Source organism: Trachurus trachurus (assembly GCF_905171665.1).
Source record: "Trachurus trachurus genome assembly, chromosome: 18".
Classification (NCBI taxonomy): Eukaryota; Metazoa; Chordata; class Actinopteri; order Carangiformes; family Carangidae; genus Trachurus; species Trachurus trachurus.
The window spans coordinates 11693799-11982156 of record NC_139909.1 but is presented as its reverse complement, the minus strand read 5'-3'; the positions used below and the strand labels follow the sequence as shown (position 1 = coordinate 11982156).

The 288358-nt window shown below is 41.5% G+C and overlaps 13 protein-coding genes and 1 long non-coding RNA gene across 18 annotated transcripts; 6 read left to right on the top strand and 8 right to left on the bottom strand.

The window, feature by feature from the left end:
• Positions 1 to 24057: 24057 nt before the first annotated feature.
• Positions 24058 to 29339, bottom strand: LOC311001584. Of its 2 annotated transcripts, XR_014596184.1 has the most exons (4): positions 28890 to 29339; positions 28170 to 28265; positions 27826 to 27918; positions 24058 to 24569 (listed from the first exon to the last, which is right to left on the bottom strand). It is a non-coding gene; the product is annotated as an uncharacterized lncRNA (long non-coding RNA). The 2 variants fall into 2 exon arrangements; XR_014596185.1 differs by lacking the exon at positions 24058 to 24569 and having other exon boundaries at positions 27632 to 27918.
• Positions 29340 to 37673: 8334 nt separating this feature from the next.
• On the top strand, positions 37674 to 40480 carry LOC311001881 (uncharacterized protein; the record flags this gene model as incomplete). The annotated part of the gene is made up of 6 exons (XM_083993060.1): positions 37674 to 37759; positions 37965 to 38075; positions 38164 to 38301; positions 38400 to 38531; positions 40333 to 40418; positions 40466 to 40480. The coding sequence occupies exons 1-6, from the start codon at positions 37744 to 37746 to the stop codon at positions 40478 to 40480; spliced, it is 498 nt and encodes a 165-aa protein (XP_083849186.1). The 5' UTR covers positions 37674 to 37743.
• A 64437-nt stretch (positions 40481 to 104917) lies between these two features.
• On the top strand, positions 104918 to 120463 carry LOC311001880 (uncharacterized protein; the record flags this gene model as incomplete). The annotated part of the gene is made up of 10 exons (XM_083993059.1): positions 104918 to 104942; positions 105389 to 105634; positions 106134 to 106253; positions 106337 to 106474; positions 106573 to 106701; positions 108355 to 108690; positions 110553 to 110678; positions 116129 to 116446; positions 117129 to 117446; positions 119911 to 120463. 10 exons carry the CDS (start codon positions 104918 to 104920, stop codon positions 120003 to 120005), a joined length of 1851 nt encoding a protein of 616 aa, XP_083849185.1. The 3' UTR covers positions 120006 to 120463.
• A 1037-nt stretch (positions 120464 to 121500) lies between these two features.
• aco1 (aconitase 1, soluble) lies at positions 121501 to 140575 on the top strand. 2 transcript variants are annotated; one of them, XM_083992698.1, is made up of 21 exons: positions 121501 to 121612; positions 123943 to 124072; positions 124994 to 125162; positions 125671 to 125808; positions 125915 to 125984; positions 126715 to 126898; positions 127754 to 127893; positions 127978 to 128149; positions 128567 to 128667; positions 132047 to 132163; positions 132385 to 132544; positions 133177 to 133312; positions 133439 to 133523; positions 133607 to 133763; positions 134355 to 134479; positions 135379 to 135483; positions 135572 to 135714; positions 136845 to 136992; positions 137235 to 137357; positions 138335 to 138520; positions 139428 to 140575. In XM_083992698.1, the coding sequence occupies exons 2-21, from the start codon at positions 123964 to 123966 to the stop codon at positions 139542 to 139544; spliced, it is 2685 nt and encodes an 894-aa protein (XP_083848824.1). In that variant the 5' UTR covers positions 121501 to 121612; positions 123943 to 123963; the 3' UTR covers positions 139545 to 140575. The 2 variants fall into 2 exon arrangements, with proteins under 2 accessions (XP_083848824.1, XP_083848823.1); XM_083992697.1 differs by lacking the exon at positions 121501 to 121612 and adding an exon at positions 123685 to 123834.
• A 5302-nt stretch (positions 140576 to 145877) lies between these two features.
• paqr9 (progestin and adipoQ receptor family member 9) lies at positions 145878 to 147144 on the bottom strand (the record flags this gene model as incomplete). Its single annotated transcript, XM_083992734.1, has 1 exon — positions 145878 to 147144. Exon 1 carries the CDS (start codon positions 147027 to 147029, stop codon positions 145878 to 145880), a length of 1152 nt encoding a protein of 383 aa, XP_083848860.1. The 5' UTR covers positions 147030 to 147144.
• Positions 147145 to 154163: 7019 nt separating this feature from the next.
• LOC311001879 (leucine-rich melanocyte differentiation-associated protein) lies at positions 154164 to 157109 on the bottom strand (the record flags this gene model as incomplete). Its single annotated transcript, XM_083993058.1, has 4 exons — positions 154164 to 154356; positions 155129 to 155206; positions 155322 to 155513; positions 156961 to 157109. The coding sequence occupies 4 exons, from the start codon at positions 157107 to 157109 to the stop codon at positions 154164 to 154166; spliced, it is 612 nt and encodes a 203-aa protein (XP_083849184.1).
• Positions 157110 to 159623: 2514 nt separating this feature from the next.
• On the bottom strand, positions 159624 to 177525 carry frem1a (Fras1 related extracellular matrix 1a; the record flags this gene model as incomplete). Its single annotated transcript, XM_083992777.1, has 36 exons — positions 159624 to 159826; positions 160411 to 160496; positions 160691 to 160806; positions 161500 to 161631; positions 161730 to 161915; positions 162000 to 162047; positions 162148 to 162344; positions 162486 to 162635; positions 162926 to 162998; positions 163171 to 163300; positions 163415 to 163559; positions 163641 to 163842; positions 164304 to 164721; positions 164832 to 165096; positions 165233 to 165428; positions 166133 to 166274; positions 166368 to 166512; positions 167033 to 167243; positions 167340 to 167536; positions 167608 to 167793; positions 168003 to 168191; positions 168770 to 169022; positions 169107 to 169200; positions 170567 to 170775; positions 170861 to 171028; positions 171708 to 171798; positions 171898 to 172094; positions 172554 to 172696; positions 172791 to 173135; positions 173239 to 173370; positions 173769 to 173877; positions 173968 to 174291; positions 174502 to 174698; positions 174888 to 175198; positions 175297 to 175391; positions 177274 to 177525. 36 exons carry the CDS (start codon positions 177523 to 177525, stop codon positions 159624 to 159626), a joined length of 6537 nt encoding a protein of 2178 aa, XP_083848903.1.
• A 6950-nt stretch (positions 177526 to 184475) lies between these two features.
• On the top strand, positions 184476 to 186045 carry LOC311001878 (uncharacterized protein; the record flags this gene model as incomplete). Its single annotated transcript, XM_083993057.1, has 2 exons — positions 184476 to 184776; positions 185630 to 186045. The coding sequence occupies 2 exons, from the start codon at positions 184476 to 184478 to the stop codon at positions 186043 to 186045; spliced, it is 717 nt and encodes a 238-aa protein (XP_083849183.1).
• Positions 186046 to 187253: 1208 nt separating this feature from the next.
• On the top strand, positions 187254 to 194624 carry tspan5a (tetraspanin 5a). 2 transcript variants are annotated; one of them, XM_083992770.1, is made up of 11 exons: positions 187254 to 187604; positions 188746 to 188796; positions 189487 to 189633; positions 189746 to 189916; positions 190449 to 190574; positions 190884 to 190931; positions 191372 to 191488; positions 191579 to 191640; positions 192921 to 193035; positions 194288 to 194328; positions 194416 to 194624. In XM_083992770.1, the coding sequence occupies exons 1-9, from the start codon at positions 187524 to 187526 to the stop codon at positions 192991 to 192993; spliced, it is 876 nt and encodes a 291-aa protein (XP_083848896.1). In that variant the 5' UTR covers positions 187254 to 187523; the 3' UTR covers positions 192994 to 193035; positions 194288 to 194328; positions 194416 to 194624. The 2 variants fall into 2 exon arrangements, with proteins under 2 accessions (XP_083848896.1, XP_083848897.1); XM_083992771.1 differs by lacking the exon at positions 192921 to 193035 and having other exon boundaries at positions 194416 to 194622.
• A 7323-nt stretch (positions 194625 to 201947) lies between these two features.
• On the bottom strand, positions 201948 to 236013 carry rap1gds1 (RAP1, GTP-GDP dissociation stimulator 1). Of its 2 annotated transcripts, XM_083992813.1 has the most exons (15): positions 235604 to 236013; positions 230873 to 230980; positions 228624 to 228746; positions 223051 to 223176; positions 217801 to 217947; positions 213852 to 213980; positions 211968 to 212093; positions 209845 to 209988; positions 207228 to 207359; positions 206962 to 207096; positions 204487 to 204612; positions 203714 to 203853; positions 203399 to 203525; positions 203107 to 203235; positions 201948 to 202134 (listed from the first exon to the last, which is right to left on the bottom strand). In XM_083992813.1, exons 1-15 carry the CDS (start codon positions 235605 to 235607, stop codon positions 202007 to 202009), a joined length of 1824 nt encoding a protein of 607 aa, XP_083848939.1. In that variant the 5' UTR covers positions 235608 to 236013; the 3' UTR covers positions 201948 to 202006. The 2 variants fall into 2 exon arrangements, with proteins under 2 accessions (XP_083848939.1, XP_083848940.1); XM_083992814.1 differs by lacking the exon at positions 217801 to 217947.
• A 2179-nt stretch (positions 236014 to 238192) lies between these two features.
• On the top strand, positions 238193 to 246603 carry slc1a1 (solute carrier family 1 member 1; the record flags this gene model as incomplete). Its single annotated transcript, XM_083992750.1, has 12 exons — positions 238193 to 238292; positions 241139 to 241279; positions 242273 to 242365; positions 242497 to 242611; positions 243238 to 243280; positions 243389 to 243505; positions 244024 to 244208; positions 244305 to 244412; positions 245107 to 245229; positions 245315 to 245509; positions 246139 to 246273; positions 246363 to 246603. 12 exons carry the CDS (start codon positions 238193 to 238195, stop codon positions 246601 to 246603), a joined length of 1596 nt encoding a protein of 531 aa, XP_083848876.1.
• Positions 246604 to 251778: 5175 nt separating this feature from the next.
• On the bottom strand, positions 251779 to 256825 carry spata6l (spermatogenesis associated 6-like; the record flags this gene model as incomplete). The annotated part of the gene is made up of 10 exons (XM_083993055.1): positions 251779 to 251844; positions 252284 to 252377; positions 252639 to 252751; positions 253975 to 254193; positions 254778 to 254870; positions 254989 to 255113; positions 255209 to 255298; positions 255429 to 255477; positions 255771 to 255908; positions 256778 to 256825. 10 exons carry the CDS (start codon positions 256823 to 256825, stop codon positions 251779 to 251781), a joined length of 1035 nt encoding a protein of 344 aa, XP_083849181.1.
• A 1742-nt stretch (positions 256826 to 258567) lies between these two features.
• On the bottom strand, positions 258568 to 264236 carry trmt10a (tRNA methyltransferase 10A). The gene is made up of 7 exons (XM_083992942.1): positions 263865 to 264236; positions 261928 to 262102; positions 261131 to 261202; positions 260959 to 261033; positions 260071 to 260220; positions 259262 to 259367; positions 258568 to 259161 (listed from the first exon to the last, which is right to left on the bottom strand). Exons 1-7 carry the CDS (start codon positions 264020 to 264022, stop codon positions 258923 to 258925), a joined length of 975 nt encoding a protein of 324 aa, XP_083849068.1. The 5' UTR covers positions 264023 to 264236; the 3' UTR covers positions 258568 to 258922.
• Positions 264237 to 271586: 7350 nt separating this feature from the next.
• Positions 271587 to 278113, bottom strand: cUnh4orf54 (chromosome Un C4orf54 homolog; the record flags this gene model as incomplete). The annotated part of the gene is made up of 3 exons (XM_083993054.1): positions 271587 to 273009; positions 274430 to 277767; positions 277945 to 278113. 3 exons carry the CDS (start codon positions 278111 to 278113, stop codon positions 271984 to 271986), a joined length of 4533 nt encoding a protein of 1510 aa, XP_083849180.1. The 3' UTR covers positions 271587 to 271983.
• Between the last annotated feature and the right edge of the window lie 10245 nt (positions 278114 to 288358).

The window sequence follows — 288358 nt, the reverse complement described above, 5'->3', positions numbered from 1 at the left end:
ACAGCCTCCACCTCCTTTTATTTTTATTATTTTAATACCAAATCTTTAATACGATATTCTATTATGTTTCTGAGACGACTCGTTTCCTTTCAGTGTTTTCTTACCTAATTTGTGTATTTCATTTAAACACGTTGAAGTTTAAAACCAAGTAGTTAATGTAAACTGAGCTTTAAAGGCCAGAGGAGCAGACTGAACCTGGTTATAAGTCTCTATTTAATGTTTAACAGTGTTTATGACTTGGAGAACAAGTGTTTTTATTTGGATATATGCACGTTTTAATCACAATTTGCATGCTGGATTGTCAAAATCGGATCTTTTGCAACTCTGGTTTGGTGTTAACTTCAGGATTGGACCCATTTCTCAACTAGATAAGTCAAATTCTGTAATTGCATAAATGAAGACACAGTAAATCCATCTTAATGTGACAAAATAATTACAGAAATGTGCCTAAAATGGTCAATATTCAGATTTTATGTGAGGAAACAACATGAACAAGACTACAAGAACATATAAAGTATTAAATATGTGTTTACAAATGCATTTATAGCTACATTAAGCTCATGTATTTGTAGTAAAGCTCTGGTGCTGGTTGCTCTGACCATGTTACGTTACGTCACATGGTTTGGGCCATAATTTGACTTTGCACTTTGCAGAAGAGCAGCATGAGGAGATCTTCAGATAACCAGGAAACTATATGGTTATTCAGGATACGACGGCCCACCTCACCTTTCACACACTTAACACGTCTTTCCACAAAAAAAAACAAAACCTGTTGCAGCAGAGCCAGGTTTTCTTTATTTTCTTTTTCTTTTTCTTTCTGCAGTTTGTTTATTTTTAACGAGGATCAGCTCATCGAATGCATGCACAGTGCACACCTCCACGTTTTTCTGTTTAAAGTTTCACCAGGTTGCTAAAGAGATTTTTTTTAAGAACTTGTAAAACATGGGGCTAAAAGTTCACTGACCTCCAACTCAGCTCCGCTCCACCGTTACAGGCTAATCCATCTGCAGTGTGAAGGATTGTGAGACTGTTGTGGACCCTTTTGTAATTCAGCTTGCACAAACTAACCTGTACCACCTGCAGACACACAAGCTGCAGCCGTAGTTGATGTAAAACACCAGAATGAGGAGAAGTCTGTGAATTTGAAACATTAGAAATATAACATCACAGTAACCTGCAAACTCTTTGTGAAGTCAAGTCATTTTTATTTGTATAGCACCTTAACCTTCTTAACCCGTCTTGTGTCAGCTTTCTGTTACCATCTCTTGTGTTAGGGTCGGTTTTGACCCGAGTCTCAAATCAGCTGTGAAACACACTAAAAACAATTATTCATCATCTCTTGGTTGCATTGTTTGGCTTCCTTATCCATGAAAAAGTAGTTTTTGCACTTATGATTTCAGTTTTAACTCTTATTATTGTTCTTAACGAAATAGCACCACAGATGTCATCATTTTAACAAACACATTTTAAGAATGTCTGACAGCTCCTCAATTCTGTACTTACTCCAATCACAGAGACACTGGGATACACCTTTTGACGATGAATTTTCAAAATAAAAGCCTTTAATGTCAAATTGAAAACATACTTACAGTGTTGTCGTGTTGAGTTTGAGCTCTGGACCCAAATGTAAACGACCATGAGTCAAACAGTCAAATTATTGGGGCAGAGGGCAAAATGGAGGTAAGACGGAGTGGCAGGAGGCAGACGGACCTAGGAACAGAGAAGCAGGGCAGGGGACGTGGATGGCCTGGGTGAAGCAGCGGCATGGGAGCAGGATAACTGGAGGCAGAATTGGAAACACAGGTAAGTCCGTATTATTGAAATCACTGGTAACGCAAACAAGTTAGCACAGGCTGATCTACCTGCTATGGAAGGTTACAAGGCCTACACACCTGATGATATGTCCTTAACATCCACTGGTGGTTGGGAGATAGTATATCAACAATGTAGAGTTGAAAATTGAACCTTTAAATGTACAAGTGTTAATCACCATCTGATCCTATGTTTCTAAAACACCCAACAACCACGCCGATCAATAGAGCTCAAAAGCACTTTTAAACCCTGCAGAAAATTAGAGAACAAGTCCATAAAGTGGTTGGAGAAGTTCTGGTTCAGTAACTGTCCCAGACCACCGATGTGATAATTGAAATAAAACCTGCAAACCTTTAGTTCATCCCAAGATTTCCATATGTGTGCACATTACAGAGTTGTTAGTCAGTGGCGGCTGGTGAAAAATATTCTAGGTGGGGCTGTTTGTCCCTGAAGTTTTTGGTGACCATCTTTATAAAAGAACCCCATACCCATTTTTAGGGATAAACATTAATTATTTATTTGCCTTTGATAAATGAGCAGTTTGACAGATAATGACAATGAACAAACAGTAGTCTTTCACTGGTGGCACATAGTGGACGTGAAATATATTAGCAAATACTCTTAATACAAAAATATGGTTAAAAGGCATGTGTATGATGTAACCTACAGCAGTGATTAATGTTAACTATTGACAAAGTGTGACAGGAACACTATAGGAGGAGCATAACGTGATTAAGTTTGGTCTGACCTTGCTGATGTTAACTTAACTGCTGCATTATCAGGTTTGATGATGAGTCTAACTGTGAACGTACTGGTCACAGCTGTAAACATTGAACAGTGCGCTGCAGCCTGATGCTCCGCATCACAGACGTCCTGTCACAGCCTGGGTGAGTAGTTTCCCCTGGTGTCACTCAGGAATAACAGTGTCCAGTCCAGTGTCCCAGAAGCTGGATGAACTAATAAAAACGCTCTGGGACGAGCTGTGAACGCACCGCGGACGAACCAACAGCATGTAGTCCAGAGGTTCGCTCCGAGCATGAAGAGGTTAACGGTGCTCCGGTCCTCCGGTGCTCCTCTCACACACTAACTTACGCGGCCTCCTGTCGCATCATAACAGCCTCCCGCCACCGGCCCACAGAGTTTTATCCATCTGTTCATTGTATTTCCTCATCGTGAAACTGTGTTTTTCATCCAGCTGTGAAGCTCTGCTGCTAGTCCTGCCTAGTCCTGACTTCTGCCTAGCTTGGCTAACGTTAGCTGACAGCACCGTTCATGTGTCCCTTGAGAGTTCATGTTTTGTAATCCCTTCAGATAAATAGGTCTCTAACTCCAGTAACAGTCCGTGTGGTATCTGTCCTCACTGTTTTAAAAAAGTAAATTATACGGGAAACAGAATTTGAAACTGATGAAAACTCCGCAGCCATCCTGGTACCGAGGACAGCTCCTCGGTTAATTTCCCCCTCGATTTCTGGTTGCCACGGGAGACCAACATGTTTGGTTTGGGGCGATATTTTCTGCGCCCCAAAGGCATAAAATCCGACGACGCTGATTGGCTAAATTACCTGTTGCTCCGTATATTTTTTACTTAGCAACAGTCACTGATTGGCTGAGCCGGTACACTGCTCGGGCGACTTCTCCAGCGCCCCAGACACAGAGCGATAGATATAACAGAGACAGTAAATGAACCTGTAGGCAAATTAGCCTCTAAATAATGTTTTTATTTTATATACAGCTCGATTTTAAGAATTCCTATCACATTCACAGGTACAATAAGGAAAAAATATTAATTTTTAATTATTATTTTGGAAAAAATAATAATCATTAAAATTTGCTTTTCATCAGGGGGGGCGGCGCCCGAGCGCCCTCTATTGACCAGCTGCCACTGTTGTTAGTGTATTTATGTATGAAGCCGTGAGCAGCAGTGAGTTTATTTTACAGCTGAGCAGCAGTGACTCAGTTCAGCCTGCCAGAGAACATCACAGCTGGATGAAAATCCACAGCATTAGTGAACAAGGAGTACAGTCGTCCCTGAGGCAGAAAACAAGAAGTTCAGTTCAGTTTAGTTTATTCGATTAGCATTTAACCCCCCCACACCCTTCTCAGATGATATTTACTTATAATTAGGGCCGGGACTTTAACGCATTAATTACGATTCATTAATTACACAAAAATTAACGCGTTAAAAAAATTAACGCATTTAATCGCACTTATTTTTTTTATTTTTTTTCAAAAAAAAATTTTTTTCTTTTCTCACGTGTGTCTACGTGCGGTGCGCCCGCACGCGAGAGAGGCGGCAGTTTGAGAGGCTGACTGGCAGAGATGAGAGCTGGTGAAACACTAGCATGGTTATTTAAAACACCATCTCTGATCTCTGCCTGCACATAGATACACAGACACGGGCGCACGCTAAATGCGCTATATAGCGCTAATTGCTCAGCTGCAGCGCTATGATCTATGACCTGTCACTGTCACAAGTGCATCTCATCTCATTATGATAGGACTTCACCCTCAGAGCTGTCTGTCTTCAGACTGTCCTGACCTGTCCCTGAACATCACACAGGGACAACATGGAGCTGCCTGTGTGATTGGTTACTGAGTTTTATTAATGTTTACATCAGGCTGAGTAAAACAAATCAGTTTATGCTACTGTGATTTAAGTAGCCTAGTTAAATACTACAGTAATCATCATAGTGTATTGGCAGGAAAGACCATTTAATCTGTATGTATCAAATATCGATTAATTCATTAATCAATATTTGATACATATTGATACAATTTGCATCCCTAGTCTGTTGGTCTTGGTTAAGTACCACCTTGAATGCTTAAAGCAGAAGTAAGTGGTCCGGTCGTTTTGGCTAATGCTGCGTTCCAGGCAGGCTTTTGAAATCGTAAATTACAGCTTCAAGTCACAACTTACGACTTTGTAGCGTTCCAGGCAACCCACTCGTGTTTTTCCGACCTGTTTTACCGGTGAAAGTCACTATAACGGCCACTCGTAACTTCCGACCGGTGAACTCGTACCAGATCGTACTGGTACCACTTCACGGTCGGAAAAATACGAGTTTCCTTGAACGCACCATAACAGTCCTCGTCGCTACGTCACCACATTCACGGCGTCCCTTGGCTGCACACACAGCCCTGCATGCCGTTCTCCCTCCTCATTGGATAAAAACTGTAGGATACGATAAATGTTTTCTCCTCGACTCAGAGCAGAGCAGAGTGACTGACAGACCCGTGTTTCAGACCAAACACTCTATGTAAGTGATTGCTGTCGGAAGATATAACTATTTAAGACTTATATTAACACAAATATATCACTTACTTCTGCTTTAAGCTTATGTATTCAGTCATTCAATGGTATACTAAAATCCATGTGAAAAAAAAAATGCTTCTCACTGTTCTCAGGTCAAATATTTGTATGCGATTAAAATGCGATTAATTGCAATTACAAAGCCTCTAATTAATTCGATTAATTTTTTTAATCGAGTCCCGGCCCTACTTATAATATAAACAAAATACAATGAGGAATGGAGCTAATTGAAAAGGTGCAGGCTGAAGCTCATGCTTATGCCTACCCTTTTTGGTCCACAGCAGTGGTGGCTGGTGACTGAAAACATTGGAGAGGACAGGAGGAAAACCAGTCCATGGCGTCATGTTACTTTATACTGGTTGATTACTTATCATTACTTTCTTACAAAAATTAAGCAGTAAACAATGGCTTGCAAAATTTCTTTAAAACAACATAATTTTATCCAATCCTGCTGTTTTCAGATTAACTATACAGGCCTAATGAAAAAGACCGAGCATTTATCAAGCATGAGAAAAAAAAAACAGGGCAATGTTCAACACCTGTAAACGTCACAGTGGGAATTTTAGACAACACCCTCTGATTTAAAAAACAAAAACATGAAAATCTGGAATTATTAATAACAAAGCAAAGTGTTCCACTTAATTTACATATAGGCTACTTACCTAACTCTTACCTGGCTTTGAGGCGAGGGATTCTCCAGGCACAGACTGTTTTCACTGATTGAAATCCAGTGACGGGAAAAAAAATCGCCCAAAACTTGTAGTTTAACAACGTATCTTCTATCTAATTTCACAATCCGTGAGATGACCTAAGTGTTGGTGGGTTGATAGATGGAGGAAAATCAGTCCTTATTGCTCTGTACAGAGTCCCGTTGTGTCGTTGAACCGATGTTTTACCCTAGGGTTGGGCGGTATGACGGTATTATACCGTGTGACGGTATAAAATGTCTACCGGTAGAGATTTTGCAATACCGTTTATACCGGAGAAAGAGCAGATGTCTGCAGCATCTCTCTGAAGTCACTGTAGTTACACCGCCTCCACACACGGGGGAGCCGGCACTGCAGCAGACTGCTTGGTGTGGTTGCATCAGCACGACGAAGAAGAAACAGCTTTACCGTTACCGGAGTGATAACAATCATGGCAGAGGCGGAGAGTGAAAGCAGAAGTGGGAGCATAATATAATACATCCATGAGTGGGAGTCACGAGGAAACGGAGGCAGCCCGACCCGCCCAACAAGACGAAAAAGTGAAAAGTGAAAGTAATTCACTCCAGCCGTAATTTTTTTCGATCGATCAGCTGTGTTTACCGTTTCATGTGTCATAGTTCTGATGTTTAGACAGATAAATTAGATCTCTAACACATCCTAAAGTTTGACTTGTCAGAGTTTTTCAGAAGAGGAGTAAGTGGGACTTCCGGTGGCGCGCTACACGGCATGGCAGCATAGTGACTGAGCTCCGGGCATCAGCCTCAAATTCAATAATCTTTACTCAATAGGACTACACATAAACAAACAAATTACACTCCGCTTCGACGATGAACGTTGACAAAGCCAAGAAAGAAAGGTACGACCTGCGCAGTAACCCAGAAAGAGAACTCGAGACGGAGGCTGAAGCTAGCGAAACTCCGAATCAAGATGGAGGCGGCAGGGAGACCGAAACTTTGGATTCAATACGCACGGCGGTGAGTGAAGTTTTGACTACGGGAATGGCAGCGCTACAAGCCGAATTGAAAAAAGACCTCTCAGACTTCCGCGAGTGCTTCATGGAAGATACCAAAAAACAAATGGACGAATTTGTATCAGAAGTAAACCGGAAAATACAGGATGTGACAGGCCAAATTGAGGGGGCAGTGGAACGCGTGAGCCAGATGGAGGAAAACATGCTCGGCATGGAAAGATGGGACATTGGAGTCAAAGACACTCTCACCCAGCTGCTCACTAAACAACGGGCGCTACAGGAAAAAGTGACTGATCTGGAAGGGCGCTCTCGGCGCAATAATATCAGGATTTATGGCATCCCGGAGGACGCCGAGGGCACGTCTGCAGTGACTTTTATTGAAAACTTCATCAAGACGGAGCTGGGGAGCGAACCCGGCCGTGGACTGGGAATTGAGCGCGCGCACCGCTCCTTGGCACCAAAACCACCACCGAGTGCCCCCCCACGCTCCATGGTGGTTCGTTTCCTCCAGTTCTCAGTCAAAGAAAAGATCCTTCACGCAGCCTGGAAAAAAGAGCTCCGTGTCCAAAACAAACGGGTGTATTTTGATCATGATTATGCAACGGAGGTACAGAACCAAAGGAAGGAATATATACCCATCAAGAAAATACTGCGAGAGAATGGCGTGCGCTTCCAGACCCCGCTGACAAAACTGCGAGCCTTTTTTGACACGGGCCCTGTAACTTATAACAGCGCCGCACAAGCAGCAGAAGATTTGCGGAGGAGAGGATACACAGTGGGCGAGATCCCCGGCAGGACCAGGAGCAAAGACATCTCGGAGGAGACACTGACTCGGCTTCTCCCCTGGGAGACAACGGAGGCCCGACCCGAGAGAGAAAAACAAAGATTCCAGCGGCAGATCCGAGATAAGCTGAAGGAATATCGCAGAACGGAACCGGGAGCAACAGCAAGGGATGAGTGAGACACTTAATGATAACCTCCCCACTATCTTATTATTACGTTAAAATACAGGCTGGTGCCTATGGGCAATAGACAGAGCCACCAAACTCTCTTTTCTTTTTCTTTTTTTTCTACTGAGTGAGGGCCCCACTCTGTGGCCAGCTCCCTCACGGTCGAAAGCGACATGACAGCTTTTCTGATGGAGGTTCAGTTCACTGTTCTACTACGTTCTCGATGTTCATCTGTTTTATACTGTATTGTTTATTACCATTGGTCCGGGGTGATACAAGAATGTTTCAATTGCAAGACGGATGCATTATCAACACTATAATATACAGTCCCTGAATGTAAATGGGCTGAATAACCCCGTCAAAAGAAGCAAAATGATTGCTAAAATAAAGAAGGAAAAAGTAAACGTGGCATTTTGGCAGGAAACGCACCTTTCAGGTGCTGAACATGAAAAACTTAAAAAGATGGGGTATAGAAATACTTTCTTTTCATCATATAAGAAAGGAAAAAGAAGGGGAGTAGCTATATTGATCTCAAATGCGGTCAAATTCGAATTTATATCCCAAATTAATGATAGAGAAGGTAGATTTGTTTTGGTGAAAGGAAAAATAGACCAAAAAGAAGTAACATTATTTAATGTCTATGCTCCCCCGGGAAGCAATATAACCTTTTTCAGAAAGATATTTGAATTAATTACATCACAAACGTATGGGACTCTTATTTGTGCAGGAGATTTCAATATGCTTCTGAACCCTTCTTTAGATACAACCAATAGAACAAGAAAAAGGAATTTGACTGAAAAACGCATAAACAAAGTACTTAAAGATTTGGGACTTATTGATGTGTGGCGGGCTCTGAATGGATCAACCCCAGGTTATACTTTTTATTCTGCAAGACACGCAGTCCATTCAAGGATTGATTATTTTTTCATGTATAACAAAGATCTTCATAGGTTGAAATGTTGCAGAATAGGTCAGAGGGATCTTTCAGACCACTCAGGGATTTTTCTAACCTTACATTTAGATGGAAGACAGCGAAAAACTTTGTGGCGACTTAATACTGGCTTGCTAAATGACCATATCTTTAGAGATTCAATGGAAAAGGACTTTGCACTATATATGCAGGACAATAATAATGGAGAGGTAAACCCCAGCATATTGTGGGACGCTGCTAAAGCTGTTCTCAGGGGGAAGATTATTGCCAGGACAGCTGCACTAAAAAAAATAAAGACCCAAAAATTAGCTGGTCTACAGGAAAAACTGAGAAACTTGGAACAAATACACATAACTAATAAAGAACCCTCGATCATACAACAAATTAGACATACTAAACAGGAAATAGATAAAATATTAAGCGAGGAGGTGGAGAAAAATATAAGATTCATGAAACAAAGATATTATGAGGCTGGCCCCAAGGCTGCAAAATTATTGGCTTGGAGGCTCAAAAAACAACAGGCAGAAAACACTATCCATAAGATCAGGGATCCTACTACAAATAGAATTACTAACAATCTGGACGGCATACAAAAAGCATTTGAAAGATATTATAAATCTTTATACTCTCAGTCAGAACAGGCTAATAGCCACTCAGCTGCTGAATTTTTGAGCTCTTTAGACCTTCCCACGTTAGGTAAAGAAGCTAACGATAAACTTACCTCGCCAATAACAAAGGAGGAAATAAGTAAAGCCATCTCAAGCTTGAACACTAACAAATCACCTGGGACGGATGGCTTTCCTCCAGAATGGTATAAGTCAATGAAAGATCACCTGCTCCCCTATTTGGAGTCCAGCTTTAATTATATTCTAAAAGGAGGCTCCCTCCCCCCCTCCTGGAGAGAGGCCTTCATATCTGTGATCCCCAAAGAAGGGAAGGATAGAGTGGACTGTAAAGGGTACAGACCCATTAGTGTTTTAAATTCAGACTATAAATTGTATGCCACCATCCTTGCAAAAAGAATGGAACCTGTAATGCCCTTACTAATAGACGAGGATCAAACAGGATTCATAAAGAATAGACAGACACAGGACAACATAAGAAGAGCCTTACATACTATCGAACAGATTAACAAAGATCAAATCAGTGCCATCATTCTCAGCTTAGATGCTGAAAAAGCTTTTGATTCAGTCGGGTGGGAATATCTGTATTTAGTTATGAAAAGATTCAATTTTAGTAAGGATTTTATACATTGTATCCAGGCACTTTACACCTCCCCCACGGCAAGAATCAAAGTTAATGGCAGTCTGTCTGACTCTATAACTTTACAACGTGGCTGCAGGCAGGGCTGCCCCCTCAGTCCCAACCTATTTAATTTATTCATCGAACCCTTAGCCCAAGCAATACGCCAGGAAATAGAATTAGAGGGTATATCCATGGGAGGAGAGGAATATAAAATAAGTCTGTATGCGGACGATGTGTTGATCACAATAAAAAATCCTAATTCAGGCCTGCCTCTGTTAATGAAAATGCTAGAAACATATGGGGGATATTCAGGATACGCCCTAAATATACATAAAACACAGGTTATGACATTTAATTACACACCTAATGAAGAAATCAACGTAATGTGTAGTTTTAAATGGAACACGCCCTTTATTAAATATCTGGGAGTAAATTTGCCTAAAGACATGTCACAGTTATTCAATATTAACTATAACAGTATTAACAAAAAAATATATGATGACCTTGATGGGTGGGGCCTGTTGCCTCTTGACTTTGGAAGCAGAATTAGATCAATAAAAATGAATATTCTCCCTAGGTTATTATATCTTTTTTTATCATTGCCAGTGGAAATCCCTTTGAAACAATTTAGAGAGTGGAACAAACATATCTCACGATTCATTTGGAATAAACAGAGACCAAGGGTAAAATTTTCCACCCTTCAGCTTCCGGAGGAGAGGGGCGGCAGGGCCCTCCCATCTTTAAGGGACTATTATTTAGCAGCCCAACTGAGGCCTCTTGTATATTGGTGTAACCCTTCTTATGAAGCGAAATGGAAAACCATGGAGTTATCTTTAACAGATACACCAATCCATTCACTGCTTGGCTGTGCGGGGATGGAGAAAAAAACACTACATACAGAGAGCCAATGGGTGAACTGTTCATTGAAGATATGGGGTGAGGTGGTTAAAAAATTTGAACTCCAGAAACAGATAAAACTACTTAGATGGCCAGCGTATGACCCCGAATTCACACCAGCATTATTAGATCACAGATATAAACAATGGACCTATTATGGTGTTACTGCTCTATGCAAAATTGTTAAAAAATGGGAACTTATCAGCTTTAAAGATTTGTGTCAAATGTATGGACTAGGTGGGCAAGACTTCTACAGGTATTTACAGGTCCGTGATTATTTTTGTAAAAAGCTAAAAGGTTGTAACCCAGCGGAGCTATCATTGTTTATACATATATTTATGGATGCATACAACTCTGGGAAAATTAAAGGACTTATAAGCAAGCTATACCACAGCATCATCTCTCTGAAGAAGGACTCAACTGACTACATAAAACAACGGTGGGAAAAGGAGTTAAATACTGTAATAACAGAGGACATGTGGTCAAAGGCCTGGAAAACACAATCATCCTCCACCAATTCATGGACCTGGAGAGATTTTTGCTGGAAAAGTTTAATTCGTTTTTTTATAACTCCCAAACAGAAGTCCAAACAGACTGGTACACAAATGACCTGCTGGAGAGAATGTGGAGAAGCTCTTGCTGATCATGCCCATATTTTTTGGTCTTGCCCCTCCATTCAGTCTTTTTGGAGAGAAGTGACAAAAATTATTTCAAAGGTTCTATGTTTTAATATGAATGTATTGTTCACAACTCTTTACCTTGGGAATATGCCAGATGGGTTGAGTGAAGCTGATCAGTATCTACTCAGGGTCTTGCTGGCCTCAAGTAAGAAGGCCATCACAAAATGTTGGCTCCAGAAAAATGCTCCCACTACAAAATCTTTTGTTAATATTGTAAAACAACTACATGTACTAGAGCAAATGACATACTCAATCAGACTCCAAAAAGATCTAGGTGAAAAACGGTGGCAGAAATGGAAAGACTACTTAGCAAATGAATGAGACTGTATGTACACATTTGTCTTGAGGACTTATTGATCACCCCCGGACCTTGAATATGGGTAATTGTTCAATGTCTTGTATCTGTTTTTTGTTCTGTACTAAAAGTTGAAAATGACTTTTAAATAAAGAGTTTAAAAAAAGAAGAGGAGTAAGTCAGGTTATAAGCAATGCTAATTTCTGTTAGCCCGTCTATGGTGTTTTACATTATACGTTAGCATTAAGCTAGCGGGCTTTTTATGCTTAGTTGTGACACTGGCTGTGTGTGTTTTAAACGTTATTTCAAACTATGTGGGTTTGATTGAACATCTTTGATGCTTAAATATATATTGCCGCTTAAAGCAGAAGTAAGTGGTCCGGTCGTTTTCGCTAATGTTGCGTTCCAGGCAGGCTTTTGAAATCGTAAATTACAGCTTCAAGTCACGACTTACGACTTAGTAGCGTTCCAGGCAACCCACTCGTGTTTTTCCGACCTGTTTTACCGGTGAAAGTCACTATAACGGCCACTCGTAACTTCTGACCCGTGAACTCGTACCAGATCGAACTGGTACGACTTCACGGTCGGAAAAACACGAGTTTCCTTGAACGCACCATAACAGTCCTCGTCCCTACGTCGCCACATTCACGGCGTTCCTTGGCTGCACACACAGCCCTGCATGCCGCTCTCTCTCCTCATTGGATAAAAACTGTAGGATACAATAAATGTTTTCTCCTCGGCTCAGAGCAGAGCAGAGTGACTGACAGACCCGTGTTTCAGACCAAACACTCTATGTAAGTGATTGCTGTCGGAAGATATAACTATTTAAGTCTTATATTAACACAAATATATCACTTACTTCTGCTTTAACATATTGCTTTACTCCTCTTTCTATGTGCCATTTTTACTGTAGGACAGGCTAGCCTAGGACACTGTTTATTATGGTCACTTCCGTCCCTCCCACCCACCGTTTTTCCGTCAGTTGTTGACATTTGAGCCCGTACTACCATAGACTGTAAAGGTTACTTACTACCTTAGGAACTCTAAAGTAACTTTTTTGATTTTCCCGGTTTGACCTGTTTGAACAGCCGTAGACAGCACAGACCGTAGGCATTTTTGTAAAATGCAAATTTGTGATGTTGTGATTTCTTTTTATATAATTGCACTAACTGGAGCAAGACTGCTCTGACATGTTTCCTGTTTGTTTGTTTTTTTTAATAGAAATCCAAGTTAAAAAATAAAAGAGGAAAATGATCAAATGCGACAGTATGGTTATTTTAAGCACTTGAATTTACAGGGGGAAAAAAACATACCGTGATATATACCGTTACCGTGATATGAAATTACTCATACCGTGATATAAGATTTTGCTCATACCGCCCAACCCTATTTTACCCTCCAGCTGAGCAAGTCACGTCACTGAAAACTATGAACCATCTCCCTGACTCTCTGATTTCAAACCGATGCCAACATTACTGAAAACTCTGTACTTCTTAAGCCAGGAACACGCTGGTGTAGTGGCTGTGTACTCTCTCTCGTTGCGTTGTGTAATTCATGGAATCACTGTTGGCAAACTCGCCATGAAGGGTTGCCAACCGTCCCTTGAAATAACGAATCGTCCCGTATTTGGAAACTGAAAGACGTGTCCCTTAACTCATTGAGTGCCATTGACGTATATATACGTCAATCAAAATCCAACGCTTGAGTGCCATTGACGTATATATACGTCAAATGCAGTTTTCTGCGGCTGGTAAATGGGGACGCTGTTGCGCACACTGTGAGTAATTTTGGGGCTTCTGGGATGTGTAGAACGAAGAAGACTGTAGATCAGAGCAAGAAGTGAAGAGGAAGGAGAAGACGAGTGTGATCGGTACAGAGATAAAAAAGTTGGGGAAAGTTTCTATTTCTAGAGGAAAACGACGGGCAGAGCCTGGAACAAGTGTAACGTGGAGCTGGAGGAAAGCTTAGCCACGGATGCTATTAGCATAGCTCCAGCATGAAGTGATCGGAGGAGGCAGGAAAGGTAAACTCATCTAGATGATCAGCACCGAAATGCCGAAGCGAAAGCGGATCGTGGAGTCAGTTTCACCAGTTGCTGTAAACCGACGTCGTGACGACGAACCGAGAGATCAGCGCGGTGCGTCGCTGCCGCGGCCGCGTCCAGCAGAGCGGCTGAAGACGCCATGACGTCTCCCTCCCTCCTTCGGAGACGAGGGGAAGCAGCAGGAGGAGAAGGAGGGGAGGGGAGGGGCAGAGAGGGGGTGAGGGGAGGGGGAGAGGAGGGGGGAGGAGAGGGTGAGGGGGCAGCAACTGCAGGAGGAGTAGGAGAGCAGGCATCACTCTGCATAGTAGGACTCCTACTTGTTGTATTTTAGTTTTTTTTTTTTTTTTGTACAATGAAAAAACATGTGAAATGAAATTTTCAGATGTCTTACATGTTTTTGAAGCCAAAATTAAAACTGATAAATCACTGTTTTTCTTGAGAGACTCTCTTTCACAAAAATGCATTTTTCTCAGCTTTCTAGAAAAAAAGTGGTCTTTTTGGTGCAACCAGGCTCTATTCAACTTAAGATAAATTAAGAATGGAACAAGGTACAAACAAATGGTTTTTCCCTAGTTAAATAGAGAGTCTCCTCTTTCCTTTGAGCTATTTTGTGTTTTCAGAGTCATAATACAAAATATTCTCTTGGTCTTAAAATATTACTCAAAATGCCCCGAAACGCTGGCACATGGCACTGACCATTTTATAAAAGGGCTGGCACTCAATGAGTTAATGAACTGATACAGGACGCACTTTGTCATGTATTTTTGAAAATCCATGTCAGGCGATTTTTATAATAATGACCCGGTGCAGTTCTGACTGCCGCTGCTGATTCTTGCCTGTCTGAAATGAGCTTCTCATTGACCAATTTATATTTATTTATTTATATTTATATAATTAGACTCACCGTTGCGTTGCTGGGTCGCTGAAGTGTTGCTAGGATACGCCTGCGAAGCCGCTTTCAGAGATGTGACTGATGCACCACTCTACCCAGACAAGAAAGAAAGAAAAGAAATTTTTTTTTTTTTTTTAAATGATTGTGGAAGTGTAGAAAAGAACGGGAAAAGAAACACAAATGGCAGGAAAACGTGAGAGATAATTTATACAGAGCCAACCACACATCTCCCAATGAAATGTCTGCATTAGTCACGGAGGAATCACTGAGGTTAAACAGCCTGGGTCAGGACTCAGACAACCACAGAGGAAGGAGAGGCTTCAGAGGAGTCAGCGAGCTCTTTCAGTCTGTTCTTCACTAGGTATCTCAGGGGGCTGATATAGTATTAATAATTATAGTATTTATTTAATTAGACTCAAATCTGGTTGATAGATAGGCTCGCGGTGACACAGAAGAAGGCCATCTGAAGTTCACTGCTCCTCAAACTGTGACTGTCTGTAGGCTACCAAAAATTCATCATATTTAAGGTCTACTCTCGCAGTAATTTAATGTAGTAAAAACAAACAATACATTTTACTGTATTATGTACAGCTATAATAATATAGTGGTAGCCTAATTGTAATAAAAAATATATATGTTGTAATGTAGTAAAGAAAAAAACCTTAACTGTTTTTTTAACTGCTAGAATAAAATAATAATGATGATGATCCCTTATTTTCACTTCAGAGAGCTGGCCACCATATCATCATAGCAGGGGGATTAACAATACAGTCTGTCCCGTTTTCTTTCAGCAACTGCTCTATTTAGTATTAAATTGAACATAAAATGACCAACAAAGCGTAGCCTACCTGGCAGATGGATTCATAATTCAGTCAGTCCCGTTTTCTCTCTCTCACACACACGTCTCACGCTGAAAATATAAAACGAAAATAAAGTGCAGGTTAGCTAACAATGTGTAGCACACTAGCCACTCTGTAAACAAACAAAAAAAGAAAAACACCATCAACTTTTTATGAAAAAAGGACGTGGTCAACCGTTCAGGAGCTATACGTTTATAAAGGACGACTTAAATCACCCCTAAATATTAAAATTAAAGTAATTAATATGAAACAATGGCGGAGCTCATAACTCGTTCACCTACCGGGGAAACAGCAAGGTCCAACTGCTGCTCTGCTGCCCCCCGGGGTGCACGACCCTAAACCACAGGGGCGCTGCATTTAATTACCATAGGACAAATACGTTTCGGTGTAGTGTGATTAGTTTTTATGGCAAGTAAAGACATAGCAACATTAACCAGGGGCTTATTTGGGAACTGGACCAACCTGAGACCAATTTTCCGTTCTGGTTGTTGATTGGAAAAGGAGAACGTCCATTGGTGCGTCATTTTACGTGTTTTAGCCAATCATAGATTAGCATTAAAAAAAAAACTGCAAATGTGCACCCAGACAACAGGTTGCAGTAACTCTGCAGCAGCAGCTCCACCTAGTGGTACTTCCAATGAATGAATCGCACCAGAGATGTCTGTCCAAGTTTCAGTGGCTATTAATGTTTTGTGTTTTTTAATTATCTCACCAATACGTATAATGTGAGAAACTGACTCAAAAATCCTGTCGTGTCATAATATCTGACATCTGATCATTATATAGTGAGTAGAGAGTCTCAGAACTAAATAAATTCATGACAGGACAGAGATGACTGCATTAACAACACAGGTAAGACTAATAAAGAGCTACTATTTAATACAGTGAGTTTAGTAAAATGATGATGGAAGTAAACCGACATGTTGATTTTTCTTTTCTTTTCTTTTTTCAATTTTGAAATTATACACAACAGACTCTCGTATCTTAAATAACAAAGTTGCAACACAGAAAGTGGTTGGATGGACACAAATTGGGTTTGAAATGAGTTGCAAAGGTCACAAGTCATAGACATCAATTATATGACATGGACAACATTTGGATTGTACAATATATAACTTTTAGGCAGTAACAGAGTAATACAACGCATTACTTATTATATTTTTTGTAATATTATTACAGTTCCTCAGTCCGGTAACGTGTTACAATCAGAAACAGGTTGAATCACCACCTCAGGCTCCACAGCTGTAAATAGAGAAGCCAGTTTGCAGCAGCTCTTGACTCCCAGGTTTAAATCTTGAACATATGATAAATGTTGATATATTCAAAAAAACAACAACATCTGAGTAAATTAAGAAAAAGAAACACAATTTCAAATGTCAAACTGTCAGTTGAGTTTACACATCTCTGTCATCTGTCATAGATGCTCTGTTTTGTCAGTTATTTTGTACATATTTTTTGTCATATTTTACCACTATTGTTTTTTTTGTATTGTTTTTGTATTTTGAATTTATTGCTCTGAATTGTTTTTCTAGCTACAACTCTGCAAATTACCTAATCGAAGGACTAATAAATGAATGTCATACCTGAGCTTATCTTGATTTTTTCCTAGGCGGCGCCCTCGAGTCGTTCAGTCTGACCCAGGTTGAGCCATTTCTGATGCATGTGCCAAGTGTGGTTAGTTTTAACTCCCTAGTTGGTTATAAATAAATTGTTATTCACAACCCCTATGGAAACCAAACATAAGTTCTTCTTGACACATCTTAAACAACAATGAATATGAAGTGGATTCAAGTAAAAAGACTCTGATCGGGTTGGAGCTTTAGGATTACAATACAAACTGTGGACCACGTCGTAGGTAAATGAAGTCAGAGCTCCTGAGGCGCCGCTGCCTGCACGAGTTGCAGCAGGTATGAATCAGTGACAGGTGCCTGCAACACAAAGCTGCACTGAAGAACGACCTGTGACCTAAAGCATCTTTATATAATTCTCAGGTCGTCCGTCTTGAGTCCACAGGGACGTCTGGCTCCATGTGGATCTTGTCTGCAGGGGAAGTGAATAATTATGTTCAGTGTCTGATCTGTCTCAGTGTGGACGGCTCGTCTGTCTTCTTTCTGATCTTCTAACGTAGTCTGTGTCTAAGTCAGTGTCTCATCCGTCTCAGTCTTCTTTCTGATCTTCTAACGTATGGACATATTGGTGGTCGTCCTCCTCATATCTGTGATGTCACAGTTACATCAGCATAGACTGTTAGAAGTCATTCATATTCCTCTGGCCACACCTCCAGACTGCAGCCAATCACAACCTGCCGTTAGAGCACAGCCTCCTGTGACATCACGGGAAGTGTGTGTGCATATGTGTGGATTGGTGTGTGTGTGTATTTTTTCTCAGTCATGAGCTGTCAACCAGTCTGTGGCCTTCAGGTGGCTGTGACATTGACACAAAGGACACTTGGTCACACACACACACACACACAGACAAACACCCACACAAAGCCACCACCCCCTCCCTTTTTTCTTCTTCTTTTTTTTTTTTTTTTTACCCACAGTGGTTATGATAATATAAATAATTTTATTGATTTTCCAATGATTAAATATCCACGTTACTGTAATGTGCATCTAGGCGACAGGCTGCTGTGTGAGCTGTAACTCTGCTGCAGCAGCTCCACCTAGTGGCACTTTGAATGAATAACACCAAATGTCCAAGCTTCAGCACATTGAGAGGCTATTCATGTTTTGTGTAAACAGTTAACTATCTCACCAAGATGTAATGTATATATGTACATAATGTAAGAATGTAAGATCCTGTCGTGACCAGTTGGATCTGAAAACAAATGGATCTGATCATAGCAAATAGTTTTAATTTTGAACAAAAAGAAAAGTCACAGAACTAATTAAATTCATGACAGGACACTAATGTGAGTGCACAGCTGGACCCACTTGGTAAGACTGAGGGATATATAGTAACACAGATTCCCTTACAGAAAAAAACACATGCACTTCACATGTTATTCACATGTGATTTTCCACATGTGAAAGACTTTGCATATCGTAATCATGTTATTCGCATGGGAAACATGTGGTTTTGGCCCAATTTTATGTTAAAGCAGATATCAGCTTCACGGCCGTTTCGGCTAATGCTGCGTTCAAGGCAGGCTTTTGAAACCGTAAGTTACAGCTTCAAGTCACAACTACGACTTGGTAGCGTTCCAGGTAACCCGTAGCTCGTGTTTTTACCATCCTGTTGTCTGTGAAAGTTCCCTATAACGGCCACTCGTAACTTCCGACCCGTGAACTCGTACCAGATCGAACTGGTATGACTTCACAGGAAGGAAAAACACAAAGTACGAGTTTCTTTGAACGCACCATGAGTTAGCAGCCCCCGCCCTTGTCAGGCATCAATTGGTCCTCGTGCTACGTCACCACATTCACGCGCATCCCTCGGCTGCACACACAGCCCTTCATGCCGTTCTCTCTCCTCATTGGATAACACTTGTATCCCACAAGGAAAATTTTCTCCTCGGGTTACAGCAGAGCAGAGTGACGGAGAGACTCGTGTTTAGGCTGAAATACTTCATGTAAGTGATTGCTGACGGAAAATAGGACTATTTAGGACTTATATTAACAAAAACATTCCACTGATATCTGCTTTAAGCACATGCAAATTCCCACATGTGGTAACATGTAGAGTACATGTGTAAAACATGTTACCACATGTGGAAAATGGGTTCACATGGAAATTCACATGTGATAAACATAAAATTGGGCTAAAATCACATGTTTCCCAAAGTGCAAATAACATGATTCCCATGTGCAAAAATGTTCACATCACATGTGAAGTTCATGTGTTTTTTCTGTAACACTAAAGACTAAAAAACTGTATCCTTTCTACCACAATGACAGGATGTCTATGAAATGTGCAGTCTTTAATCACTGCACTTGTTAGTAATAATTTATTTACTGTATTTATAATTTATCAGTTATATGCCTAATAATTAATATTATTATGTTTATTATTATTTTTGATCTATACATAGCCTATGAATCACAACTCACTCTTATTGTACTGCTGATATGAATTTCGTTATGTGTCAACATGCAAACTGCAATAAACTGAACCTTGAACCTTGATACTTAAGATAATGTGGACTTTATGACAGGGACATGACTACTTTATTGACCCTACAGGAAATAAATGTATCTGTTCTACACTCTGTGAGAGTCGGTCTGTCCTATCTTCACTTTGTGTTGAAATTGAAAGTAAGCGTTCATCGTTGCAGAGTCCTGGTTCAGTCCGGTTCTGATCGTTACTCAGTCCAGGAAGAAGCGGTTTTAACTGGACTGTGGTCTGTGAAGATGAAGATGTTTGTGGTGTTTGTGACGCTGCTGTTCGGTGAGAAAAACTTCCATCTAACTCCATTTAAATAAACTACACACAGACTCTGGCTGTGAGCGCCATGTTTGAGAGGAGGTGACCTGATACTGTGATCGACTGTAGGTGTAAACTAAAGCTCTGTCCTGCTTCTGAACCTCATGTTGCTCTTTGGTAAAATGGACTTCATGTATATAGCACTTTTCTAGTCTCTACAGAGTGCTTTACACTGTGTGTCACATTCACCTTTTCATACAACACTAATGCTCGAGCAAATCATTAACAGAGCAAGAGAGCACACGTTTAGGACACTTGAACATGCAGACTGAAGGAGCTAGGAATTGAACCACCAACCTTCCAATTAGTGGACGATTAGTGGATTTTTTGGTTTTTCTTTTACAGATTATGATAACACAACTCTCAAGTACCTTGTGTGTCGATAGTCCTCCGAAAACTTTTTTAAACTACAATCAAAACATGATGGTTTTTATAAAATGTGTGATCTTGGTTTTGCCGGCCGCTGGACATAACGGCGTGCATTTTTCTCTGAAACTAAAGTGGGAGTTCCATTTTTTCTTCTCCTTCGTGCTCACGAACGAAACGGTGAAGAAACTTGCAGTTTTTTCAAGGAGCACGTTGGAAATCAACTCCTCAACCACGCGAAAACCGTTTGTCTCTAGGCCTTGTACAGAGTTTGCTTGGAGGTTGGAAAAAAGGTAAACAAATAGCCTAGCTAAAAACATGCGAGATGTGATGAGCAATGAATAGGCTTTATGCACAGCTCTACTACTTCCTGAACTTTAGCCAGCTCCTTTATTTCCTGTCTTACATTATTGGACCAACTGATTAATCCAGGTGTGTCTGACGACCTCACAGACACACCTGGATCAATCACTTTGTCCAATAATGTAAGACAGGAGCTGGCTTAAAGGTACAATATGTAAGAATGTGGCCAAAATTTTTGCTGCAGCCCCTTCCCTACCCACCAGCAGTGCGTTGTCCCCCCTCCCCTACCCACCAGATTCGAGGTTGCCAGACAGCGACGCGCTAACCTGCTCTGCTCACTCACAGTCAGTCTCAAAGCAGTGTAAAAAACTATATTCATCAACTGCTTTATTGCTCTGACTCACAGTATCTACGAGCGGAGTTCACGTCACTCAGATGACCTCCAAGTTATTGTTGCATTCACCGTTCCGATGCTGTGTCTGTGTGTGCAGCACTGACACACACACACACACACACACACACACACACACACACACACACACACACACACACACACACACACACACACACACACACACACACACACACAAACACACACACTTTAACCCTGCATCTACCGGAGCTTTAGTGCGTGTTAATCACGCCGTAGATGAGCCAACATATGAGACGTCTTAGCGCAGAATAAACGACACGAGCCGCTCCGTTTCTCCTCCACTTTCTGACGTCGGATCATAAAACATGACGACCGGAGACAGACGACCTGACTGGGCCGGACTCATCTCATGAACCGCTCCACACATTCACAATCACTTCATTTATCATCGGCTCCATTTCGCCACATTTCCGCCCTCTTTTCTAACTTTCACTTTGTAATTCTTCCCTTTAGCTTTAGCTTTAGCAGCAGCTCAAACTAACTAGGCTATACTCACAACAACAAGCTGTGTAGCCTATAAAACGGCAGAGCGACAAGCCGCTTATTTCTACCGTGTGATATCAAGGAAATATGACCATAATAACCGATAATAGAAAACAATCTTTTTTTTTTTCACAATCTCGTTTTATCTCCCAGCCATAGTTTCAGCTCAGTGGAAGCTAACTGGCAACCCGGAGGCTGAAATGCCACTGACGCTGTGACAGGGAGAAAGCGGCGCGCTGGGTGGCGACCTTTTTTTTTTACAGTCTATGGTGGCGACACATGCCAACCATAGAAATTCAAAACATGATTTGCGGTCTGCAAAAAAAAAAAAAATTAATGCGAATATCTTGGCTGTAGGATTGTTGTTGGTGAGTTCAGTATGTTATATGAACATTATTCCTGAGCCTCTGTGACATATTAGGACGATTTTACAGCCAGTTGCTTTAGATTTCTTACATATTGTACCTTTAAGATCAGGAAGTAGTGGAGCTGTGCATAAAGCCAATTGAAGTTTTTAATGGGGAAGAAATTGATTTCCTCGAGTTAGAAACAAACCTTTTACAACATACAAATACAAAAACACTACAGTCCAGCAGATTCATTGTTATCACCATGACACCATGTTAACTCTTACTAACACGCTGCCAGGTGTATATGTGGCTCCGCCTCCGTCCCCACAGGTGGACAGGATTGGCTCTGTGTTGGTGAGACTGTCAGTGGTTCACTGCAGTTCCAGGTCAAACACTGGATCTTCATCAGAGTGATTATCTTCTGGTTTCTGTCTCACCTCTGTCTGTGTCCTCAGTTTCCCAGCATGCCTCAGCTGTGGAGACACATGAGGGGGTGGGGTCTGTCCTGCTGCCCTGTGACTTTCCTTCGTTTGACCCGGACGAACCTTCAGTGGTGTGGAGCCGCTCCGACCTCCGTCCTTCAACCGTCCACCAGCGTCAGCCGGACGGAGACGAACTCAGAGACCAGAACCAGGACTACAGAGGACGGACGTCCATGAGGACTGACGCTCTGAGGACCGGAGACCTCAGCCTCACTCTGAGGAGACCCACCACCAGAGACAGTGGCAGCTACAGCTGCATCCTCAGAGGGAGGGGGGGAGAGGAGAGGCAGAGCCAAGTTACACTGCAGGTCAAAGGTCAGAGGACATGGACTCATCAGAAATGTGTTGGTAACACTTTACACTAAGGTACACAAAATTAGAGTAGTTAATGAGTAACTAATGAAGAACTAATGAGGAACTAATGAGTAGTTAGTGAGGAACTAAGCTACACAAAATTACAGTAGTTACTGAGGAACTAAGCTACACAAAATTACAGTAGTTACTGAGGAACTACTGATTAATTAACTATTAGTTAATGGTCAGTTCTTCAGGAACCCCTGATGAAATTTCAGAGGAGTAGTTACTGAGGAACTAATGAGTAGTTAGTTAGGGAAATGAGATACACAAAATTAGAGTAGTTACTGAGGAACTAATGATTAACTAACTATTAGTTAATGGTCAGTTCTTCAGGAACCCCTGATGAAATTTCAGAGGAGTAGTTACCCAGTGAGCAAAAAGTGGTCCAAAATACGTCGAAAAGACGTGTTTTCCGAACGTCCAGAAGACGTCTTCAGAGGAGCCAGAATGAAAGTTTTTATTACGTCTTTTCTAGACGTTGAATAGATGTGTATTTTAGATGTCATATAGACGGCATTAAAATACGTTTTCGGGACGTAATTATTGAACGTCCAGAAGACTTCTTCAGAGGAGCCAGAATGAAAGTTTTTATTACGTCTTTTCTGGACGTTGAATATACGTTTTATTGTGGATGTCATTTAGACGTCATTAAAATACGTTTTCGGGACGTAATTATTGAACGTCCAGAAGACTTCTTCAGAGGAGTCAGAATTAAAGTTTTTATTACGTCTTTTCTAGACGTTTAATAGATGTGTATTTTAGATGTCATATAGACGTCATTAAAATACGTTTTAAAGACGTAATTATTGAACATCCAAAAGAAGTCTTTAGAGGAGCCAGAATGAAAGTTTTTATTACGTCTTTTCTAGACGTTGAATAGATGTGTATTTTAGATGTCATATAGACGTCATTAAAATACGTTTTCAGGACATAATTTTTGAACATCCAGAAGACGTCTTCAGAGGAGTCAGAATGAAGGTTTTTATTACGTCTTTTCTGAACGTTGGATATACGTTTTATTGTTGATGTTATGTAGACGTCATTAAAATACGTTGTCAGGATGTAATTATCAAACTTCCAGAAGACGTCATTTAAGGAGCCAGAATGAACGTTTTTATTATGTCTTTTCTAGACGTTGTGTAGATGTGTTATCTTGGATGTTATATGGACGTCATTAAAATACGCTTTATTTTTTTAAAATTATTTTTATTAATATAAAATAATAATAAAATATAAAGCAAAAAACGCAACAAAGGCATCTCCTTTTGTGTACAACACAGGAGGAAATTATAAACAAATCAAACACATCGACACAAACATCGACAAAAAGAAAACGTTTTCAAGACATAATTATTAAACATCCAGAAGACATTATTTCAGGAGGAAAAACTGCTACTTTAAAGATTTCAAATGCAAATACATGACTACAATAAAACATACTTACTGCACTATTTAATGATTCAGATCAAACTGTTACATTTCTCATAAATATAATATAATGGAGGAATATAAATGCATTTGATAGGTCAATAAGACTTTCAGCTCAACTTAATTAAAAGTAAAATACACAACATCATTGCCTGTGTAATGTATTCAGCTTTAAATTTACAACAAACTACTGTTCACAAACAGTTGTTCAAAACAATTACACAATGCAATGTAATAACGAGTAAAATTAAAACATCACAGAGGTCAATGATTCTATACCAGAAGTCATGCAGCAGATGAAGCAGATGAAGAGACGTCCACCTTCCAATTGCTAGTATTCAGCTGGCTCCTTGGTGCATGTAGGGAAGAGAAGAGGGGAGAAAAAAAAATTAGTTTTTTATATTATTTAAATTATGCGTACAAATAATGCTCTGGCATCCTTTGCTGCATTCTAATGTCCAACCTAAGTTGTGCCACACTGCACCAGTCTCAAACTAGCAAAGATAGGCTATTTAAGTTGTGCTTTACACCTGATGAAAGATAGAACGCATACACTCGCGTGGAAAAAAGTAACCACTAGATGGCAGAAAACTTAATTCATATGAACAAGGAGAAACAAAGACAGCAGGGGTGCATTTCACAAAGCAGGTTCAACAAACTCTGAGTCTAATCCTAAACTCAGAATTCAGAGTTTTGTGTTTCAGAACAGGTGATAACAGTTAGTTCATTCAACTCTGAGTAACTTGACCCTGAGTTACGGGGAGATGAAAAGCCCTCATCAATGGAACAAAGATAACAGGAGTCACCATGGTAACCAGCAAAAAAAGCCTCACCCCTCCCACTTCTCACAGTGGAGTGAACACACACACTACAACAAAAAAAAATTGAGAGAGAGAGAAGTGTCTGTGTGGTGTCATGTGAGGGTTGTTCAGATAAACTGAGGGTGCAGAACAACGGGAACGATCAAACAAATCCTCATGGAGAATAAAACATCACGTCCTGTCAGCCGCTGCTTTCAGTCTGCAGCTTCAGATAAAAAGGAGAAACTCAGGGTTAGTTGGAGAAAACCTGCTCCCGACCAGGTTAGGTTCACGGAGTGTGTTGCCATAGTAACTGACTCAGAGCTGTTACTCTCTTTGTGAAACGGGCTGGAGTTACTCCTCTTTCTCCGGTTTTGACTCGCCTCCCTTTGTGACACGGAAAACCCAGAGTTTGCCTCGCAGGGTTACGGTAATAGACTCAGAGTCTTCACTAAACCTGGGGTCCGTGTCACAAAGCAGGTTCAACAAACTCTGAGCCTAGTCCTGAACTCTGAGTTGATCTACTCTGAGATAGGAAACTCAGAGTTGTGGGTTTCAGAACAGGTGATAACAGTTAGTTCAATCAACTCTGAGTAACGGGGAGATGGAAAGCCCTCATCAATGGAACAAAGATAACGTGATTCACCATGGCAACCGGCAAAAAAAAAAACGTTGCCCCTCCCACCTCTCATGGTGGATTGACGTATGAATGCTGACGCTGACGCAGACGCGACCCCCCCCCCCCCCCGTACCTTCACACCGCGGGACATTACGTGAGTATTAATCTATAAAAATACATCTGGAGAGTTATTCAACATTGTGTGTTTGAGCAGGTGCAACTCCAAATGTGCGTTTGATATGTTAAAGCAGAAGTGAGTGGTCCGGTCGTTTTCGCTAATGCTGCGTTCCAGGCAGGCTTTTGAAATCGTAAATTACAGCTTCAAGTCACAACTTACGACTTTGTAGCGTTCCAGGCAACCCACTCGTGTTTTTCCGACCTGTTTTACCGGTGAAAGTCACTATAACGGCCACTCGTAACTTCCGACCGGTGAACTCGTACCAGATCGAACTGGTACCACTTCACGGTCGGAAAAATACGAGTTTCCTTGAACGCACCATAACAGTCCTCGTCGCTACGTCACCACATTCACGGCGTTCCTTGGCTGCACACACAGCCCTGCATGCCGTTCTCTCTCCTCATTGGATAAAAACTGTAGGATACGATAAATGTTTTCTCTTCGGCTCAGAGCAGAGCAGAGGGACTGAGAGACCCGTGTTTCAGTCCAAACACTCTATGTAAGTGATTGCTGTCGGAAGATATAACTATTTAAGACTTATATTAACACAAATATATCACTCACTTCTGCTTTAAGTTCAGTTTGTCAGTTTGTCTCCATGATAACGTGACGGGGCTGTGCGTGTAGTCATCAATCACACCTGGAAATAATCCAGAAGTGGATCGATCTGCAACGAAAAAAATAAGAGAGAGAGAGAGAAGAGCAATTTTCTTCTGTGTGCGTGTCCATGTTGTGTCATGTGAGGGTTGTTGAGTGACGGTGCAGAACAACGGGAACGATCAAACAAATCCTCATGGAGAATAAAACATCACGTACTGTCAGCCGTTGCTTTCAGTCTGCAGCTTCAGATAAAAAGGAGAAACTCAGGGTTAGTTGGAGAAAACCTGCTCCCGACCAGGTTAGGTTCACGTGTGCGTTGGAGGTTGCCATAGTAACTGACTCTGAGTTTCAGTTACCTCTCTTTGTGAAACGGGCTGGAGTTACTCCTCTTTACCTGGTTTGAGTTACCTCCCTTTCTGAAACGGAAAACCCAGAGTTTGCCTCATTTCAGGGTTAACAGACTCAAGAGTTTTCACTAAACCTGCTTTGTGAAACAGACCCCAGATCTGTGAATACCTGGAGTCCAGACTCAATACCAGTAACATCAACATGCTACATGTCGTTTTCAATTCAAAAAACCTACTCTTGGTCAACAAAGCAGCTCCTGGTCTGGCTACACAGTACATCAAAGACAGTTTAAAACCCCAGCAGACTGCCAGTTGGAAATCTCCAACTCTGCAAGTAAAGATGGCTTTTAATATTTATCCACCTAAAACAGTTTACCTACTAATTTTATGACTTTCTCCATTACTGTGTTCTTTTAAAACCAAACTCAGGACCTCTCTATTTTCTTAAATGTTAGTGGACGGGGCACAACAGCTACACTGCACTTGTTGGAAATTGAATTCCACTTATTTTGAGCAACTGAGCTGAATTACAAACAATGCGTGGTCTGGCACATAGATGCTCATCAATGACTATTATTGTCAGAACAGTACAAATCAGAATAGAACAGAGACGCCAGAGAAATTTCCTCCAGTGAGAGGAGTTGAACCCCTGACACCTGGTATATGCTGACTGTTCTTCATCAGATCCTACACAAGTTTGATAAATGAGGGGGGGCCATAGTCACTATCTTGGGTGTAAAAAAGTGTTGGAAGGAAAATTCTATAGAGCAGGGCTGTCGCCTTCCATCTAGTTTTGACTTGAACATAACACACATTCATCAGAGATGTGATGATTAAAATTTAAACAGTAATACGGTAATCTGTAACTGTATTGAAAGCGTTAGCTGTTTCATCTCAATGTGTGTGTATCTGTGTTTGTGTTTAATTCCTAGTTTGTTCATTACTTATGTAGGGGGAGGTGCTATACAAATAAAACTGAATTAATCTGAAATAGGTTTTACTGTATGAAAAAATTTAGAAACAAAACTGCATTTGGTGTAGATCTTGGTCTGTTTTCCTACCTGTTTGTGTGCTGAACTCCCCATCATCTTTTGCTCTCTTGTGGTTCTCCAGCATGATGATCTCACAGGTGAAGCACTGCTGTGGGTCCTTGGCTGTGTAAAATACAGTTGGACATAAAGAATATTCAGTCATATTTCACATCTAGTACTTTGGGATATTTGTCATGTGGGGAGGTTCTTGAACGGTGATCTACCCTGCACACATCAGTGTTTACATAAACAGATATAGATATTTTATTGGTCCCTACAGGGGAATTTAGAAACCTCATGTGAGCCTAAACACAAAACCAATGACATCTCTTCGTATCAGGTGGAATTATATGTGAATGAAGAGCACTACCTACCAGGCTGAAGTAAGACATAAAGTGAAGTTGTTGATATTTTGAAGTCCCCAAAACAGCATCACACCATCTTGCCGCGCAGTTCTTGATCTCAGCAGACTGGAAAGAGATGAAGGTTGTGCCTAGTAGAATTTAATGCTACTCCATCTCATATCAGTTAATGTTGTTTTCTTCAATGGCCAGGAAAAAAGAGGTTGTTTCCAGTTTAGAATTATAGGGATAGTTCGCCCAAAATTCAAATTTCCCTCATTATCTACTCACCCTCATGTTGACTAAGAGCTGTGGGAATTTTCAGAGTCCTCTGCTCCTTCTCTGAGTTACGGGGGGGGGGGGGGGGGGTCCACGCAGCAGTATTTGTCCATATAATGGTTGTCAACCAACTTTTTTCGTCCAAAGAGACACACCAAAAAACATCCAAATACCTCCATACTGCTCGTCTGTAATGTCCCTCTTGTATTGAAGCCCCCACATGAGAAATTTTTCCGCCGGTCAGTGGAAGAGCAGTGAACTGAGACACTGGGAGCTTCCGCTACAAACAAGCTTAAAATATAGACTTATTTCATTTTTTGCGGACCCCCCTGTAACTCAGAGAAGGAACGAAGGACTCTGAAAATTCTCACAGCTCTTGACATGAGGGTGAGTAGATGGAGTGAAATTTGAATTTTGGGTGAACTGTCCCTTTAGTAATAGCCTATTATTAGTATTAGTTAGACAATTACTTACCAGTCCGAGGGGACCATGAGCAGCAGACTGGAAACAACTCAGTCCAGATGAAGTGAAGGTTGTGCAGGAAACATCTGCTGTTCTGCTGCTCCTCTCCTCATCCTCTGTAACTGTACAAGTATATGACAGTCACTTTTCTGTTATTCACCGACTCTATTCATTTACCTGCAGACTTCAGACCTGGTAGCAACATACACTGAAATTCGCTACTTAATACATTGTGAAACTGTTAGTATAGCTCATGTGCTAATGGCAGGTAATTTTTCATCTCAACACACACGTTAATGAAGCTGCACTGGTTGCAATATCGTCCTCACCTTAGTAAGATGCAGGAAAAAAATACTGCCACGGTCGCAATTACAATCGGCGTTCCACGTCCGTTACCCCGCCCGCAGACACACACACACAAAGGCACACACAAACACAGACACACACACACACGCACGCACACACTCACACACGGAGCTACTGAAACCAATGGCACACAAACAAACGTCACAATAATAACAGAGGAATATTATCTTACCTGTTATTTTTTTGAAGAATTTAAATTCACTTGGTCTTGACCAGGTTCCGCCCGACGGTTTGTCCATGCCTTTATCCGTTTATCCATGGCATAAAAAAATCCACATGACGGTGATGCGCATTGTCGCGGTTACCATTTCCCTGCTGCAGTAGCGCGTATTTTCAAATTTGACGGAAAGGCGCGCCCATTGGCCGCGCTGTGATGACAGTCAAACTAACCAATCACGGTCAAATGCTCAGGTTGAGACAGCCAATGGGTGTTATTTACTATGGTTACATAGTAATAGGGGGGAAAAATACTTAAACGTTTTTTATATGTGCTTAAAACCAATAAATGTGTGCATTTAGTTAATATCATTCATTGATTCCTTCATGATCAAAAGAGAAAAGAGCTGATGTTATGTACATTGTCCTTTTTAAATACATGAATTAAATTAAATAAGTGAAACATTGTATTTTTCATTAATTTATTGAATACATTTTGAATTAAGTGTTTCTGACAATGAAGAGCACCAGAGGTAGAGACAAGAGACAAAGATGCGGCACTCCATGCATGTTTTTTGATTGAATATTTTGAATGATGTATTATGAAGTTCTGGGCTCACACTGGTTCACACATGTAGAAATGAAGACAACATCAGCCACAGCTGGGTCAAGCTTCAAACCTGATTCTTGCTTCCATGTTCTACCAGGGATCTGCCATGCACTTTTATTGAATTGAGGACCCTTGTCCATACAGTATATTCGTTTTACTGATATACAAGCTGCTCTGGGGCTAGCACCCAAGGCAACTCTGTCGGTGAATTGGCAGCAATGCAAAAAAAGTTTCCTATATTTACATCCAGAATTAGAAAAATTTAAATATTAAAGTGCACAAAAACCATGAACTGTAAACAGAGATTACCTTGGTAAAAGCTCCACATTTATACAGATATACTTTCATGTGCTTGAATAAAACAGAGAAAGATAGTAATGTTTCATTTACAAAATGGGAAATAAATGAAATCACATTTTTTTTCACATTGAAAAAGACTACGGTCGAAACGTCTACCTGCCTGTCCTACATTAAAGATCACCAAAGGATCTTATATTCAGAGTGTGCTGGTTTTTCTCCCTTTCAAATAAATGAAATCCACCATAATCCTTACAGGACATTCCTGTAATTTCATTGGCCTTTGCACACTTTCAAAAACACTAAATTTACTTCATAAACATTAGAGTTATACAAGTAATTATAAATAATCTTTTAGCAGAACATCATTTGTAACTCCTTTTGGTTGTCTATTGACGTCCAGGACCGGGTCAGGCTGGACGTATAGTCTCAATGTCATTTATCAACTAATTCTGGCTGTCATAGACGTCCAGATCAAGGCCTAGCAGAATATCTATTTGTAACTCATTTTGCTTAGACGTCCAGAGCCGGGCCAGGCTGGACATATATTCTCCATGTCATATATCAACTAATTCTGGCTGTCGTATTGACGTTCAGATCAAGGCCTAGCAGAACGTCTATTTGCAACTCATTTTGGTTGGTTGTCTATAGACATCCAGAACCGGGCCAGGCTGGACGTATTGTCTCAATGTCATATATCAACTAATTCTGGCTGTCATGTTAACGTTCAGATCAAGGCCTAGCAGAACGTCTATTTACAACTCATTTTGGTTGGTTGTCTATAGACATCCAGAACCGGGCCAGGCTGGACGTATAGTCTCAATGTCATATATCAACTAATTCTGGTTGTCATATTGATGTCCAGATCAAGGCCTATCAGAACGTCTATTTGCAACTAATTTTGGTTGTCTATAGACGTCCAGAACCGGGCCAGGCTGGACATATTGTCTCAATGTCATATATCAACTAATTCTGGATGCTGTATAGACGTTCAGATCAAGGCCTAGCAGAACGTCTATTTGTAACTCAATTTGGTTGTCTATAGATGTCCAGAACCAGGCCAGGCCGGACGTATAGTCTCAATGTCATATATCAACTAATTCTGGCTGTCATATTTACGTCCAGATCAAGACCTGTCAAAACGTCTATTTGCAACTCATTTTGGTTGTCTATAGACATCCAGAACTGGGCCAGGCTGGACGTATAGTCTCAATGTCATATATCAACTAATTCTGGCTGTCATGTTAACGTTCAGATCAAGGCCTAGCAGAACGTCTATTTGCAACTCATTTTGGTTGTCTATAGACATCCAGAACTGGGCCAGGCTGGACGTATAGTCTCAATGTCATATATCAACTAATTCTGGACGTCGTATAGACGTTCAGATCAAGGCCTAGCAGAACGTCTATTTGTAACTCAATTTGGTTGTCTATAGATGTCCAGTACCGGGCCAGGCTGGACGTATTGTCTCAATGTCATTTATCAACTAATTCTGGATGCTGTATAGACGTTCAGATCAGGGCCTAGCAGAACGTCTATTTGTAACTCAATTTGGTTGTCTATAGACGTCCAGAACCAGGCCAGGCCGGACGTATAGTCTCAATGTCATATATCAACTAACTCTGGCTGTCATATTGACGTCCAGATGAAGGCCTAGCAGAACGTCTATTTGCAACTCATTTTGGTTGTCTATAGACGTCCCCAACAGGGCCAGACTTGACATATAGTCTCAATGTCATATATCAACTAATTCTGGCTGTCATATTTACGTCCAGATCAAGACCTGTCAAAACGTCTATTTGCAACTCATTTTGGTTGTCTATAGACATCCAGAACCGGGCCAGGCTGGACGTATTGTCTCAATGTCATATATCAACTAATTCTGGCTGTCATATTGACATTCAGATCAAGGCCTAGCAGGATGTCTATTTGCGACTCATTTTGGTTGTCTATAGACGTTCAGAACCGGGCCAGGCTGGGCGTATTGTCTCAATGTCATATATCAACTAATTCTGGCTGTCATATAAACGTCCAGAACAAGGCATAGCAGAATGTCTATTTGCGACTCATTTTGGTTGTCTATAGACGTCCAGAACCGGGCCAGGGTGGACGTATAGTCTCAATGTCATTTATCAACTAATTCTGGCTGTCATATAGACGTCCAGATCATGGCCTGGACGGGCCGACGTGATTTCAACCTGTATTGGACGTCCATGGACGTTGCTTGCTCAGTGGGTAATGAGGAACTAATGAGGAACTATTAATGATCAGTTCTTCATTAACTCATGATATAATTTCATAGAAAGTTAATCACAACTTGATGATTAGCGAACTAGTTACTTCATCAGTACAGAATCATTACTCAGTAACATGTCCAGTAGTTAACCTTTATGACCTAAAGTGACACATAATGAGTGGTTTTTCATTTCTTCATCTTCATCTTTACATTAGTAGTTCCTTAAAAAAAATCACAGACAGCAGGATTCTTTAGAAGATTTTATTCATTAATTTCAGACCACATACACATCAATATGACCATCCATTTTGCCTTTGAAATAAATATGATAGTTTGTCACATGTTTGGTAGGCTAAATGAATGTATCATGGGGCTGTGTAGTACTGTATACTGATCACACCGTGGTTCACAGTAAAGTTGTTTGAGGTGCACAAAATTTAGAGTAGTTATTTACTATGAAACAAATTTGGAATGAATGAGGAACTCACTATTAGTTAATGGTGAGTTATTCAGTAACTCCTAATCAAATTACTGAGGAACTAACTATTACTTAATCATTAGTTACCCTTTTTGTGTACCTTAAGGTAAAGTGAGACATCAAAATGAGTAGGTAATGAGTACTGAATCATTACTTAGTCATTAGTTACCCTTTTTGTGTACCTTATAGTAAAGTGAGAAATCAAATTGAGTAGGTAATGAGTACTGAATCATTAGTTACCCTTTTTGTGTACCTTATAGTAAAGTGAGACATCAAAAGGACTAGGTAATGAGTACTGAATCATTAGTTACTCTTTTTGTGTACCTTATAGTAAAGTGAGACATCAAAATGAGTAGGTAATAAGTACTGAATCATTACTGAAACATTAGTTACTATTTTTGTGTAAGGTACACAAACATTACAGTAGTTACTGATGAACTAATGAGGAACCAAAATAATCATTTGCCTCCATGTGCACCAAAATGACATAGAATGTAAAACAACAACAAAAACCTTTGTAACTTACTTGCTTAAAAAAAGTCATGTCTTTTATTTTGGAAACAAGATCTTCAATTCCGGTGGCTCACCTCTGCAGCTTTACTGTGAGGAGCAGTGAATTCATTTGACGACGATGAGAGAAGTAGGCTAATGGACAGAGCAAGGAAGAGCAGAAGCTCCCATCTCAACTATATCAGAGACGTTCTATATCTCGAGGATGAGGATGTGACTGTACAGTATAAGTACATTTTAATGGTATCTCTCTCTTTTTTTTTATATATATATACAAATTCGGTAAGATTGCTCCTCAAATTTACTGTAAGATAACTTTGTCCAAAGTGAATTTAGCCCTCTAAAACCGACCGTAGTTTGGTTAACCGAACGTTACATTGATGCTACGCTTGCACATGTTTTACAAAACATTAAATAACTTATGAACCGTTTATGATAGAGACGAGCTGTGAACAGCATCTGAATCGGGGGGGTTATCCGCTTTCCGAGGGTCCTTGAATGGTGCCTCTACGACAACACGTGACACTGGAAGAGAAGCTAAACCGAGCATAGCATTGATGCTGAGGTTGCACATTTTTGTCAATATTTAATAACTTATGAACCGTATATGATAGAGACGAGTTGTGAACAGCATCTGAATCACTGGATTTTTTGAATGGTGCCTCTATGACAACAAGGGACGATATGCGTCATGTAACCACATGGTAAGGGAACAGAGCTAAACCGAGCTAGCATCAATGCAACACTTGAGCATACTTTCATAGAGGCACCATTGAAGGACCCTCGGAAAGCAAATAATCCCGCGATTCAGATGCAGTTAACAGGTTATTTAATGTTTTGTACAACGTGTGCAAGTGTAGCATCAATGCTACATTCTGTTAACCGACCATAGCATCGATGCTATGCTAGGTCACTTTGGAGAAAGTTAGCATAGTAAAATTTGAGGAGTCATCTTACACATCTTCCAAAAAAAAAAAAAAAAGACAGATACCATTAAAATATCACTGTACGGTCACACCCTCATCCTCGAGATATCGTCGAAATGGGATTTTCCTTCTTTTGCTTTTCCCTGCATCGTCCATTGCTTCTCTTGTGGCATGGTCAATTGCTTCTCTTGTGCCAAGTGAATTCACTGCTCCTCACAGTAAAGATGCACAGGAAATGATGATCTCGTTTCCAAAATAAAAGACAAATGACACTTTGTAAATTACCTTTATGATAAGAACATTACTTCATTTGTTGTTTTTATGTTTATTTATTTAGTTTCTGAACATTAGTCAAGGTCAGGGCTTTATTTCTTATATATTAAGCCGACGTTATATTCAGTGCTTTTATTTTGAAAGCGTCTCGCCGAGACCTCATAAACTTCAGGTGCTACGGATTTTACCGGCAGTGTGTCTGCAAGGCCAGAGTGTCTTCAATGCTAAAAGTGTGCCTAACTTACATGAAACGCCCTAGCACCTGGCTAATAAGGGGCACAAGGTTTGTTTTTGTTACCTTTTCATGTTATATTTATGTCCGGCTCGAGTTTGGTCGCCGTTGATAGTCTCATGTATGTATGGAACATGTTGTGGTTAGTGGTAGCTATTAGCATTGGCCAGCTCGGCTTAGTTAGCTTAGCTTAGCTCCATCTCACTTCAATACATTGAAGTGAGATAAAGCTAAGCTAACTCGTTGATTGTTTTATTAATGCAACAGGACTGTTTTGTCTGTTTGATGTGAGGTCTGGTAAGGTTAAAAACAGTTTATTGGATTAAAAACAAACGGTTAAAAATATTTATTTCATGGTAATACAGCACAAATAGTGAAAATATACGCACATCCCTTGCTTGGGGTGCTGGGCCAAATGGACAGTAGTAAATAGAAAAAACAGCCCGCACAACCTCGTTTTTGCTCCAGAATATTTTATATATATATATTATATTATATATTCATGATGATTACCTGATGAAGGGCTGAGAGCCCGAAACGTTGTGTCAGTAAAATATTCTGGAGCAAAAACGAGGTTGTGCGGGCTGTTTTTTCTATGGTAATACAGCACTCCATTTGGATATTGTCTTTTGATTAAATAGATAAAAAGGGAGTCAACTTACATTGAGCATGTTTTTATTTCCTTTACCCTGTTTTTAACATTTTTAACTCTTCCTTCTACCCTGTTTTTTAACTCTACTTTCCCTACCTTGTTTTAACAATTGTAGCACTTTGAGATCGTGCCGATGAAAAGTGCATTACAAATTAAATTTATTATTATTATTATTATTATTATGATTGTTTATGTGATAAAAGCAGTTAAAAATAATTTCATTTATGTAAAAGGAAAGGTAACTGTATTTTATTTTCTTCTCATAGCTCTTACGGTGTGTCTGCAACTGAATACGGTCCATGGAATGAAGGAATGTGAACCATCAGTTTCATCATTTGTGACCATCATTTAGCTGGGGACGCTACACACTTGTTATTTTTTATTAGGCTATTATTAAAACAAGAAAGCTACAAAGGTTTTTCTTTTCTTTTCTTTCTCTTTTTATTATTATTTTTTTTTACATTCTATCATATTTTCTTGTGTGTGGACATAAAAAAAATGTTATTTTGGTGTACCTGTGCAGGTAAAATCTTATTTTGGTGCCCGTGAAGACAAAAGTTATTTTGGTGCACATAGAGGCAAATGATTATTTTGGTTCTTCATTAGTTCATCAGTAACTACTGTAATGTTTGTGTACCTTACACAAAAATAGTAACTAATGACTAGGTAATGATTCAGTACTTATTACCTACTCATATTGATGTCTCACTTTACTATAAGGTACACAAAAAGGGTAACTAATGATTCAGTACTCATTACCTAGTCATTTTGATGTCTCACTTTACTATAAGGTACACAAAAAGGGTAACTAATGATTCAGTACTCATTACCTAGTCATTTTGATGTCTCACTTTACTATAAGGTACACAAAAAGGGTAACTAATGATTCAGTACTCATTACCTACTCAATTTGATTTCTCACTTTACTATAAGGTACACAAAAAGGGTAACTAATGACTAAGTAATGATTCAGTACTCATTACCTACTCATTTTGATGTCTCACTTTACCTTAAGGTACACAAAAAGGGTAACTAATGATTAAGTAATAGTTAGTTCCTCAGTAATTTGATTAGGAGTTACTGAATAACTCACCATTAACTAATAGTGAGTTCCTCATTCATTCCAAATTTGTTTCATAGTAAATAACTACTCTAAATTTTGTGCACCTCAAACAACTTTACTGTGAACCACGGTGTGATCAGTATACAGTACTACAAAGCCCCATGATACATTCATTTAGCCTACCAAACATGTGACAAACTATCATATTTATTTCGAAGGCAACATGGATGGTCATATTGATGTGTATGTGGTCTGAAATTAATGAATAAAATCTTCTAAAGAATCCTGCTGTCTGTGATTTTTTAAGGAACTACTAATGTAAAGATGAAGATGAAAAAATGAAAAACCACTCATTATGTGTCACTTTAGGTCATAAAGGTTAACTACTGGACATGTTACTGAGTAATGATTCTGTACTGATGAAGTAACTAGTTCACTAATCATCAAGTTGTGATTAACTTTCTATGAAATTTGATCATGAGTTAATGAAGAACTGATCATTAATAGTTCCTCATTAGTTCCTCATTAACTACTCCTCTGAAATTTGATCAGGGGTTCCTGAAGAACTGACCATTAACTAATAGTTAGTTAATCATTAGTTCCTCAGTAACTACTCTAATTTTGTGTATCTCAGTTCCCTAACTAACTACGCATTAGTTCCTCATTAACTACTCCTCTGAAATTTGATCAGGGGTTCCTGAAGAACTGACCATTAACTAATAGTTAATTAATCAGTAGTTCCTCAGTAACTATTGTAATTTTGTGTACCTTAGTTCCTCAGTAACTACTGTAATTTTGTGTAGCTCAATTCCTCACTAACTACTCATTAGTTCCTCATTAGTTCTTCATTAGTTACTCATTAACTACTCTAATTTTGTGTACCTTAGTGTAAAGTGTTACCAATGTGTTTTAATGTTTCACATCATTATTTATAGTGATGTTTTAATCTCATGTTGTTGTTTGTGTCGACTGCAGGACGTCATGAAGAATCGGTCTACATTGTCTTTGGTGTCTGTTGTCTCCTGCTCTCACTGACTGCTGCTGGTTACACTGGCATACTGTATACAATGACAAAGAAAATAAGTAAGTTATCTCTGTGTGTGTGTGTGTGTGTGTGTGTGTGTGTGTCCACGAAACGAATGTAAGTCAGTGTGATGTCGGAGATGTTAACTGAGGTCAGAATCAGGGTAGAAATAAACTCTAAGTGTTGTTGTGTGAATTGATCAGAAATGTTGTGTTAATGTTTATAAATGTTATGATCTCATGTTGTTGTTTGTGTCGACTACAGGATCTCGACCAGTCAGGATCAAGGTTCTCCAGGTTCTCCAGGTTCTCCTGGTTGCTTGTGGTGTTGGTCTATGCATTTTCTTTCTTCATAAAGGGATTGAGAACAAAGATGGTAAGTAGTGTGTGTGTGTGTATGGAGGTGAAGTCACTTCTCTGTTGACTGACAACAACACTAACATCTAATCTCATGTTGGTCTCAGTGACAGAACCTCCTCCAGACTGGATCGCTGGTCTACTGGGTCTAATGTTCATCCTGCTCCTCCTGACTCTCCTGGTTTATTGTGTCTGGGTCAGAACACATTTAGAAAATATATTGTGTATATTTGGTTATTTCTCAGGTAAGAGGTCACAGTGGAACTGGGCAAATTGTTTTTTTTATGCGTTATTGTTTATTAATATTTGAATCTTATATTGTTGTTGATTGTGTCGACTACAGGACGTCATCCAGACCGGGTCAAGGTTCTCCAGGTTCTGCTGGTTCTCCAGGTTCTGCTGCTTCTCCTGGTTGTCCTGTTTGCTGTTGTTCCTTGCTGTGTCATTCTTCACAAAGGGATTAAGAACACAGATGGTGTGTGTGTGTGTGTGTGTGTGTAGATTAGTCAGTATAAATTGTCTCTTTGTGCTCTGCCCCCTCAACACACACTCAACTCGAACACTCATTAGTTCTCATGAAACGTGTGCAGCACAAATCTATGTGTAAACTGTGTGCAGCCATACATTTACATGTTTTTCTGCATTCATCAAAGCTGATCTTTTCAACTTCTCACAAAATCGACACCTGCTCTAGACTGCGTGTCATGCTTGTGTAAATTTATAAATGCACAATACACAACTGTCTTTGAAACACGTGATGACACACGTGTAGAAATATTTGGAGAGGGGCAGGTTTTAGGGGTCAAGACTCTATCTAATGATGATAATAACCTGATATATGATAACGGAAAACTTTAATTCCATAAATGTGCAGCTGATATGTGATGTAAAGTGTGTGTTGCTACACGCTGCTACACGCTCACTGGACACACACCTCATCCTGCGCAACAGTGCAGTTGGCAGAGACGGCTGGTTCATCTGTAAGAATATAACCTGCCCATACAACTTCATGATGTAGATGTTGATGCAGCCATGCTCCTCTGCAGCAGACAGCTGAGGGTGTGAAGAGGCTCCTCCCCCAGTGGCTGTTGGAGTTTATGTGTTTTTTTTTTTCATGTTTCATATGAAACTATTTTCCAGCTGCCATGTTGCATCGCCATCTTTGAATACAGTAGCCGAAAGGGGACAAACTTGGTTCAAACGCTCTATTGAGTGTCTGTGTCTAGGCTTGTCCTCTATCGAAAGGCGGATCGATGATGATTTTTCTTTAAATTTTTTATTGTCGTTATAAAAGACACACGGTGCTACAGCTGAGCAGCATTGGCAGCAAGATCTTCCACTGTTGAACTTTTTTTATTCAAAATGCAGCCAAACATCAGCACGTGTTAAATACATTTAAAAAATGATAGTACTAATCAGTCAAAGTTAGTTTGTCCTCGGAGGTCACCGTCACTTTGCCGACGGAAGAGCTGAGCTTGACCAACTGAGTGAGCTTTGCAATCTAGAATCTGAACACAGTTGTCACGGTTTTCCCCCATTTTACACACTGGGGCTTTAACTCCACCCAGAATGACTCTGATCCACGATCTGTCTTTTTTTCCCCACTCTCTCTCCCTTTTTCCTTGTTGGACAGGATGCACCTACGTACCTCCTTATATGGTGGTCATGGTCTCCTTGTACAGTATGGCTATTCATGGGTGGAGATCAATGCCGGGGGGCGTGCTGTTAATTTACGATGGGTTAGTCTCCATGATTTTACACACGTGCTTACGATCAAATTTGTGTTTTCCGCAGCGTTCATGAATCTGGAGGAGAGTTTTAGTAGTGTGGGTATTTATGTGTAAATCTACACACAGATTTACTGACGTTGGTCCAGACGGTTCAGTCAGAGTCAGTCGGTACCAAGTGCTGTCTGCCACTGGCATGTGAACTGTTGTTTTGAAGTCAGGAGTTTGTGATTTGGCCATCGCCATCTTGGTTTTTGTAATTAATAGATACTATATATGGAGCAGGGGTGGAGCTGTGGAGGAGCGAGGGGTAGATCTGTCCCAAGCTCTATACACCCACCCACTGTACACCAGACCCACCTACACCGGCTACATGATGGATTGAAATGAACAAGGTCATGACTAATAAACATTGTTAGTGCCATGATGAGGACAGACTGTGCAGAGTATCACTGTGTCAATCAAGTGTCAGCCACACCCACAGACCCACTCTGCTTTATCATCAAACTAGTATTTAAGACCATATTCTGTGTTCCTGTCTGTCCTCAGTGTCCTGGCATGGAGACACTGTGGAGCTCTACAGTGGGAGGTCTGTCCTGCTGCCCTGTGAGGACTCTCTACCCAGAGACCCCACAGTGACGTGGAGCCGCCACGACCTCCGTCCTCCAACCGTCCACCAGAGACACCAGCTGGGTGACGACCTCAGAGACCAGAACCAGGTTTACAGCAGCAGAACGTCCATGAAGACTGACGCTCTGACCACTGGAGACCTCAGTCTCACTCTGAGGAACCTCTACATCTCTGACAGCGGAAACTACACCTGCATCATCACAGCGTTTGGAAATAAACGAACACTGAGAAACATACAGCTGAAGGTCAAAGGTCAGAAACACACACTTACCCCTTGGTGCACTGCGCGCGGCTTCTCGGGCGCTTGGGTGGTCGCACTGGGAGCATACTTCTCCTCTCTCCCCGCCGGTCAGACATCGACTGCAGTCGTTCATACTCGTATTCACTCGGTTTTCCACACACACGTCATTTTAAACATGTGTTTGTGTGTCTCATGTGCAGACGCAACGGTCAAATATGTATAGACAGACAAGCAACAACTTAATTAATCATCATTTAATTATTTTATTTTGAAAATTGACCGGATTCTCTCGCCTTTTCTGTGCCCGTCTTCCTGTCTGGTACGACCAGCTTGACAGACGGCGCCCTTGGCGCGCGCGGCTCGCGTGAAAAATAGAAATGAACCGAACTGAAGCGCTCCAGGCGCGCGCACTGCGCTCCGCAGCGCGAGATGTGCGACCAGGCAGACCGGTTAACATGTGCGCCGATCTGAAACTGCCTCCGCTCAAGGGCGCTGCGCTTCGGTTCCGTGTCCAGTGCGACCAAGCTGTAACACCTACAGTACAGGATACAGGTCAGAGGTCAAAGGTCAGAGCTATAGAGGGATTATCTATGGTGGCCCTGAGGGTCAAAACACAACGACATTCCACAAAACACAAAAACATTTCAGATTACGGAAAGGGTAAGGACAGCATCTTGTTTGTGATTGGTTAGAACCTGTCAATCAGGAAAAACAGGACAGCGGAGCGAGTCAACACTGTGTAGCCCAGGAGGAGTGCTCAAGTCTGGGTGAGAGGAGAGGGGGGGTTGGACGCTGCAGCATAACACCGGGTACGATCGGACCATATGAGTTTCGCTTTTACCGTGTACTGCTGTCCTGCATATGCGCCTCTGTGTGTGTGAACGCCATTAACGGAGAAAGAGCGCTATGCGGAGATGAATGAACGGAACAATATTGCGTTGGTCGAGCCAAAAACCGAAAAATCTATTTGTGGCGGATGTAATTTATTTGTGGCCACCACGTCACGAATAAATGAATGTATGGGAAACATTTTAGACACGTTGGTTTGAATGGTGACAAAGCTAGATATGCCCGCAGCGAATGAGTTGTGAAATGTTTACCACAATAACAAGAGACTGAAGACGAGGTTACACAGTAATGGAAAACAAGATAAGATTAATTAACGTTATGTTATTTTCAATTAGGCTACATACTCAGCCATGCAGGTGCAGTTCGCAGTCAGGATGCAGTTGTTCCAGACTTAAAGGTATTCAGATTTGTTTTCGCATTGGATAGTGCAGGTACACGGATTATACGTCAGCCTGCTCACGATTCATCAGCCACTGATATTGGATCCGTCATCCTTCAATCAAACGTCTGAGACAACACACACACACCGAGCTCGGTCTCACCCCAAGCGTTGAATATCCCACCCGCTCGATAACGACCAATCAAATTCGTTTTCCTTACCCGGGTAAACTCGTGCAGCAAGTCGTGGAAACTCGTAGAAGGAGGCGACAAACAGGACAAACGACCATTTCTGAAGACTTTTAAACATGTCCGTCCTCTTCCCTTGTCTCCGACCAGGCAGCACCTCAGTCCTCAGAGCCACCAAGTTTTGTAATTGTATAAGAGTATTTTCCTGAACATGACTGTTATATAGCTGCCTGGATGCACATTGCTGTTTTTAGCCGTTAACCGACGCCATGCTCTGAGCGTCTGTGGCTTGTGCCGATCGGCAACTCACTCGGTGATGAACTGTTGTAGTACGGTGACAACATCACTAGCCAACACCGCTTAAACCAGATCCATGAAAGGTAACCATGACAACCAGTTCTTTCTGCCGTCTGGTTACGCACGCATCCTGACTTGTTGGTAAACAAATAATCCCTCTATAGATACAGGTCTGAGGTCAGTTTGAACCAGCGTCACAGAGGTCACGTAAAGGTCACGTTGTTGTTTATGTTCATCTCATCCACAGAAAAGTTCTCCGTCATAGCTGAAGTCTCCGTTGTGTGTGGTCTCCTGGTTCTACTGGTTCTACTGGGAGTTTCTCTTGGTGTCGTCTGGTGGCTTAAAGTTCATAAAAGGCGATTAATCAAAAAAGGTAGGATGTGTGTGTGTGTGTGTGTGTGTGTGTGTGTGTGTGTGTGTGTGTGTGTGTGTGTGTGTGTGTGTGTGTGTGTGTGTGTGTGTGTGAGAAAGAGAGAGAGAGAGAGAGACAGAGACTACAGAGCTGTAGCTGTAGTCAGTGGTTCTCAAGCTTTTTTTTTTTTTTTTTTTTTTACATCAAAGACCCCTAAATTGACACAAACTAGACCACAAATCCCCATTGGACAACATTTTGGAGCAAACCAGAAATACACAAATATTTGTTCTGAAGAATGTTACAAAAATTTCTCAAAAAACGTTTCTAGAAAAAAGTGTTAAAATTTTGAAGAAAAAAAAAGTTAAAATTATAATAAAATAAAAAGTGGTAAAAATTTCTCCAAAACTTTAAAAATTCTACTAAAAAAGTAGTAAAATTTCCAGAAAAAGTTGGGGACCCCCGTGAACCCTCTCAATGACCCATGGGGGTCCCTGGGCCCCAGATGCTGTAAACGGGAACAGAACAGCACTTACCCCCTTTTCACGTTACCTTGACAATAAGATGTTGTTGACTCTGTCCGGTCTGGGACTGATGATTTACTGTTTACTGTCAGCAGCAGCACAGGGTGAAGGACAGACTCAGAACAAATGCTCTTGGATCAGATCTGATCAAATCATCGTCAGTAATCACAAACTACACACAGTTGTGACGAGCAACGTTAATACTAACTTCTAAAACTTCTTCCCTCTCTCTTCTTTTTTTGCTCCGTACATGAACAATAAAGAAACCACGGAGCTCTACGTTTGTTTATTTACTTTTTTTCTTTAAACACTCGTGTTCCGACGGCATCCCATGTATTTAGCTTCACAACACTAGAAGGAGGAGGAGGTGTATGCACAAGGAAAATAATCACAACTCACTGAATTTTCAACTGATTTTCACACAGTTTAGTTTTTAGAAACACAAGACGTGTAATAATGATACAAGATGCTGTTGTACATTAATGATGGACTTGGCTATTTTAGTTATTCAGATAACGAAAACACATTTCTACACCTCAGCCCCAGGGTGGGAGATTTTGTATGTGTGTGTGTGTGTGTGGTTGTGCGAACCAACAAACAAAACTCTGATCATATCCAACACCTTCAGTAAAGATTATGTGGTTTAGATTAAAACCTGCTACTGCTGTCTGATGACATCATCATGTGGTTTGTTGTCTCTCAGTCCAACAGATGGAGGTGGTGGCAGTGAAGGAGGGGGCGGAGTCTGTCCAGCTGCCCTTCAAGACCACAGCTGGTCTGTCTGAAGACGTCAGAGTGGAGTGGACGGCTGAACTGGAGTGGATGGATAAAGACAGGAAGGTCCATGTGCATGGGAACGGTTCTAAAAAACAGCACGGGTTTTACAAAGGACGAACAGAGATGAATGAAGACCTGCTGAGGACTGGAGACCTCAGTCTGACCCTGAAACACCCCACATGGTTACTCTCAGGAGACTACACCTGCAGAGTCTACAACAAGGACGGAGACTTAATGAGAGAGAAAACTGTGAATCTCGAGGTCAAAGGTCAGAGTTGTTTGTTTGTCTCTGGTTTTGTCTCCTCTGCAGAGAATTCATGTCAAAGATGAAACAGTAGAAATCAGAGCTGTAGATTCAGGTCAGAGATTAAAACCTGAGGCCTGCACCACGAAGCTGGGTCAGCGTCTTGGCGAGGTGAGTTACCATGGTAACTTACTCTGAACGGCTAACCTGCTCCGGGTCAGCGTAGCTTTCAGGATTGATCTGAATCCAGTAAAAGGCTCCGTCCACCGGCCAATCAGGAAAAATGACGTGTCCTCTCACAGATATTACTGTTACCAAGGAGACGGAAATAAAAGTAGCGAAGCTCCGGACAGAGTTGCGGTGATTGTATCCAGTTTATGATACATTAAGAAAAAACACACGTGTCTCACAACAACGGATGAAAGGTTTTTCTGGGACAGATCAAATCCGTTAGATGATTATCCATACGATGCCAACTGTTGTTGTTTTTGTTTTCTTTGAGTGTGTGTGTAGAGACACGAGTCTATATGGGACAGACTTTTATTTAATTTAGGACAAACCTTATGCTCAGCAGAGATGGAAAAATATAATAAAATAAAACAGTTCTGTTGTTTGGCCACTGCTTAAAAGAGTCAGAACAGGAGGAAAGAATTGGATCCAGAGCAGCATCACTTACAAGTTTAATCAGCAGCCATTCAACAACTAATAAATAAACATAATCATTTAATTCGGACCACAGGCTTCTTTTTTTTCTTCTTCCTCGTAGGAGAAATAAGATGTTTGCTCACCTCTTCTCTGAGGCTTCGGTGCTCTGGTTGTGATTGGTCTGCCGCCTTGAATCCGCCCTTTATACATGTGCGTTCACCGATTCACAATAAGACAAACCTGGGTTGAGTTACCGAGGTGATAACCAGCGTCGTGGTACCGCTGATCCAGTGAGACAGTGTTGTGGATCGTTCAGCTGGATAGGCTGAGAGGAACCCTCGCTTCATGGTACAGGCCTCTGCTGCTGCTGTCTGATGACATCATCATGTGGTTTGTTGTCTCTCAGGCAAACAACAGGTGAAGGTGGAGGAGGGGGCGGAGTCTGTCCAGCTGCCCTTCAAGACCACAGCTGGTCTGTCTGAAGACGTCAGAGTGGAGTGGACGGACAGAGACGACAGGAAGATCCATGTGTATGAGAACGGTCCTAAAGGACAGGACCAGGTTTACAGAGGACGAACAGAGATGAATGAAGACCTGCTGAGGACTGGAGACCTCAGTCTGACCCTGAAACACCCCACAGAGAGAGACGGAGGAGACTACTACTGCAGAGTCTACAACAAGGACGGAGACTTACTGAGAGAGACAAAAGTGAATCTCTGGGTCAAAGGTCAGAGTTGTTTGTTTGTCTCTGGTTTTGTCTCCTCTGCAGGGAATTCATTTTCAGTGTTGGAGGTAACTTGTTACAAAATTAATGAGTTATACTAAAGTCACAGTAATATATAACTTTTAGGCAGTAATAGAGTAATACAACGTGTTACTTATTATATTTATCGTAATTTATTACAGTTACTCCGTCCAGTAACGTGTTACAATCAGAAACAGGTTGAATTACCACCTCAGGCTCCACAGCTGTAAATAGAGAAGCCAGTTTGCAGCAGCTCTTGACTCCCAGGATGCATTGCTGGCTGCTGTCTCTCTGCCCAAGTTGAAGCTTCACTGGATGAGTAAGAAAACTAGAAGACGACATCAAGTTCCTGCTCACTACAGAGTGCAGCTCCTGGTCAGAGGAGCCTGCAGCCCAGATGTCAGATCCTCATCCAGCTGCTGACAGATTATAACGTGCCTCCATATTGTAATGACTGTCCTCAGTGTTTATGTTGGTGAAAGTAACTAAAAAGTAATCAGTAACTTATTACTCTCCAGGGACTATTGCAAAGAATCATTTTACTTCCAAATGCAAGTAACTACTGTTATGTAATCTATTACATTTTAGAAGTAACTCAGGTCAGTGATTAAAACCTGCTGCTGCTGCTGTCTGATGACATCATCATGTGGTTTGTTGTCTCTCAGTCCAACAGGTGGAGGTGGAGGAGGGGGCGAAGTCTGTCCAGCTGCCCTTCAAGACCACAGCTGGTCTGTCTGAAGACGTCAGAGTGGAGTGGTGGTACGGATTCAACAGGAAGATGAAGGTCCATGTGTATGAGAACGGTCCTAAAGAACAGGACCAGGTTTACAGAGGACGAACAGAGATGAATGAAGACCTGCTGAGGACTGGAGACCTCAGTCTGACCCTGAAACACCCCACAAGGAGAGACAGAGGATACTACACCTGCAGAGTCTACAACAAGGACGGAGACTTAATGAGAGGGACAGCAGTGACTCTCGAAGTCAAAGGTCAGAGTTGTTTATTTGTCTCTGGTTGTTTGTTTGTCTCTGGTTGTTTGTCTCTGTCTCACTGTCTTCTGTCTCGTCTACAGAGAGAACTCAGGTCAGAGCTGAAACAAACAATATGAAGGACAGAAGCAGCTCCATTGATCCAACTCCTCTGATGGATGATCAATCAGTCTGATCGGTCTGTTGATCAGTTTGTGATTATTGAAAGGATCTGACTGTGGACCAGAGAGAAGATGGAGGTGAAGCAGCTGATGGACGATGGATGAAGACAGGAGGACGCTACTGACTCACAGTCTGTTGACTCATTATTGATGAGTATTGATCAGACCTGATAATGTTAAAGAGGAACTATGTCAGTGCGGTCGCCTTCCCTCTGTTTTACTAAGAGACTTCAGCCATTAAGTTTTATTGATTTCAAGTTTACTCAGTAAAACTTTTATCTTGTAATTTAGCATAACAAGGTCTTCAGGCTGATTAAATTTGAGGTCAATCTATTTAAATCTTGAACATACGATAAATGTTGATATATACAGTACTGTATATATATTTTTTAAACATCTGAGTAAATTAAGAGAAAGAAACACGATTTCAAATGTCAAACTGTCAGTAGAGTTTACACATCTCTGCCAGCTGTCATACATGTAGATGCTCTGTTTTGTCAATTATTTTATACATATTTTATTGTCATTTTTTTTTTACCACTATTGTTTTTTTTTTTTCCTTTTTATTTATACCAACAAGAAAATGACAACGACAACAAGAAAATGACAACGACATAACACAAAATACAAACTAGAAAAAGCAAAAAGAGAAAGGAAAGAAAAAGAGGGAGAGAAAAGAAGAAGAAAAGTAAAAAATGAAAATGGTCTATTTAGATTGTGTGTGTGTGTGTGTGTGTGTGTGTGTGTGTGTGTGTGTGTGTGTGTGTGTGTGTGTGTGTGTGTGTGTGTGTGTGTGTGTGTGTGTGTGTGTGTGTGTGTGTGTGTGTGTGTGTGTGTGTGCCTGTACTCTGCCTGTAAAATGATGAGATTAGTGATAATGCTAATAGTTATGGAGATGACACCAACGATAATAGCCATGAAAACAGAAAGAATACAATGAATTCTACATAAACATCACACCAGTAACAAAAATACTTCAACATCTTCAACAAATTGTTGTGAGTAGGGAGAGTGGAAGAGGGGAGGGCTTAGGAGGTAAGTTTACTAAATTTGAATGCAGACCAGGAGCCCTGCAGGCGGAGGCGGCCAGCAGCCACCCAACCCCAGGACCCTCGTTATCCCTCCGCCCCCGACCAACCGGTGGCAACGCCCTTTTTAACCCTCTCTCAATATATGGTGTGTTTGTGGTGCATTAAAAACAGAGGGATTGTGGTGCATTAAAAAAAGAGGAGAGGAGGGTTGTTGTTGTTTTTTTTTTGTTTCTTTTTCTTTTTCTTCCCCCATGTGTGTGTGTTTCTCCTTTTCCCCCTCTTTCTTTTAAAGTGGTGTGTGGTGTGAAGAGAGCACGGGGGGGCATTGCCCAACCGGCCGAAAGCTGAGGCGAGGGGAGGGTCCCGGGCCTAGGCAGACCACAAGCCGCCACCAAACCCGCAGAGCAGCTGGGACTTGGGACACAGCCTGTATAGTATTACTATTAATAATAAAGTTGATAATATTGAGTTCTTAGATAATAATGATAAGATTGAGATCATTAACAAAGAAAACGGTTACTCACCCTCACTCTCCCCTCTTCATGTTGTTGGCTATGGCAATAATATTAACAACAATGGGTATAGACACAGAGAAGGACAGAGAGCGGTGAAAACATAATCTAATATAATGGGTTATAACAGTATTTAAAATGACTAAGTAGAAGACAGAAAGATTAAATAACTAATGAATTAATAATAAATAAATAGAAATGGTTTATCAGAAACAAGGGAAGAAGGAGAGTGGAGAGAGGAAGTACAAAAAAAGAAGATTAAGTATAGAGTGTAAAAAAAAAAAGAAGAAAACAAACAAACAAACAAAAAAAAAAAGAATTGCCATGATGATAATCATGTTACCACAAAAGAACAAGTTGTGAATGGTGTGTAAGTGCTTATGCGTGAGTGTGTGCGTGTATAAAAACTATTGTTTTTTTTTTAAATTTGATTTTGTATTTTTAACTTATTGCTCTTACTGTAATTATTGATGCTTTTCTACTTTTTGCCGTCCACTTTGCGGGTACAATTCTGCAAATTACCTCATCGAGGGACTAATGAATGAATGTCATACCTGAGCTTATTGTGAATTTTTTTCTAGGGGGCGCCCTCGAGCCATTCAGTCTGACCCAAGTTGAGCCATTTCCAATGTATGTGCCAATTGTGGTTAGTTTTAACTCCCTAGTTGGTTATATATAAATTGTTATTTATAACCCCAATGGAAACCAAACATCAGTTCTTAAAGTAAAAAGACTCAGATCAGGTCGGAGCTTTAGGATTACAATACAAACTGTGGTGTGTGTAGGTAAATGAAGTCAGAGCTCCTGAGGCGCCGCTGCCTGCACGAGTTGCAGCAGGTATGAATCAGTGACAGGTGCCTGCAGCACAAAGCTGCACTGAAGAACGACCTGTGACCTCTGGTGACGTCACAGCTGTCATGTCTGCTATAAACGCATTAAAGCATCTTTATATAATTCTCAGGTCGTCCCGTCTTGAGTCCACAGGGACGTCTGGCTCCATGTGGATCTTGTCTGCAGGGAAAGTGAATAATTATGTTCAGTGTCTGATCTGTCTCAGTGTGGACGCTCGTCAGTCTTCTTTCTGATCTTCTAACGTAGTCTGTGTCTAAGTCAGTGTCTCATCCGTCTCAGTCTTCTTTCTGATCTTCTAACGTATGGACATATTGGTGGTCGTCCTCCTCATATCTGTGATGTCACAGTTACAGCAGCACAGACTGTTAGAAGTCATTCATATTCCTCTGGCCACACCTCCAGACTGCAGCCAATCACAACCTGCCGTTAGAGCACAGCCTCCTGTGACATCACGGGAAGTGTGTCTGTGCATATGTGTGGACTGGTGTGTGTGTATATTTTTTTCTCAGTCATGAGACCTGAGCTGTCAACCAGTCTGTGGCCTTCAAGTGGCTGTGACATTGACACACGGCACTTGGTCACACACAGACAGACAAAAACCCACACAAAGCCGCCACCCCCTCCCTTTTTTCTTCTTTTTTTTTTTTACACAGTGGTTATGATAATATAAATTATTTTATTGATTTTCCAATGATTAAATATCCACGTTACTGTAATGTGCATCGAGGCGACAGCCTGCTGTTACTGTAAACTGCAGCTGTAACTCTGCTGCAGCAGCTCCACCTAGTGTCACTTTTAATGAATAACACCAAATGTCCAAGCTTCAGCACATAGAGGAGCTATTCATGTTTTGTGTAAACAGTTAAAGCAGAAGTGAGTGATATATTTGTGTTAATATAAGTCTTAAATAGTTATATCTTCCGACAGCAATCACTTACATAGAGTGTTTGGACCGAAACACGGGTCTCTCAGTCCCTCTGCTCTGCTCTGAGCCGAAGAGAAAACATTTATCGTATCCTACAGTTTTTATCCAATGAGGAGAGAGAACGGCATGCAGGGCTGTGTGTGCAGCCAAGGAACGCCGTGAATGTGGTGACGTAGGGACGAGGACTGTTATGGTGCGTTCAAGGAAACTCGTATTTTTCCGACCGTGAAGTGGTACCAGTTCGATCTGGTACGAGTTCACCGGTCGGAAGTTACGAGTGGCCGTTATAGTGACTTTCACCGGTAAAACAGGTCGGAAAAACACGAGTGGGTTGCCTGAAACGCTACAAAGTCGTAAGTTGTGACTTGAAGCTGTAATTTACGATTTCAAAAGCCTGCCTGGAACGCAGCATTAGCGAAAACGACCGGACCACTCACTTCTGCTTTAACTATCTCACCAAGAAGTAATGTATATATGTACATAATGTAATGTAAGATCATGTAGTTACCAGTTGAATCTGAAAACAATTGGATCTGATCATAGCAAATAGTTTTGATTTTGAACAAAAAGAAAAGTCACAGAACTAATTAAATTCATGACAGGACACTAATGTGAGTGCACAGCTGGACCCACTTGGTAAGACTGTGGGATATATAGTAACACAGATTCCCTTACAGAAAAAAACACATGCACTTCACATGTTATTCACATGTGATTTTCCACATGTGAAAGACTTTGCATATCGTAATCATGTTATTCGCATGGGAAACATGTGGTTTTGGCCCAATTTTATGTTAAGCACATGCGAATTCCCACATGTGGTAACATGTAGAGTAAAACATGTTACCACATGTGGAAAATGGGTTCACATGGAAACATAAAATTGGGCTCAAATCACATGTTTCCCATGTGCAAATAACATGATTCCCATGTGCAAAAATGTTCACATCACATATGAAGTTCATGTGTTTTTTCTGTAACACTGAAGACTAAAAAACTGTATCCTTTTTTACCACAATGACAGGATGTCTATGACATTTGCAGTCTTTAATCACTGCACTTGTTAGTAATGTTTATTTACTGTATTTATTATTTATCAGTTATATGCCTAATAATTAATATTATTATGTTTATTATTATTTTGATCTATACACAGTGATGGACAGTATCGGAGTAAATTTACTTGAGTACTGTACTTAAGTACATATCCAGAGGATTTGTACTTTACTTGAGTATTAGATTTCTTTGGTACTTACTTGAATACATTTCCAAGACAAATATTTTCAATTAATTAATTTCTAGGAAGGCTGAAAAGTACTCGTTACTTTCAGGTCTGCTCTTTTTTTTTTTTTTTCTAAAATCCTATTGGACACAAGCTGTGTTTGTCAAAGAAGGAAACCCTAACCCCTAAAAGCAGCACATCGGTGCAGCTGGTTTCAAAGAGTTAATTCTCAGAAACAAGAGTTAAAAGCTCCTTAAATTCACCTAGAAAAAATTATAGTAATTCATTGATGTGAAAAATAAGAAATGTACTCTTACTCTTACTTTTACTTAAAGCAGAAGTGAGTGGTTCGGTCGTTTTCGCTAATGCTGCGTTCCAGGCAGGCTTTTGAAATCGTAAATTACAGCTTCAAGTCACAATTTACGACTTTGTAGCGTTTCAGGCAACCCACTCGTGTTTTTCCGACCTGTTTTACCGGTGAAAGTCACTATAACGGCCACTCGTAACTTCCGACCGGTGAACTCGTACCAGATCGAACTGGTACCACTTCACGGTCGGAAAAATACGAGTTTCCTTGAACGCACCATAACAGTCCTCGTCGCTACGTCACCACATTCACGGCGTCCCTTGGCTGCACACACAGCCCTGCATGCCGTTCTCTCTCCTCATTGGATAAAAACTGTAGGATACGATAAATGTTTTCTCTTCGGCTCAGAGCAGAGCAGAGGGACTGAGAGACCCGTGTTTCAGTCCAAACACTCTATGTAAGTGATTGCTGTCGGAAGATATAACTATTTAAGACTTATATTAACACAAATATATCACTCACTTCTGCTTTAAAGTAAATTTAAAAGCATGTACTTTTGGATACTTAAGTACCTTTAAAAGCAAGTACTTTTTTACTCTTACTCGAGTAACATGTCGACTGAGCTACTTTTACTTGTAACGGAGTAAATTTTGACCAGTAGTATTTGTACTCTTACTCAAGTACTGGAGTCGAGTACTATACATAGCCTATGAATCACAACTCACTCTTATTGTACTGCTGATATGAATGTCGTTATGTGTCAACATGCAAACTGCAATAAACTGAACCTTGAACCTTGATACTTAAGATAATGTGGACTTTATGACAGGGACATGACTACTTTATTGACTCTACAGGAAATAAATGTATCTGTTCTACACTCTGTAAGAGTCGGTCTGTCCTATCTTCACTTTGTGTTGAAATTGAAAGTAAGCGTTCATCGCTGCAGAGTCCTGGTTCAGTCTGGTTCTGATCGTTACTCAGTCCAGGAAGAAGCGATTTTAACTGGACTGTGGTCTGTGAAGATGAAGATGTTTGTGGTGTTTGTGACGCTGCTGTTCGGTGAGAAAAACTTCCATCTAACTCCATTTACATAAACTACACATCTGGCTGTGAGCGCCATGTTTGAGAGGAGGTGACCTGATACTGTGATCGACTGTAGGTGTAAACTAAAGCTCTGTCCTGCTTCTGAACCACATGTTGCTCTTTGGTAAAATGGACTTCATGTATATAGCACTTTTCTAGTCTCTATAGAGTGCTTTACACTGTGTGTCACATTCACCTTTTCATACAACACTAATGCTCGAGCAAATCATTAACAGAGCAAGAGAGCACACGTTTAGGACACTTGAACAAGCAGACTGAAGGAGCTAGGAATCGAACCACCAACCTTCCAATTAGTGGACGATTAGTGGATTTTTTGGTTTTTCTTTTACAGATTATGATAACACAACTCTCAAGTACCTTGTGTGTCGATATGGTAGTCCTCCGAAAACTTTTTAAAACTACAATCAAAACATGATGGTTTTTATAAAATGTGTGATCTTGGTTTTGTCGGCTGCTGGACGTAACGAAACTAAAGTGGGAGTTCCATTTTTTCTTCTCCTTCGTGCTCACAAACGAAACGGTGAAGAAACTTGCTGTTTTTTCAAGGAGCACGTTGGAAATCAACTCCTCAACCACGCGAAAACCGTTTGTTCCTAGGCCTTGTACAGAGTTTGCTTCAAGGTTGGAAAAAGGTAAACAAATAGCTAAAAACATGCGAGATGTCATGAGCAATTAATAGGCTTTATGCACAGCTCTACTACTTCCTGAACTTTAGCCAGCTCCTTTATTTCCTGTCTTACATTATTGGACAAACTGATTGATCCAGGTGTGTCTGTGAGGTCGTCAGACACACCTGGATTAATCAGTTTGTCCAATAATGTAAGACAGGAGCTGGCTTAAAGGTACAATATGTAAGAATGTGGCCAAAATTGTTGCTGCAGTCAAATTCAAAACACAGCAGCGCGTTGTCCCCCCTCCCCTACCCACCAGACTCGAGGTTGCCAGACAGCGACGCGCCAACCTGCTCTGCTCACTCACAGTCAGTCTCAAAGCAGAGTAAAAAACTATATTCATCAACTGCTTTATTGCTCTGACTCACAGTATCTACGAGCGGAGTTCACGTCACTCAGATGACCTCCAAGTTATTGTTGCATTCACCGTTCCGACGCTGTGTCTGTGTGTGCAGCACTGACACACACACACACACACACACACACACACACACACACACACACACACACACACACACACACACACACACACACACACACACACACACACACACACACACACACACACACGCACACACACTTTAACCCTGCATCTACCGGAGCTTTAGTGCGTGTTAATCACGCCGTAGATGAGCCAACATATGAGACGTCTTAGCGCAGAATAAACGACACGAGCCGCTCCGTTTCTCCTCCACTTTCTGACGTCGGATCATAAAACATGAGGACCGGAGACAGGCGACCTGACCGGGACAGACTCCTCTCATGAACCGCTCCACACATTCACAATCACTTCATTTATCATCGGCTCCATTTCCTCCCTCCTTTCTAACTTTCACTTTGTAATTCTTCCCTTTAGCTTTAGCTTTAGCAGCAGCTCAAACTAACTAGGCTACATGCTCACAACAGCAAGCTGTGTATTAAACGGCAGAGCGACTAGCCGCTTATTTCTACCGTGTGATATCAAGGAAATATGACCATAATAACCGATAATAGAAAACAATCTTTTTTTTTTCACGATCTCGTTTTATCTCCCAGCCATAGTTTCAGCTCAGTGGAAGCTAACTGGCAACCCGGAGGCTGAAATGCCACTGACGCTGTGACAGGGAGAAAGCGGCGCGCTGGGTGGCAACACATGCCAACCATAGAAATTCAAAACATGATTTGCGGTCTGCAAAAAAAAAAAAAATTAATGCGAATATCTTGGCTGTAGGATTGTTGTTGGTGAGTTCAGTATGTTATATGAACATTATTCCTGAGTCTCTGTTACATATTAGGATGATTTTACAGCCAGTTGCTTTAGATTTCTTACATATTGTACCTTTAAGATCAGGAAGTAGTGGAGCTGTGCATAAAGCCAATTGAAGTTGTTCATTGGGAAGAAATTGATTTCCTCGAGTTAGAAACAAACCTTTTAGAACATTCAATACAAAAACACACAGCAGATTCATTGTTATCACCATGACACCATGTTAACTCTTACTAACAAGCTGTCAGGTGTATGTAGCTCCACCTCCGTCCCCTCAGGTGGACAGGATTGGTTCCTCAGGTCTGTGTTGATGAGGCTGTCGGTGGTTCACTGCAGCTCCAGGTCAAACACTGGATCTTCATCAGAGTTTGATTAACTTCTGGTTTCTGTCTCACCTCTGTCTGTGTCCTCAGTTTCCCAGCATGCCTCAGCTGTGGAGACATATGAGGGGGAGGAGTCTGTCCTGCTGCCCTGTGACTTTCCTACGTTTGACCTGGACGAGCCTTCAGTGGTGTGGAGCCGCTCCGACCTCCGTCCTTCAACCGTCCACCAGCGTCAGCCGGACGGAGACGAACTCAGAGACCAGAACCAGGACTACAGAGGACGGACGTCCATGAGGACTGACGCTCTGAGGACCGGAGACCTCAGCCTCACTCTGAGGAGACCCACCACCAGAGACAGTGGCAGCTACAGCTGCATCCTCAGAGGGAGGGGGGGAGAGGAGAGGCAGAGTCAAGTTACACTGAAGGTCAAAGGTCAGAGGACATGGACTCATCAGAAATGTGTTTTAATGTTTCACATTATTGTTTATAGTGATGTTTTAATCTCATGTTGTTGTTTGTGTCGACTGCAGGACGTCATGAAGAATCGGTCTACATCGTCTTTGGTGTCTGTTGTCTCCTGCTCTCACTGACTGCTGCTGTTCACACTGGCATACTGTATACAATGACAAAGGCAATAAGTAAGTTATCTGTGTGTGTGTGTGTGTGTGTGTGTGTGTGTGTGTGTGTGTGTGTGTGTGTGTGTGTGTGTGTGTGTGTGCGCACCCAGGAAACTAATGCAAGTCAGTGTGATGTCAGAGCTGTTAACTGAGGTCAGAAGTCAGGTAGAAATAAACTCTAAGTGTTGTTGTGAGAATTGCTCAGAAATGTTGTGTTAATGTTTATAAATGTTCTGATCTCATGTTGTTGTTTGTGTCGACTACAGGATCTCGACCAGTCAGGATCAAGGTTCTCCAGGTTCTCCAGGTTCTCCTGGTTCTCCTGGTTGCTTGTGGTGTTGGTCTATGCATTTTCTTTCTTCATAAAGGGACTGAGAATAAAGATGGTAAGTAGTGTGTGTGAGTGTATGCATGGGCGTTGCACCCGTGGGGGATGGGGGTGTTTCGACACCCCCACTTTTAAAACACAATGGATTAGAATTAGAAGTGTATCTTTAAAAAAAATTGATTTTTACACCTATTTTGAATTTTACTCAAACACAAATACAAATAGAAATACTCCCCCCCCCCCCCTCAACAAATACAAATTCCAGATGCTTTGCACACCCCTAATTGCTAGTATTAGTGCATACTACTAAAATATTGATTGAGAATCGCATATAAGACCCAAATGACACGTTAAATAATAGGCCTACTGATAACAATATAGCACTTAAACGCAATTTTTACTTGGCTGGCTGGTAAATTATCTGCCTGGCTGGTAAAAAAAATCACTTACCAGCCTGAAAAAGTTAGTTTTGGACCCTGATTGGAAGCTTACTCTTTTGGGTAATCTAAGGTGGGCTCAGGTCAGTTAAATCTTTTCGAGAGAGTTTTCAATCCAGCCATGAAGTGCAGAGTTTTTTTCAGGAACGTCGTAGCATAGGTAAATCCACCATGATAACTCGATAGTGATTAAAAATTACATTTTGTGATTAAAATTGAAATTCAATTTCCGTTCTTTGGAACACCCCCACATTTAAAACCACTGCTCCACCCCTGTGTGTATGTATGGGGGGGTGAAGTCACTTCTCTGTTGACTGACAACAACACTAACATCTGATCTCATGTTGTTTGTCTCAGTGACAGAACCTCCTCCAGACTGGATCGCTGGTCTACTGGGTCTAATGTTCATCCTGCTGCTCCTGACTCTCCTGGTTTATTGTGTCTGGGTCAGAACACATTTAGAAAATATATTGTGTATATTTGGTCATTTCTCAGGTAAGAGGTCACAGTGGAACTGAGCAAAGTGTTTTTTTATGTGTTATTTATTAATATTTGAATCTTATATTGTTGTTGATTGTGTCGACTACAGGACGTCATCCAGACTGGGTCAAGGTTCTCCAGGTTCTGCTGGTTCTCCAGGTTCTCCTGGTTGTCCTGTTTGCTGTTGTTCCTTGCTGTGTCATTCTTCATAAAGAGATTAAGAACACAGATGGTGTGTGTGTGTATAGATTAATCAGTATAAATTGTCTCTTTGTGTCCTGCCCCCCCAACACACACACACAACTCTAACACTCATTGGGTCTCATTCATGAAATGTGAGTAACAGCCATAAATTTACATGGATTTCCACATTCATCAAAGCTGACCTTTTCGTAACTCTCACAAAATCTACACCTGCTCCTGACTGCATGTAGTGCTTGTAAATTTAGAAATGCACATAAATATTGCTTGTCACTGTTGGAAATACACAATTTTAATCCGTATTGCTCTCTGTTATGTAGGACAATACACAACTGCCTTTGAATTTAAACGTGACAAATGTGTAGAAATATTTGGAGAGGGACAGGTTTTAGGGGTCAAGGCTCTATTATTCTGTTATTCTGTCCGATCGGCACTAGTCACATATGTGTTATGGAGTTTTTTAAATGATTAACGGTTAATAAGCATTGGTTTAGGGTGAGGAAAACAAGTCAAAATGTGTGCGCAACAGGGCCGTAGCCAGAGTTTAGAAATTGGTAAGGTCTGGGGGTAAATTCATGCAAAACCGCTGATGCGCGTTGCCTTCAGGCAGTCTCTGCATTTGCCTCTAACTGTACGTTCACACCAAAAGCTTCCAAAGCGTCAAAAACGCTCGAGGGGGGGCGTCAGACAAGACAGCTCCCAAAACGGCAAATATTTTCAGCCGCTTTGGCCGCTCGTCTGGTGACTGACGTCAAAGTTCGATCGCGCTGGTCATTGGGGAGCCGAAATACAAAAAAAAGAAAAAAACAGGCAACCGACGGACATCTCTATTCTGACAGGCTGCCGCCGGTTGCCGCTTGACCGCGTCATAGCTCATTACCCTAAAGTTAAACCTGGCTCAACTTTTCATCTGGTGACGCTTTGGACGCTTTGGAAGCTTTGGACGCTCTGGAAGCGCGGCAACGCCTGTTGACGCTTTGGACGCTCAGTGTCGCCGGGCGCTCATTGAAAATGAATTGACTTCCGGCGTTTTTGACGCTTTGGAAGCTTTTGGTGTGAACGCACAGTAAAACAACTCTGTCTGGTAACGTTCTGTTATTATCTCATAACGTGGTGAATGTGTAGGTCACAACTTGTCCACCAGAGCGTTTTGGAGTTGTTGGATTGTGTATTTGATGAGTTTGATGAGGGAAACCAAGAAATCCCATGAGCCTCCGTAGCGTAGCTCTGAGCAGCTCACGGCTCTGCTCCGCCGTTCTAAAAATAGCTTGCACCGACAATTAAAGGTAACGAACCTACTGCTATAGGGATTATGGCAATGGGCCCATTTGCCAAAATGTTGAACTATCCCTTTAACTCCACCCAGAATGACTCAGATCCACGATCTCTCTTTTTCCCGACTCTCTCCCTTTTTCCTTGTTGGACAGGATGCACCTACGTACCTCCTTATATGGTGGTCATGATCTCCTTATATGGCTATTCATGGGTGGAGATCTATGCCGGGGGGCGTGCTGTTACTTCATGATGGGTTGGTCTTCATGATCTTACACAAGTACTTACGATCAAATCTGAGATTCCCACAGCTTTCATGAATCTGGAGGAGAGTTTTAGTGGCGTGGGTTTTTATGTGCAAATCTACACACAGATTTACTGACGTTTCATGAATGAGACACATTATGAGTCAATGGTCCAGACGGTTCAGTCAGAGTCAGTCGGTACCGAGTGATGTCACAAACTGGCTTGTGAACTGTTGTTTTGAAGTCAGGAGTTTGTGATTTGGCCATCGCCATCTTGGTTTTTGGAACCAATAGATACTATATGGAGGAGGAGGTGGAGCTGTGGAGGAGCGAGGGGTAGATCTGTCCCAAGCTCTATACACCCACCTACACCAGCTACATGATGGATTAAAATGAACAGGGTCATGACTAATAAACATTGTTAGTGCCATGATGAGGACAGACTGCACTTGATTGATTGTCACTGTGTCAATCAAGTGTCAGTCACGCCCCCCGAGACCCACTCTGCTTTATCATCTGTTTTGTTTTCAATGTCATCATTTGAAAAATGACCCTTACTTTGTATTGAGAAAAACTTCAAACTAGTATTTAAGACCATATTCTGTGTTCCTGTCTCTGTCCTCAGTGTCGTGGCATGGAGACACTGTGGAGCTCTACAGTGGGAGGTCCGTCCTGCTGTCCTGTGAGGACTCTCCTTTACCCAGAAACCCCACAATGACGTGGAACCGCCACGACCTCCGTCCTTCAACCGTCCATCAGAGACACCAGCTGGGTGACGAGCTCACAGGCCAGAACCAGGTTTACAGCAGCAGAACGTCCATGAAGACTGAAGCTCTGATCACTGGAGACCTCAGTCTCACTCTGAGGAACCTATACATCTCTGACAGCGGAAACTACACCTGCATCATCACAGCGTTTGGAAATAAACGAACACTGAGAAACATACAGCTGAAGGTCAAAGGTCAGAAACACACACCAACACCTACAGTGCAGGATACAGGTCAGAGGTCAAAGGTCAGAGCTATAGCGGAATTATCTACGGTGGCCCTGATGGTCAAAACACAACGACATTCCACAAGACACAAAAACATTTCAGATTACGGAAAGGGTAAAGACAGCATCTTGTTTGTGATTGGTTGGGGGGGGGGGGGGGGGGCTGCAGCATAACGCCGGGTACGATATGAGTTTTGTTTTTACCGCGTACTGCTGTCATGCATACGCGTTCTGTGTGCATGTGTGTGTGAACGCCATTAACGGAGAAAGAGCGCTATGCGGAGATGAATGAACGGAACAATATTGCGTTGGTCGAGCCAAAAACCAAAAAATCTATTTGTGGCGGATGTAATTTATTTGTGGCCACCACGTCACAAATAAATGCATGTATGGGAAACACTTTAGACACGTTGGTTTGAATGGTGACAAAGCTAGATATGCCTGCAGCGAATGAGTTGTGAAATGTTTACCACAATAACAAGAGACTGAAGACGAGGTTACATAGTAATGGAAAACAAGATAAGATTAATTAACATTGTTATTTTCAATTAGGCTACATACTCAGCCATGCAGGTGCAGTTCGCAGTCAGGATGCAGTTGTTCCAGACTTAAAGGTATTCAGCAAAGAAAATTGAATTTGAGCCCACTGTGGGTCTTAACATTAGTGTAATAACTCATCTATCAGACGATGGAGCCCAAACTTTGTGCAAAATTCTATTTTCGAGTAAATCTGATGAAAGTGGGGTAGTTTTTTTCGCATTGGATAATGCAGCCGCACAAATTATACGTCACGTTGCTCACGATTCTTCAGCCACTGATATTGGATCCGTCATCCATCAATCAAACTTCTGAGACAACACACACACACCGAGCTCGGTCTCGCCCCAAACATTACTCGATAACGACCAATCAAATTCGTTTTCCTTACCCGGGTAAACTCATGCAGCAAGTCGTGGAAACTCGTAGAAGGAGGCGTGACAAACAGGACAAACAGCCATTTCTGTACACCGTTAAACATGTCCGTCATCTTCTCTTGTCTCTGACCAGGCAGCACCTCAGTCCTCACAGCCACCAAGTTTTGTAATTGTATAAGAGTGTTTTCCTGAACATGACTGTTATATAGCTGCCTGGATGCACATTGCTGTTTTTAACCGTTAACCGACGCCATGCTCTGAGCGTCTGTGGCTTGTGCCGATCGGCAACTCACTCGGTGATGAACTGTTATAGTACGGTGACAACATCACTAGCTAACACCGCTTAAACCAGATCCATGGAAGGTAACCATGACAACCAGTTCTTTCTGCAGTCTGGTTGCGCATGACTTGTTGGTAAACAAATAATCCCTATATGTACAGGTCTCTGAGGTCAGTTTGAACCAACGTCACAGAGGTCACGTAAAGGTCACGTTGTTGTTTATGTTCATCTCATCCACAGAAAAGTTCTCCGTCATAGCTGAAGTCTCCGTTGTGTGTGGTCTCCTGGTTCTACTGGTTCTACTGGGAGTTTCTCTTGGTGTCGCCTGGTGGCTTAAAGTTCATAAAAGGCGACTAATCAAAAAAGGTAGGGAGTGTGTGTGTGTGAGAAAGAGAGAGAGAGAGAGAGAGACAGAGACTACAGAGCTGTAGCTGTAGTCAGTGGTTCTCAAGCTTTTTTTTTTTTTTTTTTTTACATCAAAAACCCCTAAATTGACACAAACTAGACCACAAATCGCCATTGGACAAAATTTTGGAGCAAACCAGAAATATATTTGTTCTGAAGAATGTTACTTTTTTTTCAAAAAATTCTCAAAAAACGTTTCTAGAAAAAAGTGTTGAAATTTTGAAGAAAAAAAAAGGTAAAATAATAATAAAATAAAAAGTGGTAAAAATTTCTCCAAAACTTTAAAAATTCTACAAAAAAATTAGTAAAATTTCCAGAAAAAGTTGGGGACCCCCGTGAACCCTCTCAATGACCCATGGGGGTCCCTGGACCCCAGATGCTGTAAACAGGAACAGAACAGCACTTACCCCCTTTTCACGTTACCTTGACAACAAGATGTTGTTGACTCTGTCCGGTCTGCGACTGATGATTTACCGTTTACTTTCAGCAGCAGCACAGGGTGAAGGACAGACTCAGAACAAATGTTCTTGGATCAGATCTGATCAAATCATCGTCAGTAATCACAAACTACACACAGTTGTGACGAGCAACGTTAATACTGACTTCTAAAACTTCTCTCTCTCTTCTTTTTTTGCTCCGTACATGAACAATAAAGAAACCACGGAGCTCTACGTTTGTTTATTTACTTTTTTTCTTTAAACACTCGCATTCTGACAGCATCCCATGTATTTAGCTTCACAACGCTAGAAGGAGGAGGAGGTGTATGCACAAGGAAAATAATCACAACTCACTGAATTTTCAACTGATTTTCACACAGTTTAGTTTTTACAAACACGAGACATGTAGGAATGATACAAGATGCTCTGGTACATTAAAGATGGACTTTCACACTGAAATACTAATGCAGAAACAGTGGTTATGTTAGTTATTCAGGTAACAAAGACACATTTCTACACGTCAGCCCCAGGGGGGGAGATTGTGTGTGTGTGTGTGTGTGTGTGTGTGTGTGTGTGTGTGTGTGTGTGTGTGTGTGTGTGTGTGTGTGTGTGTGTGTGTGTGTGTGTGTGCGAACCAACAAACAAAACTCTGATCATATCCAACACCTTCAGTAAAGATTATGTGGTTTAGATTAAAACCTGCTGCTGCTGCTGTCTGATGACATCATCATGTGGTTTGTTGTCTCTCAGTCCAACAGGTGGAGGTGGAGAAGGGGGTGGAGTCTGTCCAGCTGCCCTTCAAGACCACAGCTGGTCTGTCTGAAGACGTCAGAGTGGAGTGGACGGCTGAACTCAGAGGATGGTGGATAGATGAAGACGACAGGAAGGTCTATGTGCATGGGAACGGTTCTAAAGAACAGCACCGGTTTTACGAAGGCCGAACAGAGATGAATGAAGACCTGCTGAGGACTGGAGACCTCAGTCTGACCCTGAAACACCCCACAAGGACACACTCAGGAGAATACACCTGCAGAGTCTACAACAACGACGGAGATTTAATGAGAGAGAAAACTGTGAATCTCAGGGTCACAGGTAAGAGTTGTTTGTTTGTCTCTGTCTCTGGTTTTGTCTCCTCTGCAGAGAATTCATGTCAAAGATGAAACAGTTGAAATCAGAGCTGTAGATTCAGGTCAGAGATTAAAACCTGAGGCCTGTACCACGAAGCAGGATCACCGTCTTAGCGAGGTAACTTCAGGTTTAACCCTGGCTTTCTGGTACCACGAAGCTGGATTCGTTCTTACCGGGGTGAGTTACCATGGTAACTTACTCTGATCGGCTAACCTTCTCCGGGTCGGCGTAGCTGTCAGGACTGATCTGAATCCAGTAAAAGGCTCCATCCAACAGAGTTGCTGTGATTGTATCCACTTTATGATACATTATAAAAAAAACACACACGTGTCTCACAACAACAGATGAAAGGTTTTTCCAGGACAGATCAAATCCGTTAAATGATTATCCATATGATGCCAATTGTTGTTGTTTTTGTTTTCTTTGAGTATGTGTGTGTGTAGAGACACACGTCTATATGGGACAGGCTTTTATTTAATTTAGAACAAACCTTATGCTCAGCAAAGATGGAAAATATATAATATTATAAAATGGTTATGTTGTTTGGCCACTTCAACAACTAATAAATAAACATAATCATTTAATAACTCGGGTCGGGTCAGACCACAGGCTTCTTTTTTTCTTCTTTCTCGCAGGAGAAATAAGATGTTCGCTCACCTCTTCTCTGAGGCGTCGGTGCTCTGGTTGTGATTGGTCTGCTGCCTTGAACCCGCCCTTTATACGTGCGCGTTCACCGATTCACAATAAGACAAACCTGGGTTGAGTTACTGAGGTGATAACCAGCGTCGTGGTACCGCTGATCCAGAGAGACAGTGTTGTGGATCGGTTCAGCTGGATAGGCTGAGAGGAACCCTCGCTTCATGGTGCAGGCCTCTGCTGCTGCTGTCTGATGACATCATCATGTGGTTTGTTGTCTCTCAGACAAACAACAGGTGGAGGTGAAGGAGGGGGCGGAGTCTGTCCACCTGCCCTTCATGACCACAGCTGGTCTGTCTGAAGACGTCAGAGTGGAGTGGACGGATGAATACAACAGGAAGGTCCATGTGTACGAGAACGGTCCTAAAGGACAGGACCAGGTTTACAGAGGACGAACAGAGATGAATGAAGACCTGCTGAGGACTGGAGACCTCAGTCTGACCCTGAAACACCTCACATGGAGAGACAGAGGATACTACTACTGCAGAATCTACAACAAGGACGGAGACTTACTGAGAGGGACAGTAGTGACTCTCGAGGTCAAAGGTCAGAGTTGTTTGTTTGTCTCTGGTTTTGTCTCCTCTGCAGAGAATTCATGTCCAGTGTTGGAGGTAACTTGTTACAAAATTAATGAGTTATAGTAATATATAACTTTTAGGCAGTAAATTTTGAGTAACACAACGTGTTATTCATTGTATTTATTGTAATATTATTACAGTTACTCCGTCCGGTAACGTGTTACAATCAGAAACAGGTTGAATCACCACCTCAGGCTCCACAGCTGTAAATAGAGAAGCCAGTTTGCAGCAGCTCTTGACTCCCAGGATGCATTGCTGGCTGCTGTCTCTCTGCCCAAGTTGAAGCTTCACTGGATGAGTAAGAAGACGACATCAAGTTCCTGCTCACTAGTGCAGCTCCTTGTCAGAGGAGCCTGCAGCCCAGATGCCAGATCCTCATCCAGCTGCTGACAGATTATAACGTGTCTCCATATTGTAATGTCTTGTCCTCAGTGTTTATGTTGGTCAAAGTAAATAAAAAGTAATCAGTAACTTATTACTCTCTAGGAATATTGCAAAGAAACATATTACTTCCAAATGCAAGTAACTACTGTTATGTAATGTATTACATTTTGGAAGTAACTCAGGTCAGAGATTAAAACCTGCTGCTGCTGCTGTCTGATGACATCATCATGTGGTTTGTTGTCTCTCAGTCCAACAGGTGGAGGTGGAGGTGGAGGTGGAGGTGGAGGAGGGGGCGGAGTCTGTCCAGCTGCTCTTCAAGACCACAGCTGGTCTGTCTGAAGACGTCAGAGTGGAGTGGACGGACACATACAACAGGAAGGTCCATGTGTATGAGAACGGTTCTAAAGGACAGGACCAGGTTTACAGAGGACGAACAGAGATGAATGAAGATCTGCTGAGGACTGGAGACCTCAGTCTGACCCTGAAACACCTCACAGTGAGAGACAGAGGATACTACTACTGCAGAATCTACAACAAGGACGGAGACTTCCTGAGAGGGACAGGAGTGACTCTCAAGGTCAAAGGTCAGAGTTGTTTGTTTGTCTCTGGTTGTTTGTTTGTCTCTGGTTGTTTGTCTCTGTCTCACTGTCTTCTGTCTCTGTCTCGTCCACAGCAAGAACTCAGGTCGGAGCTGAAACTCCTCTGATGACTGATCAATCAGTCTGATTGGTCTGTTGATCAGTTTGTGATTATTGAAAGGATCTGACTTTGGACCAGAGAGAAGATGGAGGTGAAGCAGCTGATGGACGATGGACGAAGACAGGAGGACGCTACTGACTCAGTCTGTTGACTCTCTATTGATGAGTATTGATCAGACCTGATAATGTTAAGAGGGAACTATGTCAGTGCCGTTGCCTTCCCTCTGTTTTACTAAGAGACTTTAAGTTTTATTGATTTCAAATTTACTCAGTAAAACTTTTACCTTGTAATTTACCATCACAAAGGTCTTCAGGCTGATTAAATTTGAGGTCAATCTGTTTAAATCTTGAATAGACGATAAATGTTGATATATATTTAAAAAAAAAAAAAAAGACATCTGAGTAAATTAAGAGAAAGAAACACGATTTCAAATGTCAAACTGTCAGTTGAGTTTACACATCTCTGTCAACTGTCATACATGTAGATGCTCTGTTTTGTCAATTATTTTATACATATTTTTTGTCATATTATTTTTTTACCACTATTGTTTTTTTTAATTGATTTAAGTATTTTTAACGTATTGTTCTTATTATTATTGATGCTTTTTCTGTTTTTGCTGTCCATTTTGCAGCTACAATTCTGCAAATTACCTAATCGAATGAATGGATGTCATACCTGATAATAATAATCCGTGTATCATTGAGCGTGACCGTGGTCAAGACTAATAAAGAGCTACTATTTAATATCTATCGCAGTGAGTTTAGTAAAGTGATGATGGAAGTAAACCGACATGTTGATTTTTTGTTTTTTTAAATATGTTGAAATTATAACGACTCTGGATGCAAAATCTCATAGAGTATCGCTGCAACAAAGAAAGTTGATGGATGGACATGAATTGGGTTCGAAATGAGTTGCAAAGGTCACAAGTCATAGACATCAATTATATTACATGGATAACATTTGGATTTACATAGGCCTATAATACAGATAAGATACAAAATAAATTAAATCAAACAATCACAAGTAAATCACACAACAAATATTAATTCAACTTCAACTTTATTCATCCCAGAAGGGTAATTTTAGCAGTCTCAAACACTGCGAAAAACAAAGACAAAACAACATAAAAGAAAATAACAGATAATCACAATCAATCAATCGATCAATTCACATAAGAGAATGCAAGCATTTTTTGGTTGAAAAGACGTTTAAAAAACGTCTATGCTGACCGGTGAAAAGACGTTCAAAATTGGTTGAAAAGTGAACGTTTTTTTAGCGGCTATTTGTAGACGTGTGTGAATGGATACCACTTTTCTTCGTCCAAAAAGACACACCAAAAAACTCAGCTCGTCTGTAATGTCCGTCTTGTATTGAAGCCCCGACATGAGAAATTGTTCTGAAAAAAATTAAATAAGTCTATATTTTAAGCTTGTTTGTAGCGGAAGCTCCCTGAGTCTCAGTTCACTGCTCTGCCTGTGTCAGTGCAAATCTCGCGTGATGTCTCATGTTGGGGCTTCAATACACGAGGGACATTGCAGACGAGCAATATGGAGGTATTTGGATGTTTTTTGGTGTGTCTTTTTGGACGAAGAAAAGTGAGCACCATTCACAACCATTATGGACAAATACTGCTGCACGGACCCCCGCTGTACCTCCGAGGAGGCACAGAGGACTCTGAAAATTCTCACAGCTCTTGGTGATTAGATAATGAGTGAAATTTGAATTTTGGGTGAACTATCCCTTTAAAAGTTTCTGCTTATTTAGTGTGTAGGCAATAGTATATTGTTATGGTGGATCATAACTGGTAAATTTTGTCAAAATTTCTCATTTGAAAGCCATTATTGCAAAAGACAGTTAAATATGGTCTAAATATGAACGTTCATTAAACGTCTATTAAATGTAAACATATTATATTATATTATATTATTATTTAGTATGTAGTTGTTACTTCCGACCACGAGGGGGCGATGATCCGCTGTGTCGCTGTTTCCAGCCGCCAACAAACATGGGACAGAAGAAGGAGAAGTAGAGGATGAGGAGGAAGTAGATGGTTTTAATAATTCGCCACTGAGGAAGAAGCAGCAGTAGAAGGAGTCGGCGACACTCATCAGTTTGCTGCTCTGTGTTTTATCACCTGTTCTTCACACTGACAGGTGAGTTAAAACACCTGCGCGTGGTTTGTTTGAACGGTTCTTCTGCTTTCACTGTGTTCACGTGCAGCGTCAGGAAACTAATGTTGTTAAAGCTGCTAGTTAGCTGTGAGCTAACTTTAGCTGCTGCAGTCACAGCCTCCACCTCCTTTTATTTTTATTATTTTAATACCAAATCTTTAATACGATATTCTATTATGTTTCTGAGACGACTCGTTTCCTTTCAGTGTTTTCTTACCTAATTTGTGTATTTCATTTAAACACGTTGAAGTTTAAAACCAAGTAGTTAATGTAAACTGAGCTTTAAAGGCCAGAGGAGCAGACTGAACCTGGTTATAAGTCTCTATTTAATGTTTAACAGTGTTTATGACTTGGAGAACAAGTGTTTTTATTTGGATATATGCACGTTTTAATCACAATTTGCATGCTGGATTGTCAAAATCGGATCTTTTGCAACTCTGGTTTGGTGTTAACTTCAGGATTGGACCCATTTCTCAACTAGATAAGTCAAATTCTGTAATTACATAAATGAAGACACAGTAAATCCATCTTAATGTGACAAAATAATTACAGAAATGTGCCTAAAATGGTCAATATTCAGATTTTATGTGAGGAAACAACATGAACAAGACTACAAGAACATATAAAGTATTAAATATGTGTTTACAAATGCATTTATAGCTACATTAAGCTCATGTATTTGTAGTAAAGCTCTGGTGCTGGTTGCTCTGACCATGTTACGTTACGTCACATGGTTTGGGCCATAATTTGACTTTGCACTTTGCAGAAGAGCAGCATGAGGAGATCTTCAGATAACCAGGAAACTATGTGGTTATTCAGGATACGACGGCCCACCTCACCTTTCACACACTTAACACGTCTTTCCACAAAAAAAAAAAAACCTGTTGCAGCAGAGCCAGGTTTTCTTTATTTTCTTTTTCTTTTTCTTTCTGCAGTTTGTTTATTTTTAACGAGGATCAGCTCATCGAATGCATGCACAGTGCACACCTCCACGTTTTTCTGTTTAAAGTTTCATCAGGTTGCTAAAGAGATTTTTTTTAAGAACTTGTAAAACATGGGGCTAAAAGTTCACTGACCCCCAACTCAGCTCCGCTCCACCGTTACAGGCTAATCCATCTGCAGTGTGAAGGATTGTGAGACTGTTGTGGACCCTTTTGTAATTCAGCTTGCACAAACTAACCTGTACCACCTGCAGACACACAAGCTGCAGCCGACGTTGATGTAAAACACCAGAATGAGGAGAAGTCTGTGAATTTGAAACATTAGAAATATAACATCACAGTAACCTGCAAACTCTTTGTGAAGTCAAGTCATTTTTATTTGTATAGCACCTTAACCTTCTTAACCCGTCTTGTGTCAGCTTTCTGTTACCATCTCTTGTGTTAGGGTCGGTTTTGACCCGAGTCTCAAATCAGCTGTGAAACACACAAACACTAAAAACAATTATTCATCATCTCTTGGTTGCATTGTTTGGCTTCCTTATCCATGAAAAAGTAGTTTTTGCACTTATGATTTCAGTTTTAACTCTTATTATTGTTCTTAACGAAATAGCACCACAGATGTCATCATTTTAACAAGCGCATTTTAAGAATGTCTGACAGCTCCTCAATTCTGTACTTACTCCAATCACAGAGACACTGGGATACACCTTTTGACGATGAATTTTCAAAATAAAAGCCTTTAATGTCAAATTGAAAACATACTTACAGTGTTGTCGTGTTGAGTTTGAGCTCTGGACCCAAATGTAAACGACCATGAGTCAAACAGTCAAATTATTGGGGCAGAGGACAAAATGGAGGTAAGACGGAGTAGCAGGAGGCAGACGGACCTAGGAACAGAGAAGCAGGGCAGGGGACGTGGATGGTCTGGGTGAAGCAGCGGCATGGGAGCGGGATCCTGGAGGCAGAATTGGAAAAACAGGTAAGTCCGTATTATTGAAATCACTGGAAACTCAAACAAGTTAGCACAGGCCAATCTACCTGCTAAGGAAGGTTACAAGGCCTACACACCTGATGATGCTGTATGTCCTTAACATCCACTGGTGGTTGGGAGATAGTATAACAATGTAGAGTTGAAAACTGAACCTTTAAATCTACAAGTGATAATCACCATCTGATCTGATGTTTCTAAAACACCCAACAACCACGCCGATAAATAGAGCTCAAAAGCACTTTTAAACCCTGAAGAAAATTAGAGAACAAGTCCATAAAGTGGTTGGAGATGTTCTGGTTCAGTAACTGTCCCAGACCACCGATGTGATAATTGAAATAAAACCTGCAAACCTTTAGTTCATCCCAAGATTTCCATATGTGTGCACATTACAGAGTTGTTACTGTATTTATGTATGAAGCCGTGAGCAGCGGTGAGTTTATTGTAGAGCTGAGCAGCAGCGACTCAGTTCAGCCTGTCAGAGAATATCACAGCTGGATGAAAATCCACAGCATTAGTGAACGAGGAGTACAGTTGTCCCTGAGGCAGAAAACAAGAAGTTCAGTTCAGTTTAGTTTATTCGATTAGCATTTAAACCCCCCCATCCTTCTCAACAGATGATATTTACTTCTAATATAAACAAAATACAATGAGGAATGGAGCTAATTGAAAAGGAGTAGGCTGAAGCTCATGCTTATGCCTACCCTTTTTGGTTCACAGCAGTGGTGGCTGGTGACTGAAAACATTGGAGAGGACAGGAGGAAAACCAGTCCATGGCATCATGTTACTTTATATTGGTTGACTAACTTAACCTTATTTTCTTACGAAAATTAAGCAGTAAACAATGGCTTGCAAAATTTCTTAAAAACAACATCATTTTATCCAATCCTGCTGTTTTCAGATGAACTATACAGGCCTAATGAAAAAGACCGAGCATTTATCAAGCATGTGAAAAAAAACAGGGCAATGTTCAACACCTGTAAACGTCACAGTGGGAATTTTACACAACACTCTCTGATTTAAAAAGAAAAAAGAAAAACCATGAAAATCTGGAATTATTAAGAACAAAGCAAAGTGTTCCACTTAATTTACGTATAGGCTACTTACCTAACTCTTACCTGGCTTTGAGGCGAGGGTTTCTCCAGACACAGACTGTTTTCACTGATTGAAATACAGTGGCGGGAAAAGAAAACGCCCAATCGCCCAAAACTTGTAGTTTAACAACGTATCTTCTATGTAATTTCACAATCCGTGAGATGACCTAAGTGTCCGTGGGTTGATAGATGGAGGAATACTAGTCCTTATTGCTCTGTACAGAGTCCCGTTGTGTCGTTAAACCGATGTTTTACCCTCCAGCTGAGCAAGTCACGTCACTGAAAACTATGAACCATCTCTCTGACTCTCTGATTTCAAACCGATGCCAACATTGCTGAAAACTCTGTATTTCTTAAGCTAGGAGCACGCTGGTGTAGTGGCTGTGTACTCTCTCACATCTTGCGTTGTGTAATTCACGGAATCACTGTTGGCAAACTCGCCATGTAGGGTTGCCAACCGTCCCTTGAAATACCGAATCGTCCCGTATTTGGAGACTGAAAGACGTGTCCCTTAATGAACTGATACAGGACGCACTTTGTCATGTATTTTTGAAAATCCATGTCAGGCGATTTTTATAATAATGACCCGGTGCAGTTCTGACTGCCGCTGCTGATTCTTGCCTGTCTGGAATGAGCTTCTCATTGACCAATTTATATTTATTTATTTATATTTATATAATTAGACTCACCGTTACGTTGCTGGGTCGCTGAAGTGTTGCTAGGATACGCCTGCGAAGCCGCTTTCAGAGATGTGACTGATGCACCACTCTACCCAGACAAGAATGAAAGAAAAGAAAATAATTTTTTTTTTTAAATGATTGTGGAAGTGTAGAAAAGAACGGGAAAAGAAACACAAATGGCAGGAAAACGTGAGGGATGATTTATACAGAGCCAACCGCACATCTCCCAATGAAATGTCTGCATTAGTCACGGAGGAATCACTGAGGTTAAACAGCCTGGGTCAGGACTCAGACAACCACAGAGGAAGGAGAGGCTTCAGAGGAGTCAGCGAGCTCTTTCAGTCTGTTCTTCACTATGTATCTCAGGGGGCTGATATAGTATTAATAATTATAGTATTTATTTAATTAGACTCAAATCTGGTTGATAGATAGGCTCGCGGTGACACAGAAGAAGGCCATCTGAAGTTCACTGCTCCTCAAACTGTGACTGTCTGTAGACTACTAAAAGTTCATCATATTTAAGGTCTACTCTCGCAGTAATTTAATGTAGTAAAAACAAACAATACATTTTACTGTATTATGTACAGCTATAATAATATAGTGGTAATTGTAATAAAAAATATATATGTTGTAATGTAGTAAAGAAAAAAACCTTAACTGTTTTTTTAACTGCTAGAATAAAATAATAATGATGATGATCCCTTATTTTCACTTCAGAGAGCTGGCCACCATATCATCATAGCAGGGGGATTAATAATACAGTCTGTCCCGTTTTCTTTCAGCAACTGCTCTATTTAGTATTAAATTGAACATAAAATGACCAACAAAGCGTAGCCTACCTGGCAGATGGATTCATAATTCAGTCAGTCCCGTTTTCTCTCTCTCACACACACGTCTCACGCTGAAAATATAAAACGAAAATAAAGTGCAGGTTAGCTAACAATGTGTAGCACTAGCCACTCTGTAAACAAACAAAAAAAAGGACGTGGTCAACCGTTCAGGAGCTATACGTTTATAAAGGACGACTTAAATCACCCCTAAATATTAAAATTAAAGTAATTAATATGAAACAATGGCGGAGCTCATAACTCGTTCACCTACCGGGGAAACAGCGAGGTCCAACTGCTGCTCTGCTGCCCCCCGGGGTGCACGACCCTAAACCACAGGGGCGCTGCATTTAAATACCATAGGACAAATAAGTTTCGGTGTTGTGTGATTAGTTTTTATGGCAAGTAAAGACATAGCAACATTAACCAGGGTCTTATTTAGGAACTGGACCAACCTGAGACCAATCTTCCGTTCTGGTTGTTGATTGGTAAAGGAGAACGTCCATTGGCGCGTCATTTTACGTGTCTTAGCCAATAATAGATTAGCATTAAAAAAAAATGCAAATGTGCACCCACCCAGACAACGGGTTGCAGTAACTCTGTAGCAGCAGCTCCACCTAGTGGTACTTCCAATGAATGAATCGCACCAGAGATGTCTGACCAAGCTTCAGTGGCTATTAATGTTTTGTGTTATTTAATTATCTCACCAAGGTGTATACGTATAATGTGAGAAACTGACTCACAATCCTGTTGTGTCATAATATCTGACATCTGATCATTAGGCCTATATAGTAGAGAGTCTCAGAACTAATTAAATTCATGACAGGACACAGATGACTGCATTAACAACACAGGTAAGACTAATAAAGAGCTACTATTTAATACAGTGAGTTTAGTAAAATGATGATGGAAGTAAACCGACATGTTGGTTTTTCTTTTCTTTCCTTTTTTTAAATGTTGAAATTATACACAACAGACTCTGGTAAATGAACAAAGTTGCAACACAGAAAGTGGTTGGATGGACACAAATTGGGTTTGAAATGAGTTGCAAAGGTCACAAGTCATAGACATCAATTATATGACATGGACAACATTTGGATGTACAATAATAACTTTTAGGCAGTAACAGAGTAATACAACGCATTACTTATTATATTTTTTGTAATATTATTGTAGTTACTCCGTCCAGTAACGTGTTACAATCAGAAACAGGTTGAATTACCACCTCAGGCTCCACAGCTGTAAATAGAGAAGCCAGTTTGCAGCAGCTCTTGACTCCCAGGTTTAAATCTTGAACATACGATAAATGTTGATATATTAAAAGAAAAACAAAACAAAAAAACATCTGAGTAAATTAAGAGAAAGAAACACGATTTCAAATGTCAAACTGTCAGGTGAGTTTACACATCTCTGTCAACTGTCATAGATGCTGTTTTGTCACTTATTTTGTACATATGTTTTGTCATATTTTACCACTATCGTTTTTTTTTATTATTGTTTTTGTATTTTTAACTTATTGCTCTGAATTACTGATGTTTTTCTAGCTACAATTCTGCAAATTACCTGATCAAAGGACTAATACATGAATGTCATACCTGAGCTCAGGTCTGACCCAGGTTGAGCCATTTCTGATGCATGTGCCAAGTGTGGTTAGTTTTAACTCCCTAGTTGGTTATAAATACATTGTTATTCATAACCCCAATGGAAACCAAACATAAGCTCTCCTTGACACATCTTAAACAACAATGAGTATGAAGTGGATTAAAGTAAAAAGACTCAGATCAGGTTGGAGCTTTAGGATTACAATACAAACTGTGGTCCACGTAGGTAAATGAAGTCAGAGCTCCTGAGGCGCCGCTGCCTGCACGAGTTGCAGCAGGTATGAATCAGTGACAGGTGCCTGCAGCACAAAGCTGCACTGAAGAACGACCTGTGACCTCTGGTGACGTCACAGCTGTCATGTCTGCTATAAACGCATTAAAGCATCTTTATATAATTCTCAGGTCGTCCCGTCTTGAGTCCACAGGGACGTCTGGCTACATGTGGATCTTGTCTGCAGAGAAAGTGAATAATTATGTTCAGTGTCTGATCTGTCTCAGTGTGGACGGCTCGTCAGTCTTCTTTCTGGTCTTCTAACGTAGTCTGTGTCTAAGTCAGTGTCTCATCCGTCTCAGTCTTCTCTCTGATCTTCTAACGTATGGACATATTGGTGGTCGTCCTCCTCATATCTGTGATGTCACAGTTACAGCAGCACAGACTGTTAGAAGTCATTCATATTCCTCTGGCCACACCTCCAGACTGCAGCCAATCACAACCTGCCGTTAGAGCACAGCCTCCTGTGACATCACGGGAAGTGTGTGTGTGCATATGTGTGGATTGGTGTGTGTGTGTATTTTTTTCTCAGTCATGAGCTGTCAACCAGTCTGTGGCCTTCAAGTGGCTGTGACATTGACACAAAGGACACCTGGTCACACACAGACAGACAAACACCCACACAAAGTCGCCGACCCCCCACCCCCTCCCTTTTTTCTTCTTCTTTTTTTTTGTACACACAGTGGTTATGATAATATAAATACTTATCGATATCGACTGTATGAGCATTCAGACGACAGGGCCAGGCTGCTGTTAAGCTGCAGCTGTAACTCTGCTGCAGCAGCTCCACCTAGTGGCACTTATAATGAACAACACCAAGTGTGTCAATGTCCAAGCTTCAGTGCATAGAGCAGCTATTCATGTTTTGTGTAAACAGTTCTCACCAAGGTATGTGTGTATATAGCCTACATATAGTATGTAGGCCTACTATATACATAACTAAAGAAATGTGCCTAAACATTTTAGTTAGTTTGAGAGTTTGGACCGGGGGTGTATTTTATTTATGTTGTGTGAACTCCTGTAAACTTTGTAAAACTGTGGTCTCTTCATCATTCACTGTCGATTAAAAAAACAAACAAAAAAAAACACTGTAAGGCATCAGCTCCGTCGCGGGCCTTTAGTCTGAGTCTGTGTCTCCCTGCGCTATCATCACTGCTACCTTCAGCTATTAGCCCAAACAAACTGTTTGATCCTCACCAGACTCATCTATGAGGTGGGTGGAGGAGGAGGAGGAGAGAAGTCCAGTGCAGGTTGTTGCGTGACTTTTCACACTACTGGCTGCTGCAGATGTCAATCAATGTCCAAGACAAATCTCTACAACACAAATCACGTGGAACTGAATGGCTTCATTGACAGAAATGATTCAGGTCTTTAACTGTACATTATATAGGCTACAACAGGTAGCCTACAACATGTACTGTATCAACAGCTTTGTGAGGTTTTTTAGTCATTCCATTTCAATTATGTTATGATTTTATATTTTGTTCCACGTGTTTTACATACACAGTATTTTTTACGAGTGAATTTATAGTTATAGGTGGACTTCATGACAGTGACCCGGTGATATTATTCCTTTGACTCAACAGGATAGTTTCTGTGCAGCCTTGTGTAATCTCTGTAATCTGATATTGAGGGAGTTTGGCGTCTTCACTCCCTGTTGAAACCGAAAGTAAAAAAAAGTTTGTCGCTGCAGAGGTCCGTTACTCAGTCCAGGAAAGAAGATGAAGATGTTTGTGGTGTTTGTGACGCTGTTGTACGGTGAGAAAAACTTTATCTAACACAATTTAAATAAACTGAACACGGACTCTGCCTTAACCACTTAGGCCTACTTATTCTTTTTCGTTTTATTAGGGTCCTATTGTATTCCTAGGAATTCTTTCTTCTTCTTCTTCTTCTTTTTCTTTTTCTTTTTCTTTTTCTTTTTCTTCTTCTTCTTCTTCTTCTTCTTCTTCTTCTTCTTCTTCTTCTTCTTCTTCAATAATTCAATTATTGATTGATTGATTGTTTGTTTATGTATGCATGTGTGTTTATGGTGTGGGTTTTAAATAAATAGATAAGTCTGTAGTTGGGTAGAAGAACAGCTGATAATGTCCTGTGATTGGTAGGAAAGTGTGGTTGTAAAAATCAAAAATCTTCTTCTTCTCCACTTTGTGTGTTTTTTTGTGTGTAGTTTTGCACTTGGGGTTTTTGATACAAGTGGTGGCACAACTGAACTTTTATTTAATCTATTTTGTACTCACTATTGGATGCTATTGATTTTGTTACTTGAAAAAAAAGATAGCCTATTAATTTGCGATAAAAACGATCTCCAGTCAGGCTGCGATGGGAGGGAGGGAGGGAGGAAATGTGGAGAAATGGAGCCGATGGTAAATAAAGTGATCAGTTCCTCACACGGAGACGTTTTTTTTTTTTATTAGTGTCGGAGGCGGAGGATTCAGTGTCCAGAGCGACAGGTCAGTGTAGAGACAGAGGATCCAGCAGCATCATGTCTGCTGCTGTGAGGAGCAGAGTGCAGTCAGAGCAACCTGATAACAGACGGTCAGTAAATGGACTGACTCTGAAAACAATTTTTTTTTTATTGATTGATCAGTCCATTGCCAAGTCTTCCTTCTAAATAATTACAACATACAACTTAGGGTTTTATGTACGCCAGCAAATGAATGCACAAACTTGAAGTGCAACCAAATGTATACACATTCATTTAAATGCAGGTATTCTATTACAAAGAGTTTGTGGATAAAATCACACTGGCCTTAATCACTGGATCCAGATGCATGAGCTGTCGTCTGCAAGCCTCAATCCATGTGATGCAGACCAGCTGTCCTCTGTCCACCTCTGACACACTTCTTGAGCTCTGGTCTCCTCCTTGAACTTTCGCTTTGTGAAGGGAAGATAAACAAATAGTTAAGTGTTTGCATAAAATACATTCCTACTGCAAGTCTTTCCTTCTTTCAAAAATTCTGTATTATAACTTTAGTACGCTATCATTTTATAAAAACAGTAGTTCCAGTTCTATTACCTTCTATGCCTTATTCAACATAGAATCTATATTACATTGGCCACATATACAACAAAAAGCAACAAACACAAAACATCCAAATGTAAGTGATCACACTTCCTTTTTAACAGCGCAAAGATAGTTTCACTATCTCCTCGAGGTCATTCCTTACTTTAACTTTATTTTCTTCTACTTTACAAGTAGTCATTACCGGTATCTCTTAAATTCTCTTTCTTTCTTTCTTTCTTTCTTTCTTTCTTTCTTTCTTTCTTATTTAGGCCTAAAAAACTTCAAATCAAATGTCTACTTTACGAAGGACTTTTAGAGACTTTCACTCTTCACCTACTCACATTATAGTTAGACTATATATGGTTAAACCATTTAGACATTCCTCATGTAGTTATACTACGTCCCCCCTTTTTGAATGGGACAATTCAAAATATGTCTGCCCGAAACAGGAAAAAGTCCTAACTTCTCCACAACAACTCATATTATAGTTAAACTATACAGACAAACCTACCAAGAAAATAATAAAAAAAAATACCTAAAATAAATTTAGAAATTTAGGAGATGGCCAAATCTTCTTAAATTTAAAAAAAAATTAAAAACACCGTGAGGCATCAGCATCAGCTCCGTCGCGGGGCTTCTGAGTCTGTGTCTCCCTGCGCTATCATCACTGCTACCTTCAGCTATTAGCTCAAACAAAAACGTCTCAGAGTCACTACAAAAACGTTTTCATCAATATCATCATCGTCCTCTGTTTGATCCTCACCAGACTCATCTATGAGGTAGGTGGAGGAGGAGGAGAGAAGTCCAGTGCAGGTTGTTGCGTGACTTTTCACACTACTGGCTGCTGTAGATGTCAATCAATGTCCTGTACTGTACATTATACAAAAATACATACAACAGGTACATGTATCAACAGCTTTGTGGGATTTTTTAGTCATTCCAATTAAATTGTGTTGATTTTATACTTTGTTCCACGAGTGAATTTATAGTTAGCCTATAGGTGGAGAGTAGCCTACACGTTGGGGCCTGATGATATTCTGTTCACTCAGCAGGACATAAATTAGTTTCTGTGCGTCCTCCACGACAGCAGGTGTTACAGGTTTATTCTCCAAAATACAAAAAATAAAAGCTTACATTTTCCACGGGCTTTTAACGATAGGCTACCTGTCCACTCACACTTCAAACACGTCTTCAATACGATCTCAACACGGTCAGAAAAACCGTGGGCTCCTCAGGCTATTCTGTCTTCCACACTGCTTCACTTCCTAAACACCGTGCCGAAGCTACTTTCTTAAAGACACAGGCGCCTATTTTTATCTGTATCACCACAGTTATTGTAAACATCACAAATGAATTATCTGAGTTTGTGCAAATAATAATTAAAGCAGATATCAGCTTCACGGCCGTTTCGGCTTATGCTGCGTTCAAGGCAGGCTTTTGAAACCGTAAGTTACAGCTTCAAGTCACAACTACGACTTGGTAGCGTTCCAGGTAACCCGTAGCTCGTGTTTTTACCATCCTGTTGTCTGTGAAAGTTCCCTATAACGGCCACTCGTAACTTCCGACCCGTGAACTCGTACCAGATCGAACTGGTATGACTTCACAGGAAGGAAAAACACAAAGTACGAGTTTCTTTGAACGCACCATGAGTTAGCAGCCCCCGCCCTTGTCAGGCATCAATTGGTCCTCGTGCTACGTCACCACATTCACGCGCATCCCTTGGCTGCACACACAGCCCTTCATGCCGTTCTCTCTCCTCATTGGATAACACTTGTATCCCACAAGGAAAATTTTCTCCTCGGGTTACAGCAGAGCAGAGTGACGGAGAGACTCGTGTTTAGGCTGAAATACTTCATGTAAGTGATTGCTGACGGAAAATAGGACTATTTAGGACTTATATTAACAAAAACATTCCACTGATATCTGCTTTAACTAATAATGATAATTTCAATTAACTTATTTTCTTAAATGCAATTAAATTATTTAACAATTATGAAATACAAAGTTTATACTTAATAATGTACTGAAATGATTATGAACTGTTTTATCAGTCACACGGCACCTACATTACCGGCCCCTAATTGTTCTGATAATGTAACTCTGAACAATTACCACAATTTCTGAAACACTCAATTTTTAAACATGAAAAGACTGCCTTTAATAGGCATATGAAATGTCCACTGTTTTTTCTGTTAACTTCAAACAAGGATACAAAGTCCATTAGCAGCCAATCTTTGTCTTCATCAGCTGTAGTAGAAAAAGATAGAATGATAGAAAAAGAGGAGAGAGAAAGAAAGAGAAAGAGCCAGAGGTTACCAGCACTTGGCTCAACGTGGGAGCTCAGTCTTTACCACTGGCCCATTCAGATTCCACAAGCAGACATATCTTTGTAATGGGTCTGTCCAAGATGTTAGTCTTTGTTTTTATCCGCACTCTGCGAACAAGACCCTTCTTGTCAGGAACAGTCTCGATGATCTTTCCCATAATCCACGAATTTCTCGGCGCACAGTCATCCACGAGAAGAACCACGTCTCCTTCTGTGAAGTTTCGGGAAGCTGTAGCCCAGCGCTGGCGCTCCTGGAGTTGAGGCAGGTATTCTTTGATCCACCTCTTCCAAAACAGGTTGGACACATATTGTACCTGTCTCCATTTACGCCGCACGTAGAGGTCGCTATTGTTGAACAATCCTGGAGGTAAGTTTGGTTTCGTTTTCAAAAGTAGAAGATCCAAATCGTTTGGGTCATTGGACGCCTTTGTGATAGGTCGGCTATTAATGATTGACTCCGCCTCGCACAACACTGTGTGTAGGCTTTCTTCATCCATGAGTTGTTCTTTCGCAGTGGAGTTCAGCACCTTCCTTATTGACCTTATGAGCCGCTCCCATGTGCCTCCATGATGCGACGCGGCCGGAGGGTTGAATGTCCACTTGACTCTGTGTTGATGAAACAGGTGCTGAAACTCGGAGGAATTCCAGTCAGCAATGGACTCCTTCAACTCGCGATTTGCTCCAATGAAATTTGTCCCATTGTCTGAGCGAATCTCTTCCACTTGACCTCGCCGTGCTATAAATCGCCGGAGTGCGTTTATGCACGAATCCGTGTCCAATGAGGAGGCGAGCTCAATATGCACTGCGCGCACAGCTAGGCAAGTGAATATAACTCCATACCTTTTTAAGATACTTCTCCCCCGTTTCACTTCTAATGGTCCGAAATAGTCCACTCCTACTCTCGTGAAGGGTGGATCATCTGGTATCACTCGTTGCAGTGGAAGGTCAGCCATTTAGTCTAGTACGAAGAGGGGGGTATCATGCACCCCCCGGAAATATACTTCTAACCAGTGTTTCTAGATTGGAAAAAATGTGTAGAAAATGATGAGCTATGTTAAAAAGTTGTCAGAATGTCCCATGTATCATTTTTATGCAAATTAGTGCCGCCATTATCGAAAAAACCTAATTTCACTATATCTCAGCCAATATTGCAGATATCTGAACAAATAAGGTGTCTAGACCCATGTTTTGAGGGTCAGAGATCACAATAAAACTATTCATAAAGTGATCACATGTTGGTGGCATGCTAGTAAGCAAACCTAACCCTTTTACCAATTACAAGACGCCAATATTGGAGATACCAAATAAGGTGTCTAGACAGAGGTTGTTGTGTGTTTAACCAAGGTTTATTTGGATCAAACATCATAATAGAACTCTTCTTGATGTGACCACTCTTCTCTTTCCCATGCCAGATAAACAGTCAAGTAAATGGTTCTCCACTATGCATCACTCATCATCGTTTTCACTGAAATCATCCCACTGAGCATTAGACGTCTATTAGACGTCTAGTCTAAGTTTAGACCAACATTCGCCCGTCTATAATCGGTCTATATTTTAGCCCAAACCTAGACGATAGAATTTAATCCACTAATCATTAAATATTAAATAAAAAAACAACTGTAAGTTGTATAAATGATGGCCAAATGTTGGATTAATACATTTTTAACAGTCATTTATCAATGTACAGTGTAGTTTAGACTTAGACTCGATTTAGACGTCTAAATCAGGACCTCATATCAACGTCTATTTATAGACCAAATCTAGATGATTGCACTAAATGATGAATACCGTCCAAAAAGTAACTGTAAATTGTATTAATGATGGCCAAATGTTGGATTAAAACATTTATAACAGTCATTGATCAAAGTGCAGTGTAGTTTAGATTTAGACTCGATTTAGACGTCTAAATCAAGACCTCATTTAAACGTCTATTTTTAGACCAAATCTAGACAATTGAATTGTATAATGAATACTGACCAAAGAAAACAACTGTAAATTGTATAAATGATGGCCAAATGCTGGATTAAAACATTTTTAACAGTCATTGATCAATGTACAGTGTAGTTTAGATTTAGACTCTATTTAGACGTCTAAATCAAGACCTCATATCAACGTCTATTTTTAGACCAAATCTAGATGATTGCACTAAATGATGAATACCGTCCAAAAAGTAACTGTAACTTGTATAAATGATGGCCAAATGTTGGATTAAAACATTTACAGCAGTCATTGATCAATGTACAGTGTAGTTTAGATTTAGACTCGATTTAGACGTCTAAATCAAGACCTCATATCAACGTCTATTTTTAGACCAAATCTAGACGATTGAATTAAATACATTAAATAATGAATACTGACCAAAGAAATAACTGTAAGTTGCACAATGGTGTCCAGATATTGTACTAAAATCATCTGAATGACCATTGATCAATATACAGTGAAGTTTAGATTTAGCCTTGATTTAGACGTTTAATCAGCATCTAGATTTAGACCAGGTTTAAACTATTAAGTTATCTTTATTTTTTTTATGTTGTTTATGTTATGTTTACATCTTATGCTTTCTTTTTTAAGCATAAGATTATGCCAACCATGTTTAGAAATATTTAGATATCACTATTAACCTATATAGATATAGGCAGTTTGCAATTAAGTTTATTGAGCATTAATGCAAATAATTCCTTTGAAAAAATAATTATTGGTGAACAGTAAAATAAAATGGCAATTTGCACTATAGGCGATCAGGACAGTAGGATATGGATATGGAGATACTGTCAGCAGATCCCTCTATGATCCCTCCCCTCCCCACTAGGAGGCAGCAACACGCTGGAAGTTGTCTTGTGGACCGGAAATCAGTTTCGGGAAGTTCAAAAACGACTTCTGGCCGTCTGTGCTTCTAGCACTACACCACATCCATGCACGACACCGGTCGGGAGCGGAGAAGAGTGTGCGAAAAGAAGAAGAGCTTCCTATAGGTGAGTGGTCAAGGTTGCGTTATTGAAATGCTGCTTTTTCCTGCAATGTTTGTTCATTTAATTGTCATCAATCCGTTTGCAAAATGCCGACGATATGCTTGATATGCTAGCTATGGCTGGCCTGCCCTGCTAGCTCGCTAGCTATGGCTTGCCTGCTAGTACAAGCATCATTGCAAAAACGATTTGTTTGTTTGTGAAATATGGCATGCTCAGCCAAAAGTAAGGTTTAAATGAGACTTTACACAGTAGCACATTAGTAGCACATGCAATAGCAGATTTTCTTGAGTCATATGATGCATAATACTTACTACCTGAAAATATAAGCCCAAAATTGATTAAAATATAGCTAGCAGCACTATTTCCAGTGTCTATTTGATTTCATAAACTCCCAGTTACAGACTTGTAAGGGTCACATTTTCCTTACCTAAAGGAACAGAGTCCCTGAATTCAACTTTGAAAAGCGTTTCCTTAAGTAATTCCATGTGTTTCACAATGTTGATCATTTGTAATATCATACAGATTGCAAAACTGTCTCATATTGGAGGAAAGGATTTGAAGACCTGCATGAACAAAATCATGGACAGGTATGATTACACATAGAAGTTTAATATCTGTAGAACAGACAACATAATAGTGGGTGGTTACAAGTTACAAGTTATATAAGTTTACTGTTAACAATTGTCTTCATTTTTTATCTGTTGCAGACTCTTCATGAACAGCATCATGACACAATTTAATATGTTGGAGGTGGGAAGCAAAAGAAGAGGGCCTTCACACAGACTGCCTTCTACTCTGTGGTCACAGGTAAATAGAAAAACTGTCTGCTAGTTATTTGGAAATTGCTTCATGTTAAACATGTGTGACTGACATGACATTAACAAACAACAATGTGTCTGGACTGTACTAGGTAATCTCTGTAATACTGACAATTATGAAACTTAATTGGTGTTGTTTCATGAAAGGGAACCATAATACAGTTATAGTCAGGCTTTATTTATTAATTTATTAATCTTTACAGACTTACTGCGCAGTGCAAGTTTTGTCCAGCGCAGTGCAGCACGCGCTTAGTTTGCAGTTTGGTAGACAGAGGTGTGCAGAGATGGGTGTGGCGGCGCAGCAGGGGGAGGAGTCACATTCAGCTTGGCGCAGTGACAGTTTCGTGCCAAAGAGCAGCGCCGACGGTGCGCTGAATGTTTGCCAACTAAAACCAGGTCTACTCTCGGCGCAAGGCAGTGCAGTGGTAGTTTGGCTGACAGGCGCAGAGTGCACACGTCACCAAGACCTCACAGGCAGGTTTCCACAGATTCAGGCACATTTTAATGCAATTGCAATTGTCACTATTCAATGCAATCATCTTAATCAGCACATACATCTATATCTATATAGATTGTCCCGTCACATCTGATGTCAGATCAAAGGCAGTTGGCATGTGTAATGGAACTCAACCTGCCTGATTTAACACAGATTAAAACGTGATGCAAAATAACAAGTTAACATCTCTCTCAGCCAACCACAAACAGCATCAGAGAGTGAATATATATTCGGCATTGCTCATCTCCGGAAAAAAAGAGAGAGAGACGCTCTGCGATGCGTCCTTTACGCACAGCTACATCTGGTTTCATCCCCATTACTATTTTTTTATGTTGATGTGATCTGTGCACAGTGGTTACAGGGGTTTAAAGGAGCATTATCGCAAATACAGCAGTAATAGCATAACATAAGCTGAAATATGCAAAAGATTGGTCGGGGGAGCCATAAATAAATTTACAAAGAAAATAGCAAACAGTGTAGTGTCCGTGGGGCAAATGCAGAATTTGTCTATGTTATGATCCAAGCCGGCCCGGCGCTTGCTGCGTTTAATTGCACTCGGAACGCGGAAAACCAAACTCCGAATCGCAAAAATTCAATAGAAAATTGTAATGTAGCAGTGTTAGGCTGCTTACAGTCACTGAATCGCTCGGTAGAACACTTCTCTCCACGCCCCTGTGTCTTTCTTCAGCTGTCCTCTCAGCGTTATTAACGTGTTGACACAAAAATGATTTTAACGGCACATTAACGCGGGCCACTCTGTAGTTTTGGAAAACAGAGAGGCTGCTCCTCTCCAGACATGTGTATGCGTCTGTGTGTGTGAGTTACTACAGTTACGGCGACGCTCCCGTCCCCCGGATATTTCTGCAGTTGGATTTACATGATCTGGTCTGAGACATGAAACTCATGGACTGAGGAATCGTCCACTGCGGTCTGCACGTACTCCGTCGTGCATTTGTAGGAGGAAGTTGTAGCTGTTGTTGTGGTTGTGCGCGACGTAGAGCTGCCGTGTCGACTAGGGAGTTTTTTTTTTCCTTTCCCCAATCGCACGGTGAGGGAGGGGGGGGGGGCATATTTTTTCTCCTCATGTCCTACACTAGAGAACTTGTTCTTCTTATCACCAAACGAGGCTGCTCTCTCTCTGACAACTGATTGCACTTGTTTATATCTGATATGCTCCGCCACTGGCTCCATCTAGTCTCGTCCATGTCGAAATGACAAAATTGCAGTGCGCATCACTCGTGGCGCATTTAAAGGTGAGGAGAGGAGCTCATTTGATTGGTGAAGAACGGACTCGCACCCTCTCCTTTGCCATTTGCGCCGGTAGGAGTAGAGGGACGGGAGGAGTGCCTGTGCCGAGCTGCGCCGTGCACCAAACTTGTAAAGTGCTCCTAGACACACCCCGTTGGCGCGACTGCGCCTGGTTTATGAAACTAGAGCCCCAAGTCTCAAATGGGTGGTGACCAATGCCCATTGAGTCAAGTCCTTTGAAACCATGTACCTTTTGTTATTGGATAGTATCTCTGTGACATCACGTAAAACAATGGGCAACCACACTTGCAATTTCTCTTCATTTATTTTATTGCTTTGTTTGCAGAAGCTGTACGAAAGTCCTTTAAGGATGCCACAGATGACCTCATTGCCTCAGCAACGGGGCTACATTTTAAGCAGGCCCCAGCTCGCAGCGGTGGAGGGGGCTACAAGAGTGTGTAGTTGTTTGTCTTTTTGTTCACAGTTGAAGGGTGTTCTTTTCAAATTTCTAATGTTTTTAACCCTCCTGTTCTGTTCTGACTCAAATTGACCCAATCTGTTCACTTCCTCCATCCTTGGTTCTTTCCTTCCTTCCCTTCATCCTTCCTTCTTCCTGATCCACTTGTTCCCTCCCTCCATGTTTTGTATTTTCTGTTTTGTAAAGGAATTAAAAATATTTATATTGCACTTTCATATGTTTGTGATGGTTGGAATTTGTTTTAAAAATGTAGGTTGATTGAGATTACAGTAGGATAGTTTGGTTAATGTTCCCATCAAGAGATATATTTATATCCAGTGGTAAAATAAGCATGACATTAGTGTTACTGAAACCTATTTAAAAGACCAAAAAAACACATAATGTGAATAGATTGTCATAACATACTGCAACTACATCAAGGTAAGGATCACAGGTTAAATTTGGTCATGATGCATTTTGACAACTTTAATGTCCTTTTTAATATAGGGTTCTTGTTAATAATTTGATAGATTGTAATTACATGACTTAAATATCTAGATTTATTAGAATATCCATATAATAGTATGTTTAATTGATGTCTAGATTTTGTAATGGGCTTTAAATATGGTATAAAAGTAAACGTCTAAAATTAGTCTATAAATAGACGTTCATTAGCAGTTATTTAAACGTCTAAGGTTAGACGAGACGTATACATTTGGTATAAAAATAGACGTCTGGCAAACGTCTAAATTTAGACGTCTAAAAATAGACATATATTAGCGGTTATTTAAACGTCTAAGATTAGACGAGACGTATACATGTGGTATAAAAATAGACGTCTGGCAAACGTCTAAATTTAGACGTCTATAAATAGACGTCTATTAGCGGTTATTTAAACGTCTATGATTAGACAAGATGTCTAGACGTAGTCGTCTTTTAGACGTCTATTAGACGTCTATTAGACGGCTAGTATAAACTTAGACGTCTAAAAAACTTTCACTTTTATACCAGTGGTAGACCGATTTTAGCCTAGACGTCTAGGGACCATTTAGACGTCTATTAGACGTCTTTTAGACCGGAAAATGCTCGGTGGGATCAGAGTTAAACTCATCCTCTCCTTCCTCTTTCTCCTCCTCTTCCTGTTCATGCTCTCCAGTGTCATGGGGCTCAACCAGTGAAGTTGGTAGGATAGGACCACAGGACCACACCGGTTTCAACACTCCTTCATCAGTCTTCATCCATCCCTGCCCCTCATCATAGGGTTTTGGTTTTTCCAGAATAGGTTCATCAGCTGGCTTGTACAAGGCGACACGGTAGTTCACACGTCGGCATGTGGCTTCAGAGCAGAGTGGCATGGAGGAAGGTGAGCCAGGTCAACCTTAGACTTGCAACTGAGTTTCTTGTCCTCCCCCACCATGTTGCGTAGCAACTTGGCACGGACAACATCCACTGAAGACTCACAACTCTGTCCAGACATCAGACAGGTGAATTGCTCCAACTGCCTCAGCATCTCAGGCTTGACACTCTAGCAGTCACTGAGTTGACTGAATACGTGAAACCTGGGATTCTTCTTCAAGGGCCCCACCTTCCGGGGCGTCGAGTGGCGCAGTGGGTTAAGCAGGCGCCCCATATATTGAGGCCATAGTCCTCGTGCAGGCGGCCCTGGTTTGAATCCCACATCGGACGGCCCTTTCCTGCGTGTCATTCCCCCTCTCTCTGCCTCCCTATTTCCTGTCTCTCTCAACTGTAGGCTACTGTCAAATAAAGGCATGAAAAAGCCAAAAATATATACATGGCACTGGTACAGTCTTCTCCACTGAACACATAGAACCCAAGAAGAGTGGTGCGGTTGTCTTCTCCCAGGGATTCTGCAATACTACTACTGCCTGGCTTCCAGTGCACCTGTCCCCACTGATGTTGAGATGGACGTGTTACAGTACGAGCAGAAGCTGTGGGCAAGGCTGCTAAAGCTGACTTCATCAGACCCCTACAGTGTGAAGATCCAGGAAGCTTCTCAACATCTCTGAGCTTGCAGAATCCCTGGGAGAAGACTACCGCACCACTCTTCTTGGGTTCTATGTGTTCAGTGGAGAAGACTGTACCAGTGCCATGTATATATTTTTGGCTTTTTCATGCCTTTATTTGACAGTAGCCTACAGTTGAGAGAGACAGGAAATAGGGAGGCAGAGAGAGGGGGAATGACACGCAGGAAAGGGCCGTCCGATGTGGGATTCAAACCAGGGCCGCCTGCACGAGGACTATAGCCTCAATATATGGGGCGCCTGCTTAACCCACTGCGCCACTCGACGCCCCGGAAGGTGGGGCCCTTGAAGAAGAATCCCAGGTTTCATGTATTCAGTCAACTCAGTGACTGCTAGAGTGTCAAGCCTGAGATGCTGAGGCAGTTGGAGCAATTCACCTGTCTGATGTCTGGACAGAGTTGTGAGTCTTCAGTGGATGTTGTCCGTGCCAAGTTGCTACGCAACATGGTGGGGGAGGACAAGAAACTCAGTTGCAAGTCTAAGGTTGACCTGGCTCGCCTTCCTCCATGCCACTCTGCTCTGAAGCCACATGCCGACGTGTGAACTACCGTGTCGCCTTGTACTAGCGAGCTGATGAACCTATTCTGGAAAAACCAAAACCCTATGATGAGGGGCAGGGATGGATGAAGACTGATGAAGGAGTGTTGAAACCGGTGTGGTCCTGTGGTCCTATCCTACCAACTTCACTGGTTGAGCCCCATGACACTGGAGAGCATGAACAGGAAGAGGAGGAGAAAGAGGAAGGAGAGGATGAGTTTAACTCTGATGATTTCAGTGAAAACGATGATGAGTGATGCATAGTGGAGAACCATTGACTTGACTGTTTATCTGGCATGGGAAAGAGAAGAGTGGTCACATCAAGAAGAGTTCTATTATGATGTTTGATCCAAATAAACCTTGGTTAAACACACAACAACCTCTGTCTAGACACCTTATTTGGTATCTCCAATATTGGCGTCTTGTAATTGGTAAAAGGGTTAGGTTTGCTTACTAGCATGGCACCAACATGTGATCACTTTATGGATAGTTTTATTGTGATCTCTGACCCTCAAAACATGGGTCTAGACACCTTATTTGTTCAGATATCTGCAATATTGGCTGAGATATAGTGAAATTAGGTTTTTTCGATAATGGCGGCACTAATTTGCATAAAAATGATACATGGGACATTCTGACAACTTTTTAACATAGCTCATCATTTTCTACACATTTTTTCCAATCTAGAAACACTGGTTAGAAGTATATTTCCGGGGGGTGCATGATACCCCCCTCTTCGTACTAGACTAATTAGTTGTCTCCCAGCTTTACCATGTAAGCGACGACACGTCACACACCTTCCACATATCTTTCTGATAGCCGTGTTGGCATTCGTCATCCAAAACTTCTGACGCAACTCAGACAGCATGTGGTTGCGCCCTGCATGCCCAGTTTCTTTATGAATTTGTTGAAGAACCAAATCCGAAATGTGAAAGTCTCTGGACAGAATGATTGGTTGCTTATTACTCAGTGGCATGGCTGCCCGACTCAGCCTTCCACCAACTCGCAGCACGCCGTCCTGAACTACGGGGTTCAGCTTGTACGGGGCTGCTGTGCTTCACATTTTGTCTTTTGTTCAGAGCTGCGATCTCTTCTGAGAATTTCTCCTTCTGACAGAATTGGATAATGGGAAGCTCCGCCTTTTCCAGGTCTTCCACTGAAATGTGTGTGCTCTTGTAGCTTTCTTTAAAGGAGTTCATCTGACTTTTGATCAGCTGCTGACTACTGTCCAAGCATGCTTCCTCACTGGCTGCACACAGCTCTTTCCTCCTTTGACAGAGACTCCACAGCAAATCTTTAAGCTTCAAGAACCACGCCACAGTCCGTTTCAACTTCATCCAAGATGAGAAGTAGTGGATCAGTTTCTTAAATGGAGTTACACTTTCCTCCACACCTATGATGTTAACTGTAACTCTTTTGATCTCAGGATCATCCAAAGCAATTGCTGCATCGCTCAACGGACTCTTTGGCCAGCACTCAACTGGACTGCAGAGGAACTCTGGACCTGAAATCCAACTCATGTTCTTCATGAAGTCACTCACCTTTTGCCCTCTAGAGGTGCAGTCAGCTGGATTTTTGTCGGTGCCAACATGTCTCCATTGTTCCACATAGAGCCTTTCAAAATGGCGGACACTCTGTTTGCCACAAACGTTCTGTAACGTGTTGTCTCATTTTGCAGATACTTTAGTACTAATGTACTATCAGTCCAAAATATTGATTGTACAAGGTCAAGTTGCAACTCTCTTCTCAGGACCCCATCCATTTTCACTGCCACCGTAGCAGCGGTCAGTTCCATCCGTGGAATGGTGGGCGACCTGAGAGGCGCCACTCTGGACTTGCCCATCAAGAACGCACAATGCATTTTGTTACTTGAGTTACGCATGAGTAGGTAACTGACTGATCCATATGCATACTTGCTTGCATCAGCGAAGTGATGCAATTGTGCAAACTCACAATCTTCAAATCCTTCAGGCTTCAGACATCTGGGAAAACTGAAGTGCTCTCAATCAGTAAGACTGGCTAACCAGTCGCACCACCTTTTTTTGATGTGCTCAGGTAAGTCGTCATCCCATCCGATCTTCAACCTGCACAACTCTTGGAGAATAGTCTTTGCCGGCAAAACCACGGGTGCTAGCACGCCCAGTGGATCGTATACTGATCCGACGACTGAGAGAAGTCCTCTTCTTGTGAATGGACGGTCCCTGATGGTGATTTTAAACTTAAATGTGTCGGACTCCACACACCAGTTGAGACCCAGGGCTCTCTCCATGGGAAGTTCATCCTGGTCGAGATCCAAAGTTTTCATCTCTTTCGCCAATTCAGACTTTGGGATGGAGTCGAGCACCTTCCAACGGTTGCTCACCCATTTGGTGAGACGAAAGCCTCCATGGCCACAGATTTTCATGAGGTCTTGGCACATCGTTATGGCTTCATCTTCTGTAGCGACAGACTTGAGGCAGTCGTCTACATAAAAATTCTGTAGGACTGCCTGTACAACCTCAGCTCTAAACTGTTGACTCTGATCTTCAGTGCACTTCTTCAGTGCAAAACTGGCACAGCTGGGCGAAGAAGTGGCTCCAAACAGGTGCACAGTCATCTTGTGTTCAGCCAGAGCTTGAGTGTAATCTCCACCTGGCCACCATAGAAACCTCAGCAAATCGGAGTCGTCTTCAGCCACTTTAACCTGGTGGAACATTGCTTCGACGTCCGCCATGATCGCGACAGGTTCTTGTCTGAATCTGATGACGACTCCGATCAGACTGCTGGTTAAATCAGGGCCTTGTAAGAGTTGGTCATTTAGTGACGTTCCCTGATAGGAAGCTGCGCAGTCGAACACAACTCTCAGTTTCTGCTTCACAGGGTGATATACAGCTGTGTGCGGGATGTACCACACTTTACCTTCTTTTGGCTTCAGATCTTCCCCAAACAATTGGACGGCGTAGCCCTTCTGGAGGATATCGTCCATGAAATCTGTGTATTCTTTGTGAAAGCAGTCATTCCTGATAAATTTCCGCTTTAAATTCTGTGCTCGCTGCTCAGCCATTATGCGGTTATTTGGCAAGTTGACCATTCTGTTTTTCACAGGCAAACATATGACGTAGTGGCCGTCAACCAGCGTAGTGGACTCCATGACCATGTCCATGAACTGGTGATCCTCTTTAGACATTTCCACTTCATCATGTTTTCCTCCCTCTGGGAAATCCATCTGAAACTGTTGAAGCCACAGGTTCTCCAAACTGGCCACAGAGATGCGGTTTGCCATGGTCTTGGTAGGTTTCCTTTTATCTGTCCAACTGCAGCTTTCCCTTAAAGGCCCGTTCACAGTCCAGCCGAGCTTGGTTCTTATTGCATATGGTCCATTACCAACGCTGCTCACTACCTCCCACGGCTCCATAGCTTTTGGCACGTTTGCTCCGATGAGCAATCCGATGTCAGCTTCGATCTGAGGCAGTTGTATTTCTTTAAAGGTACCATCCCGGGCGGCTGGATTTACTGGACTAACGATTTCTTTTTCGAATCGCACACCCGCCCCTCCGTCCAATCAGGAATCACAAAAACCACGCCCCCATTGCTCGGTGTTCATTGCAGCCGGAGACTGTTGTATGTATTGCACCACAAGCAGGGCATCAGAGCGGCTACAGCAGGCTGCCACTGTCATGTTATTCTATGGGACAGACAGCACTGAGCTTGCTTTTGAACGGTAAAATATTAAAAAATAAATTGTACAAAGGTACATTTACAACTGTTACTGAATTATTGTACATAAATGTCAGTTCTCAAACAAAAGGCAAGATCTTTTTGCTTCAAGGTTTTATTTGTCAAGATTAGCCTGCCCTACAGTAAAAATACCTACATAAAATAAAAAGAGGAGTAAAGCAATATATTAAGTGGGAATATATAGGCTATATTTAAGCATCAAAGATGTTCGATCAAACCCACATAGTTTTAAACAACGTTCAAAACACACACAGCCAGCACAACTAAGCACAAAGCCCGCTAGCTTAATGCTAACGTATAATGCAAAACCTCATAGACGGGCTAACAGAAATTAGCCCGCGGCAACCGACAGTAAAGCTGCATAAAAAATAGCAGCATACATAAAATAAAAGAGGAGTATTAAGCGGTAATATACATATTTAAGCTTCAAAGATGTTCAATCAAACCCACATAGTTTTAAACAACGTTCAAAACACACACAGCCAGTATCACAACTAAGCATAAAGCCCGCTAGCTTAATGCTAACGTATAATGCAAAACCTCATAGACGGGCTAACAGAAATTAGCCCGCGGCAACCGACAGTAAGGCTGCATAAAAAATAGCAGCATACATAAAATAAAAGAGGAGTATTAAGCGGTAATATATATATTTAAGCATCAAAGATGTACATAGTTTTAAACAACGTTCAAAACACACACAGCCAGTATTACAACTAAGCATAAAGCCCGCTAGCTTAATGCTAACATAATGCAAAACCTCATAGACGGGCTAACAGAAATTAGCATTGTGGCAACCGACAGCCAATAAAGCTGCTAAAAGCTGTTTTAATTCTGGCTTTAGCACTGTTAACACGTCACAGTTTAATCCAGAGTCTGTGGTCAGTTTATAACCTTTGTTAGGAAATTTGCTCCGTTGTTTGGGAGAAGTGCAGAGTCTGTGTGAGCCCCCAGTACAGGGACCATGGCAGCTGTCACAGCAGCAGCAGCAGCAGCAGCCACTCCACTGAGCTGATCTGCCGGGCGACCTCAGCAATCCCGAGGGAGAAAACGAGCCAAGTAACTTCTGACGGTCTTTCATACTTTCAATAAAAGTGTTAGGTTTTTGGGTGGTGGTTGATTAGGAGGTGCAGTTGGAGGTCGGATATCCGGCTGGTCCTTTAGCTGTGCCATGACGAATTCCTAGCTTTCTAGCTGCTAGCTGGCTGGCTGTGATGTACTGTGAAAAAGTGTAGCTACAATCAAAGTGCTTGCATACTAGCAGAACAGCGTGCACGTTGACTGACAGACGGGCCATCCAACCAAAGTTGAACTGAGACTAATTTGATTGGTCGGCCAAATTTTAGTCCCTACTCCTTACACAGATGACCAAATTTCGTCATTGATATGTCAAACCACTAATAGCATCAATTACTGTCTAATACTTAACCGATATACTCAGATTTTTATATTTTTGCCACAAAATGAGCCGCCCGGGATGGTACCTTTAAGGTATGGCCACCTTTCAAGATCCTTCTGTTGTGGTATGTTTTCTTTTCCTACAGGTATTGTCTTATGAGTGAAAGCATCTGGAAGATCAATAAACTCATCACTTGACAAACTACTAACCTCCAGACCGGATACCACGTAAGTACTGACAGGTTTCTCTTCATTCATGGTTCTTAGCAGCATGTCTGTCTTTCGTCCACTAATCTTCAAATTGTTCATCAGTGCCTCGGTACAAAACGTGGCAGAGCTGCTGTCCGCACTATCTCAGTTCCAAACTTGGACTTGACTTGGACAGGAACTATTGCGAGCGTGCAGTCGTCCTCCCCGGCCCCAGTCAGCTCATGACCCTCAGACTGAGCGCAGACGAATGCACTTAAGACTGTCTGACCGTCACGGTCATTTTTCCTTTTTTCTGCATCAGCAACAACATCTTTTTTCTTGATGTGAAGAAGAGTGGGATGTGTTAAAGAACACACCTCACAGCTTGCTTTTGCTTTGCATAGTTTACTCATGTGTCCTTGCTTGAGACAGCAAGACCTCCTGATTATGCCTCTTCTCTGTTCTTTGTTATTGCTTTGTTTAGGTGTCGTTGTTTTAGCTGCCATGTTATCCTTGATGTCACCAAAGACTGGGTGAAGAGCAACTTTGGCCTGTTTGTGAATAAAGTCTGCCAAATCCTTAAACTTGAATGGAAGCTTTGCAACTATAGCCTTCAAGTTCGCAACATTGTCCAGTTCTTCCATATAACTCACCTCAGTCATGGTGTTACAGCATGCTGTCAGGAAGAGTGAGAAGGCGTTCAGAGCCTCTGCATCCTCTGGCTTGATAGGTGTCCAGTCCAACACTTTGTTCATGTAGGCTACAGCGATTTCATAATTGTTTCTGTAACCGGATCCCCACTCCTGGTTAGTACGCTATAGGTTCGTGAGGAGCTAAGGGACAGGACTGCTGAAACCATACAGGAAAGTACACACGACAAGGTAGGTTGCAAAATGTATCTTTGAGTTAAGTAACTTGCAGGTGATAATTCACAACACGAAATAACATATGAATTACAATGAAATAAAAATGGGCCCTTTAAAATAATAAATCTGGTCAGTCAAAAAAAGAGTCAATCTGTCAAGTCTGTACTGTGATCTCTGTCACAATAAATTGTCTTTCAAATCCAGTGTCTGGAGATTCCTTAGTATTCAAGTGTCCAATGTTCTCATGAATGTTCCTGGGAAGAGTGAATGTGAATGTGTGAATGTGTGTGACAGTCCTGGCGGCTGACACCACCCTACCACCAGGTGGAGTATTCGATGAATCGGGTCTCAGTTCCAAGCAGAATCACGCTGGGAGGCTCGCCATCAATGGATCTCCTGAAGAAGTTCTCACTCTATCCATAAGACCTGACCGAGATCGACCGATGAAAAAACCGAGACTTCCTCACTCCGGACCGTCTCCAGGGATTTCACCAGCGGGTTATATTGATTCACTGGCGTGCATATGTGTTTTAGCAGCTATAACCGTAACTTGTTAATTCTCTTCTCTTTCCTTTTTTTAAGCTCTGTTTGCTATGAGCTCGTCTCCGCACTTCCACACACAGCTGATCACGCAGGTACGTCGTGATCTGTCAATCACGCTCAACCGGAGGCGGGACTTGACCAACTCCGTGTTTTGATTGGCTGTCATTTCTCACTCTCACAGCATAGAAATAGTGCATCTAGATTGACACATTATTACTTTTAACCTGTATTTTTATTCACTGGGTTACATTTCCAAAATGTTCTTTTAGTAGCTGTTTGGCCCGTTGGTAGCCTGCGTCGGGCTTCATGTGAAGGCAACTCTTTATCAGCTCCTTTGGCTGTCCATCAGTGAACTGCTCCAAGTAGTAGAGACGATCTTTAAAGCTTTCAGTGCGGGATTCTACGCCATGCTCGAAGGCTCTCACAAATGAATTGTAAACCAGAGGATCTCCGCTGAAAGTAGGGATGTCTAATGGAGGCAGTGTCAACATTCTCTGTTGTTTGACCATTAGCTCTGTTATGTTGTTCTGTCTTGACATAACGCTACAGAGAGTCTCCATGGTGTGATCACCTGTTATAAACTCACCACTGGACTGTCGTGATGTGGTAAATTCAGGTTGCAGTGGCCTGAACTCTCCATTTCCGTTCCTCATGTCGCTAACTGGATTTTGACTCACAGGTAATGGTAAGTATCCAGACTCCATAGTCAGTCCACCTCCTGCGCTTACATGTGACAGGCGTTCACTTTCATAATTTTCCAAGACTTTGAGTTTAGCATCGGAGGCTGCAAGGGCAGTTTGCAGATCCAAAGCTTCTCTTTTAGCTTTTAGCTCAGCTTCTTGACGTTCGAGATCTTGCTTTTGTTGAAGAGCTGCAGCCTTTGCCAGCAAGGAAGCTCTCTCCACTTCAGCTTTGAGGCGCACTGAGGAAGCAGTGGACACCTTGCTCCCAACAGCTGAACCACGCTGTCTGCTCCTACTGCTTTTAGCAGCTGACGCCAACGATACACTATCCCCTGGCTGTATGCTTGCATCACATTCTTTAGCTTGTTTAGCTCGATCATCAGCTGCCTTTATCCATGTCTCCACATCTTGCATAAATCCACGATTGTGCATTAATTTAGGCTCAAACCATGAACTCTGATTGTAAATGACCTTTAATATGAGCATAGTATTTTTATAAATGTGTTTTTATGTTTACTTAGTAACATTCTTTAAAGCCAGGCTTTTATTTTTTATACATTAAGCAGACGGACATTCAGTGCTCTTATTTTGAAAGCGTCTCGCTGAGACCTCGTACACATCCGGTGCTTCGGAGTTTACCGGCAGAAGGAAAAGTGTGTCTGCATGACTCTGCAAGGCTAAAGGAATGTCTTCAATGCTAAAAGCAAGCAAAGTGTGTCTAACCCACATGAAACGCCCTAGCACCTGGCTAATAAGGGGCACAAGGTTTGTGTTGTTACCATTTAATGCTGTATTTATGTCCGGCTCGAGTTTGGTTGCCGTGGATATTTTCATGCATAAAGCGTATTGTGGTTAGCGGTAGCTACTATTAGCATCGGCGAGCTGCCGTGTCGGTCTGTATTGAAGTGAGATGAAGCTATAAGCTAACTCGTAGGTTGGTTTAGTAATGCAACAGAACGTATTTTGTCTGTTTTATATGAGGTCTGCTAAGGTTAAAAACTGTTTATTGGGTTAAAAACGAACGGTTAAAAATGCTAATTTCATGTCAAATATTGTTTTATGTTGCACTCTATGTGAGGTTGTCTTTCAGTTAAAATGTGAATTTTCCCTCATGACTGTAACATCAATCGTAGCAGTTAAAATATATATTTAAATTCATGGAGTAAAACCTGTGAGTCTACAATAAGTTTATTAGATAAAAAGAGAGTCAACTTACATGATTGTTTGTGATAAAGGCAGTTAAAGGTAATTTCAAGTAAGAGTAAAGGTAACTGTATTTTGTTTTCTTCTTTTCATAGCTCTTACGGTGTGTTTACATTGAATACGGTCCAAGGAATAAAACATTGTGAACCATCAGTTTGAGAGTCCGACCATCATTTAGCCGGGGATGCTACAGTAAGAGCTTCACCTCATCCGACACATCACGCCGCTGACCAAGGACAACTGTAGAGGGACCTGATGTGATGGTCAAGGATTGTGGTACCTGCTCACAACATGGAAGCATCAGTAAAGACGCCTCCAGACGACAGAGACTCCGAACAGATGAAGGATAAGGATACTGAAGAGGAGGATCTCCGTCGCTCTGGTCGCCTACGGAATCCCACGGAAAAGATGCTTGCATTTCATGAGGAGGAGGCCCACAAAAAGGAGAAAAGGTTGACTCACATTTATGAACAATGGAAGATCCAGGCACGTAAGGCTAGAAAACAGTTAAAGTTTGACATTCCTGAAAGTGACATTGCAACTCTTATAGACACACTAGAAGAAGGAAAAAACTGTGTTATAAACCTGTACATAGACATCAGAGCTCACCTCACTCCATCTAATGAGACAAGACGTCGTATTGATGCCTGTGAGGCAGTTACAAGGGACATTGTTAAAATTGCTCTTGAAAGGATATCAGGCATAGATGAAGAATTTGATAGTGAAGCAGTAAAGCAGCGTCTTCATGAGCTTCTTAACAGAGACTATGCTCACTCCATCTACGGATCCACAGCTTCACCTCCAAGTCAACACTCAAGTAAAGGTTCAAGTCAACACTCTGTTATAGCAGCAAAAAGAGCAGACGCTGCAGCAGAATTAGCAGCAAAGGAAGCAGAGTATGAAGTGTTATTGAAGGAGGAGAAACAAAAAGAAAAGATTCAAGTCTTAGAGGAGAAACAAAAAGAAAAGATTCGACTCCTAGAGGGACAACAAAGGAAAGAACTTGAAGCTCAAAAACGTGAGTTGGAAAGATTAAAGGCAGAGAAGGACATTAAAGCTGCACGAGCTAGGTTCACAACTTATGATCAGGAAGTAATGCAGGAAGCAAGTGTTCATTCTGTAGATCAGATGAGAACGAGAGAACATCAGTTTGTGTGTCCTCCTTCAGCTCTCATCCAGCAGCCCACTGATATCACAGTGACAGCATCACCTGCAAGGACAGATGTAAGTTATCTGGCTCAGGCAGTCCAAGATAGCATAGCTCTGAACAGGCTCCCAATGCCAGAACCGTCTGTATTTACTGGTGACCCTATCCAGTTCATTGAGTGGAAGGCTTCCTTCACATCCCTCATAGACAAAAAGAACATTGCTTCAGCTGACAAATTACATTATTTGAAAAAATATGTAGGAGGTCCAGCTCGAAAGACACTTGATGGCATATTTTATAGAAATGATGATGAAGCCTACAAAGATGGATGGAACCGTCTCAACCACAGGTATGGTCAGCCGTTTGTTATACAAAAAGCATTCAGGGAAAAACTAACAAACTGGCCAAAGGTCCATCCAAGAGATGCTGAGGGACTTAGAGCATTCGCTGATTTCTTACACTCATGTCTGGAAGCCATGCCTTATGTTAAAGGTCTGGACATTTTGAACTATTGTGAAGAAAACCAGAAATTGGTCCAAAAGCTACCTGATTGGGCAGCATCACAGTGGAACCGCAAGGTCACTCAAGTCATGAGAGTTGACCAGGAGTTTCCCAGCTTCCAGGAGTTTGTCTTCTTCATTGTAACGGAGGCAGAAATTGCATGTAATCCTATTACTTCATTCCACGCTCTCCACTCATCAGAGGCTAACTCATCACGTCATCTGAAAGAAAGGAAATGTAAATCCAGTGTTTATCACACACAGACAGTTACAGAGAATGAAACACAAGGACAGTTAAGAACAGGTTTAAAGCCACAATGTGTGTTTTGTCAAGACAGTAAACATCAACTTCATCGCTGTCCTGAGTTTAAAGGGAAAGCTCTGGAGGAACGACGGAAATATGTGAAAGAAAAGAAGCTTTGCTATGGCTGCTTGAGGACGGGCCATAACGCCAAGGACTGCCGCAATAGACATTCATGCGACAAATGTAAAGCAAGACATCCTACGCTTCTCCATGATGACACCTACACCAAGGCCAAGCCCACGTCAGTCTCAAATCAAAGTAACACAGAGGAAACAGCAACCACATTGGCTCTCAGTGTGGCAACTAAGGAGCCATCTACCAACACTTCAATGATAGTGCCAGTGTGGGTTTCTTCTGTCAGCAATCCAGGTACGGAAAGACTTGTTTATGCGCTGCTTGATACCCAAAGCGATACAGTCTTCATTGGCCAAGAAGTCAGCAATAGTTTACAGACTGAAACTCATCCTGTAAGACTGAAACTAACGACTATGACAGGAAAGGATGCATTAATGCATAGTCAAAGAGTGTCAGGTTTGAGAGTGAGAGGTTACTGCTCTGCTATCCACATTGATCTCCCCCCTGCTTACACCAAGGACTGTATACCAGTGAATCGAACACACATTCCTACCTGTGACACGGCACGGAACTGGAATCATCTCATCAAAATAGCAGATGAAATCCCACCACAGCTGGAATGTGAAGTCGGTCTGCTGATCGGCTACAATTGCTCAAGGGCACTGGCACCACGGCAGGTAATCCTTGGAGGAGATAGCGAACCATATGCAGTTCAGACGGATTTGGGGTGGAGTATCGTAGGCTGTTCACCTCACCACAACTCACCAAGCATCACCAACATGTGTCACAGAGTTTCAGTCAGAGAGCTTCCTCCAGTGACCCCAGCTGAGGCACTCAGGGTTCTCGAGTCTGACTTTAAAGATGCCAATAAGGACGGAAAGACTGTGTCTCAGGATGACATCCGCTTCCTGGATGTGTTAAAGGAAGGGATCAGGAGGAACATTCATGGACATTACGAGATGCCACTCCCCTTTAAAGAGAGACCCTATCTCCCTGACAACAAACAACTGGCGATGGTACGGCTTAGTCACCTTAAAAGAAAGCTGGCGAAGGATGACAAGTACAAAGAACATTATGTGAAGTTTATGAATGAAATCATTGAAAAGGGTGAGGCAGAGGAAGTTCAGGATCAAGGGAAGGAAGGAGAGAAGTGGTACATTCCTCACCACGGAGTGTATCACTCGAAAAAACCTGATAACCCCGCAGACATCGCATCTAGGGGATCAAGCGTAAGTGAGATTCTCACATCAAGCTGGTTCAAAGGACCTCAGTTTCTATGGGAGAAAGAGATACCTCTAGCTACAGATGTTAGCGCAGAAATACAGATTGGAGATCCTGAAGTCAAGAGGATTCAGACTCTAAACACACAGACACGGGAACAGCTGAGTCTCTCAGACCGCCTGTCAAAGTTTTCTTCGTGGTCAAAAGCAACTCAGGCTGTCGCTCGTCTCATTCGTCGTGTCAGACATGATAAGTCAACAGACCACAGCACCGTCCAAGAACGAGAAGACGCACGCTGCATCATCATAAGAGACTTACAGAGACACGCATATCCAGAAGAGTTAAAGTTGCTCAGTAAGGCAACTCAACTTCCCTCTCAGAGTAAACTGTTTCAGATGGATGCTTTTCTTGATCAGGATGGACTCCTCAAGGTGGGAGGAAGACTGAAAAATGCATCACTCCCTACCTCACTGAAGCATCCAGTGATCATACCAAAGAGTCATCCCATCACCAAGGCAATAATTGCTCACTGTCACGAGAAAGTCCAACATCAAGGAAAAGGCTTGACTATTAATGAGATCAGATCAAATGGATTCTGGATTCCAGGAATCAACAGAGCTGTGTCAACGCATCTGCATCAATGTGTTACATGTCGAAAACTCAGAAGATTCACAGAGGAGCAGCGAATGGCAGATTTGCCGTCTGAGCGTGTGGATCCATCACCACCTTTCACCTATTGTGGAATGGACTGTTTCGGTCCGTTTTTCACCAAACAAGGACGCAAGGTACAAAAGAGATACGGACTGCTTTTCACCTGCCTTTGCTGTCGAGCTATCCACATTGAAATGTTAGACGACATGTCGACAGATGCTTTCATAAATGGACTTCGTTGTTTCATTGCAATAAGAGGAGCAGTACGTGACATAAAATGTGACCAAGGAACGAACTTCGTTGGAGCTAAAAATGAACTGAATGAAGCTCTCAAGCAATTGGATGCTGATCGTCTGACTACGTTTTTGGCTGAGAAACAGTGTGACTTCAGCATGAACGCTCCGCATGCAAGCCATGCTGGAGGCGTATGGGAGAGACAGATCCGAACGGTGAGGAATGTTCTTCGTTTAACTCTTTCACCCTCATCAGGCAGGCTGGACGATGCCTCTCTACGGACGTTCTTTTATGAGGCAGCAGCTATTGTGAACAGTCGTCCACTCACCGTTGACAACTTAAATGATCCAGATAGTCCAGAGCCGCTAACGCCCAATCACCTACTCACCATGAAACCCACTGCAGCCTTACCACCTCCTGGCAGATTCATCAGAGAGGACATGTATGCTCGGAAGAGGTGGCGCCGTGTTCAGTACCTTGCAGAGCAGTTCTGGGGCCGGTGGAGAAGAGAGTATGTGTACAACATTGCTACCAGACAACGCTGGCATACTCCAAGGAGAAACCTCAAAGTCGGTGACATCGTGATGGAAAAGACAGAAGATCAACCTCGCAACGAGTGGAAATTGGCTAAAGTTGAAGAGACAGTGACTGATAAAGATGGACTAGTGAGGAGAGTGAAGATTCGTGTTGGAGATCAGAAGATGGGAAAGGAGGGACAGCGTTCTGGCAAGCCATCCATCGTTGAACGTCCAGTGCAGAAGCTGATCCTGCTCCTAGAGACTGTTTAATCTCCCCCTTCACTTCACAACCTATCCTTTACAGTATGAAGAGTTTATGGACATTTTTGACTCAAGCACTAAAGGTTAAAGGTCACATGGTTTAGAAATCATTCATGCTTTACATCTAATAAGGGGATGAAAAACCAGTAATGATTTGGTGGGAGTGTAAATGACCTTTAATATGAGCATAGTATTTTTATAAATGTGTTTTTATGTTTACTTAGTAACATTCTTTAAAGCCAGGCTTTTATTTTTTATACATTAAGCAGACGGACATTCAGTGCTCTTATTTTGAAAGCGTCTCGCTGAGACCTCGTACACATCCGGTGCTTCGGAGTTTACCGGCAGAAGGAAAAGTGTGTCTGCATGACTCTGCAAGGCTAAAGGAATGTCTTCAATGCTAAAAGCAAGCAAAGTGTGTCTAACCCACATGAAACGCCCTAGCACCTGGCTAATAAGGGGCACAAGGTTTGTGTTGTTACCATTTAATGCTGTATTTATGTCCGGCTCGAGTTTGGTTGCCGTGGATATTTTCATGCATAAAGCGTATTGTGGTTAGCGGTAGCTACTATTAGCATCGGCGAGCTGCCGTGTCGGTCTGTATTGAAGTGAGATGAAGCTAAAAGCTAACTCGTAGGTTGGTTTAGTAATGCAACAGAACGTATTTTGTCTGTTTTATATGAGGTCTGCTAAGGTTAAAAACTGTTTATTGGGTTAAAAACGAACGGTTAAAAATGCTAATTTCATGTCAAATATTGTTTTATGTTGCACTCTATGTGAGGTTGTCTTTCAGTTAAAATGTGAATTTTCCCTCATGACTGTAACATCAATCGTAGCAGTTAAAATATATATTTAAATTCATGGAGTAAAACCTGTGAGTCTACAATAAGTTTATTAGATAAAAAGAGAGTCAACTTACATGATTGTTTGTGATAAAGGCAGTTAAAGGTAATTTCAAGTAAGAGTAAAGGTAACTGTATTTTGTTTTCTTCTTTTCATAGCTCTTACGGTGTGTTTACATTGAATACGGTCCAAGGAATAAAACATTGTGAACCATCAGTTTGAGAGTCCGACCATCATTTAGCCGGGGATGCTACACTGATCCTTTTCTTGTTCTTCTTCACACAACAGTCTTGCTAAAGCATCATTTGTCTTGCACCATTCCTCTAGCGAGTCTTGAAATTCCAAACGTAATTTCTGCTTGACTGTGTTTACATTAGCATCATCTTCCATTAGCCGCTCGATCTCGTTAGCTTGGCTAGTTAGATGGCCCAGTTTAGCTTTCCTGGTTTGAGTTAATCTATGCACTTTTTCGGCGACAGCCCTCTCTGTCATTTTCGTTTCCCTCTTTCCACAAGCTAGCTCCTCATAGCATATTTCATCCATATTGTCCACTTGAATAGAATTAACAACATCAGCTTGCTAGCTTACCGTCGCTCTCTTTGGGAACTACCCATTGGTCCGACCTCCCATTGGTTCGACCTCCCGTTACTCCGACAAAATACCCACTGGTCCGACCTCCCATTGGTTCGACCTCCCGTTACTCCGACAAAATCAACCACAAGTCGGACCAATAGGAGGTCGAACCAATGGGTGGTCCCGTTAGTTCGAACTGTCATCGCTACTTTGTGACAAGCTCTTCCATTGATAGGAGCATGCAGCTTTCTCTCTCTCTCTCTCCAGGAGCCAGATCATGTCAGATTGCGCACAACCATCATAAATGCTGATCAAGATGTGTAAACTGATAATCAAAGCCCCCCTCCCAGAGTACAGAGTAAAAGAAATACACCCCCCCCCCCCCCGCGCTAGAGCGTGGCTGAACCTGGCCGGCTTGAGCTCACTTCACGGGCGCGAGCCTGCTGCAGCCGCCGCTCCTTAAATTTCGCTTTGGTTAGGTTCAGGCAATGAAGAAAGGAGTTGGTTAAGTTTAGTAAAAACACCAGGTAGAGGCTAGACAGGCTGGAAGCATAATGAGCCTTATATGTTATTAATATGAAGTGCTTGTTTTGCAGTTAATTATGCACATGATCCGTTTGATCCCAGAAAGGAAAAAAGGATCAATGCCCAGCCTCCGTTTCCTTTCTGATTGCGTCCGTCTGTCTGTTCGGAGTGGGAGAGAGAGAGAGAGAATCCACCGGTCTATATACCTGTCTGTAATGTAAGCTTGATTTGATAAGTGTCAAGGTTTAATTATGGACACTAATGAGCGCGCAGCAGTGCGTAAAAGTCGTGCGTAATGACAGCTCCTCCTTGGTGAAACACAATAAACTGCACCTCTTCTTCCACGTGTGTCTTATTGACAGGTGGAGCCTATATGAATAATTATATAAATGCACAGTGAACGGTAAGAATGGAGAGTTTGACTAATAACTAGTCCAGTTCGAACTAATGAGGACCTCCCATTAGTTCGAACTCTCATTACTCCGATTGTCGGACCAATGGGAGTTCGAACCAATGGGAGGTCGAACTAATGGGAGGTCGGACTAATGGGAGGTCGGACCAGTGCCATGGACCCGCTCTCTTTTTCCTTTCTTTTTTTTTTTTTGTTGATCCACGTCGGCTCAAAAATCAATGATCCACACAGCCTTTCATCAACGAGCTCTCACTGTTACGTTGTCCACTGAAGCAGTCCACAGTTTACACGAGTCTTGTCCTTTCCAGTACTTTCCACGGAGAAGACTTGGGTTTTTCTGACTAAAATGTAGGTTTTCTAACGAAGTCCCACCGGAGCTTATGGCTGACTCGTGTTGTCCAAAACAGAAAAAAGTGCGTCCTCCACGAGAGCAGGTGTTACAGGTTTATTCGCCAAAATACAAAAAATAAAAGCTTACATTTTCCACGGGCTTTTAACGATAGGCTACCTGTCCACTCACACTTCAAACACGTCTTCAATACGATCTCAACACGGTCAGAAAAACCGTGGGCTCCTCAGGCTATTCTGTCTTCCACACTGCTTCACTTCCTAAACACCGTGCCGAAGCTACTTTCTTAAAGACACAGGCGCCTATTTTTATCTGTATCACCACAGTTATTGTAAACATCACAAATGAATTATCTGAGTTTGTGCAAATAATAATTAAAGCAGAAGTAAGTGGTCCGGTCGTTTTCGCTAATGCTGCGTTCCAGGCAGGCTTTAAATTACAGCTTCAAGTCACAACTTACGACTTTGTAGCGTTTCAGGCAACCCACTCGTGTTTTTCCGACCTGTTTTACCGGTGAAAGTCACTCTAACGGCCACTCGTAACTTCCGACCGGTGAACTCGTACCAGATCGAACTGGTACGACTTCACGGTCGTAAAAATACGAGTTTCCTTGAACGCACCATAACAGTCCTCGTCCCTACGTCGCCACATTCACGGCGTTCCTTGGCTGCACACACAGCCCTGCATGCCGTTCTCTCTCCTCATTGGATAAAAACTGTAGGATACGATAAATGTTTTCTCCTCGGCTCAGAGCAGAGCAGAGGGACTGACAGACCCGTGTTTCAGTCCAAACACTCTATGTAAGTGATTGCTGTCGGAAGATATAACTATTTAAGACTTATATTAACACAAATATATCACTTACTTCTGCTTTAACTAATAATGATAATTTCAATTAACTTATTTTCTTAAATGCAATTAAATTATTTAACAATTATGAAATACAAAGTTTATACTTAATAATGTACTGAAATGATTATGAACTGTTTTATCAGTCACACGGCACCTACACTGGTACCTCATGACTGTGGCTATACCGCGGACCTCCGTTACACCTGAGTCATGTTGCCTTCCAGTTTTACTCAGAAATCTGAATTTCTGGTCGGATCTCAGCAGCCCAAACATACAGTAAGAATTCAAGATGGCTGCTACTCACATCAACAGTAGTAAATCAACACTCTGCATTTATTTTTCTCTGAACTGTTTCACTCTAAACTCAGTCCCTGGACATTTTCCTACACCATGTTTTTGTTGTAAATTTGTACGGCTTCTGAAAAGCATTATAAATTGTTAACAATGAAATCTATCATTTACAGCAATGAAATCATCATATTTTTGTTTTGTTATATTAATCTTTCATTTTTCCTACTTCTGCATTTATAAGAAACAAACCCGTGGTTCCTCAGGTCTGTGGTGTGTGAGTCTGTGTTGATGAGACTGTCGGTGGTTCACTGCAGCTCCAGGTCAAACACTGATTATCTTCTGGTTTCTGTCTCACCTCTGTCTGTGTCCTCAGTTTCCCAGCATGCCTCAGCTGTGGAGACATATGAGGGGGAGGAGTCTGTCCTGCTGCCCTGTGACTTTCCTACGTTTGACCTGGTCGAACCTTCAGTGGTGTGGAGCCGCTCCGACCTCCGTCCTTCAACCGTCCACCAGCGTCAGCCGGACAGAGACGAACTCAGAGACCAGAACCAGGACTACAGAGGACGGACGTCCATGAGGACTGACGCTCTGAGGACCGGAGACCTCAGCCTCACTCTGAGGAGACCCACCACCAGAGACAGTGGCAGCTACAGCTGCATCCTCAGAGAGAGGGGGGGAGAGGAGAGGCAGAGTCAAGTTACACTGAAGGTCAAAGGTCAGAGGACATGGACTCATCAGAAATGTGTTTTAATGTTTCACATTAATGTTTATAGTGATGTTTTAATCTCATGTTGTTGTTTGTGTCGACTGCAGGACGTCATGAAGAATCGGTCTACATTGTCTTTGGTGTCTGTTGTCTCCTGCTCTCACTGACTGCTGCTGTTCACACTGGCATACTGTATACAGTGACAAAGGCAATAAGTAAGTTATCTGTGTGTGTGTGTGTGTGTGTGTGTGTGTGTGTGTGTGTGTGTGTGTGTGTGTGTGTGTGTGTGTGTGTGTGTGTGTGTGTGTGTGTGTGTGTGTGTGTGTGTGTGTGCACGTGCGTGTGCACCCAGGAAACTAATGCAAGTCAGTGTGATGTCGGAGCTGTTAACTGAGGTCAGAGGTCGGGTAGAAATAAACTCTAAGTGTTGTTGTGTGAATTGCTCAGAAATGTTGTGTTAATGTTTATAAATGTTCTGACCTCATGTTGTTGTTTGTGTCAACTACAGGATCTCAACCAGTCAGGATCAAGGTTCTCCAGGTTCTCCAGGTTCTCCAGGTTCTCCTGGTTGCTTGTGGTGTTGGTCTATGCATTTTCTTTCTTCATAAAGGGACTGAGAACAAAGATGGTATGTAGTGTGTGTGTGTATGTATGGGGGGGGGGGTTGACTGACAACAACACTAACATCTGATCTCATGTTGTTTGTCTCAGTGACAGAACCTCCTCCAGACTGGACCGCTGGTCTACTGGGTCTAATGTTCATCCTGCTCCTCCTGACTCTCCTGGTTTATTGTGTCTGGGTCAGAACACATTTAGAAAATATATTGTGTATATTTGGTTATTTCTCAGGTAAGAGGTCACAGTGGAACTGAGCAAAGTGTTTTTTTTATGCGTTATTGTTTATTAATATTTGAATCTTATATTGTTGTTGATTGTGTCGACTACAGGACGTCATCCAGACCGGGTCAAGGTTCTCCAGGTTCTTCTGGTTCTCCAGGTTCTGCTGGTTCTCCTGGTTGCTGCTGCTGTTGTTCCTTGTTGTGTCATTCTTCACAAAGGGATTAAGAACACAGATGGTGTGTGTGTGTGTAGATTAATCAGTATAATTTGTCTCTTTGTGTCATGCACCCCCAACACACACTCAACTCAAACACTCATTGGGTCTCATTCATGAAATGTGAGTAACAGCCATAAATTTACTGGATTTCCACATTCATCAAAGCTGACCTTTTCGTAACTCTCACAAAATCTACACCTGCTCCTGACTGCATGTAGTGCTTGTAAATTTAGAAATGCACATAAATACTGCTTGTCACTGTTGGAAATACACAATTTTAATCCGTACTGCTCTCTGTTATGTAGGACAATACACAACTGCCTTTGAATTTAAACGTGACAAATGTGTAGAAATATTTGGAGAGGGACAGGTTTTAGGGGTCAAGGCTCTATTGTTCTATTATTCTGTCCGATCGGCACTAGTCACAGATGTGTTATAGAGTTTTTTTTAATGATTAACGGTTAATAAGCGTCGGTTTAGGGTGAGGAAAACAAGTCAAAATGTGTGCGCAACAGGGCCGTAGCCAGGGTTTAGAAATTGATGAGGTCCGGGGGTAAATTCATGCAAAACCACTGATGCGCGTTGCCTTCAGGGACAGTTTTTCAGCAAGCAGTCTCTGCATTTGCCTCTAAAACAACTCTGTCTTGTAACATTCTGTCATTATCTCATAGCGTGGTGAATGTGGATTGTGTATTTGATGAGTTTGATGAGGGAAACCAAGAAATCCCATTAGCCTCCGTAGCGTAGCTCTGAGCAGCTCGCGGCTCTGCTCCGCCGTTCTAAAAATAGCTTGCACCGACAATTAAAGTTAACGAACCTACTGCTATGGCTATAGGGATTATGGCAATGGGCCCATTTGCCAAAATGTTGAACTATCCCTTTAACTTCAACCAGAATAACTCAGATCCACGATCTCTCTTTTTTCCGACTCTCTCCCTTTTTCCTTGTTGGACAGGATGCACCTACGTACCTCCTTATATGGTGGTCATGGTCTACTTATATGGCTAATCATGGGTGGAGATCTATGCCAGGGAGCGTGCTGTTACTTCATGATGGGTTGGTCTTCATGATCTTACACAAGTACTTACGATCAAATCTGAGATTCCCACAGCTTTCATGAATCTGGAGGAGAGTTTTAGTGGCGTGGGTTTTTATGTGCAAATCTACACACAGATTTACTGACGTTTCATGAATGAGACACATTATGAGTCAATGGTCCAGGCGGTTTAGTCAGAGTCAGTCGGTACCAAGTGCTGTCACCCACTGGCTTGAGAACTGTTGTTTTGAAGTCAGGAGTTTGTGATTTGGCCATCGCCATCTTGGTTTTTGTAACCAATAGATACTATATATGGAGGAGGGGGTGGAGCTGTGGAGGAGTGAGGGGTAGATCTGACCCAAGCTCTATACACCCACCTACACCAGCTACATGACAGATTAAAATGAACAGGTCATGACTAATAAACATTGTTAGTGCCATGATGAGGACAGACTGCACTTGACTGACAAGTGTCACTGTGTCAATCAAGTGGCAGCCACGCCCACAGACCCATTCTGCTTTATCATCTGTTTTGTTTTCAGTGGCATCATTTGAAAAATGACCCTTATTTTGTATTGAGAAAAACTTCAAACTAGTATTTAAGACCATATTCCATGTTCCTGTCTCTGTCCTCAGTGTCCTGGCATGGAGACACTGTGGAGCTCTACAGTGGGAGGTCTGTCCTGCTGCCCTGTGAGGACTCTCCTTTACCCAAAAACCCCACAGTGACGTGGAGCCGCCACGACCTCCGTCCTCCAACCGTCCATCAGAGACACGAGCTGGGTGACGACCTCAGAGACCAGAACCAGGTTTACAGCAGCAGAACGTCCATGAAGACTGACGCTCTGACCACTGGAGACCTCAGTCTCACTCTGAGGAACCTCTACATCTCTGACAGCGGAAACTACACCTGCATCATCACAGCGTTTGGAAATAAACGAACACTGAGAGACATACAGCTGAAGGTCAAAGGTCAGAAACACACACTAACACCTACAGTACAGGATACAGGTCAGAGGTCAAAGGTCAGAGCTATAGCAGAATTATCTACAGTGGCCCTGAGGGTCAAAACACAACGACATTCCACAAAACACAAAAACATTTCAGATTACGGAAAGGGTAAGGACAGCATCTTGTTTGTGATTGGTTAGAATCTGTCAATCAGGAAAAACAGGACAGCGGAGCGAGTCAACACTGTGTAGCCCAGGATCAGTGCTCAAGTCTGGGTGAGAGGAGAAGGGGCAGCTGGGTTGGACGCTGCAGCATAACGCCAGGTAGATCTGGCCTTATGAGTTTCGCTTTTACCGTGTACTGCTGTCATGCATGTACGCTTCTCTCTGTGCGTGTGTGTGTGAACGCCAAAAACGGAGAAAGAACAATATTGCGTTGGTCGAGCCAAAAAACCGAAAAATTGATTTGTGGCGGAAGTAATTTATTTGTGGCCACCACGCCAAACACAAATAAATGAATGTATGGGAAACACTGTAGATACGTTGGTTTGAATGGTGACAAAGCTAGATATGCCCGCAGGCACAGCTGTATAACTGCAGCGAAGTAATGGAAACAAGCTAAGATTAATTTGCGTTATGTTATTTTCAATTACATACTCAGCCATGCAGATGCAGTTCGTAGTCAGGATGCAGTTGTTCCAGACTTAAAGGTGTTCAGAAAAGAAGACTGAATTTGAGCCCACTGTGGGTCTTAACATTAGTGTAATAACTCATCTATCAGACGATGTAGCCCAAATTTTTCGAGTAAATTCGGGATGAAAGTGTGTTTGTTTTTTTTCGCATTATTTAATGCAGGCGCACAAATTATGCGTCATGCTGCACACGATTCATCAGCTACTGATATTGGATCCGTCATCTGTCACTCAAACGTCTGACAGTGCGTTCACACCGGGCGTGAGGCAAATTTTTCGCGCGATAAGATTACATACAAAGTCAATGTACAGACGTGAATGGACGTGAATTTGTGCCGGCGGGCCGAATGACGCGACACGAATGAAGTGAACAAGCGAAATTTGCCTGTTCGCGCAAGTTCAAAATATTGAACTCACAAATATTTGCGCGAATGCTGCGAGTAAAAACAAATATTCCAGCGGGCAAACTCGAGCGAGTAGAGCGAGGCAAATATTTTACTCGCACCCGGTGTGAACGCACTGTGAGACACACACACACATCAAGCTTGGTCTCGCCTCAAGCATTGAATATCCCACCCGCTCGATAACGACCAATCAAATTCGTTTTCCTTACTGTGGTAAACTCGTGCAGCAAGTCGTGGAAACTCGTAGAAGGAGGCGCGACAAACAGGACAAACGGCCATTTCTGTACATCTTTAAACATGTCCGTCCTCTTCCCTTGTCTCTGACCAGGCAGCACCTCAGTCCTCAGAGCCACCAAGTTTTGTAATTGTGTAAGAGTATTTTCCTGAACACGACTGTCTGTTACATAGCTGGATGCACATTGTTGTTTTTAACCGATAAACGACGCCATGCTCTGAGCGTCTGTGGCTTGTGCCGATCGGCAACTCGATCCTCCATCCTGAGAGAATGATCGACGATGTTTTTTTGCCGTTATAAAACAGTATTAAAACACACTTTTATCACTCGGTGATGAACTGTTAACTAACTGCTAACACCGCTTTGAGTAAACCACATCCATGGAAGGTACAACCATGACAACCGGTTCTTTCTGCCGTCTGGTTGCGCACGTATCCTGACTTGTTGGTAAACAAATAATCCCTCTATAGATACAGGTCTGAGGTCAGTTTGAACCAGCGTCACAGAGGTCACGTAAAGGTCATGTTGTTGTTTATGTTCATCTCATCCACAGAAAAGTTCTCCGTCATAGCTGAAGTCTCCGTTGTGTGTGGTCTCCTGGTTCTACTGGTTCTACTGGGAGTTTCTCTTGGTGTCGCCTGGTGGCTTAAAGTTCATAAAAGGCGATTAATCAAAAAAGGTAGGATGTGTGTGTGTGAGTGTGTGTGAGTGAGAGAGAGAGAGAGAGACACTACAGAGCTTTTATTGTGAAAATCTTCCATTATGTGTTGAGAGGACAGAGGCCATGAACGGCTACACACACATTTATTCACATCAACACCTCATTGACTGTGGTCCAGTTCCTCTCTCTCCCCTAAAGACTCAGGCCCTGAACCCTCACTGACTTAACTATCTACTCAGTAGTACTACTCAGCTGTAGCTGTAGTCAGTGGTTCTCAAACTTTTTACATCAAAGACCCCTAAATTGACACAAACTAGACCACGGACCCCCATTGGACAAAATTTTGGAGCAAACCAGAAATACACAAATATTTGTTCTGAAGAACGTTACTTTTTTAGTCAATGTACGTTCAAATTAGGGCCAGTGGTGTGAATTCTTGGAAATACTGTAGAGACATTTCTGGAAAAAACTGGTACAATTTCTCCAAAAACGTTTGAACATTTCTAGAAAAAAGTCTTAAAATTAAAAAAAAAAAGGTAAAATAATAGTAAAATAAAAAGTGGTAAAATTTCCAGAGAAAGTTGGGGACCCCTGAACCCTCTCAAGGTCCCCTGGGGGTCCCTGGACCCCACTTTGAGAACCACTGGCCTCAGTGACTGAGTGTGAGAGTCTGTGAGGGTCCAGATGCTGTAAACAGGAACAGAACAGCACTTACCCACTTTTTACGTTACCTTGACAACAAAATGTTGTTGACTCTGTCCGGTCTGCGACTGATGATTTACTGTTCACTGTCAACACACGGATCAGATCTGATCAAATCATCATCAATAATCACTACACACAGTTGTGACGAGAAACGTTAATACCGACAGTAAACTTCTAATCTCTCTCTCTTTTTTTTTTCTCCTTCCATGAACAATAAAGAAACCACGGAGCTCTACATTTGTTTATTTACTTTTTTTCTTTAAACACTCGCGTTCTGACACCATCCCATGTATTTAGCTTCACAACGCTAGAAGGAGGAGGAGGTGTATGCACAAGGAAAATAATCACAACTCACTGAATTTTCAACTGATTTTCACACAGTTTAGTTTTTAGAAACACGAGACATGTAATAATGCAAGTAATGCAATACAAGATGCTCTGGGAGATTTTATATGTGTGTGTGTGTGTGTGTGTGTGTGTGTGTGTGTGTGTGTGTGTGTGTGTGGTTGTGCGAACCAACAAACAAAACTCTGATCATGTCCAACACCTTCAGTAAAGATTATGTGGTTTAGATTAAAACCTGCTGCTGCTGCTGTCTGACGACATCATCATGTGGTTTGTTGTCTCTCAGTCCAACAGATGGAGGTGGAGGAGTTGGCGGAGTCTGTCCAGCTGCCCTTCAAGACCACAGCTGGTCTGTCTGAAGACGTCAGAGTGGAGTGGACGGCTGAACTCAGAGCGAGGTGGTTGGATGAAGACGACAGGAAGGTCTATGTGCATGGGAACGGTCCTAAAGAACAGCACAGGTTTTACAGAGGCCAAACAGAGATGAATGAAGACCTGCTGAGGACTGGAGACCTCAGTCTGACCCTGGAATACCCCATAGAGAGAGACAGAGGAGACTACACCTGCAGAGTCTACAACAAGGACGGAGACTTAATGAGAGAGAAAACTGTGAATCTCAGTGTCACAGGTAAGAGTTGTTTGTTTGTCTCTGTCTCTGGTTTTGTCTCCTCTGCAGAGAATTCATGTCAAAGATGAAACAGTTGAAATCAGAGCTGTAGATTCAGGTCAGAGATTAAAACCTGAGGCCTGTACCACGAAGCAGGATCACCGTCTTGGCGAGGTGAGTTACCATGGTAACTTACTCTGAACGGCTAAACTGCTCCGGGTCGGCGTAGCTGTCAGGATTGATCTGAATCCAGTAAAAGGCTCCGTCCACCGGCCAATCAGGAAAAATGACGTGTCCTCTCACTGGTATTACTGTTACCAAGGAGACGGAAATAAAAGTAGCGAAGCTCCAGACAGAGTTGCGGTGATTGTATCCAGTTTATGATACGTTATGAAAAAACACACACGTGTCTCACAACAACGGATGAAAGGTTTTTCCGGGACAGATCAAATCCGTTAGATGATTGTCCCAATTGTTGTAGTTTTTATTTTTTTAAGTGTGTGTGTGTGTGTGTGTGTGTGTGTGTGTGTGTGTGTGTGTGTGTGTGTGTGTGTGTGTGTGTGTGTGTGTGTGTGTGTGTGTGTAGAGACACGCGTCTATATGGGACAGGCTTTTATTTAATTTAGAACAAACCTTATGCTCAGCAAAGATGGAAAATATATAATATAATAAAACGGTTCTGTTGTTTGGCCACTGTTTAAAAGAGTCAGAACAGGAGGAAAGAATTGGATCCAGAGCAGCATCACTTACAAGTTTAATCAGCAGCCATTCAACAACTAATAAATAAACATAATCATTTAATTCGGACCACAGGCTTCTTTTTTTTCTTCTTCCTCGTAGGAGAAATAAGATGTTCGCTCACCTCTTCTCTGAGGCGTCGGTGCTCTGGTTGTGATTGGTCTGCTGCCTTGAACCCGCCCTTTATACATGTGCGTTCACCGATTCACAATAAGACAAACCTGGGTTGAGTTACCGAGGTGATAACCAGCGTCGTGGTACCGCTGATCCAGAGAGACAGTGTTGTGGATCGTTCAGCTGGATAGGCTGAGAGGAACCCTCGCTTCATGGTACAGGCCTCTGCTGCTGCTGTCTGATGACATCACCATGTGGTTTGTTGTCTCTCAGAGCAACAGGTGGAGGAGGAGGAGGGGGTGGAGTCTGTCCAGCTGCCCTTCAAGACCACAGCTGGTCTGTCTGAAGACGTCAGAGTGGAGTGGACGGACAGAGACAACAGGAAGGTCCATGTGTATGAGAACGGTCCTAAAGGACAGCACCAGGTTTACAGAGGACGAACAGAGATGAATGAAGACCTGCTGAGGACTGGAGACCTCAGTCTGACCCTGAAACACCCCACAAGGAGAGACGGAGGAGGATACTACTACTGCAGAGTCTACAACAAGGACGGAGACTTACTGAGAGGGACAGTAGTGAATCTCAGGGTCAAAGGTCAGAGTTGTTTGTTTGTCTCTGGTTTTGTCTCCTCTGCAGAGAATTCATGTCCAGTGTTGGGAGTAACTTGTTACAAAATTAATGAGTTATACTAAAGTCACAGTAATATATAACTTTTAGGCAGTAATAGAGTAATACAACGTGTTACTTATTATATTTATTGTAATATTATTACAGTTACTCCGTCTGGTAACATGTTACAATCAGAAACAGGTTGAATCACCACCTCAGGCTCCACAGCTGTAAAAAGAGAAGCCAGTTTGCAGCAGCTCTTGACTCCCAGGATGCATTGCTGGCTGCTGTCTCTCTGCCCAAGTTGAAGCTTCACTGGATGAGTAAGAAAACTAGAAGACGACATCAAGTTCCTGCTCACTACAGAGTGCAGCTCCTTGTCAGAGGAGCCTGCAGCCCAGATGTCAGATCCTCATCCAGCTGCTGCCCCCAATGAGGATGACTTTTGTACTTTGGTGCACAGCTCCATGAATCTACATACACCTGTGTCCATGTAAACAGAGATAATAATAATAATAATAATAATAATAATAATAATAATAATAATAATAATAATACATTTTATTTAGAAAGTGCCTTTCACACCACTCAAGGACACTTTACAGCAGTTAAAATCATCAAGCACCAAAACACAGAATAAATCATCAATAAGCAATACCAAAACACAAGAGCACAGAATAAACAACATTAAACACATCAGTAAGAATGAATAATGAAAAGAACAAATAAATAAAACTGTGCAGAATAAAAGGGAAATGTTAGGGTGAGGGGTGGTGGGGTGAATAGACAATTTGAAACAGGTGGGTTTTGAGTTTTGTTTTGAAAAGAGGGAGAGAGTCAATGTTACGGATGTGAGATGGTAAAGAATTCCAGAGTCGGGGAGCAGAGCGACTGAAAGCTCTGCTCCCCATGGTGCTGAGGAGAGCAGGGGGCACAGTGAGGTGGAGAGAGGAGGAAGATCTGAGGGAGCGTGCTGGAGTGGCAACGTGGAGAAGATCAGACAAGTAACTCAGGTTAATAGATGATCTTAAATCTGCCTCTGTGATGAAAAGTCTCCGCTGCTTTCAGAGAGTTAAAATAGTGACACTGCAGGTTAACGCTGCAACACCATCCAGGTCACCAGTAGAAAGACTTTTCAGTGTAGAGGGACTGGTGCTCACCCCAAAGGGAAAACGCCTGTTCATGTTCATGTTCATGTTCATGTTCATGTTCATGTTCATGTTCATGTTCATTTATTTAGCACAAAAAAAGCGTATAACGCTGCGCAAGGAGGGAACCAAGTCCTAGACGGACTTGTACAAGAGACAAGCAGACAACATACATGAGCTAAACAAAAGACAAAAGATCAATAGCAGCAGGAATCAAGGTAGGACTTGAAGCAAATAACAGCAAATAAATATTTGACAAATAAAAAGCAGAACAATGACAGAGAAAATACATTCAAGAGAAAGATAATTATGTTCCTGTGGAAAGTAAAAATTCCTTCAGATTCTTTTTAAAAATGCAATGGGAGGAGATGGACCTCAGTGATAAGTTTAGTTCAGTCCAAAGCTTGGGGCCTCTATAAGTAATGTTGAATTGATGACTTGATGTTCGGGAAGACGGTAAAAATAAGATGTTATGACTAAGCCTCGTTTGATAGGAATGAATATCTGTAGTCGGAATAAAGAGATTATGAAAAGTAATAGGCAGATCTTGTTTCCTGTTAATAAACTTATGGGTGAAGAGGCATGTTTGATAGGCATTCACCTTATCAATAGATAAGAGTCGATATTTCAAAAAGAGAGGCGCTGATGGCCAATATCTAGTCGAGTGACAGATCAGTCTCAGAAACCTCTTTTGTATTAAGGGTAATTTTCTGAGATGAGTCAGATAAGTGGCTGCCCAGGCAATGTTACAATCATTTAAATGAGGGTACAATAAACTATAATAGAGGGTTAAGTAAACTGAGGAGTTAATTAAAGGGAGAAGTTTCCTCAAAATGCCGAGCATCTTCATGGATCTCTGTGATAAACGCTTCCAGCAGCTTCTCCTGTTGCACTTTAACAAATACTTTAGTGATGTGGAAAAGTTCTGTAGACAAAGGTCAAGACTAAACATCTTCAACAGTTTTACTGAGGATTATTCACCATGACAGATTATAACGTGCCTCCATATTGTAATGTCTTGTCCAATTATTTTGGTGAAAGTAACTAAAAAGTTACTCTCTAAGGAATATTGCAAAGAAACGTATTACTTTCAAATGCAAGTAACTTCTGTCATGTAATATATTACAATTCAGAAGTAACTCAGGTCAGATTAAAACCTGCTGCTGTCTGATGACATCATCATGTGGTTTGTTGTCTCTCAGACCAACAGGTGGAGGTGGAGGAGGGGGCGGAGTCTGTCCAGCTGCCCTTCAAGACCACAGCTGGTCTGTCTGAAGACGTCAGAGTGGAGTGGACGGACAGAGACAACAGGAAGGTCCATGTGTATGAGAACGGTCCTAAAGGACAGGACCAGGTTTACAGAGGACGAACAGAGATGAATGAAGACCTGCTGAGGACTGGAGACCTCAGTCTGACCCTGAAGGACCCCACATGGAGAGATGAAGGAGAATACACCTGCAGAGTCTACAACAAGGACGGAGACTTCCTGAGAGAGACAGAAGTGACTCTCAAGGTCGAAGGTCAGAGTTGTTTGTTTGTCTCTGGTTTTGTCTCCTCTGCAGAGAATTCATGTCCAGTGTTGGGGGAAACTTGTTACAAAATTAATGAGTTATACTAAAGTTACAGTAATAGATAACTTTTAGGCAGTAATAGAGTAATACAACGTGTTACTTATTATATTTATTGTAATATTATCACAGTTAGTCCGTCCGGTAACATGTTACAATCAGAAACAGGTTGAATTACCACCTCAGGCTCCACAGCTGTAAATAGAGAAGCCAGTTTGCAGCAGCTCTTGACTCCCAGGATGCATTGCTGGCTGCTGTCTCTCTGCCCAAGTTGAAGCTTCACTGGATGAGTAAGAAAACTAGAAGACGACATCAAGTTCCTGCTCACTACAGAGTGCAGCTCCTTGTCAGAGGAGCCTGCAGCCCAGATGCCAGATCCTCATCCAGCTGCTGACAGATTATAACGTGTCTCCATATTGTAATGTCTTGTCCTCAGTGTTTATTTTGGTGAAAGTAATTAAAAAGTAATCAGTAACTTATTACTCTCTAAGGAATACTGCAAAGAAATGCATTACTTCCAAATGCAAGTAACTACTGTTATGTAATCTATTACATTTTAGAAGTAACTCAAGTCAGAGATTAAAACCTGCTGCTGCTGTCTGATGACATCATCATGTGGTTTGTTGTCTCTCAGAGCAACAGGTGAAGGTGGAGGAGGGGGCGGAGTCTGTCCAGCTGCCCTTCAAGACCACAGCTGGTCTGTCTGAAGACGTCAGAGTGGAGTGGACGGACAGAGACATCAGGAAGGTTCATGTGTATGAGAACGGTCCTAAAGGACAGCACCAGGTTTACAGAGGACGAACAGAGATGAATGAAGACCTGCTGAGGACTGGAGACCTCAGTCTGACCCTGAAACACCCCACAAGGAGAGATGGAGGAAAATACACCTGCAGAGTCTACAACAAGGACGGAGACTTACTGAGAAGGACAAAAGTGTCTCTCGATGTCAAAGGTCAGAGCTGTTTGTTTGTCTCTGTCTCACTGCAGTGTTTCCCCCAGAAAATTTGTTAGTTAAGGTGGTGTCTGTCCTGTGGGGGGGGGGGGGGGGGAGCGGATCGATCAATCGCCCGGGGGAGGGGGGTGTTCGGTGCGCCGTATTAAGTTACGCCTTCACCACGCGCGCTGCTGTTATGCATGCGCGCTTCTCTGTGGTGTGTATGTATGGCGAGTGGATTGTGCCAAATCAAGGATTACCAGGAGAAGGAGAAGGAGCAACCTCCCCTCCCGTCGCCGTCAGAACGTGTGGATTTTTGAATGGGAGTGGATGGGACAGCAGATGAGAGACCGGCGGCGACGTCACGGCGAGTGCACTGAAGGAACGTGTGACGGCGGCGACGTGACGACGGCGTATGTTAGAATTACCAACAAATTTACGCCTGCTCTGGACGTCTGAACTAAGTACGTCGTCACCACAGACGTGTGAAACGACGTGTGAAACTCACGTCGCCACCATTGACGTGTGAAACTCACGTCGCCACCATTGACGTGTGAAACTCACGTCGCCACCATTGACGTGTGAAACACACGTCGTCGCTACTACGCCGTCTTCAGTAGGAATTATAATTATAACAATATTATAGGGCCTGGACTCGATTTAATCTAATTAATTAGAGGCTTTGTAATTAGGCTAATTAATCGAAATTAAGCATATTTGAGCATATTTAGGCCAGTAGCCTACACTATTACGATGATTACTGTATTTAATAGCCTACTTAAATCACAGCATAAAGTGATTTGTCCCTGTGTGATGTCCAGGGACAGGTCAGGACAGTCTGAAGACAGAAAGCTCTGAGTTTGAAGTCCTGGACAAGTCTGTGTCTTGACCACATGTCAGCTGATCATCTGCAGCAGTGCAACTCGCTCTTCTCAGCTCCACCGTGACCAGCGCTTCTTTTTTTTTTTTTTTTTAATGAAGCTCCGCTAAAAAGCTCCCCCCCCCCCCCCCCTCTTTTTTCGTTGCCCCCCCCCCCCCCCCCCCCCCCTCTGGTCAGACAGAGCTTCTTTAGATCAAGTCTACATCATTTGAACCACGAGCCTTTTCATCCCCCTACAGTAGCGCACAGCGTCTCCCAGACCACCGTAGCTTACTGTAAATTCTCAAAAAGAAGAAGAAAAAAAAGGCGAGCCTGAGATGCCGGTTGCACTGGGTCAGGTCTGTCTCCAGGTTTGAGCAAATAAAAGCCGCGGTCTCTGTTAGAAGCCGGGTCTGTTTTCTACAAGTTCTAGTGAATGAACAAAACCTCTCAAGTGCTTAATTCCTGCTACAGTTCTTAAAGACCTGACCTGGTCCGATCTGATCCGCTATTGCGGCCAGACTCACGTGCATTAATTCTCGTCCATTCTCGAATTAATTATGATTAGATATTATTTCCCATCTTTGCTGAGCTCATTTGTTTTAAAGTAAATAGCTAAAAACGTCCCATATAGATGCCTGTCTATAGGCTACATACTGTGATGTGACTGTAGATATAAACTACAGGTCCACAACCTGGAGATGCCCCAACGAGTCCCCCCTCTGTTTTTTTTCCCCACAAATCGCACACTTATTATAATTACAATTCTCATGGGAACACAAACTTATCTGACAGCTCACTTCTTTCTCTGCTCCCCCTCACTTACCCCCCCCACACACAGGACTGTGTCTTCCTCACACTCACCCCGGCCCCTCAGTTTCTCATCCAACCTGCCCAGTCAGTCAGAAATCATAGAACTTAAACATCATAACAAGAACATTATTGATTACAAGCTCTGTCACCAAGAAATGTTTTTTTTATTATTATTATTGTTAATTCTATTGTTCTCTCTTTAGTTAACTCTTATGCTGTCATGTGTAAATCTAGCTATTGCACTGACACGTGAGCTGGAATGTCTGAATTGTCTGTTGTTCAATAAAGTTGGAAGAAAAAAAAGTAGGCTACGTCGATCCCCTCACCGTCACTTTCCCCAATTGAGTGAATTCCTGTCTTTCAATATTGGATTCACTTTTTGTTTTTCTTAGGCCTAAGCTGTGTTTTATATGCACTGACTGTGCTTTGTGCAGCTTAGGCAGTAGTAGCTACTTTTTACAAACTGCAGGTGTGTGTGTGTGTGTGTGTGGTGGGGAGGAGGGATGGGGGGTGGGGGCGGCGGCGTAGGTGAGGCGACGTACTTATCAACACGTAGGTGAGGCGACGTAGTTCAGACGTCAATTCCACACGACAGTCTCCTTTGGCTGGGTAACCGTGGCACAATCCACTCGCCATATGTATGTGTGTGACAGGATGCGGAGATGAATGAAGGCGCTCGTCCGGGAGGGGCCTAAACTAACGTCTTTTTAAGACGTTAGTTTAGGCGGCAGCTCTTTGTTGTTAAGGCGGCCGCCTTAACAGGACAGCGCTGCAGGAAACCCTGCTCACTGTCTTCTGTCTCGTCTACAGGGAGAACTCAGGTCGGAGCTGAAACAACAGTCGACATGAAAGACAGAAGCAGCTCCATTGATCCAACTCCTCTGATGGATGATCAATCAGTCTGATTGGTCTGTTGATCAGTTTGTGATCATTGAAAGGATCTGACTGTGGACCAGAGAGAAGATGGAGGTGAAGGAACTGATGGAGGATGGATGAAGACAGGAGGACGCTACTGACTCACAGTCTGTTGACTCATTATTGATGAGTATTGATCAGACCTGATCATGTTAAAGAGGAACTATGTCAGTGCGGTCGCGTTTCCTCTGTTTTACTAAGAGACTTTAAGTTTTATTGATTTCAAGTTTACTCAGTAAAACTTTTACCTTGTAATTTACCATCACAAAGGTCTTTAGGCTGATTAAATTTGAGGTCAATCTGTTTAAATCTTGAACATACGATAAATGTTGATATATTAAAAAAACAAAAAACATCTGCATAAATTAAGAAATAGAAACATGATTTCAAATGTCAAACTGTCAGTAGAGTTTACACATCTCTGTCAACTGTCATACATGTAGATGCTCTGTTTTGTCAATTATTTTATACATAGTTTTTGTCATATTTTTTTTTACCACTATTGTTTTTCTTAATTAAAAGTATGTTTAACATATTGCTCTTATTATTATTGATGCTTTTTCTATTTTTGCTGTCCACATTGCAGCTACGATTCTGCAAATTACCTAATCGAATGAATGGATGTCATACCTGATAATAATTATCCGTGTACCATTGAGCGTGACCGTGGTCAAGACTAATAAAGAGCTACTATTTAGCTAATATCTATCACAGTGAGTTTAGTAAAGTGATGATGGAAGTTAAACGACATGTTTATTTTTTGTTTTTTTAAATATGTTGAAATTATACAGACTCTGGATGCAAAATCATAGAATATCACTGCAACAAAGAAAGCGGATAGATGGACACAAATTGGTTTTGAAATGAGTTGGAAAGGTCACAAGTCATCAATTATATTACATGGACATGTGGATTTACATAGGCCTATAATACAGATACGAAAGACATAAATCAAACAATCACAAGTAAATCACACAACAATTTATAATTTAATAAATAATTTTTATCCCTTAATTGAAGTGTATCATGTTGTTGCATTATATTGATGTTGGTTTATGCCTATGTGACCTGTTGACTGTGAAGCACTTTGGTGCAAATGCTCTTTGCTTTTAAGGTGCTATATAAATATAATTAAACTTAAACTTAATATAGCCTACTGTAATATTATATAACTTCAACTTCATTTATCCCAGAAGGGTAACTTTTTGTTAACAGCCAGTCACAAACTGCGAAAAACAACGACAAAACAACATAAAAAAACATTAATCAATCAATCAGTCACAATCAATCACAAAATAGTTAGTTAATCACAATCAATCAATCGATCAATTCACATTATATTATATTATATTATATCATATTATATTATTATTATTCAGTTGTTACTTCCGACCACGAGGGGGCGATGATCCGCTGTGTCGCTGTTTCCAGCCGCCAACAAACATGGGACAGAAGAAGGAGAAGTAGAGGAGGAGGAGGAAGTAGAAGATGATGGTTTTAGTAATTTACCAGTGAGGAAGAAGCAGCAGTAGAAGGAGTCGGCGACACTCATCAGTTTGCTGCTCTGTGTTTTATCACCTGTTCTTCACACTGACAGGTGAGTTAAAACACCTGCGCGTGGTTTATTTGAACGGTTCTTCTGCTTTCACTGTGTTCACGTGCAGCGTCAGGAAACTAATGTTGTTAAAGCTGCTAGTTAGCTGTGAGCTAACTTTAGCTGCTGCAGCCACAGCCTCCACCTGCTTTTATTATTATTATTTTAATACCAAATCTTTAATATGATATTCTATGATGTTTCTGAGACGACTCGTTTCCTTTCGGTGTTTTCATACCTAATTTGTGTATTTCATTTAAACATGTTGACGTTTAAAACCAAGTAGCTAATGTAAACTGAGCTTTAAAGGCCAGAGGAGCAGACTGAACCTGGTTAAAAGTCTCTATTTAATGTTAATTAGTGTTTATGATTTGGAGAACAAGTATTTTTATTTGGAAATGTGCAAGTATTAATCACAATTTGCATGCTGGATTGTCCAAATCGGATCTTTTGCAACTCTGGTTTGGTGTTAACTTCAGGATTGGGCCCATTTCTTAACTAGATAAGTCACATTTTGTAATTACATAAATGAAGACACAGTAAATCCATCCTAATGTGACAAAATAATTACAGAAATGTGCCTGAAATAGTCAATATTCAGATTTCATGTGAGGAAACAACATGAACAAGACTTGTAAATATACGTAAAGTGTTAAATATGTGTTTATAAATGCATTTATAGCTACATTAAGCTCATGTACTATTTGTAGTAAAGCTCTGGTGCTGGTTGCTCTGACCATGTTACGTTACGTCACATGGTTTGAGCCATAATTTGACTTTGCACTTTGCAGAAGAGCAGCATGAGGAGATCTTCAGATAACCAGGAAACTATGTGGTTATTCAGGATATGACGGCGCACCTCACCTTTCACACACTTAACACGTCTTTCCACAAAAAAAAACAAAACCTGTTGCAGCAGAGCCAGGTTTTCTTGATTTTTTTTTTCTTTTTCTTTCTGCAGTTTGTTTATTTTTAACGAGGATCGGCTCATCAAATGCATGCACACCTCCACGTTTCTCTGTTTAAAGTTTCATCAGGTTGCTAAAGAGATTTTTTTTTTTTACTTATGTAAGACTTGTAAAACATGGGGCTAAAAGTTCACTGACCCCCGACTCAGCTCTGCTCCACCGTTACAGGCTAATCCATCTGCAGTTTGAAGGATTGTGAGACTGTTGTGGACCCTTTTGTAATTCAGCTTGCACAAACTAACCTGTACCATGCGATTATCACGTCATGTGGCAGCAGTGAAATGCATAAAACCCTGCAGTCACACAAGCTGCAGCCGACGTTGATGTAAAACACCAGAATGAGGAAAAGTCTGTGAATTTGAAACATTAGAAATATAACATCACAGAATTGTTGATTGTGTTAGGGTCGGTTTTGACCCGGGTCTTAAATCAGCTGTGAAACACACTAAAACATTATTATCTATCATCTCTTGGTTGCATTGTTAGGCTTCCTTATGCATGAAAAAGTTGTTTTTTGCACTTATGATTTCAGTTTTAACTCTAATTATTGTTCTTAACGTTAAAGCACATCATTTTAACGAGCGCATTTTAAGAATTTTGTGGAAAATAATGTTTTATTTTGTTTAAACACAGGTTTCTGACAAAGTCAAAAAGCCTTGATGAAATAAACATGTGGTACTTTTATGTATTAAAAACCTCAAAAAGGGTCGGTGGAGACCCGGTTAAGAACAATAATTACAGTTAAAACTGAAATCATAAATCCAAAAACAACCTTTTCATGGATATGGAAGCCTAACAATGCAACCAAGAGATAAATGGGCTGATAAGTAATTGTTTTTAACACAAGAGGGAGGTTAAGCGCAACACAAATTGCTCCAAAGTGCTTCACAAAAAGAAAAAATAGATTAACACAATGGAAAAGAAAAATTAAAGGAATAGCAAATGAGTTGTAGTAAGATGTAGAGAGGTGGAGCCGCTCGTAGCAGCTCATGCAGCGTGTCTGTCGGCCGACTCCCACTGGTTTCAACATGGCAGCGGGTTCAGACCGTGGACTGGAGTGACCTCCCTCCTTCGGTCTCCAGACCTGAATCCAGTGGATCAGGTGATCGGCCGGTTGAGCTGAACGTGCAGCAGCTGAATGACGCGACGCAGACACGTGAACAAGGAGCAGAGTCTCAGAGAGGGAGAGAGAGTTCAGAAGTTTCCAGAAAAACGTATTGAGGATGAAAAGCTTGTGTTGTTTCAGAGCAGAGACCAGTCAGTGTTAAGGGAAATCTTATTTTACTTTGCAGATACATATTTGGAAGGAAGTTTCACTAAACTTAATGTTAATTAAAAGACTTTTCTTCTGTTTTCTCTTTGCAGATTAGTACTGAAACGTAGACAATGCCGGAGACTGTGAATAATCCTTTTCAACATATAGTTGAGCCTCTGGACCCGTCGGAGCCGGAGCAGCAGTTTTTCAATCTCTCCAAGCTCGGAGACAGTCGATATGGTAAAAACACATTTATACTGAATTATTGATGTTTTTTATTGTTGATTCATTGAAATGAAGACTATTTATTCTTCCTGGGGTCTACATTAAATCACACAGAAGAAGAACATTACAGCATTTTCACAAAAGTATTGCATGCAGTCATTCAACGTAAATGTATTTATATGATTATAGAGAGTTCAACGAGTGAAGTTTTAACCTGAGACCAGTCTAGTGCTGTAACTATGTTTTACATTTGTTGGTTGAAGTTGCAAGAACAAAAACACAGGTTTACGTTAAAGGGATAGTTCAACATTTTGGAAAATTGACCCATTGCCATAATAATAGTTTTAGCAGTAGGTTCGTTACCTTTAATTGTCGGTGCAAGCTATTTTTAGAATGGCGGGGTAGAGCCGCGAGCTGCTCAGAGCTACGCTACGGAGGCTAATGGGATTTCTTGGTTTCCCTCATTAAACTCATCAAATACACAATCCAACAACTCCAAAACGCTCTGGTGGACAAGTTGTGACCTGCTCATTCACCACGCTATGAGATAATAACACAACGTTACCAGACAGAGTTGTTTTTGAGGGAAATGCAGAGACTGCTGAAAAACTGCCCCTGAAGGCAACGCGCATCAGCGGTTTTGCATGAATTTACCTCTAAAACAACTCTGTCTCATAACGTTGTGTTATTATCTCATAGCGTGGTGAATGTGCAGGTCACAACTTGTCCACCAGAGTGTTGTGGAGTTGTTGGATTGTGTATTTGATGAGTTTGATGAGGGAAACCAAGAAATCCCATGAGCCTCCGTAGCGTAGCTCTGAGCAGCTCGCGGCTCTGCTCCGCCGTTCTAAAAATAGCTAGCTCGCACCATGATACATGTTGTCAGTGTTGTAATGTTACGGAGGTTCACACACTGTTCTTCCCTCTGTTTGTCAGAGCGTCTCCCGTTCTCCATCCGCGTCCTCCTGGAGTCCGCGGTCAGGAACTGCGACGGGTTCCTGGTGAAAGACTCGGACGTGGAGAGCATCCTGAACTGGAAGAAGACCCAGGCTGAGACGGTGGAGGTGCCGTTCAGACCGGCCCGGGTCATCCTGCAGGACTTCACGTGAGTCCACACACACCATCCGTCAATATCAATGCATCCTTTAGGAAGCATTACTGTGTTTAAAAGTTATTTTTTAAAACTTAATTTTCACCCAGATCTACATGAATGTATTAGATTTAAGTCTGTAGAAGGTCCGGTGATAAGAAATATTTCTAAACAGGTACTGTACAAGGACACATCTTTCTGTTTGGTTTTGTCTTGTTTTATTCTTTTCTTTTCATTTTCTACTTAATTTAATTCAATTCATTTTCTCCCCTAGCTTTATGTGTGGTTATATTCATTGTTGTTAGGTAAATTCTGAAAATAAAATTGAATCTGATTATTACAAAGTGCAGCCATGAAGATATGGGTGTGAAATAAAAATCTATTGACTATTGAATATGGCAAATTTATGATGCTCAGAGTCATAATCCATGACACCAAGACCTGACAGCATCCTCGATAAGAATAGAATAGATTCTTTAATAATAAATAAAGTGACGATTAACAGTATCTGTCTGATTCCCAGTGGTGTTCCTGCGGTCGTGGACTTTGCTGCCATGCGTGACGCTGTGATGAAACTGGGCGGCGACCCAGAGAAGATTAATCCAGTTTGCCCGGCCGACCTGGTCATCGATCACTCCATCCAGGTGGACTTCAACAGGAAGTAAGAGCAGCGCTGTGTCTGTTCCTGCAGACAGACGGATACATGAACATCTATGTGTGTTTCCTGAGGCTTTAACCTGCACATCTGTCCCTTTTTGTCCCTAAAGGTCTGACAGCCTCCAGAAAAACCAGGATTTGGAGTTCGACCGCAACAAAGAAAGATTTCAGTTCTTAAAAGTATGAAAACATTTGGTAAACCTTTAATTTACAGGCTGCTGATTAGAGTACGTGATAATGTCAAGAAACAGGCAAGGCATCTTTATTTATATAGCACATTTCATACCAAGAGGCAATTCAATGTGCTTTTAAGCATTTAAAAAGAACAACATAAAAAACAAACATTTTTTTAAAAATTAAAATACACAGAAAAAAGAAAAAGTAGAAGAAAAAAAGAGGACTTACAGTGCAAATCCAAAATTACGATTTAAAATTATTTAAAAGAGCTCAGCCATAAGCACATTAAAAGAAAAATGTTTAGTGCTTACAGTTGTAGCCAAGAAATAACAATTATTTGCATCATAATAACTAGAAATATCCTAGAAATTATGGTACATTTCATAGTAATGTCTATAAAAATAGCCAAGAAATAACGATTGATTGCGTAGAAATAGCCCAGAAATATCGATCAATTGCAAAGACTTGTGGCAAAAAATTGTGGCCTTTCCCAAAAATTTCAAAGCATGAAAATGATGTGTAATCTTTTGCCTTTATGAAAAACATGACAGTACTATGAAAATGAATTGAAATCTAGGCTATTTCTAGACATTATGATACAATTAATAGTTATTTCTTGACATTATCACGTAATTAGTGGCCTGTACATTAAACAAAACCCATAGATTTTATTTTTCCACGTCTTTCCCTTTTCCTTTAGCTCTTAAACATCTCTTCTCTGTTTTTTTCCCAGTGGGGCTCCAAAGCCTTCAGGAACATGCGGATCATCCCTCCCGGATCGGGGATCGTTCACCAGGTCAACCTGGAGTATCTGGCCCGGGTGGTGTTCAACCACGACGGGTTCCTCTACCCCGACAGCCTGGTGGGCACAGACTCCCACACCACCATGATCGACGGGCTGGGCGTCCTCGGCTGGGGTGCGTTCATCAAGTCTTGTTTCCTTGGTGGCTGCAAAGTACCGAGGTCCATTAGTACGGTCGCTGACGAGGGCCAAACGCTGCAAATACAGAAACGATGCAGAACCAAAAACAAATGCAAGAAGAAAATGCTGCATTTTCACTCAAAACTATCCTATGGGACCAGACCCTCTTTAAGTTTGGCTAACTTCTGGAGATGTGGAATAAAAACGTCCCTTTTATGTTTTTTTTTTTTTACAATATTATAGAAGAGCAACAGATTTACGTAGCTAATGTTAGCGTGCTAGAGATTTTGATTTATAAAAGCTTGCCTTTCTGATCGACGCTGACATTTGTTACCTTCCGTACAAATGTAACTAACATTATCCGTATTGTTAGTCACTGTAACTACTTTCAGAGTGTTGTGATTGTATTTAACGTTAGTTTTCTCTCGTCTACATCGTCTCCTCATATTGGACACTTGATCAGAGAGATGACGTTAAATGTAAAACATTTTTAACCTTTTAAAAACCAAGCATTTTTTGCAGCATTTTTCTTTCGCATTTGTTTCGTGGTTTTGCATGTTTTTGTTCTGTATCGATTCTGTGATTTCTCAGTTGCAACGTTTTTCTGTTGCATTTGTTTTCTGTGTTGTTGGTTTTGCATAATTTCTGTGTTTGCAGCATTTGGCCCTTGGCGGCCACCGTACGTCGGGGTTCCACTGCAACGTGGATGTAATTCATAATTAGAGAGTTCATGGAAACTGAGCTGTGGTTTCCCATTTAATTGGCTTTGGTTTCTGGTTTAGTCATGAGTTTTGTCATCTGCAGTGTGATCAATAAAGGTTTGTCTGTTTCTTCGTAATGAACCCTGCAGGAGTGGGCGGGATCGAGGCGGAGGCGGTGATGCTGGGTCAGCCAATCAGCATGGTCCTGCCCGAGGTGGTGGGCTACAAGCTGCACGGGAGCCCGGACAAGTTCATCACCTCCACCGACATCGTGCTCACCGTTACTAAGGTAACAAAACTCATCATCAGCATCTTTTTTCACGCATTTCTTCATCACATCAACACGTTTTTAACCCTTTCTCCGTCCCCTCAGCACCTCCGCCAGGTGGGCGTGGTGGGGAAGTTCGTGGAGTTCTTCGGCCCCGGCGTGGCCCAGCTGTCCATCGCCGACAGAGCCACCATCGCCAACATGTGTCCCGAGTACGGCGCCACGGCGGCGTTCTTCCCCGTGGACGACGTCAGCATCCAGTACCTGGAGCAAACCGGTGAGTCGCCGGGAGAAAGAAAGATGGATGAAGAGTCAACTGCAGGTTTCTGAGGAGCAGCTGTCAAGCTTGTGACATCGTCTTACTCCAACAAACTCCCACCTTAAAGTTTTAATAAAGTCGAATTTGTAAATATTCATCAAAACTCTTTGCACCAGACTATTAACATGTTTATTTCTGCATTTTCAAATGGGAGTCAGTCGGTCTGACTCAAAAGTTGAAGTGTCCACATTTGAATAAGAGCAGTTTTTGGTATTTCTGTGTTTTGGCTCCATTTTTCAGTTTCTGAAGTCGCTTATTGGATTTGAGATGAAATAATTCAGACTAGCTCTTCTCTACATTGGTTCTTTCAGGATTATGAACATATACTATATGTGTTTTATTTTCTATTTATTTGTCTCGTGTGTTGTGATTCAGGGCGAGAAGCCAAGAAGCTGGCCTACATCACCAAGTACCTGAAGGCCGTGGGCATGTTCAGAGACTACAACAACGTCTCCCAGGACCCAGACTTCACCCAGGTCGGTCTCAGACTGCCTTAACCCCTTTTCCACCAAGCTAGTTTCAGGGCTAATTTCAGCTAGTTTCAGAGTCTGATTTTCAATTCAATTCAATTCAAAAAACTTTATTCATCCCCAAGGGGCAATTAAAAAGCACGCTGAGCAGTTCAGGTAAGATCACAATAAACAGCAAACACTCACACATACACACACACACGCGCACACACACACACACACAGGAATGAGCACCGGCCCCTGGCTCTCTAAACTGGTTCCAGACAATCACCAACTTCTTGCTGGTCTAGAGCCAAGAACCGACTAAGCCAGGCGCTGGGGGCGTGGTTACCTGACCAACAGGACCGGCGCAAAGATATACGTAGACGTTATCAATGTTATGTTTGTTAAACTGTTTTGTAATTGATGCGGTGTAGTGGCTGTAGTATCTGTAGTTTTATTCAGACCTAAGCCGACCTACAGCTCTGATACAAACAGGAGGTTATAGCATGAATTAAAACAACAAACACCACCAGGTGTTATTGGAGTCTCTGAGTGGTGTCTTACAAAGGTTGTTAGGATTCTTCCTGAGCACTATGGAGATACGATTCCATTCCATTCCATTCGATGCAATACCATTCCATTCGATACAGTACCATTCCATTCGATACAGTACCATTCCATCCCATTTGATACAATACCATTCCAATCCATTCGATGCAATACCATTCCATCCCATTTGATACAATACCATTCCATTCCATTCGATGCAATACCATTCCATTCCATTCGATGCAATACCATTCCATTCCATTCGATACAATACCATTCCATTCCATTCGATGCAATACCATTCCATTCCATTCGATACAGTACCATTCCATTCGATGCAATACCATTCCATTCGATACAGTACCATTCCATTCGATACAGTACCATTCCATTCGATGCAATACCATTCCATCCCATTTGATACAATACCATTCCAATCCATTCGATGCAATACCATTCCATCCCATTTGATACAATACCATTCCATTCCATTCGATGCAATACCATTCCATTCCATTCGATGCAATACCATTCCATTCCATTGGATGCAATACCATTCCATTCAATATAGGGGTGTGACTGTGTACACGTGTAAACGTTTACACGGAATGAAACTGTAAACGTTTAGTAAAAAATCCCTAAACGATACACGCAATTATTATTATTTTTTTTTATTTTTTTTTTTACATAGCGTACATTTTGTACTGGGCTGGGTGAAAAATAGTCCCTCACACTGTCTTAATTTAGAGAAAACTATGATTTAATAAAAATGATGCTGTGACGCGCTTCCCTCCTCCAGACAAAATGTGCGTGAGTGAGTTTTTTTTTCCTTTCTTTTTTTTTTTTTTGCGAGCGAGTGTGATGGCGCCGCCACCGAGTAAACGCCCATCCGAAATAAACGCCGGGTCAGACATTGCTTTTCTGGTTGCCAAAAAATATTCTATGCAAATATAGCCTCTCTAAACACAAACAAATAACCTTAAAAGAATTGAAAGGGGTGTCTCGAGACATTGAAGACGGCCGAGGACTGACGAGACGCCTCTGGGCTGGTTGCTCCTGCCCGGTCTGTCCACTCCTCTCATCCGCACTTCAGCACCTGTCCTGGGCTGCACAGTGTCGGCTCGGCTCGCTCCTCGTTTTAAATGACTTACTCCTTTTAAAAGTAGCGTAAACAATTTACTGTTCTGATCACTCATACGTGCATGGTTAGGCAGTACGGTGCATTATTATTAGTTATACTTCAAAAATAAAGGACGGTGGAGCGAGCCAAGCTGTAGCCCAGGACAGGTGCTGAAGGGGGACAACTCTCCATTCCGACACACCTCCACTTCGACACCCCGCTGTTCCGAAATACCCCCACTTCGAAACACCGCTACTCCGACACCCCCCCGCAGCTGTCCAAGGTGCTGAACCGCGTGACGTTGTTTACACTCTGTGTTGTGGCTTGTCTGTGAAACGTGCGCTGCTCAGGGACTGGGCAGATCTGTCCCACTTGCTTTCTCCCCGACTCCGTTGTTGGAGATCTCCCACACAGTAAAAGAAATACCGGTACACTTTTTTTCTTTTTCTCCCCCCCTGCTCTGCTCGAGCGCGGCTGAAGCCGGCCTGAGCTCACACGGGCGCGAGGCTGCTGCAGCCGCCGCTCGCACTGACAGCTGACTGAGGGAGATGCTTTGGTTGGGCTTAGGCAATGAAGAAAGGAGTTGGTTAAGTTTAGTAAAAAGACCAGGTAGAGGCTAGACAGGCTAGAAGCATAATGAACATTATATGTCATTAATATGAAGTAGCCTATTTGCTTGTTTTGCAGTTAATTATGCACATGATCCGTTTGACCCCAAAAAGGAAAAAAGGATCAATGCGCACTGCGCACTGGGGGTTTCCCCCAATAGCCTTTTCGGAGTAGCGGGGTCTTAAAAATAGAAAACCCCGCTATTACGATGAATGGAAGTCTATTGTCGGAAAGGCGGGGCTTCGGAAAGGCAGGGTGTAACCGTGCTGAAGTGTGGGAGAGGAGGGGAGAGACTGGGCTCCGCGGGGCTCTGGCAACTTGCAGCGGATCAGGAAGGGTGGAGGTCAGCGAGACCGGGGGGGGGGGGGGGGGGTACGGTGGTCGACTCTGAACGCTCACCGGGCAGATCTCTCCAGTTACGGTGCGGTGCGTGTCGGGGGGGAGGGGGGCGGGACGAATCCGTCGTCCGGTCTCCTCCGCTCCGGTGTAACACCGGCACGGTGGCTGCAGTGTCACCGGCTGCGCATATCAGACTAAACAAAAATAAGGCTATAGCAACCTATACCGGTCCTGAAGCGTGTACACGTGTACACGAAAAAAAATGCACAGTGTACACGTGTACATATTTTCGTACACGTTCACATCCCTAATTCAATACAGTACCATTCCATCCCATTTGATACAATACCATTCCATTCCATTGGATGCAATACCATTCCATTCCATTGGATGCAATACCATTCCATTCCATTCGATGCAATACCATTCCATTCAATACAGTACCATTCCATCCCATTTGATACAATACCATTCCATTCCATTCCATTTGATGCAATACCATTCCATTCCATTCGATGCAATACCATTCCATTCCATTCGATGCAATACCATTCCATTCAATACAGTACCATTCCATCCCATTTGATACAATACCATTCCATTCCATTGGATGCAATACCATTCCATTTGATGCAATACCATTCCATTCCATTCGATCCAATACATTTCACTACGATACGACACAAGACACTTATTGTCTCCATAGGAAAATCAGTCTTGGACGACAACATGTTCACCATTTACACCAGAAACTTGATCCTCTGTTCTGCCTCTTCTCTCCGTCAGGTGGTGGAGTTGGACCTGAGCTCAGTGGTCCCCTGCTGCAGCGGCCCCAAGAGACCACAGGACCGAATCGCTGTCTCCGAAATGAAGAAGGACTTCGAGGCCTGTCTTGGAGCCAAGGTGCAGACCTCACTGCTTCTAGTTTTAGACTTAGATTTATTTTGCACAGTTACAAATACACAAGTAAAAGGAACAATTTGATAATTTACAGCTGGAAGAGGAAGAGTTTATCAGATTTTATTAGATTTCTGTTTGACTTCATCATCACTTGTTTTAATCGTCATTCGTCCACTGTATCATCTCCTCTTCTTGTGTGTGTTTGTGTGTGTGTGTGTGTCCAGCAAGGCTTCAAGGGTTTCCAGGTTCCCGCTGAGCGCCACAGCACCGCCGTCCCGTTCCAGTTCAACGATAAAGAGTACACGCTGAGCCACGGCTCCGTGGTCATTGCCGCCATCACCAGCTGCACCAACACCAGCAACCCCTCGGTCATGCTCGGAGCAGGTGTGTGTGTGTGTGTGTGTGTGTGTGTTCAAGTTTCAAATTTAAGTTAACTTTATTTGTCACATTAAGTAATTACAGTGAAATTCTTATGTACCTTTTGGTCATTTGCATAGAATTAAAAAAAAAAACAAGAATATAAAAAGAAAATATTTAAAGAGATAGTTCAGAGTTGGAGGTAAATTCATGCAAAACCGCTGATGTGCATTGCCTTCAGGGACAGTTTTTCAGCAAGCAGTCTCTGCATTTGCCACTAAAACAACTCTGTCTCGTAACGTTCTGTTATTATCTCATAGCGTGGTGAATGTGCAGGTCACAACTTGTCCACCAGAGCGTTTTGGAGTTGTTGGATTGTGTATTTGATGAGTTTGATGAGGGAAACCAAGAAATCCCATTATCCTCTGTAGCGTAGCTCTGAGCAGCTCACGGCTCTGCTCCACCGTTCTAAAAACAGCTTGCACCGACAATTAAAGGTAACGAACCTACTGCTATGACTATAGGGATTATGGCAATGGGCCAATTTGCCAAAATGTTGAACCATCCCTTTAACAATAATAGAAGAGGTGTCCTTCCTCTCAGCTCAGTTGTTAAAGATTATAAACGCCGTTGTTGTTGTTGTTGTTGTTGTTGTTCAGGCCTCCTGGCTAAGAAAGCCATCGAACTCGGTGTGAGCGTGAAGCCGTACATCAAGACGAGCCTGTCGCCGGGCAGCGGAGTCGTCACCTACTACCTGAAGGAGAGCGGCGTCATGGACTACCTGTCTAAGCTGGGGTGCGTTAGTTCACGGTTATTGATCCTTTGATAAGTTTTCAGTTTCTAGTGTTTTTATTCAGCGTCGTACAGACTCAGTTAGCGTCTTTGACTTCTTTATTAAAATCATTTTTTCCGTCCCGACAGGTTCGAGGTCGTCGGTTACGGCTGCATGACGTGTATCGGGAACAGTGGGCCGCTGCCTGAGCCGGTGGTGGAGGCCATCACCAAGGTAACGGTGGTCCAGTCACCGTACGTTTCCACTTGTGTCATGTGACCTCCCTCCTCTCACCCCTCTGTGTGTGTGTGTTTCAGGGAGATGTGGTCGCTGCAGGAGTTTTGTCAGGAAACAGGAACTTTGAGGGTCGCGTCCACCCGAACACCAGAGCCAACTACCTGGCCTCGCCGCCGCTCGTCATCGCCTACGCCATCGCAGGAACCATGAGGATCGACTTTGACACGGAGCCGATCGGTGAATAGACACACAACTAAACACAACTAAACACAAACAACCACTAATGGGCTTTTATTTTATAGTAAAAAAAAATGTACAGTAACAGTCAGGTTTGATGCTGTAATCCTCCTCTGTCACATGATTAGAGCTGCAACAATTATCGTCAACTATTTTGATAATCAACTAATCGTTTTTTTAAGAAAAATGTCCAAATTCTCTTATTTCAGCTTTTAAATGTGAATATTTCTGGTTGCTTTGTTCCTTTATGACAATAAACTGAGCCTCTCTTTCGTTTGTGGACAAAACAAAACATTTGAGGACGTTATCTTGTGGTTTGGGAAACACAGATTGACATTTTTCTACATTTATTTAAACATTTTATTGACCAAACAAGTAAAATAATCGACAGATTAATCGATAATGAAAATAATCGTTAGTTGCAGCCCTAAACATGATAATTTATTACAAACAAAGCAAACTGTGAAAAGACACAAAGAGCAAGAACAGTTAATTTCAGTTTAATGCACTGACACTGTAAAAGATTTAATTCTTAAACACCAGATCTAATAATGTTGATGGGATAAACTCGTCCTCTCTGTTTCTGTGCAGCCGTCAGCTCCGAGGGGAAAGAGATCTTCCTGAGAGACATCTGGCCGACGCGAGAGGAGATCCAGGCCGTGGAGAGGAAGTTCGTCATCCCATCGATGTTCAAAGAAGTTTACGAGAAGATCGAGGTCGAGTCACGTTCACTTTGTCTCGTCATGTGGTTTTATTGAGACTTTAAAATCGAACAGGTTGTTACAGAAACGACCTTAGAAATGAGAAATCACCTTGGTGTAAGGTGAACAAGTGACAGAAGGAGAGAAGGAGACAGAGAAAGACAGATGGGGAGAGAGAAGAGGAGTCAGAAAGAAACAATGACAAAAGGTAGGACGGAAAGAAAGGAGAGAGAAGCACTGATAGAAAGTGGGCCGGAGAGAGAAAAAGAAAGACAAGAAAGGGAGACAATAACACAAATAAGACGGAGACAGAGGGAGACAGGACAAGAGAGAAAGAAAGGGAAAAAGAAAATTACTTGACTAATAATTTCTGTAGTGGCTTGTCCTGTAGCCACTACTGGATGCTGATTGTTTTGTTTTAGACTGCTACGCGAGCAGGCAATAAACCAACAAAAAGTTCTTTGCGTTTGAAACAATAATGTTCGTTTAATTCCTTGATGAAGCCACTTATCATATACAATAAACAGAAAAAAATGCTCAAAAACCTGAAGCACCGCTGGAGCACAGTTCAAAAACTGTTTGCCCCTGCCACCTAGCGGTTTGATGGTATAATGTTAAAAAGAAAACATGGTTCATACAATTTAGTTACATTAAACATTAAGTGAAAGTTGTCAGAATGATAAAAGATGGAGAGGAGATGAGGAGAAAAACCGCTGAGATGATTTAATCCAGGATCAGTGACTCTTCATCTTCAATTTCTATTTCAGTTTTCACTTCTCCTCCTCCCTCCTTTCACTCATTTAATAGAAAACCACAGTGTGTGAGCAGCAATAAGGGGCTGACAGATCCACATCTGATCCCCTCCAGATTAAATCCCAGTCTCCTCTCATGTTGTTTCTTCTCCGTCGTTACAGAAAGTGAATGAGCGCTGGAACTCTCTGGTCGCTCCCTCAGACAAACTCTACACCTGGGACCCGAACTCCACCTACATCAAGTCTCCGCCGTTCTTCGATGGTTTGGTAAATAACACTCAGTTATACAATATTATTGTTATTATATTCATCATTATCAGTTTCTGACCCGTCTCTCTCTCCCTCTCTGCTCCAGACGATGCAGCTGCAGCCTCCTCGCTCCATCACCGACGCCCAGGTGCTGCTGAACTTCAGCGACTCGGTCACCACCGACCACATCTCTCCTGCAGGAAACATCGCCAGGAACAGTCCGGCTGCTCGCTACCTCACCAACAGAGGGTGAGTGTATTTTTCTTTTCTGCATAATTTATGCTTGTGTATTTTTACCTTGCTCGTTCACACAAGCCGTCCTTTTACTTGTTTTCCATGATCACCCACATTGTGCATCTCCAACCAAACAACTTGTGTATATAGGGTTTTTTTCTCTATTTAAATCCTATTTTGTACATAACAGTGCAGATCTTTGTTTTTTATATGTATATTCTTGTCTTTATAGTTTTATTCCTTACTTCTTTACATATCCTGTACTCTTTGCTACTGTTACAAGTGAAAATGAATGGGATCAATATAAAGTCTTATGTCTTATGTCAAACAACCAGTCGGTCTGTAAAACTATGAAGCTCATGTATCCTCTGTCTGATTGGAGTAGAAACAGTGGAAACAATTTTCCTTCATCTCCTACCTGAGATCACAGTAAAGAGCTGCGTCTTTCAGTCTGTTATGTTCATTTAAAGGTGTACAGAAATGGCCGTTTGTCCTGTTTGTCGCGCCGAGTTGTCACGAGCTGCAACACGAGTTTACCTGAGTAAGGAAAACGAATTTGATTGGTCGTTATCGAGCGGGCGGGATATTCAAAGCTTGGGGCGAGACCGAGCTCCGTGTGTGTGTGCGTGTCTCAGACGTTTGAATGACGGATCCAATATCAGTGGCTGGTGAATCGTGTACAGGCTGACGTATAATCCGTGCGCCTGCATTATCCAATGCGAAAAAAAAATACACACTTTCATCCCGGATTTACTCAAAAATAGAATTTTGCACAAAGTTTGGCCTACAACGTCTGAAAGATGAGTTATCACATTAATTTTATGATCCAGAGTGGAATCAAATTCAGTTTTCTTTTCTGTACACCTTTAAAGCCGTTGTAAACCTGAAGACTGAGCTGTAATGAAAGTGAAACAAGAGCGTGGGGTCAAAGTCTAAAGTCATCGTCAGTTTATTGATGATTTCTGGACACACCAGGATTGAAATTTAGTTTCTGCTCCAACCCAACGCTGCAAAAAACTATAGTATATGACAAAAGAAAAGATAAAGAAGAAAAACTTTACATTATATACAATAGGAAAAAATGAATCTGTAAGAAAAGATCAACTCTGTATCTAAACTATCGTATTGTGTTTGTCTCCCGACAGTCTGAGTCCTCGTGACTACAACTCGTACGGCTCCCGTCGAGGCAACGACGCCGTCATGGCCAGAGGGACGTTCGCCAACATCCGTCTCTTCAACAAGTTCCTCAACAAACAGGCGCCGCAGACGCTCCACCTGCCGAGCGGAGAGACGGTCGGTGTCCAGCACGTCGTCGCACTGATGCGTTCACTGTCTCTGACTCAATGAAACCTGATAATGATGAGAGGAACAAGATGAAACGTTCACAAACACTAAATATATGTTCATTCATTCATTTAATTGTTTAAAAAGCCGAGAGTTTGGTATTTTAACAGTGTCAAAGCTAAATGACAACTCAGCCGATCCATCCACAGCTGGACTGATGTTGAACATGTGTCGTCCTGTGTTGTGTTCAGATGGACGTGTTCGATGCCGCCGAGCGGTACCAGCAGGCCGGCGTCCCTCTGCTGGTTCTGGCGGGGAAGGAGTACGGCTCAGGAAGCTCCAGAGACTGGGCGGCTAAAGGACCGTTCCTGTTGGTGAGCAGCTCCGACTGCACTGTACTCAAACACCACCGCAAATATTAGAAGTTATATTTATTTTTTAAATCCCCTCTTCCCTCACGGTAATATCTATATCATGATATTTGTTTGTATATTCAAGATATTGTATTTTAGATGCACCCAAAGCCTGGTTTAGAACAGTTAGCAAAAGTGCAGAAGAAGAAAATTAACAATAAAAATCAACTATAGTCCGCAATGTATTTAATATTTGAGTGAGGTCAAAGTAATTATGTCAGTACAGTAGATGTTATTCACTATTAAGTTTTCAAATGTCAAGATAAACTTTTCTTTCTCCTTCTTGTGATCCATTTTCTATTTTTTTTTTTTTTTAATAAATAGAAATGTGGCAATAAATGTGCAAAAAATAAGAGAAGTATAATAAAATAGCAAAAAGAAAATAATAACAATCATAAAATTACTAATAGAAATCTTACTAACAATAATAAGAAATTCAAAATAAGAAACAACCCCATTCCCCACGCCCTAAACCTCCAGGGGTCCAAAGGCGTGGTAGTTTTTTATAATCTAAAATATAAGAAATCAGACAAAAGTTATAAACGTACACATAAATACATCTGGCTAAACTTTTCTGAAATTGACCGTCCAGATAAAAATCTGGCTGAAGGAAATCGAGTGTCTCAAAGAGGTGAAGCCGTAGAAGTTTCAGCCACATTATGGTCTTTAACAGTGAATATGATGTTATTTCCAAAGAGATGAACAACTGCAACACCAGCAAAAAAAAAGTAGAAGTATAAAATGAACAATAAAGATCAACCGTAGTCTTTGATAAATTAGATTTGAATTGTGAATATTTAAGTAAATAATACGTTTTTTGAGGTAAAATGACCAGGATATCACAATAAACTTTCCTGAAATCCACCGTCAAGATTGTTTGAAAGAGATTGAGTGTCTCTCTCTGAAGCTGATGTTTCTTTGTGGTTTTATTTTGAAAGGGCATCAAGGCGGTCTTGGCGGAGAGCTACGAGCGGATCCACCGCAGTAACCTGGTCGGCATGGGCGTCATCCCTCTGGAGTATCTCCACGGAGACACGGCCGACAGCCTGGGGCTGACGGGCCGAGAGCGCTACAGCGTCATCATCCCCCCGCAGCTGACGCCCAGGATGACGGTGGACGTGAAGGTCGGTGAAGAACAAACTACTTCCTGGGTCCAACTGTTCAGAAGCAACGTGATCACGTGATCCAGTTTGGATTGAACACTTTCTGTGTGGGATCTGGATAACTTTGATCCAAAACATCAGGATTATTCTGATCCAAAATATTTGGTGGATTCAGGAAAAAAAAAAGTGATTTAAAGGGATAGTTCAACATTTTGGCAAATTGGCCCATTGCCATAATCCCTATAGTCAAAGAAGTAGGTTTGTTACCTTTAATTGTCGGTGCAAGCTATTTTTAGAATGGCGGAGCAGAGCCGCGAGCTGAGGGAAACCAAGAAATCCCATTAGCCTCTGTAGCGTAGCTCTGAGCAGCTCGCGGCTCTGCTCTGCCCTTCTAAAAACAGCTTGCACCGACAATTAAAGGTAACAAACCTACTTCTTTGACTATAGGGATTATGGCAATGGGCCAATTTGCCAAAATGTTGAACTATCCCTTTAAATTAGATTCAAACTGGTCAAATAATACAATATTTATAATGTAGTATATATAATTTTATTGATTTATATTTTGCACCTGGTTTTTAAACCATTAGAGTGATGAAGTAGATAAAGTAAACTTTTGATTATTCCACAAATCAAGACATTTCCCCAACTACTGGACATTTATATGAAATTTGAAACACACAGAAAGATATTCATTTATTTTATTTTTATTTTTTCCCCCGATATTTTGCTTTGAACAACTGGGATAAAAGTAAGACGGATCCTGGATGGCAAAAAGAGGGATTTCAAAATCCGGATTATTTTGATCCATATTAAACCTTTTGAACAACTGGATCATGGAAATCTGATCAGAACTCCCTGAATCGATCAATCAATCTATCAATCATGTGATGTGATATTTAACTTTCCTCTCTCTCTCTCTCTGCAGCTGGACACAGGGAAAACCTTCCAGGTGCGGATGAGGTTCGACACGGACGTGGAGCTGGAGTATTTCCACCACGGAGGAATCCTCAACTACATGATCCGCAAGATGTCGGAGAACTGAGCGCAAGAAAACAAGAAAAGAAAGAAAGAAACAAACAAACAGGTTTTAATTAGTCTAATTACTCTCAGCTACAGCAGCTGCAGCAGGGTCGAACCCCCTCTACATGTTAGTGCCGTAGTTGACCCGGGAAACAGGAAGCACCGTCCAGTCAGTCGCTCTCCGAGAGCTAACAACAACAACAACATTAGTGTGAATGGAGACAGAATATTCTCATAGTTTTTTGAGATTTGCTGCTAACGGTAAAATGTTTTTAAACACTTTAAACACGCACATAAAGACCTGAGGGGAGAAGATATGCAAGGTAGGAAAATGCTTGAAATGAGTCAGCTTCATTTTAACCCTTCAACCAGATGTTCGTCTTTGTTTCCTGATGTTTTTTTGATTTTTTTTTTTTTTTTTTTAACCCTCCTGAGACGTGACGTGGCACATCTGGAACAGAGGAGGTGAAATATCTTAGTTTATTGCTACTTGGCTTTTTGATTTAGTGCTTCATTAGTCTGAACCGCAGTCCTCTGATCTGGAGAACTGATGTGTTTTTGGCCTCTAGTGACAGTTTTTAAAACAAAAAAAAAACAGTTTAATTTATCGGTTCTTGTCCTCGTTTCATTTCGACAGGTGACGTCACACATTCCCACCGATAGTTTTGCACTAGATACAAGAACAAAGACTGAAAGAGAAGAAGTTAGGACGGACAGATAGTGACAAACACTAGCGCCAGGTTGTGATAAAGCAGATTAACTTTTTTTTTTTTTTTTTTTTTTTCAGACATTCCAGATTTAGTTGTAAACCGGCTTTTCTCCTCTCAAATGTGTCAACGTTAATGTTTTCAACTGCCTTAATGATGATGATAATAATGATGTTAATTATAATAATAATAACACCATGTGTTTGCTCATCTTGTTTTGTGTTTATCCTCAAACACTCATCGATGTGATTATTTTGAAACCTGACAAAACCCATGTTTCTGTTGAACGTTCATTAATCCACAGAACTCTGATCAATAATAATAATAAAATGACACTGAATTTGTATTTCAGATTTTTTTGTCATGTTTATTTTTGTGCAGAAGGAACCGATATAACTATTATTAGTCTTCGTCTGAACTTCAGACACTTAACACAACAATCAGGAGTGTTATTTTTAAAAGCACTGGCGGACAAGGAGGCTGAGAATAGTTCCCTGAACGCTCTTTAATTCCATAAATAGTCTTTCGGGCCGACGGTGCTTCGCTCTCTGATTGCGAACAGTGAGGGTTTTTTGGGGGGATTTTTTTTCTCTTGAAGCAGCTCGTTATCGACTGGTCTATTTTTAACCTGACAGGAGCAGGGGAAGTGAGCGCTTTGTGGTCGGCTGAGTGTGTGAGCTGCTGCCTTCCTGTGCTGCTTGGGCTCAGTCTGTCTCAGACAATGCCTCGTTTCAGCCACCAGGGGGCTCCCTTTAGATTAAAACACTGAGTTTTCATATGTAAAAAATAAAAATACATGTTATAGAAGTAATGTATAGGACTGTATATATATTTAGTGCATCGGTTAAGCTGCAATATTTCATACACTGGAGTGAAATACATTGAGTCAGAGTGCATTATGGGTATTATACGCAACAGATCTGAAACAGGAAGAAGATTATGTCCATGAGTGGAGTGCACAACAAAGTGTACATTATTTTGTTCCTCTACACTGTCACTGTCAATAAAGTTATAGTCAAAAATGACCAATTAAAACTCCATTTGAATAATATGAGTATAAAACTTTACTTTAGTGACTAGGATAAAGTGTTAAAGATGAACTTAGTGTTTTCTAATCTTTTTGCACTTAAAAATTGTTAAATGTGTGTTTTCATTCATAAATAATGTGTGTAGTAGTAGAAAGAGAAATGTAATACTATCTCCAGGGTGGGGTGCTGGCCTGTGGCAGGCTGCCACAGTGAAAACAGATCCATGTCTTCATTGTGTTCATGATGACTTTTCTCATTCATTGTTAATTATCCTGAAAGGACTGAAGGGTTGGAACGAATGACCACTTTCATAATTATAGTATTTAAACCTGGTTTCTATAGAGATCATGTTTAAGTAGCTGTTTCTCTGTGACGTGAGCCGTCTATATGAGACTCTGGTGGTTTTCTTAACCAGGAGGAGGATCTATCTTCTCTGTGTGGTTCGTGTTTCACCAGACGTTTGTTTGTGACTCAGGTCGCTCGAGTAAAAAGAGACAGAGGGATGGAAAAAGCTGCTGTGGTGGGGGAGGAGGAGTAGTAGAGGTTGACATAAAAAGCCAGCTGCACGTGTTGAACACACATTCACTATATGACTCTGTCGAGGTCCAGTGAACCTACATTGAACGCACACACTCCTCAAACAAAGAAAAACAGGCAGCGCTGGACAAGGAACTAGACAAAACATTTGAATTATTCAAATTTCTGAAAACCACCTTAATCAAATCTGTTAACGCTTTATGTCCAGGCTTAAAAAGTGCTGCTCACCAAAACACTAAATGTTTACAACCTGTCAGTTTCAGGTGAATTCAGCGAACATAAACTAGTTAGTATATTAGACACTATTTGGATTTATGCGAACACTATGTAACTTAGAAAGTCACTGTGCCAACATTAGGAGTTGACCTGCCCATTTGTAATGTTTAGTTAGCATGTTAGCATAACAATAGATGGTTTATTCCAAATATAACATTTACTCAAGCACATGGACTGGACAAATATAAAGTACTTATCAGAGAATCAATCAAAAATGAGAGAAAATACCGGGGGAAAAGAGTTGCATATTAAAAGTAAAATGAATAAAGAGCCACAAGGATGTCATGTCTTGGCATAATTTATTCAATAAAACTTAAAATCATCCACATTAGTAATGCAATTCGACACGTACAATTAACATAACAATGGAGGGTTTTCACTTTTTCAGCATTAATATCCTATCCACACACGGTGCACTATATAATGAACCTCCATCTGTACTCATTCATAATTTAAGTGCATGTGTAATGTATAAATGTTGTTAATCAGTCACCCCTGAGTACGTCACTAGGTAAGACACAGTAGTCTGTTAGTCCAACATTCACACACTTGAATTGAAACACTGCTCAGCCTATGGTAGATTCAAGTCTAACGGAGGAAGTAGAAGAAAAAAAAAAAAAAAGGGTGGGCGGGGTCTGTTTAAAAACGAAGCTGTGTTGAGGTAGAAACATCGCTTCAGCATCGGACGCAATGAATCTGTCTTTGTTAGCGAGTAAATTAGAAAGCTAAACCTGAAACGTGCTGGATTGATGCAGCACTGCAGGGTCGACCCTTAAAGTTAAAGGAGGAGTTGTTGTTTTTTTTAAAGTGCAACCATAACAGCATCTTGAGTGTGGTCCTCGTGTACTCGATTCAGTGTTGTGCATCATAAACAACGACAACTCGACTTCCATCTCTAAATCGTTTTTTGTGCAAGTGAATGCATCTATGTGCAACTACGAGCAGAACTAACGCGATGACGACGATGATGATTGGGACATTTCTGAAAAATTAGACGCTGACAAACACGAGTTAGCAACGTGATGTGATAAACGAGCAACAGGTCACAGTTTGAAGACGTGACTCCCTCTGAGAAATACTGCAGGACGACGCAACCACCACATGAAAACACAACGAAAAACACACTCCCTCTCCTAGTTAATACTCAATGTAGCACTTAAAAGTCATAGTCATGGTCCATTTTTCATTTTCATAATATTTTCCTCTTCCCCCTTAATCAGGGAGGTCACAGCAGCACTAAGCACTCGTGCATTCAGATCCATGAATGCCGTTAACCACATAATGCCCAACATCAATGTAAATACGACGAAGACAATTAAAGTGACGCATTCACTACACTTGCTTCACTTCCCCCTTCTTTACGGACACTAGAAACACATGGACGCAAACAATCGGTATAATCTTTTTGATTTAAAAGACAATTTCTTACAGCAACCAAACCCAAACCTGGTCCAAAACTTTATGTGATGCACAAAAACGATTGCTAGCACTAATGCTAACCTTGTTTCCTAGAATTAAAAACGGAATAAAAAAAGATGGTAGTTTCTGTGCTAATGTTAGCAATTTATAATTTTACATGGGTTTGGGTTGGTATTTGGGTCAAGGCTTGGCAGCCACAGTTTGTCCCTCTCATGTATTACCACTGTGTTTGAGTCGCACACCCAAGGCATCCATTAGCAGATACCTAGTGATAATCAAATCCCCAGTGGGTCATTAAGCAACACTGAACACTTTTCACTTTACAGTCCATGTAAATGATGAAGTTAATTATTTGAAAATTGTGTCAAACTTGAAACACACAAATGTTTGGTTTTACTTTATATAAATTTACCATAGACACTTCATTATATTAGATTTGTTTCGATTAGAAAACAATGGTTACATATCAAAAAAACAAACAAAAAATCCCAGATGGTTGGTCAGAATATGTGGTCCCCAGAGTCTTAAAAGACTATTTTTAATCTAATGCAGATAGGATTACAAAGCCTATCTTTTTGTTTTTTCTTTTTCTTTTTTTTTTTAGTGGGCACTTCTTGGCCTCCATACAAAAAAGTCACTGAGGATGATGGAAAAACCTTGAGGGGGCAGTTATTAAAAGAAACTCTGTTTTTTGTTGTTGTTGTTGACTCAAGGGTATTGATAATACAGAGGCACAAACTGCAGGTGAACTATTAACCTGATTAATCTGCCAAGTGCAAAACTATACAGGAAGTTCCTGGTGACTTAATATAACTATGATATTGCCGCGATATAACAGTATGGCTTTTCTTTTCTTTTTTTTGCTCTCTAAGAGGTTGCTGTACATCAACGTCAAATGACATGAAAAAACCTTTGTCCACATTTTTCCTCTATGTTCACAATGCCGGCCGTCACACTGGAGCTGGAACTGACCGTGTTAGCTTATGTTAGCAACAGATGTTGCTAACATGGACTGTCAATAAAAAGATGCACCTACAGAGTGGTGGCTACTACGGTGGCCTTCAGAGCTCGAAGCACTGTACAAGTTAAGAAAACACATGCAACAACAACAACAACAACAGAAGTGTTTCCACATGGTTGTGTCCACTGGAATCACTTCTGTTGTGTTGTACAACTGAGTTTGTGGTGTTTTTGTCTATTTGCATTTGTTTCCTTAAGTTGCACGGTGTTGAGTTATCAGGGCGACCGTAGGGCACCACAGCAAAGCACTCCTGAAAAACCCACTAAATAAACTTAACATCCTGATTTGAAAACATCAGATTCACACAGACTTTATATACGAAGTAGTGAACTAACCACAATGTGAACCATATGAATGAGGAACTAGTGATACAATGTGAACCATATGAATGAGGAACTAGTGATCAGTGTAATAAAAAAAAACCATACAAACAGCAGATGTATTGACTGCACCATGAAAATATTTCACATTAAAATAACCCAAGTATTAAAACAGAACATGTCGACAGAAAGAACATCCTTATATACTTAAGAAAATGTCTTTTGTCCCTTAAGGTTAGAAAGTGAGCATGGCTTCTTTAATGACAGGCCAGGGATTCAACCGGCCTCCTGAAAGTGCTTTAACTTGTCAGACACTATACGAGCTCTCAGCAGTTTGTGTTCACGTCAGCAAGGCCACACTTCCTGCAAGGGGGTTACTCAGAAAGAGAAAGAGAGAGAGGAAATGGGACTAAGGGGATGTTTGTGTAAGTTAGAGAGGAAGAGAAGGTATGGTCAACAAAGTTCAGGCGTGAGGATTAATTCTTCAAGACAATGGGCTCGACCGGAGTCGTTAGCAGAGTTTCGAAAGATACCGTTAGGAGGTTAGGAGGAAGAGGAAGTGATACAGGAGGAAGGACATGACAGCATACGAGTCAACTTCTGGTTCTTTTTAAGCCACGTTACCAAATGTGATATGGAATATGTGTTCTCCTGGGTACCGTTCCTCTCTCCTCATGCATATAGTATAGGCCCTTAGAGGTAGTTATTATCCCCACTGCTCAGACATCCTGTTGGAACATGCTGGAACAGCTCAGGGGAAAGAGCTGGCACGGTCTTTCAATATCCACTCAAGCAGACAGCCACCCCATGGTGAGCTCAGAATATAATCCTTTCATCTCCTGTTGTCCCCAATTTCTCCTCATGAAAGCTTGAAAAAAAAAAAAAAAAAACGCTCTCCGAGGGGTTTGAAACAAACAAGGGACTTGAAATCAGATGGGAAACATTGTTTGACTTGTGCGCTTTGCTTAGTGGCATGGCTCCATACGCAATGTGCAAATCTTTAATCACAGTCAGAAAAAAAAAAAAAAAGGACGTCTCGCGTGATCATCAGTGACATTTCTGGTGATTTTTGAGTTGTTCCTTTGCGAGCTGGTCCCTCTGAGGTCCGTAGATGCGGTTGGCATGCCAGGAGAACCACACGATGATGGAGATGATGGTGGTCTGGAGGAGGAACATCACCCCGTAGGTCGAAGCTACGGTGGGTCCCGGTAGACGGGAGAGTGTCGCGGGCGGCAGCAGCAGAGTCGGGCTGAGCAGGAGGGCCCTCACCTCGGCTTTGATCATCTGAAGTTCGTCGAGGATGGACAAGAACGTGCAGCAGTGGAACCACTGGTGGCTGTGCCCCCAGATGTCGAAGCGACCGGGCGCCAGGCGCTCGGGGAACTTGCTGATGTTGAAGACGGCCGAGACCAGCAGCCAGAGGCAGTGGCGATAGAAGAAGGTCGGCATGGACGCAGAGGAGGCGAAGGAGGAGGAGGAGTTGGAGTAAGGCGATCTGGTGAGGAGGCGGTAGAAGACCGGCGTGGAGGAGACGAGGAACGGGAGCAGGAACACAAGGGTCCGGATGACGTATCGATGCTTCCTCCACCTCTGGCGGGTATTACAGCAAGATAAGATGCAAATGATTGCGACGATACATGCGCTTGGGATGTAGAAGGTCTCGAAGAACACGCTGAACTCTGGGATTGCAAACGATGAGGTAACAGTCGCTGCAGGTTCATGTTTTAAGTCCACATTATGGCCTTCTGTCTCCACTATCCCTGCCCGAGGGTGGATGTAGTAGTAGTACGCCAACGACGACCCAACCGTGTAGGCGCTGATGGTGCCGTAATCCACGAAGAAGCAGACTTCCCTTACCACCAGAGACATGGAGTTGAGCAGGTGGGCCATGCTGCTAGCCATAAGCAGACAGAAAACCCCAATGTAGTAGTTCCACAACGGATAGAAGAAGGGGGCATCGCCATGCGGCGCGCCTTCCCAACTGAACACCTCCACAAAATAGTACGAAAACACAAACACCGGCAGGAAGTGGGTCCAGAAGTTGCCCGTCTCATTGGTAGGTCTGAAAGCTGAGAGCAAGCAGTCCCTCAGGCTGTAGTTTGGAAACCGGTAGCCGGTCAGGATGAAGTTTTCTATCACCCGTGGCGGAACATCTGTGTGTCTAAGCAGAGGTAACTGCTGACCGCAGTTTAGGAGCATGATGGCGACAGTTTTAGTTCCTGATGGACAGCCGCCGCCTAAGGAGGTCTGTGAAGATCTGACCTATTCCTGCAGAGTACTTCGGTTTTTTATTGCTTGGTTGTTGACTTTTATTGCCGATCACTGCATTTTGTGACCACTGTCGTATAACTTGTCGATGGTGAGTGTGTGTGAGGCACATAGACTGTAAAAAGAATGGACGTAGCGTCCGTGACGTCACCCATTGGTTTGGGGGAGTCTGTTTTGTGCCGCTACTACGGGGGTTAGAACCGCGCCATGTTGGATTCTACTTGCCATATTTGGAGCGGTGCGGCCGTTGGCCGGCCGAGAGCCCGCCCACTGGCCTCGTAGCAGCGGTCGCCGGACCTGTCACTCAACGGTTCTGCGCCCTGATTGGCCAGAACTTTAACCCTAATAATAGTAAAACGGTAGAGTTTAAAAAAAATTCACCCCCCTCAGAGTGTGTGCGGGGGTAGAAACTATCGATTGAGACCAAAAAAATAAAATGTACCAGGCTGTAAATATGTTTTTTTAAGCTGTAAAATCGGCTATTTTAACATGGGGCTCGATTGGAGTTGCTCCCTTCTGGAGCCAGCCCCCAGCGACAGCCGAGGGGATTGCAGCTTTTTGAATGCGGAAGTGAGCTTCACTTCTCAGACCGACAACTGCCCCCTTGGTGAGGCATCAAGGCAGCTCCAGCTTTGAAAAAAAAACAAAAAAAAACACCAACCTTGCTCTTATGTGGACCTTTGATCCCCGGCTCCACTACGATCCTCGTGAGCTGTAGGCCAGTCTAAAGAGCAGAGCTGGTGTAGCTATAGAGAGAGTGGCTTATCCTGAAGCCTCAGGCCACCTGCTTGATTAATTTTCCCTTTGCTTTTCCTCTTTGGCTCCAGTACATAAGGTCAGCAAAACATCCAGCACACACTCCTTATCATGCTGTTTGGTCTCGCCTTCCCTTATTTTGCATAGGACATTGTCTGCATGGATGACTCTCCCCACCGTTCAGTCATATGCACATTCACGTGTCTTGTTATGCATAGTTCTTCTGCAGCAGTAGCAGCACGAAACGAAGGTCACTTTATTACTGTGTTACAAGGTTGAGCGGCTCGTCAGTTACTGTGTGAGGTGTCCATACCGCAGAGATGTCCAGGAGATGGGTCCATTAAGCTGTGTGGTATGTAGGTCATGCCGGCCACGGGAGCTATATCAGGCTACTGCAGACTTATAGTCTCTCTCCTGTTGTTCCCGGTCCCTCTGCTGCATGCATCCGCGGCGTCCGACTTCCAGTGCATTCAGCTCCCATTTCGTTGCAATGCAGAGCGCCGCACGCAGAGAGTAGAAGGGGGAAAAGAATCGAGAGGTCCGTGCTGAAGCCGGTGTTCAGTCCGTTACCGCTTGAAGGTCATGTAGTGGAGGGGGGAAAAAAGCGGATTTGAATGAGCAGAAACCTCGGTAGAAACACAGAGGCCAGTGCTGCTGCTCTTGCTGCTGCTGCTGCTGTGAGTGCTCAGTCTGAGCCCCGGAGGCGAGCCGGCTTCTCAGCGGAGCAGTGAGACAGAGAGGAGGACGGAGACTGTTTGACAGGTACCAGCGTCGAGCTGAACGTGATGGAACGTAGGGGTTCCGTTCTGGAATTTCAGAATAAAAGTCTGAGGCTGTGATGTAACAATGTAGATGCCAAAGTTTCTATAGTTTGCATATCAGGAGGATTAAAATGGCAATATTAGCTCTCTCCTTTCAAACAAACAAACTCACACACAAACTGCCAGACACAACAGAGGTGCACTCTTGTGTGGCCCCATACTGATTCACACAAGGGTCAAAAGGTTAAAAAATGAATAAGTCAAATGAACGAGTAATAATCCAATTAGTCTGCTTAAGAAATAATGAATAACACTGTAATTTAAAAGGACATTCATAATGAGACATGCACAGGTTTAAAAAGACACTTTTAAAACGTAATGAATCAATACTCCACCACCCAGACCCTAAGTTTGTTTATTAATCTTACTTTTTTTCTTCCTCCCAGTAACTTTCAGTAGAATAAGCCCATACATAACAAAATATAAAAAACATGAAAATAAAACAGAATCTGATTTGAAATATATATAGGCCTATACTTATTTGATGTTTATTTTGCTCTATGTGCTTCCTGTGTAGAGTAGTATGCATAATCCATTATTATTAAAACATAGCCTATAACATTATGATCATTTGTAGAGTAATAATATAGGCTAATTACCATACAGTAGCCCTAAACCAACTCCCATTTTAAATCCTCACATTCAAACTGTAAAGACTTTTTGCAAACACTTTATTATTATTATTATTATTATTTGTTTATTTATTTTATTTACTAAAAGAGTCACTTTAATTTTCCAATGTTATTTATTTGGAGAAAAAGAAGAAGAAAACCCTGACCTAGTTTTATTTTGAAGGGAAGTTCTCTTTGTTTCCGGCCTCGTTCTGTCTCACTCTATGTCTTGAGGCAGTTTAACGAAGTGTCAAAGTAATTCAAAGCTTTTATGTTTTAATTCATCGTGCTTGTGAGTTTGTGACTTGGCACGAGCCAGGCGGAAGAGAGACAGAACTAGGACAGGTGCAAACAGGAGAACAGCACGTGTAGAACCGCGCCGTGCCGTGCCGTGCCAATGTTCACTCTGTCTGTTATCTGCTTGAAATGCACAGCCTGTCCCTTTTCAGTAATCCCGTTAGAAACCCCCCCAGATGGCCGCCATATTTACCATTTTAAAATAGTATGTTTTACTTAAGAATTTACATTAAATGAAGTCACATTAACAACTTTAAGAGCTTTATTTATGCAATTCTGATAAACAATGTGAAAACTTTTGTTGTAAACGCAGTGTAGTTTAATCATCTATTTAAATTTTTGTAAAAAAAAAAATGATGGTCTACTTAATTGTTTAACATTAGCAAGCTTATTTTATGGCTCATATTTTAGTTTTGTGAGTAGTCTAGTGTCCTTCCTGTCTACCAGTGATGTATTGGTAATTTTTCTAACATTTATTTTTGCCACAGAGACAGAGCATGTTGCCAAGGTAATTTGTTGTGAAAAGGCTGGGCGTGGTTGCCATTGATAAGATCACACTAAAGAGAAACAGTGTTGCCTCCTGTGTATCAGTTAACCGGCCCTGAGGCCATGTCCCTCTTCTTCACCCACCAGCTCCGACCGCTGTGGCCAGATGTCAGGAAGTCTCTCTTTGAAGCTGCAATTTGGGGTGGGGCAGCATGGGTGCAATGGCCATTTTCCAACCCCCCCTGAGGAATAAGAAGCATACCACAGTGCACAGCCAGAGCTATAGGCTACAACATGCTGTTTTAATCTGTGATTGACAGGCTGTAATGATTTAATGGACGTGGGGCCAGTTCTTATGACATAATGGACGTAAATGGTCGGATAGATTTACATTATAGACCCACAGGAAGCCTGTAGATACAGTACATTATAGGCACTGGACACATTACGCTCTGCAGGATGCTGTTGGGATGTTCTCTACGTCCAAATAGGAACATTTCTGCAATCGACAAATATCATTTACATTGATTTCTTCAGCGTCATTTTACGGAAATATCAATCTTTGTGCCTTTGCTATGTAAATCTAGCCTATACTCTTGGAAAACACTTCATTGTTACAATGTATTCACATTTTTAAGTAGGTTAATAACATGTTCTTTGAACAATCCAACATTATTAAGACATTAAACAAAGCAATATTTGTTTTTCAATACAAACATATACAATTTCAAGTCCCACGGAATAGTTTGTCCCCATTAGAGAATGTGCAGTGTATTCTGAAGTCAAAAATTTGATATTTATTTATTTATTAAACTGCAATAATATTGTATATGACATAAGACATACAAAAAGAAAGTGCCAAAAATTAATAAATAAAATAAAACATGGATTTATGTCCCATTACAAAACTGTAGAAGCTTTTGGTTCAACTCACTGGTAAGACCCACCTTATTGTCAGGGAATTTAAAAAATGCAATACAAGTGGATTTAATGACATGATTTAGAGAGTTCACCATGATTGACAACATGTGGGTTGGATGATCTCTGGCTCCCATTGGGTAAAATGCATTTTTCAGGGTAATTGTCACTGGTGTTACATCACTGGAGTTGGATAACTCCGGTGACGATGAGTGACTCCAGATGTACAGATGAACTTCATTTAAAGCTGCTACTTGAGTTCTGTTGCATATCACATGATTATACTGATTATGGTCAGGTTTTGGAGAGGCTGAGAGATAATATTTCATAAAAGTCTTTACTTTCGCCAAGAAAAAGTTAAGTAACAGCATTGGCAAGAAGATGATACATTTGATAAAGAAATACAGCCAATGAGTTTGATAATTATGCAACCGAAGTTTAGATGAGAAATCGATTTTAAGACATTTAGATAGAAAACTAGATGTTTCTGAAGATCTTCAGGGTTCCTGTGAGAACCTCCTGGTGAATCCGTGGACTCTTCAGACCTTCTTCTGACTTTCCACCCTGTTTGTGAAACTCTCTGCAGCAGCTTTGAGTTAAACTTCATGTATAAACAAGACACATACACACACACAAAAAAAAAGAGCAGTAACACTCCCAACAAATATGCAGCGAGCCAGTCACTTGACTGGTCATGTTTAGCAGAAGAGAAAGCACTGCCTTTAAATATTTATGTCCTCCAGCAATAAAAGCAGTGAAGTGAACCTCCTCCTCCTTCCTCCACTTTTTTTCTTTTTTTAATTCAGCTTTATTCTCTGTGTGGCCAGACTCTGTTCAGACCACCATGTGATGTGACCTTGCCTGAACCAGATGCTGCAGGTGCTGAAATGTTTTGCTGAATCAGGCCTCATATGATGAAGCTGTGTGGCAATAATAACCGCTGCAGGGCATGATGGGAACAAAGAAAGAAAGAAACGGGTGAGGGGGGGAACAAAGATAAAAAGAAAAGAATAGAGATAAAAGAAAACGTTTTATAAGTGAGAGCCCAGTCAGGAACTGATAAGTGCAGCGCTGCAATGACACGACGCAGCGCAGTCGCAACACGCCTAAGATAACAGGAGGAACAGGAATCATATAGAATAAATTATGACTGTTCTCCAATACATGTAATTATCATTATCTATACGTTTCCTATAATCACTGCTTGAATTGGAGTTAAAAAAGAAACAATGTGGATCTGTTTCATAGGAAAACTGAGGCCTGTTTGACATCTGTCACTGCTCTGCATCGTCTGCTTCCATTATAACAGATGTCTTTCTGATCCAATGGACATATGGCATTCATGAATTAAACATTAGTGTTTAGAATATATGATATTTTTTATGTGTAATTTTATGTAAAAGTTTATATAGAGACCAATTTTACAATCAGACATTTTATAAAGTGATAGGCTATCTTCATATATTCAGTGGATATCAATTATCCACTTATGTGACATGTATTCAGCATCTTGTGTTTAGCTATTGATTATAGATTGCTTCATCTTTAAAGGAAACTTCCACATCAGGTCCAGCTGTAGCTTCTTTCTTCTTCCACACTTGTTGAGACATTTAACACTCATGTGCCATTTAAAAGAAAAACTCCCACAATCCTTTGGGACTAGAGGAAGAACATCAGTGGTAGAAATTCAGGGGTACAGTGAGTTATTTCACAACAGTTTTTGTACATAACCTCTGAATTTCTGTTCACCATAGAGTGCCCTGCTGGCATTTGACGCCAAAACAAAGTGTTTTAGGTTTGATGGAATGACTCATTTCTAATTTAAATTACAGTAAGTGTTACTAAACCAACATATTTTTTTATGTAAGCATTTCCTCATGATGAATTCAGGATGTGTCTGTGGTGGTATGTGCCTCTACCTGCTGCATAGCTGAACAGTGGCTCAGTCTGCCAGCTGGCCCTCATGTTAACTGGGCCCGTTTGGCTCAACAGTGCTCAATCTGCTGGGAAACTCTTGTTTCCACAGTTAAAAAAAAAAAAAAAAAAAAAGCTGCTTTGCATTTGGCATTGAGGGGAGACACAGAGACCAAGCATTTAAAGGCAGAGACAGGGGGAGGAGGAGGAGGGTGGTGGGCACAGAAAGAACATCCAGTACCGAAGCAGGGAGTCGAGCACAAGCGAAGGAAGGAAACTGAGATAACAAACAGTGGAGAGAGGAGAGAGCTGATATGAAAACAACAGTGTGGTGTTAAAGAGGAGAGAAGGAGTCAGACGCTGGCATGTGTCAACAGGAGGGAGACAATGCATCGAAACTGCATTTCTCAATAAAGACTGAGCGCTGAACCACACACGGGTTCATGAGGCCGATAATGTGGCTCACATAACATTAAGTAGTAGTGAAAGAGTGCTGAGAAAATGTTTTCCTCTTGTTTGGACATGGCCGCATTAAAACGCATTCATTCACAGAAACAAGCCTTTTTCAATTGAAATACTTTTTGCAGAACTTAATGGACCTCTCATCAGAAAGAAATCAGTAAATGGTGTAAAGTTTGTGGTTCATAACCTTAACCCTTTCATATTCTGTAGCTGGACTTTAGGTTTCAAACAGAACATATTCAAAGACTTCATTAATCAGTCCACATAATTGCAATCAGGATTTTTTTTTGTTAAATTACATCCAGTTTAGATCATCTCAAAACTTTACAGCTTCATTTATACCTCTAAATCAGTCATTATTAGTTTGTATTCAGTGAAATTAAATATTTTCTTGTCAAAATGTTGAAGAAAGACTGAGAAGAAAAGCATTTTTTTTGTTTGATTTTAAGAAATAATTTGAGGATATGAATGACAGTTTCCATTAATAATCCATTTTCATAAAACTTAATTTACTAAAACTTACCAAATAACTGCATGCATTAAAAATAAACAGTGTATCTCAGCTATAGCACAGGCCTGATTCCAGTTTTTATCAGTAATCACAAAACTTTCAGTAAGCTACGCAAATAAAACACAGAGAAGGTTGTTTCCATTTTTAATCTGATAGCACAGATGTGTAAAACTTCACAACATTAGAACAAGCAGCTACAGAACAAATAATGTGATATGATGTGATAATAATAATATTAATAATATATATGATAATGATAATTTTATACTCTAAATATACTTTATCTATACTATTGTCTGATGACGGTGTTTGACTTTTTCCTCATCAGAGCGTGTTTCCTGGTCGACTCGTCCTTCCTCTTCCTGCTGCTGTGGCTGGTCGGATGGAGCCTGTAGGTCTGTCTGGCCTGGACCCGCTCCTTCTCCAGGACCTCGGTGTCATCCAGGATCTCCAGACCCGGGATCTGACTGATGACGTACTGTCTGAGAGCAACAACACAGACCGTATAGTTATTATGATATAGATAGATATATAGAAAAAAGACTAAAAAAGAAGAACATCTTTGGATCTATACATCCAACCATGAACTTTTGGACTGACTGTGAGTTGAACTGGTTCTTCAAACCCAACAAGACCTCAGTCATGGACTCACACCTCCAAACTTCCCTCTGTTTTGGTGTTGTATACATTTTTACAGTTTTTGACACTGTGCTCTTCCTGCACCAATCATCCACTTGGGGGCGCCATTGTGCAAGTAAATAAAAAACCTTCACATGTCTTCAGTGGTTTGATTTTGATGGAGTTCAGACATGTAGAACATCTGTATTTTCATTCATTAATACTGTCATCAAGAATCAGAGATGATGTTTTGAAAGACAAATCCAACTCCTGAGACAACGACTAACCCACACATTTTGGATTGTTGTTGTTTTCTAGTTGATTTTTCTTTACGTTTGATGAGCGAACTCCTTCATATGCAGATTTGTTTATTTATTTGTTCTTTTATTTTCTAACCTGACCATGGTCAACTTGGCATTTAGTGATTTCAGAAATACTTGAATTGACTGTAAAATACATTGTAATTGTAAAAACTTGTTAAATTGCTAAAGTCCCAGAAATAAGATGCAGTGGCTTGAAGCGAAGTTACAACTTGCAACAGTATTTTTGAAACCCAATGAAAGTACAGTCCAATCAGATGAAAATAGTAAAGTCAGCCTTGTTTATGGTGTGATAATAAGTGACATTGATGCTCACCTATAGTCTTTGTACTGGGTCAGACTTCCTCCATTGAAATAACTAGGGGCTGCATCATTGTTCATCATACTGAGAATCCTGGTTTAACAGTGAAAAAACAGTGAAAAAAAAGCAGAAGCACAGGTGTAAAAACAACATAACATAACAACAACAACAGATTTGTCTTCTATAGATATGACACAACCAGACTGACTTGATGTTGGGGAACTTTCGCCGTACTTCCTCCACAAACACGGGCAGGTTGTTGATTTTGTTCTTGTTGATGCACACTGTGGTCACACTGGGGCTGTAGGGGAACTTCACATGAGACGTGTAGTTGTTACAGTCCAGGATCAGAGTGCTGAGCTTCTCCAGCTGCCCCAGCAGAGCCGGGTTCCAATAAAGACTGAATGAAGGAGAACACACTCAAACACAGCTGCTGAGCGTCGGTATGAAGTAGAATAGCCTACATGCTTGTTTGTTTGTCTTATCAATGGGAAATCCACCTACATATGGTTTTGTGAAAAACATAACTGTGAGGCAATCGTTTTTTAACATTAACAAATAACAAAAATAAAATAAATTTTAATACAAGTACAAAACTTCTTTAGGACAAAACAAGCTTTCAGGGCACTGTTTTTAAATGTGAAAAAAGAAGCTAATTTGCCTTTCAGGGTCAGAGATCTTGTGATTCTTTAGTTTCTTAGTTTGTTTATAAGGGTTTTTAAGATGAATTGAAGAAAAAAAACTTAGGAAAACCATCAAAAAGAAAGAAAGAAAGAAAGAACATTTCACCATTCAGGGCATCAGTAATTACCAAAAATCTATGTCCGTATACTGTATGTACACCACCAGTTGGACACAATGGGAAAGTGTGTCAATATACAGTATAATTTTTTAACTGTTCCTTTATGTTGTTTTAACAAACCTGCATACATTGTTAACATATATGTTTGCAAAATGTCATCCAATATACTATATAAAGAAATCATTGGAGATTATAGTCAAAAGTTTGGACAGATTGGAATAAGCATTTTAGATGTGTTATAAACTTAGGCTATATTTCCATCTGCCCAAAGAAGGAACATGTGATAGAAAAAAAATTGACTTCTACGGAGACACCCCTCTTGATATATGGATATAAATGTCATATTACATTTGTGAATAGGACCCACAGACAAGTGAGAGTGTTATTGGTCTTTAAAGCTGCGATAATAAATGTTTTTACATTAACAGCGGTTCTCATGACTGTGTCTGATGACATTGATCTGGTTTGCAGCGACAAACTCACAGAGAATTATCATCAAACTCTTTGGCTCGCTCAGCGCTGTAGCCCGTTTCAGAGACTTGTTTTGGTTTGTACGACCCACAGCATGTTTTGGCTCGTTCTCATGGTTCTCATTAACCTCATTTCAGCAGCAGCAGCAGCAGTGGGTCACAGAGACTCTGATAAACCCACCACATGACACAGCACAACATCAAACAGGCAGACGTCAGACAGCAGCAGCTGGTAAACCTGGTTTAACATTCAGCAGCTGAAGACTCTGATCTTTCCCTCAGGAACTGGTGGAGAACAAACACTGAGCTAAAACAAGGATTGTTGGATTTAGATTCACCGGCTAGACACAAACTGGTGATAAATGTCTGTGGATTTTATCACTACTAGTGGTAATATGTCAAAATATTTTCTATAAAATACAGAAATATTGTCTTGTGCAGCTTTAAATATATTTCTCTTTCAGGCTTTGGCCCTAAACTGTGGTTGGATCGCTGTGTTGCAAATTGGAGGCTATTTAGCAGTGAACGGCTGGTGTAGATGGTCCTTCAGGTTGTGGTTATAAAGAAAAGGATACTCATCCAGCAGATTGTAACTCAGGTCCAGCACCTCCAGAGTGTCAGTCTGTGGAAGAATAGTGTCATAGGGGATTTCTGTCAGGCCCTGGTAGGCGAACGAAAGCCACTGAAAACTGGAGACGTGGTTGGATTGACTCTGTTGATCCATGACCAAGACTCAGACTCTCTTCAGCTCCTCTCCACACGTAGGGATGAAGATCAGGAGGGGAGTCCGGTGATTAAGTCATGATCCAACCTTCAATGAACAACAAAACAAGAACATTGATTAAAAGATATAACACTCTGGCAAGAATCAGAAAGCTTTCTTTGATTCCCCCCCCTCCAAATCACAAATTAAACATTTTATTCTAGAGGCTTTATTGACATATTTCCAATTTGCCTGCGCAACAAAACCCACGCCCATGAAGACTGAAATAACCTCCATGTCGTCCCTCACAGGTTTCTGTAGACTAAGAGTAAGGTAATTATTTAATGTTGGTCATTTTAACATGAACATCAGGGACTGACTCACTGTTGAAGCCATTTGAATCACAATGACTTCAGGTTTTAACACTTTCAATTTCTCCAATCAGGAACAATTAAAAAAGTCTCACTTTGAGTTTAGTTTAATTTTTATTTCATAAATTTTTGGAGAGCAAGTGGTGAGTGTCAGTGTTTTAGATGTTAGCTGTAAGTTTAGCTAGTTCGTGGCTACTTCATTAGCTAGTTTATTAAACTGCTAGATCATTACTGGCTCATTAGTTAGTTCATCAGCCAATTTATGGCTTTCTCATTAGCTAGTTCAAACCCTAGCCCTCTATAGCTAGTTGTTTAGCTAGTTTATACAGAATCACAAATACAAGTGTACAAATCACATTTCACAGAGACTGTAGTGATGATTTCACACAACAACATTACCTTATTGTATCCATTAAAAACAGCCAATAAGTGACGCAGCTCCTCACAGCCACAGACCATGACACTCTGACCCCCTTGTTTGTTACAGCACCTGAAGGCCTCTTAAGTCTAAATCCCATCCTGGATTAAACACTGAAAAGCACTGATATTAAGATTAACATAAACCTAGATAACTCTTTGTTGAAAACATACTAATTAGGACGAGAGAGTGATGGTTTTTGACTGTTTTCTACATTTGTTGATGTTAAACTCTCCATGTTTAATGCTCCAGACAACAAGTGACCTAGTAGCACTGGACTCTGCTCCATTCAACACTGTTCACAACTTTAAGACATTTCTCTTCACAGACTGGTGTTAAACTCCATTTACAGTAAGGATAAAGCGACATGCTGACCTGTTTCCTGCTTCTCCGTCAAAGACTCAGACACAGATGCATCGTATCTATGCGTTTCTGTTCAGTTTTAGTCGGACTCACCGAGCTGAAGAGGCGATGGTTTATCCTTCCAGTGCATGCGAACGTCTGAGAAGTGCTTACAGCTCGTATAAAAGGCCTCCTTTCATACCCCAGCTGTAGATCACATGATGGGGATAATCACATTGCTGCTTAACCTTGTGGTTTTTGCAGGGCCCACAGGCCCAGATCTAAATAACTTCGATAGTGTCGGATTCTCAAAGAAAGGGGACAACAGAGGCTTAAAACTAATGAGGAAATGTCAACGTGAAATGTACCAAGAGGAAAGCTGAGTTACTGATCAGTGGTTTAATGTTCACCTATCATTTTACAGTGCTGCTGCCTCTTGGAGATACATATCATATCTCAGATTGGCATCAGTTGTTTGTCAGTGGGAATTCTCAAAAATACTGATATGACTGTAAGTATCATTTATATAAATTAGGGTAAATGAACAGAAATTAATCAATTTATGATACAAAATATCCCATTTGAACTTCAGTTAGACAGATGATTTAATCTTGAACTTTATTACGATGCTGTCCTTTCTGTTTACATGGTGAAAATAAACATGTATGAATGGAAGTGAGGTCTTTGATAAGTTTGAAGAACTTCACAGAAAAAAAAGTCAATGAACAATTTAACAAAGAGGAAACTACAGTAGCGCCGGGCAAAAACTCTTCCCAACAAGTCCAGTGTTAGACGACATGGCTCTTTCATTGTGTTTGTTGTGTGTCAATTGACATGGAAGCAAAGCTCCAGTGCCAAAGCAGCATGTGTCAGTTGGTTTGTGGTAATCTGATTAATCATAAATGGATTTAGGAATATGTACATAGTAAGAACAACATAAATTAAAAAATAATTCAGTTTGGACACGAGGCGTCCTAAGTTAACGTTGCTAGACTTGCAGAAAAACTGTCCAATATCCACAAACTGATTTGTAACTTACTGTACACCACAAACCGACTGACGACAACCCAAGTGATCCCTTGGATTTTGAGGCCTCTGTTCATGATCCAGCCTTTGTTCTGTCTAAATTAAGTAAGACACTAAATACAGATTTACATATACAACAATACTTTCAGTGGCTAAGTAGAACAAATGCTGTGTAAACACTTATTGTGGCATATTATTCTTCAGATCCAATAATTGTCAGTTTGTGATAAATCACAGAAACAAGTTCCCTCTGATGCTTATTATTGGAGAATTGTCTTATTGTGCAGTTGAGCCGAGTCCTTCCTCCTTCACTTTCACTGACACAACACAGTGACGGACGGGGGTTTGTGGCTGTGATACCGTGACACAGAGTCAGAGTCAAGTCTTGACTGAACACACAAAGCGGTGACCTCTGCCGCCTTTACAGTCCCTCATCTGCCACTTTGCCCTTTTCCACACAAGCACGCAGTTTTTGCTTGCCCTTGTTTTCGAGCGTGGGGGTGTCCTGCTCCAGTTGGTGTAGCCGACTGGTTCGCCGCCCACCCACTCCCACTGTCCTCGGCCCTCCCTGTCATTCAGACCTGAGAAAAAAAACAGTCAGTGTAAAGAAGTTGGACGTATCATGAAATTTTAAGGCCAATGCATTGCATTGCATTGCATTGAATTGCAGTACAGATGTGCTGCAGTGCAGAAAGAATACTGAACACCATTAATTGGAGGTTGAAAATAAGCAAGATAAGATAAGATCTAATTATTACTGGTATTTGTTTTCTCAAAGAGCCAATAAAATATTATTGAAATAGTAGAGACATTAATCAAAATTCATATTCCATCAATTGTACAAGGTTTTACATGAGTCACTCCCTAACAACTCCCTATATATTTTAGCAGTGTCTCTGTTTGCTGTATAATCATCAGCTGCATTAGTGACAGTAAGTGTAAGGCCTCAGTTGTAGTTGCTAGTATACCCATATAGTTTATACTTCAATCAAAGATTCATGTTGTTTTACCAAAATTAAAGTTTATGCACTTTTTGTTTACCTTAAAAAAAACTTAATTTGAATCTTGATAAAAAAAGAACCTGATGATACTTCCTATACACAAGGAGGGTCAAGCAATCTTAAATTAGAAATACTGTTGCAATGAATCAATAATTAACACCCACCTATCCAAAACGGTTTTCTTCCGCTGAAGTCCCACAACCAGTCCATGTCAGTTTTAGAAAAGACACTTGCTAGAGTTCCTTTGTATCTGAAAAAGAAAAAGAAAAAGTGTAGAAATCTGTGTTTTCCTACTGAGGGGCGTAATTTATGGAGCACATCAATTAGATTATACAGCTCTTGAGTGTGACAGGAAAGTAATCTGCAGAATGTTTGTGCATGCTCTTTGTTTTACAGTTTCTCTCCAAGTCTGTTTGTCTTTGAGCAAAAACAACCGTAGCCTACCTCTCCCTGCAGGCTCTGTTGGCCGCGGTCCATGTGGCTTTGTGCTCAGAGCTCCGGATGTAACAGTGGCCGCCATGGAAGCTCCAACCCTGAGGACACCTCTGAGCACTCACCATCTGTGGTTTGATGAACAAATGTGCAGATATTTTTTTTTTTTTTTTGCTTAACATAAATAATTCTTAATTAAAACGTAAAGAATGTACAAGGAAATATGAGCAAGAGAAGAAAACACTGTGAAAGTTACATCTGTGCATCTCCATATGGTTCTTCATCCTAGTTCTGCATAGACCTCTTTCCAGTCCTTAACTGCGAATACCTAAGGTCTTCATTCATAAGGACGGTACTCTAATCGCTATGCAGATGACATGCTATTCTACATATTTTAGTTTAGTATGTTTATTTCAGTCTCATAAAAACAAATACAATAGACAAATATAAAGGTATAAATACAAAACAAAACAAATCAGAACAAAAACACAACAAGCAAAACAATTTACCTTGACCGAAAAGGTGTAGGCTGAAGCATCAGCTTATTTTGCCTACCCTTCTTAAATTAACATTTTTCGTTCACTCAATTTAAAAAAAAATCATATCTGTTGATCCTGATGCTTACCGTTCTTTGATCCCTTGGAAACTACATACATTTATGGATTACATATGAATCAGGATAAAATAGAGATAAACAATTTGGTCTGTAACAGGAAAGAGGGAAACTTTTCCTTTAATTCACCACATTTTTGGAAAATGTTACCACTGGCGATCCAACTTTCTGTTCCTGTTTGTATTTGAGGTAGGTTTCGCATGAATACCTGATCAGTTGGTGCCCAGGGTTTCCAGGTGACTCCATTGCAATGAAAGAGCTGATTGGTCTTTTGGTTTAAGTGCAGGAATCCCATCAATTCTGGTACACAGGCCTTGGGGATTGTGTTATCAGCTACAGCCTATCAGCCACAATAAATGTGGTAAGTGTAGAACAACCAATACTGCAAAAATCGTATAAAGGCATTTACATTGAAAAACAAACAGAAAACAAACTTACTCTGCCTTTAGTTGGTCCAGTTTTTTGAGATTTCGAGATCTTTCTTTGAGGAACTGGTTTTGATTCGATGCGTGGTGCTGATGCCTGTTGACGTCCCCCTCTGCTGATCACACGGATGTTTGCTTTTCTGCCCTTCCTGGTTGGGGACGTCTCATCTTCTACTTGAACCTGCATGATGCCATGATACTGGAATCAAAAGGACGAGAGAAATAAGGGATTGTCAGATTTTGAGGTTAGTACAGGTTGGTATTTTCCATTACTGCTGCCTACCGTGTAAATGACGTCTGTCCCATTGTGAAGAACTGATGAAGGTGCAATCTGATGGATTAAACAGAACATAGATGGAACAAAGCTTCAACAGACCATGAGAAACACCAGCTTGGATAAAGTCCTTCCCACTTGAAGTGTAGGTACTCACAGACTTTGGATTGTTCAGAACCCTGAGTCTCTTTTTCGGGGGCCTAGGGATGTTGTCTCCACGGGACCAGACGTGCGATTCAGTGCCTAATGGGAGTTTCTCTAGTTTAATGGATCCATGTTGGGGATATGTGTCCGACTTGATCTCTTTTCCCAAAAGAAGAGGAGCTTCCTGATCCTGTTTCAGCCAGCACCCTCCTGTGGTGTTGAAGATTAAACCGCCATGGACAAATATTGATTGCTTTAGCTTTTAATCCGATACAGCACCTTTTGAAAAGAAATACATTGTTCTCTGATCTAAAAGATACATGGCTTGGGTTTAATTTTTTTTTTTTTTACCTCTTCCTGAGTCCCTGATGGTGACTTGAGCGCCACTGGTGCGACCGATTATTGTGCCTTCAGGAGAGACAAGCAGCACTTCAAACACTTCATCAGCCTCCTCAAGTTGGTCCTCAATGATGTCTATCTGCCAGCTCCTCTTTGACACTCCTGCACAGAGACAAACATCACAGCATGTTTTAGAGCTTCTGGAAATATGGTGATCGAAGTGAATGTTAGACTTTTCCTAAGATTTTTACATCTCTTCCTAAGAATCGTACAAGTTTGGATGGTGCAATTAGGTCCAACACATGGAGATCTTACCCTAACACTTTACTATTTGGATCATTTAAGAGCATTTAAAGGCTGCTTCCCTAAGTTTTCTATGGAGAGCACCAAACATCTCCTGGTTGGACATTGACATTCACTGGCATTCTGTTTCTGTATCAGTGAGCACATACCTGGATCAAACTGAATGAGGGAAGAAGGGCTCATGAGGAAATCTTTCCCAGCTGATGCAGTCACCTCCTTTACCTAAATAAAGAAGTACGTCTTTAAATCTGTTCCAGGACCAAGAATAAGGAAGCAATAATAAATTCAAACCCTGTACTGCAGTACTGTCTGAGAAGCTTTATTAATGAAACTGTGCTCAAGTTAATATTCTCATAATGCGAACATTCATCTTCAACACAAACTGTCTGCAGACCTTCACAGTGACGTATGAAGACTCTGCCAGGTTTCCTTTGCGGATGATGTCCAGAGAAATCCTTCTCTGCTTCTCACACATGGAGTACTCGGACTGAGACAACTCCACTTTGGACCAGCTGAGCTTAAGTCTACAGAGACAAGGTCACAAAAGAAGGAGCTGTTTGGTGATCCAAGGTCGAGGTCAGTGTGACATCAAACCACTTTTAAGCCATAACTCAGCTGAAATTCTTTTTTCTTCTTACGTGTGAGGAGGTCCAGTGTTTCCCAGAGGATCAGACACCGTGAGCTCAAGACTGTCTGAGAGAGACTCCCTCTCTGGGTTGATGATGTAGACGATGGTTCTTTTGTTCAGCTCCACCTGAGAGAAACACTGTGTCACAAAACCACCTGCAACAGCAAAGAGAAACACTTACTTCTTCATTCCCAGTTAGGCTGAAGCACAGATGCAAACACACTTCACTCTCCAACCTGTAGTGATGTTCTCTAGGTAACTGAAGTATGGCGGGCGAACGATGCAGAAGATCAACTCTTCTTCTCTGCTGTCGCCGTCTCGGGCCTTCAGCTCCCGAGATGACAGGAAGATCCCAGATCGTCCGTCGCCTAAAGCCTCAGCTTTCCACAGAGGAAGTATCTTCATAACCTCAGGAGGTGACTTGTCCAAAGGCTTGATCTGATAAAACAGACATACAGTAGCTTAAAGGGATAGTTCAACATTTTGGCAAATTGGCCAATTGCCATAATCCCTATAGTCATAGCAGTAGGTTTGTTACCTTACCGGTTTCCCTCATCAAACTCATCAAATACACAAACCAACAACTCCAATATAACGGAACGTTACTAGACGGAGTTGTTTTCGAGGCAAATGCAGAAAATGCTTGCTGAGAAACTGCCTCAGATGGAAACGCGCATCAGCGGTTTTGCATGAATTTACCTCGAAAACAACTCCATCTAACAACGTTCCATTATTTTCTCACAGCGTGGTGAATGTGCAGGTCACAACTTGTCCACTTGCACCGACAAGGTAACGAACCTAAAACTATAGGGATTAAGGCAATGGGCCAATTTGTTGAACTATCCCTTTAACATGGATATCATAGCAACATAAGTCACCTCGAAATGAGTGCCACCTACCTGGATAGTGAAAAACACTGGTTCCAGATGTAAGCGCCCATCCAGGAGGAAGCCTCGATTGGTGCTGTCAGAGGCAGTGAAGGTGAACCGATCGATCTGCGCAGGCCCTCCGTCGTGTTTATAAGACAGCTCCAGCTCCTGTATGTGTCGGAGGGTGAAGTTTGATCCGGCTGTTAGCGCGGTGCCAGCTAAACGTAGCCTGCCGTACTGTGGAGGCTGGAGGAGGGTGAAGGTCAGGGCACTGGGCGGAGTGTCGGGGTCAGACAGGGCCAGGCAGTCAGGACCCAGGATGATGGAGGAACCTTGAGGAACTGTGATGCCTTTGTTGGAGGATAGGGACGGCAGGACACGGTCCACCGTTTCCACGATGATCTCGAAGCTTCCATTTCGGCTAGTCTTACCGTTACTCACAACGAACCTGTTGAAGCACACAACAGACTGGGCGTTAGGCTGTCTGACCTTTATCTGACCTTCTACTTTGACCTTTCCCTTTTTAAGTTTAGATCAAGTCTTAGCTACCACACTCACTGAAAGGTCTCCGTGGGCGTGCTGGCTCGGTTGTCGTGCACGTAGGCTACCAAGTTCGCAGCTATGTCCATCTGGCTGAAGGTGAAGATGGCCAGTCCAGGATGCTTGATGTACTCCACATGTCCTTGAATAGGAGGGTTGGTGATAACATAAAGAAGCTCCTCAGGCTTCTCTGTGCCATCAGTGGCGAGCAGGACGTCCGTGGTGAGGACCACGCGATCTCCTCGGCTGACCCTCACAGGCTTCACGAAGATGGCGATGTTTCCTGGTGGAGGAAACAGTTAAAGGTGACATTAATACTATATAGATTCACATGTGGCCTTGCAGTCATGAGGAAATTAACACATGCAGAAAATCACATGCCGAAAATCCATTCCAAACCTCCAGCAGGATTCAAGTACCTTTCTCAAGATCTTTGATGGAGATGTGGAAGTGCTGTGGAGGGGATTGATTCTTTCCATCCAGCAAGTGGAAGACAAAGAAGTCCTGTGTTTTCGCTGCATGCAGGTCTGTGTGCATATAGCGCAGGAGGTTCATGTCCACCGTTTCCTGGGTGCAGTTTTTCCCAGCTGTCAGCGTCACCCAGTCCTGACCTTCCTGAGACAGGATCAGTCACAGTTAGGACACACAACGCCTCCCTGTGTCCTCCTCGTGTTTACACTGGCAGGTCACCATGAAACAGCACCTCCCAATGCTGTGGGAGTTAGGACATTGGCCACAGCTGAAGATGCATTACACTCAATGCCAAACGGCCATGAAAATTTTCGTTCTTGAGCATATCTTTGTGTACTTACTGAGGAATCTGCTTTTTCTGCCTTGTTAACCGCACATAGTGATGATGCTATGACATCATTTGCAGCATATGTGTCATGGTGACTGAAGTGTCTGATCCTTCGCTCTTAATTGCCGTGGTCTCATTTACGTACCATCAACAAATTACAACTTAAATCTAACACAACCGATTTATATATAATGTGTTGCATCCAACATCCCAAAATTAAAGAAAATTACAGTAGAAAAACTACAATAATTCCAATAGCTTCCAAGTCATGTGACCTAGTCATCCCAAACCAATGCAGAATGGTCCTACAACTCTAGATGAATAAGACCAATTCGTATGGTATTTTAGTTCTTAATCTATTATTTGTAGGGGAAAAATGCTTCTCTTTCATTAGCTTTCAAGTCATGTAACTGAGTGACCCCAAACTATGGTTACCGCAATGCTCTGTGTCTTTCATCCAATCAACCTCATATTTGGTCAGCCTTTGTGACTAAAAACTACTACACATTACTGCACAAACCTTTAGTTGAAGTTGTCCTTGGGTAGGAACACTCTCAAAAACATACATGACCTCTGAAGAGGGAGTATCACTGTCCTGTGCCAACAGGGTCACACTGGAGATGAGCCGAGTCTCTCCTGGCTCCACCTCCAGTCCATTGTTCCTATAACAGAAGATTGACACAAGTTTAGCTTCTCCTTTCTACAATCAACCATGTGATGGCTCATTTTAACTGTGCCGAAGGTACCAGTCTGACCTGACGATGTGAGGCTCCTCATCGTTGACCGGCAGCACTTTGACCATCACTTGTCTATATATTTGATGCTTGCCGTCTGTTAACTGGATGGTAAAACTATCCTCCATATTCTCAGAGTCATCGTGCACGTACACAAGATCCATACCTGCAAACCAATTGATGTCATACTACCATTAACACAAAATGATGTAACCACAATCCCTCATACTGCATACATCCCACTGCTGCATATTCAATTCTCCCATTGACTGGTTGATTAGTTGGTTGGTTGGTTAATTTGGTGATTGGATAATTGATCGGTTGGTTGGTTGTTTTTTTGGTTGGTTGGTTGGTTGGTTGTTTGGTTGTTTTTTTGGTTGGTTGACCAGTTGGTTGGTTGGTCGTTTGTTTGATAGTTTTTTTGGTTGGTTGTTTGGTTGGTCGTTTGGTTGGTCGTTTGGTCGGTTGTTTGGTCGGTTGGTCAGTTGTTTCTGTCACACTCATCATGAGTGATGATGAGCTGAACATCTTGTGGAAAGTGGGTTCCCCCTTTGTATTTTCAGTGGGGAACTCATATCATCTTTTCCACAGAAATTGAATGCAGCATTAGGATTTGCACATATTATAACCTACCCCATAGCTACACTTATATTAACTGTAACTCTACAGCTAAGATGTGTAAGTACCATTAATAAGATCCGTCATTGTAAAGTCGACCACAGGCTGAAGGGAACTGGCCTCTCTTCTCTTGTTGACAGGCCTCTCACTGTTGTGGTTGATGATGCTGCCATGGCGAGGAGGTTTGACGATGCTGAACCGCAGTTCATTCCTGGGCACATCCAGATCTACCGCATGCAACAACGACGAGTCCAGCTGCTTCGTTTCCCCTTCTCGTACCTCATCGTAGAAAGACATCAACAAATATCAAACCACAAAATAAAAATGTCTCCTGCTCATTATGACCTTTAGAGAGGAGACACCATAAGAACTTACTGTGAAGTTGCGAACCAGAAACTCTGGGATCTCATCGTTTGTTGGGTTAATAATAATGTAGAAGGGAATATTAGTAGATGTGTGTTTTCCATCTGACACACAGAGCAAGAGCTGATCAGCTGTGGGCTCCATCCTCTCATGCCTGGACTGGACGTAGTTCACATGGCCGTCAATGACGTCTTTGTACAAAAACGAAGCTGGACAGAAAAACACATGATTTTATTGTTTGTTTCACCCAAGTGATAAAAACATATGTAATAATATTTACCTATGCTTATGCCCATGTTGCTTTTCTCAAAGCCGGGACTGGGCAGGACATTTTCAATGTAGCCGAACTGAGGTGGAGAAACCAGACTGACCACCAGCTGGTCCAGGACAGTGTCCTCATCAGAGGCCTTCAAATGAGAAGTGGTTATCGGGGCAGTTCCACCCTCACTGACCACAAAAATGTCTCCTATAAACAGAGGAGAAAGTTCTTAAACATCAAACTTAAATTTCATGTTTCTTAAAAAAAACAAAAAACTATATCCTCTTCATTGTTTATCTTCTCAATCTGGGAAAGTTGTCTCAAACTTTAAATTATTACCAAACACCGGAAATAAATCTGTCAAAGCAAATGTAATTTTCTTCAGTACAATGTCCACTGAGATTCAAACGACCCACCTGTTGTCAGTGAAGGTGTTTGGTTGTCGACTGGAAACACTGTGATTTGGAGGTCGTACACAGGCAGGTTGTGTCGGGCCTGAGCTGAGCCCACGGGCCTGGAGCAGCATGAAGCAGAGGATTCAGTTTCTTCATCAGAAATGACAAAGGTGATGGTGTCGTGGTGAGGAGTGAGTCCGACCTCCAGTCCTGAAACAACAATCATATAAAGAACTTTTAGATACAGTATTGACAGTATTATAGATAATGTTGGGAAGGTACTTATATAGTATATGTTGTGAAATGTAATAATCTGGAATATTATCATAAAATAATGCATATACCAAAATATTCAGGGTTGAATACTGAAGAGCCGATATAGATATAGAGCAATGGTACTTTATGTTTTAATATGTGCAATTCAGTTTTGAGGTTTTTCAGAACAGGGGTTTATTGTTACTGTAGTGTAAATATGTATGCATATTAACTTTCCCTCATTTAATGTATTTCCCAGACTGAGAATCTTACCAGAATCTTTTGCATTCCTTCTTTAAAAATAATGATATACGTAATGAAAGTAGTTTATTTAGTATAAGGCTCAGTGTATTGGAAGTGCTCCTCTGCTTCCCTGGATTTCCCTTGGCACCACATGGAATAAATTTAGCCTTTTTTGTCCATTGTGCTGGAAAAAACTTCCTAAACTGAAAATAATAAACATAATATGTTTATATTCTATAACTAACTGATCTATCCAGCTGTTGACTCAGTATTGATGTATTTGCAGTCACCTGTGTGTTTGTAGGTGATGATCCCTGCAGTAATATCTGCCTGGACGAAGCGATCGACCACGACACCTTCTCTCAGCACCACGCCATGGTAAGGCTGCCGGGCGATCAGTACGGTCAGGCTGCTGTTGTCGGTGTCTGCATCAGATGCGTAGATGTACTCTGCTGTGATGACGATCTCCTGCCCCTCTGCACAGCTCAGCACCGGTTTCAAACCAGCAACCAACACCGGGGCCTCGTCATTGATGGGATTCACCTGGAGATGAGACATGTGAAGTAATTGTGGTGAAACACGTTGTGAAGTGGTGGAGAAGGTTCATTTGTCAACGAGAGCTGTTACCTTCACGTGCAGGATGAAACTGACTGAATTGGTTCCGTCTGTCGCAGTAAAGTTAATGTCGTCCTCCACAGTTTCTGAGCTGTCGTGGTTGTAACTGCACAGATGATACAAAAAATAAAGATTTGATGACGCATCACATTATTAATCAAAATGTATACTGTAAAATTAAAATATTGAAACTATGTTGACATTTTCATCAGTTAATATTTATGAGTTATTAAGATGTCAGACGATGGGATGACATTTTAGTATTTTAAGATACTAAATAAATCCATAAATAAATAAATAGCTGCATAAATGATTCAAGAAATTAATAAAAAATGTGCTTTTCATTTTGGTCTTAAACTCTGAGATAACCACACCCCCTCATTTAAATATAACAGAAAAAAGCTGGGAGGTAATTGCGGCATTATGACAGTCTCCAAAATAATCAAATGTGGATTTACAAAATAAAAGTCCCTTGAGATAAACATTTGTATATATATATATATATATATATATATATATATATATATATATATATATATATATATATATATATATATATATATATATATATGAAAGCTCTTAATAAGTTTATGAAGCTGTTTATTGTTTTATTGTTATTTTATTGACTTACTTTTATTATTGTTTCTCCATTTATTGACTAATATCAGAATTTGTCATGGCTGGTTTGATTTATTTGATTAAAATGGCCTCAGACCACACCCATCTTCAAATCCTTCATCTCTGATCTGAACTACAAAGTGCACACACACACTCACAAGACTTGCTATCTGTGGGAAAATCCCAAATTTAGTTCTGTTGGATCTGACCTCGGCCTCAGATCCACATGATGCTGTTGTTTCTGAACAGCAAAGCACCTTGAAGGTTTTTACTTGATCCTGTTTTATCTTTTTAATCCATGTGTCACCGTTAATCATCACTTTTAACATCGTTTGTCAGTTTTACTCAGACACTCAGCTGCACTTGTGTGTCAAACATTAAGATATAACGCAAGGGAAATGATGTAACTAAATCAGCTCACAGTGTTTAAAGATGCAGCCGCCATGTCTAATATCAAACTCTAAGAGTTGACACACACTGATTCAATTTATTTTCAAAAAACTTGTGCAGTCACTCGTTTTGAAAAATTGTTTTATAAATGCATCTTTCCACAGAAGCTGATATCAAAATGTTGTTTTCCTGTTAAAAACATATTTATAATAACCCTGTGATAATTCTCCCATTATAACCATGAACATTTCTCTGTTGTCTTGAGATAACAAGATCTCAAGATAATGTAATTGAATAATTTCATTGCTACCGAAGCCTCTTCTCGGCTCAAACATAAAACAGCTGCAGTGGACAACAGAGACTTGTCACTACCAGGTTGTTAATAACAGTCTGAATCTAAAACCTTTAGTCTTTTAAATCTGACGTTACATGAAGAAGGAAATGTAGGAACCAGGATGTCTGACCTCACTTTAAAGTGTTTCAGGTCCTGCACGGTGAAGGCTTGGCCCGGTGTCAGCGGACGACCGCCCAGCTGCAGAGCTCCGTGCTGTGGTTCCCTCTGCAGCGCCACCTGCAGGCTGTCCTCCATAGAGTCCACGTCCGACATCAGCAAGTGCTCAGGGCCCAGTCTGCACTCCCCACCCTCATCCACAGTCAGAGCGTTGGTGATGACCTGAAACAGAATATTAACCTTTTTATAAACACACCTCCACATGTGTTGCATTAAAAAGAGATATGAATATGATGTTGTTTCCTACTTGTGGCGGCTGGTTGTCTTCTGGCATCACCGTGATGTTGAAGCAGAGCCCAGTGACTGTTTTGCCGAGATGGTTGGTCACAGAGAGAACAAACTGGATGTACTGGGGGTAAGGGCCGATGTCCATGATGGGAGGCATGTAGGCTACTTTCATGAAGTTCACTGCGTGCTGGAAACATGCAAAACAAATGGACGGATGATTATTGGTAAAGTCCATCTCACTAAATATACATAAAACAGGACAGTAACAGATGGAGTATTGCACTTTTATATACTGTGGGTGTATTTTTCAATGTGAGTTCTTGTTTTTCTTGGAAACTAGAAAATACTCTTACTCAGAAAATGTATTTCCTCTTATTTTGAAAAATCTAATAGACCACAGACATCACAGGAATCATGTTTGGACCTGTCAGTGTCCTAATGATGCTAAACTACTGAAAGATGAGGCAGATGATGAAACAAGTGTCTGATCTGCAGTCAGTGTTTGAAGGTTTAGAAGACTGATTCAGTTTTAATATTTGCAGTGTTGTTTACATGCAATCCATTTAAGCCAGGGTTGAAAACATTATTATTTGCTACAGCTATTAGCTAAATTCAATATAAAATTGTAATGTTTTTAATCATTCCAATTGGTGATATTATCTTTTACTGTCTTGTTTCTTTCTTTTCTTTTGTATTGTATTTTTCTGTTTTGATTTTAATGTATTTCTATGCTTCTGTAAAACACTTTGAATTGCCTAGTGCCTTGCCTTGCCCTTACATTGACCAAACCTTGTCACTGCCTAAAAAAGTAAATAGGAAAACAACAACTTCTCCAAATAAACTAGTAACTATTAGAAAGTGATCACCTGTGTGAAGAGCCTCAGCACCGGTGCACTGGAGTCCTTGGTGAATTTGGGTATGCTGTCCACCAGGAACAGCCTCCCAGCATCAGGAGTGCTACATATCAGAGCAGAAGAACAATGTTCAGACCAAGTGCTCCTCCACCATTTGGTGTTTTATTTTTTGTTTTTTTTAGAAGGTGAGGTTCGCACTGACCTGTGGGTCCCGGCGTAGAAAGGTGGAGTGGTGACCGTGAAGGTGAGCTCACTGTCTGGAGACTCCTGGTCTATGAAGTGAAGCTGCTGTCGGGTTATGTGGACCACCTCTGTCTCTTTGACCATGAGACACCGGGTGGAACCAGGAACCTCTTTGGGCGGCTGGTCTGGAACCGGCTCTATGTGGACCATCACCACCTGAAGCAGCAGTAGATTATTATACTGGTTTTATCAGATGGTCAACACTATTTAAGTATCTCCAATCCCATTGGTTGGATTGCCATAAATTCTTCTCGTCCCCAGAGAAGATGAGTGGCCTTGCTGATCCCTTAAGGTGGACAGCTTTGGTTTTAGGGAAACATCATGTTCCCATAGGAGGATCAATTTGTTGATTCTCTGATCCTCCATCTGGTCCTTTCAATAAGTGAAATGCTAACAACAATCAACTGTATATACAACCTTGTAACCATCGGTCTATACAAAACAAATCGAAGATGTATTAGATCTAGAACTATCAATCCTTTGCTTGTAACTTGACTGTCATCAATCCATTGTCTTAATGAAGCTACAACCAGCTGGTTCAAGCATAATCCCCAAATACAAACTTTATGTAAGGATCCCTCATTAACAATCTATTACAATGTTACTGTTACTCACCTGAGGCTCTGACAGGTTTGGGGGGTCATGGAAATCGGACAGCACCAACTCGAAGGAGTCATCAAACACCTCGTTCCCCAGGTGTCGGTAATACAGCATGGACTGAGACAAGTCCCTCTGCAGGAAGTGGCTGACTGGGTAACCTGTATTCAGATCAACACCAACAGAAAACAATGTGTTGAGGAAATACAAGAACACATTGAAGAAGACTAGAAGATAAAACTCTATTCTCCTGACCTGTGAGTCCTGGTCCTGGCATCTTCATGACCTCTCCTGCCTTGGGGGGTCGGGTGATGTTGTAGAGGATGTAGTCGTCGCTGGAGTCCATGTCCGAGGCCTGGAGGGTGGAGCCCCTCAGGAGAGCCATCTGGCCCTCCGACACCTCCAGAAGCATGTTGGTGATGAGGAAAGGAGGGCTGTCGTCTTTGGGCAGGATCTTGATGGGGAACTTGTGCCGGGTTTGATGGCGGCCGTCGGTGATACGGAAGATAATGAAGTCTTTAGTCGTGTCACTGTCGTCATGGTAGTAACGGACCACGCCTGCTCTGATGTCATTGACGGTGAACATGAAGCCCTTTCCTCCTGGGGTTTATAACCAAATGACCACAAATTATTTTGAAGTCTTAAATACTGTATATTAAGAAGCTTTAAAATGTCCCAAAAGTCCCAAAAAAGTGTGTTGTACCTCTGAGAGTGAGCCGCCCGTGCTGTAGACCATCCACAACGATGATACGAACAGCGTTCAGGTTGTCGTTGTCCACAATCTGGAGCTGCTCCCAAGTTATTGGACGAGACTGACCCTCTAACAGACTGAGACCTAAAAAAAACAAATGAATCATAGGAAACCACATTTAGCTACACAACTACAGTGGAAATGTCAAACCTAGGTTCAAGAGCTGTGGTGGAAGTTTCAGAAAAGCAATCGTCTTCTGCTCAGGATACAGTCTCCAATGTCTTCTTTGGTGTAACCGAGCTTTTAGATTTAGGCTCATTAGATTTCTACTTAGTAACCTTGTTTGACCAGCACAACTGAACTTTATAAATGTTTATTTAAACCTGGTAAAACCAAGATCGACCGAACAACACCAAACTGTAGTAACATCAAAACAACTGGCTAAAACAGCCCATAAAAGTTCCATAAAGCTGCAAAGTTGACACATAGTCATCATAGTAATCATTAGAGTAAGCATTTGCATTGCACGGATGCTAGCATACCCATGTTCCAGGACACTCTGGGTGCATTAGTGTCTGCGTTCCTTACAGACAGGTGAACGGTCATTGATTGGCTCCTCTCAAAGAAAAAATCATGAACCTCAAATTCCACCTGTAAGGAAGGGTGGCAGAAAAGAAACAATTAGCAATGCAAAAAATATTTTTTGTAAATTGCACAAAATTCAAGAAAAGGATCTCTTACCTCGTAATTTCTGCGTTGGGTGTGTGAAGAGTTTGGAGGCTGATACCCAATGAGCATGTCGTTGAGATCCAGCCATGTGAAGGAGGAGATCGGGGATGTGTGATCGGACAGGTGAGTGATGAAGCCGTCCACGGGCGGTTTGGTGATGTTGAAAACCAATCGCTGTTTAGGAGTTTCCTCGTCCTCAGCATCTAGTGTAGCAGTGGAGAGTGGAGTGAGGATGAACTGGTCCACCTCCAGGATGAACATGGACATGAAGGACGGTTTGGGAGGCTGGTTGGACATCGCTCCGATGACCCGTACTGGGATCCAGGCTTGTTCAGACTACACCACAGCAGGAAAAAGGAATAAGACCGCAAAGATTCAGGTATTCAAGGGTATTTTTTGTCACATTTACCACCAGTTCTTGTGAAATCTTGTACTTTGTGGCATCATTAGATACGATGCTTATTAACAGGCAAAACTACCTTGGTTTGAAACATATACATGTGTAAAATTACTGAGCTTGCACAGGCAGGGAAGTGCCCAAACTACCTTATACATGCTGCTACTCCTTGTGTCCATGAGGACCACTTTGATAGCGATGTAGTCCACATCTGGAGATGGAGGATCTATGTGCTGATACCTCAGCCCCATCATGAGGAACTCATCACAGGGAATTTTGGTGAACTTCACCAGCTTCAGTCCCTTCAGGCAGTCCTCGGATTTACACATGGCCCTGGCTTTATTATCTGGACAATAAAACCACAGAGATAACACAATTTAGACCTTTTGTATTCTCATTTTACATATTCATTGACATGGTTTTTCTGCTGCAACAGAGGCTTTACTTGAGCTTTACTTCTTCGCTTATGGATGAGCTTGTGATTGGGGATTTCCTTTCATCAGTTGCCAGTCATGCATGTTGTTTCATAAGTTACCTAGTTGTTGACGTATGGGGATGAAGCTCTCTGCCTCGTCCCCTCTCTTGGTGGCTTTCTCTGGCTCTCCGGTGACCAGCTGACCGTGGGCAGGAAGGTGGGTGTCGTGGCTACTCAGATGGACACTGCACTCCAGGCTGGACCTCCTCTCATAGTTGAAGGACACCACGTTGCCATCCACGGCATCAGTCAGGCTGTAAAACTCAGGAACCTCCAAGGACTTAGGCCCCAGCTTTATGACGCTGCAGTCTGGCTCTATAATGTCCACATGGAGGGTAAACAGCTCCATGTGTGTCTCTGTCTCTGTGAATCTGAACAGAACAACATCATCAGCTGAGGATGCTACAAAAACAACAACAACAACAGGAAGACAGAACATTTTTAATGGCACTCATTGTAGACGTTGTACCTGTACAGCCGAAGCTTGACAGTGTCCTCTTTTAACAATGGACAACCGTTATGGATGTACTTCACCTCGTCAGCCAGATAATGGCAATCAAACACCTGAACACAGACAAAAAAAAATACAAAAACACATGGTGTAATAGCTACTAGAACTTGGAAAACTAAATCAGCCCTTAGGTTGTCTGTACGGCACATTGTTACATTTTGTTGCTCGGTGACATCTAGTGGTCGTAACAATTGTGACAGGAGCAAATGGGAAAATGAACCATACTTTTACCAATAACCATGACAACAAAGGTAGTCTAATGTTGAGGAACTCCGTGTTGTAACCCAAATCACCATCATTTCCTAAACCAAACCAAGCTATTAGTGATATTACAGCAACACTACATCTCTTACATATTATGCTGATGACACCATGTTTTACATTCATGTCAAATCCATAGAAGACCAACATTTTTGCTTTCTGATCATCGTCTTGATCAATTGTTTCCAATCAGCTCTAAATCAGGAGCTTAATATGACAGTTTAGTTTTTAATACAAATACAAACATTATAAGCAAGGGCTCAGGGGGCAGATCAGAAAACTGTTTCTAAACTGTCTTTATCAATACCTTGCTACAGCTTTTAGCTAAATTCAATATATAAGTTTGATGATTTTAATCATTCCAATTGCTATTATTATCTTTTACTGTCTTGTTTCTTTATTTTCTTTTGTAATGTATCTGTTTTGATTTTAATGAAACAAATAAATAGATACACAGTACACTGTTGAATTCACATGAAACTCCTGAGTTAATAAAAGGTTTCATTGTGACTATCACTCACAGTGAAGTGGAATGTTTCAAAACCAGTCCTATAATTTCCTTTTCTTCTTTTAAACGTAAAACTCGACTCATGTAGGACATTCAGCGGTTGGCCGTATCTGTCAGCACAGAGTCATTAGACAGGAGACGGCCCGTCTACCTGGACAACAAAGGAACAGGTACAGAGAGGTCCCTTCACAATCTCTCCCCCAAATATGAAAACATCTCTACACCCTGAATGAACAGACTGAACACTGGGCTGGTCCACACATGGAGACACATACAATCTTTTAGTTTAGTATAGGGTCTTACATAGACCCAATAATAGACTATGTAGGGTTCAGGTAGAAGTTATATTCTCACCATCATGTGTTATGTATAAAAATCCACTCCTGCCAGGAGACAGAGTGGTTTTCATTCACTACATAAATTTTTGTCCATCTCTTGCTATTTTAAGGAGTTACTCCCATCTATTTCCAAATCATGGTCCCTTGAAAATCTCAAAAATGTTGCCAGCCGAATACCAATCATCAACAATCATTGATTGCTCATGCGGCTGCATACGCCTGAAGAGTATTTGACTTATTTTTCCATTAATGCCATAACTTGTTATTGGTTTCATTTTCTTGTCACAGCCTGAAGTTGAAATCTAAAGCTTATAACCATGACTGCAATACGTGCATTAAAGGGCAAAGTTGTCATTTTAACATTTATTGAGTAACCTACAGTAACACATTACCAAACATTCCACCTTTAAAGTGTAATCTACACAACTGATTGAACGCTCAATTAGTAAATCTCACTGTTGTTATTTTATGTTGTTATTTTTGTTGGCCTTTTTCCATTAGACTGGGGGCCACTAATGTATTTCCTTATCGACAATGTATATCTTTCATATGATGGACTCAAGGGGTTATGGTTTATTTTTGATATATTATAAAACTAGGAGATCTCACCATGAGACCATGAAGTAATCTATCAGGTCACTGAGACCTTGTCATCATTATCACAACACCTGTGATATATTACGTCGTTTCCTACACGTTAGAGCTGACAGACAGCGCTACGAAGGTGTAATAGACACCTTCAAACTACATGACTTTGTTTTACTAGTGATGGTAAATTGCCTGGAACACACAGGGGTGGTGTTCACCGCATGGGGATTTTTCCATTACCTGAGGCACCAGTTTCCCCACTCGTTGAGTTATGGGCTCATTTAACACCACCTCCACCTTGCATGCATCCTTCTGTCGGGGAATATGGAACTGCAGGTCGCCCTCGTCAAGGTAGGCCGACTGACCCCGTTTCACCTTTAAACCCTTATTGACTTTGACAAGAGAAGCGTCTATTGAGCAGGTCAATCCCAGCAACAGCAGCAGTGGCGGCAGCAGAAGCGTCCAAGCCAGAGTTTGACTCCGTGAACCCATCGCTGTCAATCACAAGGAAACTTCCTGCAGGGTCTTCAAGGATTAGCTCCAAACAAAAGCAGGTCTGCTCTCAGAAACACACTTTGACAGGAGGGGAAGAAGCTACATTTTCCTCTGGTTGTTCAGTGATTCTTCTCCATGGGTACAGGAGTTCACGTCAACAGTCAGGAGCTGCAAGGAAACAAAAAGATAGTGTGGAGTTTGGTAAAAGATACTGAGAACATCAGCCTCAAACTGTTTCAGCTGCACTGCAACATATACATATGCTATATATGTTGTACCAAGCAGTAAACTGTTTATTTTTGCCGTAAAGTTGCACATTTAAACCAGCTGGAGACACATGTGGTGGTCAGTAGAGGTCTGCAGTTATATACAGGATATACGGGAATAGACCAACACTGGTTCATGATTACTGTGATTGTTTTTTCATTGTTTAAAGTAATAATTAGAGTTTTTCACCAGCTGCAGACGAGGCCCAGGTCTCCTATAAACACTGTGACTCCTTCTGCTCTCAGCTTGTCAGGAAATATGTTCATAATGAATAAATGTCTCCCTGAGGCTGAACACAGTCTCTGTAGTAATGACATGAATTTGTCTGTGACTGTTGCCATATATGACTCACCCTCTTTACTGCTGAGGAAGACTGGTTTTTACCACCATTATTAAAAAAAAACACTCACTGACAATATTCTCATAAAACAGGAACTTGGAGTTTCTGAATACAATGCTGCTATTTATCTCACTTTTGTAATAATATCTTGCCGGCGCTGCAGCGGAGATTAAAGCTCATAGTACTAATTACTCCTCTCTCTGCAGGGAGCAGTAAAGTTTCATCCTCTCTCGGCCCACATCCCACTGAGGGTGTGTGGTGGAGCTGTTTTGTATTTGAAAACAGGCTTCAGATGTCATACTACCACATTCCTTCAGCGCCAAGTCTGGGACACCTACCCCAGACCTCACGCAGAAAGCACCTTGAACAGAAAAGCGCTTTATAATCAGCCGCGGTATTGGGGGAACATGTTATAGCTTGTCTCCGTGAACAATGCTTGTGTTTGGAGAGCCGGAAAGATCACGTTGAAGGAACCCGAGTAAAAACAAGATTCCAAATGGTCACAGTCCTTTAGAGCTCCCTCGACCTCAGGAGAGCTGTAAAGTGCTGCTTTTGTGCATCCTAAAAACTCAAAACATCATAATTTTCTTGCTTTAAAGTAAATTAAACAAGGATTACACACTTGGTTTTGCCTGGTTTCCACATTATGTACTTGAAATGACCACTGGTATGTAAAATATTACCTGTGCAGCATGGATGATTAGAAACACCTGATTTTTTTTTTTATTATTATTAGCAAAGTTACTGAAACAATACTTCAGTCCTGGAATTTGACTGCATCCCAAGCCACGACCAAATTGTTACAAATTTGGCCACAATGCTCACCTGGAAGGAAAGTTATCCTGATTACTATATTATTACCAAGGAATAGAGCCTATTAGTTTAGTTTAGTTTATTTATCTAGCACACATTTAAATTAAGGGTGCATGGAGGGAACAAAGCCGATTGGCTTGTACATAAGTTCCACCCCTAACAAATTACAACAAATTTCTATGGCTAACAAATAAACATAGAAAAAAAAGGAGATAAAGTGCACTGCATACATAATATTATACGAGCAAAATGAACCAAAATGAGAAAAAATGGAGAGATAAAGAGCAAAGTGATCAGTGACAAATAGAGACAATAGAAATTTTAAAAAAATTCATTAATTGAAATCATAAAAAGACAGAGTAAGGATGTGGGATATGGAGAGAGCGGGAAATTCAAGAGAAGTTGAGATGCATTTTTAGCTGCTTTTTAAAAAGTGGATAAGAAGAAATGGATCTTAGTGAAGGAGGTAGTCCATTCCAAAACATAGGACCTCTATAAGTCATGATAAACTGATGGTGTGATATTGTGTGGTATTACCAAAAGTACATGACAGTCAGATTGAAAACAGATAAAGTGCACGATCCGGATGAGCACATAGACATTCATGCTACTTCCTAAGCAAAACAAAGTCCAGCTGCATGCCTGAGCTGAGAGTAGATCACATCTCAGCAGATAACAGCCTGTCCAGCATTGTGTCACTCTAAACGCCTGCACGTCACTGATATTTACTCAGAATGTAACAAGCACAATGGCCTCAGTAATCTGTCCTGGTAAAGATTTGGATGGCCCTTTGACTGCTCTGAGTCCCAGTGGGGAGGCTGCAGATGGGAGGCGGGAGTGCTGGGAAAGGTCCTAATGTTAAGCTGCCTGGAGCACTCGGAGGGTCCTGTCCCTGTTTGCGGTTGATCCTTTTTCCTGTTTTGGCAAAGCTTCATGTTACAGTTGCTTTACAATACAATGCCAACGAGTCGAGATGCATCCATCCAGGGAAGTGGAGTATAGGATAAAGTAAAGACCACTTAACCACAGTCACTTTGAAATAGCCCCGGCCTCACGTCAGGACTGAGCAGTTCACTCTACTAACATGTCATTCAGAAGGAGGCCCAGCATCTGCTGAGTGTCAAAGCCGACAGGTCTAATGACAGACTACATTTACATTCCCATGAGCCTGTGGTCGTTACGACACGGATTCCCTAATCCAAACTTAAACAAAACATCAGTGTAGGACGGTACGGTACCACTCTCCCTGTTAAAGGCTTCTCCACACATTTAACAAATTATTTCAAAGGGACAATTGATATTGTTAGTGTTCCTGACCAGTACCAAACGTAGTGTTGGCAGAGAATCCAAAACAGAAAGGTAGCCTATCATCAGCTAGTATGTCCACACTTCTTTGTTTTGATCTTCAAACACACTTGAAAACAGCAAAGACCAATTATCCCTGTTGGTTTAACCTCTGGTAATTGAGGCTGACCCAATCAGAGAGCACCATTGGCGTCTACATCACTGTTTCCAGAGGTCTCTGTTTCTACCTGTCCACACTACAACACAACCTTGGAGTTTTCAAATTAAAATGGTGTTAGGAGCGTTTCTGAAATGCTCTGTTTTCAGTGCTCAGAAACTTGTGGGAACTTCTGATGAACTCCAGCCGCCAAATAAATGTCAATTACAGGTCAACGGCAATACACACTATATTAGCAGCAGAAGTCAGAAAGTCAGTTAACTTCTGCCTCAACTTGTATCTGAACCTGGCCCGTTTACTCGAACATCTGGGCAGAGTCCGCCCATGAACGGTAGCATCTGAAAACTTGTTGTATATGGTCCAGATTTAAGCCATGGGACTGGGCCAGAGGAAAACAAACAGGTGGCCCAAATATGAGTCAGATTTATTTTGCCATCTAGCTACTTAAAGTTTGCTAATATTTGCTATGTCCAGTCATACTAGACCAGGTTACAACCTAGATTACAAATTGGGGATGTGGGGAGGGAGGGCGTAGCAGAAAAATGCCTTCAAGTTGCATCATTGGCTGAATAACAATACAGTATGTTGCTGTCTGAAAATTAGATTTTCTTAAGGTTCCCCAACTTTATGAAAGTACAAGACTAAATCACTGGCGTTTTCTTTAATGATTTGTTTTGAGCTGAAGCTAATCAATGAATAAGGCAAAGCAGCAGCTGTGAGAGACGTTTATAAAAAAGACAACTTTCCAACATTTTTTCAAAATACCCCTCTGCTAATATGCCTCTTAGAATTTAATGGTGCACTAAATCTATCATTAAGTGTGTCTCAAATGTTATACAGCACAGTTCTTAGAAATTAAGCACTAAATATTTGACTTACACCAGCTGGTACCATATGCACCATATGCTTTCTGTCTGTTTTGTGTTTTTCCACACTCCACCCGCTACATAGCACGAAGCTTAGGGATAATAATAAAGACTCATTAAGGTCACATAACACAGCTGATTTACATCCTGCCTCGGCCATACCACAATCTCAGCGATGGACACACAAAACACGCAGCTATGAGGGAGTGTTGTGTGTCACAGCTGTGAGCAGCAGCAGCTTCTTCTTCTAATCTTAATAATGACAGGGTCCAAAGCAGCCAGCAATTTTCAAAGAAAAAGACAAACCATCGGGGTCTGAGCAACGGGCCAACGTTTGGCTGCCGTCCAGCAGCAAGAGTCCAGACTGTGCAACACAGAAAAGTCTCACAAAGCTCCTGAATACAACAAGAAGTCAAAGCTGAGTGTGTGGTAAATGGGTCATACTAGTGCTGTTTTGTGCAGAAAAGTTCATGTTTTGTGGATTTAAATCAAGCTAACAATGAATAAACCATCAGTGATGAAACCGGTTAAGTTGTAACTGTGACATTTAGCTCACTTAGGCTTCAGTTAATGATTATTATTACACACCTGAACGAGAGCGCTCCCCAGCATAGATGCACACATGCATTTAGACATGTCCTTACCTGATCTGCTGACATCTGGTGCTCCCTCTCCTTCGTCTCCTTCTCCTTCTTCTTCTACCCCTCCGTCCTTACCTGCCTGCTCTCCTCTACTTTCAACCCCAACTACCTCATTGACAGAATCTGCCTCACTCCTCAGCCACTAACTCCACCCCCCAAGAGAGTGAGATGAGTAGTGAAGGAAAAAAGGAGAGGGAGGAGCAGGGAAGGAAGAGCTGAGTAGGGACTGGCCTTCCTCCTCCTCCTCCTCCTCGTCTTCTTGCTGCTGCTGCTGCTGTGGGATCAGTAATCGGAGCGGAAAAACCTAAAGACAATCACCGGGCTCTGAGATCAAAGTCTCGTCCAAAGTGACTGGTGGTTTGTCATTACTGAACAGAAGTGGGTAAAGATAAAAGGCCCCACAGTGAGGAAAAGGGACTTTGTGTATTTGTACTGTATTAAAAGGATAAAGTGCTCACAGAAAGTACAGACAGGTGACAAATGAAAGGAATAACCACTCCTTGTCATTAAGGAATCGGATGAACACCATTCTCTATGAATATAAACCATCATATCTGATGATTCTGTCCAACACATCAGTCCAACATCTCCCATTGGTCTTCATATAATTTTCATACTCATCAAACAATGAGCATCAATAGAAATGTTGATGATCACTCGGGACAACTTTGTATTGATTTGGACTGACCCTTGAATCTAAGCGGACAAATGAAACCAAGTCATGCCTCAAGATGCCGAACCTCAACTTACCCCCAAAGTATCACTGGTACCATAGGACTAGAGAAGTCTATTTACCACAGCCTATAATTTGTCACTTGTCTCTATTTACTGCCGTTTGTTGTATTTGCCCTTAACCTTGAAGATATTGTTAGGCACTTAACTACAGGTTGGAGAAATGGACTTTGACGTAAAGCAAGGGAAGATGAAGTGGAGTTGGAGCATGTTGGTGTTTATCATGTACGCATCCACATACGTAGAGAAAGAGAACATGTACTAGCCAACCTCAGCAACCTATCGGTATCGTCTGGTACTATTTTATGGATTTTATGTTCATGATCGAGTTCTTATTTTGCTGGTAAATTCATAAAAACTTCCAAAATATGAAAATACCATTGAAAATATTGGGGGAAAAAACACATAGAAACATTCTAAGAACTAAGGGCCAAAATGGGACCATGTTTCTCTAAATGTCTTTCAATCCTGCCACACCAGTTGTTCTGTAGAGAACCAGCAGAGGTCAGTAAAGAGCTATGGTCCTAATATCTGAACATTTGACAGGTTGTGTGATCAGTCCAACCAAATTAGACCAGGACTGATTTCTCGGATCAGAGTTACAAATAAAAGTTTTCTTCCAATGACTCGATTGTCAAAATTGTTAAAAGATATATCTATGTATAGATGTGATTTTATTCTATTTTCTTGGCAACATTGTACACTGAACAAAGAAAAAGGCTCACGCACATCCAGAGTGTAGCCAGGTACTGAGTCCAGGGAGGTGAACAAGAAGAAGAAGAAGAAGAAGGGGACTTGCCACACTGTATGCTCCCAAAGTTTACAAAAATGTATTAGAGGACTACATAAAAACGAGACAATGTTTCGAGCATTGTGCGTCAGGTCGAAGAGCTCAATGCGGTATATGGTCCAGGTTTAGGCCATGGGACTGGGCCAGAGGAAAAGCTCTTTGTCAGGTCAATTGACCATTGACCTGACGAAGAGCTCAATGCTCGAAAAGTTGTCTCGTTTTTATGTAGTCCTCTAATACATTTTTGTAAACTTTGGGAGCATACAGTGTGGTGAGTCCCCTTCAACATTGTACACTCACATCACAATTTGTCTGATTTTTTAAATACATTGATAGTTCGATCGGTTGAGTGGTTGGTTGGTTGGTTCGACCGATTGATTGATTGATATACCTGAGATGTATACCTAAATACCAGGTATGCCAATCCTATACCTAAATACCAGCCAGGTATAAATCAATCAATCCTTGCCTCATATGTTGACCAACTGAAGATTGGGCCTAAGCCTCCGAAACTTGAAGACCACCTTAACGTTGGGGTTCTTGTCCTGTCTCTGAAGGCCTCTGTCAGATCCTTGAACTCATCTTCCTGCCTGTTCCTGATTAATATCAAAACAATTTCTTTTTTCAGTCAGATCTTGATGATGACGAAAACCCTGTTTGTATTAGTCTATGATTATATCGTATATCATATCTGAGGCTGCAGTCGTCATAGTCACAGTCACAGTGTGACTAATTTGTGGCCCAGTGCTTTCAGCCACTGCATCAGCCTGTGGTTGTCTGTTCAGAGCTGCACAGGACCGAGGCTCATTACAGTCCATGGTAGAGTGTTTGTCAAAAGGAAGCAACATTCCTCAGCTTCAGAGTGGACCGCTTCACTAAGTCCTGACAGCCCCTGTGGTTCCTGCATACCCATTAGTGTACAGACTGTTACACTACACTGCCAGATGGAAACTTCAGCGGCGCTCTGACAGGACAAGAAGCACAGACACGGACGGGGTGGTCGCATCAGACTGGTTGGAAATAAAATAAACTCAGAATGGTTCGAGGAGAGCGCGTTGGGTTTTTTGACGTGACGCTGGTCGTCTTCCTCCTCCTGCTGCTGCTGCTGGGCTCCGTCACGGGCCTGCTGCTGATGGATCACCACAGAGATGCGGACGATGACCAGGAGCTCAACAAAGCTATTCTGGAAATGCTACATATCAATAAAGTTTCTGCGAGCCACCAGGCCAAACCACATCCCTACATGAGGAAGGTCTATCTGCGACTGGACTCACTGGAGGCTCAAGACTTCGGGAGGTCAGATGGCACGCTGGTGCAGAGCTTCCGAAGTGTTGTCGGTAAGTTTGATATCACTGCAACTCAATTCATACAAGCAATAAAAGAATGCATTTTTTGTTGGACTGCAAGATGCTGTTGATTTTGATGGAAAACACATAAATAATGACTACTTTAAAGTAACTAACTTATATTTATTCGCCATTAAGGTGCAGCAACACCAAAAGTTCAACAAAAGCATATCAAATTTGTGCAGCAGAAAACAAATTATTCAACCAAAAGCATACCAAATTTTAACCTTATGGGGTTAATATTGGTAGAAAACATGTGGCGTGTAACAACGGCACCAAACAGTCCACAAGGAGATTTCCCTCAGAAAACACCTGCTGGAAACAACAGGGTTAATGACTAACACTGTGATCGGACCAAAACAGTCCTACATTTGAGCCAACGTCAATGTGAAGATATTGACTAATGCAGCTTTAATTGTTTTAAGCAGTTGCATAAAATTGAGCATTAATTGACTGGAAATCACCAAAAGGCATTGAAGAACTGATTTACAACTGTTTTGCAGGCTGAACTGCGTTTGAATTTTTACTTCGCTATAAAAGAGCTATTTGACAATGTTGCTATTGTAACATCGCCACTGTTAGCATCAGCAACTGTTTGCCAACCAGTCTTGCCAAAAGCTTTGTTATTGTGTTGACAAAACAATGAAATGGACCGGTTAGAGCTAGCTTGTTAGCATGCTAACTTTAGGAGGAAAAAAAGAAGTTTGATGCTGAACTAACAATGCACAACAATTTAAAAGACTTTCAATGCTAACTTTAGCTATGTAGCAGTGCCCAAACTTACTATTTGCTCCCTTTTAAATGATAATTTTCTCTTCTTTTTCTGTTGTTGTGACTCACTCAGGCCCAGATGAGGCTCCTGCAGGCTGGATCTGGTTCAATGTCAGCAGCCTGAACCCGTCCATGCTGGGAGCAGAGCTGGTCCTGTTCAGGAAAACCCTCCACCCCCGTCCCCTCAGTGTGACCGTCACCCTGCACAGTGTCACCGCCTCTCGGGGAGCCCTGCAGGAGAGTCCGGCCCTGGAGGAGAGGCTGCTGACCCTGGACCAGCGGCCTTCCTCTGGATATGACGTGTTTGATGTGTCAGCTGTCCTGGCCGTGAAGCCCGTGGAGGTGGTGGGGTTTCAGCTGCGATACACAGACGAGAGCGGGAGTCTGGTCCTTCACGAGGCCCTGACACAGAGTCTGTACTGTCTGAGCAGAGGCTCTCTGAGTGAACCCTTACTGGTGCTTTACCAGGCTCACCCCCTGCACACCTAAACTCACCGGATAAAAAGCTGTTTGAATGACATGAAGCTGGTATACAAGTGTTTTTTATTATGGCCTATCTAATCCATTCAGTGCTACTCATCTCTGATATGTTAGATATTGTGCAGCAACATAAGCAAATGCCTGAGATCGTAATGGTCTGGAGGATGAGGTTTTGTACATTTTGTTTTTCATACTAAATCAATAAAATGTGTTGGTTTCTTATGTGTTTAAGTTGTTTGTATAGTTTTGAGCTTGACCTGCTTCTGTCTTTTCTTCTGGGTCTGTGTATTTAAACAGTTCCTCCCACATATAAACGATGAACTGTTATTATTCTGATATGATCTCTGGAAAACAAAACATGTTTTGAAACTTTCCACTGGGAGTATCTGGGAGACTAAACGCTGCCCCCTAGTGGACACAGTGAGTAACTACGACAAAACATTATTGATCAATACAGTAACAATAACCATCAATCTCCATCAGTCTCAATTAGACATCAGTAACATCAGTATTAATTACAACTGCATTAATGGAGCGTCTTATAAACTAAATGAATATAAATAATAGATATTTATCAATTGTTTTCATACTTCCTGTGAAAACTTTCAAAGTAAAAGTCAGTGACCAAATGAGTTTTGAAAAATAGTGTCAAATATTTGATAATTCATTAAAATATGGAAAATGATGCCATTGGTTAACATAGGCTAAATTAATAATTAAAACGGGAAAGACAAAGTAGCCTACAAAAAGTCAGAAACAATAGGTAGATAGATAGATAGATAGATAGATAGATAGATAGATAGATAGATAGATAGATAGATAGATAGATAGATAGATAGATAGATAGATAGATAGATAGATAGATAGATAGATAGATAGATACCTGAAAAAAATATTGATTAGAAATTGTGAATTAAAAAGAAAAACAATAGTCTATATAGTAGGCTACCAAAGCAACTTCATGTACTAACAGTATCATAATCAAAAGTAACCTACTTAGTCGCAGCATCATTATTTATTCACTTATTTATTTATATGTTAATTTAGCCTGAGCAGGGATCGACTAGACGTCATCTAGGACACGGGAAGCGATCTAAACTTCCTCTGCTCTGATTGGTCGCAGCCTCAGTCTCTCAACTCCCTCTCCATCCAATCATCGACGCCCTCCCGCAGTCGAGGCTCCTCCTCCTGAAGCCACTATTCTCCCACGGAGCGGACAAGACAAGAGACAATATTTTATTCCGCCGGTTGTCGCCTTGTCGTCCTTTGATCACCTCTCCCCGGCGGGTGAGCGCCTCCACCAGCAGCCGGCGCGGCTCTCATCATGGCCCCGGTGTGGCTGTGAAAGCAGGCCGAGCGAGGAGCGTTTCGAAGCGGACAAAGTGAGATGCCTCCCCGGGGCGCTGAACCTGTTCCATCCCGCACACAAAGCCTGTGAAGCAGGCCCGTTACTCCGACCAGAGACGCTGCGCCGAGGATGCCCAAACATGACGGGGAATCACTACAAAGGACACGAAGTCAGCTGCTGCATCAAATACTTCATTTTCGGATTCAACATCCTCTTCTGGGTGAGACTTTTTATTATTATCTTTTATGATCAGTATTATAATGGGAGCCTTTTACGCGGCTGCGCCTCTCAGCAGCGCACTTGGGTTATTTTTGTGTCCACTGGCCAATAGGAGAGGAAGGAAGGCCCCGGGATTTGTCATTTACATCTGATCCCGGGTCCGTTATCCCCCCCCCAAGTTCATATTCAGAGTCCGATCCGTCATTAATCTGTCGTTTTTTGCCTGAATGTGTGCATAAATGTTGGATAAAAGCAGCTGCAGCTTCGCTCCACAACACACGCAGCTAATCGGCTTTTTGTAGTGAACTAATGACAGCTCAGCGCCTCGGTGTCCGGCTGCAGGCTGCAGGCTTAGAGCCGCTCATACCACATCCATAGGCTACTGACCGCTCTGACGCGTTTTAATATATAGGCCTACTTCACCTTGCATGGAGACATGATGTCATGGGCCTTTATTTATTTATTTTTTAGAAAAGAAGTGATGTCATTAATGTCGAGGAACTGGGATAATCTCAATTAGTCGAAGGAAATTAACCATTCAGTGCCAGGAAATGGTGGAAAAAGTTGCTTCACTGAACTGTAACTTTGACTTCAGTGCGTATTTTTGTTCATTGGGTTTTTATAATTCTTAAATTAATAGGCTAATAGATAATCAGAATTGTGACGATTATCAATGATACTCTTGCAGATATGGCCACCTGAGCATCTGGGCTGATTCAGCACTTTTCTAAATGACTTGAAAGATTTTAAGAGTGATTTTTATTTATTTATTTATTGTTCTTAAAAAGTAAAATCAATTAAATATTGTTAACAATTAAAGCTGCAGTGTCTGCAACTGATAGGTAGTAGTTTATTTACAGAAAATCAGTCTATCATTCAATGATCAAAGTACTGTTTTGATAATCCAATAATCAAAAAATGTTCTGTTCTGTTTATAGCTTGAAATGTTGGTCAGAAATTTTGAATATTTTTCATTCTGAAGTATAGATTATAGACATAAGTAAATGACACTATGAGACAAAAAAGGCGAAGGACAGACTGGAAATGTTCCTGTACTCTCAAATGACAATGTAACAGACTGACATTGTTGTGCGTCAACACCTATTTACTGTAAATATGACATGACTGTCATTTGTTTGCAGCTGCTGGGCATGGCCTTAGTTGGAATTGGATTGTGGGCATGGAGTGAGAAGGTGAGTACACAGAAATACAGTGTGTCATATCATTCATTAAGATCATATTGAGAGTTTTCCATAAGCCTGGTATTATGTATAATGTATAATCCTCCTGACTAAAGAGAAAATCCTTCATTTCACGTGTAATAGAAGCACATTTTCCAATGAAAGTTGCACTAATCAATATTTGACATTAACAAATGATAAGTAATTTAAAGGAGTCACTTCAAGGGACCGATCGATCGCCCTATCTGCAGATCTGTTGTTTTGTTGGACAAAGGAAGTAATTAGCTAACGAGCACTTTGTTCTACTGCCATCTAGTGGTCAAAACTAACAATTGATGCAGTTTCAGATTCCAGATATCCAGTGTTTGCAGACTTTTATAATGTTTTTTTTATCCAGTGTTGAAGGCAGATAAACAATAACTTGAAATGAGGTTAAACTTTAAAATTGTTGGTATTTGAATTGACAGGATAAGAAATAAGTCCGTGAAGGTTCTCAGTCATCCAGGTCATCTTATTCTTGTGGAGTTGTAGTAAAAAGCAACTGGACTTATTTTCTTGCTTGAAGACGTTTCGCTTGGATGAGCGGTGAAACGTCTTCAAGCTAGAAAAGAAGTCCAGTTGCTTTTTACTACAACTCCACAAGGATAAGAAATAAGAACATTTGTAGTCGAACCAACTACTGAACTGTTGTTGTGTCTCCAGGGAGTTCTGTCCAACATCTCCTCCATCACCGACCTGGGCGGTCTGGACCCGGTCTGGCTCTTCATGGTGGTCGGGGCCGTGATGTTCATCCTGGGCTTTGCCGGCTGCATCGGAGCGCTGCGAGAAAACACCTTCCTGCTGAAGTTTGTACGTTCCGTGTGAAGAAGACGCTCCGATCCCCCCCCCAAAAAAATCCCAAAAGATCCGCCAACGGGTCGAGTGTGAATCAATCGGTCTCTTTCTCCTCTTTCTGTCCCAGTTCTCTGTGTTCCTGGGCATCATCTTCTTCTTGGAGTTGACGACGGGAGTCCTGGCGTTCGTCTTCAAGGACTGGATCAAGGACCAGCTCAACCTGTTCATCAACAACAACATCCGGGCGTACCGCGACGACATCGACCTGCAGAACCTCATCGATTTCACTCAGGAATACGTGAGTACTTCTTCAGATTAGGGCTGTTCGATTTTGCCCAAAAATAAAATCTCGATTTTCTTCTCTGAAAAATCGATTTCCGATTACGATTACGATTTTTTTGTTAAATGACAAACTATTGTGTGTCTTTTTAAATGGACCTAATGGACTGTGAGAGCTGTAACTGTGTAGTGGAAAAGGGCCGTTGGTCTTTTTGGCAACGAAATCCTCACTGGTCGTAGCAAAATGCCGACATGCTTGTTTACAGTGTGGTGGGAGAGCAGTGGGAGAGCGTGATGGGAGGAAGGAGGCAGCAGTCATTACCATAATTCAGCGCAGCCCAGATTCATGAATGGGGGCTTACCGTAATTACCCTTTAGAGTAAAAAATCGATTTTTACGATTCCAAATAATCGCGATTATGATTTTAAATCGATTAATTGAACAGCCCTACTTCAGATATAGTCCAGTTGCTTGTGAGAAGGTCCGACGTCTTTAGCTATGAACGCCGATGCAGTGGTGATCCGGTTTGTTCCCTTTCTCCCTGACCTCAGTGGGACTGCTGTGGGGCGTTCGGAGCAGACGACTGGAACCTGAACATCTATTTCAACTGCACTGACGGGAATCCAAGCCGGGAAAAATGTGGAGTTCCCTTCTCCTGCTGCACCAAGGACCCAGCGGTACGAGTAGCTACTACCACACATTGCATACATGCAGGCATTCACAGAGGTGTAGCTACATGTCCGCAAAACACTGTAGATCCAACATGAAGCCTGGTTGCTTTTTGCATTTTATTCTTGAGACTGCTTTGGTTTTCAAGTGCAGCCTTGAAGGATTCTGCCATTGTATTGAAACCGGAGATCCCTGTATGCTAGCTCTTGTGACCAAACACAGAGCAGCTAGCCCGGCTGTAAACTCTTGAGTCTTGTCTTTATCAGCTGCTACAAGTCAAAGCGCTGTCTGAAAGGTTTTCCTCTTTGTGTCTCCAGGAGGATGTGATCAACACTCAGTGTGGATACGACATTCGAGCCAAACCAGTAAGTAACATGTTATCTGTGTCACTTAGGGAGTTTACAAGATCTGATCCCATTGTCTTAAAGTTGTCCCATAAATCCAATCAATGAAGCACAAGGAGGTCACCTGGGTAGAGAGTGAACCAATGAAGGCTGAGGCTTTTCCACAGCTTCAAGTTTGATCCATGGCCCTTTACTGCATGACGTCCAAAAAAAAGTCTCCAGTAAAAAATTACCAATAAAAGAACGAAGCATCAGCCAATCAAAAACGGCAAGGCCTCTGAGTATGAAAAGAAGACCATTAGTGATGGTAGAAGAAGGGAGGACCCAACGACTTTGGTCTTTTGCCAAAAGAACAGCAAAATTGGTTTTTGAAGTTATTATTATATTATTTTATTATTATTATTATATATTGGTTATTTGAACTCAGTCAGAAAATTAAGATGGTGACGTTGTTGGTACAGGACTCGGAGCAGAAGGACTACATCAACGTGAAGGGCTGCGTGCCGCAGTTTGAGAAGTGGCTGCAGGACAACCTCACTTTGGTGGCCGGGATCTTCATCGGAGTTGCACTACTGCAGGTAAGTTACACGTGATTGATCCTCAATGTGCTGCAGGAAAAAAAAAAAAAAAACTCTCTTTGAAACTTTGTTTTTCTCTTTCAACAACAGATTTTTGGAATTTGTTTGGCCCAGAACTTAGTGAGCGACATCGAGGCTGTGAGGGCGAGTTGGTGAGAAAATCATCTCTACTTTTTTCTTTTACCGTGTCGGTTCTGTGTCTCATGAAACCACTTTTTTTTAATGCTTTTAAGCACATTTCCCTTGATTTGCACCCTTTTGTTTTTTTATTGTTTCCATTTCACACCATGAAGCATTTCAGTTCTTTGTCATAGTGAAAATAAAATGTTTCTCTCAGGTTGTACAGATTTTTAGACAAAAAAATACCTACAAATACAAATAAATAATAATATTTTTTTGGTATTTGCATCCTTTAAAGGGATAGTTCAACATTTTGGCAAATTGGCCCGTTGCCATAATCCCTATAGTCATAGCAGTAGGTTTGTTACCTTTAATTGTCGGTGCAAGCTATTTTTAGAACGGCGGAGCAGAGCCGAGAGCTGCTCAGAGCTACACTACGGAGGCTGATGGGATTTCTTGGTTTCCCTCATCAAACTCATCGAATACACAATCCAACAACTCCAAAACGCTCTGGTGGACAAGTTGTGACCTGCACATTCACCACGCTATGAGATAATAACAGAACGTTACCAGACAGAGTTGTTTTAGAGGTAAATTCATGCAAAACCGCTGATGTGCCTTGCCTTCAGGGGCAGTTTTTCAGCAAGCAGATTCTGTATTTCCCTCTAAAACAACTCTGTCTGGTAACGTTCTGTTATTATCTCATAGCGTGGTGAATGTGCAGGTCACAACTTGTCCACCAGAGTGTTTTGGAGTTGTTGGATTGTGTATTTGATGAGTTTGATGAGGGAAACCAAGAAATCCCATCAGCCTCCGTAGTGTAGCTCTGAGCAGCTCACGGCTCTGCTCCGCCGTTCTAAAAATAGCTTGCACCGACAATTAAAGGTAACGAACCTACTGCTATGACTATAGCGATTATGGCAATGGCCAAATTTGCCAAAATGTTGAACTATCCCTTTAAACACAATATCCTTGTGTGGACCAGTTATCATATTCTGAAAAAGTTTCAGTACCTGATGGATATTGTTAAATATCTGAAGGATCGCCATGGAAATTGTACTGAACACAGTTTTGGCTGTAGGGATCCATTAAAGGTACATTCCTCCAGAAGAACTCTTGCGCTTTTGATCAAATATCTTTTTCTTTATGATAAAAAAAAAAGATGTTTGACCTCAGCAGCAGCAGCAGCAGCAGCAGCGGCAGCTCCACAGCAGCCTGAGAGGAATAAAGGGAGGAGGCTTTTGCTGAGCTTTACCATCACAATGCCAACACTCACCTCAAACCTCATTCTTCCTCCTCCATGCTTCGTCAGGGTGCCCCCCCCTTTCTCCATGCGTCGACTCCCACCTCAGTCCAGCAAGAAAGCATCGGCTTACTACTCATGAGACATGACACACACACACACGCTGTTTGTGTGTTTGTAGCCGGTGGGTGTGATGGATCCATTTGGTGATTTGTTGTTTTTTGTCTTTGAGCTTTGCTGTGTTGGGTTTTTTTTTTTTTTTTTTGGGTGGATGATTGATCTCTGTCTGTTTGGTGTTGTGTTGTGTCCCATTTAACATCCAAATCTGAAACCACGGAGCTGTGATCACACGACCTAAAAAACAATAAGATAAAATCAGAACGATGAAAGTTAACAGAAAAGTCATGACAGGAAAATGAACGTTTGGCCCATGTAGAAAAGCTGAATTCCCTTTGCTCTTCAAATTGTTCCAAATCCTTTTTCTGTTGTATTTTTTTATACTTAAAGCTCAAATATCAAATACCATAAAGTTTATATTATATTAGTTTGTTGAACCAGTAAAGTACCAGCCTCTGTGTTTCATTTCTTGGATCTGTTAGCTTGATTTAGTTGTCGCTAATCCTCCTGGAGTCCACACCCAAAACTACAAATCAAACAAACCTTTTTATATAAACAAACTTTCAAACTTTTCAATGAAGTAGAAAGCACAAGTCTAAACTGGCAATGATTAAAATAAACCGTACTTCTTCTAATCTTCTATATCCGCTTGGAAAAACATAGCAAAATACGCATTGTTGCTAACTAAGGTCTGTTGGCAACCATTAGCAACACTGAGAACTCAGGAGTCATGACAGGCAACATAACATACATGTATATTATAATAGATATGCATTGTGCAACTATAATTAGTCTAATTGGGGCCTGCATGCTCAGTGTAATTTTGAATATACCTTTATTTAAATCAGGAAATTCTGATTGTGCTGATGGAGCCACAGAATTAGTATTAAAACCTAGGCTATATTAGGATTAATGAACTCTCAGTGCATCTGAATGCCAGTGAGTTTCCCTTCATGCTGTAGAGTTGGGGAGGTTTAGGTCACGTGACTCAGAAAGAAAACAATCCTGTCTTTCTTCGTGGCCTTTTCTTCCACTGCCTGCTTGCTGTGACTTTGTGCAACTGAGGACATTTTGTCTACTTGTGTGTTTTTTTTCTCCACTTCGACTTGTAAACCCACATCTTTTCTCTCTAGTTTAGACCCTCTGCTGTAAACACTTTTCCCTAAGCCCTAACCCCTGAGAACTTCACCATTTCCTGCCTTCCTGTCTTTTTAACTTATTGAACCACAGGAGAGTTGGAGGCTTGGAAATGATGATTTGATCTTTTCTCTTTTTACTTTGGCATTTTAATGAATTTCTCTCTTTTTATCTCTTTCCAGTTTCTTTACCTAATGCTGAAAAAGCATTTCACTTCTAGCAGGTAAGACTTGCCTTCACAATATTACAAATTAAATCTGTTAAGAAAAGTCATGTTATTTATTAGTTTTCTCTCTTTTCTTTTTTGCAGTCTGAGCAGAACATCAGGGAGCATTCAGAGGATCACCTGCACCACGTTGTTCACTGAACCAGCACCTTTTTTTCCGAGACACTAATATGTGAGAAATGATCTGTATATAACACTGTGTGTAACTACTGTAAAAAGAGAAAACAACTGGAGAGGGGGACGGTTGAACGTGCACTACACTACACCACTGCTCCAGTTTTGATAGCTGCGTCTAGAGAGTAGTAGGAGTTTTGATACGTCTTTTTGATATTAGATCGGTATTTTTCACAGTGGTAATGATTCTCCAGTGATTAAAAAAAACAAAAACCTATCATGTAGGACTGACATAAAATAAACTGAGGTGTACTTTTTCAAAGTTCAGTGCTTGTATTACGTACCTTTCCACTGCTTGTCCACAGTCACAGAAGTTAGGTAGATTATCCGTTGCTTTTCTTCTGGAAATAAAACTTTTAAAGGTCCCATATTTTACACTTTTCTAGTATTTTATTTGACATTTTGATATGACAAATGTTCACTAAAGTGACTGTCGTTTTGTGTGATCTATTTAAAATAGAGCAGGTTTCAGGTTGGCAGCCAAATCCTTCCAAGGATTGGGGTGCGGCTGAGGGCAGCTACTGCTTTGTGCATTGTTGTTGTGACATCACAAAGTGACAGGAAGTCCTGATAGCTCGTTTTAAAGCTCAGTTTCTGAATACAGGCTATGTACATTTCTCTGTGGACTGAGACCTTGATAGTTTTCACAGTATTAACATAGAGCCTAGAGCTAACTACACATGGATATCTACTTGTACTGTATATGGGACCTTTAAGGGTATTAGTGTCTTAGCCTACAGCAGATTTGAGGACGTTTTCATCTCCCACTCTCTCTGGAATTTTTGTTCTACTAATATTGAAGTTTGATTTGTGTTCAGTGACTGTCGATCAGCACTGAGGAGCTTCACGTGCTCCGTCATGATGGTATACTGTAGTCGCACTAAATGTTTTCCAAATGCTAACTCATGCAGCATTAAAGAGCAAATGACCACTAAGCACTTCAACTATTAGCATAATGAATTACTGCTTATCTAATGGACTAAAAGGACCTAAGTTAATTATGCGATGGATTTTCCCCATCATCAAAGGAGTCCAAATTAAACGACCAGCAAATCAGATTCTGAGCCACAGGTATTTGACATGAGAGTGAGGACCTGAAACTTTGTCAAGAACGGCCGGCGGACAACAACAAATGTCTTGTTGTTTGAAGAATACATTGAGATCTGTGTAGTCACACCTCTTATCCCTAATCTAACTTTGCCGTGTGATGATTCTTGAACTTTAAATAATCCTAAACAGCCTTTAAACGCTGGACAAACTCTTACAGTCCAGAGTTTGCCAGAAGCTAACAGTTACAGCTAGCCAAACCAAACAGTTATCTTTGTCTTGGCATTGGCATTTAGGTTTATTGCAAACACCAGGACTTATCCTGCTGCAGCTGCTCAGCCAGTGAACACTATCAAGGAAAAACCATGTGGTGTTACACAATTTCTTTAGCAAACTCAGAATGCTAAAGCTCAACATGCAATTACGTATAACCTAAACCGAATTAGCTTTTGCATGAATGTAGCATAAGGCTAACTATTTTCTGAGTGATCCCACAAAAAAGTAGCAGATTTCAAGAGAAACCAAACTCCATATGGTAGTATGGTTGGTCCAGGTGGGCGGGGCTTGGCGACTGCTCTGTTGTGACATCACAAAGCTACAGGAAGTCCTAACGGTTGGTTTTAAGGCTCAGTTTCTGAATACAGGCTGTGTGCTTTGATACTTCGACAGTGTTAATGTTGTAGGGTCGTAGGGTTGTGTGCCGATCGACAGTCAATCAAATCACCTCATTTAGCCCCTCCCTTTCCCTCGTTTTTTTTTCTTTCTTTCTTTCTGAAAACATGGAAACATGGATTTTGTGGACAAATGTGTTTAAATGGCTCTGAACAAGTCTCGTTTTGGGACTTGATCAATTCAGATACTGCTATAGTTCATATGAAGAAGAGGTCACTGGTTTGGTAAACGACTTTTAAACAGTTGTAGATAATGAAGTGTGTTAGTCCTAATAGAGTGCCGAAGCGGAAACAGGAAGTAACGGCCCCATGGGTCCTCAATTCGAAAAAAGGCTCCATAGGAATGAACGAGACACCAAGATTTATTTCGTGATCCGTTTGAATTGTGCCATGACAAAAAAATATGTCCTCTACCTGTTTAAAACATCACGTTTCATGAAGAGAAATCAGCAGTTTATCGTAAAACGGCAACAGAAGAATGTATTTTGTGTGACGACGCTCTACGGACTACAGATCTGTGTCCCACAAAAAATACGTCACCAACTGACACGGGAAAGGGCGGCATTTGGTGTGTGACGTCACCTACGCGACTTGTAGTCTTTCTGCTTACAGATTCTTCGGAATTTTATTTTACAATAGGTTTACACCAAACTGCTGATTTCTCGGCATGAAACGTGATGTTTTAAACAGGTAGAGGACATATTTTTTTGTCATGGCACAATTCAAACGGATCACGAAATAAATCTTGGTGTCTCGTTCATTCCTATGGAGCCTTTTTTCGAATTGAGGACCCATGGGGCCGTTACTTCCTGCTTCCGCTTCGGCACTCTATACACAAGTGACTACATGTTGGTGTCCATCCTGTCATGTGATTATTGTGGTCATTACTTTGTCGAAGACTTCCACGTTTTTGCAGCACGTCTTCATAACAGGCGACCAGGTTCTGGTGGCACAGAACTTTTTAAGGACTTTTTTCATATTAATGAAATGAGCATTTTTGAACATTATCATTAACTGCACTCACTTGAACGGAAACAAATCTGGCACGTGTGTCCTGTGATTGTCTTTCACTGTGTGTTTTGATGCAGATCTGATAAATGTACACAACACTGAATAGACCAAATTCCATAACATCCAGCCCGGGTATTAAAACCTGACATTTCAACATAGTGGTAAGATGGTTGTTGTTTTGTTTTCTTTGTTTTTTTTATCAGTGTTTCTTCCGATGGTTTAAAACAATATTTTTTGCTTAAAGCATCACCTGTTGTTTTATTTCTTCCGTGAGTTTCAATTGATATTTGAATTCTGAACATTTTAGGTGTTACGATACTTACAAGGGATCAACACTGTTTTTGATACTTAATATTTATTGTACCTACGTTTGATTTGTTTTTTTTCATAATTTCCCTTTGTCCCGAACAGCTGAACGTCTTGAACTATTGAAGCTTGTTCCAGGTTTAGGAGGTTGTAAAGAAGCGTATACAGTCAACTCTGATCCATGGATTGTTTATATGATGCCGATACACTGATGAGCCACAGAGACCAAAAAAATAAAACTGACTAATACTGTTGGTCCTTTACCTGCTGCGACCTGCGAGGCACCAGGTCTTTATTTCTAACAGATCCTGACTGACCATCTAAAACATCACAGGCCTTTTTTGCACAACTGTTAGGAGACGATAGTTCTTCTCTTCTTCACTGTGGTCTTAACGTTTGGGCTCATCAGTGTATACATACAGTATATCCCACAAACATTGTAAAGTAACTACCTCCTCTCTCATTTGCTTCTCTCATGTCCCACTAAAATTGGACTGATTTTAATATGAAGTGAAAATTACTTAATAAAGGCAACAAAAAAGATGTTTGTTTCAAAGTCTGTGACTGATCGACAGAGTAATGTTAGAACATAGATTTATGTCTTATAGATATGGAATAGATTAGTACTGATGGAACAGAATAGAATAGTGAGACAGAAACGTATATGATAGATAAGGAAGATGGAATAGGACAGAACGATAAAATAGAATAGAGTTGAAGGGAAAAAATAGAATAGACACATGGGTGAGAATAGAATAGAAAGAGATGGATAGAATATAAAGATAGAGAAGGATAGAATAGAAATATCAAATAGAATACAATACAATTGAAGAAAGTTAAAAGAGAAAGTAAGTAAAGAAAGTAGAATGATGAAATGGAATATAAAAGAGAATAGAATATAAAGAGAAGGATAGAGTAGAAGTAAATAGAATAGAAAGACAGAACAGAATATAAATATAGAGAAGGATAGAATAGAATAGGATAAAGTAGAAGAAAGTTAAGAGAAAGTAAGTAAAGAAAGTAAAAGAAAAGAAAGTAGAATGATGAAATGGAACAGAAAGATAGAATATAAAGATAGAGAAGGATAGAGTAGAAGTAAATAGAATAGAAAGATAGAACATAACAGAATAGAAAGATAGAGAATGATACAATAGAAATAAATAGAATAGGAAACAAAGCTAGAATATGATAGAATGGAATGATAACAGAAGTATAGAAGATGAGAATAGAATAGAAAGATGGAGAGGGATAGAATAGAAATAAACAGAATAGAAAGATAGAATAGAAGTAAAGAAGATAAGTATGGCATAGAATATAATAAAATAGAATAGAAAGATGGAAGAAGATAGAATTGAATATAAAGATAGATAAGGATAAAATAGAAATAAATAGAAAGATAGAAGTATAGAAAATAAGAACAGAATAGATGCAGGGAGACGGTGAAGAACACAGAATAAAGACAGCAGGTGTCACCAGCTATCATCTTTAATTATCTGCTGAGTTACAATCCTCCAAATGTACAACTCATGACATTTACAACTAACATTTAAAGTTTATAGTATTTTTACGCAGTTACTATGGATACATCTCCACTGGCATGTGTCTTCAGAAGAGCAAAGACAAAATCTGATAAATAACCATTCATACCTTTTTTCCTTTTTTAAAAAAAAGTGTGGTGGGCCCAGACCAGGAAACACACCGTGGCATGTTGACAGGGGGGTGTCGGTGCAGAGTGGGACGACGACATGCTGAGGACTCGGCGGGAGGAGACGCGCCGACTAGAGGAGCCGACTGTTACTAGACCTGTTGTCTGAGGGGGGGGAGGAGGGGGAGGAGAGGTGAGGGGGAGGGGGGGGGGCTGCTGCTGTGGCAGTGGTTTGCAGGGGGGCAGAGGAGGAGGAGCACAGCATCTGTTGTAGCATTTTCCTGTGAGACTCCACCAGGTCGGGAGGATCATCATCTATCTACCTTTGATTCCCACTCATCAATGATCTGTTATCGGTATTTTATTGAACTCTGGCCACAGGACGACAAACTGAGAAAGTTTCAGACTGATGTTAAACAGTCGGTTTTATCAGCTTCAGGTCGGGAAAAAACATGATTTAGTCTCTTGTGTCCACATTGATGGAGGAGACAGTGATAAATCTCATGATTCATTTAGCAGCTACAACTTTTCTATTGGAAAAACATGAAAAATATGATTTTCACTTTCTCACACAAATTTTCACTCGCTCTGACTGAACCACCTTATCAGTGATCTTTTATTGTTATTTTATTGAACTCTGACAAACTGATCTGCAGAAATATGTCAACAGAAAAGTTTCAGACCGATGCTAAACAGTCGGTTTTATCAGCCTGAAATATGATTTAGTCTTTTGTGTCCAAGTTGATGGAGGAGACTGTGATAAATCTCATGGTTCATTTAGCAGCTGAAATCTTGTTCTTGTTGGAGATTGTGAAGTACTGGGTGGAGAGTTGTTTTGAATTTATAGATCATTATATTTCTATTGGAAAAACAAAAAATATTATTTTTACTTTCTCTTTCTCACATGAACTTTCACTCTCTCTGACTGAACCACCTTATCAGTGATCTTTTATTGTTATTTTATTGAACTCTGACAATCTGAGACTGTGATCTGCAGAAATATGTCAACAGAAGAGTTTCAGATTGATGTTAAACAGTCGGTTTTATCAGCGTCCGGTCGGGAAAAAACATGATTTAGTCTCTTGTGTCCACATTGATGGAGGAGACTGTGATAAATCTCATGATTCATTTAGCAGCTACAATTCTTGTTCTTGTTGGAGATTGTGATATTTTGAAATAAAGCACTGGGTGGAGAGTTGTTTTTAATTTATAGATCATTATATTTCTATTTGGAAAAATATGATTTTCACTTTCTCTTTCTCACACGAACTTTCACTCTCTCGGACTGAGCCACAGGCCTGATCCGATTTCCACTTATCAACGATTTTTTTTATTGTTATTTTATTGAAATCTGACGAATTGAGACTGATCTGCAGAAATATGTTAACAGAAAAGTTTCAGACTGATGTTAAACAGTCGGTTCTATTTAGTCTCTTGAATTCACGTTCATGGAGGAGACTTTTCTCTGACAGCACTGTGATAAATCTTATGAGTCATTTTACCAGCTAAATCTTGTTCTTGTTGGAGATTGTGAAGTTTTGAAGGTCGGTACTGGGTGGAGAGTTGTTTTTAATTTATAAATCATTATATTTCTGTTGGAAAAACATAAAAAATATGATTTTCACTTTCATTTTCTCACATGAACTTACACTGATCCTCTCGTTTCACTGAGCAGCTGTCAAACTGGGTGGGACAGTGTGGGTGTTGGGGGCAGGGCAGGGCAGGTGTGTGTGGGGGGAGGGTTAGGGTTTAAAATCTGAATAAAATCTCTATATAACCAGGTGCAGCAGAAAAACAAGACAGGAAGTGTATGTGTGTGTGTGTGTGTAGGAGTATGCGAGCAGTCACAGAGGTAAAGATGAACACTGACACACCTTCAACAGGACTAAAACATGCACAGTTTCTAGTCAGTTTTATACTCGAGCTACATGGGACACGACTGGGCACATCATGGATGAAGATGGCGGCGGCTGCTGCTGCTTTTTAAAAATGAAAGAAAAAGAAAAATCACAACAGGAAAGTCTCTTGTTATTTTTTTTTTGTTTGTTTTTGTTCTTTTGTGCACATGATCACTGGTGGCGGATGATGGGATCACAGCTATGGTCGTAAAAGAGTCGTCGTTGTCGCCGTCGTCTCTTTAATAATAATAATAATAAAATCTATTGCGTTGTAACGCTGTCTATGGCGCCTCGGCTCCGGGAGCTGAACTCGTAGCAGAAGATGCATGCACAGGTGGAGGAGGCGGGGAAACCAGGGCTAGACTGATGCTGATTGGTGCAAAACGGAGAGCGACAACAGGAAATAAAAGAAAAAGAAGCAGAAAAAGAAGAAGTGAGTGGTTCTGAGCTCTAGATAAATCACGCCTCGACGCCTCGACTTCCTGCAGGACCCGCTCGCTCGCCCGCCTACGTACAGTAAATCTCAGTGTTATGGCTTTCAGAGGAGAGAGGAGAGACGCTCCTTCACGTCTTGTTCGATTCTGATTCTTCTCTTTCAAAATAAAAGCTTTATTTGTAAAAAAAAACAAAACAAAAGAAGGCGGGAGTATGAGTGGAGTAGAAGCAGGAAGGAAGCCGTCAGTCTAACCCTAGTGTGGAAGTGGGCGGGGCCAGAGAGGCTCAGGGGGCGGAGACGTAACGTGGTGGATGTCTTGGCTGGCAGTTAACGCGACAGGGAACCTTGGCACATGACGATGAGGTGGGGGAGGAGGGGGTGTCAGTGGGTGGTTTAGGTGGTCAGGCAGGCGTTTGGACTTGGGTGGGTCGGAGTGGGGTTGGGTGGGTGGGTGGGTGGAGTGGGGTTTGGGCTCGGACACAGTCATTTAGCTCTGGGCCGTGAGTCGCTGCTCCGTGAGCGACGCCTGGTGCGATACCGTCTTGTTTTCGTGAGCCCGCAGCTTGGACACCACGTCGATGAACGCCAGGCTCTGGACTTCTTTGTGGAGAGGCTCTGACGGGACGAGACACAGGGAGAGCAGCGGGTCAGAGTCAGAACACACCTCACACACTCCTGTTAGTAATAATAATAATAATAATAATAATAATAATAATAATAATACTAATGTTGTTGTTGTCAGTGATCGGAATAACAGCATCACTAACGGCGCTACTTTTTTCAGTAACAGGTAATTCAAAAAGTTACAGTTTTCCCTGTTAAAATGCTCCGTTACTTGACTCAAGAAGTCCCGTCACAAAATAATACACCCGTTAAAGTGTAGCTACGTTATTTACACTTTTTTTTTCAGTCCATCAACTAGTGGGAAAAAAGCCGTTAATCTGGAACTAACCAACTCGTGGAGCCTGTGCGGAGGGATACTGTGAGTGAGTTGGTTAGTTGCAGATAAACAGGAGGTTATCTGACAAAAATCTGAGATATTTGAGCATTTTATTCAAAAAAGTAACGCAATAGTTACTTTTCCTGGTAATTAGTTACTTTTATAATGTAGTAATTCAGTTACTAACTCAGTTACTTTTTGGGAAAAGTAACAAGTGATAGATAGATAGATAGATAGATAGATAGATAGATAGATAGATAGATAGATAGATAGATAGATAGATAGATAGATAGATAGATAGATAGATAGATAGATAGATAGATAGATAGATTTACAGACTTTAGGTCCGGTTAAGAACAAATACAAAAAGACAGAGAAGGAAAAAACTAAAAAAAAGCAAAACAAACAAAAAAAGTAAGTATTAGTAATAGTAACTATTACTAATTACATTTTTAAAGTAACGTGCCCAACATTGGTTGTTTTTTATACATTAGTTTTAATCTGGTTTGAATGAAGTGAAGCTTCCAGGATTTTCACAATAAAAGCCTGTGAGTAGGACTGCACAACATGCACAAAGAAAAAATCATATTTTGAGTTCAGTTTTCCGACTCTCTGGTCTCTGTGTGTGTTGATCTCTACGTTCTCACCTGAGCCCATGACGGCACAGATGAGGATCATGGAGTTGTACTTGATCTCTGGAGCGCTCCTCTCGTCAGACAGCAGCTTGTGAAGCACCGACACCAGGCTGGCTCCCACAAAGTCCTTCTCTGCTGCAACTGACACCACAGAGAGAGAGAGAAGGGGAGAGAGGGGGGGAGGAAAGAGAGGGAGGAAAAGAAAAGAGAGAGAGGGAGAGAGAGTTAGAGTCAGGCGTTCCCACAGAGGAGGACGTTGTTTATCAATACTGATCAATACCACAGACAGAGAGCTGACTCTCACCCAGGTCCAGTGCTGCTATGAGGCCTAAAGCCACCAGCGCTTCGTTCTGCATGATCATATGCTCGCTGGTTGCCATGGTGACTAAGTGCTTGACCCCTCCCCCCTGGATGACGGTTCTGACGACTTCCTGGAAAACAGAAAAAAACAAAACAAAAAGACAAAAACAAACGATGACGTCAAAGAGAGATAAATACGTGTGATTCATCATGACTCGATTCGTTGCCTCAGATGTTGTTTTTAATGAATGCCAAAGCAGTGGTGCATTATGGGATGACCTTCTTTATCAGTGAGGTCATGGGATGTGTGAGCTCTGACCTTGGACTTGCTGTGTCTGATGAGCGCCGACAGGAGCCGGTTGGACTCTCCCATCACTCCTGCGTGATCTTTGGCTTCACACCACTCCACTAGTCTCTCCACCAGCTTCCCATTGGTCCCCAGCTGGTCCGCAGCTTCAGCTGAACACACACACACAGGATTACCACCTCTATTCTATTTCTTTTTTTCCCCATTTCATTTTTTTATTTTGTTCCAGCCGAGGTTATTTGACGACTTTTCCCAATAAACAGACAACACAACATTTCTTATTCCCTGGTTGGAAAGGAGCAGGGAGGGGATACATCCCATATTGCCTGCCCCTCACTCAATGTATAATTATTCTAAAATAATCTGTCAGTCCCTGAGCAACAGTCTTACAATAAAGTAAAGAAAACTAACAAAAACATAACAAAGATTCAATCTGACATTTAAATGTATATACAGCGGGGAAAATAAGTATTGAACACGTCAATAGACTTGCATGGTGAGCATGTAGAGAGGCCATGGCGGTTAATGCATTATTCATTGTTTTTTATATATATAATTTATTACACATTACTTAATTTATGGACATAAATGTTTCGATTTCTTTGTATGTGTGCATTACTTGGGCTGTTGCTGACATCTGGTGAAGATGTCATGTGAATAGCTCTGTTAGAAATACATTTTCAGAGAAAAATGTTGACGCGTTCATTCAATACTTATTTTCCTTGCTGTATCTATTCTTTCTAATATTTCTGGTGCTGATATTATAGAAGTGGTTTGATTTCTACCTTGTGTGTCGATGAGCATCCGTAATGTTCCCAGGAGTTTGAACTGGACTGGAGGCATCTCTGACTGCAGGAACTTGAGGACCACGTCCGCTACGCCGGCCGACAGCATCTTAGACTTATTCACCACTGGAGGAGGGAGGAGAGGAACAAAAAGAGACTTTATTTAATGATGGGAAATAAACACGGTAATCAGTAATCCCGAGTATCGTATTGATTACTCCTTACTGAAAAAAGTAACGCAGTTATTTTATAGCGTTGTTATTCCCATCCCTAGGTCAGAGTGACCTTGACCTTTAGCCTTCATCTGCCGAATCCTTGTGAATGTTTTCTACCAGATAGTAGGGAGGTTAAGCCCAAAAATTAGGCCTTTGACTTCAAGTCATGATGCAAAGGTCCCCTTTGGCATGGAAGTACCTTAGGGTCATACAAATAAATCTATCCAAAGACACAAGTGAGATCACACTTTGTATCCGAAATAAACATGTTTTTAAAATGCCTTTTTTTAATTGAGAAAACACATGTTAAAAGCACATTCCATTTAGAATGTCCATATAAACTCAGGCAGATGCCCTGATGCCTTCAGCTCCTGGATGTGATCTACAGCTTCTATGACAACATGAAGCTGCTTGTGTGACAGGATATTGGGTTTTATTAATGTAAAAACATTACTGATACTGATTTGTTGAACATCAGACGGAGTGCAACAAATATAGCCTACAAGTAGTTAAATAATCAGATGTAATTCATATCACAGTGGTGGCAGGAAAGACCAATTAGCCAAATATTGTGTTGGTCAAAATATAGGCCTACCTATAACTAGTTACTGCTTGTGTATGTTGATTTAAAAAAAGTTGAATTTACATGTATGACCCATTCTGGGTCATATTATACATCAACTTAAGGTCAAAGGAAAAATGATTTTACTGTTCTCAAATGTAAAAATGGGTCACATTGGACCCTGTACATTATTTAAGGCTTATATAACCTGACACTGAATACAGTTTACATTGTGCTCCTAAAGTAAACTAACAATTTTTAGTGTAGAGCACCCTTAATAAGCAATGTTCAGCTTTTATGTACATATAGGGAAGTTTAGGTTTGCAGCTCTCACATAAAGCATATGATTAGGACTGACTTATTTCACCAGCGCAGTATAGCTGGCTAAGATCCTCTCTTAGAGTAATGCTGAGAAACTGGTAAGCTTTATTTTGGTAGATTTTTACTTTTGTGAATGCTTGTTAATGCTCATCTTATCAATCTCATGATGTTACAGTATCTTTATTTCTTATTTCAAATGAGCCATAATGGAATGTCATGACTGGACTTTATGCTTCCTATGTCAGTCCGCCCTACAGATTGAAAGGCATTAGATCCCTGTTCATCATTCATATTGAGAAACAATCCTGAAATATTGCAATCATGTCACAAATAAGCTGTAGATAACATCCAGGAGCTGAAAACATTGTAGTTTATATAGACATTCTAAATGGAATGTGCTTTTAACATGCGTTTTCTCAATTAAAAAAAGGCATTTTAAAAACATGTTTATTTCGGATACAAAGTGTGATCTCACTTGTGTCTTTGGATAGATTTATTTGTATGACCCTAAGGTACTTCCATGCCAAAGGGGACCTTTGCATCATGACTTGAAGTCAAAAGTTGCTTAACCTCCCTACTAAGATCTAAATAAGTTAAAGTCCCCATAAAGAGGCTTTTAAAAATATGTAAAAATGCTCTGCTATGACTATTTTTTTATTAAAATTGCTTTCCCACATAAAAGTTGTTTAAAAAACTCTCAAAAGAGGCTAAAAACACATCTGTTATTTCTCCCTCATTGAAAAATCCAGATTCTATGAATATTCATGAGCATGCAAATGCCTCATGATTTGGGTGCTGAAAAACTGAATCCAACTTTTTCCAGACTCTGGCTTTGAAACTGCATTTTCAAATCTAAAACGCTCAGTTATGGCGTGCATTAGCGACTTCGCTGCTGGAATGTCTTGTAGCAGAACCCAAACACTACACTGACATCTTAACTCATTGAGTGCCAACCACGTAATTTCTCGTTTTTCGTTCCCATGCGTTGAGTGCCAAAAACAAAATTTTACGTTTTTTTAAATTATGAAAATAGACACTTTAACACACCTTATGTGTAAATTTGGGGACTCTACGACGAGCAGAACTGAAATAGATGACGATCAAAAACTCATTACTCTACAAATATCGTCAAAAATGGTCTAAATTGCCGGTACACTTGACTAAAACTTTGGAAAGGAGCGCAGCACTCAATGAGTTAATAATTTCAAAAAGTAAATTTTTGGTTTAGGGGGATTTTAAGTTGAGCCGGGACTGACACTGGTTCCTTCAGGTTGATTTATTGATACAGACTGAGGAGCTGCCGATTGGTCCGGTCTTAATTACTGGGAACAGAGTGGAAAGTCGAAAGATCCAGGTGTGAGAGTGTGTGTTACTGACCAGGTATGGCCAGGTTGCGCAGGGCGCTGAGGGCTGCGTGCTGCACGGTGACGTTTCCTTCCTCCACGTGTCGATCCAGCAGCTCCAGGAGCTTCTGCACGATGCCGGTGTCGACCATGTGGATGCAGTTCCCATCTACACACACACACACACACACAACAGAGAGGGAGGGAGGTGGTTAAACGTGAGAGGAGTGCGATGGCAGCAGTGCGACTCTGGCAGCTTCATCCTGACTCAGCGTAATGATGAGGTGGACGCTCGCTCACCGTTGCGGGCGAAGTTGGCGATGGCCAGAGCCCCCGCCAGCTGCAGCTGGTGGTTGTGAGACGGGACCCAGGACAGGACGCGCTGGAAGACGCTGCCCTTCCCGCCCTCAAACAGCTTCTGCATGGACTCGTCTGCAGGTTAGAGAGACAGACACAGAGAGACGTAGCTGTTATTTCATCAGTTGCTGCAGTTTGTGGTGTTGTTGTTGTTGTTGTTGTGGGATTAAAACCTGAGGCAGCAGATGGTTTGTTTCTCTGAACCATCTGCGAAAGCTTCGTTGGAAAGTGTTGGGAAAAGGGAGGGCACTCGAAAACAAAACAACACATAAGTGAGTCCAGGAATATTTCAAACCAGTGTGGATGGATGGACACGGCTGCTGCTTTTATAATAAGCCTTTATATTATTGTTTTTTCTGTCAGTCGTGGAGAAATAAAGAAAATAGTTTGTTATTTTTGTTTTCTCACATTTTCTCCAACTCGGTTTCTGATTAAAACGTTTTCCCTACACAGACGTTCACCTGCATCTCCATCTTTTTCTGCTGTTACAGATTATATCAGAGGATTTATGCGTTTAAATAATCTGTACAATCTGTACAACACAGCAGAGGATTTAAGATTAGACAACATGACTACAAATTAAAGGGGTAGTTCAACAACATTTTGGCAAATTGGCATAATCGCTATAGTCATAGCAGTAGGTTAGTTACCTTTAATTGTCGGTGCAAGCTATTTTTAGAACGGCGGAGCAGAGCTGCGAGCTGCTCAGAGCTACGCTACGGAGGCTAATGGGATTTCTTGGTTTCCCTCATCAAACTCATCAAATACACAATCCAACAACTCCAAAACGCTCTGGTGGACAAGTTGTGACCTGCACATTCACCACAATATGAGATAATAACAGAACGTTACCAGACAGAGTTGTTTTAGAGGTAAATGCAGAGACTGCTTGCTGAAAAACTACCCCCTGACAGGAACGCGCATCAGCGGTTTGGCATGAATTTACCTCTAAAACAACTCTGTCTGGTAACGTTCTGTTATTATCTCATAGCGTGGTGAATGTGCAGGTCACAACTTGTCCACCAGAGCGTTGTGGAGTTGTTGGATTGTGTATTTGATGAGTTTGATGAGGGAAACCAACCAACCATTAGCCTCTGTAGCGTAGCTCCGAGCAGCTCGCGGCTCTGCTCCCCCGTTCTAAAAATAGCTTGCACCGACAATTAAAGGTAACAAACCTACTGCTATGACTATAGGGATTATTGCAATGGGCCAATTTGCCAAAATGTTGAACTATCCCTTTAAATGACGCACCAGAGGAGCAGGTCGAGCGACCGTAGAGCCTGTGAGCCGATGGTTTTTAGTCCATTATGCACGTATGTATATTTATAACACCGGTCTGTTCTGCTGTGATAAAATATTTACACGCAGGTTGAATTATTCACCAGGCGCCGGCGCCGGACAGACGAGAGAGTGAGGAGAGCGTTTTATATTTATGGTGCTTTTTACATGTGGAGGTGAAAATCTTTATCCGCTAATGAAGTCAGTGAAGGATCATCCCCCTCCTCCTCCTCCTCCTCCTCCTCCTCGTCCCCTCGTGGCCTTGTACCGTCTTGCTGAAGCGTCTGTGCTGCGACGGCAACGACAGGAGGAGAAAGTGTGAATTTTAATGACGGTTACATAAGATTCCTGTTCAATCCAGAGGAATCAGAAGGAACCTGAATCTGTTTTTTTTTTGTTTTTTTCTCTCTCTCCGTTGTGCACCATGTGGTGGACCGAGGCTGGACACACAATCCTCCTCGCTGTCGTCACATCCAACGAATGTAAAACTTAAATACAGTATATAATATATACATTTAGAATGCTGACTATTTTTTAGAATGGGACCTCACATATTCTATGCATCAGTGGTTGCATATGTGTATGTGTATGGCCATGTGTAGGTATATATGTGTATACATCCTCTTATTTCCTTCACTTATTCTTTTATTATTGTTATTTTCTTCATTTTCTTTTCTTTATGGTAACACTTTATAATAAGTACACACTATTAAGCATTAATAAATACTGATATTCTTCATTCATAATGCATGAATACTCATTAGTATGTAGTTTATAAATACAGTTAGTGCTGATCAATGATGAGTAAAACATTAACTGTATTTATAAACTAGATACTACTGAGTATTCATGCGTTATAAATGAAGACTTCGGTATTTATTAATGCTTAATAATGTGTACTTATTATAAAGTGTTACCTTTTTTATTTATTATGCTTTCCCTTTTATTTACATCATTATTATAGAAATAGAAATCCAAATAGAAAATGGAAATGCCCTTTTAAAAGAATGATTAAAAGTTGTATTTTCTAATTCAGTTTTTTTAAATGTGGTTATTCATTTGGGAATTCAATAGTGTATTTTCTAAATGGTGTTTTAAATGACTGTTTTAAAGTTGCTTTTTCAAATCCTTTTTGAAATTCCTCTTTTTACCTGTGGTCCTCCATATTATTATTGCTGTTTCTTACCTGTACCTGTACCTAACAAAATGTGCACTAAATAAACGATAGTTAAACTAAAAACAAAAACAGTCAACATCAGCTCCAGATGTTTGTGTGTTTTACCTCCCAGCAGCAGCAGGACCATGAGGTCGGAGGCCGTCTTCAGCTGGGCGACGTCCTCCTCCCGCTCTCCGTCCACGGTCTGAGCCACCACGTCCAGCAGACACTCCACCAGCCCCGCCTCCACCAGCTGCAGCTTTATCACATCTGGCAGAGCAGAGAGAGAGAGGAAGGAGAGAGGAAGGAGAGAGGGGGAGGAGGGGGTTGACACATTCAGAGAGGAAGAGTAGAGCGGGCAGCGACGTCTGAGTCTGAGAGTCCTGCTGCTGCAACATCATCACGATCATACGACTCCGTTAGGACACAGATGGATACAGTGCTAACAGTGATAACAGTGCTATTAGTGCAATGTTGGTTGGTTATTTAGTTCAGCTTTGTTTTATTGTATTTTGTTCAGCTTTTTTATTTTATTTAGTGATGCATGTAGTAAAAAAAATTAATTACTTGAGATTCTGTCTGCATTTTATTTGAACTTTTATGTGCTATTGTATAGTACAGTGGCCTAAGCACTTTCTTTTTTAATTATTTCTGTAAATTAAGTGAGCTATTATTTTTGCTTTGCTTTTCTCTCTTCTTTTTTTTTTTTTTTTTTTTAGGCATCTGGAGGTTTTGCTCCAACAGTATTTTGTTGTAAATGCACAATGATAAAGATATTAAGGTAGTAAATTCTAGTTTAGAAATAGTGCTGCTGTTACACAGTTTGTCCACTAGAGGACACTGATGAATAGATTTTAACTGTAAAATGTCTCTGCTTCGTATTTACCTTAGTCACATATCTGGAACTGAATCATGTTAAAATTAAAAGTTATTGTTAAATGTGACAATTTAATGGCATCAGAAACCAAGAATCTGATGATTCCGTTTTTATAAGATGTTTAGTTTAGTTCATTTATTTGTTTCATTCATTATAAAAAAGAAAATAAAAACAGTTCAATAAAATAAAAAAAATGCAACTTCTGAATGAAAGGGGGCAGAAAAAAGCAAACGCATGTTGTCTACACTTTTCAAAAAAATAGATAATGTTTGTATCAAAACAAAAAAGAAGAAAAAGAGAGAGAGTCATGAGATGGAAAGAGTCGGTTCTCTGCTGAGATTGAGAAATTATTCATGTAGCAGGATGGTCAGAGTGGAGCGTGTACAGCAGAGGGTTTGTGGTGAGTGTCTGCACAGTCGCTGCTTAAAATCACATTCACTGTTTGCTTGTTTTTCTTTCTTCAACAAAAAAGGTTGATTATCCAAGTCCAGTTTGTCTCGTATAAAATTAGTAATACGGACTTTAATATTCTGGCATTGTCTCTTTTACTTTTGCACATGTTTTGTTTGGTACGATGCAGTTTTTGGGACAAAAAGATACTTATTTGTAGTCATTAGAGGCTGACGTCAATGTAAGAGCACATATTGTTGCACTTAGAAGGTAGATAAAGATTATTTATGTAGAGATATAAAAAATATATATATATATCTAGAGAGAGAGTGAGAGCTCAAAAAACGTCACTACCAAGTGTTCAGGAATTTTTCTTTTTATATAATTCTGTATCCGCTCTTACGTAAAGACATAATCCTTGTCTCTGCTATTACGCCTTGGACGTTTTCAGATGATAACGGTTCAATTGTTGTAATTCTCTCTCAATAATTATTGAGAGAGAGAGAGAGAGACGCAGAGAGAAAGAGAGAGAAAGAGAGAGAAAGAGAGAGAGAGAGAGAGGGAGAGGTTTTTCTCTAGAGTGGAGTTAAGTAGGACGTTGTCCTGGAGACTGACAATGTGGGAGCAGCCAGCGAGCCGGGAACGGTGATAACAACAACAGTCGGTAAAGATGCTCTCTCTGTTGCTAAACACCTAAAAACACACAAACAGGCAGACACACACACACACACACACACACACGTACTGATGACATGTTTAACAAAAAGAGCAGCTGAGCGAACGCAGGAGCTTCTCCGCCATGACTGTGCAGTTCACAGCTGAGCCTGGAAACCGTGACTCACGCCGAGCAGATAAACGGCTCCACAGGACGACCTCATTCTCTTATCGTCTGAAGGAAACATAAAGTGGCAGCGACAGCCTTTTTTTTCCTATTATTATCATTATTATTATTATTATTTTAGAGCTTTGTGACGACATTTACCATTTTCTGCGAGCGGAGCCAGCACCTCGAAGATCATCTCCTTCTTCTCGTGCTCAGTCTGCTTCTGGAAGAGACGAACCAGCTCCTCGGCGATGTTGGTGGAGGCAAACTGCTCTTTGCTGGACTCTGGGAATAAAAAAAACACACACACACACACACAGAGGAAGACGAGGAGGATTAGCACCACAGGCCTGTCAGACGCATCGTCTTAGATACAGTTCGCCTGCTCTGCTCTCTTGTTTCATCCAAGACCAATAATGTGAATTAACACTCAGGTTAATGAGTTCGTTCTCTGCAGATCAGCCAAAATCCTTTTAATGTATTCACTTTTTTTTTTAGTCTAGAAAGGAGAAGAGAGAAGAAAAATGGTGCCTATTTCTATTCTGTGTGGCTCTCTGGAGGTCTGGGTGATCACCTGGGTTTATACTTGATCCAAAGAGTTCATCATAATCCTGCTATAAAGACTGGATTGTTGTTTTTGTTTTTTTTTAGATTTATGGTACTATGTCAGATTTCAGATGATAAAGACACTGTAAGCCGTGGTGCACAGCTCTGGGTCTGCCTTTAGTCTGTTTCAGTGTTATTTATGGCTGCACAGTGACATCATTGTATTTTTTCTACAATATATATTGTTGATGGTGAGTTATAGACTCATTTATTGTCATTTCTCAAGCACATGTATGAAACAAAATAGTATTTCTCTTAAACGAACAAAGTGCAGTGCAGAAACAATAAAGTTAATAAAAGCAAACCTTCAAATAATTAAATATCCAGCCATACAACCATAATAAGATATGTCAAAAATATTATAACATAGGGCTGGGACGATATGCTTTTCTCCCGATTCGATTCTTCTACGATTTTTTGGATGGCGATTCGATTTAAATTGCGATTCTACGGTATTGCCAATTTTCTCGATTTTTAGTCTGCATTTTTAACATTTATCTGCACACAAATACTGTAGGAGCCTATAAATGAACATACTTCATTATAAAGTGAACTTAAACCCTTTTCAAAACCTGGACTCTCTGTATGTAAAAAAGGCTAACAAATGCACATTGCACAATATTAAAAAATATATATATATAAAAACATCAACAACAAAAAATCGATTTTTGAAAAAAAAAAAAAAATCCGTTAAAAATCGTCAAAAAAGATATTGCGATATTTATGTGAATGGATTTTTTCTCCCACCCCTATTATATAAAATTATATAAAAACAGATGAACATGACCGACCGTGTCCAAAAACATCACTTTTTGTAAAAACTAGAAAGTGTTGTGTCATAATGAAAGCAGAACATATTGGTTACACATCTCTTCAATGATCCCGATCCAACACAATCACAATCTGCTGCAGTATATGTTGAAAAATATCTACAAGCACTCAATCAGAAAGTTTTCAGACCCCTTCGTTTTGTTTCATACCATAAATGCCCAAATTAAAATTGATTGATTCAAAAAGTCAAACTGAAATATCTTAATCTTCTCAATGACTGTAGTATTCAGACACTTGACTCCGGTCTTAGTTGAAGAACCTGTGACAGATCACGGCCTCCAGTCTTTGTTGGATCTGTCGCCATAAGCTCTGCACATCTGGATCTGGGGATTTTCTCCGACTCCTCTCTACAGATCCTCTCAGGCTTCGTCGGATGTTGTTGGATGGGAACCGTCAGGGGAGGAGGCGCCAAAGATTATTCAACTGAGCGCCGCTGAATAAAGCGTCTGAATACTTATGTCACTGTGATATTTCAGTTCCTGCTTTTCCAATAGGTTTATAAATTCAAATTTGTGCTCTTCATTATGAGCTACTGAGCGTTGTGTGAGAGTGAGTTTATTTCTCTGGCTACACAACAACAACAGTGTTTTTTTTAGATTCACTCACCGAGTTCGGCCAAATTCCCAAAGGCAATTAGACACATCTCTGTCAGGGCTGTGTTGTGGGAATGGATGCCTAGCAGCTTCACCAGTGTGGGAATCACACCCATACTGATCAGCTGGGCTTGTAAGGAATCTGCAATAAACAACAGACACAGAGACACAGAGAGAGAGAGAGAGGCAGTGGATCTGTTGTTCTGAAACACGACAGAGAGCTGAGGAGATCATTTGTATAAATATGGTTTTAAACGCTTAAAGGGATAGTTCACCCAAAATTCAAATTTCACCCATTATCTACTCACACTCATGTCGACTAAGGGCTGGGAGAAGTTTCAGAGTCCTCCGTGCTTTCTCGGAGTTACGCAGCAGTATTTGTCCATATAATGGTTGTGAATGGTGCTCACTTTTCTTCGTCCAAAAAGACACACCAAAAAACATCCAAATACCTCCATACTGCTCGTCTGTAATGTCCCTCTTGTATTGAAGCCCCGACATGAAAAATTGTTCCGAAAAAAATTAAATAAGTCTATATTTTAAGCTTGTTTGTAGCGGAAGCTCCCAGTGTCTCAGTTCACTGCTCTTTCTGTGTCAGTGCAAATCGCGCCGGCGGAACAGTTTCTCATGTTGGGGCTTCAATACAAGAGGGACATTACAGACGAGCAGCATGGAGGTATTTGGATGTTTTTTGGTGTGTCTTTTTGGACGAAGAAAAGTGAGCTCCATTCACATCCATTATATGGACAAATACTGCTGTGCGGACCCCCCCGTAACTCAGAGAAGGCACGGAGGACTCTGAAACTTCTCCCAGCCCTTAGTCGACATGAGGGTGAGTAGATATTATGAGAAATGAAATTTGAATTTTGGGTGAACTATCCCGTTAAGCTTTCAAACACTGTGCTGTTTCTATGGGCAGCTCATGAGACCGTTATGGGGTTATATGGGGACGCCTTTAGAGGAACTCAGTCGTTACATCAGATTCATTAAAAGTGAAACTAAGTCACTTTAGAAAGAAGGAATAAACGTTCCTTCTCTTTTTATTTTTTTTAAAGTGAAAACAGAAATTTGTATGAAGCAAAACAAACCTTCATTTAAGTTACAGTACATTTTTATATTCAACAATTATCCCCCTGATTACCATATAAGGCCACATTACACAGGCTAATGTTACTGTTGTGCAGTCGCACTGTAATAAAGTCACAACCAAACCCATTCCTGCCTTACAATTAGCATAAAGCTCCCGAAACCCAAAAAGGAAAAACGTGCAGATTGGAAGTGGTAGAGATATTAGAAGCACCTGAAGAGCAAAAAAAGAAAGTGTTTAGATTTATTCGTTCGAACCAAACAGAATAAATGTATCGATGGAGATTAGAGTGGGTAGATGAGCAGAGAAGAAGACAGTGAGAAAAGTGTCTCAATGACGACATCAATGACTCAGTGGCTCCACCAGAGAAACCACGACCAGTGTGAACGTAACAGCAGGTAAATGAGGTAAAAGTGGATTTAAATGCAAAATTATCATTAAGCAATTTACAATTCAAACACCAACAAAATACATGTGTTTTGTTAATCAATCCCATTGTCGTATTCTGTATTTTTTTACTAACCGTTACAACTGTTTATTGATCTAAGGGCCGTGGGCTTTTGATGCAATGTTAATTGTATTGAGTTACGTATAACCAAAGGGCAAGAATATGAAAAAAAAAACACCAAAATGAGAGAAAAGCCACTTATCAACTCAACTATAGTCTCATCTACAGTCTTTGCAATATTTGCAGCGAGATACAGCAGCTAAACCGTCTAATGTTTCCAAGAACGTTCATCGACCTGGACGACCATTAAAACCCATAATTGGAGGTTTGTTAACCCAGAGAGAAAAAGGCTGATCCATAATCTTAACAACACTTTTTTTCCAATACCAATTTGATCAAATCTGTTGCAATAAAAAGAAAATTGCACACATGAAAGTGCAAATCTTAGTTTTACCTTTAAGATCGGTCCCTTTACAGACTCCAACAAGGTTCATGCAACAAAATAGCCGATCCCCAGCGTTATTAGATCTTAGTCGAAGTATGCCAGATATTGATTGGCTCACTGAGATTGATTTACTAATGGAAAGACATCCATCCTCGATAGTATCAAATCAATACAGTTCATAAAAGTATCAATAGCCAATCCCACAGTGTGGATGCTTCCTGTACCAATGATGGAAATATGTTTAGAGCTAACATTTACATTTAAGTAAACATTATTTGAGTACTGTCATATCTTGAATATCTTAAATTAGGTTACGTCCTTGTCTTTGAGAGACTCTTTTTATCTGATGCAGCTGATGTGTTAGTAAAGGGCTGAGTAGTGAAGGGTTGGCAGCTGTCTCAATATTAACTCCATATGAGGACTCCAGCTAGATGCTGAGAGCTGCAGAAAGCTGCTAAAAGCTTCAAAAACTCATCCACTCTGTTAGTGCAACCCCCAGAAACCTCCCGTCACCCAGCCAAACAGATCCAAACATGATCGGGTGCCAAAAGACACTTTGGCAGGAGCCGCGAGTCCGGTCAGATCACATACTGGGCTGCTGCCGACAAGCCTCGTTATCACAAAGACACAAACTGCAGGACTGTACTGCAGGAAAAGACGCACAAGGAAACAGTGGAAGGTAGATTTATCATGGTAAATGACAGGTGAGTCAAGTGCTAGTAAATCATGAAGATAGAGACACGTAGAAGAAGAAGAAGCATGAGCTGTATGTGAACTCTCAGCTGATCTGTTTTTTATTAAAATTAATGTCGGTATTTTATGTCGAAAATCAGTGGAAAGTACTTAATAGATCACTCGATGTGTTTCTAAAATATTTTTATGCAACTTAACAGACGGGTTCATTGATACTATCTTTCCTTCAGTCACTTTATTTCAAAGGGCCACATACAAAATGTATGTGTGGAGCAAAGGATGTGATTGGCCTAGCTTAGCATAAGCTAAGGGGGAAACACCTAACCTAGCCAAATCCATGGTTCATAAACATACCGACCGATGTCTCCAAGGCTAATTAACAACTAGCAAATTGTGTGAGGTTGCACGTAATAAATGCAAACGTCAGACATGTTAAGCAAATAAATAATAAACACCATCACCATCTTAATTTAGCATGTTAGCATCCCAACATTTGCTAATCACCATGAAACTCAAAGTATAGCCGAGGCTAATTTTGGCGATTATAAGTGGGAAAAACCAATTATAGTACAACTTTTTTGTTGTTTTCATTGACACTTTGTCATTGGATGAAAATTCAAGATCAATATTCAACAGTTCATCCTCAGGAGAACATGAATCTATGTCAAATTTAAAAAGTGACACATGTACATCGAGATATTTCACCCAAAACTTCAAGGGTCAACCCAATGGCGGCAAAATAGCAAAAGTCAAGAGTTCGCCAAGATCATTGGGATACATCATCTGGGAACCATGAACGTCTGTGCCAATCACTTTGCGGGACAGAGATTTTACAGGATAGGCAACTTGGAGCTCAATTCACCATCTGAGGACCCCGAATGTCTACAATCAACAAGTTGTCAGAATACTTAAGTCTGTACTAACTAATCTCAAGAGCCAACTGTACCATCTCTGGAACCAATGGTACCACCTCTAGAAGCTACAAAAGGATGGAGGGGAGCTAGCTAATGAGTATGTCCTACTGTATCTGATGGATCTATGAACGAAGCAGACTTACAGAGGGGATGGTGGTAGAGGGTGGAAAGGCACTACTACAATTACCTCAGAGGTGAAGTTGAAAAAGCAACAGAGAGCATGGTGGAAAGATCAGGAGAAAGGTCAGTCCAGACTAGAAAAGCACAGAATCCTCTGGTTCAGTTCAACCCTACCGTCTGTGTATAAGAAAGAGAACATTCGCTGATTAATTGAGATTAGTTAACAGTTGTTCTTGGGGGGAAGATGGTCATTACCATTATCATTGCTATAGTTCATCAGCATGCCACAAAAGACAGTCAAGAGCTTCTCATTTTCCGGCTCAGTATTTTGGTAGAGGGATTTAATGTGTTCAGCTACTATCTGAGCCCCTCCTGCCAGGTCAACTGCACTCCTGCCCTCATCTGCAAAACAAAGAGGCCAGGACACAAATCAACCACAAAGCAAAGTAGAAAAGTAAAAGAAAAAATAACCACAAGTTGAAAATACATATGTAAGCAATGCTAAGTAAGCAGGATAAAACATATAAATCAATACAAACTAAGGCTGTAAAATGTAGAAAGGAAAGAATTATGACCACGGCTTCCTGGCATGAAGCAAATCCAAGTCGACGTTCTGACCTTGGTGAATAAGGGTTCACGTTACGCTCACCTTTCATTTGATAAAAGGCTTTTCATTATTCAGATCCAAACAAGAACCTGGAGTTGGATTTCTTTAATGCCAGTTGTCATTGGTGGCCATAATTCTTCCCTTATAAAAAACGTCTTTCCAGAGTGTGCAACAGAACAAAGCTGAAGCTCTACCTACACAGTTAATACCATTACTTTGATAGAGCCAAGAATACAAGCTCACAATCAGCAAAAGAAAAATGTAAATCAAAAGGAACTGCAGTCTTTAAAGAATGTGAAAAGAAGCTTGAGTAAACCGTCGATTGACAGTTGACATGTTTGGCATTATCAAGCCTTTTTAGTGTGTTTAGGGTGCCCGCCCATTTCCAGATGGTAGTCCTTTGAAGGCCAAGACTCTTTACCCTCAAAATTATTACTCCTCACAAGTTCCATCATCGCTGTTGCTCATTTGTTTCTTTGGAGAAACAATAAATTCACATTAGCGATAACTGTGTCTCTAGGAGGAGGAAGAGGAGGAGGCCGGGCTTTGTCTGGGAGAATGGCTGCCAAAGGAAGCGTTGCATGAGTCAGTCCTCTCAGTAGCAGTGCATCTGCTACTCTCAGTCGCTCGTGGCAGCAAGCCTTCACTCTCGACAACAAGGAAATGTCATGTACATAATATTCTGCTTTGTACATGCGAGGCTGCTGAGTCAACTACTCAAGCACCGGCCGTTCTGGAGTCCATTGGGGGGTGGTTGGGGAGGTTTGCTACCGAGATGTCATCACAATTCGTCCCATTTGTTTTTTTTTTAGGGGGCAGGAAAGCCATATTTTGGGATGACCTGGGAGTAAATTTCGTAAGCCCACATGGGGCCGCCCTTCCTTACAGCCTGGGGCCCTGAACAGTTGTCCATCTTGCCTGTTCACAAGCTGCGTCTCTGATAAAGAGGCAGCTGGCTTTTCTGAGACAATATCAAAGTAGCAGGAACTTGAGTAGAGTGTAGTGAAAATGTATTGCTATGGATAGTGCTAAGCTAACAACAAGGATCTCAAGTATGGCAGGGTTAACTGTGTTTGTCAATGGGAAGTGTTAATGATAATTAATTCAGGCTCAACATCTGTTAGTTGTATGTATGGGATTAAGTCATGGTCAAAAATTACTCATTTCCAGTGCGTCATTCCGAATATCCTCAGAAACAAATGCAACCAGGGATTAATTTTATATAATTTTAATAATATGCCCAAGGTTACTGAACAAAAGAACAAACAGGGGTTGCATAACAGTCAAGTAACAGAAAACACAAAATGTACTCAGACAAAAACACTGGTTCCCTCCACTAATATTTGGTTACAGAGCCTTTGCCAGCAATGACTGCCTGTGTACATATTTTGTAACAATCTAGACAATTCTTGCAGCCAATGGTAGTTTCAGTGTCTTTTCCCACTGCTGTGTTCAAGTTTGTTTTTAGTCTGAACAAAAACTGTCACTTTAGAGAATCTGAAACTTACCTAGACACAATACACAATCACTTTCTTAAACACTGCTCTACTGCATCAGTCAATGATAATTGTTGTGTCTCCAGACGTTGCGAGATTCAGACGGGTTGACCTGACTTTTCTTCAGTTCAGTTGTTTCCCCTTTCACACGGTTCAATAGATGTGTTGTGTCCCCCGAGGATGTGTGCAGAGCCAGCTCCTCGTCGGCCACGCTGCGAGCTCGGGGTTGAATCGTTTTTCAAATGTCACACATGAAACCGACGCTAGATGCCGATAGCCGTTTGGTAGGCCATCGTTCCGTTGGTTTGTTTGGAGCAGAGCAAGGATTCGTGTTATAAGACCACACAGTAGAAGACGGACAAGTGTCATCTGGGTTGTGGACGAACTTGATGTCCCCCTTTTGAAGCAGTTTGAGCATCTTGTGATGAAAAGCCTGACGCATGCGTGGGTGAACTGGTTCTGGCCCGTCGTGGCGAAGGCTTGATGAGAGCGAGCCGAGCATGATGCTGCAGTTTTTCACTCGCACTCAAGTACAAACAGGGAGAAATAAGTTTCCTTTGCAGAGTGTGTGTGGGCTCAGTGTGCTCAAACAAAATGCCTGTTGGATCATCTGACAGCCTGTGACAGCGCGTCTCCGCAGAGGAGGTTCAGCTGCTTCTTCACTCGTCAGTCTCGAACATGGATACGCTCTGTGTAGAATCAATCCAGCTGTCTGGACACACATGATGGTTTTTCACGTTGGCTGTACGCTGATTTCTATATTCCGTGTCCGTTTTCCTGTATCGTACACGTAGCAGCTGCAGTCATTCTGCTGCTCAGACAGGGAGCCGAGCCACTTGAGGTCGTCTGGGCATCTGATCTACTCCAGCTTCATTACTTCACCCTCATTAATTAAGACGCCTAAAAATACATTTAAGTAGAGTTCTCAACGGGGCCTGAGAATTAAAACCTGACCCGGCCCGGCCCACGGGTGTTGAAGCCCAGACCCGACTCACTAGCATTAATTCTGGGCCTGAACTTGGCCCAAAATCAAACAACAATAAAAAAGGAAGCCCAAAGCCCAAAGCCTGACCCGACCCGACTCAACCCAAGTCATTTGTATATATTTTCGGCCCAAACCCGACCTGACCCATGGGTGTTGAAGCCCAGACCCGACTCACTAGCATTGATTATTGTTGCGAACCCGGCCTGAACCCGGCCCAAAATCAAAAAAACAAAATGAAGCATTTCTATATATTTTCAGTCCGAACGAGGCCAAACCCACAGGTGTTAAAGCCCAGACCTGACTCACTAACACTAATTCTCAGCCTGAACCTGGCCTGAAATCGGCCCAAACCCAGCCCAAAATCAAAAAACAAAAAAAAGGAAGCCCGAAGTCCTATATTTTCGTCCCGAACCATAGCACTGATTCTTGTTGCGAACCTGGCCTGAACTCCGCCTGAACCTGGCCCAAAATTTAAAAAAAAAAAAAAAAAAGGACGCCCATGGCCCTGCCCGAGTCATTTTCAGCCCGAACCCGGCACAACCCACCGGCATTGAAGCCCGGACCTGAGTCACTGGCATTAATGCTCAGCCCCAAACCCGGCCTGAACTCGGCCCAACAAATAGAACCGAAAAAAAAAAAAGGAAGCCCAAGGCCTGACCTGACCTGAGTACATACAGTATATTGGCCCGAGCCAGCGCATCTGGTCGGGTTAGTCTGGCCAGTTCGGCCCGTTGAGAACTCCACATTTAAGATTTCAACTTGCTGAGCCATCTGTGACATGAAAATGTTTTCCTCATGTCTATTACATAACTGAGCTGCTTCTGTGTACAGTATTAAATCATGTTGAAGATCTCCTTTCATTCATTCTACTCAAACTACCAAGGCAAATGTCTCACATCTTATCACAAGTGTGTTTCTGTGCGGTATCAAGCAGCTGTTCCTGCGCGCTCTCTCCCAGTGTGTCTGTCATAAAACCACGCCGGCTTTGCCGAGACTTCGCCTTCGCTCGAACAAATGTCACATCCCTACAGATTCCTGCAGACGCCCGGCTTTTTTTTTTCTCTCCTTCTTGACGAGACGAGGAGCTGTGCAGCAGAACAGACAGCTGTGATTAAAGCCTCTAAAGCTCGGGCCTCAGAATCAGGCTTAAACTCCGCCACTCGTCCCCGAGGTCAGCGCTCACACACACTCCGCGGGAACATTCGCTTAATGAAATTTCTTGGAGCAGATGTCTCTAATGTGCTTTGGCGTTTTTCAAACACAGTCACGTTATTGTCAGATATAGTGTCAGCTTAGTTTTAGTGCAGCGCGCTAAAAACAAATTAGATTAATGTGGAACAAGGTCTTGTTGACACCTGAAGGTCCAGAGACCTGCTCCTTTAGTTCAGCCTCAAACACAGAATAACTGAATAATAGATACAGTTCAGGCCAAATACAACATTATTATATTGTTGTATTTTATATTTCAGCTGTTTGTTTTTAATAATACATAATTATACTACTTTATGTAAAGGATTTAAAAATATATTGCCTATAATGTGTTTTTGATATGAAACATATCACATATGGTGGGAAGATGTTGTGGTATCTGATATTACTGAAGCCAAGCCTCAACAAAGTGATTAAATCCCACTTAATTACAGTCAAATTGTTTGTAACTTCAGTCGTACGTGTAATTTTAAATCTGCAAACCAGCTTTTACTTTGAGATGTTTGATCCGACTGAAGTTGTCTGCAGTATCAGCAGTTTTTACAGAATTTTACTTTCAGTTTTTATACACCGAGTGAAATGCTGCAACTCTGCAGTTTTATGCCGCATGAATCAAACGTTGACATTACTTTGGTCAAGTAAAAAAAAAAAAAAAAATCACTCTGAAATCTTGCCGAGGAAAGTTGCTAAAAGTTGAAACCGACAGATTCCTCTGATTGGAAGGTGAAATCATAGTTATAAAGAAGTCATGTACCCTAAAGAGGAAGTTTCTATTTGCTTTAATGTTTCTACATTATAGTGTTTTTAAATGAGTTGATTTTGACACTGCAGCTCTTTGTGTATTTTATTTATGTCGATGTATATTTTCATATAGACTCCATGTAAACAAACTGCAGCAACATGAAGGAGCTGCAGTGTGTTTTATGCGAATGCAGTGAACAGGGTGTGGTTCCTCAGATCTCAACAAGATTTCCCCGGACACACTCCTCTAACCCTGTTAAAGGCTCGTGGAGCTGACACACACACACACACACACACACACACACACACACACAAACACACACACACACACACATGCCCAAAGAGCTGCAGCTCCAAAAAAGTAACATCATTTTTATTACTTTATCTTCTATTAGGTCTGTGAGGGTGATGACAAGGCTCATGAGGGATTCAATGTTCCCTAAGCAAAAAAGCACACTCCTACTTACGGCTGTCATAACAGATGTTGCCAAGAGCTCGGCCGGTCTGCAGTAAAACCTCCTGGTCGGTGGAGTTTAACAGCTGAATTAGAGGAGGGATGAGTCCGGCCTCCACGCAGGGGCTCCGCATGAACTCTACGGAGCAGCAAGGAGATCGGACAGAGCAGTCAGTGTGAGGAATGAAAGAGAAAAGACAGAAATTTTTGTTTTAAATGTAGCAGAAAACACAGTTTTTATTGCAGTTTGCAGCAAATAAAGAAACGTATTCCCTTTAGAAATTTATCACAGGTGAAAAACCAACACTAAATATACATAACAAACTGCCTGTTCAGTCTTTATCGAATTTATTTTTTCAGATTCCAGCGCAGTCTGCGATAAAAGAGCTCATTCAAAAGGATAAAAAGATGGAAAAATTATTAACATGAAGGGAAAAACCAAACCCAGCATTCCTGTATTACAGTTAACAAGGAGAGCACATACTTGACGTGAATAACATTCCTTCATCCCACAGCTCGTGTTAAAACTGCAAATGTCAATTTCACACATTAGAAAGACGAAACAGTGAAGTGAACACATCGAGCTGTGGAGTCGGGTGATGGGATGGAGGCAGTGTAAACCGCCAGTGAAAGACCGGCTTTGTTTTGGAAATGATAAGTACGGGGCAGCGTGGTTAAAAGGCTTCTGGGCTGTAATCATGGACCTTCATGTCTGACTGACTGACTGACTGATTGTCGTTCTATCATCACTGCAGAGCAACAGGAGCACTGAAGGTGAGACTCAGTGAACTACTTTTATTATAATTTATTAATATGAATTATTATTAATATCCACTGGGGATATTAGGATTGTAAACAATTTGAATGTGTATATATTAGGGGTGTGACTGTGTACACGTGTAAACGTTTACACGGAATGAAACTGTAAACGTTTAGTAAAAAATCCCTAAACGATACACGCAATTATTATTTTTTTATTTTTTATTTTTTTACATAGCGTACATTTTGGGGGGCTGGGTGAAAAATAGTCCCTCACACTGTCTTAATTTAGAGAAAACTATGATTTAATAAAAATGATGCTGTGACGCGCTTCCCTCCTGACAAAATGTGTTGAGTGTGTGAGTTTTTTTTTCCTTTCTTTTTTTTTTTTTGCGAGCGAGTGTGATGGCGCCGCCACCGAGTAAACGCCCATCCGAAATAAACGCCGGGTCAGACATTGCTTTTCTGGTTGCCAAAAAATATTCTATACAAATATAGCCTCCCTAAACACAAACAAATAACCTTAAAAGAATTGAAAGGGGTGTCTCGAGACATTGAAGACGGCCGAGGACTGACGAGACGCCTCTGGGCTGGTTGCTCCTCCCGGTCTGTCCACTCCTCTCATCCGCACTTCAGCACCTGTCCAGGGCTGCACCGTGTCGGCTCGGCTCGCTCCTCGTTTTAAATGACTTTACTCCTTTTAAAAGTAGCGTAAACAATTTACTGTTCTGATCACTCATACGTGTGTATGGTTAGGCAGTACGGTGCATTATTATTAGTTATACTTCAAAAATAAAGGACGGTGGAGCGAGCCAGGCTGTAGCCCAGGACAGGTGCTGAAGTGTGGGAGAGGAGGGAGAGACTGGGCTCCGCGGGGCTCTGGCAACTTGCAGCGGATCAGGAAGGGTGGAGGTCAGCGAGAACGGGGGGGTACGGGGGTACGGTGGTCGACTCTGAACGCTCACCGGGCAGATCTCTCCAGTTACGGTGCGGTGCGTGTCGGGGGGGAGGGGGGCGGGACAAATCCGCCGTCCGGTCTCCTCCGCTCCGGTGTAACACCGGCACGGCGGCTGCAGTGTCACCGGCTGCGCATATCAGACTAAACAAAAATAAGGCTATAGCAACCTATAGGTCCTGAAGCGTGTACACGTGTACACGAAAAAAAATGCACAGTGTACACGTGTACATATTTTCGTACACGTTCACATCCCTAGTATATATTTAATTTGGGTTGTAATTAAATAAATTGGGGCGGGTTGTTTGTATGATTGTATATTTGGTTGTAAATTGATTATTGAAGCTGTTTAATTTATTAATAGATAAGTAAGAAAGGGGTAGGGCACTGTTCGTTTGTTTGTATTCTGTTTTTCGTTTTTAAATTTAATTCTTTTATGTTCGAAATAAATTCATTCATTCATTCATATTAGTGTTTCACTTCCTCCTACTCCTTCCTGGGCTTCTTTGTTATTAGGAATTATGTCGTCTGTGAGCTTGTCTGTGCGTTTATTTGGTTTTCAGTTCATGTTGTCTTTTGTCACATCACATTTTTTCATATATATAAGCTCAAAATAAAATGTGAAAATAAATAAATTATTACTAAAGGAGTCAGAAAAGAGTCCTCAATAACGAGGCTTCATACTAATCACTATAACCTACCTATCTATCTACAAATCAACCAGAAAACAGCTGCCTCTGATAGAAGTCTGGGATAAATAAATAAAAGCGACGGCGGACAGGCTCTGAGAGAGAGAGTGAGAGAGACAAGAAAGGAAATGTGTCCGACACCAGGTGAGTGTGCTGTAGTTCACCTGGTGGAGTGACGGGTCAGGCTGGGAACACACGTCACTCTACATATAGACGTCACAGCTGAGAGAAATGTTGCATTTCTTCTCTTTTTTTAAATTAATTTATTGTTTTCTGACAGAAAACCTCAGGATAGTTCAGTTCTAGCTGTTTAATATACATATGTTTTGTTCTGTCTACATTTCTAAAATGAGCTAATTTAAGAAGGGCAGGCAAAATAAGATGAGCCTACCCTTCAGCCTACACCTTTTCAGTCAAGGTACATTTGTTTTGTTTTTATACTTTAAGGGGGGAAAAAAGAAATGAATTATTGTTTGTTGTTTATTTATGTTTAAATCATTTGTGTATATATTGTTGTTTACTGATGTGTGTACTCGATTCTATAAGACCTTAATAAACTAAACTAAACTGTTTTCATGTCAGTGTCACATTCAGGTGTCAGTCTGTTTTATGTCATTCTGCTGATGTGATGTTTACATGTTGCTTCTCTCTATTTTCTCCACCACATATCCAGTGTGTTCGAGCCCGAGCCCGGTCGGTGTGACATGTTCTCTCTCTCTCTCTCTGTCTCCATTTTCTCTGTCTGTACGACTCTAACTGGGAAAAACATAATATATAAATCATTTCCAGTGGTTTATCCTCCCAGGAAAACTGGGAGCTCAGCATTTCCCCTGGAATACATTGTTAAACAAAGCGATGAACAACCACATTCCTGCTACATATAAGGAAACACACTGCACTGTATTACTCTGCAATTACAGTCAGCTGAGTCAACCAGAAAGTGCTGATTTCATGGGAAAAACACGGAAAATATTCAGATCCTGAGATATTTCGTGTGTCCATCTGTGTTTTCCTAAAGTAACTGGGATTGTGCGTCTGCAGGACCAACCAAACTAACCCTTTAAAGGGATAGTTCACCCAAAATTCAAATTTCACTCATTATCTTATCTTATCTATCATTATCTAGCTTGTTTGTAGCAGAAGCTCCCAGTGTTGCTCTGCCGGAGTCTCGCGCGATGTGCGGAGCCGTGAACTGGGTGTTGATGCAAATCGTGTGAGATTTGGACGGACCAGAAAGAGCAGTGCTGGGAGCTTCCGCTACAAACAAGCTTAAAATATAGACTTACTTATTTTTTTCCGGAACAATTTCTCATGTCGGGGCTTCAATACAAGGCGGACATTACAGACGAGCAGCATGGAGGTATTTGGATGTTTTTTTGGTGTGTCTTTTTGGACAAAGAAAAGTGAGCTCTGTTCGCAACCGTCATATGGACATGCAGTGCTGCACGGAGCCCCGCTGTAACTGAAGCCACGGAGGACTCTGAAACTTCTCCCAGCCCTTAGTCGACATGAGGGTGAGTAGATAATGAGTGAAATTTGAATTTTGGGTGAACTATCCCTTTAACAAAGGCATGAACGTGTGTGGGGGGGGGGGGGGGGGGGGTCTGAGTGTGAAGGGTCCAGACCTCTGCCTGAGTCACAGTTTAACATCCAGCATGAAGTCATCTAGACGATGCCTCATCAGTGACTCCACTCTAACCCGATTTCCATGCGAGGATCTGCAGCGATGAGACGCTCCTCTACTGTAACATGGATGTTGTCCCTACGCTGAACGCAGCTTTAAAAGGAGACATATTATACTGTTCTATAACTTAGAACATCCTTACAGTGTGTAATATCATGATATGTCCGTGATGAACCTCTGCAAAGTTGCACAACATGAGCTGTGGGGGGTCCGGCTGTAATCCACCAACCAGATTTCACGTGGTTTCCAGTCTCTCTGAACGCTCGGTAACGAGATCTCCGCGAGATTTGCGCAAAACCTGTCCGTTCAAACTGCAAAGGATGTGCACAAAACACGCCCACGACGCCCGTCACCCAACAACCGGAATCAATACGGAAACTCACAACCTATTTCCTTCCCAAAAGAACCCACTTCGAAATAATGTAGGTAAAGCTCACTACACACAACGATAGCGCCGAATGCCACGTTGCACCGTCAGGAATCACAGCATTTATTTTACTGGAACCAGTTTAAAGCTCATAAGCATAATATTTTGTTGGTACTTACAGTGCAGCGTTATGTTTGTAAGGAGGAAAAGTGTTGCTTGTTTGTCAATTTGTGTACTTTTAGTCATTGACATTAAAAACACACTCTTTTTGGTAGTAAAATAAGAGTAAAAGGTAAAAAAAAACATAATTTGGGAAACGAAACAAAGCATTTCACCAAGTGGCTGCACAGCGGTTGATTTTTCTTGACACCCGTACGAGACAACTAAGGAGTTTGTGGAGCTGAACATCCTGCAGAGCTGCTCTGTTGTGTTCAAAACGGACACAACGGGAAGCACAAGCAGTAAAATATGTGTAACACTGTGTCTCCTTTAAAAACAATCCAGTGGGTTCGTGCTGTCAGACAGAAGGAGAGGGAGTCGTCCTCGTCCTCGTCCTGGTCCTGGTCTTTTTAGCCCCATGCAGCAGCCGTCACTTGGCTGCTCGCAGACGTTTCCGGAAGCCGTGACAGATAAATGCCAGCGGGTCGTTGCCGAGCTTGGCAAACTGCTGGGGAGTGATCATTAGCCGGAGTCTTGCAAGCTGCTCAGAACCCATTCATTATCCTAACCTTTTCTAGCCCCAACTTCTATTCATGTCTGCTTTTCTCTTGCTTTTAAAAAGCTCGCTGCTCTTGTGCTCTGGCGCAGGCGTTACAGGAGGAGGAGGAGGAGGAGGAGGAGGAGGAGGGGGGGTGAATCTGTGACAATGCAGTTATGCAAAAGGTTTGAGTCCTCGGCACAATAAACCTCACACTCTGAAACGACCTGTCACTCCAACACAGACACGGCGCTGCTTGCTCCACTTCCTCAAAATATTCTGCTTCAGTAAAGGGTTTTAACGCGTCCGCCGCCGACACAGCGAGCTTCTGTTTACGTCTAAATAACGTATCGAGTAGGGAGTCAGAGGAGAGAAAAGCTAAACACTGACTGGATGTGAGTCAGGGTGTTTCTGTCTGGAAGAAGGGATCCTCACCATTTTTGGCCACCTCGGCGATGATGTTGGCTACTTTAGGAGTGCAGGAAGACTGGGGGTTCAGCAGGGTGGGGAGCAGCGGGAGGACGCCCATCTCCTGGATCTTCATGCTGGCCTCCGTGTCTGCAAACATCACAGTCAGTTACAGTCACATTATAATTGTATTCTCACTCCTACTGCTAGAAAACTCCAGGTCAGAAACAAATATGAGACATTAAAGTGTCAGATTGTACAATATCAATTAGAAACATGTCATGTCAATGCTCCTTATTAAGTGTGTCTATATTCTTTCCTATATAACGGATGTAAAATTGTGTTAGCTGCTATTTTTTTGTTGATGTGGCGCCTTAAAGGAGCTTCAGCTACAGGGAAAATGGATGGTTGCATCTGAATTGTGAGCAGAGGGACAAATGTGTGTTATACATGTAATAAAAAAAGAAAAACTATCATAATTATCTCTATAAATGCATTGTGAACTATTTAAATTGAAAATATCTATGCTAAATGAAAACAGGCAGAGACGTCTAAAGACTTTAACCAGTGCAAGAATCTGCTGACATCATGATTAAAACTGTGTATCTGACCGAGACACAGGAACGATTCATGAGCTCATGTTTGTAAGGAAAGAGTTAAAATATGTTGCCCAATGCCCCCCACCCCCCCTCACTGAAACCACTAATTAGTCACTTTGAGCCTCTAGGAGCTGAAAGTCTGTCTCTCTTTGTCCAATGACAAAAAATAAACAAATGGTGACGATACTTGGATCAGACATTTATGCCAAATTCTTATTTTAAGGCTGCAACTAATTATTATTTTCATTATCGATTCATCTTATTATTTAAATGATTAATCAATTACTTGTTTGGTCAATAAAATGTTACAAATTGTTGAAAAATGTCAATCAGTGTTTCCCAAACCACAAGACGACGTCCTCAAATGTCTAGTCTTGTCCACAAACCAAAGAGAGACTCGGTTTATTGTCATAAAGAAACAGAGAAACCAGAAATATTCACATTTAGCTGGAATCAGAGAATTTAGCCTTTTTTTCTTTAAAAACAACTCAAAATGATTATTCGGTTATCAAAATAGTTGACGATTAATTTAATAATCGATTATTGTTCGATTGATTGTTGCAGCTCTAGTTTGACAGGGAAGGTGCACAGCTCTCAGCTGTACCACAGTTAGCTACAAGCTCAATTTCATCTGAAACAGAGAACATGTCGACAAGGACGAAGAATCTAAAACTTTAATATAAAACAAACTCACCAAAAAAAAATAAAAATAAAAATAAAACAGTTCATAATCACAAAGCAGCATCTTCAACAACAACATTAACAAGATTTCACAACATTAAAGGGACAACGAGGAGTTTGTATTTGGTTATAAAAAAGTTGCACGTTAATGTGGATGAATCTCCGCTCCCCACATGGCTCCATTTTAGATAAATATATCGTTTTGTCTCTATCGTTATTTTAATTAATGGTGGAAACGCTGGGCGAGCCGACCAGCGTTTCCTTACTTTCGGTTTCGCGGACGCTGCCCGGGCGGGTCATGAGAATAACGCCGCCGAATCGCCGTTTATGGTCGGAACTACGACGGTATCTGATCGTCTTCGAACCTCCGACTTTAATTCTTGATGAATGAAAACACTTCACTTTCCAAAACTCCTCGTTGTCCCTTTAAAAGACTCTGCAGCTCCAATAATGCAGTTTCACACAGCAACAATAAGATCACACCGTCAGGTCAACTCACTTTCTGGACCAATAGAAACCTTCACCGCTTCACCTCCACTAATATAACCATCAACACTTTAACACCAGTCGACTCTCAGACGTTGCAGCAGCACAGGTGACAGGTTCCTGTTAGTCACAGATCAGCAGGAGAAGAAACTGCTCATCCACTCGTCCACATTACTCAGCCGTCTGGCAAACAACGTCCCACTGAGTCTCATTTCCAGTATATATATATAATATAATATAAATATATATATATATAGTTCTCATCCGAGCACAATCCAGATATGATTTATTAAATTAACAGCTGAGCGCTCTAATGAGAAGCGCTTCTCTTTGAGTCACGTAGGAAATATCAGCGAGCTGATCCAGGAGGACCCACGGCGGGGGCAGATTGCCACGGCGATTTTCGAAGCGACCGGACCGGGAGAGAAATGGTTTTTAAATACGAGCGCCGCCACCGCTGCTGCTGCCGCTGTGTCGTGTGTAAAAAAAAAAAAATCGGGCTGCGCTTACTGTTGTTGGCGAGCGCCTTGAGCAGACAGTCCAGGCAGCTCTCCACGCTGTCGGTGGCGCTGTCTGTGGACGCCAGCTTCAGCTTCTCCAGGGCGTCGCTCAGGTTGTCTGAGGAGGAAGAAGAAGAAACAAGAGAGTTAGCAGGGTGATGATGATGATGATGAAGAAGAAGATGATAAGCCTCGGTCCGTAAAGGTTTGTTTCACACATAGAAACCTTGCGAAATGTGCAGCTTTTTTAAAGGGGAACTAAACCCCTCAGTTTTGGATGACGTGCTCTAAGCTTGAAATTCAAAAAATGCCTTGATTATGGGCGGGACTCAGGAGCACTCTCCGATCCCCCCCCCTCCCCCTCCCCCTTGCGCCCCATTCACACCCGCGAAATCACACAAAAGAGAAAAAAAAGTAATAAACACACATCGACACTTCTGCTAGCGCTAACGAGCTACTAACGAGCTACTAACAGCACTAGTAGCGAGGACACTACTAGGAGCCCTAACACAGTGCATCTACAGCTGATCCGCCGGCTCGTTAGCTCGTTAACGGCTCGTTAGCGCCAGCGGCGGCCGCACTAACGATTCCCGTTCAGGCAGCTGTTAGCAGCCGTTAGCTGCAGCAGAGCAGCTAAACTGCCTAGCAACCGTTAGCTGCAGGCAGCAGCCGGTGCTGATTGGTCGGGGAGCTAGTGGACGGTGACGAAAGCTGCCTCCAAAACGTCATCTGCCTCCATCTCAGCCAATAGAAAAATTCGATTGTAATAGCCGTGTTTCAACCCATAGAGGGCAGTCACACTGCATTTTTACTACAAAATACACCAAGTTGAAATATTTTGACTAAAATGTCAAAAGTTGGACCAGAATCAACTGACAACACTACCTTATACCCAAATATATTTGTTTTCAGCAGAAAAAAGTGGTTTGGGGGTTTAGTTCCTCTTTAAGTTCACAGAGGTCTCAAAGAGGAACTATGCAGGATTTTTACCTTAACTAAACAGCCACGGGGTAATTGTGATGTGATGGTTAAAGGGATAGTTCAACATTTTGGAAAATTGGCCAATTTGCCATAATCCCTATAGTTTTAGCAGTAGGTTCGTTACCTTTAATTGTTGGTGCAAGCTATTTTTAGAACGGCGGAGCAGAGCCGTGAGCTGCTCAGAGCTACGCTACGGAGGATAATTTCTTGGTTTCCCTCATCAAACTCATCAAATATACAATCCAACAACTCCACAACGCTCTGGTGGACATGTTGTGACCCGCACATTCACCACGCTATGAGATAATAACAGAACGTTACCAGACAGAGTTGTTTTAGAGGGAAATTCATGCAAAACCGCTGAGGCGCGTTCCCATCTGGGGCAGTTTTTCGGCAGCAGTCTCTGTATTTACCTCGAGAACAGCTCGCGGCTCTGCTCCGCCGATCTAAAAATAGCTTGCACCAACAATTAAAGGTAACCAACTATATGGTATCGGACGATATGCTACACCCAGGTATCGGTATCAACATCGGCACTGGGACTGAAAAAGCCAGATTTGTGCTTCCCTAGTCCAAAACATCTTAGTTAGAAAGCTGTTACCAAAACACTACAAATATACGTCTCAAATAAAAATCTCTTCAACCGACCTACAGTAGATGCGTCCGTAATAAAATCCATCATCCTTTGCATCTGACTAAAATCCATCCAGGTCTAATTCAAAGCGAGGAGGCTGTGAGTGGTGCAGGTGCAGCAGCTGAGTGTATATCACTGTCAAACAGCCACAGTGTGTACATACACAGTCGTATTTTAAGCAAACCGACCAGCAAGAGACTGTTTGCACCACAGATGTTCATCTAAAATCTAAAGTCACACAGTTTCCTGCTGGGCTTTTTTTCCCCTCATCCTGAAGCTTCACACTTCAGCACAGACGCAGCAAATCGATGGGCGTCAGAAAACTGAAGGAAGGAAAGCACAAGAGGAAACAGCAGCAGCAGCGTCGGTTGTAGGAATCATAGGGATGCTGTATCATTACAGATGATGATAGTATATCACTTAGCCTAAATACAGCTCTCTCAGTTTACAGCTCATTTTTACTTTCATTTTTGAGAAGCCTGGGGTTAAATCCTGAATTTATAGCGGTGACGTCGTCTGACGAACTGACCAAACAGGTTGAAGGAAGACAAAGACTGAGCTAAGATTTACTTTCTAGATTTAGCTTTTGTCTTTAATTCAACCATAATAAGAAAGAGGGATGAAAAAATTGAGAGAGAAAGTAGCAAATGGCCGAAGGACCGACTTGAACTTGGGCAGCAAGGGGCAAAAACTAAGTGACAAGCATAGACACAAATAAAAGCTTTTAAAAAGCTGATGATGGCTTTGATATAGACTGTGATGCCTTTACAATAAGACCAATCAAACCTCAAACTGTGGAAAACATGAGGAAACAGTGATGGACATATGACATTTCTAATAGTTTCATCCAGCTGTTTGAGTCCATTCAAAATGACTGCGGTCAGCTGAAATGATTGCGATCAAGCGATTATGTAATAATTGTGAAAGGCCTAAAGACCTAATCAATTAATTGGCATAAAAAAAGCATAAGTTATCCAAACGGAGGTAAGAAGGTGACGTCAGTAGAGTCAGTGCTGCTAATGTGAATCCAGATTTCCTCTGAACTTCATTAACAGAGGCTGGTGGTGTTTTAATGAGGCTCTGACACTGTGATTAGTAATTATTAAAACTGTTTACTCAATGACTCACAGTAAATAATTCAATAATCTTGACATTAAATGACGCTGAAGGAAACACTGACTGAGCACGAACACAACTGTTTTGTTTTCTGTTTGTGAATTGTAAAATAATAGTTATTCGCTATTTATGATGACGACGGTAGAAGAAGCTCCGGGAAATTTGGTTTCGTTTTGTATTTTTGTTTCGTATTTTGTGTTTTCATTTCACTGTGACTTGTGATCGTATCAAGCGAGCTAAAATTTTAAATTTTAAATGTTAATTTCGAGATTTAATGTATTTTTTTTTAATCTCGGTGTGATTTGGTGAACTGCTTCACTCGTTTTCTTCCGTCTTCTTGCTCTTCTCTCCATTACGACATCTACAAGACATCAATCTGCATGACTGCCAGCCATGTTAACCACAGTGACTTGAATCAATGATTTATTGCTGGTGTGTGTACAGTAGGCTATGTCAAACATCAGGGATGTCATATTTGGTCAAACAAGGGAAAAAAAACAAATGACAACCTGGCTACTTCCTCATAATATATGTAAGAGTCACTGTTAGCCATGTTAGACAGCATCTCTACGGGATCTATTCTCTATGTTTATCTATTTCCAGGCTGATATTAACCAAGGTTTAATATAATGGCTAAATAAAGCTAACAGATTTGCAGCCTGCGCAGCTCCAGTACAGTAGCAGGGTGAAGCCTTTTCCTCCTGGATGGACAGCAGCTCTGCCTCCGGTTCAATCTGTGCAGTCCACTCCACAATCTCAGCAAAATCTGATTGGGAGGGAGACTGACCCGTCGGGTTTGGTCCAGACTGCACTCTAATTACTCCGGAGGCTGACACGCTGCTTTCTCCTTCAACTATATTGATCATCATTAGCAAAAGAAGGAGGTAAAAAAAAATGTTGCAGAGTTTTCCTAATGCTCATTTCCTTTTTTTTCACCATTTGAGCCTACACACACAAACCCAGGTGATGATGATGGTGGTGGTACGTTGCATAAGGACTGGGTGTGCAGACTGTGTTGCAGTGACCTGGTTGTTTCTGTCAGTTGCTTGCTGCTGGTGCGCTTACACATCCCACACATCCCAACCCCTCCATCCCATCCTCCTGGATATCTTTATACGATGACAAGCATGGATGGATGCAGCCCTGCCCAGTCTGGGCTTGTACACATTTAATGAAATACCTCATAAAACTGGCAGATAAATAATGCAAATCAGGAATGGGATAGTTTTTTTTCTAATATGGAGCAGTAAATATTAAATGTATGGATGATTCAGTCATGCAATCAGGAAGCAGTGCTGCTGTGCTGTGTCGTTCATCAATAAGCAGCAGAAATACAGGGAGCAGTGCAGTATAAACAGCAACACAAAGTGGGCTGCTGGATCCTATTGCATAACAGCTGTGGAGATGGAGAAGTGCCATCTACACCATCTCCAATACACACAGCCATTTCAGATGAGGAGGAAGAGGAGGAGGTGGAGGGGAGGGGGGTGTAACATACATGAAGCAAGCCGAGACCTGCACCACAGTCCCCGGCTCAACCACACGGAAGGAGCCGGTGATAGCAGTGATGGTTTATAATATAAATAATAATGCTTTTTCTCACTGTAAATACAAAAAAAAAATGACGACCACTGACTGGGAGCGGGTGTAGTCAAGTGGATGGAGTCAGCCAGTCAGTCAGTGAGGGGAAGCTACCCCACCCGAGCACTGAGGCGGACACGCACGGTCAGCAGCAGCAGCAGCAGCCACAGTCACAGTCACAGGCTTTTAAATGTATGACTGAATCATGTTTAGAACCGAACACAGCGGGTGGAACGTTAACGTGGTTCGAATTCGAATGCATTAAACATGACGTCAACAGTCGCTCGTTCTATTTTTTTTCTTTTTTTTAAACACGCCGGTCGTTGACGGGTTCGAATAAACCGACCGTTGACAACTACAGTTCAGTTGTGGTTGTTAGCAGCAGCAGCAGCGACTACAGCAGCAGCAGCTAAGCCGACTACTACTCACCCATCTCGGCAGGATGTTGAACCGTGCTCCGGGAGAGGAGGCGTGGAGGTGGAGGAGGTGGGGGGCAGCTGTTGAACCGAGTCGTACTAGCCGGAGGCCCCGCTTTTTTTTCTCTCTTTTTCCGCCTCAAATTGGTGAAGTTAGCGGGTTTTAGGTAGAGCTCAGCTAGGCTAATTAGTAGGTAGCGTAGCGACAGCAGCAGCAGCAGCAGCAGCAGCCGCCGGGGCCGGTCGGTCGGTCGGTCGGCTCGGTCGGTCAGTCCCCGCTCAGATGGATGGATGCTGCCGTCGCTGCAGCGGCCTGGTCACCGGCTCTCTGGCTCTCGCTCTCTGCCACCACCACCAGGTTAACAACACATCAGACTTCCTCTCATTTCCACGCCGACACTCAACGACCTGCTGCTGGCTGCCGCTCCCCCGGACGACTGGCTCCGTCTCATGCCGCTGTCAAGCCCGACACACGGCGTGGAGAGCACGACTTCCGGCCGGGCGGCTGCAGCCTTCAAAATAAAACCTACTTTCTCTTCTTCCTCCTTTTTTTTCTTCCATTCTCTTCATTTATTTATTTTGATTGTTTTATTTATTTTCTTTTTATTACAATACTTTCTCTTAATTCTGTTTAGTTGTTGTATGTTTTCATTCATTCATTCATTTCTTTATTTCAGACCCAAGGGGATCCATATCGCCATAAAAGCACAATAAAATTAAATAAAAAAGACAGAATAAAAGTTTTTAAAAAAAAGAAGAAAATCACAAAATACAAACTACAGAGCCTTTTATATAATGAAATATTACTTTCTTTTCTATTTGTATTTCCTTAGAGCAGTGGTTCTCAAAGTGGGGTCTGGGGACCCCCAGGGGTCCTTGAGAGGGTTCAAGGTGGTCCCCAACTTTTTTTTTTTTTTTTTCAGAAATATTACATTTTTTTCCCAGAAATTTCTTGGAAATTTTCCAAAAATTCACGCCAATGGCAGTAATTTGTACGTACATTGACCAAAAAAAGGACAGTTATTCAGTCTCAGAACAAATATTTGAAAAACAAAATTTTGAAACAAACACCAGAAATATTATTTCTGGTGTTTGTTTCAAAATTTTGTTCAATGGGGGTCTGTGGTCTAATTTGTGTCAGTTTAGGGGTCCTATAGGTTTGAGAACCACTGCCTTAGAGGATCTGGGAACATGGGGTGATGAGGGAGGGAATGGGGGGATTTATTATGTACATTTATTCATTTGTTTAAATGCAGATCAACATATTTTTCAAAAAATAAAAACTCTTAGAGGATTGTTCAGGATATTAAAGGACGCCGGTAGATGGCAGCCGGAGAAATCCAACCAAGGGCTTTATAATTCAGCAGTAGGTGGCGATAAAGCTCCACATGGTTTTACTGTAATTTGCATTGCAAGGGTGAATCTGATTTTGTGTGAAGGGATCTGGTGTCTCTGATATGAGGTGAGAGCCATTGTGATCTCCTGTGGTCTCTTCCAGGATGACATGATATGATATAACATAACCATACAGCCTTAATGACCAACTCCAGCCCTATAGCTCTATATTCTAATCCCTGTCCTCTATGTTTTGATTTCAGTGCATGATGACTCAGTCTGCAGCTACTGTTGGAAAGGCTGGAAAAAATACTCTTTAATAAAAACTCACAGGAGACATTGAGACATGGGCAGGGAACATGAAAAATCCAAAATGCAAATAACAAATAAGCTTGAAGGCCGACACGAGGACTGGAACATGACCTGTGTGGCCTTGGGACAGCTAAGTATCCCAGAATGCATTTCACATCCAACTGCAACAATGGTAGAGAAGCAATCCAGTGGCAGGTTCAGAGCTGTAATCACAATGTATTCAGAAAGTATTCAGACCCTTTTAATTATTTCAGCCCCAGCCTAATTAAGAATTTTAAACCTTTTCACGAATTTACAAAAAAAAAAAAAAAAAAGCCTGAAATACCACATTAACATAGGCTGCATATTCCGACTCTTAAATGTGACTTCATTTCTGCTGCACTGGAGGTTCCCAAGGGCTCAGTGGTCTCCATCATTATTACATGAAGCAGTCAGGAACAAGTAGGACTTCCTGAAGAGATGACAAACATCAAATTGAGCGTTCACTCAGAGGAGAAGTATCTTGATTTTTTTTAATCATCACGTAATGTCCTGCATTCTTACACATCACACCGGGTATAAACCTGTTGTTGCATTCCTAATTCCAGTGGCTGGTGTCACTGGTATAAAGGAGGTAATGTCAGTGTGGGGGAAGGGTGGTGGAGGGTGAAGACAACCTTCTCCCTCCCTCCTCACTCCCTCCTTTCCTCCCTAAACACACACACACACAGTCACACACACACACACACACACACTGCCTCCCTCACACCAGTGCTGGCTATCAGCAGCGTCTGACGGCTGCATCCTTTTGCTGTAGCAACGCAGCTGCTGCTCCTCCATCCCTCTCGGCTTCGGCTGCACCTGACATCCCGGCTGCAGGAGGCTTTTGTGTCTCCGTCTCTGGGTCCATTGTTGTTTCTTCTCCCCTTTTTTTTTCTGGTAAAGGAAAAAAAAAAAAAAAAAAAAAAGCAACACCATGGACATGATGGGCAACAAAGAGCGACGAGGCGTGAATTTCAAAGGCTTGCTGAAGAGGAACTGGCTTCTGATTGCCACGGTTTTATCAGTGCTGCTCGGTATGTATAAAGAATGAGACACTTTAACCTTCACTGATCTCTGTTTCTTTTCTTTTTTAAAAAACCTATCTTCACTGCTGTTTGCACATCCATCCCTCCCTCTTTGTTTTACCATGCAGCCTTGCTTTCTGCTGCTGTCACTGCTGGAATAAATCAACCTCTTGTGCATCTGCTTTGCACTGCTCGACTTCACAGCCACAGAAATTAGCCTACACGAAGAAATAGGCTACAGTACATTCATTGCATTTCATATTTATATTGCCATACAGGAATAATATGGAGGATTGGGGGGTAACTGAGTGTGGTGTTGTACTGTAGGAGACATAGCCTCTGTCCTCATAGAGGCAGAGAGCAGTTTTCCCCCCCTCCCTGTGTCTGGACGTGTCTCAGACAGTCAAACGTGACCAGACTGAAGTGACAGCTGATGCTGGGTCTGTATGAGGAGTCCCAGTAGCTACTGAGCACACAGGACACAGCAACCGCAGCCCCTCATAATACAGAGGCTTGAAAATGCTGAAAAGGACTTAAACCGTGCAATTTAAATGATTTATTTTTATTTTGTGTGTCCTCTGTAAGATGGTAGCTGAGGGATTCGCGGATTTCACGTAATTTTAAGAAATTCTCTCACATTTTTGGAGACGTCATCTTATTTATCTACAGAGCTGACGTCAGTATGTCGTTAAGCTAGCTTAGCATAAAGTCAATGTGAAGGGGAAACAGCCTGGATTGGTTAAGGCTACATAAACAGGTGTTTCACATCTTTGCTACGTCTCAGTTGTTGGAGTATTTTTTTTGTATTAAAATATCCATCCTTTTTTTCTTTTCTTTTTCTTTTTTTTTTACTTTTATTTATTTTCATTCATTTTATTTTTTTGTTGTTGTTGTCACATTGAGTTTTAGAGCTGTTGGTTTATTAATTAACTTTAAACCAGAGCTATGCTAGCTGCTTCCCTCTATTTTGACCCTTGCAATGCTTGGATGCTAGCTCTAGGTATCAGTGTAGATCTCTTCTCACTCTCAGATAGAAAGCAGACAGGTGTATTCTCCAGGATGTTGAACTGTTGTCCACCCAAATGTGGTGACAAACAAATCACGAGGTAAACCTTATTTTTCACTAGCTAATTTCTCTGTCACAACATTTACCACAGCAGCAATAAAGTCTCTCATCCGCTGTTGTTGATTTAGCATGAGGACAAGATGACCTCCAACAAGCCACTCCCAAGCTGTTTTCTTTTTAAGCTTCAAAAGAGTTTGGCGACAAGCAAATAACTTTGAGTCCTGTCATAAACTGAGTTGTGAGTCTTTATGACTGACATTGTTAAAATTAGTATAAGGACACAGTGTGATTGATGCAAAGCATCCAAAAATAAGAGTCAGGTTTCAGAGCTTTAAGCAGATGTGTCAGTTTCAACAAGATCTCCAACTTGAACAAGCAAAGAGGTCATTTTTTGTTTTACAATCATATGGTTGTTTGTCATTCTCTTATACGACCCATATGAAGAGATGGTCCTCCAGTTAAAAATTAGCCCAAAGGTCATTTATTCGGTAGGTCATATGACCCATAGTTACGACATTTTTAAGGCAACATTTAGTGGCCGCAGTAATTATGACAGGAGCAGACTTGGAGGTGTCGTATAGAAGTCCGCACTGAGTCAAAGTTGAGGTGATAGGATTAGGATTTATTCTCTTATGAGTTATATTTATGCAGGTGCATTAACTGAAACCATGTTTTTTTCTAAACCCAACAAAGTCTATACTTTTTGCGCTTAAAGCTAATGAAGCCATGACCGTTATTGGAGTGACAATTGGTGATGATTGGTATGTCGGTACGGTAGCTGTGTTTATTATAAACCATCAAAAAAAAAAATATCATCCATTACTACAGATGCAGGATTTCAGATGTAGCACCTTTACACAGTATAGCCTACTCATTCCTGTAGAGTGTGAATTTCAACAATAGCTATAGTGTCATCCCAAATCAAACTACAGTCACCGGTGATGACGATCTTCAACATTAACCTTTTTTACAAGTTTGAAAAGACCCTGGTCTCTCCTTCACTTATAGGCTTCACAGTGAAGACAACGACAAAGAGACACAATAACACCAAAAATAACTACAAAAACACAAACCGGGGGATGCAAGGCAATCACAAACTTATAGAGACCATATAGAGACTCAGAGTGACTGTTGTTTGTGGTCTGTCAGGCTGGAGGTTCTATAGTTTCTATGCAGGAGTGAAGGGACATTGGCCCTCTGTCTTACAATCCATACACTTCCTTCATAGACACACTCATGAAATGAGAGCGGGTTGTTTCCCAAATTGCTAAATTGCTTTTCCTTTATAGGTCTAACAGATAGAAACAGAAATAAATTATAAATTAATCTCAAAAATTTTACAAGCCTCGCATGTGATTTTACAGCCACAGAGCGAGCAGGTCGATGTGGTGGAGTCGTCCAGCTACGATCTGCTGTGTCATCCCGTCTTTTACAAGCTTCTGTTGCTTGTAGATAACACAGATCACTAAAAATCCCTGAGTGGGATAAATGTGGCGTTTATAGGTGGACGGATTTCAGGAGTGTGTGTGCTGGAGTTGGAGGGTTTAGGGGTTTATAGACTTTATATACATTTGAATGCTATAATGATTTATGCGGTGGAAAAAATAATAAAAATCAATTAATCAATTAAAGGATCATCAATTCCACATGACAAAACACCACTGAAGAGTAAAATAATGTGTCAGTTTACTGTAAATGTACCTATCCAGTTTCCACATCTGTTTCTATGGCTGTAACAGATGTTTGTTGGTCGTTCTGACCCACCTCTGCCTCTGTCCTGCTCTTTCAGGGATCAGTTTGGGGGTGGTGGTCAGGGAGTACGCCTCCCTCTCCCATCTCCACAAGCAGTACTTTGGCTTCCCGGGAGAGATCCTCATGCGAATGCTGAAGCTGGTCATCCTGCCGCTCATCATCTCCAGCATGATAACAGGTAAATCTGACTTCAAGCGTCCAACAGAATGAAGAAAACAAACAGTTCACCATCCCAGTATGTTTACAGATTCTGTCGGTACGTGGCTGTTCATCAACATTCAGAGCAAATTTGACATAGACTGGCTTTTAGGTGGGGAGGTGGAGTGTTGGCACCAGGGAGGCTCGGCCAATCAATCAAGATCAAAGACATGTCTGTCTGTGTAAAATCTCATTTGTCCAATTCAAAGGCATCTCTGGGCAATTTTTTGTCTTTGAAACGTCATCAGTTTGTGTAGACTTCACTAGACTGGTTAGTCTGACTAGCCAGTCTAGCTATAACTAAAAACTAAGTCCAGTTGACTTTATTCAATTGCCTAGTAGAGACAATATCAAAGACTTATATTTCATAAAAACGAATTAGTTCAGCCTTTTTATCTTTTCTTTATTTCTCCTATCTTCAGATCTAGCATCACATAGACCAGTTTCCCTTAGGCTATTGATGTAGATAGATTGGCTTTAGCCTTGGATACATAGCTTAGTGATGCTCTTTATTCACTGTACTGTATGATGAAGAACAGAATTTTCCATTTGGGGATTTTGTTCCATTGTTTGTTCCCATCTATATTTCCCTGGAGATTTCCTTACCTGCAAATCAGACGTGAGTAGTTTGTGCCGATTTGTGACAAGCCTATGCTGCTCACCCACCCATCAGTCAGCAGCCTGCCCAAGGAGACGAGGTTTGTAGGGAGGACGAAGAAAAACCAGAGTATGATGAGATCTGCCAAGTGGTGGTAGAGCTGAAGCAGTCTAAGCCGTCCATCACTGTTGTTAGCCAGTGAGTTGGCATTTCCCATGAGGATCAATAGCAGGAGAGGATCTCTGAGCCTTTAGCTTAGCGCTGGCTCTTCATCCACGAAACAGCTTCTGCTACGTGGACTTGCTGCCACATGTTGCCAAAACGTCATTTGAAGGCCGTTATGCTAAAAAAGACTTATTTTGCTCTTGTGGACAGGTGTTGCAGCCCTGGACTCTGAGGTGTCAGGGAGGATCGGTCTGCGAGCTGTAATTTATTACTTCTCAACGACCATCATTGCAGTTGTTCTTGGTAAGTTCAAGCCTTTCCATACTTATCTGGTTCTCAGCATCACTTGATCTGCAGTGAAGACATCATGTAGATGGTGTTTTCTGGTTAATGATGTTGACGATAATGTTGAAACACGCCTACATTCATTTCAGGAATCATTTTGGTGATGACTATCAAACCAGGAGTCTCTCAGACAGCTGATCACATTGATAGATTCGGGACCACGCCCAACGTCACGACAGTGGACACACTCTTGGATCTCCTCAGGTGAATTCCCAGTCCAAAAAGCCACAGGTGGAAAAGCCTGGGCTGGGCTTATTGATTTATAAGTAACTAAAGTGACATTTAAGCCTCTGAAGCTACAATGAAAACCTTTGGAAACACTACTGGATTCAAAGTTTGAAATTGCAGTCTGTCCTACCTCCTGACTGGGTCAGTCCTACCAGACTACCGGACAGTGAATGCAACACAATGACTTGTTTGAAATGGTATAATAGCGGGCCCTTCCAGACGGTCCTCAAAAGCATTCTTGGTTTTTTGGTTGAGCTGAACACACAAAAACTAAAAGTCACTGTTCTCAGTTCAAAGCATTTTTTTCAACTTGAAAGGTTACATAACGTGCAAAGTTGAATCAGTGCACTTTTAGATGATCCAGTGACTCTGCAATAAACTGAGACCTTTAATTCAAAGTTCAGAGAGTGATATACAACCAACATCCAGTTTCTTAAATTGAATCTCTTGCCCACATTCACAGTCTTTGTGTGTAAAAATCATTCCCTCCTGGATTCTGCATAAAGACTTGCTGCAACAATGACTCATCTGTCAAGACAGGATTGCAGTGCACAACATTATCTTTATGCATTTAAACCCAATCTTGTCCTTTTCATCAACAGAAACATGTTTCCAGAAAATCTAGTGCAGGCTTGTTTTCAGCAGGTAAGAGTTTTACCAGCCACTTTTTGTTTTGTTTTGTGCAGTCTTTTACAGTTAATGTAGCCATGTGATTGTAACTCTGATGTTGTGAAATGTGATCAATCGCACTAGTACAAGACAAAGCGCAAAGAGCTGGAGCCTCCGAAAGTTTCGCCCGAGACGACCACGATTCCTCCTCTCACGACCACGATTCCTCCTCTCACGACCACTGTCATGGCGGTGGTAGAGGTAAAAGTGTGCATGTTGTCCATTTGTCAAGCAAAGCTACAGGTGTAGCAGAGCAGGTCACCAGGTCTTGTGTTTGGATGATGCATTGTCATGGTTGTTGGGGTTTTGACCTTGCATTGATGACGGTATGTCCTTGTTGGTCCATCAGCTCCACTTTATGCTTCATGTTGCTGCACCTGGGAACAGACTTCTGATCTAAATACATCAGAAGACCCACTAATGAACCATATGTCCCATTCATCCACCACAACCTCCTTATGATGTGGATTTTTCTCTTCAATACAACATTGCCACACTTAGGACTTTGCTCCTGTCATGTCAACAAAACAGACTAAAGGGTCATGAGAAGCTTCTGCACAGATGACCGTTGGGCTTATTTTTACCAGGGGACACAGTCTTTTGTGGGCCTGTGTAAAACATTTCAACACCTTATCAGTGTGTCTTTAGGGTTAACAAATATGGTTGTTAAAGCAGCTTTGGGGCCTCGTCTTACCTAACTGAGTGTCTCCTCTTTGCAGAATATCACTAAGGACTATAAAATCGTTGGGGCGTATTCAGATGGAATCAACGTGCTGGGGCTCATTGTATTCTGTGTTGCGTTTGGCCTTGTCATTGGGAAGATGGGTGAAAAGGGGCGGATCCTCCTGGAATTTTTTGACGCACTGAATGAAGCAACCATGAAACTGGTCCAGATAATTATGTGGTACGTATAAAAGACTGCAATACGGGTATAGAGTATAGCTATTTCAGCTTCCATATCCAAGATCATTCAGAATACTTTCTTTGTCTGTCTTTCCAGCTACATGCCCATAGGGATCCTGTTCCTAATTGCTGCAAAGATCATTGAGGTGGAAGACTGGGAGATCTTCAGGAAGATGGGTCTTTACATGGTGACGGTGTTGAGTGGGTAAGCCGTCCAATTACTCCGTATCCACCTGTTCCAGATACTGGGATTTATGGTTGACATTTGGGCCAGTGCTGCCTCCCAGTGCTACAGTAAAAACTGAGCTCTTTGTGGGCACTGATAAGGGGCCAAGGACATTTAAAACTGCTCAACCTGCAGATACAGTAATGAAAGCTTTGCTCACATGTCTAAATCTAAGTGACACACCATTATAGAGTGAACAATAAATCCTGCAGCGACACCAGGTTTATTCTTGTACACCGTGTTCACATTTTCTGGTTGTGGATGTCAAACTGAGACAGATCTCCTCAAATCTCCCTTTAGAGGAAATGTAGCAGAAATCTGTTGGGAGGGTACTTAGCTTTTGGCTGACAAAAGAGTCTTTACCTGTTTAAATCAAGGCTCTATATCAGTAATTATGAGTTGGTCATTACTTCCATTGACGTGCCTAATGCACAATTCGAAATTAAGTACTGGAGGACCTGAATGAACTTGAATTGGTGGTTTTTCAGACAGATCCAACCAGGTCAGGTCCAACCAGGACCAACCATAATATCTAACCCTAACCCTACCCCTAACTAATGTGATACTGAACCAAAAGTACTTTAATAAATTATGATTCTAGTGATATTTCTCTAATGGTCTGATTGTATTATACTGTACACTAGAGTAATTGTGATTCTGTTTTGTTCCTCAGTCTTGCAATCCACTCCACCATCTGTCTGCCACTTATCTTCTTCATCATTGTGAGGAAAAACCCTTATACATTCACACTGGGAATGGCTCAGGCCTTGGTGACGGCGCTCATGATCTCCTCAAGGTCAGTATCCTACAAGCTCCTTCTTGTGCTTTGCATTGAAACATCATATTAATGGTTATAGTATTTACTGATTAATGTCTTCCAGCTCGGCCACTCTACCTGTCACCTTCCGCTGCGCTGAGGAGAACAATCGCATCGACAAGCGAATCACCCGCTTTGTCCTCCCGGTCGGCGCCACCATTAACATGGATGGGACGGCGCTATATGAGGCGGTGGCTGCCATCTTCATCGCACAGCTGAATGACTATCCACTGGATGTGGGCCAGATTGTGACCATTAGGTATGGTTTGGTTTTGACTAATGCATATAGCTTTTTAGAGAAACAGCATGAGGATTAGACCACAAGTTAATCAGAATCAAGCTAACATGGAAGTACCAAAAACTGCAGTTACTCTGATGACCATTTGAGGGTGTGGCCTTTTTGAATGACAGGTTCGTGAGTTTATGCTTGCTACAAACCAGCATGCACCAACGCCTTGGTCTCTTTGATTATTTTTGGATTAGCTGGGAGTTCATGGGCGGAGTCAGACACCCTTAAGATGGCAAGATCATTGTGATGTTCAGAAACATATGGGTCACATTTCCCTTTTCCACATAGGCAGTTCTGCAGCTAGTTGGAAGCCAATGCCAAAGTTGCTCCACTGGTCTCAAACCAAGAACCACTTATGCCAAGGCACTGGGGCAGGGTTAGCTTGTTCTACAAGACTAGCTAAGACTTGATGACTGCAAGTTTTAAAAAAAAAAACATGTCATAATTGCATCCATCATGTAATTTATCTCTCTCTTGTGGCCATAGTGAGCTAGCTTGACTAGCAGTTGTTGTCTCTATATTTTCTGTCACTGTGTTATCCCAATGACAAAGGCCAAGAAGCAGCTTTTTGTCCTTGACTCAGCTTCTCTTTGTTTCAGTATAACAGCCACAGTTGCCAGTATTGGAGCAGCAGGAGTCCCTAATGCTGGCCTTGTCACCATGGTGATTGTATTAACAGCTGTAGGATTACCTGCAAATGATGTCACTCTGATAGTGGCTGTGGATTGGCTCCTGTAAGTCCTGTTTTTCCACTTTTAATATATGGAAGTTTGAATTCTAACGAGACTTCTACCGTAGATTTACCGTGAGTGGTGTGTTTCAGGGATCGTTTCCGCACCATGATCAACGTGCTGGGCGACGCCTATGGAGCCAGCATCGTTCAGAAACTGTCCAAGAGGGAATTGGAGAGAATGGATCTGACGTCAGACGTGGACGTTGCCAACCCCTTCGCCCTGGAGGCCACTCTGGACGACGAGGAGTGCGAGAAGAAATCGTACGTGAACGGAGGCTTCACTGTCGACAAGACAGATGCGATCTCCTTCACGGAGACCTCCCAGTTTTAGCCTCTGGCCAGCTCAGAGGTTTGCAGAGAAAGTGCCGCGCCGCAAGGGATGTAAAAGCAGAAAGCCTTCCTTCATTTATCAGCACCACGACGATGACGACGAGACGGGAAACTATCCAACCAGACCCATCCAAGCTGAGACATTAGCAATAGCAGCCTCCATCAAGATTATCCAAGATGATCACAAAACAACGTCGACATTTACAACCACGACTGAAGTGCTTCCCTCTTACTCGAATTGTGCCAAGATTAATAAAAGTCAGTGTACTTCTGAATAATAAGAGTGTGTGTTGGTGTGGGTGTGTGTTTGTGTATTTGAGTGTGTGCGTGTGTGTGTGTAGATGAGGTTATTCTTTTTCTGAGATGTGTTTTTCAACTTTGCAAAAAGAAAATGGAAACTGTTCTGTACTTCATTTGCTTCTTGATTAGAAATTAATTCTCTGAAGTGAATGATCTTTTTTTGCGTGGCTGTTGTTAAATGTCACATGTGCACTGCTTGTATAACTATCTATATTTAAACTGTGCCAAACATATAGAGTTTTTTCACCGAGTTGCATGAGGCAATACAGTATGTTAAAGATGTGGTGGCGTTACTGCAGAGACTTGGTCGACGATGATGAAGTCAATGAACACTGTGAAATTTGAGGACATTTTTTCAGAACCAAATCACCAACATTTATTGATGTAATGCAAAGTATAATAATCATAAATACTGTCTGTGTTTAGGCAGCGTGGGGAAAACTTACATTTACATGTATGACGTGTATTTAGAAGCCCCTGATTGTACCTTAACAAAGATGAACCACTTAGGTTGACCAGCTGATGGATTTGTATTCTGATAATCAAAGTGTGATTTTTTTTTTATGTGCTTTTTGTCACTATTTTATTTTCACTACATTCATCTACTATGATAGATGCATGGCGAAACTTCCATCTGTTGAACCAAATTTTGCTGGTTATAAATTGTTTTGTTCGAATATACGAAAACTGTTGAGGTCGTTTGACCAGCTGTTGAAGGAATAGTTTGACATTTATTAGCTTAATTTATTACAGAGCTTATTTTGCAAAATGTATTCCTTTAATACTAATAATAATGTATATGTACAATGCCTAATTGGAAAGCTATGGCAGCTTCTTCTTCTTTTCTTTTTTTTTCACTTTTACAACTGTGACATTTAAAAATCAACCAGCCCTAAGGAAGCCTAGAAAGGCCATACTCACAATTACTATTGTTTTTTTTTTTTTTTATCCCAATATCTCAAGATAACAAGATTTTATCAGGACAAAACTATTTCGACTGGACTTAATATGTAATCTCCTTAACAGTCATCTTAAGACATTAGGAATTATTTGAAAATGATCAAAAGACACACTGCAATATCTACCTTTGATTGAAATAGTCTCTTGTGTATTGATCAATGCTTTGTTATCTTGAGATACTGAGTTACAAATGTGAGCCTTTCTCAGTTTTCATAAACATCAGGTTTGTAGCTATTGTTAAGAGTTTTGTGGAAACAATATGATTTATCAAGAAAGCTGAATAATTATTATAAACAAAAGAGGCACCTTCTGCAGTTATTATCTTTTCCTGTCATTACCCTGTCATGACTACCAGCAGATATGAACCTATGAAGCAGATTATCAAGACGGTCCTAAGGTTAAAAGTCTTAGCTAATTAATCTACATGTGCTGCATTGTTGTGACTAGTTAGCATGAGAACATGATATCTTATTCAGCAAAGGTAGAGGAGAAACAAGACTTGGTGTTATCATCTTATCAGAGAAAGTGTTCTTATTAACGAAAGTTTTTCTTCTGAGCTTCTTTGTGTATTTTTGATGCCACAGTATATTTTGGCTACTTTTAGCTTCTAGATGCCTTGTTAGTTTCTCACGTGCTAAATGTGGATGCAGACAATTGTGTGTCAGGTTGAGATGGGATTGGCTAGTTGCACAACATTAAACAGAGAAAGAAAGAATGAAAGAAAATGAACAGAGCAAAAAATGAATAAATAGGGCTATAAATCTAAAATGGGTAAGAGATCGATGGACAAATATGTTTTGCTAGCATGATCAGATGGGAATGAGGTTCAGGTTGCGGTCTCTCAGAAGTAGATCTTAGAACAAAGTTGGAAGTGTACTAAATGCTAATGCTTCCTGATACTCACAAGAGTACTTACGGTCTTACACTTGTTTGTGCATACAACTGTACATCCAAATCTTTAACACATATGGCTACACGCAGATGTGCCGTACTACAACTTGGAGATACTGTACGTTCAGACTGAACTATTCAGAGACACTGTCGTTGAAGTTAATGGTCATTCTAGATGGCTTAGCAAGTTTGTACGGAATGCTGTTTGCATGCTACGATGCTCGTTAGCATGTAATTCTTTCCTTTTTTTAACAACAGCCAACGTTGTAAAGGGTGAAACCCGCCATAACAGTTATCAGCATCTCCTCCTTTGTGCCTGGGAACACTTATTTGATGGGAACAACAGTTTTCATGGTTGTTTTCTCTAGTCGTCTGATTCTGATTGGTTGCCACCGAACTGCATATTAGCTCATTCACATAAAGTTGCCTTGACTTCAGTGTTTTCTAACTCCTACCTGACTTCAACAGACATATACTGATGAAACTCTGACTGATGACTTCCCATCACTTTCATGTTCTTGGCATTTTCAGTCTGAAAGTACAGTTGGTGGCCAGTGTTTAAATGGTGGAGTCAGGATTTAGGACCAACATTGGTTTCACTCAGTGTACCACTACACACCAAGTATTCATTCACAATAAGTTACAGCAGCGTTCACTGTGCCGGTCCATTGACCATTATCAATTATAACGATCCCTTTGGTTTCTAACATCCCTCAAGTCCCAGCCAATAATCTTTCCCGGTCTCAACAGCCAAACAACACAATTCACATGTTCTCACAACAACACTATCTGACCATGAGCCTGTCGTTGACTAAACCACACCTGCAAGCTTCTTGGTAGTTATATTGCTCGGATTGTGATAGAAAATAATAAACTGCCAGATTAGTTTACAGCACAACAGCAACCTGTCCAATGTGTTCAAAGTTGAAAGGCATAAAAACCCCAGTAGTTAGACATGATCATTTCAGTGGGATTTGTATACCTAAACCAGTGTAATCTTCCATGGTTTGTGTGAGGTAACGCTCTCAAAATAACAGTTAATAATACTTTGCAGTTAGTGGCAAGATTGACATAGAAAATAAGTGACAGCAAATCCTGCAATTAAAACCTCCTCCTTAAGCTAATATGTCAAAAAGAGATTGCAACCGTTAAATGCTATGTTATCTTTCAGCTTTATCCTTAGCCAAACATCATGCAGATGTTTTGATAGATTTATGGTCATGGAGTGTTGAAAAACTCGAACTTTGTCTATTTTCTGAATAAAAGAAATGTACAATAAAGTGCTGTTGTATTAAAAGCTCTGTCAGATTTCACACAACTTACGTCCTTGGGGGTAACAGAACTTGCCTAAGTGTCTTACTTTTCATGTCGATGGGCCTTAGTCTCTGTGTCTCAACTTCAGTCGTCCTTCCTCTGCCAAAAAAAAAAAAAGAGCCACATTTGAAATGACACATGGGTGTTTGTATTTCTACACTGATGGGTGATGGCATGCAGATGAAGGTGTATTCTACATTTCTAAAGCACACAATGATGGCATAAACCTATACCCCCATCTCTGTACACCGGAGCACCCACAATGTGTGAATCAACATGGACTACATTGCAACTGCAAGCTAATAAAAGAAAGCTGCTCATTTTTTGGTCTGTTTCTGTTGTTTACATTCTCATTCACAATGATTTATAATAAAATTAGGTTGTTTGACACAAAGACTAGTTATTACTGGTTAGGTTTAGAAAATATGCCGCAATATAACAACCATATATTTAGGGCAAAAAAAGAAATATCAAGAACAGGGGTTAGGGTTGATATAATAAGAATGAAGCTTTAAAAGGGAAGTGCTACTTCTTCAATGACATCCATAATGAAAAGGTCACAGTATAATAACCTTGATCTTTGTTGTCATGTTTGCATAACAACATTGGTAACTTTGTCAAAAGGTCATTCATAATGAAAACATGAATTCCTCCTGCTCTCCATCCACCACATCCTCCTGACTTTTAAAGTCACGACATTTCCACTTTGCTCTTGTTATAATTACTCTGACCACTAGATGTCACCTTGCAACAAAATGTAACTACGGGCCACAATATGCTGCTGCACGAACTGTGGGCTTGATTTCTATTGGATAAGATTGTATAACAGACCACGCCCATTGTTTTCCCCCATTTGAGGTGCTTGTTTAAGTATCTCATCTCTTCTGTCGTGGTTCAGCCTATCGTACCTTCAGTTCACCTTGGGATTCAGCTAAAGTCTTCTACCACCTTCACTGTTCCCTGCTGGTTCCAACGCGTCTCTGATTTATAACATTATTTAAAGGCTTCTGTTCAAACTGAACCAACCAAACTATTAAAACACTCTGCACTGCCACCAAACGCCAAAGAGGAGTTCTGTTTCGGCAGCCGCTCCGCGATACATCACAATGTTCCTGACAGAGCTGGTGCTTAACGCCTCACAGTCGTAAGCAGCTATTTCTCTGATATATGGCAGTAAGTTCACACAGAGCTGCAGAGCCACGGACACAATTTGCTTTTAATAGCCTCTGGGTGATTTAGCAAAGGACTCGACAATGTCAGTGTGATAGATTAATGATATAGAGACTTAAGACGTCAAAGCCATACAGCTGTGTGTTCAACAGAGATATAACAATGAGTCTCGCTTCGCTCGAGGCAGATGGATGCAGCTTTAATACAACGTAAACAACGCGACTTTAACAAATAATCATCATGAGTCATGTGCATGTTACATTTACATAATATTTTGGAGGTTGTGAAAATGCACCATCTTTTATTCCAGTATTTCATCATCCAAGAATCCACATAATCACATTATCTATTATGGACAGTCATTTTTCAACCAATTCACATCAAGCAAACGGAAGGAAGTTTGTCTTTAAGAAAATGTCGAGGATTTTTTTGTCTTTATTTAAGAGTTAACACTGTAAAGATGGAGAGAGACGGACAAAGGCCTATATCAAACAAGTAACATTGCAGTTACATGGTAAACATTAAGCTTCAGACCCAACCATCATGGAGGACCTGGAGTGATGGACCTTCTGGCCAAGGTCCTGTCAACCTCGGAGACTGTGGCCCCCTGAAACACAAAGATCATGTGTGAGACAAGATCCCTCTGTCATGACATCTGTTGTTGCATCATCAAGACAGGGATTCATTTGAAATATTTCTCTCTCTTCTTCTTCGCCATACAACTTTAACTGCTGAATCAAAAACTGGACAGTATCAAAAAGCGGAATAATTGACAAATAGCTGAAAATATGCTCAAGTAGTTGAAGTTCGCATTATCTCCATTCATTTCAATGACAAAAAAAAAATCTTTAAAACTTTAATATTTTCAAAATTATAAATGTTTGAAGTAGGTAACAGCCTTGATCTCCTGAAAAAGCTGAAAATTTTGAAAGTTGAACTGTTTCTGTAACACCAAAACTGTTAGAGGGGAGAGGGCCCAAAAGATTGGCGGAAGAAACAAAAGAATAACATACTACTACTAATACTGAGTCCAATGCCTTACTTACGTAGACAAGGCGACGTACAGCTTTTGGCGTCATCAGGAGTCCTCGAACGCGCTCATTGACTTCCTCCCATTCTCTGTGAGAACTGGTCAAAGACCTGAACAATCACAGTCAGCTGAGTCACCGTTTTTAGAAGCTGTGAAAGTCAACATCAGGCGAAAAGACTCTATATCTGATCCATTTGCATCTATTACTGAGTCCATGATGTGTTTAACCTGGTTTAACCTCACACCGAGAGGGAACAGGGGGAAATGAAAGCTGGGTTTGGAACTAGTTCATATATTATTGACATGTAGTGTCTTCAAGTCTGAGACCACTTTCTCTGGATGGGAGAATGGATATTGGTCAAGAAACTGACCTGCTGAGCCTGGTTTGTTTGGACCGCCACAGTGATGGAGACTCAGGATCCCAATTGTCACCAGGATCATATGTTTCAGAAGAGCTTTCGTCGTCTTCAGATTTTGCTCCGGCCTGCCAGAGGAAGCAGATGTTACTCAACAATTCCCTTTTGTTTCATTGAGATAACCACCAGATTATTGCTGAACTGCAAACCCCCAGTTAATCTCAGTTATTAAAGATTCAGTAAATTTCTGACCAAGCAAAATTGGACATGATTGAAGCCACAGTTACCCTAAGCCTAATCCTTTCATTTTGTATTTATAGGCTAGTTCATGGAAGACTGAATTAACAGGGTTTTTACACACACAAGTTTTAATCTAGTCATTACAGTACATAATGCTAAACTAGGCTAGGCTAATAGGCTACTAATGCTAAGCTAGGCTAACCACATCCTGGGAACCTGGACCTAGACAAACTTTATGGTTTTTTAAAGTTTGTCTAGATCCAGGTTCCCAGGATGTGGTTAGCTTATCTTAGCATTAGCCTAGCCTAGCTTAGCATGAAGACAGGGGGCAAAGGGAAACAGTTTGACTGGCTCTAAATTAATTTCAAAATCATTTTTATTAAACATGTCTCATTTATGAAATCAATGAAACACAAACGCAAAAAGTTAATTTCCCAGTGTTTGTAAATTAGGGTCCCATCTACCAAACCAAGTGAAGACGTACCAAACCATTGGATAAAGATTTTCTTCTGCCAGTTGGAGAGAATCTCACTAAAAGCAGGAAGAGGGAAAATGTTATTTAGTCATTGACAGTAACTAGTTTAGAGCACAGTAGGTAAGTAGGTCCTCGTTATCCAACAGCTTTTTACAGTCAACTCATCCATGTCAACAGAGCAGTATAACCATTACATCACTTTTTATAAGCAGTGATGGGAAGTTGCTGAAGACCGTAAACCTTGTTTAGTGTCAACAAAAAGGTTTTACTGTATATGAAAATTTGTACCTGTGGACGAAGAACGGGCCAAAGGTGAAGAGGAGCGGTTGAACGCTGCAGACCTGAAGGGTGAGTCAGACCGGCCGGCTCCTGGCCACGAAGACAACATCTGCACACAGAGGAACGGCACAGTGAGAACAGGTCTACAAATATCTGAATTATTTTTTTTTTCTGATTTCCAGATTGTGTGAACACATTTTAAACTGTCCACCTCCTGCCCTCAGTTTGGCCTGACTCAGTTTATAAAGCATTACATCACACAGGAGAGTAGAAGTAGTAGTAGTAGTGAGAGCTCTCCTCTGCCATCTGCTGGCTGGTAATGGCAATTGTTGTATTAGAGGTTTATTGTGGTTTTACCGGGTTGGGAACTCCAGAGTCCAGGCTGAGTCTGGCGAGACGTCGGGTGTTTCCAGATCTCAGCGGGGACAGAGACTGAGACCTGATACTGCTGCGTCTGTCTCTGTCTTTGTCCGTCCTTCTACCTTGTCTCCTCACAAGGGTTTGAGGTTGTTTCCTCTGAGGGGAGCAGGTCCTGGGTCTGCTGGAGGACTTTGTTTTCCTCTTCGTCACTGGCCTCTGGAAAAATAACAGCCTCAATGTGATACACACAGCTGGACTTGATGTTGACGCTTATAGTCTTGTCCACTTAATGTATATTATACTTAATGTTTATACTATACAACACCAGTCTGACTCTGTAATAACCTGCACTCTGACCATCCTGCACTTTCATTTGCCTTTTTTTTTGCACTATTCATACATCTCTAGTTTTTTTTTCATCCCACTATTTAAGTTGTATTCACACAGTTTACATTTTACAGAGTTATTTATTTATTTATTTATTATTTATGTCCAACAGTTCCATTTTTGTGTACAAACTGCACACCTTGCTGCTATACACCCCCCATCTGTGCAATACATTCTTATGCCTTACAACTACCAACACTGTGTATATAATTTTATTCTATTCTTGTTAATAACTGTACAGTATATATTCCTGAAACATTTTAGTAATTGTTTGTCTTATATCGTTTTTTATACCTCTATATTTGCATATTCTTCTACTTTTTTACATGTACTGTATGTTACAAATGCTACAACCAAATTCTCCATGTGTGGGATTAATAAACAGTATTATGTCTTATGTCTATAATCTTTACCAAGAGTGTGTTGGGGTAAAAGTTGACCTCTGCATCAGCTGAGCACTCGAAGATGGTGGTTTGGGTGGAGAACTCCATCCTCGGAGCGATGCCCTGCGGAAAAAAGGGAAGAAACATGTGTACCAGATTCACATGAAACTGCAAAAAAAAAAAGTTCACACTGAAGCTTATGGTCATTACTGCTACAATGGACAAGAGGCTTTGGACCTACTGGAAAAAAAGCTGCTCTGTTCATCAGAATCTCTTGGTCCACTCCAGAGAACGAGGGGACCAGTTTGGGCTCTGGGAATAGGAATCGTCGAGCATCTTCCTCAAAGTAGGCCAGAGTGTCCCCTTCTACAAACACACACACACACACACAACTAATGTAAAGACAATCAATTTCAATGTAAAGTCCTGCAGTAAACAAAGCACAGAAAACACAGTCTCACCAGGAGGAACCATCTGCACCAGCTCAATTCTGACTGTCTCATCTGAGGAGAGGAAAATATCCAACAGTGTGAAGATATTCTTGGTAAAAACTGTCAAATACACAACAGGATACAAACAAAACTAGCTTGTGTCAAACATGGTGCTGCAGACAGTGAAATGTGATTTTAAAAAAATGAGCTCAACTTTTAATTTAAAATGAAACAGTTTAAGAGCACTTACACTCAAGCATCACGGCAATGTCTCCAGGATCAACGGCATACCTGAAAATCTGGAGACAAATTTCGTTCATCTTCCTTAAAATCACAAATATGATCAATATATATAACTCACTAAATGCTCTGCTAGCATATGAACCCTGTAGGTCTCGAGCTGGTCAGTCAAAACTGAACGTGGTGAGATCTGAGATGTAATGCTGCCCCCTGCTGGTACACCTCTTCACTTCACTAGATCTAAGTAATCACCAATTGAGACCTTAAATAAAACTAAGATACATTTCTACTCCAGAGATTATGTTCCTTCATCACTAACTCTGTCCAACATGGACAATAAGTAGAGACCTGCCTTTTCAAAGGTCATCTTCTCATGAAACAGCAGAGGGAAGACGGCGGGGAGACACTCAGTCTGACGGTACTGGCCCATGACGCACAAGCTGATGTAGATATCATCTTTGGCTGGAAGGTGAACCCCCGGACAAGACACCTGAGGAAACAGAGGAACGTATGAACCATATGTTGAATTATACAGGGATATAAAGGGTTCTATTTATAGATTTGTTTTTATTGGGAAGTCATTGACCATAACTGACTGTCTTGTGTTTTCTTTTTTTTCTTTTTCTTGTCAGTGTTGTTCATAAGTAATTTGGCACACCATCTCTAATTTCAAAATTGATTGATTAGGGGCAGGGAAAATAGGTTGTCTTCATCCTGCTCCTTTTCCATGCATGAAATGTGGAAATTATAATCTGTTATCATTTTGTCAGTAATGTATTAATTGAAAATGTCCATGGCATGGAACAAATAAAAATGAAATACCAATCACATCATAACTGACTGCCAGTAGAGATTAACAAAGGTCCTGCAGTATGTTTTAACACAATGTATCTCCTCATTATGTTTCCATGTCTCACATATTGTGAAGCACTATGGTAATTAAGGTGCTATACAATAGAAAAAACTTAACTTACTTGCATACATATTATAAATTAACTGCCACAATTCCTTCATATAACATCACAAAATCTCATGTTGCTCATTACTGACAGCTGTTGTGACTTTTGAGGATTGTTGCATCTATTAAACACTGAAAACTAAAAGTATGGTAGTCACACATTTGTACAACATTAAATGGGGACATCTTTTATCCATCCTTTTGGCCAAATATAAATAAATATCACAATGTCCATTTGTTTGTGGTAAAATGTAACCTACCTATGTAAATAAAGTCACCCTTGATGCTCCATAAGTTACACGACTGCTACAAACCTTGTTGTTTAGCCTACATGTTTAATAAAAACAACAGTGATTAGTTTTAGCGGTCTGAGTGTCAATTAAATTAATATGGACTCTTACCGCTCTGAACTTTAACTCCACCAACACTTTCAGCGCTTTTCGAGGCATTAAAACCCTCTGCTCTGATGTTTTTAATCTCAACTGGCTTCAGCTGCAGCGGAACCAACCGACCCCTGCTTAGCGTCACCTTACCTCGTTACCATGGATACTACAACTTCCGGGTTTAGTTGCCTGGAGCAACAAGCGCCGTCGTTCCCCGTTCATGTAGCAATCTATCTATCGTTTGTAGCATTTTATTTTATTGTGTATAAACACCTTTTAAACTGGTTTTGCAGACTAGTGAACTCTTAAAGGTTGACTATGTAGAAATACAAGAACAACAGAAAAAGAATTCCAGCAGTCGATTGCCAGACCGTTGCTAGGTAAAACGGGCCGTTGCTAGGGACTCCGCTCTGATCAGAGGACAGCAGAGGAGGAGAACTATGCAGGATATTTACCTTATGTTTCATTTTTACCGTCATTAACAGCATAATAAATGACATGTAGCTTGTTACAGGGACAGTGGAGGCTCTCTGCCTTCCACACCGCTGCTGCTCAGAGCCTCCGCTGTCACTGCTCTCCTCAAGTTGGAAAAAAAAAAAAAAAGGAGCTCCGTGGCACCGAAAGTCCGCGACGATAAACGTGTTTATGACAGATAAGACTACACAAATACACCCATCCTAACAAGTATATGATAATCCATTGATCCACCGATTGATTATTAAAAAGGCTTGGTTGGAAACAAACGCATAGGACCGGGAGGAGGCAGGAAAACAGAGAGAGTTGAGCCACATGTCGGCTACGGGCAGGTACGAATGTAAACAGAACGTTGACAGAAAGTCATTGTCGACCCCGTCAAAAAAATTAAAAATAATAATTCAGACTAAAAAAAATTTTTTTGTGGGAAAGCAATACTTTCATTCTGTACCCCTCTAAAGGCCCCATGGATGTATTATTTTTGAAAAAATATAGCTTTTAATAAATATTCTACATATTCAACCTTTAACAAAAATGAAAAATCACTTTAAATTAACAAACATTGAATAAAAAAAAAACTAAATCTGCCAAATATTTGCCCAATTTGTTTGCTAACAAAGCGTAGGACATTGCTCAACTTTTGTGTTTGACTGATCCTGATCCAAATAAGTCAAAATTGGTTATTTAGATTTGCTAAATTGATTTACCACTTATTTATTCATTTGAACTAGATAAGTGTTTTTCAATATGTCTAGTAATTGATTAAAAAAATTACCGGGTACTGATAACTAATTTTTCTTTTTATAATTAGGCTATGATTAAAAGCACCACACACAAATATACTATACTTTTACTTTCTTGGATATAAATAGAGTTCAAATAAAATGCAGCAAATAAAATATCTGATTGCATCTGATTGACGGGGTCGCCAGAAATTTGTGATGTCAAAATGGGGTCACGAGCCAAACAAGGTTGGGAACAACTGAACTAGGGTCTTAAAACCTGTTAATAATAATAATACAGGTGTTAGCTTTACATCTCAACCATTTTTGTGCATGCAAGTATTAACAAATACATTTTTAAAATGAACCTAATCTAATTGACACCCACAGAACCTGAAGTTAGTTTTTTATTTTTATCATCATTTAATCAGTTCTGACTCTATTGTCTATTGGTGCAGCAGGGTCAAGTGGGATGAGTCCGACTGGTCTTGGTGGCACATTTGTTGGTCCGTTCCATGTTTATATACTACCTAAAATATAGACAAGCCAAAATTATTATAATAGTTTATCTATTCACATTCAGTTTTGGTAGCAGAGCCACAGGTGAAGCAAAGTAGGCACAGTCTGGTTGTGTTAACTTTATCCTTTTCTTTTTAAATGCATCCATTTGGCACAGCTCTGGCAGCTTCAGCTTCCAAAAAATACAAATCTCAGTAAAACTAACTTTCTTGAACACAATAATAATAATAACAACGTCAACATTCCTCTATATTCTGCCCAAAACCTGCAGCAAAACTGAAACTTTTCATTTATATCAGCAGTCCAACTTTCTGAGCAATTAAATGAACACAACGGAAAATGTTCAATAAATATCTAGTAAATAAAAAAGAAAAGCAGTTTGGAACATTAAAGACAGAAATTTAAAAGTAAAAAAAAAAATTATTTTCTCTTCATTTCCATATTATCATTAGGATTTTGTTTGCAGCTGTCCGTTCGGGCTCAGTGTTTGGTTCTGTCCCGTTTGCTCCGGTGTGTCCTGGTCAGAGTCGTCAGAGTCCGAATCCTCCTCTTTCTCCTGAACCGTCGCTCCGTCCGTCGCTCCGTCCTTGTCCTCGACGGCGACGGCTCCTTTCCTCTGAGGCAGGACGGTGAAGAAGGCGTCCTGCCAGCTGCTCTTCTCCAGGTACGCCAGGATGATCTCAAACACTGAACAAAAGGACGAAAACATAGATACAGTATGTAAATGATAAATCTACTCGTATCGCATCCATCCATCTCCCGTGTCTGGTCTGGTACTTGAACGCACCGTGGTTGACGGCCAGGACCTTCCGACTGTTCATCTTGACGAAGCTGCTGAGAGGAAGCTGAGCGTGATCGATCCCCAACTCCTTCGCCTTTTCAAACGTGATGCCCTGTAAACGACAAAAACAAAAAAACAGAGCAGATCAAATGTGTGATCTCACTAGTCTACAAATATCGGGAAATTATCGACCTCTGAGATAAAAATGTGTTAATTCTTACATATTTTGATTAGATTAATTAGAAAACACATGACATGACCTCACTAGTTTTAGACATAAGACTGTTTGTTTATCCCACACATGGGAAATTTAGTTGTTAGTAGCATTGTAGCAAACATGGGGAAAAAAAGAGTCAGTCAGAAAATATGCAAATATAGAAATATAAGACAATATAAAACAAACACAGAAAAATATAAAAAAAAACAAAGAGTGAGAGTATCCACAGTTATTTACATAATAGAATAAAATTTTGGGAACAAGTTTCGAGATAAAATGTGTTGAATCAAATATATTTTTATTAGATGAATTGGAAAACAGGTGATGAAGCTGCTGATTGGCTGAAAGTTTTCAAGATATTTCATGATAAATTATGATGCCTCATAACTTCAAAAGTACAGTAGACTAGAGCAATGAAAATGGTACCACATGGAAGTTTGTAAATTTGTCTTCACTTTGAGACAAATTTGTATTATTATATATTTTTATATAATTATTACCTCACAGCTGTATCTTGGAACCTGGAGCCAACTTGATTTTCCTTTATCAGTGACTCAATTCAGGTCAAATATAGCTACTTAGTTTACTTTAGACAGACCTTGTGATGGTTGTGGTCGACCAGACCTCCGATCACGTAGGCCTTCTTCGGGTCCAGCTCCTCCAGCACGTTGGGAGAGTCCGACGTCAGGTAGACCAGATCCTCTTTGGCCACGACTTCACTGTAGTGCTCCGTTTTAATGTTGATGTCCTGCACACAAGGGACACACACTTATTGTGGCCGTATTCAGACCTGGGGCTCGTTTGGAAGCAGCTGTTATGAAACAGGGAGCGTTTCGGCAACGGCAATTACGCTTGGATGAGAAATAAAAACAAGCGAGCCAAGATCAAGGCCGTGAAGGGCTGGACTCATCTCGGCTTGTTTCCATTTCATTCATGTTTTTGACTCGGGTTTGGGTCAATAATATATACAATTGACTCGGGTTCGAGCTTCAACCATAGTTCGGGCCTGGTTGAATGGATGAATTGGAACAAAGCAAAAGAGGCACAGGTTTTCATACACACCAAGACAGGGGTCTTGAACGGACCCACCACTATATACATTGTTATAAAACTGTGTATATTTTATAGCAAACTGGGTCTAGTGCCATGTATAAACCTTGGTATTGTGCATTCACTACTAGGCCATTTAAATAGGTTCATATGTTCATGTTTTTAAGCTACAGTCAGTGAGTAGGGGGCCGTGTCACTGCCATTTATAAACAGACCTTGTTAACTGATACCAATGCTGATATCAACAATGTCTGTCAATTGCATGATAATCATGCAGAGAAACTGAGGTTTTTATTTTAAACATAAATGGAAAAAATATTTTAAAATGGTCTAATCAACCAAAAATTTTGCAACCCTCAGTTGAAGACCTCTGCTCTAAGATAAAAGCTCCGTGGGGTCTGTGTGTGAGCAGAAGAAGGTTTTAGTCGTCACTCACCTTCCAGTTGACCCAGCCTTTGTCCTTCTCGTCCATGCTCTGTTTCAGCTTCCCTCCGAGGCTCGTCAGGTAGAACTGGAGAAAGAGAGAGCAGCAGAAGTTACTGTGTGTGTCCGACAGGATCGACTCTCTCCGTCCGTCAGCCAGGAGCCACTGACCGATGAGCACTGACCTGCACGGGGTGAAGCGCTCGTCTGTTCTCGGCGTAGCACCTCTGGATCTGTTTGTGAAGCTTGCGGACGTCCTGAAAGAAGAAGAAAAATAAAAATCAGCGTCATGTTTGTACAGCTGCGTTTCCATCACAGGTTTTCACAGAATAAAAGTGATATTTCTGAAAGTTCGAAAAAAGTACATTTGCTATTAAGAGGTGTTTTGCAAATGAGTCGTAATTCTCGCAACTGTAACAGAAGGAACTATTGTTTGGTTATTCACACGGACGTGTTATAGTCTGAGTTATCAGACTGAACCTCACATTAAAATAACCCAGTCAGGTGGAAACAGTATGAAGTGTGTATTCTTCTTGTGAATGAAGAACAGACGTTTAACAGCGTCTCAATTTTAAGGAAGATGGACGTTCAAAACACTTTGCGTTGAATGATTTAGCAACTGTGGTGACGTGACGGGACGACTCAAAACAGACGGGAGAGAGGGAGAGCGAAGAGAAAAGGAACAAATGACCACCAGGATCACATCCTATTAGACCCAGAGTGACGTGTGAATGTGATAAAAGTGTTTCCATTACACTTTTGCGATACACTTTGTTATCAACACATCTGAAGAACAACCTCATGAGAGCGCAAAAATGTTTTGGCGATATTTGGGAGGAGACAATAAGTGTTTCCATTACTTGTTTTTTATTGCGATATTTAGGTTCTGTGTATTTCTAGGGTTGAATGGAAACATCATTTATAACTCTTCACACTCCCAGCGGCCCCTCCCTCCCTGAGTCGTATCTCTCTCTGCTTCTACCTTGACCAGCATGAGGTCATCGAAGCCGCAGTCCACCACCAGCCTCAGGCCGCTGGGCGTCACCTCCCTGCGCGGACGTTTCCTGGCAGCGGCCGGAGCCGAGTCTCCTCCGTCCTCCTCCGGCTGGTTCTGCCTCTGCAGCCGACGCTGCTGCTTCCTGTCCTTTCGCTTCTGCCTGCATTTTTAAAACAGCAGTGATTTTTAACTGAGAAGTTTAATTCCTGATCATTTTCAGTAGCTGGTTTATTTGAGATGTTATTTAACTCGTAGTTTCTATGAACAGTTAATAAGAGAGTGGTTAAATTTGATACATTTTGGCTCCTAATGTTTAAAATATTCCACTTTTACCACTTTTAACTCATGTTCCCAGCAGTTAAATGTTCATTTTGACAGGACAGCCTTCAGATATCACACCAACGTTTATGTGGAATAACTAACAGATGGTGAATCAACACACTGTTAATACAGATCAAATCAGAACTTTGTCTTTACTGGCGATATGATTAACCTCCTTTAACTCGTGTTGTAATAAAATATTCAAGGCCTCATTTGCATCTTATTGTCCACCCATTGTTGTGCATATTTAAAGCAGAAGTGAGTGATCCGGTCGTTTTCGCTAATGCTGCGTTCCAGGCAGGCTTTTGAAATCGTAAATTACAGCTTCAAGTCACAACTTACGACTTTGTAGCGTTCCAGGCAACCCACTCGTGTTTTTCCGACCTGTTGTACCGGTGAAAGTCACTATAACGGCCACTCGTAACTTCCGACCGGTGAACTCGTACCAGATCGAACTGGTACCACTTCACGGTCGGAAAAATACGAGTTTCCTTGAACGCACCATAACAGTCCTCGTCGCTACGTCACCACATTCACGGCGTTCCTTGGCTGCACACACAGCCCTGCATGCCGTTCTCTCTCCTCATTGGATAAAAACTGTAGGATACGATAAATATTTTCTCTTCGGCTCAGAGCAGAGCAGAGGGACTGAGAGACCCGTGTTTCAGACCAAACACTCTATGTAAGTGATTGCTGTCGGAAGATATAACTATTTAAGACTTATATTAACACAAATATATCACTCACTTCTGCTTTAAAATAAACATCCTGCAGCATAAATACACTCCCAACAGTGTGTTTATAACCACATCATGACCTCAGTGTGACCTCTTGCATAAATTAATTCAGCAACACTTCAGGTCTTATACAATAACAAGTGTCATATTGACTTCAAGCTTATTTTGCACATTATTATGGATTTAAATCACTATGAACAAGACAACCATGAACTGACAGATATGTGAATGGGGTTGAGCATAAAGTTAAAGGGATAGTTCAACATTTTTGGCAAATTCTCCTATCACCATAATCCCTGTAGTCATAGCAGTAGGTTCATTACCTTTAATTATCGGTGCATGTTGTTTTGAGATCAGCGGGGCAGAGACGTGAGCTGCTCAGTGAACACAATGGAGATGAACGGTACAGCTGTCCCTCATCAAACTCATCAAATACACAATTTAACAACTCCAAAATGCTCTCGAGGACAAGTTGTGACCTGCACATTCTCCACGCTATGAGATAATAATGAAACATTAGGAGACTAGGAGAGTATTTGTTTCATGTGTCTTAGTGTCACATAATTATACATGATTATCTCATAGCGTGGTGAATGTGCAGGTCACAACTTGTCCACCAGAGCGTTGTGGAGTTGTTGGATTGTGGATGAGTTTGATGAGGGAAACATAGAAATACCATTCACCTCCATTGTGTTCACTGAGCAGCTCACGTCTCTGCCCCGCTGATCTCAAAACAACATGCACCGATAATTAAAGGTAATGAACCTACTGCTATGACTATAGGGATTAAGGTGATAGGAGGATTTGCCAAATGTTGAACTATCCCTTTAACCAACACCATGACTGACTGACTGACTGACTCACTTCCTCAGCTCTCTCTCTTCCTCCCATTTCTGCTGCTTCAGGAGTTTCTTCCTCTGCCTCTTGGACAGAGTCTCTCCTCCTCCTCCTCCTGCTGCTCCTCCGGTCTCCTCCGTGTCTCCTCCTGCAGCCTCAGCTCCTTCTCTGTCCTCCTCCTCCATCTGCTCCTCCTCCTGTTAGCTCCTCGGCCACAAACTGCGGCTTCTCTGCATCTAACGACGAGTCTCTCTGCTCTTCACGTTTCACCGACACGTTGAACCGGGTTTTTAAAAAAGCAGCTTCACTGTCTTTATGTCCAACACACCGTAAACACACTGGAGTAAAAACACTGTCAACTGTCTGTTTGGGTCGAACTCTGCAACTTCCACATGTGAGCTGTCGGCGCATGTCTGACGTCATCTAACCGCGCCAGAGGCGTTCAGTGCTGCTGGGATGTTACAGTTTTTCTAAAAAACCACATTTAAAAGACTGCACTTGGAAATTAATGTTTTGTGGTGGAAATAAGAATTCAGTGTTTGTGAATTTTGAACTTTTAAAACTTTAAAAAGTGTCTGTAGTTCATTTGGGGAAAAAATGTATGTACATTGACTTTAGAATGAATGACACATATGTTTATATAAAATAAAAACATATGTGTAAAAAAAAAAAAAAAAAAAAAAACCTTTTAGAAAGTTCCTTATATTGACACAAAAAAAATCTATATTTATTGGTATGTTTCTGTAGGCCTATGTTTGTTTTTATTAGTAATATCTTACATCTCGAAGCCTGTTAATAGCCTATATGTTGATATTATGAACAGTGGTTCAAACGTTTGAAATAAATATATATCAATATACACTTTATATCAACATACAGATTTTAATATAAGTTTATATATCACACATTTGGTGGCACCAGCCCATATGAAAAATCATAATAGCTATAGGTATTTTTGTGCTGGACAACAAACAGCAGATGTGGGCCAGACCCGGATCTATAGGGAACAGGCTCATGGGACAGAAGTTTCATTTTGCTTTGGAAAATAATCGTGAATCATTTTTTCCCTCAATCTCATTTACAAGGTCACAATGTGCTTTCATGGTCAAATAATTAATTTAATATATTGACATTTCTAAATCTTTTATTGTGGTTGTTTTGTTTTCTGTCATGCTTTGGTTTACACTGTTTGTTTTTCTACTCCCCACTTGTTAAAGCTATATACAGTATATCCCACTGTACAGTCCTATGTTTGTCTCTGACCAGTGACCACAATGTAAAGCTGTGCTAATGAATATTTTTTAGGGCATTTAAATGTCTTGCAAACTTGCAAAGTCTTTTACGTGTGTGTGTCTGTTATGTTTCTGGACGTACTGGTATGTGCTGCACACGCACTGGGATTAAATGCCAGTGTGTGTGTGTGTGTACGACACATATGCAGTCACGGCTCTGCAACACGATCCCACATACCTCGCCTCCATCGCCTCCTAACCCACATACTATATCGGCCCAGAGCCAGCTAGGCCTTTAACACGGGTTGCTTATTTAGCTCACATTCCTGCTTCAGCCATGCTAAGCCCAGATTCAGCCGCGCTAACACACAGACCACTTTCCACTTCCAGACCAATTAACATCTTCCTCGCATTTATCAATAAATAAATCAACTCTGCACCTCTAACGCTCATTCATTGACACACATACTGTATCTAATTTGATTATCAATAAGTGGAATATCACTGTCACCCTAACCCTTGTAAAATATTAACCAGTTTGTTTTGGGAGTTCACTCTGACCTTTGACCCTTGGCAACCAAAATCCAATCAGTTCCCCATTGAAGGGTTTTTACATTATCTATTTCAAAAAATCAATAATGTCCTGTTTTGTGAGGTCAACATTGACTTTGAACAGATCAGTTAAAGTCGATGTTTGTGCCAAATTTGAAGAAGTTTTATTGATGTATTTCTGAGATGAGAAAGTTTTTCGTTATTTTCTTTTCTTTAATTGTCCCATTTCTTCATTTTGAATTTGTTTTCATTTTTCTTCTGTAAAGCACAAGTCAGTGTTGGTAGATTTATTTTGAATGGGAAGAAATCATCCAATTAATCTGATTAGAAATACAGTTATAGGTTATACCTTTATTTCTAATTAGATTCATTGGATTGGATTGATTGGGAAGATCTTTAGATCCCTCCCACAATGGATTGCATACATGGAATAACTTGTTATGGAAGATCAAATGTGTCTGGGTAATATTAATTACTGCTATACTGCTATATTATTTTATTCTATCTGATTTTAAATGTATTGTCCAACTTTTACAGCCAGTAGTCTATGAACCTGAATTTGTGTTTCTCGACTTGTATGCTAAGCTAGGCTAACCATCTCGGTCAGTCATTAAAGTAACAAAAGGCAGGTTTGGAAAAGGGTTACATGTTTATTGAAATTTTCACAAGCACATTTACAAACAGTGGCTATAATGTAACATCCCTTTCTGTATTATGTACATTTGCAAAACACATCAAAGTGAAAAAAACAAAATTCCCCTCAAATCAAAGTTTTCATCTCTCCTCCCTCACTTCCACGTCCGTCTCAACCGTCCTCAGATTTCATCTTCATGACTTCCTAACTTACTTTCTTTTACCTTCCACAGTTTTTGTTTAGAAAGTTCATATGTTTCACAGCAGCAGCATCACAGTGGTCACTCTGAGGACCTTCTGCTTCAAACCTCCTAGAGTCCTTCAGTAAAGCATCGTGTCGTCAGGCCTTCCCTGAGACCTGTGGAAAAAATATTTACACTTCAACACAACTTCATTTTATCTAAACAACGAAGTTTGGGCAGAAAAAAAGTTTCAAAGGGCAACAACAAGAATAAAACGGATGGTGGAAGACCTTATGTTTTTCCAAAATAGAAGAAAACCCCATCAGTCGGACCACTGAGGTTGAAAAGAACAGAGTTTCTCTAATGTAAAATATTAAATATTAAAAATCTACTCACAGCTTTTACATATAATGCTGTAATTTTAACTTTTATATTAAAACCAAAACTCTCTCTCAAAACTTAATTTTCTTTTTGGGACCTAAATAAGTGCATTCAGCAAAATTCAAATTCTGAGCACATTGAGTGAAGGGTTAAGGAGATTTTTAAACATGGCCTCTGAAGGAAGCATTTTTCAGAATAAAAATGAGGAATATCAAATAAAAACAACAAAAGAATGAAAAAAACTTAAAACATAAAACAAAAAAACAACCTTACCCATACCTGAACACTCAAATACAGCACCTTTCATTGTTTGATTGTTTACCAGTGATTTTTTTTTTTCAGTTTATTCAACATATTTCAAACAGATGCAGCTGATGAAATGTAGTTGTTGATGAAGCAGCCTTCAAATCTACAACTGAGGCACTTGTTCTTCTGATAAAACATTTTAGCAGCTGAAAGTGAACCAAACCCGCATAATCAAATAATATAATAAAAGGATCTCTCTAAATAAGACTTCTAAATAGTCTACAATCTTTTCTCAAACGTGCGGCATTCACACTGTTTCCAAACATCCTGACAGGACTTGTCACGTGTTTCCAACAGCTGGTTCAACATAAAAAAACAAAAACAAAAAAAAGAAAAAACATGGACTGACCAGCAGATCCACAGTCTGTGAACTATAATGTACAAAACAAGAACTCAGTGTCAACACAGTCGCATTCAAACAGTGATACACATTGAAGAAAAAAAGGGTAAATAAATTTGCAGCTTAAACAGGTTGAGTTGTCAGTTATACCTGAAAAATAAAATACAACCATAACGTAGCTATGTATTATGTAATGATCATTTATAATATCATAATAGTCCATACAATAAAACATTCTGTCCATTCCAGTTCTGGGTCTGATTGATCCATCCAAACGCCCTAGGGTTACACTGCAAAAACTCAAAATCTGTCCAAGAATATTTGTCGTATTTCTTGTCAAAATGTCTCATTTCTAGTCAAAACTAATCTCTTTCCACTTAAAATAAGACTCATCACCTAAAAATTAACTTGTTTTTAAGTAATTTCACTTGTTTCAAACAAATTTTCACTTGAAATAAGTAGAAAGAACTGCCAGTGAAAGCAAGTTTTTTTGTGCTTGTAATAAGAAAGAACTTGCTCCACTATCAGATTTTTTCTACTTATTTCAAGTGAAAATATTCTTGAAAGAAGTAAAAAGTGTCTAAAAACAAGCTACTTTTTATGTGATGAGTCTTATTTTAAGTATAATGAGATTTGTTTGGACTAGAAATGACATTTTGACTAGAAATAAGACAAATATTCTTGGTAAGATTTTGAGTTTTTGCAGTGTATCCTTGTTGTGGACTTTTGCGTTGCTCCTGTCATAACCACTGTGGCCACTAGATGAAAAACTGCTTAGTAAGCTGCTAACAACTTTTTTTTTTGACTGAAGAGCTGACTGAAAAGATCCTGTTGCCTTCATTTATGACCATAAACACAGACATATTGAGACTTAGATACAAACCGACGCACCTTTAGTTTTCTCTTTTGTCTGGCTGCACACTAGACGATTTCAATTTCAATTCAATAACCAACCAATTTAAAATCTTAACCAACCTATTTCAACTGATTTTTAACATTATACTCCCCCAAATATAGCTACACATTAGACAATCCAGTTAAACACCTGTAATGATTTTAAAGTGGAGTTTCCTCAGACACCGGATCTCACAGGAAATCATGTGATCAAATGTTATTTCAGATTAGAATAAGACTGTGTTCATTACAACTCGGAGGTTGAAAATCCCAACTCGGAAATTTCCGACTTCCAACATCATTGCGTTCACGCTGCAGGAACTTGGAAGACAAAAAACATGGATACCCAAAGGAAGTTTGGCATGTTGTGGCTCATAGCTTAATACGAAAAATATATGCAGCAGCAAATTATGTTTTTTTGGAGGCAAATGTGCACATAATGTTATAGCCTTGATAACAGTTAAACGTTATTTCCGTCACATACGCGGAACACAATTTCACACCATACAACAATCACAGCTTAATATAAACGTATTTCATATAGGCTACTGCAATAATACACAAAAATATGCATTAAAACCTCAACAAATAACTTTAGATTTATAAATTCTAACCGTTTAGGACGAGGGCTGCCATGTTTTGATGTTGTTGTGACGTCAAGTCGGAAAGTCGGAGCTCTGATATGATACCCGAGTTTCCGACCTGTAATTTCCGAGTTCGCCGCCGTTCAATTCATTTTTTACAACTCGGAGCTCGTTTTTTCCCAACTTCCGAGTTGTCTTGAACGCAGCATAAGTCTTTCTGAAGCTTCACTCTCTGTTATATTTTTGTGCTTATGAAACAATTTTGTGCTTATGAAACAATCCCAAGAGTTTGAAATTAACCAGAATATCAACTCAGTGTCCTGCACAACTCTTGATAGTTCTTCCTCAGTCAATGTTAAGGGTCTAAGGGCAGAGGATGTTGTTATGATGCTGTGTGAAGCCCTTAGAGACAAACTGGCTATACAAATAAACTCTCCTTGTGCATCACCGAACCACCATATGTTCGCTCTCATCTACCTGCTGAACTCGTCTCTCTGCACAAACAGGTGATATCTGCTCTGCTGCTCTAAAATAACGTGGCTGGCAACAAAAACCCAACTTGACCTGATTGTGTTGAGCCCATCTCTCTCAGACGGAGACGGATCTGTTTACATTATAAACATAACTCAGCGCTCCAGTATGCGGCTCTCGTTCTCCGGTGAGAAGCCGGGGAAGTCCGGACGTCCAAGTGCAGCTGAGGGCGTCGCTCGCTGCATGCTGTGTTTATGTAATTGCTGATTAGATGCCATGTGAACCTGGCTTCTCACTCTCTTCCCCCCTCTTCTTTAAATGACTTGCAGCTATATAAAGCTGCCTTGACCCTGCTGCGACTCGACGTTGACGTCCGGGAGCAGCTGGAGCGCTCTCTCTCCATGTACACACACACACACATAACAAACGCCGGCCACCGCCTGACGCTGACCTTTTACTCCCACACACACTGTGTCCACACACTCACCACCACACCCAGACTTTTATATCAATATTCAATGTCATTATAATCCTCGAGTGAGATCAGAATTCACAGCAGCAGCAGCAGAGGAGGTGCTCAGTTGTAAACTTTACCGTCACATACTGTCCCCTTCTCATACATGTTGTTGGATCCTTGTAGCTGAGGCTGTCTCGAATTAACATGATGCTAGAAAACTGGCTTTCCTTCTCTTTGGATGGATGATAAATGGCTTATTTTAGATTATATGAAGACATGTAGAGTTCAAAATTAAATGTTAAATGTGAACTTCATGTTCTGTCAAAGCCTGTTTTTGTTTCACTCGACCATAAGTCCCATTGAAACTGATCTATGAAGATCTATTGTGATCTATGTTATGAATAATATGAATCTGACATTTATTTTAATCTCAACATGTCCTCTTTTTCCTCAATAGGTTTTTTTTCTCAATAACATATTTATTTCATGATCTCTCCAACTTTTCAGCACAAGGTTGTGAAAAGAATCAGCAAACAGCCAATAATCACAATTTGACATATGTATTGAATCTATTATTGATGTATTTGTCTTATTTATCTATTTATTCTATATTAAGTCTGTTCACAATAAAGTGATTATTTCATGATACGTATTATTGTATTTCATTTTGATTCACTTTCTCTTTCACCAGTCTCAGGAACAATAGGCTAATAAACATGGGGGGAAAAAGCAGCTGATAATGACCCATATTAACATTTTGCTGTTGGACGTTATCTAGTGGTTGTAGAAATTATGACAGGAGCAAAGGGGAAAAGTGCAGCGACATACTAACTATTTAATTTTGGCACATTTTTGCCTCCGTAGATTTCGTGAGACTTACAACTAACTGTGCCTCTCTCTGTTTTCTACATCATTCTTTTCTATCTGGATGTGATGGTCTGTTTCTCTACTCCACCTGAAACTACAACACAACTCAGCAGCAGCAGCAGAATAAAAAGCTCAATTTACTGCTGCAGGTTTATAGTTTTGAAAACCAGTTGTGGTGAACAAACAGACAAATGAGGACATGAATGTGAGCAGTTGGTGAACTATAGTTATTAAAAATGATTAATCACATAATATATATAAATAAAAAGCAGGATAATGAGCTGTTTAGGGATGTCACGATTACTTGTTTTCACAATTAATCGTGGTATTAAACCAACCCAAAAAAAGATTATGTTGGAACCATATCGGCAGATCAGCACCAAAGTAAAGGTAAATGCACAGATACCGGTCCATTTACCTAACGTAGCATTGAATAGGTAGGAATTTAAAGGGACAACGAGGAGTTTTGGAAAAGTGAAGTGTTTTCACACTACATTTATGAGCCTCCGCGTGCACCGTGAAATTCTTTGACCGCCGCAAGACAGACTCATGTTTTCATTCATCAAGAATTAAAGTCAGAGGTTCGAAGGCGATCAGATACCGTCGTAGTTCCGACCATAAACGGCGATTCGGCTGCGTTATTCTCATGACTCGCCACGAAACCAAAAGAAAGAAACGCTGGTCGGCTCGACCAGCATTTCCGCCACCACTAATAATAACAAAATAACGATAGAGACAAAACGATATATTTATCGAAAATGGGCCCATTAACAAGTGTGGGTAGCGGAGATTCATCCACATTAATGTGAGACTTTTTTATAACCAAATACAAACTCCTCGTCCCTTTAAATACTAGCGTGTCATTCGTAATAAAAAACATGATTAAAATAAAGTTAAACATTTGGTATAGATGACAATTAATGAATTCCCCTTGGGGATGATTAATTGGTCCTACATTAATAGATATTTTGTGTAAAAATGTTGACTATATTTGATTTTACATATTCATAGTGTTGTGAAATTAATTAATGCATAATAATCGTGATAATTGTTAATACCGTGATTATTTCTCTGACAATAATTGTACTGAGAAAATCTACAATCGTGACATCCCTAGTTTTGTTTTCAAATACAAAATAAAACCACTTCACAGTCTTTAACACCAGTCTGTCCGTCCGTCCGTCAACACTTGTTCTGGACGAGCAGTCGGAGCGACTCACCTCTCCAGATGAGCTGCTGCCGTCCGTCTATCTGTGCTCCACCACGAAGCTCATGGTGGTCCCGTCGAACGAGGGCGGGGCGATGATGCGCGGCCCCTGCTGCGACGTGATGCTGATGACCGGCTGCTTGACGCTGGCGAAGCCTTGTAGTGGTCGGTTGCTGGCGGCAACAGCAGCGGCGACCTGATGATGATAGTACTGCTGCTGCTGCTGCTGCTGCTGCTGAGACACCTGAGGCGACTTCCCGGTGGCCATGTAGAACGGGCTCTCGACGTACATCCCCTCCAGCTGCTGCTGCTGCATCATCATCACCTTCTCCGCGCTCTCCGCCTCCGCCTGCATCGACATCTGCGACGGCACCAGCGTCCGCGCCGGGATCACCGAGGGCATCGCCGTCGCCGTCGCCGTCGTTGGCATGAAGCCCTGGTAGATCATGTAGGTGGGGACGCCGCCGCCGTACGCAGCAGCAGCAGCGCCGGCGGGGCCGAACGCCAGCGGCGACATCGCCATGGGGACGGGCGTCATGGGCGGCGGCGGCTGCGGCATCGGCACGTCGACGTACTGGCCGGACTCGGGGTCGAACAGGCGCTTGGTGGCGGGCTGCAGCGGCGTGTCGACCAGGTAGTAGTTCCCCGTGGTCGGGTCCAGCAGCATCTTCCTCTGCGTGGCCTCGACGGCCGGCGCCGGGGTGATCGCCATGGACGCCGGGGAGAAGCAGTACACCTGCGGCTGGTTGGCGGCGGCGATGTGCATGCCCAGCGGCAGCGAGTGGTGGTAGATGGTGGCGGCGGGCGGCGGCGTGTCTGCTGACGGGCACGTCGTCTCCATGACGATGCTGGAGCGCCGCGGTTGGTTCTGGTGGTGGTTGCCGTTGGCGTCGTCCTGAACCCGGGTGAAGTGTCCCGGCGGCGTGGTCGGGTGCGACCGAGCCGTGGACGTGTAGACCGACGTTCTCTCGCCGTACGGAGGCTGTTTGGCGGCGTGAGACTTGACCGGAATGGTTAGGTAGTTCTCGTTGTCGAAGGCCGAGGCTCCGGAAAACTCCAGCGAGGGCTAGGGGTGGGAGAAAAAATAGATTCACATAAATATCGCGATATCTTTTTTGCCTTTTTTTTTTTCAAAAATCAACATTATTTTTTGAAAAAAAAATTTGGGGGGGGAATTTTTTTAAAGGAACGACGAGGAGTTTTGGAAAAGCGTAGCGTTTTCACACTACATTTATGAGCCTCCGCGCACCGTGAAATTATTTGACCGGTGCAAGACAGACTCATGTTTTCATTCATCAAGAATTAAAGTCAGAGGTTCAAAGAGGTTCACATACCGTCGTAGTTTCGACCATAAACGGCGATTCGGCGGCGTTATTATCATGACTCGCCACGAAACCGAAAGTAAGGAAACGCTTGTCGGCTCGCCCAGCATCTCCGCCACCACTAATAATAACAAAATAACAATAGAGACAAAAACGATATATTTATCGAAAATGGGCCCATTAACAAGTGTGGGTAGCGTAGATTCATCCACATTAACGTGAGACTTTTTTATAACCAGATAGAAACTCCTCGTTGTCCCTTTAAAGCAGAAGTAAGCGGTCCGGTCGTTTTAGCTAACTTCCTGTCAGCAGATGGAGTTAGCAGTCCCCGCCCTCGTCCCTACGTCACCACATTCACCCTTGGCTGCACACACAGAGAGGACCGCCCCTTTATGCCGTTCTCTCTCCTCATTGGATAAAGGTTGTAGGATACAAGGAAAGTTTTCTCCTCGGCTTACAGCAGAGCAGAGTGAATGACAGACCCGTGTTTCAGACCAAACACTCTATATCAGTGATTGCTGTCGGAAGATATAACTATTTAAAGGTACAGTATGTAAGAAATCTAAAGCAACTGGCCGTAAAATCCTCCTAATATGTCACAGAGACTCAGGAATAATGTTCATATAACATGATGAACTCACCAACAACAATAGTACAGCCAGAGTATTCGCATTAAAAATCTTTTTTTGCAGACTGCAAATCATGTTTATGTTTTGAATTTACGTGTTTACATGTTGCGCCACCTAGCCCTCTCTCCCAGTCACGGCGGCGTCAGTGGCGTTTCAGCCTCAGTCTGCTTCCACTGAGCTGCCGCTACCTCTGGGAGAAAAAACCAGATCGCTGTGTTTTGAATTTGACTGCAGTAACCGTTTTGGGCCACATTCTTACATATTGTACCTTTAAGACTTATATTAACACAAATATTCCGCTTACTTCTGCTTTAAATATTGTGCAATGTGCATTTGTTAGCCTTTTTTTACATACAGGGAGTACAGGTTTTGAAAAGGGTTTAAGTTCACTTTATACTTTCTGTATGTGCAGATAAATGTTAAAAATGCAGATTAAAAATCGAGAGAATCGGCAATATCGTAGAATCGCAATTTAAATCGAATCGCCATCCAAAAAATCGTAGAAGAACCGAAGCCCTAGCGAGGACCTGCTCACCTCCTTCGACTCGACGCCGACTTCGTGTCCTCCTCCTCCTCCTCCCGCGAACCTCGGATGGCTGATCTTCAAGGACACCGGCAGCTTCGGCGGCGACTTGGGGACGAAGTTTTTCCCGCCGAAAGGTGTCGGTGTGGCGACGGCGTTTGGCGGCGTCACCTTGGCGGTTGTCGAAGAAGACGAAGCAGAAGAAGCCTTGAGGCTGGAGCTCAGGCTGAACATGTTCTTGCTGCTTTGCTGCGACTTGCTGGACGTCTGAAGGCTCCTCAACAGGTCTTTGTCTTGCCGCAACCAGCTCTCGATGCTCGGGGACGCTGCCGCTTTGGTGAGGGAGTCTCTTCGCACCATCTTGCCGACGTTGAACCCTCTCGCTCCTCCTCCGTCGTCCCCGTCGGGCCCGTGCTCCTCGGCCAACAGCGACAGCACGTGGCTGTCCATGAGCGGCCGAGCCTCGTTCTTCCTCTTCCACTCGTTCTTCTCGAACACGTAGAGCTGCTCCATGGTCTTCACGGCGGCCTGCAGCTTCTCCAGAGCCACCTGGTTCGACAGCTTGGACTCGGGTTTCTTCTCCGTCATCGTTTCCGACGTTTTCTCCTGCTTCCTCGAGGCTACGCTGCTCTCGATCCGCAGACCGACGCTTCCATCTGAGGAGCTACTTGCACCTGGAGGTGTTTTCCCTGTTGCTGTTGGTGCCCATTGTGGCTGAGCAGCAGCTTTGGCGCCATCTGGAGACGATCTGTCAATGTCCAGTTGCTCCCGTTGGGTCAACTCCAGCTGTCCAGGGGGTTTCCCGTTGGTGTTTGTATTGACCGATTGGCACTTTATCACTATGGGGGACACAGAGTTGGTGTTTCGATAGGGCACCTGCTGCTGCTGCTGCTTCTTCAGCTCTGAGTGGCTGTCAGCGCATCTATTCTCGTTGTTGTCCAAAGACACGAAGTGATAGGAGCTTTTCACCAGCTTGCGCACGTCTCTCACCTGGTGAATGGGCGTCTGCAGCTTCCCCTTGTTGTTGTCTCTGATGTCTCGGACCATGAAATGCGGCACTTTGTCCGAGGACTCAGCCCTCAGCGCCGAAGCCAGAGCCTGACACTTGAAGTCTTCCTGCCTGGCCGAGTTACAGCCTCCTGCTATATTAGGAGCGCGCAGTTTGGAGACGCCGAAAGGCTCCGTTTTATTGTCCCTCACGCTCCGCAAGTTGATTTTAATTTCCGGGGATTTGGATGTGGTCAACGCGCTCCTCGAGTCCGCGACGTATAAAGTGTTGTCGGAGCGCAGCTGTATCCGTCCTTCATCGCCACATGGAGAATAATCCGCGGCGCGCAGCTGCTGCTGTCCGACCTCTCCCTCGCTGGACAGCAGTTGGATACTTGGCACAAACAAATGTGACATTTTGGTCAGTTTGCCGCTGCCCGTTGAGCGCTGATGATGATAATGATGATAATCCCACTCGGCCTCTTTTTTGTCTCGGCGAGCAGAAGGCGGCTTCTCCTCCGCACCTTTATCGTTTTTATTATCCTTTTGAAACTCGAGCTCCCTCCCGTCCTTCCAGCATCTGAACGCGCTATTTTGGCTCCGAAGCAGCGTGCTTTTGGACGCTTCCAATGCGCCTTTTTTAGTATCGATTCCAACCTCATTTCCCGGGTCCAAATTAGTTTGCAGCGATGCGGGAGGTGCAGCAGGAGCAGCAGCAGCAGCAGCAGCAGCAGCGTCCTGTCTCCGAGAGTCGCTCTTGGTATCACAGGAGCCACCGCCGCCGCCGCTGCTGTCCACAAAGTCCCACAGCTCATCCGCGCACATTATAGCGTAGGAGTCCGAGCTGCTCTCCGAGAACCTGGAGCTCTGTCTGTGCAGCTCCCTACCACTCTCCTTCCTCTCCCTGCTGCTGCTGTGTCTCTCCCCCGGCAGCTCGCAGATCTCCCCCCGCTCCATCTTGCGCTCCTGCTCGAACTGCATCTTCTTGGAAATCACATTTTTCAGGAGGCTGGAGGCGAATATGGCTTTCTTGTGCGAGTCTTCCATGGTTTTAATAGAGGCTCTGCTGCTGCTCTGAGTCTGCAGGCTCTGGCTCTGGCTTTGGCCGCCTGGCAAAGGCAAACTGCTGCTGCTGCTGGTAACTTCATCCGCGGAACGTGATCCCGCTGCGTTTGGTGCTGCAGACATATTTCCCGCGTTGACATTGCAACGAAAATTCAGAGTCTCAGTCAGTCTGATCACTCCGCTGTGGCGCTCGCTGAGTTTCCCCATCAGCTCTATTTTCTGAGCGGATGAGGGATGAGGATGAGCGCCACTCAGGGTGAAGGTCTTGTTATTATTATTACTGCTGCTGCCCTTATTATTATTATTATAACCTATAGCGTCTAAGCTTTTGGCGATTTCAAACCCCTTCCGATTGGACACCACACTCTTCTGGTCCATGTTGCCATACTTCAGATACGCGGACCACCTGTTCTGCAGCTCTGACGCGGAGGACTCGCTGCTGGAGCCGCAGGCGCTGTTGAAATTGATGGCATCGAAGTAATTCGGGTACGCCAGGCTCTTGAAGGCTCTGGCCGTCAGGGTGCGCACCTCCTTGTCAGCGTCGTCCAGCTCGCTGACAGCGCTGGACGCACCGCTGGAGTGATCGGTGGCGCTCAGTAATTTGCCGCCAAAGTGCAGGCGACCGGGCGCGGCGATGAGACACTTCTTCCCGTCCACTCCCCTGAACACGTAGCGGCTCGTGTCTCCCGAGCGCCGCCCGGCATGATGGAGAATATTTCCTCCCTCGTCTTGAATGTTGCCCGAGTCATTTATAGCTCGAGAAGTGGCTCTGATTGACAGGTGGATCTGAGGCTGAGGAGGCTTGGACTCATCTGAGCTGCAGGTGGTGGACTTGGCCAGATCGTCGCGCAGATCGCTTTCCTCCTCCTCCCTCTCTCCTTCTCCTTCTTCTCCTTCTCCGGCTCCATCGCTGTCAAAAGACGCGTAATCGACAAAGGCGTACACGCGGTTGTCGTCCTCGACGTCCCAGCTGGCGGACGAGTCCACGCGCAGCAGCAGTTCGTCGTCGTAGTCGTCGTCCGAGAGCTCCGACAGCTGGATCTCGTGCGTGGTGATGTAGTGGGACTCCTCGTCCAGCGCCGCGTCGGAGAGCACCAGAGTCACATCATCATCATCATCATCCTCCTCCTCCTCATCCAGATACTCCTCTTCATCACACTCGCTCCTCCGACTCAGGTAGTTGTTGTCTCCTCCTCCACGCTGTAACTCCTCTTCATCCCCTCGCGCGTCTTTCCCCTCGTCCTCCTGCTGCGTAATGAGGCGCGCGATCTTGTCTCCAGATCCGAGACAATTAACCGCTGCGTCCAGAGCAGCAACAGCAGCAGGAACCAGAGGAAGAGGAGGATTAGACTGATCCTCCTCAGCAGCTTCTGCGATCCTCCTCAGCCCACGAGCCCCTTTCTTTTCCATTCCAGCCTCGCGCTTTGGCTCTTTTACGCACGAAGCTCCAAGGAGCGAGACTTGGTTTGTCTCACCCAAGTCACCGTCTTTCTTCCCCTTCTTCACCCCTCCTCCTGACTCCCCCATATCCACGTATTTGCCCTCGTCGTCGTCTCGTTTCTCCGGCTTTTGGAGCAGGTCCGTGAGCTCGCGCAGAGTCACCGGAGCCTCCACGCACACGCAGCTGTGGCCGGTGGTCTTCATGGCTGAAGCTGAGGCTGAGGCGGTGGGTTTCTTCTTCCTCTTCCTCTCACAGTCGTTGTTGCTGTGTGACGGAGAAGACGCGACAGAGATGGAGCCCCCCAGGGTTGTTGTCGGTTAGTTGGTCTCTGTCCCTCTCAGAGCAAAGCGCCGCGTGCACAGACACTGGTGATGACACGAGGACGCTCCACACATTCCAGCGGTCGGGCCGCGCGAGGACCAGAGCAGAGCAGAGCAGAGCAGAGCCACGCGCGCGCGGGGTCTAAAACGGAGCAGCAGAGCGACATTATCACTGACCAGAGTCTCCGGGCCACATGGTCCCCCGGTGTGCGGCTCGCGGACCAATAGGAGACGCCGGAGAGGAAGTTTATTAAAAATCATTATAAATACTCTAGAAAAACACCACGTTTGATCTGATTCTGTGACGCGATCACTAAAAATAGACTCAAGACTGGAGGAAGAGAGTTTTACAGATGGAAAAGTAGAGGAAGACTGAACAGAAACAATCAATATCCACACAATCACTGTTATCGATGGGGTTTTACAGTACATTGAATTTCCATAAAAAGTTATAAATGAAACCTATTTTGGTTTGAACTAGAACAGGTTAATCATATTGAGACTATACACATGTGTATTTTTCTTGATCTTTGTTATATTACTTTGATCTTTTGTTGGTTGCTGTTTTTGTTCTGTTTATCACTTAATTCTTTACTTTGTACAGCACTTTGGGCAACTTGGGTTGTTTTTAATTTTTTTTAAATAAACTTGATTGATTGATTGATTGATTGATTGATTGATGTGGCCCATGTTTATGTAGTTATACATACATTCAACCTATAAAATCATCAATCCATATAAGATTTATGTATCTTTCCACAAGTGTGTATCATTAGCCTACTAATATATACAGAAGTGTCCTTTAAATGTTACCAATAAAATCTTCAATGTAATGTGTCATGCATGTGTTTATATTGTAGTCTACATATCTGATATATACAGTGTATGTAGCCTATATCCACACCAATGCCAATCCACATACCATCAAATAGTGTATATATGTAGACATATAAAATATATATAATCACTTCTTGTTTATAAATGCTCAGATTTACTTCATTATCCGGCCCAAATACTGTAATATCATCAGTATTATTGTATTGTTTGGGGTGGGGTGTTATGTAATGAGTGTAGCGACTGATGCTGCCGTTAAACAGCGCTTCAGTTCAGTGTTGAATGTACATCTGTGTCAGCAGGACAGACTGTGAACAGCTGAGTAAATAAACACATTTTAAAAGTTGATATACTGAAATGTGGTGGGAGTATGGTGATATTGAAAATTATTGATCAGCTCTGGTACAAAAGGTTTCATCAAATTGTAGAACGAGACTCACTGAGGTCCAACGACCAGACGACTACAGACATTTCTGTCCGACCACCAGAAAACATGTCAGAGCAGACAGACGGTCACTGGCCGTTTGTAAAAATACACACAGAGCTCACGTACATACAGTCATACAGTCATACAGTAGGGTCCTGTGACAAAATGTGAAAACTGCAGCCATGTTACGTGTGAGGAGACGGACGCAGGGTTTTTCGTGACTCCTCAGACGGAGGCAAATAAACACCCAAGTGACAACGACAACCTGGCAACAAGACACTGGGAGGGATCCGCTGTGTGTGTGTGTGTGTGTGTGTGTGTGTGTGTGTGTGTGTGTGTGTGTGTGTGTGTGTGTGTGTGTGTGTGTGGGACTGCTGAGGGCAAATCCAAGGGACCTTTGATAAATGCCGGGGGTAAATAGGTCAGGTCATTGTTTTCTGAGAGGACACAAAGCTGCAGGTCTAACCTAATTTTTCTCATCACTTGATTCTATCAATCAACGTTAAACTATTTTATTTTGAAGGATTCATTTAATGCTTTAACAGTTACCCAAATGATTTAGATTTAAAGATTATATTTGAGCCAAAGTGTGGATTTTCTTACTGCTTCCTCTTACTTTTGTGATTTTGCCTCAATAGATTCACATTTTCCTATAATGTGTTAGAGAAGGACCCGGTCAATGTTCACATTGGAGTCCAAGGTCCAGGCACAAGTGGCCATCTGAATATTCTGTAGTATAACATTTAAAGAAGGGACTCCAGTGTTGGCGACAAATTATAATATAACATAAGTCTGAAAAAATCAAATCAGATCTGTGCAATCCCCTAAAAAGTCGGACCCAACGTTCGATCTCCTAAACTCTTTAAAAAATCCCTGTTAGGACCAGACTTTACTAAAGCCCCAACACGCCTACACATGGTTTACAGTTAATCTCTCCTCAGACCGAAGACCTATACTGTAGCAATTGTAGTTTGGGTTTTGAGGCAGAACAAAGTGCGAGCTGTGGTGTAAGGACAGTCTGAACTTTTAGAGGAACGAGCTCCAAAAGTAAATCAAAGACACTTAAAACTAAATTAAAAACACGTAGAGTGAATCATATGAACATAAACGTCCCTGATCAGGTGATGATCCTGTAAACTCCCTCAACCAGAGTCGCTAAGCTTCAACAACTGAGCAACATTCAGATTTAGATACAACACATTGACACTCCCAGGAGTTACACACTGTTACTGTTTATAACGCAAATGACTTTAACATCAACGAGTCCCAGTTGGTTGTGAATGTTACACAAACATCCGATCATGTCATGCAGCAGACAGACTCTCTAAATGTTTTAAAGGCTGATGTCTGACTGTGGAGACTGAATGTGTCATCACTGTAGCTTGGAGGAGGTCACGGTCGAGGTCACAGAGGTCGACAAGAGCAGCAACAACAACAAGAGTCAAAAACACATACTGTAGGGAACTGTAGAAGGTCTGTGAGTGAATGTAACAGATGTGTTTATGGACTGTGGGTTGTTTTTATAAACTGTGCATGATTTCAAAACATTTCAAAATACATTTGAGTTATTCAAGAATGAAATCAGATCACATGATTCCTGATGTAAGAAACTTATTACTGACTGAGGCATCAAAAAGGTTAAGTGACTGCATCACTGTGTTTGGTTTGGTTTGGCTTGGGTTTGGTTTAGTTTAGTTTAGTTTACTTCAAATTAGTTTAGTTCAGCTTCGCTGTCTTTGGTTGGGTTTGGCTCGGTTTGGTTTGGTTTGGTTTGGTTTGGTCTAGTTTGGTTTGGTTTAGGTTTGCTTTGCTTTGCTTTAGATTTGGTTTGGTTTGGTTTGGTTTGATTTGGGTTTGGTCTAGTTTGGTTTGGGTTTAGGTTTGCTTTGGATTTGGTTTGGTTTGGTTTGGTTTGGTTTGGCTTGGCTTAGGTTTGGGTTTGGTTTGGTTTGGTTTGATTTGGGTTTGGTTTGGTTTGGTTTAGGTTTGGAATCGGTTTGGTTTAGTTTGGTTTGGTTTGGTTTGGTTTGGTTTGGTTTGGCTTGGCTTAGGTTAGGGTTTGGTTTGGTTTGGTTTGATTTGGGTTTGGTTTGGTTTGGTTTAGGTTTGCTTTGGATTTGGTTTGGTTTGGTTTGGTTTGGCTTGGCTTAGGTTTGGGTTTGGTTTGGTTTGGTTTGATTTGGGTTTGGTTTGGTTTGGTTTAGGTTTGCTTTGGATTTGGATTGGTTTGGTTTGGTTTGGCTTGGCTTAGGTTTGGGTTTGGTTTGGTTTGGTTTGGTTTAGTTTTGGTTTGTTTGCTTTGGTTTGGCTTGGTTTGGCTTGGTTTGGTCTAGTTTGGTTTGGCTTGGTTTGGTCTAGTTTGGTTTAGTTTTGGTTTGGTTTTGGTTGGTGTGGTCTAGTTTGGTTTGGTTCGTGTGGTCTAGTTTGGTTTGGTTTGGTTTGGTTTAGTTTTGGTTTGTTTGCTTTGGTTTGGTCTAGTTTGGTTTGGTTAGTTTTGGTCTGCTTTGCTTTGGTCTAGTTTGGTTTGACTTGGTTTGGTTGGTTTGGTCTGGTCTAGTTTGGTTTGGCTTGGTTAGGTTTGGTTGGTTTGGCTTGGTTTGGTCTTGACCTTCTTTGTTGTTTTGTGTTGTCAGCGCAGCCAAACAAGCTGTAACCACAACACTGACATATCAAGACGTCCAGTTACTATGTTGTTACATCAGTAAGTTTGAAGACCGTTCCCTGTTGATCAATTCAGGACACAAATAGCAGCAGTAATTAAATAATCTGGGAGTTGTGTTTGTGCACGGATGAACCTAAAGGCAACACACTACCTATTGGATCTGTGTTTGGTCTCCAACAGCTTCTGAGGAAAACATCTGCACTATGTTACCTGCTTTTTTTTTTATCAACACCAGTTTAACCATTGACCTTAAAACCAAAACAACGAGTTGAACGACTCTAAACTGCTCTGAAGGACTGAGACGAGCTGTGGAGAAGGCAGCGTCTAGTCCTAAAAATAAAAATAAAAAAAACAACCTATGATACCAGTTACAGTGGTTATATAAAAATCTAAGCAGAGACTCCTTTCTAAGAATAAAAATTCTCCGTAGGTTGAGACACAGACATTTAGGTGACTGGTATCATCAGCGCTGAAGGAGTCAACCAGCGCCAGGGAGTCCAGTGTAATTGGAATGAATAACTGGGCATCCGCTGGCAGGGATCTCACACTCACCACCGGGGTATGAGGCGGGTGTTTGGGGGGGTATGTGATGACTGCTGTTGGTAGGCAAAAAATCCCCCCCGTCACCCTCTGCCAGAGACGTTTGATACTGTAGATAGTGAGCAGGGGAAACCAGAGAAGACCCTGAGCTTTAACTGGGTGAAACCCAGCGCCGCTTGTGTCAAAGACTGGACACAAGTATCCGAGCACATGTCCTGCACCGGGACGAGCTGAAAAAGGACGGTGAAATGACTCAGGGATCTAAGATTTTTTTATTTTAAAAGTGTATTCTGACCTAAATGTCTCCAGCTCTTGGTTCGTCTGCACAATAGATGTTCAACTTACCGAGTATAAAGGTAGATGTTTGTGTTAAAGCTCCTTCAAAATAAAGGTAGATGTTTGTGTTAAAGTTCCTTCAAAATAAAGGTAGATGTTTGTATTAAAGCTCCATACAGTATAAAGGTAGATGTTTGTGTTAAAGCTCCTTCAAAATAAAGGTAAATGTTTGTATTAAAGCTCCATACAATATAAAGGTAGATGTTTGTGTTAAAGCTCCTTCAAAAAAAAGGTAGATGTTTGTATTAAAGCTCCATACAGTATAAAGGTAGATGTTTGTGTTAAAGCTCCTTCAAAAAAAAAGGTAGATGTTTGTGTTAAAGCTCCTTCAAAAAAAAGGTAGATGTTTGTATTAAAGCTCCATACAGTATAAAGGTAGATGTCCATGTGTAGTGTGATTATAAAGCAGCTCTAGGTTCTATATTAATACTGTGAAAGTATCAAAGCCTCAGTCCACAGAGAAATGCACACAGCCTGTATTCAGAAACTGAGCCTTAAAACCAGCCGTCAGGACTTCCTGCCACTTTGTGATGTCACAACGAAGCAAACCTAGAGCCAGAAATAATGTAAATAGTTGTAAAGATCTTTTCACTACACATGTTTGTCTAAGTTTAAACGTTGGGGCCCCTGAAAAGATGAATCCGGCCCTGTCGTAGTGAAAAACAAGTATGTAAACATCTCAGCAGATTTCAGAACTGCATGTTAAGGTGTGCGCCCGGTGTAGACGTGGCCTTCAAGCCTCAGCAGCACCGTATGAACATGATTTAATCTTAATTCATCTTTTGGGAAGGGAGTGTAAATGTTGTGCAGGGCAAAGTTTTGTAGGTCACATGTCTGATGACAGTCCGACCGTCTGCGGGTCCAAACACTGTGAGAACCCGGGTTGTTGCTGACAGGGGTTCAGTTACTGTAAACTCAGTCGCTCAAACAGAATATATATTTAGCGCACTATTTTAGTGCGACGGGCCTGGTGACTGCAGCTTCTTGAGGAGATTCAGTTACTTGTGGCGTCCACATTAAAACAGCGGGTGGTCAATCATGTCAGGCCATTAGTCAAAACGGATTAAGAGGGCAATGTAAGTGGATAACGAGGAGAGGGCACCCTTTTCCCTTTCTATAACACCGTCCACTGCAATTAGTCAAGGTATACACAGTTTATCTCCATGGCAGCAAACACACGCATATCATAAACAACAGGTCATATATGTTATACCCTGATCTCAGCTCTGACAGGTTATGGACTAGTTGTAAAAAAAGGATCTGTGTCTCTGGGCACAGTTAGAGAGAGACGTCTTCTTTAGCAGACTCAACGGGACACTTTTAATGTATCTTGACGAGACGTAATTAAAGTGGCGGGAGATCAGGTCGCTCATCAAGAGGAGGTGGACCAACCTCCGACAAGTTATGTAACGTCTTCTGGTTATATTAGACAGAAAAAGAAAATATGCAGAACAAACTAGACACATTATCAAGTTGCTGCAGGAAAAGCTCTGCACTAGTTTCTTGAGAAAGACTTCCATGTTCGCTTTAAGCTAACACTCTTTCCTGCATTTCGCTGTTGCTCGTTTGGCTATTGCGCGTTAAGCTAATGTTGTAATTATGTTTGTGCACATGCGCGAGATATGCTGCGAGATGTTTTTGTAAACTATTGGATGTATGATGTAAACATGGGAGAACATCTCGCAGCATATCTCGCACAGCCACTGGGAGCTACTAGGCTACTACAACAAGGCTAAAAACAGAGATCAAATTAATTTTTTCCCAACAACTTTTTCATGTGGCGGCTTCAGGACACTTGAGTCAGTATGGACAAGCAGTATGGAGGTATTTGGATGTTTCATAGTGTGTGTTTTGGACGATTCAAAAGTGAGCTCTATCTGCCGCCATTCTATGAAAATCCATTGGTAGCCAGACCCCCTCTGGAAATCCAAAAGCGGTTTGATAAGTTCTCCAAACCCTTCCTTGGCATGATAGTGAGTAGAAAATTGGTGAATTATCGATTTTGGGAGAAGTATCCCTTTAAGCTAGTGTGCATTAAACTATTAAGTGTTCAGTTATCACTTTTTTTTGTCATTTAAGCAATCGCACATTCAGTATATGCCAGTTTTTGGAGGCCTAAATTAAAATTTCAGTAAACTATTTTTAATGTGTGGAGGTTTTAAAACTTTCAATAGCTAGGCACTTTGTTTTTAGGGTTTAGATTGTGTTAGCATGCTAACAAGCCAAAAGAGGATGGTGAACGTGGCGATATCACTACTACCTACCTGAAACGGTCCAGTGATATTATCTTAGAGCTGGCTTAGCATCATTACAAGACAACATGAGGTTGTATATATGAAACTTTTCCAGGCAAAGGCTTCCTAGAAATAGCATTAGCTTCTGGCTTTTCCTTGTAACATGCTATTCCTGGTCCAAAGTTTGTCCGTTTTGTAGCACTACTATGCAATTTGCTAGCAGGCATGTCATGTCCACATGTAGCCTATATACAGTAGATTAAATTCCCAAGTCACATGATGGCAAATGAAACTCCTTCATGGTGACTGAGTGAATTAAAACAGCAGATAAACTCCATGAAATGTGAGTGAAAGTTGAATTAACGACCACCAACTGTTAGGAACCGGATCAAATGATGTGGTTAAGTAACATATGAGATCATCAAGTTCATGTCGGCCATAAAAGCCTGTGGTTGGCTACTTGATCCGGTCTGTTCAGGTGTAACACATAACATCAAGGGTTGTAAAGGTCTCAATGACGAACTGTCAGTTTTAGGTCCTGTTTGATTTTCACGTTTTCACCATTGAACCAGTTTGAATCGGTCGGCGTCAGGAAGGTCAGAGACTTTCTGCTCCGTGCTGCAGGGTGCTCGGGTGCAGCGCAGCATTTGATACAGAAAATGAGCTGTAATGTCAGAGAGAAGGCTACATGAGACTGTGACTGATCTGTTTTCCATCTGTGTCTGGATTTAAATCAGTGCAGAGAGGAGGTGAAGATAATAAAAAGGTTTTTTATATGTTCAGAGAATTCCTCCCTGGAAACAACAAATGTGTCGCACAAAGTGCATCGCCCCACCTGGTTAGTATTTGTCGCATGTGTGTTGTCAAATTGATGAAGAGCTAAGTTGTCATGTTGTTGAGCCCTCTGGGCCACTGTAGTTCCCCCAATGTTTCCAGCAGAACTTGAAAATGTGAAACTCTTGAAAGTTGATATTTGAATAAAGTTAATTACCTAATTAGATTTACATAATATTCTGTTAATATTTGATGAGATCGTGTGTTGTGGCATTTTAATCGCGGTGTCATCCACTCTGTTAACCAGCAGGCATGTGATACCCTGAAACCCTGAAACCCCCCATCTCTGTGGCTTGGCCTCCGTCCCTCCTGCCCTTTGACTTTGCCCACTTCTTCGGACACTAATATACTGCAATGCACACAAATACACACACGACCACACACACAGTTTCACTGTTGAACCTGCAGGATTAACTTGCTGGTTCCACCACTAGAGGGCAGTGTCACTACTGGAACTGAGAGCAGCACCTGTATCTACTGGTGTTTGTTGTTTGCTCAGACATGAACAGACTGAAAATACCTGAATATTTCATATATATTAACACTATATTTAATTTATATATGCAAATTTACTAATACAATATGTTCTGATCACTTTTGAACATTTACATATATGTGTGAATGGGTGAATGTGATGTACTGTAAAGCGCTTTGGGTATCGTTCAGGTAGAAAAGCACTATATAAATACAGACCATTTATCATATTTACATATACAATATTATCAGATAATAAATGGACTTTGGTATGGATATATCTGTATGTATCGTGTATTTGTACAAAATAAGTATGCAATATACATATGTATGCATAAACTATATACATAGGAAACTTTTATTCTATCTAGCTTTATCACATGAAAGTTAATAATAGGCTCCATGTATATGTTGCTTATATATTATATGAAGAATACATGTATGTTTTATGTATAGATATTATAATAATGTACATGATATATATGTAAAAGTGTATGTATTATACATAAACATACATACTTATATGTTCAAGACAAATATGTCACTGTATGAAATTGTTTTTTTTAAATAAACTTTATAATAGGTTTTCCTGTATAATTACAACATCTGAACCACATCTGATTTTATAGGAAGATTATAAAAACCACTGCTGGGATTAAACATTGACATTATCCCACAAAAACTGATTTATAAACTCTTCCTGAGTTAAAATATTCTTGCTGCGTTGTTTAGGAATAAATATGAACATGTTTTCTTTGCATTATTATTATTATTCAAGGTCTGAAAAGACTTGATATTTTTTGTTATTTAGACTAGCCTAGTCATTTTCAGCCAATAAAAGCTCTAAATGACAATAATTTTATTTCAATTTTGGGAGAAATGTTGTCAGTAGTTGATAGAATACAACTTTTTTACCTATAAATACTAAAACCAGAGAAACTGATCATTTTGGGAGTGGTCTCTTAAAGGTCCCATATTATGAAAAACAGGTTTTTTCTGGTCTCTACATACATAAACTGGTCCTCCCTGAGCCGACCAACTCCTAGAATGAGGAAAGCAAACGGGTCCTGCATCGACTCTGCAGCCCACCGACTGGTAAAACGCTGCTCATACAGGCTGTTCACACTCAGCTCCTGTAGTGATGTCACGACGGGGGTGAGGCCGGCCCCTCAGCGCGATAAAACGCCTACCACGTCTATTTCTATGGCTGCAGTGCACAGCAAGAAACTCCTGAGCTAAATTGATGAAATACCGACCAATTTTAAGTCATAAAGTGGTAATAATCTTTGCCGTGTACAGTAACTATGTTACTTAAAGGTGCAGGCACAGAAACAGCTTGTTCTCAGCAGAGCTCATTTGAGTGACTTCTAGACAGCCGACATTCAGGACCACGGATCAGTTTGGGGCAATACATTTTGAATACAGCGTAGTTGGACGTCTGACAGCTGAGTCAGGGTATCCGCGGGGTCTTGAAAAGTATTAAAAGGTGATAAATCAATTTTGGGAAAATTAAGACCCTTAAAAAGTATTAAAAAGTATTTTCACAACTTTATAAAGTCTTAAATTTTGAGGGTATTTTTTTCTGAATTAGCTGTCCAAGAGTTTGAGTCCTAAAAAATATTGTGAAAGTGTGTGAATTTATTCATTTTATCAAAAAACAAAGACGAACCAGTACATAAAAAAGGAAAGAAGCTTGTTGTTTTTGTTTTTTGAGTGTTTTTTGATAAACTTTGCCTTTGATTTCTTATCCCAGCCTATTTTGAATTCTGTTGTATCATAGTTGTCTA

Bases quoted from the DNA above. Each gene is read 5' to 3' on its own strand.
- trmt10a (XM_083992942.1), bottom strand. From the start codon at position 264,022: ATGGAGGAGGAGGACAGAGAAGGAGCTGAGGCTGCAGGAGGAGACACG. The intron at 261,203-261,927 runs GTAGAAGCAGAG...TTCTTCTTTCAG, and splicing joins ATGACCTCATGCTGGTCAAG to GACGTCCGCAAGCTTCACAA. The intron at 259,368-260,070 runs GTCTGTCTAAAG...TGTCGTTTACAG, and splicing joins TCGACCACAACCATCACAAG to GGCATCACGTTTGAAAAGGC.
- aco1 (XM_083992698.1), top strand. From the start codon at position 123,964: ATGCCGGAGACTGTGAATAATCCTTTTCAACATATAGTTGAGCCTCTG. The intron at 127,894-127,977 runs GTAACAAAACTC...CCGTCCCCTCAG, and splicing joins TCGTGCTCACCGTTACTAAG to CACCTCCGCCAGGTGGGCGT. The intron at 138,521-139,427 runs GTCGGTGAAGAA...CTCTCTCTGCAG, and splicing joins GGATGACGGTGGACGTGAAG to CTGGACACAGGGAAAACCTT.
- rap1gds1 (XM_083992813.1), bottom strand. The intron at 213,981-217,800 runs GTAATGACCATC...TGTTTATTGCAG, and splicing joins GAACTATAGCAATGATAATG to ATTCCTTACAAGCCCAGCTG. The intron at 207,097-207,227 runs GTGAGCGAGCGT...GTGTGTGTGTAG, and splicing joins CGCCAACTTCGCCCGCAACG to ATGGGAACTGCATCCACATG.
- tspan5a (XM_083992770.1), top strand. From the start codon at position 187,524: ATGACGGGGAATCACTACAAAGGACACGAAGTCAGCTGCTGCATCAAA. The intron at 187,605-188,745 runs GTGAGACTTTTT...ATTTGTTTGCAG, and splicing joins GATTCAACATCCTCTTCTGG to CTGCTGGGCATGGCCTTAGT. The intron at 190,932-191,371 runs GTAAGTAACATG...TTGTTGGTACAG, and splicing joins ACGACATTCGAGCCAAACCA to GACTCGGAGCAGAAGGACTA.